The sequence below is a fragment of the Schistocerca gregaria genome, chromosome 2, assembly GCF_023897955.1.
Source record: "Schistocerca gregaria isolate iqSchGreg1 chromosome 2, iqSchGreg1.2, whole genome shotgun sequence".
Classification (NCBI taxonomy): domain Eukaryota; kingdom Metazoa; phylum Arthropoda; class Insecta; order Orthoptera; family Acrididae; genus Schistocerca; species Schistocerca gregaria.
This window is the reverse complement of record NC_064921.1, coordinates 670889670-671143979: the sequence shown is the minus strand read 5'-3', so window position 1 is coordinate 671143979 and position 254310 is coordinate 670889670. Positions and strand designations below refer to the sequence as shown.

Here is a 254310-nt window from a genome sequence, read left to right as displayed (position 1 = left end):
ATGCATGTCCAAATGTATCCCGTGCCACCCAACGTGCTGTAGAAGGTGTAAGTCAACTACCATAGCCAGCAAGATCTCCGGATCTGTCCTCCATTGAGCATGTTTGGGACTGGATGAAGCGTCGTCTCACGCGGTCTGCACATCCAGCACGGACGCTGGTCCAACTGAGGCGCCAGGTGGAAATGGAATGGCAAGCCGTTCCACAGGACTACTTAATAGTCATTGTATATATATATATATATATATATATATATATATATATATATATATATATATATATATATATATATATATATCAGTTCATGATACCAATTCTTACAAATTTCAAAACTACACCATATCTCTCCCCACGTCCACCACTGCTGGCTACGGGCTGCTAGCATCCAGCTGCCGCTGCCCAACACTACAATGGCAGACAACAATGCAAACCAGCCACAAACTGAACACGGCACAGCCAGTGATTTTCATACAGAGCGCTACGTGGCGGCGTTACCAATAAAGAGACCTAAACAGCATACTTACATAGCCCCCATTCTCCCCACAAAAAATTTTACAAATTGTTTTGGGCAGTGGCCAATACAGATTTGAAAAAAACATTCATAATTACAATAACAAAGATATCAAATGCATACACTTATTGATACAATGTTGGTCAAAAGCTAAAATTTTCTCACAGTCCATAAAGACAGTCCGGATCGTTCATCACAGTAAAATTGCAATGTTTTTCTCAAAGTCTGAGCAATAATAGAAATTGCACTTTGAAGTAGTGGATTTCTAAGCAGTCTCAAAGAAGTAGTGTTGTTCTTCCAACGGAAAGACAGTGCTGACTCTTGACATGCAGACAGGTAATGGGCCACAACAGAGCAAACCCACAGCAGAGTCAGTCGAAGTTGAAGTCTATTGGTAGGTATGTCATCACAGAGCAGACCCATTGTAGTCCTGGTAGAGATTATGTTATTGGTGGGCCACCAGAGGTGCAGGCCCACTGCAGTCCTTGAAGAAATAATGGTAATGATGGGTCATCAAAGGTGCTGACCCACTGCAGTCCTTGTAGAAATAATGGTATTAGTGGGTCATCAAAGATGCAGACCCACTGTAGTCGTTGTAGAGACGGCCAGCAGCCATCTGTTGCAACTGTGCAGGTGCACAATCACCATCGAAGAGTCTTGCAGAGAATATAGCAAGTCCTTAAACCACCACTTGTCCACTCACAAAGAATTTGTTTGAAATGTCCTTAGAACCAGCAATGCTGTTATCCAGTCCCTTGCTGAATTATCAACACACGTGCAAATACTAACAGTCCCTACTTCTCACATATTTTCCATATACTATGACCAACAGAAATGTGTGCAGTGAAATGTAACTTACAAGTTACTTAATTTGATGAACTGGTGTCAATCACATTTTTATAACATAAGAACACAATAACAAATGTACAAAATACATCATTAAAAACATAATAATACAGATGTCATTTGTAATAATACAGGCTTTACAAAACAATAGAAATAAACATATACGTCAGTGTTACAGGAATTATGACATAAGTACATACATAAAAGAGCAGAATAACTTTTGAAACATCAACTTCACACATGAGCATTAGAATAAAACAGAATAAATAATGTGTAAACATCTTTACAAAGTAAATAACATGTTATTAATGCAAATTATATTTGAGGATTACAGTATTCCTCATCAAAGTGAATGTAGATTAGTATTAGAAGAGAAAAAATTCTATGAAACAGTACACAGAGACAGGAAGAAAATAAATACACAAGGGTACACAAACACATAGTGGGATAACACAAAAGGAAAGGACAGGGTTTGTTTTCAGTCTAACATTTGGTACTGCAGTCCAACCCAAAACTTCATTCCATAGATCGTCCCTCTTATTTCAACATTTGCTCCAGCCAAAAAAAATCCTATCCAAGCATGCTTTCTGTATTCTGTTCACATCCTCTTTCAAAAATAGTTTCTTTTTCTTCACTGTACACTACTTTTTTGGCCAAACCATTTTCTTATAGCTTCTCAATGTTTTTCTTCCAATTCATCATAGTTAGTTTCTTATACAGTCTACCCCCTCTTAAGCTAACTTAAATCTACTGAGCTCAGATGCTGCAACAGCACAAAACAATTAACACAAACAGCAATGACAAAAAAATGCAAGTAAGCAAAGCAAGCAGCAATAAATGTAATGACTTATACCTAAATATGACAAACCCACAAGCAGAAAAAATAGTACATTAAAGACAACAACACAGATAAGGGAAATGTATATTCATATATTAATGCCTATATAATTAAAATGGTGCACCACAAAAACTTATTGTAAAAAAATATTACCATCTACTTGAAAAGAAAATTATGTATGCAATTCCTGTGAAGGGGAATGTCTTTTTGTGCTCCTTCGTTTTTTAAGTACATCATAAAGTTATTATTTACTGGATCTGTAGGCACAAAATATTTATATTAGTATATCCATTAAATTTTGTAGTAACCAATGCTGCAGTGCAGCTAGAAACTAGGTATTAAACAAAATAGGCAAAGCAAGGCGTGAAACGCCATTCACTATCCATATGGCGTTTCATATTGCAGTAAACAATCTTTCAACTAGCAAGACAATAGACGTGAAATGTTTCTCGTCGTTTCATTAAGCATTTTAATAAACATCATCAATTCAGAGCTCCACGGTATAATCATACATTTTCAAGTTTGAGCGTGTCGTATTTGCGATGCTTTCTACAAAGGAATGAATGTCAATAGCGAAGATAATGGCCTCTTTTTTTTCACCTAATGGCTTTCTTTTGTCAGACGACTATCTATCAGCTGGGCGCCCAAAACGCATTACGTCAAGTTCACTTACCTTTCTTACTGAAATATTTACGACAGCAGTTTCCGCTACAGTGACAGTCTCATATAAAAAAATTTCACAGGTCAAGAACTTGCGTTACAAATCTGTGGAAACAAAATCCTATTGATATAACAGTGTCCAAAAAATTTTCGTCGGCATTGTAATACATTCACGCATTTACATACATTTCATAACTCTTAAAGTACGATTCTTGGTTTCCAACCACCTTTTTCACAACCAGAGTCCTTAACCACTACTCATTATTCCTTACCTTATTCGTCGACACTTCTTCAATATTTCATCACAACAGATATGTAGCATAATCAAATAACTCATATAGCATCAGCTTATTGATCATAAACATACCGCAACAGCGTAATACAGATCGTCATCATAACATCATAAAACCTCAGCCAAATCCCAAAATCGTTGTAGCTTCTTCCAATAATTTCAAAACCTAAAAAAATGCTCTGCACATGTCAAAAGTGTCACCTACCTCAAACGTACTTTAAAAATCATGATCCCATACCAAATACATCATTCAAAGCTCTCATAGTATCACAATGGTTCTGAAAAATATGAACATTTCACAATGTACAGACAAAATACAATTTCATAAGTGTGAAGTTATCCAACCGTGTAATTACGTAAACATCTGTCACTGATGTAGTAAAATAAATATTTGTCTGTCTCATTTAAATGATCAGATAGCTGTGTAATTCTGTGTTAGAGAAATATGGCACCAATGTGTAAAGTTGTATAAGCAAATACCATATTAGCTAGGGCTCCTTGTGCCTGCCATACACATGGTACACAAATAAGCGTGTACCCCCCCCCCCCCTGACGAATAATGTAATTATATCCTCAGGTGTTACAGATTACAGCAATGGAATGAAATGTATCACGGAAAACCTTTGTATTATTGTACTTCAAATATCTTTAAAAATAAATGTTTTAAGTACAAAATTAATCACTCAAATACATGTACTGTAGCGCTAAACTGTGCGTCTTGTTGTAAGATAATCTCTGTGGAAGTGGCGTAGTTATGTCCTCCGAAAGCTAAGTTCTGCAGAAGTCAATGTACTTACCTCATGATAAACAAAAGTGAAATGCTTTGCGTATAGATATAGTAGTTACTACGCTTATTGCTGTGATGAAGTAAGTACTGTACTGTAACATATTGTTGTACTACACAAAATGCTGTCTCATTGTAGCTATACCACAAAGTTATTACTAAAACATGTTTTCCTTTCCACAAGAATTCAGAAAAACTGTCCAGATATAAAACAGATAAACCGCAAAAGCAACATTGTAAATTGTCACTCATTAGTAGCGTCGTGATAAAATCGTGTAGCTGTCACATAAACTAACCACTGTGTCATCTGGTATCTCACAGAAAGCACTTTAAATCCAGAATGTATTTTCAAGTAAATCAAAATGTTGCATTAAAATCTCATTAACAGTATATTTTCTAAGTATGTAAGCCTTATAGTCGTTACGTAATTGTGCAACTAACAAGCAAGAATGTACAAATAACAACAGTGTGTCTGTTCACTATAACAATGCATTCGTAATTTCTGTTTAAATAAGTTCTCTTGGTTCTTGATTGAATATGTAACTTCCAACATTGTTGCATAGTAACAGATTCTAAGTCTGACAAAGCATACTAGAAATGTGAAGTGAAATGTTTTATGGCAAAGACAAAGTTAAAAAGCAGATTATATTTCAATAAACGGTTTTACATGTGAAATGTGGCGTAAACCTTTACTCTTCCTAGTACGCAGAGTTTCAACTTCAACGCAATTATCATGTGGTATATGTCGGATTCTGTAAGGTCCATTTTAAACTAGAAAGAATTTGTGACTCAAGTGTTTCTTCTTATGTGACAATGAATGAGCTTTAATGAGAACTTTCTGACCAATATATAATTTCTTTGCATTTGCTTTACCGTGTATTTTCTCCTTTTGTCTGCAGCAGAATTTTTTTTTTTAGTAGCCAAATCAATTATGTCTTTGTGTCGAAGTTTACGTGTATTCGGAAAAGGTACAAGCTCTCTGATTCTGTTCGGTGGTTCTTTATTCTTCAGTACAAGAACAGGTGGTAAAGCAATGGAGTCATTAGGCATTTCATTCAGGACGTTTTGAAATAAGTGTAAATATCTGTCCCAATGCTGATGCTTTCTGTGACAATAAAGTCTGCAAAGCTTATTGATTTCTTTCATGATCCATTCAGACGGGTTACAATGTGGTGAGTACAATGAAATAAAAACAGATTTGATTTTATGGTTACGAAGCATGCGTGACCAAACAGCAGATCTGAATTGCGGTCTGTTACCTGAAATGACTTTACTAACGTGTCCAACTTCACGTAAGAAATTTTTAACAAAGGCGATGGATACAGACCGTCCAGTGGCTTTACGTAACGGAGTGAACGAAACAAATTTTGAAGTAAGTTCAACAGCGACTAGAACATACGAAAATCCATTAGATGTTCTGACAACCTGTCCCAAGAGATCAACAGCAGCAAATTCTTTTAATTTAGAAGGAATGATGGGAATCAATGGAGCACGATGCGAGACAGTAGATGGTTTCGCCTTTTGACAAAGTTTACGAACAGACAAGACTCTTCGAATTCTCTTTTCCATATTGTTAAAATAACAACTCGTTCGAAGAATATGATAACATTTTCGTGGACCAAAATGTGCATAGCTGAAATGAATGTACCAAATGAGCTTATTAACGAAATCGTCTGGAATGCAAAGTACCCATAGCTTGTCATCAACAGTGCAGCATTTGAACAGTATGTTGTTCCTAACCAGATAATAATGCCGAATCTGTGTGTGTATCTTTTCATGCCATTTACTTTTGATGTCTTTCCAAATCGGATCTTTATCTTGTTCATGAGCAATGTCCTTTAAAGATGTGGTGATGAAGTTTTCAAAGGCGACTTTCTGAATGTAAAGAATACTGAAATTTTTATCGAGGTTGCTTTCTGTGTTACTTTTCTCGAGCCCAGCTGGTGCGCGTGACAGTGCGTCCGCAACAATGTTCTCCTTGCCGGGAATGTAGATCATAGTGAAGTGGAATTCTTGCAGAAACAATGCCCAACGTTTTAACCTGTCATGATTTAATTTTGAAGACATAAGAAATTGTAATGCACGATGATCACTGTATACTTTTACGTACTTACCATAAAGAAAAAAACGAATTTGTTAAATGCCCAAACGATAGCTAAAGCTTCTAATTCCCAACTGTTGTCTAACAGAAGGTAAAGCCGATTGATTTCCTCGTCATGGTTTGAGAGCCAATCTTCAAATTTCAAAGCTATTGACTTACCTTCTTTCTCTAAACTGATTTCAGCATCGTGAAAGTTTAAGATTGCTTTGTATTCATTGAAAAAGTCTACTCCCAATATAATTTCCGTCGACAACAATGGAACAATAAGAAAGTTCATAGAGAAGCTGTGGCTTAGACAAGAGAATTTTAAGTTGGTTTGTTGGCGTACATCTACACTTTTCCAAAAGATTGCACCTTGTAATTTAATCTTACGTAACGGAAGTGTGGGGCAATCGTTCGATTTGTTGCATTTGCTAAAGGCTGTTTCACTAATGACTGAAATGGGACTGCCAGAGTCAAGTACTGCCGTAAATTTTACGTCATTTACTGTAATGTGAATCACAGGATATGCAATGTTGTTATGTTTTACGTCGTGTTCCTGGAGTAAGATGTCCCTAATGTCTTCCATTTTTACGTAATTACTAGCTACGGCAGCTGCGTCGTCAGTTTCAGAAGTACGTTTTGTGGCTGCCAGCGGTATGAGTCATTGCCTATTGTGTCTTTGTTGGCGCGCGTCGTTATTGGGATTTGGAGACCTAAAACTTCTACAAATTCACCTTGTCAAGAGGGCCCTGCTCTGTTTGAATCCCGCCAGTTCTGCTGCAGTTCAGGTCTGTCGTTACGATCATATCGTCTGTCGTCATATCGGTAGATTCCATAGCTTCTTTCTTGTCGGTCACGTGGTGGAGAATTTCTCTCTGAATCGTAACTGCGCGCTGGACCGTTGCGTCTAAAGTTATTCTGTCTCCCTTGATAGTAATTATTTTGGTTCCCATATTGTCTGTTTCTCTGATTGTCTCTGTGATAGTCACTACCGCGGAGAGGTGACCTTTCCCTGTAATTATTACTACTCTGCCAACGGTTGTCATACGAGTGGTGTCTGTTATGGTCACGATTTGTATTGTGAGAATAGCCTTGTCGTGTCCAGTTATTATTTCTTTCATCGCGGAATTGCGACGGATGTGACCTGTAATTGCTGTGTTCCTGTTTTCGCGTTCCGCGATTGGCAGTGTCAATTTCTAATTCTTGTAAGAGCCCCTGAAAAGCTTCAATGTCGTCTTTGCAACGTCCTGCCAAAATAATATGCCGTAAATGTTCCGGTAATTTGACTAAGCAAATGCGGATAAGTTCTGAGGGGCTGTATGGGTTTGACAGGTACTGATTCTTGTGCAACATGTCTTCAAAATATTTCACAAGACTGGAAAATTCAGATTGTTCGAAATGTTTCATCATTATGATGCCATGTTTTACTCGGTCTTGTGTAGCTTGAGACCAATATACTGAGAGGAAGGCATGATAAAATTCTCCTTCACTGTGGCAATCGTGAATGACCGATCGCATTCTTACAGCTGGTTCATCCTCCAAGTAGCCACACATAAATTCTAGTCTGTGTTCTAATGACCAGTTGGGAGGAAAACAATGAGAGAATTGATGAAGCCACGCTTGTGGATGAATGTCGTTGCCAGAATTCTTAAATGTTTTGAATTTACGTGCAGTAATGAACAGCTTATAGTCAAAATCATCGTGTCGGCGAGTCGCATGTCGATCATTGTTACGTCGTTTCGGCGGTTCCACCTGAAAATTCGGTGTACCTTGCCAATTTCTTTCATAATTTCCGAAGTATCCTGTGTTATTATTCTGTGGTTGTTCTGTATTTCTATGGCCCTCTTCCCGTACTGGAGCGCGAGTGTCCTCTGAAATATGTAATTCTTGTATTACTTGAGCCAACTGATCTTGTACTTCCCGCATTTCTCTTTTGTACTGTGTGTTGATTTGATTATGATTCTGTTTGAATTTTCTAATTTTTTCATACTCTTCAGTGTCAGTGAAGGCTACAGGTTTTGTGTCATTCAGATCATCATCTACCTTTGTAGGTAAGTTAGTGAACTGATCTGAAAGTTCGGCTACTTTATCCGATAGTGAAATTATTTCCTCTGTGTGTTTTTCTGAACCATGTTTCAGAGTGTCCATTTGTGTTGAAATCGTATCTACTGTGTCCTTTAAGTTTTCCTGAGTTTTTGCAAGTTGCATAACCGAATCGGTAGATGCAACTGAGTCAATTGTGCTTGCAAGGTCTCATGATTTTCATGAACAACAGTTTGCAGTTCTTTTATGTCTGCTTCGTGATTCTGTAATGCATTTTCATGCCGCAAAAAAATAGGTTGAAAATGCTCACAAATTTGTGTTTTTACGTCATGACAGACTTTTGGACATTTCGATTCAATGTTATGTAACTCATTAGTTAAATCTTCACGTGTTTGTTCAAGCGTGGTGTCTAACTTTTGAAGCTTTTGTTCCATTGTGTCTAACTTTTGAAGATTTTGTTCCATTTGTAGCATTAATTGTAATAACAATGCACTGGTGTCTGAAACATGTTCCTTAGTGCTATTTGGTAATGCATTTGAACCGGCAATATTCGCAGTTTGAAAAACAGAAAATGTGTCTTGACTTATTTGAGAAAACGGTGAGGACCCAAACCTGAATCTACAGTTTTTGCAAGATTGTGTCCTGTCATTTCGGAACCCTGAGGTGAGCTGTTGCCGACCGATCGATCGATAATGCTTCCCTGTTCACTAATTGTTTCACTGCCTACACCATTATTTGCAACTCGCTCCATTTCCCTATGCACAATTACCAAATTACTACTTTGAACATTAGCTAATTCATTACATGGTGTCGCTAACACACTGCTTTCGTCTTCACTGTCATTTCCCACTTTACTTTGGAGCCTAGTATTACGTTTTTCACACGCCATTATTGTCACAATATTTCACAAGATAACACAGAAAAGCACAATTTGAAGAGCAAAAATAAGAAAACACATTAACATAGCACTGAAAATAATATCTAGTTAATTGCAAGTGCAGCTGCGAAATACTTGGTGCAAATCTACATGCATGCCACAACTGTTTTACTGTACAACAATGAAACACTACAACTACAAAGGAGATTCTCTCTACAATTACGCGCTAGCAATAAACAAAAGCCACACTAATTACACAAACTACAAAAAAAAATCAGAAGACTCCAGTGAGGTATCCTCGGCTAAGGGTTGACATATGAATCGTCCCCTTTGAAAAATTAAACGTGACTGTGCTTAAAACTGACACACAATATCTTTTGTGCAATGCAATCTGACTTTCAAAAATCCCTACAAAAAAAATTGCCCTGACTAACATTAACCTATACCTTTCACAAATCACTTACCTCATCAAAAATCTTCGTTACTCGAACTACTGCAATACAGCGAGCGCCACTACTGCCAGCTAAATAAAAGATTCAAACTACGGAAGGCACTAAATACTGATAGGCATAGTTAGCGAATGAAAGATTTTAATAGAGAACAAACAATGTATTTACCTTAATAGTCTCCAGCTGCCGCTGCCCAACACTACAATGGCAGACAACAATGCAAACCAGCCACAGACTGCACACGGCACAGCCAGTGATTTTCATACAGAGCGCCACGTGGCGGCGGCGTTACCAATAAAAAGACCAAAACAGCCTACTTACATGTGTACTGCAGTGTAGATACTACTGATGAATGATGACCACCAAACACACAGTTAATTTTTATTTGTGGGAGTAAGGGCTTTGGATACATTTATTGTGTGGAGTATTGTTTGTTTTATGGTAATGAGCTTGTTGGACGTAACGTTTCTGCGAAAGGAGGCTACGCTGGCAGTTTGATCACCTGGTGGTTTGGTGACTACTTCACACAGCTGTGTTCCTGCCTTGAAGACTTTCTGTGCTCCATGGAACAGAGCACACTATAACAATGGACTATGTTTTGAAAGACAAATAGTCAGTCAACTGTGAAGTCTTATAGAGAGCTGACTTTGAACTGTCTATCAATATGTATTACTCGATGTAACTGCCAAATCTAATTGTAGACAGTTGTAAATGGGATGTTCTTAAGTTGTATGAGTTGAAAGAATATATGAACGTCTTCAAAGGGTGACTTCTGATATTTAGTAACTTGTTGTACGTCCATCTCCAACAAACGCCAAACAGAACAGTAGGCGAAGTCCATGAAAGGTAGATACGAGATATCGAAAAGGGGAGATACACTCCAGGTAATTTCTGATCCATACACATCAGCATCGGAACTATTACACCATGTCCTCCTCTAAACACTTGTCAAATGCAACAGAGAACATTCTATTTTGGTGATCTATTGTAAGAACACGAGATGTTTTTGTGTTAGAGAGAAAACTGAGAAGAAGTAAGAAAAAAACAAAAGTTTTCGTCGAAAAATTTCGTGAAATAGATCGTGGTTGTCCTGAACAGCGAGATAACAACCAGCTTTGCGAAAGTGAATAAGCTAATACTTCCACTGCAGTCGATGAAAATCAGAAGAATGAGTTGTTTTAGGAACCAGTGTTAAATTTATGAACCTTATTTGCGGCGAAGAAGAACTGTTAACAGTCCACTAGTTGGAAGACAGTCGTCAGCGGCTATAGAGATTTGTAACGACATCGGCCCTATTTCCCTGACACCTCTCACGGACAACTGCTGTTCTGGCTCATCCCGTTCAGCATTGAGGAAGACATATACTAACCTCCAGCAACGTAGTTCGACTAGCACATCTTCCCTACATTGTGTCGGTGTCGTTATACCGAGAGCTGCACAAGCAGTATGGTGAGCTGTATCTACATTGCTTTCAGTCATTCCTTATGTAAGAGTTGTGGTAGTGTCGTGTGTGGTGTGGGCATTATGAGCGGCTTCATAATAGGTTTATTGGTATTTGATATTTGCGAATAGTCTATTTAGACTAGGTATAAGTTATTGTCTCAATCACTAAATGCCTGTTGTGACCCGAAACATGGAGGCTAACATCTCTGAATGGTTCAACAATTTCTCAGAAATTTTAAACATGAAACTAGATCCTGTACAAACTGAGTTAAAGACAACTAAGACCGATTTCAACATCATCCAAACGCTATTTTTCGAGTGGAAAGCGGAAATAAAATCAACTAATACTACTCTGGAGCAGCAAAAATAGAATTAAGTAATCAAATGTCGCAATTAAAATGACAATACGTTTTTTAAGAGAGGAGTTAAATGTTGAGGTAATTGAACAATTTGATATGGTTTGCAGTGAGGTTAATGAACAATTTAGGGAAGTAAATAAAGGTTTAGAACGAATTAAAGATTTAGCTTAACGAAATCTCAGATATGCAGTTAAGGTTAAATCTTACAAATGAAAATAAGGATTCTTATGTGATTTCTAGTACAACATCTAGTCTTGCAATTTTGGAATAAAATATTTGTTACTTAATAGAACAAAAAGTGTAGGACAAGATCGACTCATCTGCCAGTAGACCTCAGTCCACAGCAGAGATGAGTAGAATTTCAAAAACTCTGGAAAAAACTAACTAAGACGAAAATGGGATTTAATAAGAAGGGACTTTATGTTGTGTGGCTTTACCACTAGATTTAGTTGAAGAATTGCAACTAGCAGATGGCAGAAACTGATCGAAATAATTTTCTAAATGAAAGCTGATGGATATGTTTATCCAACATATTTTCAAAACCTTTACCTAAGCATTGGGATGACTCTGAGAGAATTAATTTTGATTTAAGTTATTTGGAAGAAGGCACTGCAAAGTGGGGAACATCCCATTCTGTAGAATTTTCTTCCTGGAGTGATTTATAGTAAAAAGTCTAGATGAAGTATAGGTCATCCAGTACTCAGGACTAACTAAGACACAAACTACTGCACCAAAAATATTATAATAATAGCTAGCATAGCTTCAACAAATATATCGCATAGCATTTGATAAGGTGAAAATATTTAGACAATCCTCTGGGGGAGAATCATTTAATGAAGGTACTGGGAAGAAGGTTACCATACTGTAATAGGATGACTGGAGTGGGTGACATGGTCGGGATTGCAGGGCATGGCTGGGTAGAAAAAGGTGGCTGTTTTTAGTAATCTTCCTCTTTATTGTTGGTTCTTCCAATACATTGTCCAGTAGCCCAGCGTTACCGCTCGAGTCGTGGTGGAGACGTGCTGATGCAGGCAGCCCGGGGAACGCAATGTCGTGCTCGGTCAGCAACAGCGCAGGCGATAGGAGGTTAGCAGCATGAGGCGCGGCCTAGCTCGCCTCCTGCAGACGCTGCAGTTCATGACGACGCCAGGAGTAGCCGGTGCAGCAGCGGGCAATGCCCTCTTCCGGTCAGTCCTCGGGGACAGCGTCACTGATGACGACGACGGAAAAGCGACCGAACGCCCAATCGGTCGAACCGATACCGACGCCCACCTCTAATGCCCTTAAATAGTGCAGACCGCTGCTGCATCCTCCGGTTACGCAGCGCTATGTTTATTTGAATGTTCTCGATCAGTTGGCTAACGCAACTGCACCACATGCGACCTGCGCCTGCGTAATTCTGCTGATGCTGTGTTCTGGCTGTTGATGGCTGCTTCGCACATACCCACATACCGACGCTCGTTGCAAACTTTGTCACCTGCATACCGCGCTGGCCAGCAATTGTCCACCATCTGCCGTGAGGCTGGCGCATCGCGCACTGAAACACACTAAATCAAAATTTTGCACGCTATTTCCTAAGAATACCCCCTTGTCCTCTACAATTCCTCCCTTGTACGAAAATAATTCGTCCCCGAATTCAACCAAACAGTCAAAACAAATAAAGTTTACTTCACAAACACCATAAAGTGCGATTGATTCATTATTTACACTGTGTTCATTCACTTCTATCCTCAGTCTAATCTTTGTTCATAAACACTACTCAGTGTTCTGCTGCAGTGCCTCACAACTGTTCAGTGATTTTGTCTGGACCCTTAGGTTAAAGGTTGGAAGGGGGGGATTTGGGCTACCTTCCTCTTGAGCTGACAGTACACTAATCCTACGACAACAATAAAAATACAGGTGGCGGTTGTTTATGATCCAATAACTAGTAAGTGTTGCTTATGCTTGTGACAGTACTCATGCACTGGTTGAAAAAGATGTTCCATAATTATACGTCCATCCTGAGCTGCTAGGATCCGGTCCAAAGACGGAAGCAAAGTCGGGTATAATGCGCTACTCAAAAGAGTGAGATTTTCTTTCATGACGAATTTCACCAGTTGGTCGGGTACATAGATCAATGTGCATGTTATGTTCATGATTGTAGCTCCAGTAATCACAGCTGGTAAACGGAAAGTTTGCCCTGAAATGTCACACTGTGTGCTATTAATTAACAGTCCCTGCCCCTGTAATTCTATTCTCTGCGTACTCCCTCGATTACCCTGCTTGTAACAAACGCAAATAACAAGTGTGTTTTCCATTACTGAAAATACCCAATGTGGACCAACTTGCTGACAGAACTGCACCGTGCATGCTATAATTTCCTTAGGGCACTCCACAACTGGTTCTTGAGAGCGGAATAGAGAATACTTACAAGATTTGGGAACAGTGTGTAACAATTTCGCGTGGCAGATGGCAACTGGACCTGTTCGACAATGTAGCAAGTCTTGTGCAATGAGGAACGCAAGAGCTTGTCTGTTGCATGCCACTAAAAGCATTTCCCGTACGGTTAATTGTACGAATTTCTGCTAAATTTCCCACTTCACTGGATACGTATGCAAGGCATAACATTCAGATTTACAATCCTTACATGTTAATGGTACTATGATATGAATTCTCAGCAGGGTACCCGTCCGCATGCTGGTAACAGTGGCCATTTTGTAGTACAGAGATAAGTGTTCATCTGTTAATGTTGTCAGTAGCTTTAGGGATGAGGGCAGTTCCGATTGAACTTTCCGTAATCCTTCCTGAAGTTGTTCCAAAGGCAACAGTACTAGGGTTAGGTGTCCATGCATTGCGTGCAACAAAGCCTTCTGTAGTTCTATGGCTTCTATGCGTGCTTCTGTAATACTATCAGTAAGAAAACGGAGCAGCTTAGCGATTATCAGCTGTGAATCGGTGCTTGACTATACCCAAGTCATGATTGGTTGTGTCGGCTGTGGCCTTAATGTGGGACATCAAGGTCGCGGCCAAAGCTCGCAATTGGCGTGTATTATTAACTACATCTTTCTCCAAACTCTCTAATGGGTTGTGTGAAGATCTAGCATTCCCTGGTTGCTATTCACATTATCCTCTACCTGCCGTAACGTTTCATTAATACTTCTAATATATTCCGCATCAGCAGTTCCAAAAGCAGTTTTTAAGATATGACCACCTGCGTCTAACCATCCTCTTTTCCTATGGATGTGCAGGATTAACCCTGCAGTTTGCCGCAACTGAGGTTGTAAGCGTGCAAAAGCTGATCGTAGTAGCTGATATTCCCCCTGTGTGTCATTAAACCTTGACTGTTTAGCCATTATGGAATGAAGTACATCAAATGTATCCTCTAATTTACAGATTTCGTCTTCAACCACCCAAATATTACAGTCTACCCTTAAGGTTCATTGCTGTCCAGACATAATTATGTCCGCTTGTCGCGAGAAAGAACACCACTTGATATAGAACGTACCTTCAAGGCTTCAGCTAAGTTGCAACAGCAAAACAGAATAACTATGCTGAGAGATAGAGCACACCTTCCCTCTTCCCTCTTCAGCGCAACCCATGACGCTAGAACTGCTGGTCTTACCAGAACGTCACACCTCCTGAGAAACAAAAGAAAAACAACTTACATTAGATCTTCCTTCTTATGTGTGGCCTATGAGCATAACAGCATGTCTGATCACTTCCACAATTAACTTGGTTCTCTTGTTTATCCACTCTTTTCTTATTCTTTTTCTTAGATTCATCTTTCTCTCCACTAGAAGTTACTGCAGACAATGAAGGAAGTTCCTCTAAACTCCCCTTGAAAGGCTTTATTTGGCTCGCATGCACAATAGTAGAGCGAGCTGTAAGTTGTAATTTTACATTCATCGGCGATATCATCTCGATTACCTGGAACAGACTTTGATAATGGAATACAATTTTTTTTCGTTTTGCCTTTTGGCACATACGGATTAGTCATCATCAGCCATTGTCCTACACGATATTTGGGTAAAGCCGCCTTTCTCTTGTGAACATTGTCCTGTCTCTCTAACACTTTAGTGTTCATTTTTTTCACCTGCCGCCAGATTGTTTTCAACATTGTGGATAAATCCTAAACAGCTGAAATATCGGGTCCTTGTGGGGTTTTCAGCAATTCAAACGGAGATGGCATCTTCTGACCGAACAGAAAGTCATACAGAGACTATCCTGTACTTTCATGCACTTTTGATTTACACACTGCAGTTACAAACGCCTATAGGGTATCCCAATTGTTATGTTGCGAATTTATGTAATAACTTAACATCTTAGGTATTGTACAGTGAACTCTCTTGGTCCGACCAGTATCCTGCGGGAGTAACGCACTCATTCTCAATTTCTTTACACGCAAAAACATGCATAACATGCAAAATCTGTCATAAAGTTTGACCCTTGATCTGTAATTATAGTTTCAGGTGTTCTGAATTTCAATATCCATTGATGTACCATGGCGTGAGCCACTGTTTCAACTCGCTGGTCCAGAAGGGTTGTCATAGACATATAGCGCAAAAATGATCTATTATTGTTAAAACATAGCGATTATCCACTGGAGTTTGTACAAACGGTCCCAAGACGTCTGAGCCAAGTAATTGAAAAGGCCTATCCCCTTCTGGTAGTCATTGCAACACAATTTTCTGATGACTCAATTCCGCCTGTTGAGCATACGGAATGCAATTCTTTATGTACTGATCGACATCTTGCTTACACGTTGACCACTAGTAACTCTGTGCTACCCTCCTTTCCATTGCTCTTCGAACAAAATGACCAGAAAACATTGAATCATGTGCTTGCCTTAAAATTTCGCTTCGTAATTTTTCTGGTATGACTATGTGTGGATCATTCCTAGTTTTATGGTACAATATCCCGTGTTCCACGACGAACTGTCGCTGTGAGGTAAATCGTTGACAATCTGTGTCGGTGGTTTGTGCCTCCTCCCATTCATTCTCATTTATTCCTGTGCATTCCATGGCGCATACTTCCCGACTCAGACCATCCGCGTTTCCATGCGATTTACCTGGTTGATCAATCACTTCAAAATCGTACTCACTAAGATGCAAAGCCCACTTAGTTAATCTACTCGTTTGGTCTTCAAGCCCTAACAACCACTTAAGTGCTGCATGGTCAGTAACCACCTTGAAACGTTGTCCATACAAATAACACCAGAAACAGGTTATTCTGAAAATTAATACCATTAACTCCTTCTTGGTTGTTGAGTAATTTTTTTCTGCATTGTTTAGATGATGGAAGCATATGCTATTGGGTGTTCCTGCCCATCTATTTCCTGAGATAATACAACACCCAAAGCAAAATTACTAGAGTCACAAGATAATATAAACTGTTTACTAAAATCAGGAAAAGCCAAAACCGGACTAGATGTTAACGATTTTTTTAACTTTTGAAAAGCCTCTTCGCATTCTGCTGACCAGTGAAATTTTGCTCCCTTTTTCAACAACTGCATGAGGGGCCTTGTAATTTCCGCAAATTTTGGAATATACCTCCTGTTAAAATTGGCGAGACCTAAATAAGACTGCAACTCTTTTACCTTTGTAGGTGTCAGAAAATTCATTACCGCCTCTACAAGTTTTGGAGCCATGCAGACACCCTCCCGTCCTATAGTATGACCTAAATAACGGACTTCTTGCAACAAAAAATGACATTTTTCCATATGAAGAGTTAACCGCGCTGCATTCAGATAATCGAAAACTTCGCGCAAACAGCACACATGTTCTTGCACGTCCTTTGAGAAAACAATTATGTCGTCCAAATATACAATACACTGATTAGGTTTCAGCCCTCATAACACGCTATCTAGTAACCGTTGGAAGGTTGCTCGAGCATTTTTGAGTCCGAAAGGCATTCGCCAATACTGAAAATGACCAGTAGGTGTTGAGAAAGCTGTCTTCAGTCAGTCTTCCGGGGCGACCTCCAACTGGTGGTACTCGCTTCGAAGATCCAAGGTCGTGAAGTACCGACATTGACCCAAATTATCCAAAGTTTCAGTGATAGTAGGCATTGGGTATGCATCCGATACAGGTTTTTGATTCAGGAAACGATAATCACAACAAAATTCGTATGCCTTGCCCCCATCAGGTGATTTTTTTTACCCACTATTACGACAGGAGCGGACCAGGGACTGCTACTGGTTTCTATTATCCCATCCCTAAGCTGTTGATTAATAAATTCTTCCATGACAGGCGGTAAACATTTTGGAACACGATATGGACGTCTGTACACTGGTGCTTCATTCCCAGTGGGGATGTAATGCTGAACTAACAGTGTGCCAGGCAGTGGACGATGAAAATTAAATAACTCTTAATATTCCGCCAAAAGGTTCTCCATCACTTCTCTGCTTTGCCATTCTAAATGTTCTACTTCACCCCTCAGTGTGGTCCAGCTGACAGACCCTCCAGGCATTGTGTAATCTGATGCGAAATTCTTATCCAGTTCATCTTCCCCTATTATCTCCAGATTCGCTGTTACCGCACCCCATGCTAACTGCACCTCTTCATGGTCAAAATTATCAATACTGGTAGGCACAACCTTTTTTCCTTCTATCTGCTGCCATAGGACACGCTATGACGCGTAAAACACTTCATTTTATCCAGCAGCTCATTCTCAGACAAAGGTTAAACGACACATGATAATTTTACCAGCACGCTAGCTCCAACATCTGCCCAGATTATTTTCCCTGTACCCTTCGGTATAGTATCCCGCGAGTTAGCCCTAAGGGACCTTGTACGTAGTTTAGGTGACCAACCCGAAATCTGGGTGGTTTCTTGGGACAGTAATGTTTTTTCGGCCGCAGAACCTAGGGGAAATTGTATTCTACTGTACGCCGTTCCAAGTTAACTTTTGCGTGATGCACAACCAGGAAATCCAATCTGAGTATGACATCATAGCTGCTGCCAACAACTGGAATAACTTCTACCTTCACCTGGAAGGTGAAAATTTAACACCGCTGATCTGAGTGACTTCACCTGCCCGCACCCACGCCACTTAACGCCCAGCGTGGTGGTTTTAATTCTACTTTACCGAGTACATTTCTAATCGCCATGGATACCTGAGACCCGGTATCCAGTAAAAATTTGCACGGTCTGCCCCTCACCAAGCCGGTCAGAAAAAAGTCTGCCACTGATTCTGCACTATCATTAATCCTTACTGGGAGTGTTGCACAGTGGACACACCACCCTCTGTCCCATTTAACTGAGGGGGGTGAGGCATACCTTGTGGTTTCCTATCATGCTTCTGCCAGGACCCATTTATTTATTTGTTTATTTATTGTACCGTGGGAGCAAATTAAGGAGAAGTCTCCATGGTCATAGAATGAGTCACTACATGAAATTATAAAACGATAGTAGAAACAGATTAAATGAAATATAAGAAACGTATTCAGGCGACAATTCGTAAGTTTAAATAAAGAAAATCAACAATGTAACACTGGAATTTGCTTAATTTTTCAACTCTTCCAGGAGCTCCTCGACAGAATAGAAGGAGTGAGCCATGAGGAAACTCTTCAGTTTAGACTTAAAAGCGGTTGGGCTGCTGCTAAGATTTTTGAGTTCTTGTGGTAGCGTATTGAAAATGGATACAGCAGAATAGTGCACTCCTTTCTGCACAAGAGTTAAGGAAGTGCATTCCACATGCAGATTGGATTTCTGCCTAGTGTTAACTGAGGGAAAGCTGCTAACTCTTGGGAATAAGCTAATATCGCTAACAACAGACGACATTAAAGAAAATATATGCTGTAAGTCCAATGAATAGGGGTCGACAAGAGGTTCTCGAACTTACACCACATATAGCTCGAACAGCCCGTTTTTGAGCCAAAAATACCCTTTTTGAATCTGAAGAATTACCCCAAAAAATAATACCATATGACATAAGCGTATGAAAATATGCGAAGTAGACTACTTTTCATGTTGAACTGTCGCTTATTTCAGATACTGTTCTAATGGAAAGTTTCTGAACAAGATCCTGAACATGGGCTTTCCACAACATCTTACTTCATATCTCGTTTATAATATGCCCATTCTGTCTGATCAAAATATCGATTCTTGTTGAATTGTGAGTTAGAAGCTGTAAAAACTGAGTCTTACTGTGATTTAGCATCAAATTATTTTCCACAAGCCATGAGCTTATTTCATGAACTATATTATTAGATAATGTTTCAGTATTATACACAAGATCCTTCACTACCAAGCTGGTGTCATCAGAAAACACAAATATTTTTGAATCACCTGTAATACTAGAAGACATATCATTTATATAAATAAGAAACAGCAGTGGCCCCAGCACCGACCCTTGGGGAACGCCCAATTAACAGTGCCCCATTGGGACTGAACATCACTACCACTCTCAATATTGCGGAAAATTACCTTCTGCTTTCTGTTCTTAAAGTAAGTGGGGAACCAATTGTAAGCTACTCCTCTTACTACATAATGCTCCAACTTCTGCAGTAGTATTTTGTAGTCAACACAGTCAAAAGCCTTCGTTAAATCAAAGAAAACACCTAGCGTTCGTAACCTTTTATTTAATCCGTCCAAAACCTTTCAGAGAAAGGAGAATTAGCATTTTCAGTTGTTAAACCATTTGTAAAACAGAACTGTACATTTGACAGCAAATTATGTGAATTTAAATGTTCCAGTAACATTGTATATACAACCTTCTCGATAACTTTAACAAACACCGATGGCATAGAAATAGATCTATAATTGTCAACATTATCCCTGTCTCCCTTTTTATAAAGTGGCTTCACTACCGAGTACTTTAATCGGTCAGGAAACCGACCACTCCTAAAGGAAAAGTTACAGATATGGCTAAGTACTGGGCTAACATACATAGAACAATACTTCAGCAATCTGCTGAATACCCCGTCATATCAATGAGAGCTCTTGGTCTTTAGTGATTTAATTATTAACTCAATCTCCCTCTTGTCAGTATCATGGAGGAGCATTTCAGGTAACAGTCTCGGAACACTTTTTTCTACGAGTGCTATGTGATTCCCTGTTGAGACTAGGCTTCTATTTAGTTCATCTGCTACATTCAGAAAGTGATTATTAAATACTGTACATATATGCTACTTATCAGTAACATGGACATTCCCATTACGCACTGATTCTATATCCTTGACCTGTCTCTGCAGACCGGCCGCTTCCTTTATGACTGACCATATCGTTTTAATTTTATCCTAAGACTTAGCTATTCTATCTGCATACCACATAATTTTTGCCTTCCTAATAACGTTTTTAAGCACCTTACAATACTGTTTGTAATGGGCTGCTGCATTTAGATTTTTCCTGTTTCTATCGTTTTGATATAAATGCCACTTTGTTCTACAAGATATTCTTATCCCTCTAGTCAGCCACCCAGGCTGCCTGTTTGCACAAGTACCCTGTTTTGAACGGTCTAACAGAAAACAACTTTCAAAGAGCACGAGAAAAGTCTTGAGGAATGCATTATATTTATCGTCTACTGTATCAGCACTATAAACATCTTGCCACTCTTGTTCCTTGATAAGGTTTACAGAGGTCTCTACAGCAACAGGATCAGCTTTCCTAAAATGTTGATAACTATATTTAACATATGTTGCAGCACAAAAATCTTTTAGAGTTAAAACTTGTGCATCATGATCTGAAAGTCCATTCACTTTTTTGCTAACAGAATGCCCTTCTAGTAATGAGGAATGAACAAAAATGTTGTCTATGGTTGTTCTATTATTCCCTTGTACTCACGTTGGAAATAATACGGTTTGCATAAGATTATATGAATTAAGGAGGTCTTCCAGCATCCTTTTCCTTGCACAATCACTTGTACAATTAATATTGAAGTCACCACATATAACTAACTTTTTGTATTTCCTGTAAAGTGAACCAAGAACCTTCTCTAGCTTTAGCAAATATGTTGTGAAACCGGAGTCTGGGGATCTATAAATAACAACAGTTAGACGTTTAACTCCACTAAATTTAACCACACCTGCACTACATTCATACACCTTTTCAGTGCAGTACTTTGAAACATCAATTGACTCAAATAGGATACCGTTTTTCACATACATGGCTACTCCCCCATACCTCAAAGAGAACCTAGAAAAGCTGCCAGCCGATCTGTATCCTGGTAAAGGAAGCCTCTGAATTATCTCCTTGTTTAAGAAGTGTTCAAATATACCAATAATTACAGAGTCAACATCTTTAAGCAGTTCACTAACTTTATCTCTAATATCTTGTATATTCTGATGAAATGTACTAATTCCCTCATTACTCGGATATGTAAGCTTCGTCGAAAGTGGTTTCTTTGGTAGAGAGACTTCCATTAAGCAGGAATACCTATCAGCTGACATCTGCATTTCCTGCACTGCACTTCCATGCAATCGCGTCTAATGTGTCCCATCCGACCACATCTGAAACATTTTATTTCTGCATTAAACACTGCTTTCCTGTCCCATGTATTTGTTACTGCTCCAACTTCCTCTAACGCCACAGCGATTCTGACTGCCTGATTGAGAGTTTTAGGTAAATCCATCCTAATCTTGCGGGAGGTTTCGGGTTGTATTCCCCACAAAAATGCGTCTAGTGCCCTCTGCTCATCTTCCTACAGAATGGCTTATTAACCCTATCGGAATCCGTTAGCTCATAGCTATTAATATTAATTTTTTGAATTCGATCTACAAAAGCTTCTATTCATTCCCCATTCCTTTGGTACATTCTATTCAATCGTTCCCGATAATATCTAAACGTATTTTTCCTCCGATACCTTTCCAGCAACCCATTTTTGAATACTTCAAATGTCCGAGCATCCCTTAATTCTTCATGGCATGTAACGCATGCTCTGGCATCCTCAGTTACCTTCAACTTAGCCACATGCAAAAGTGTTTCTGCACCCCAGTTTTCCAATTTAGCGGCAGTGACAGACTGTGCCACAGGTCCAGACAACCCACCAAACGAAAAATTGGCAGCTACTTGTCATGTTGAAGCAGTTGCTGATCCATTGTTGCCCTTCTCAGGCGCTACATATCCTCTTCGATTACCAGCCAAAATTTCCTCCAAATTCAGGGAGAAGGCCACTACTGTCACCAATTGTAACAGTAGTGTGTGACAAGCAGGTTGCCCGACTGACACCACTTGTAATAGAATGATCAGAGCGGGTGACTTAGTCGGGGTTGTAGGGTGTGGCTGGGTAGAAGAAGGTGGATGTTTTTAGCAATCTTCCTCTTTATTGTTGGTACTTCCAATACATTTTCCGGTAGCTCAGCCCCACCGATCGTGTTGTGGTGGAGACGGGCTGATGCGCACAGCCTGGGGAATGCCATGCCGTGCTTGGTCAGCGGCTGCGCAAGCGGTAGGAGGTTAGCAGCACGAGGCCCGGCCTAGATCACCTCCTGCAGGCGCTGCGGCTCGTGACGACGCCAGGAGTCGCCGGTGCAACAGCGGGCAACACCCTCTGTGGGCCGGTCCTCGAGGACAGCGTCACTGATGGCGACGATGTAACAGTGACCGAACGCCCAATCGCTCGAACCGATCTCGTCGCCCAACTCTGATGCCCTTAAATAGTGCAAACCACTGCTGAATCCGCCGGTTACGCTGCGCCGTGTTTATTAGAATGTTCTCGAGGAGTTGGCTAAGGCAACCGCGCCACACTCTGCCCGCGCCTGCGTAATTCTGCTAATGCTGCATTCTGGCTGTTGATGGCTGCCACGCACGTACACACATACCAAAGCTCGTTGTAAAGCTGTGTCACCTGCATAACGCGCTGGCCAAACTTGGTACGCCGTCTGCTGTGTGGCTGGCGCGTCGCACACACTAAATCACAATTTCGCACCATATTTCCTAAGAATAAAGCCTTGTCCTCTACAATACCATGTGTGACGAGAGATGTGGTACACAGGATGGACAATGGTAACGGACCTTCTAACATTTGTTGAGGTACTGGATAAGCTCAACAAAGAGCAAAAGTGGCAAATAGTGCTTCAGAGAATCCTGGAAGTAACTGTTACCATACTTGAATTCAGTGGAAGAACTCAAGTAAATTCTGTATTGTAAGAGAGCAAGAATCTAGTAGTAGAAATGATTAAAGAAGTAATCAGTCACAAGAGTTTGTTTCTTATAACGTTAACAGCCAGGATATGAATGAGTGAAAGAATAGGCCAATTCCGATACAGGTTAAAAATGATCATTCTGCAGCCTGGACCTGGGTTCAAGATGTGAAATTGCAAGTGTAGAGCCAAATACCGAAAAGCTGTTAACAATAGTGTACTCAGTTTATAAGAGGGAATGATTGTTTGAGGAGGAAAACAAAGGGCAGAAGGAATTAATTAAACCTATATGTATCGGTACAGTTTTTGAAACAGACATCATTTAGGTTCAGGAATTGAGTCTTTAGTTATATCACCTAGTTAATGTCGATACTAAAACGTATATATATATATATATATATATATATATATATATATATATATATATATATATGCTCCTGATTTCCTGTAAATGAAGTATTTGTGGTAAATATCAAAGGGAGTAGGGCAGATTAATTGAGGAGGAAACATAATTACTGATTCATTACATTACATAATTACAGATTACAGATTCAGGAATTGAGATTTTAGTTGTATCACCTAGTGAAAGGTCTCTGTTGCATTGCTTTCATGATAATTTCTTAAACCTGTTTTCATTTACGGCATATATTCCACTTCTAAATTTACTGTGGTGTTCCTGACTATCTGCGAGGAGACTGAGCAGTGGAACATGATACTTTTACACACAAACAAGAACGATCTGTCGCACTACTACACTTTAAAACACAGTTTATATGTAATTCATGTCACACAGTCTCATACGGAACCTACATCTGCTTTCTTTTATATACAGTATATGATAAGATACTGTCATCCCCTTTCCCTTCTGTGTGAAAGGATGAATGAGCAAATGTGTTTCTAGTTCCATGCTTGATGGTAGCAGACAAGCCTATCTGCTAGAGAACAGTAGGAACAACGTCGGAACAGGTAGCTACGCTTTCTAAAAGCAAAGAGGTTTCTATTCTTAGTATGGTCCTGACCGTCCCTTGTCATGTTGGTAGAGGACGCTGCCTCTCTGGTCACTTCCGTTTGTATCAGTGAAGCACCCTCGGTAGGAGCCCAAGGCAGTCGGACCACAGCAAGCGTCTGTAGTGATCTCCGGCTAAGCCCATCTCTGCTAAGTCCGTAACACAATAGATTTCTTAAGTTCAGCCTAACTGAAAATTTAATCACCTTTATTTCAGGTTTAGATCTAAAATATTTTATGTTATCTTAAATTGCAACGCAGTGTAATTCGAGTGTGAAGTTCAGATTATCTTCCAGTAGTTGCTTTGTCACTACTTTGTGAGTAAAGTGGAACCACGTGTTGATGACCCGTAACTCTAACTAAGATCATCAATCTTAAATGCGAATGTGCGTAAGATTATAACGTCTCGTCTTGACAATACTTTTCAATATAGCAATTTTTCTTTATGTTCAACCCACGTGGGGTGTACTTTGTGAGACCAGTACCACGCTCTTTTACAGTTGTTTGACCCATCAGGTTAATAGTAAGATGATAGTAACCAGTTTGAGGTTTTTCTTTTGTAAATTGCGTTTCGATGTAATTTGTTTTAATTATCAAAATTATTGTGGAGTTACACTCTTTGTGGAAACCAAGTTGACCATGTGAAGCATGTGGTGTAAGCATCAAAGTAGCCCTCAGCTATTCTTTTCGGGAAGATTTCACAGAGAGTTAGTATGACTTTAGTATACCAGTGTGTGGTAATTTCATGATGGACGGGATTGCGCTACGAACGCAACTTCATTAGGTGAAAATTGAATTGGTTGGTTGTGGTTAATTTCCTCTTGCATATGTTTCAACGTTCTTTGTGTGTTATTTTATGAATGCAGTGTTGTATGCAGTCTCCCAATCTCGGCTCCATATTTGATGTGTTATGTAAGATTACAAATTCACATGTTCACAATCCTAAATAAGGCACCAGTTTTGTTGTGAATCAAGTTTAATAAGTTGAAATTTTAATGGAACAATGATCAAAGTGAAAATAAATGTCCAAATATAAACTGATTTATTTCTTTTTATTTAAATTCTCTTTTATGTATATCACCGGTTGTAGTAAGATGACTATTAAAAGATTATAATTAATGTTAGTCTGGTTGGGAATTTGGTAAGCTAGACTGGAAACCTGTTGAAACAGCTGCTCAGTAATGCAAGGCTAACTTCCCCAGAGAGCTCAAAGGTCTTAAGCCGCCTTTATTGTCTTGAATATCAGCACCACTTTCAGAACAACTTAATGCAGCAACATTACACTAGTTAATGTCGATATTAAAACGTAAATATGTGGTCCTGATTTCCTGTAAATGGAGTATTTGTGGTACATATCAAAGGGAGTAAGGCAGATTAATTAAGGAGGAAACTTAATTACTGTTAATACTTAATGGATTTCACTTAAACTTTACTAGTGTTGCGTGATTTAACTTTAAACATATTGTTGGGATAGGACAGGTTGTTGAACTAAAAACCTACTTCGGATTTCGACGTGAATAGAATCTCATTGGAATTTGCCAATGTCTCTTATAAAAAAGTATAAACAGGTCTTTACAGACAAACCAGGGGTAAATGGTTATTATGTTTCTATGTTTAAAGTTAAACATGACAAGCCTCTTTCTTTCAAATCTACCAGAGATCCTATGAGTCACCACGTCGATATCCATGAAGAAATCTATAAGACGACTGAAAAAGGTATCACTGAAGATAGCAGAAGTGTATAATAGTAAGAAAATCGATGAGTGGAATCTGCATAGGATTACAAGTGAGAAATTTAAACAAGCATATTGAGATCCAAAGGGATCGCTCAGTAGCTACTGGGGAGCAGTTAACATTGTTTGAACAACCACAGATTTTCAGTTCAATGAACCTTACAGCCACGTACTGGCAGCTTCCACTGCACGAAGAATCTAGAACCTATATGGTCTTCTTGTTTGACGGCAAGTCATATCAGTTTAGGGTGCTACCATTCAGATTAAAGATATCAATAGCTATTTTTACACAAGCTGTACACAAATATTTGGGGCCAGGAATTAATAATGTATGCAGATGGCATCCTATAGGTATCAAAGAACTGGTCGAATCATTGTGCACTACTAATAAAAACATTACAGAATCTGCTGGAGAATGGATTGACTATGAATTTAGCCAAATCACCTTTTGGGCGATGTGAGTTGAAATTTTTAGCACATGTGTTAGGAGTAGAAGTAGTACAGCCTGACCCAGGCCGAATTCGAGCAATCAAAGAAAGTAACCACGTAACATAAAGCAGATAGGTTCATTCCTAGGTATAGTGGGCTTCTACAGGCGATTAATAAAAAGTCAATCAATGAATTATTCATGTGTTCTAGCCCTATTACAGGAATGATCAAAGTGGGATCGGTGAGGTGGACTGTAAAACACACCCTGGTAAAAGCAAAAATTTTAGGTCATGCCAGGATGCATAAACTGTTTAAATTGGCCACAGATGTGTCTGAGTAAGACCTAGGGCAGAATTGTTCCAAGCAAAGTAGGACCCAGAAAAAAGAGTAACATATTACCGCAAGGTTTGCTGCCAGAAGTCTTCAACAAGCATACTACTGCACAGCAGGTTAATGTGACGGTTCCTTTTCTTAGAAGAATTTCAAACAGAAATAAATTACATGAAGGTCTGACAGAATGTAGTACCAGATGTTTTATCCAGGCTAACATTAGGAATGAATGTAATAACCAAAACAGAATATCCCTGATTTATATTTGCAATTGACTTTCTGCCAGTTACTTACATTAGTAATGAAATATGTGTTTTAGAAAGAAACATATATGAAGGAACAAAGATGTACAGTAAATTTACTAACATATTTATCTCATGTAAGCAATGTACACTTTCTTAGAAAGATATGATACGTTTTGTCTTGGAGACTGAGGGGTCACACAGCTTTGATGTTTGGTACTTAATTATTGGCTGAAAGCCGCTTTAATTTAAAAATGGCTGAGGCCAATAACTTAAAACACAAATGCAATCAGAAATTTAAAAGTTAAGCCTTATCTTACAACAGTTCATTATTTAGCTGAAGGACCAAAGAATCTGAATTTCCAGAGCAAACAATTTGAATTCAAAAGCCCAAATCTTAAGGCTAAGCAACATTAACCTTTTTTTAAAAAAAGGCCTTATGTAAAACAGTTCTTAATTACGAAAAACTCAACCAAAACAGAAATTTAAAAGGCAAAGCCTTATCTTAAAACAGTTATTTAGTTAGGCTGAAGGTCCAAGAATCAGACACTTCATGAGCAAACAACTTAAATTCAAATCAGCTGAAGTCCTAACACTTGAAACCCCATGACATTAATTTTTTAAATACCAAAGGCCTTATGTGAAACAGGTCTTTGAGCTAGGCTTAACGCCATAAGAGCAAAACAATTAAAACCCCAAACCGGCTGAAGGCCCAACACTTAAAATTCAAAAACATTACAACCTTTAAAATTCCAAAGGTCTTACGTGAAACAGTTCTTGGGATAAACAACCTTAATTTTTTTTTTAAATCGGCTAGTAGCCATACATGTGCAAACAACAAGAACAAATAACGAAAAGGGGCAGTACACTCAAGGGCGCTCAGATGTTCGAGGGTCGACCTGGAATTCAAACACTAACGCTGGCTTAGGTGAGACAGGCAGTCAGGCCAACCATTCTCAATCCGACGACAGCCCAACCGACAAACAGTCAACAGACCAATGACCAAGATCAGTTCCGCTCCACACTTGCACCAAAACTCAAACGACGATAACAGTGGATACTGGAACAACAACAAGAACGGATCACAGACAATCCATAAGCGGTGGACGACCCAAATACACGTCGTCTAATCAGACGACCAACCAAACGGCCAAGCAAAGTCGTTGCCACTCAAATGTGTCTATCGGCAATCATCGAGCGAGTGATGGCTATCCTGTCCTACCTTGGTACTCCATGGCAACCGACCATTACAGAGCCAGTACGTCGACAACATTTAAATTAACTTGTCAGTCAAAACCATATAAACTACACACAGTTTCACGAACGTTTGCACGAACTAGACGATCATAGCGGCAGTGACAGTGCAACAACAAGAACAAATCACGAGTCGGCACATACAACCAACCCATATGCAATCGCCAGTCAAATACATGTCGTCCGACAAGACGACAGACTGACAATCAACCAAAGTCGTCCCCACTCAAATCATGTGTGTCGGCAATCATCGGCTAGTGACGGCTATCCGCGCCTCCCTGGCGCTGCGTACCCCACTGGTACTACGACGCGACCGCGCCAACCGACCAACTGCTACATATCAGCACGGAGACAGCACTAAAATAACTGGGCAGTCGACATCACAGGCTACACACAATTTCACAAACACTTGAACGAAGAATGCGACCAATGCTAAAGCAGTGACTGTGAAATCACAAGGACGAACCACGAACTGAGACACACACCGCCCTCCCATAAGCGATCGGTGAGCAAATACATGTTGTCCGGTAAGACGACCAACCAACGATCAACCAAGACCATCCCCACTCGAGCCATGTGTGTCGGCAACGGTCGGGCGAGTCATGGATATCGGAACCTCACAGCCACTCCAACGCGACCGAACTTCTGCCATGTCCCAGCTGTCCGACTGCCAGGTCCGAACTCCACTGCTGGCGCGTTGCAACTCCCTGGACGACACACAATGACTGGGAAGTAATAGCAGTCCAACAAAGATAAAACAGCAGGGCCTATATCTGCAAGCGCTGCTGCTGCCGCTCTTGGGCAGGTAAGGCAGGAACTCAGTGACATCAGTAAGTGAAATTAACATAACGAGGTGGTAGTACAGTAAAAATGGGATGTTAAATAAGAGATTGCATGAACACGAGCCATGCAAAGGCTCACACATGACTAAATGTTATTATTTTAAACACTTAACTGGCAGTGTCAAGAACATTTTGTGAATATGTGACTTATGCTGATAAGTTAAACAAGAGAACAGTCAAATAACATATAAATCTTACCCTGCTAAATCAAACATTGCTAGTCCAAACACATAAAATGTACACAATAAAGTCAGCAAATCCTCACACCATTATTCCTCGATTAAGAGAATATTTTTAGTATGTGGGAAAACCAGATTGCTTACATACTAACAATTGAACTTAGTTTGTAATTCACGACTTTAGAGAATTTTTAGCATTGTAAGATGCTCATTTTGAAATACCACCCACAATGTCATCTCTCTGGTGGACTCCCTGGTTCTTCTGATGAATAAGTTGTGGGGATTGTCTGAGGCTAACAAAGATCCTGAGCCAGATGCAGTCACTCGCCCTGCTCCAGAGAAAGCCTCTTGGCCTGCAAGGTCTGGACTCCACAGAGGATGGGATTACTGATAGTTGGGAGCTCCAGCGTTATTAGAGTAATGGGGCACATTAGGAATATGAACGCCAAGGAGAGGGAGGAATCCAGTCTGCACTCTGTGTTCATACCAGGAGGAGTCATTCTAGATGTCGAATTGTTGCTCCCAGATGCAATGAACAGCACAGGGTGCCGCCAACTGCAGATGGTGTTTCATGTTAGTAAGATGATATGTGTCACATTGGATCAGAAGAGATTCTCTCCAGTTTTGGGAGACTAGCTGAAGTGATAAAGACTGTCAGTCTTTATTCTGAGGTGAAGATATATCTGTAGCATCGTCGACAGAACTGAATGTGGTTGTTAGCATGAAATAAATTACACAGCTACCGGAAGAGCATAGTTAGTGATAGTGTGGAGCACCCTAAACAAAACTGAGTGGATAGACTGAATCAGAGGCTCAGATGGTTGTGCAATCATGTAGGCTGCAGATTCCTGGACTTGCGCCATAATGTGGTGGGTTTCAGGATTCTCCTTGATATCTCAGGCGTCCACTAGGCAGAGGAAGCGTCTACATGGGCAGCGGGGGCTGTGTGGCAGGGACTGGTCGGATTTTTAGGTTACACTGTCTTGGGAAACTACAGAAAAGGCGTCAGTCTAAAAGGGTGCAAGGAAACACAGAACGAAGGTGGATCTACCAAGAATAGGTATTGTAACTGTGAAATGTCGTAGCTGTGTCTGCAAAAAACTGGAGCTCCAAGCGCTAATAGAAAGCACTGAAGCTCAAATCGTTACAGGAGAGGAAAGCTAGCTAAAGCAGGAAACAAGTTCAGCTGAAATGCTTAGAAAGGACCCAGCTGTGTTCAGAAACGACAGATTAAATACAGTTTGTGATTGGGGGCTTATTGCAGCCACAAATAGTTTACCTTGTTGTGATATCTAAGTAAGTCATTCCTACGAGGTAGTATAGGTGTAGATTATACCTGAGAACCAGAATAAAATAATTATTGGTTTCTTTTACCAAACCGCAAGTCAGAATATGCAAGTAGAGGGACAAAGACGGCCTCATCCCACTTTGCATTGTTGCCAAATTTATTTAAGATGACAATGTGGCAGTGATGTGATGGCAGGAAGTTCAAATTTTGGCAGGAAAATAGGTTAATTGGGCTACCTCCACTAACCTAGCCCCCTCCCATCCCCCTTCCTCTCCCCTCCCCCATCAGGATATTAGCGAGAAAAAGACATAGTCTGTACTGGGCTGCCATACAGTGAAGACATATTCTTCATTTTGTATGTATTATTTATTCAATCTTGAATTCCGTAGTGCAACTGATCTAGGTGACAAAACCACCACCAGATGGTGCTGTCACCCCTCCTGTCTCCTCCCTCTCCCCTACCGTGACCTAATCCGAGATGGTGGTCTGGGCGAAAACTGGCAGGAAAAGGACACAATCTGCCTCTAGCTGCTGGACTGAGAGAATGGATGTAATTGTTTACTGTGTTCAGTGGATGAGATGTCTGTGCTGGAGAAGGAGGAGTATTTTAACTGCAACCATGCATGTGAGAATTGTGTTGTTAGTAGTGATATTTTATGAAGAAGAAAACGTTTCATGAAATAGTGGATATCCAGTAGGATGGGACTATGCTATACATTGTAGCTCATAATGATAAATGTGTGTGCTGTAACTGTAGAGTCCTGTCAGTCAGTGGAAAGAAAAGATAACGGACGAGTATGTAGCAAATACTCTCCAACAAAAAATGGCAATGCAGTGGGATGGGGTGAACACGCATTTCAGTACTCCCACAGATAGATGCTTGTGCTTTTGAAATTTCCTAACAACCCACATCAACTTTCCCTATTCCACAATGAGCCATAGGTGTTCACCTTGAGGCTTGGAGACCAACTGTCCTTGTCCATACCACCGCCAACAGAGTGCATTTGTTGGCCCTCCACCACTCTCCTCCTCTGATGTACTCCAGGATGGCGGTCCAGAAAAAAAAGCGTGGGAACCAATGGAAAATCTGAAGCAGGTTATGCTCCAGCCAATAGGATGGCATTATCTGATGACATCATCAGAGGGGATATAGCAGCAGCAGCAGCAGCAGAAGAAGAAGAAGCTTGATGTGTCGACAGCAGTTGTGATCCATCACAGCCCTGCAAAACAGAAAGAAATGCTCAAGAAAATGTCTCATATCACATCTGTAGCTGTAGTTAGCACATTATTATTTGTTGTTCTCGTGGTTTGGTCAGTATGTAATGCTTCCTCCTGTTTGTTCAGCAGTAGGCTTTGATACATCCAAGCCTGCAGGGACGAGCGCCAACATGTCGGCCTCTACTACATCAGGACCTGCAGCAACCTCAGCCACCATCTTGTCGAGACCTGCACCGACCTCTAGACCTGTGGCAGCAATAACCTCCAGCATGTCTGAACCTGTTGCGACCACATGGAATCCTCTAGTGTACATAGCCCACTTCCTGGAGCCAGACATGTAGCTGTTTTTTGTCTGTCACACCCATCAATTTGTGTGATGAGGACAAGAAGTCTGCTCCCAAAACATCAAATGCTGCTGGCGGCCCTAAACAACAGCAAGATGGAGAACAGTACTGGTTACCAACGTATGACCCATTCCAGCAGAACATTCCTATGCTAGTGCAGGCTCAGAGTGCACATGCTGTGGATAAAAAGGTATCAAGTGTACCTATGCTTTTAAGTTCTATATAAACTTTAACTCCTACTGGAATGAAATGTGTAAGTGTGGATATAGAAGCACATCATGACTGGGGTTTGCATGAGGGAAATGAAATTGAAAATGAATCAAAGGATGTAAAAGCGCTTATTTCTGAGGTTTACTGGGATGAAATATGTTGCACAGAGTGCTACATCAATTAGCAGATGAATATATAGTATTATCCAACTCGTAGCCCCCCCCCCCCCTGGACTGGTGTGTGATGACTCTGCACTATGTGTGAAATAGGGTGACATGAGTGTTAATCTATGTCAAGCCTCAGTTATGAACTTATAAAATGTGGACGCTGCACTACATCTTACATTGGAGAGACTGAGTCACTGGTTTCTGAGCATACACTCCACATACAGTGGTGTTGTAAACTTTTTACATTAGCATAGTGTATATGTTGATGATTTGGACCAATACCTTTTGTATGCACATGAGCGCAGAATGAAAAGAGAAACAGGTTAAATATGCATTTGAAAAATCCAAGTCTGTATTATAAGGCACCCATCAGTTTGAAGGAGGTATGCATGGAATTTATTGCCAGCAAAAGGCTTTGTTTGGGAAATTCTGTATGTGTGTGAAGTAGAAGATAAAGAGTCTGACGATTTTTTTGAAATGCTGCAGCTGACGTATAGAATTCAAGTAAATAATGTGTGTATATTGAAATGGGACACTCTCCTCTAACGTAAAGGACTGTACTTGAAACTGTACAGGAAAGGGCTTGGTATATTCATAAATAAAAAATAAGGCAATTAGCAGTCCTACCAGATCAGTCACTCACAAATAATGATCTTCTTAAGTTTGTTGGAAACAATTTCAACATTCCAAGATTCTGTGGTGTGGTTAAGTGGGATACATTACCAAAGACTACGTAGAAAATTGGTGTACGTGGTACTATTGATTTAGATGTTGCTGGAGGTCCCAGCACCCACTGAGTGTCACATGTTGTCAAAAATTCAGACACTGTCTACTACTTCGACTCATTTGGTGAATTGCAACTGCAAGAGGAATTACAACAATATTTCACTCGCAGAAGATGTGTGTTCTAAAATTTTCGGCACTATCAGGGCTTTAATACACACCTCTGCAGAGATCTATGTATCATGTTTCTCTTGACGTTTACAAAGAAGAATATATAAGGAAGATCTATAAACGTTCCTTCATCAGTTGAGGTTCAGATGCAATGTCGTATACTTTGACTGTAAAAGAACTATTATCTGTATTACATGCAAATTACTTCATGCTAATTCTTTTGAGTATTGATGAATGGAGCATTGCATTGAATGGACTGGAGACGTAAAACAGCAAACCAAATGTCACTGAGGCTAACAACAAACTGCATTCAGATGTTAATGGTGAAAAAGACATTGTGAAATAGAACCTGGTGCATATGACAGGTATTGAGCTATGTGCAAACATCAATACACTTAAATCTGAAATAAAGACTGTGAATGCAACGATTGACTTTAACCAGAAAGGTTCCATAGGATGTCTACTGGATTTCACAAAAGGACTAGTTTTGAAGATGGATCCTAGTAAATTTTACGAGTCAGATCAGACTGTGGGCATACTGTCTGTCAGCACATTTCGAGTCGAGTGTAACACTGCAACGAACTCCTATTTCAACAACAGTCTAACTCATACTATTTACAGATTCATCCCCTTAGCTGCAACAGTGGTAAGAATGTTGAGACTCCCACAAATGCAATATATCTTCCGGTGACAGTTCAGACATTACCCTATTTGGAGTTGTGTATTGTAGACCAGAGTAATCAGATTGTTGACTTTTGTGGTGAGGAAATAACTGAATGATTACATATGAAGCACGATGGGCGTACAGTAAAAAACCAGTGCATGCAGCCCACATTACATCACTCTGCTGCCAAAAGGCAAAGTGATAACACGTGCAAACTATGAATTTCTTAAATCAGTTGGCTTGAAACCTCACAAAGACGTCCATACTCAATATAACCAGTCCAATAGAGGATGATGAGCGAATTATAAGTCAGGAATACTTTTTACATAAACCATATGCTTCAACCACATTTAACAAGAATGACGAAATTAGGATTGTCATCCAGCACCAAAATTCACTGAAATTCCATGCAAGAGTTTCAGATATTTGAAGGGATAATTCAAGAAAACCGTCAGCGCTATAGTGGGATCGAAGCTTACACGTAACAGTTTAAAATATAATAAAGGCGATGTTGGACTAATATTTTCGGCAATGTCCTTTGGCTACACTGACTAAAGGATACTTCTAAGAAATATCAAATTAAGGTATTTGCTCTTTCAATATTTGATATGCTTATACATGCTTATAGGTTATTCAAGTCTGCACAGCGCGATCGCGATTCTTAAATGTATTTGTTCTGTTTTACATGTAGATAACCTGAAGATGCCTAAATAAGGCGAAACGCTTCGTTGAAAAATAAAAAACAAAAATTGCAACCAAGACTGTTTTTAACCAATACTCTTAAATTCCAGTACATTTCTATCACTAACATTTTCATCTTGGTAGGTTTTGGAATACCCAGTGCTAACGACTGCAAGCAGACAAACACGGGCTATTGAAACCTTTTCATAGCCAGAGACACCTAGATTCACCTTACCTGCGTTTCAGACACATAGAAGAGGGAATATGGCAAATGATTTCACTGAATTCAACTGCAAGTTAACTAATGTCAGTTTACCAGAATTCAGAATTCTAGCCATGTGACAATTTACACCTGTAGTGGGATGAAAATGTAAACAGTTTAGCATATGACACATATGTGAGGTTTCGTGCTTCGTGATATGAAAGTGCAGAAGGAAATGGAGGAGGTGGCTACTCAGTCCATGGAAATTGGAGGAGCTATCACCAATCATCGTAACAGACTGCTCAAAACAAAACGAGATAATTAAGTCTGGACCAATAGATGTAGGAACTGGATTAGAATCTTCAGAAAATTCCCCACAACACACTGCAATGTATACTCCAGTTCTATGTGACTATATGATCAACTACTGTCTGCCAACTGCTGATGTATAAATGAATAGGTGCTGCGCCATACCTAGAGCATTTCACAATGGCATCTCAAGGTGTGAACATCATTGTAGACACTCAGTGTTTCTATGACGATGAGAGTAGGCAGGTCATATTTAAAGATGCATTCGTAGTGTACACAGAAAATACAGGAATAAGAGGGACATTCTCAGCAAACATTGCGTCACTGAAGTCTTTCAAGCATCTGAAGTGCAGTAGAACGCGGAAGAGTACAAAGTGGTTAATACATTTCTACCATGGAATTCACTGGGATTATCCTGGCATACTCTATAAAGATATGGTGACTTTGCTTCCATTATTCGACCACACAGGTACCATCATCTGCATGAAGAGGAAGAATATCTCATGGGTGAATCGAATCCTTAAGTTTGCTGCAATTCAAAACCTGGAATTCTACTGGTGTCCATTGATTCAGGAAGAAGAACGTATATGAAAACAGTGTTGCTGCGTCTGCTTATGAAGATGTAAAATTTCGTTTAACCTGGATGAGAAGTAAATGGACTTTTACCTCACAACCCTGTGTGATTTTTTCAACCCTGTTCCCACTCTGACAGTGGACTGCTTTAGCGAGATACAATGTCTGTGGTTTTGTTCAATTACAGGAGTTATAGTCCATTAAATTTCGTGCATGCAGCAGCGCAAAAAATTTTGTCCACTGATATTTCGGCCGCATATTGGCCATCCTCAGACTGAGTCAGAAGACTGACAACAAGATGCCAAGCTCGGACTTATATGATCCACCGAGGCGGTACTGCGCATGTGGGTCACAGATGCTGATCGGCGGTAAAGAAATACATGCGCCACCTGTGGCAAAGGTGTACAGACATTCGATTCACTTATCGATGTAGGATCGTCAGCTGTGACACCATGACGACTTCTCTGCAGTTTAATTACCCCAAGAGGAGGATTACATGCTTTGTCCGAATTAAAACCATTATCTCCATGTATTAAATTATTAGCTAAACTAATTTCTCTAGCTTCCTTGAAGGCAGATTCCCACAAGGAAGAGGTGGATGTTGAAATCTTCACATCTCTCTAATTCATGGAATGCCCTGTATCAATACAATGTTGGGCCGCAGCTGACTTGTCTGACTGTAAGAAGTGTGTGTATCTCCGATGCTCAACACATCTCTCATGAACGGTGTGTGTTGTTTGACCTGTGTACGACTTCACATAATTTCCGCAAGGAATCTGATACACACCATCGTTACGAAGCTGTAAATCGTCCTTCACAGAGCCGCGTAAAGCTGCAATCTTCGTGGGGGGCCGTAAAATCACCTTAGCACAGTTTCTCAAGAATACTGCCCGTCTTCGAGGAATGAGCACCCACATAGAGCAAAAACGTACTAGACCTGAAGGTATTACTATCTCCTTCTCCATCACATACCTGTATTCTAGGTTTTGCACTGAATGCTCTATGAATATGTTGTGGGGAAAATCCATTCGATTTAAAAATGCTCTTGATGTATGTGAGCTCTTCTTACAAATTATCTTTATCTGGTATACAGTGTGCCCTATTCACTGAAGTCTTAAGGACACCTATGGTCTGTGAAGAATGATGGCAGCTACTGGCATGTAGATATAGATTTGTGTGTGTTGGTTTCCGATATATGGCATGTCCTAATGTGCCATCAACTTTATGGCGAATGACAACGTACAAAAGGGGGAGGCAGCCATCTTCTTCTATTTTCATAGTAAATTTGATACTAGCATCGATAGAATTTAAATGCCCAAGAAATCGATGTAATTCATCCATCCAGTGTGGCCATACCACAAATGTGTCGTCCACATACCTCCAGAAGACCATTCGTTTAAAACTTGCTGAGTCCAGTGCCTAGTCCTTGAAGTCTTTCATAAATAAATTAGCTACTAGAGGTTACATGCCCAAAATTTAAAGGACTATTCATTACGCCACGAAAAGTTGAAAATGCACAACAGGAGATATGATTTTAGGTATGTTTACTATACGAATTTGGAAGCCACATGGTCACATGCCTTCTCCTCCCATAACCCAATTCGTGCTGCATGATAGGTGTAATTCCATGCAACTATTCTATATACACTACTGGAAATTGAAATAAGAACACCGTGAATTCATTGTCCCAGGAAGGGGAAACTTTATTGACACATTCCTGGGGTCAGATACATCACATGATCACACTGGCAGAACCACAGGCACATAGACACAGGCAACAGAGCATGCACAATGTCGGCACTAGTACAGTGTATATCCACCTTTCGCAGCAATGCAGGCTGCTATTCTCCCATGGAGACGATCGTAGAGATGCTGGATGTAGTCCTGTGGAACGGCTTGCCATGCCATTTCCACCTGGCGCCTCAGTTGGACCAGCGTTCGTGCTGGACGTGCAGACCGCGTGAGACGACGCTTCATCCAGTCCCAAACATGCTCAATGGGGGACAGATCCGGACATCTTGCTGGCCAGGGTAGTTGACTTACACCTTCTAGAGCACGTTGGGTGGCACGGGATACATGCGGACGTGCATTGTCCTGTTGGAACAGCAAGTTCCCTTGCCGGTCTAGGAATGGTAGAACGATGGGTTCGATGACGGTTTGGATGTACCGTGCACTATTCAGTGTCCCCTCGACTATCACCAGAGGTGTACGGCCAGTGTAGGAGATCGCTCCCCACACCATGATGCCAGGTGTTGGCCCTGTGTGCCTCGGTCGTATGCAGTCCTGATTGTGGCGCTCACCTGCACGGCGCCAAACACGCATATGACCATCATTGGCACCAAGGCAGAAGCGACTCTCATCGCTGAAGACGACACGTCTCCATTCGTCCCTCCATTCACGCCTGTCGCGACACCACTGGAGGCGGGCTGCACGATGTTGGGGCGTGAGCGGAAGACGGCCTAACGGTGTGCGGGACCGTAGCCCAGCTTCATGGAGACGGTTGCGAATGGTCCTCGCCGATACCCCAGGAGCAACAGTGTCCCTAATTTGCTTGGAAGTGGCGGCGCGGTCCCCTACGGCACTGCGTAGGATCCTACGGTCTTGGCGTGCATCCGTGCGTCACTCCGGTCCGGTCCCAGGTCGACGGGCACGTGCACCTTCCGCCGACCACTGGCGACAACATCGATGTACTGTGGAGACGTCACGCCCGACGTGTTGAGCAATTCGGGGATACGTCCACCCGGCCTCCCGCATGCCCACTATACGCCCTCGCTCAAAGTCCGTCAACTGCACATACGGTTCACGTCCACGCTGTCGCGGCATATTACCAGTGTTAAAGACTGTGATGGAGCTCCGTATGCCACGGCAAACTGGCTGACACTGACGGCGGCGGTGCACAAATGCTGCGCAGCTAGCGCCATTCGACGTCCAACACCGCGGTTCCTGGTGTGTCCGCTGTGCGTGCGTGTGATCATTGCTTGTACAGCCCTTTCGCAGTGTCCGGAGCAAGTATGGTGGGTCTGACACACCGGTGTCAATGTGTTCTTTTTTCCATTTCCAGGAGTGTATTTTTTTACCTTCCATCTTCAACTTTTCCTCCTTAATAGTGCTCATCTTCAGATAAAACTAATTTCATTTGCGACCTGCACAGCCTTTATACATACACATACATAATGAATACAGCATATGTTTTCTTTTTTATAAGGAACAACAAAGACATATGGTAAGGGTTTTTTTTCGTTTATTCAGTTCACACGAAAACGATTTAGTTCTTGAGATTACAGTATTGTTCTTGAGGTACAATTTGACTCTGCTATTCCAGTGCAGAGATACTTCTAACTTGCATACTACAGCAGTAACACTGGTTGAGAATAATTTTTTATATGCAGTAGCACTGGATGAGAATGTTTATAATTTTTCCATATATATATATATATATATATAGAAGGTAATCTGTCTTGGATGGCTAGTGGCAGGTGAAAACTTAAAAACTATTCTATTTACAAAATGTACATGGTGTGTAGATATATATTTACAGGACACACGACCATTACGTGAACATATATACATATATATTTGTCTGTTTATGTTTTTTTAATGAATATATTTTTTATTTATTCTTTTTTTAACTTTTTCAACTTTTTTCAGACTTATGCTGCACACACATATATACATTTTTCTTTTTTTATCTTTTTTTCCCACACATTGTCTGTGTGTGTGTTTGTACACACATGTACAATTTACAGCGCACTCTCTCTCTCTTTCTCTCTCTCTTTCACACACACACACACACACACACACACACACACACACACACACACACACACACAGATATATATACACAAAATTACTTGCACTATGATAACAGGGTCAGACTACTACTCTGCAGACGTACCCTCTATCTCTATCTCTCTCTCTCTCTCTCTCTCTGATTCTCTCCCTCAATCAGAGTACCCCACTCCCTCTGTCGCTGCAAGTGAGTGTGTGAGTATGGAAGAGTTTTAGCCCTGTCACCACAAATGACCTTTTTATCACCATGAGGCAAAATATCGATTTTAGATTGCAGTGCAGTTTACACCTCGTGTCCTCTCAATCCAATACTTGTTTGCCATACCATATGTGGCGGCTGTGCAGCAGCACCGCAAACACCTCTGTACAGGCACCACAGTGCACACCCTTAACCCACACGTGGGTGGCACCTTCCAGTGTGTGATACACATACATTTTTGATTACAGACCTACAAACTCCACAATCGCCAATCCATTCGCCTAGTCCTTCATAAGGCTGATAATCTTCTTCTTCTGTGGTACAATAACATAAAGATTACCAGCGGTCTATAAGGATGGGTCAAATTCATTACCATTGTACCTCATCACTTTATATGGATCGCATTTTTCTCCCAGTAGATGAAGCTATCATTATCTCTGTAAAGTTTTTTTATAATCTGCGAAACGAGTTTGCCCAAAGTTATAATCAAGTGTGGAGTTTGGATAGGTCTAGTACGCACATCCCCACATAAATAAGTTTCTTATACTGTACTGCAGTCTCCGCCATCTCCACAGCAACACAGTTCTTATTGAATATGGTGACCCACTTAAAATTTGACCTGACAATGCATTTTATTACGTCATAACGCCCATCCCATTCTGTTCTAATCAAAATTTTACGTCGTTGTCTCAAATTCCTCATTGTTTTACCGAAAATTAAATTATTCATTGATTTATAAAAATCTTTCCAAAGTCGTATGTCGTGGAAGCTCTCTGTCTCGTATTCAAATCAATATACTGTTTCAACCAGGGGAACTACTTGAAGGAAACAGCCCTGATGATTCTAACCAGCTCCATGCCAAGCTGAGACACTGCTGAAGATTACGATAATGAATAACATATCTCCGCTTATTCCCCAGTGTTGTCATCAATTTTAGGGTGGAGCATCCTCTTGTCTAAACAAGCCTCTGGCTGATAATAACTGAATGCCATATTTGCATTGTGTCCAGGATCCCACTAAGCACTCATAACACAATTTGAACCCGACCTGTAAGGAAACATGCTACTACTCACAAAGGTTTTAGAGCTCAGAAGAATAGCTGTCATCAAGTTCCTAAAATACTGCAATGAAGTAGGAAGGGTACCTCTATCTTAGAATAAAAAACAACTACTCCCTCTAATTGTATTTATTGAAATAACGTTTGCAGATTTTGGCTCATTACAACACACAAGAGCAACCTCAGGTATGACCTGTTCTGACAAGGGGATCCTAGTAGTAAATTTCTCAAATAAAGACATATAAAAGACCAATAGTATCAGAAAATTCAGTATAGTTAATTATTTTAATTGAGAGAAAGACTCTCTGGTGGAAGACTACAGTAATGTCGAGCTGAACAATTTTACTGGCTTCAACAAATTTTATTCTTTCCCCACAAATGTTAACCAAACGTGGCCATCGATTGCATGAAGGAAATATGTTAATTTCGGTAAATAGTTCAAGGAGGACAGTTCTTCCTACTTTCAGCTTCGTATCACTGGAGTAAAAACTTGCTTGTGACACAACATTTACATTTAATGGTATACTGCCTACTTTACCTTGTTTTGCAGGGCATTGTCAGCTTGGCTGCTGCTGTGAACCTTTTAGATATGTATGTAAATCTATGAAAATCCTATACTCAGCCTGGCTAATTCGATATCAGCAAACTTGCCCTACAGCGAAAAACCTTAACTTCACCCTAATCTGCTTTTAATGGCTAAGCACATGCACATGGCTGGCGAGCCATGTGTTCCTCTTTCCTCGATGTTCTTGCAAGAACTTTGTTGGCTATCTTCCTTCTCTGCTCATGAGATTTAGGAAAAGAATTTATCAGCTCTTGACTTTATTTTGGAGCCAGGTGAACAAAGTATTCACACCAATATATCGCCTTTCCCTGTTGTCACGTCAGAGAGGGATGCCCTCCAACCACACTTGACTACGTCTAAAGGGAAAGTGCCTGTCATGTTGGGCAGTGGTGCATCTTCCCAGCCTAGCTTCCCTTTCTTCTACAGTGGCGTTGGACACTGGATGGAACAGCCAATGGCAGTTGCTCTTTCATTTCTAGTAGCCATGGATGCCCAGTCTGCAAATGGCTTAATAAGTACAGTATCATATAATTGGCTGGCTTTCAAGCGAACAGCCAGGTGTTTTACTCCCGTTTATTAACACTCCATCACCCACAAGAGTGATAAGTCACGTCTTCACGCTCTGTTCATGTGATATACTACTCTTCTCCCAGTTCTGTGTCGTGCCCATCATCTGCACTTGACCTCGACTAGGCTGTGGCGCTGCAGACTATTGTGTCACAGCATGGCTAATTGAAACTGGCTTCCCTTCCAGTAACGCTTCCTTCCTGTTTCTACCTAATTTAAACATGCAAATTTATGCAAGGGAGTTACTCTTGTCACTCTCAATGGCACGTGTATTAAATCTCAAGCAAGTGAAATATACAAACGAAAACCCATGTTGCAAAATCAGTGTCTTGCAACACTATAAACGACACATAAAACTGAAACACACAACATGCAAGGCGTCCATAATCCCGACACTTTATATATCCGCCCCCTTCTGCTTCAGTTTTGTCCTGGGCTATTCTGTGGTTGAGCATTCATTACGTACAGCACGAAATTACATACCAACTTACTCTGGTATCAAGTGTCTACTCATGTATTGTATAGAGTGATTCTAAATATCTACACTTAATCTTATTTTATATTTATAAATTTAAATTCCTTTACAATCATTCTACAAAATTTACTCCTTGAAAGACTTAAGATTTAAAAAATTAAAATTCTTGAATAATCATTCTGCATACTTAACTTCTTGAATATCTTTACATTTACCTAATATAAGTGAACTGGAAATGAAATAGAAAATACTTAACTCTATTAGCTTGAATCTCTTTCAATTAACGATGTAATTACAAGTATATATATATATATATATATATATATATATATATATATGTGTGTGTGTGTGTGTGTGTGTGTGTGTGTGTGTATGTGTGTGTGTGTGTGTGTGTGTGTGTGTGTAGAAATTATTTAAATTATGTTCATCAAGATGACATAAACAGTTTTAATGTTTTTGCCCATCGGATTTCCCATAAGTGGGTTTTGGGTTGTTTCTATTAATATGAATTGTTCTCAATTCTTTTGTGGACTAGTCACATGTCTTTCTTCGCAACCCTGCTGTGACATTGCAAAGATGTCACACAGTTTCATTGAAGTCGTGTTTGTGATAAAACTGACACACACTGATGAGGTGTAGAGAATGTGAGAGATTATTTACTCCATTGAGTCTGTGCGTATTAGTATATGTTGGTTAGCTCTAGTGTGGAACTTGTTCTCGACAATATAATGGTTCGGTGCAGTGCTTGTTCACATCAGTGATGCTCAAATCAACTGCTGATCAGTAATTAAGTGCTTTCTTGTTTGCTGTATATAGACATTGTGTTTGTAATAGTGATATGATAATGGAGATTGAGAATTTTATTTTCATTGAAAGTGATCATAAAATTCTTGGTCATTCTAGGATGGGATAGGAAGGTAGTCTAACACTTCAGGCCCATCTTGTCTCTTCCACGATATTCTGCTTATTTCCTTCTAGTTTGACTATCTTGTTCTCTTCTCTGGATCGGGTATGAGAAGCATTATGATTTAATTTATCAGGATAGTATTGGTAAGAATATTAAATTAAATTTCATCAATGCTAGTTTCCCATTTCTTGTCTAATTATTTTGCTGTGGAGCAGTATGCAGCATGAGCACTTTCATCCATAGACAGCCAATTCTTGGGCCTGTGACAGCCTCAACTCAAAACTTCCATCTGCTTTATCCCCTTGTTCATTGCCTGCAGGAGCGGTGGCAAAGGGAGGGGGGCTATGAGGACTATAGCTCCCCCCCCCCCTGTGGAGTATCATATTGCATTGGATAAAATGACTTCAGAAATCAGCGAATATATTACTCCAATTCAATAATTTCTTAAATCAATAAATATCATTTAAAATCACTTAAAATAGGCGTCTCATTACTTATTAATACACATTTTCCCCTGAACTGTAAAACACTCACTAAAAACTACTTTAAGCAACACCAAGTTTTACCAGTTTGTCAGTAGAGGACCCCAACTCTCCTTTTGGTAAGCCGTATTCCATTCCCCAAAACCCTCTCCCCCCATTAGCTACCCCCCCCCCCTTGACCGACTTCTAGAATCGGCCCTGATTGCCTGTGAGTTAGCCAATGCGCGACCTTCAACAGTGGTCCGTTTGCTCGTTTTTTGCTCACTCGCCTGTTGTCCCATGTTACGTTCTGTTACCCAAAACAGCCTTTTCTTTCTCTGCCAGACTGGTCAGCTGGAAGTACAGCAGAAACGCCTGCTTTCTTCTGCTGTCGAAGTTCACACTGCAACAGTGTGGTTGCTCTACCCATTAAAATCATTGTTACCTGTAGCATACACAATCTTTCCTCAGTTCTCAACCATACCCATCACCTGCGCTTGACCTGGAGTAGGCTGCAGCTCTGCAGGCTATTGTGCCACAGTGTGGCTAACTAAAACTTGCTTCCCCTCCAGTGATGCTTCCACCATATTTCTACCTAACTTAAACAATCAAATTTATATAAAGTAGTTATCTCGTCACCCTCAATGCCACGTGTATTAAATCTGAAACAAGTGAAATATACACAAAAAACTTGTCCCATGTTGCAAAACCAGTGTCTTGCAACACAATAAACGACACATGGAACTGAGGCGCCCAACACGTAAGGTGGCCAAAATCCCAATGCTTTACATGTGAATGTAGCTGCCCCAGACAACTGGGAGATGGAAATGTATTAATAATTGCTTGCATAATTGGAAAACTTGATTATAAAGAATAGTTGAAAGAAATTTCAACGTAATTTATGGACCTGTACACAATTCTGTGTGAAATTTAACTGTTACCAGTATCAACAGACCTTTAATATCAATAAATTCTAGGTCAATAAACATTGTTTGGATTACATACCGTTACATTAATTCCATTGTGTTTAGCCTTGGCTGTGACAATGTCGACACAGGGACGCTCCTCTAGACACTGTGTAAATTTTTCTTGTCTGCACTGAACAACTTGATGCAGAATCTCGGCGGCGAGTGAAATGATGAACAGAGGATTTGAACTCATAACCGTGCAAAAAAATATTTCTTTTCTAATAACTTACTATAATATTTTAATGAACAGTTAAAATACACATTTTTAACAATGCTGGTATGATGGATTCAACATATGTACATATAATAACTCTGCTCAAAACAAAACTGCGAAGATACATGAATTAATAAATTGAAGAGCATATTTCTTACTCACTCAGTTTACATACAGTTTATATACAAGAAAAGAAAATAATGAAAAATAATATTATTCAATACAATTGCCCCCCACTGTGCACTGATGTCATATGGAGGTGCACAGTGTCTGAGCTTATTTCCCTTTCTGAGGTTTGATAATCCTGACCAGTATGGAAATAGCCTTTATTTTCGGCCATTGGAGTTATCCTGAAAGGTTAAGGGCATGTCAGCTTCTTTTAACACTTACTTATATATACGTTTTCTCTCCTAAAAATTGAAGCTGTAACCGTGTAGTGCCATTATTATCAGTCAGCATCTGCAACGTATGGGCGCGCAGCCCAACGTCCATTATCACCACAGTTCACGCTCACGGGTTCAGTACGAGGCCAGAGTATCTGTGTCGTGCATTTATAGTGGCTGTCACTGCATAAATTCGTGAAACTCGTGTTCAGCCGCATGATCCTTTGTGAAATCTTCAATATGGTGACAACTGGTTACCATATCACCGGGCCATGGAATTTATTTCATCTCGTCGCTCTCACTTGTTCAGTGGGGAGAACAGCCATACATCTGACATGTGTCAACAAGTTCCGTGCTGCCCTTACGACGTTGTCGATCACGCAAAATTCTTGTAACACGAATCGTCATTTTTAGTTTATCACTCGCACAAGCACGTTTTGTTTTAGCATACGTACACTTAACACTTTGCAGTCACGTTTTTATTTTTTTGCTCTTTGTTTTTGAGCGTCTTTCATGCAGTTGCATTACTTTTCTGTAGTGTCCTTTCCACATACTGTACACATAACATAATAAATTGCAAATACAATTACAAAATACACTTATCCTATGCATTTGCTGACATGCCGTTATCGACTCTCATATACATTATTGCGTGTTACATTTTCTCTTCTGTTTTTACATATATATGGGATCATTACTAGTCATTTGGTTTTAGTACGTTTTGTCATATTACAATTTCGTTACATTATTCGATTCGAATTATATGAGTACACATTTTACTCTCGTTTGGTTATACATGCTTCATATAAAATTCATACAATAACAGATTTTGTTCTTCATTTATGTCACTTAGAAGAAGGTGTAATTAGATGAATTACGAACCCTAACTTCACTTAACGAAGGTTTATTGGCCACCTGCACATAAATGAGTGTGGACCGAACTGCCTCCGGCCAGAACACATACAGTATGTACACAGCTACAGAACGTACCAGTACAATGATTGTGGATACTTCTAGAATGTACTCGAACCGAATACAGAAATTAAAACTGTACAGTCCAGGTGAGGTTTGAACTCAAGACCCTCGATGCAACAATTTGGTATCATCACCACTACACCACAGACCTACTCAGCTTCTTCTGCAACATTGCTCCTTCCTCAAGAGAACAGCGTCTCGGTGTACGTCCTAGTCCAGGAACGAGTCACTGGTTCTGCATACTCCGACTCCTGATGACTGATTCTCGCCCTGGTGGTGATCTTCTTAGAACGTCTTTTGCCGCTCTTCGTCACCTTTCCGCTTGTTGCCTGTCACTGTAGCTTCGAATTTACCTTGGGTTCAGGATCATTTATAGGGCTTAATTTGAAGGACGTAGGCCGTATCTCTGATCTTTCATCTTCTTGTGTCGGGGTCGAAATCTTCAACTTCATAAGTAACATTAGACAACTGTCTTGCAATCTTATAAGGTCCAAAGTAGCGCCTGAGGAGCGTCTCAGAGAGACCAACCTTCCGAACAGGAGTGAAGATCCAGACGAGGTCACCAGGGTGGTAGACAAAAGGGCGGCGGCTCGCGTTATATCTTCGGCGATCGCTTTCTTGAGCCTGCAGCGTGCGGAGTCGAGCTAACTGTCGAGCTTCCTCAGCTCTGGTTAACACCTAGCCAATGTAGTCGTCGTCCACGTCATCAGGATGCAACGGACACACAGTGTCCATCTTCGTAGTCACCTCACGCCCATGCACCAGGAAAAATGGCGTAAATCCTGTGGTATCTTGTTTGGCGGTGTTGTAGGCAAAAGTCACGAAAGATAGCACCTCATCCCAGTTGCCCTGCTCAACATTGACGAACATTGATAGGATGTCGGCTAAGGTCTTATTGAGGCATTCAGTAAGCCCGTTAGTTTGTGGATGGTAGGCAGTCGTCATCTGATGAGTAATGTTGCACAGATGGTTTATCTCTGTCAAAAGATGCGACTGAAAAACTTTCCCTCGATGCGCAATTAACACCTTCGGGCACTGTGTTTTAATACAATGTCTTCCACGATGAATTTGGCTGCCTCGGATGCTTCCACTGTTTTCACAGCTTTTGTAATGCTATAGCGTGTCAGAGAATCAGAGCAAACAATAATCCATCTATTGCCCCTAGCAGACGTTGGAAATCGTCTGAGGAGGTCAATCCCAACACGGAAAGGCGTTTCGGCTGGTGGAATTGGTATGAGTCGGCCAGGTGGTTTCTGAGGAACTGCCTTTCTCCTCTGGCACTCTGGGCAGTGCGACACATGGTACCGGACACTCCTAAATAAACCTGGCCAGAATAATCTCTTGCGGATTCTATCATATGTCTTAATTAATCCTAGATGTCCGGCCTGAGGTGTGTCATGGAATTTCTGTAGAACATCTAAGCACATGTCTTTAGGAACCATTGGTAGCCACCTCTTTCCAAACAGATTGCATGGGGGCTTAATTAAATATAATGCAAATATTTTTAGTTTTAGTACCTGTATGTGCGGCTACGAAGTCTCGTAAATGGTTGGCCCTGACTAGTATTACTCCGCAATCTGACTGCATAGAATAATAACAAAGAATGAAAGGAAATTTGCGTAACACAATTAATTAATTAAGTCCCCAGCAACTATAAAAGCTACGAAACAACAAAGCACAAGTGTAACTGTGCTGTGTGTGGAAGTCTGATTCAACGTACACATCTTGCATGGTTCTTCCTCAATACGACAAGATGCTTTAAACGCCATTTACAATGAAGTAATTTAAAAAAACCAGAAATACTATAATTGCACATAGAAACCATAATTACAGTCTAATACATGAACACAAGCCAGATGCTTTGTTGACTGAACCTGTGACCAAGAGTCATTGTTATTTAGGGAATTTGAAATGAAAATAAAAATTTAAAAAAATTTCGTTACCTTCATATATATTGACGAATAATACACTCTGATCATTACAACATCCCCAATCGCACAACGTATGATGTCTTGCCCAACAGAACAACTGCACACGACATGCTCACAACTAGTACTCTATCGACATCGTCTCAGCAAGCACTGATCACGGCTACCTCAGAACTACTACTGCCCACGGCAACTTCTCAACTACAACTGCCAGTGGAGGTGGCTGAATAATACTCTTTGGTACAATCTCTGGGGCTGTGACTCAGTGTAGCCACCTTTCAAGATCAAAGTTTTTCTTGCAAGGTAATCCATTAACAACCTTAAATTGTCCTTTCACATCCTCTAATCGATTTAAGGCAAGCTTAATTTGAGATATCTTGGCGTCCTTCTATTCAGCACAGAAATCCTCGAGTGCTGAGAGACAGTCACTATCTTCATCAAAGTCTTGATGGTCTTGCACAGGGTTTCTTGAGAGACAGTCGGCATCTTGGTGTTTTCTTCCACTTTTGGACACTATGGTAATGTCATACTCTTGAAGACGTAGTGGTTCAAATGATTCAAATGGCTCTGAGCACTATGGAACTTAACATCTATGGTCATCAGTCTCTATCTATCTGAGCCACAGAGGGCAAAGAGGATAGTGCAACTGCAGGGACTATCTTCTGCATGCTTCCTGTGAGACTCACATTCTCACCTGATATGTCCACACACTACATTTGTAGTGTCCCTACCCAACACATTCATTACTCGTGGACAACATTCTTACCAAGTCCCATAAGAGTTTGGGTAATATGTGTGCATCTGCATGGAAGAAGAAGGTCATGGCCGGTATAGACAGATCTATATATTTATATGGTTATGGTGTCTGTTTTTTGGCACATAATCCGAGGAAGCTTCTCACATCTCTAATACTTTTAGGGATATGAAATTCCGTTATAGATCTCACCTTTTCTGGGTCTGGCCGCATAATTTCGTTCGACACAAGGTGCCCAAGTATTTTGATTTTTTTTTTTTGCTCCAAAGACACTTCCTTGGATTAACTTTCAGTCCGCCTTGTTGGAGACACTTACGAAAGGCCCTCAGTCTTTTTATATGTTCATGAAACGTCTCTGAGAACACTATAATGTCATTTAAATAACAAGGGGACATCTTCCACTTCAGGTGCCTTATAAGATTATCCATCATCCTTTCAAAAGTTTCTGGAGTATTACACAAACCAAATGGCATGACCTTAAACTCATACAGGACCTCAGTGGTGATGAATGTAGTTTTCTCACGATCAGCCTCATCTACTTCTATTTGCCAGTATCCTAAGTACATATCCATGGTTGAGAAAAACTTTACGCCCTACAGCCAATCTAGTGTATCGTCAATTCGTGGAAGAGGATTAACGTCCTTTTTAGTTATCTTATTAAGCTTCCTGTAATCAACACAAAAGCACCAACTGCTATCCATCTTCTTGATGAGGACCACTGGTGACGACCATGGGCTCTGAGAAGGCTGAATGAAGTCATTCTTCTTCATTTTCTCTACCTCGTCGCGAATAATTCGACGTTCCGTTGCTGACACACAGTATGCTCTCTGGCTTATTGGTTGATGGTCTCGAGTGCTAATCCATTGCTTCACCGTTGATTTGTCTGATTTGCTCTACACCTGTGGGTTGAAGCATTCAGAGAACTATTGAAGAATCGCAAGTAGCTTCTTCTGTTGTTCCTTACTGAGGTCTGGTGATAGTCGAGATAGAAGATCTTGTCTCGTAGTGGTAGCACTAATTTCGCCCACAGACTCGGCATGGGATGTTTCTATGATGCTCAGCTGTTCTTCACTTAACGGCTCAGTGTTTGTATGCACATGAGTCTTGGAAGGATGTGCGGTTCTTGGCGACAGTTAACTATCCACAATTCACCGAATCCGTTCTTAAGCGAGACGACAGAGGCTGGGATGAACAGTATCTCATCTCATCTAGCATAATCTCCGAGCGACCACGATCTATAACTGCCAGAGAAGCTTTCAAAAAGTACCATTCCAGAATGATGTCATGAGTATACTCTTGCAAGACGATGAATTCTAAGGGCTTTGTATGGCCACATATACCCACACGAATGGAACATCTCCCTGTAGGTTTTACATATTTCCCATTAGCCACCTTCAGCAGAAATGTTTTGGTGTCGACGAATACGGTTTTCTGCAATTGGCGACAGTACTTCTCCAAAATGACTGAATATGATGCAAAAGCTTGGGCTGGTCGGCCATTCATGAGGATATCGACGTAGTTTTCTATCATTTTTGTAGTGATCGACGGCGAAGTATTTTTCTCTTCGGCGGCCTCACCTCCAAGGAAGGTCGCACCATTTAACTTTCCAGGTTGTGGCGGCTAGGTGATCTGCTGGAGCTTCTAAATAGTGGTGGAGACCTTGATCGGCTTGTCGGGGACCGTCCTCTCTAGCACCTAGCGATGGTGACCTACATCGTCCTGCACCCACATCTTCTTATTCATCTTCGTCGTCCCGGAATTGGTGTCGGTTAAGATCGATCTGCTGTCTTCTGGCTCGGGCGTCATCAAATATCCCCCGCCTTTCTTGACAATAGCGCACCACACTTCCTGGTCGTCCTCAGTGGAAACATACTGGTTGGTTATCCTGGGTCCTTCCTTGGTGACCAAACAGGATTCTCATGCGGCATTGCAGGAACATAACTCCGCCTGGTTCGCGACTTTTTCACCGTTTTAAAGGGAAATAGAGGACGAGAGATTGGGTTCAATGTCTTTTACACTTCCTCCCTTATGACCTTTTGAAGTGTCTCGGTTTTTTGCTCGCCGTGCAATCCAAGTGCCGTCTGAATTTCCTCTTTCACTATCTGACAAAGAACGCTTGTGAAATCAGTTGCTTCCTCCATCACAGACATCGATACGACGTTTGGAAGCCGTTCAAACTTCTTGCATGTAATTCTTTTTTGATGCATTGTCTCGATATACTAGCACCATTTTATGAGGTTGTCTGCTTTCGAAACCTCCTTCAGGAGTAGGGAGTAGGGCTTGATACATGTCTTCAGCAACACCCTTCATGAAATGTGCAACCTTATGTTCCTCCTTCATTCTAGGCTCCACTATTTTACACAGCTCCAAGACCTCTTGAATGTAGGATGTTGTAGTTTCCCCTGGACGCTGTGCCCTGCACTTTAATTTCAGCCTTGCACTTCTGTCGTTGTGTGTCGCCGAAATACCTTCGAAGTTCCGCCTGGAATATTTCCCAGTTTGTGAACTTTTTCTCGTTGTCCTCATACCATTTCCTGTCAGTGCTCTCAGAGTAGAAAAATACGTCAGCCAAACACACGGTGTTATCGTATTTGTTAAATTTGACTATACGCTCATATACCTTCAGCCACTTGTTTGGATCTTGGCCATCGCCACTAGAGAACCCGGAAGGATGTCTCATGTGGTGGTACACAGCTGCAGTCATCGTATGGTCCTCTTCTTCTTCTGTCTACCATACATTGCGATCTGTTGAATATTGCTCGAACTCGGGTTTCTCGCCACGTAAATGGCGGCTCTGTCGTGGCCTGATGGGAGCCACTCTGTCACAAGTTCCAATACCCAGCGTCTCTACCAGATTAATCTCACGCAGAAGAAGATGTAATTAGATGAATGAAGAACACTAACTTCACTTAACAAAGGTTTATTCAGCACCTGCACGTACAAGAGTGCGGAGCGAAATGCCTCTGGCCAGAACACATATAGTATATATGCAGTTACAGAACATTCCAGTACAATGATTATTGTAAAATTTGAAATTTTCTCCGCGAATCAATTGTTCAAAATGATTTCGGGCATGCAGCCGGTCATCGTAAACTTCATTGCACGATATTTCGGCTGGACAATTGCCAGCCATCTTAACGTGAGTCGAACGAGTACTAACGAAGACGTTCTCCAATCCGTCTTATATAGTGCGCTGATAGTAATGCCGCGCGTGCGTTGCAGTAGCGGAGACAGAAGGACCACACCACCCAGCAACAGTGCCCTCGCTGGTGGAACCATGGAGGTAAAAATAAGAGGAGTTGTCATGACGTCACAAACTTGAAGCCGACCGAAGTCAAGATCCGCCATGTTAGCTCCCCCAAAACATTCGCTTCTGGTAGTTTGATTCCGTGTAGTCGTGAAGTGTTTTGATGAAAAATGCCGGCTTGCGTCACCGATTGTAGTCTAAAGTTTAAACAAATCCCACTTCATTCGTAAGTGGACTTATTTAAGCGCTATTTTCTTATATATACGTGAAGTTCTGATGCACACTGTAAAGTTCTACAATATGGTTTTATTTCTGTGATTTGACTTTAGATTTCCTATCAGTTCAATGCCAGGAACTCTCTGGAGGTGAGCAATACACTTGGTTTTCATTGTTTGGTTATTCCCAAGTAACTGAAAAGTCCTGGCAAGAAATATCCTGGAAATGGGGACTAATGTTCTAAAATGCGATAATTTAATATAAAAATAGTGTAACTTCATGTAGTTAATTAAATCTTCAGTAAAATCTTTGGAACACATGTTACAGTGGTTAAATTATGAGTACTTAAAGGGTTACACATTTGTTAAAGCAAAGTTCCCAATCTATGTCCAGGCTATTTAGATCATTACATTAACCAGTGTTGTCGTGTTACCCTGTAAATTGCTGTTATTTGCCACACTGAATGTCACTTGGTAGGTACAATTAAAAAACAAAGTAGATGTGTAAACTACAATGGGCCTGACAATCTTAAATTCCGTTCTTTTTCTTCGTAATTTAACGAACCTTTCACTTTGTTGACATGGCAGCTGGCTTCTTTGTATCATCCCTGCATACATCTATGGGACACCAAAGGAAATAAGGGAAGTTTCTTGCAAACTTGAACATTTAAAAGTTACATTTGACTTGAAAATGCAACGAATACAAATCGGTGCCTCTAAATTATCAATCATTGCTTTTGGAGTTCCGGCTTTATCAATTATCGACACAGACACAATGAAAGTGAATAGAAATGGATTACGAAAGCACGCTTTTCATAGCACATACTTCTCTTCTCGGTTATTCGAAGTGTATAAACAAAACGGAATTACAGTACTGAGGCCAGAAGCTTCATATTTTGGTGTCGTATTACTGTATCGAATACCAGGAAAACGGTTGAAGTTGCGTTCCGTATGCTGTGTTGTTCACTAAAACAGTGTAACATTCACTACATAAAATAAATATTGCGTGCACACGACAGAAATAACAACAAGAAGGAATTGTAAACACTCGGCTGCTAATGTTTTGGGGGATCCAAGATAGCGGCAGGCCCCGCCCACTGGCTTCAAAACAACGTACAGCTAAGTCCCTAGCGGCATCTCCCCTCATTCTACCTCTGTGGGTGGAACTGCAATACTCAGCTGCCGTCGGTATTGTCGCTGTCCGCAGCTATCGAAGTCTTCTGGCTTCTGCGTCTCGAGAAAATTTCGGAGATGACGGGATTCCATACGTTATTCAATTGGTAACCACTGTCACGGTTCATTTGATTACCTGCAATGCGTATTTCAAGGGGTTCTTTGATAATGGAGGCCAAAAAAGTTGTTTCTGTAGGCAAAATCGAAGTTTTGTCGTACTCCATTGAAAGTCCGTTAGTAATACAATGTTCCGCAGCTGCAGACTTACTAGGTTGCAGTAGGTCAATACAACGTTGATGTTCAGTTCAGGACAGACAACGCGTACAGTGGAAGAGCGGTGTACAGAACATCAACGTTGCATTCGCCTACTGCAACGCAATAAGTCTGCGGTTGCGGAACCTTGTATTTCTAACGGACTTTCGATGGAGTACGACAAAACTTCGAATTTGCCCACAGAAACAACTTTTTGGGCCTCCATTATCAAAGAATCCATTGAAATACGTATTGTGGGACTTCTAATGATTGTTGTCCAGCCGAAATATCGTGCAATGAAGTTTATGACGACCGGCTGCAAGCCCGAAATCCTTTTGAACACAATGATTCTTGTCATTTGTGGATACTTCTAGAACGTACTTGAACCGAAAATAGAAATTAAAATCGTACAGTACGGGTGAGTTTTGAACTCACAGCCCTCCATACAACAGTTTAGTATCATAACCACCACACCACAGAGCTACTCTGCTTCATTTGTGACAATATTGACACACACATCATTTCAATTTAGTGACTTCTTGTAGCATATCTATCAATTCAAAAAGAATCAAAGAAGTTAACAATAGTAGCAGCAGTAGATACTACACGCCACTCAGATAACTACACATGGCCTTGTCTCTTTAGCATTCTCCAGGAAGGATCTACACACTACAGGGTAGCGGAAATTCCACAGAAAGGGATTTATGTGCTCAGTTACATCTCATTAATAGCTTTAACTGGGATCCCAAGAACACAAGAGTTTGTTGCTTCTAAGCACAATTCAAATCTGATGAGACAAATTGTAACAAATACTTATTCAGTGTTTAAATTGCATCTCAATATTTCCTTGTCGTGTTCACTATATAAAGCATGACCATTTAATTTGCTGAGATTTACAGAGTTGCATCTTTCAGATGACGTGTTACGTGTAATGAGTGTAAAACAATGTTTACATAAGTAACAAATGTCCATAAAAATTTGAATATAGTTCAGGTGTTTGACACTTTCATGGGTAGTCGATGCTCACAGAAGTTAGGTTTCTACCACTTGATTGTTTTGCAGTGCTCAACCTTATTTCAGCATTGTGATATGTTACACACTGCATCATCACATACTTTCACACTATCACATTCATACATATCATAAACTTGCAACTATGTTTACTTGTAGTGCAGTCCTTTCTTATGTTTATATGGTATTTAAGATTCTTCACTTTAGGACATGTCGATGCATCGTTCCCTGAAAAAAAAAAAGACTTAATACTAATTTAAAACTAAATCTTCACAGATAAGTGTATAGTGGCTCTATGGCTACTAATACTTTCTTCATATATTCAACTATGTATTCATTCACTTCAGTGTGCAACTGTGTTATCACAAAACTTATTTCATATCATGTGTGCGTTGCTACTCACCTTATAAATCTGAAAGATAATGTGTATTTGAGGAGTGGTGCGACCTCTTATTCAGTTTGACACTTATACTGTACTTGCTTGTTTACCTTCAGCAAGACTTTTCTTGTTCATCAAGTATGATTAGTGTGTTCACTTTCAATACTTTTGTATGTATATGGAAATAATATATACAGTAGCTTAGCTGAAGTCAGTATCTTGCATTTTAGTGTTCCTTTCTTATGTATATAATCCCTTAGCTTGTTTCTGTTCATGTGTATTGTGTAGACTGTCGTAGTTGTAGTATAGACTCTCCTTAGTTTTCTGTATATCTGTTTATTCAATAGGCTTTACAAATGCTAGTGCAGGCTGTAGCTCATCAGGTTTGTTTGTTTTGGGTGCTCCAACACTTCCAGCTGTACCTGTCTGGCACACACGCACTTGTGGTTTGTTGACTAGCGTGCTCCCCAACGCACATGCACTGTGTTACTCTGATACTACTTGTGATGGGTGAGTTGCGTATTGCATTGCACGCTACTGTGCATTTCACAAGTTCACTTATTTGCTACAACTGGGCTACATGCAAGGTGAAGCATCATATTTTGAGTATCGTCGTCTCTAGACACACAAAAATAAAATTCTCCCTTGCTACAAACACCCATCTTATTGTTTACACATTTGACATATAAGAAAAACCACAATCAAAATTTTCCATAACAACGAACAACATAAATTCTGGAATGTGGCTTTTCAGCAGCCTAAATGTAATATTATTATGCATATCTATAATTTAGAGGATATACAGCCCTTCTTCATCATATAAATGTTCTCAAGTCTTTGTGTGGGTAAAGGCTCTTGTCTTTACCTGTGTTCATGTGTACCAATCTGTATGCTCCTGGGTAAGGGATTTTAGCGATTGTCTACAGTACAGTAACTGACACTTGAAACACCCCCGTTTATGCCCTTTATTGGGTTTTGTGTGATTTACTGAAGCCATCAAAAAGTTAATTATTATGATTATATGACCATGTTCTTTCAGGGGTATTTCAACCGAATGTGGCTGTTCTGAGACTGCATAGTAGAGTGATTGAAAGTTTGTCTATTATTAAGGACCACAAAGGTTGTGATGTACATGTACTTTCTACTAACACACAAATTCTGAGGCAGTTGCTACCTTCACCTTACATGTCTAATTACGCTTATATCTCTTATTGGTTGTAGATTTTAGGTGCTTCGTCACATGCAATGATGATGGTTAACATTCTCAACAATTTTCACTGCAATCCATGGTTGTTGCTGGCCGACGCAAAACACGTATTTCAGCACTTGTCACTTTTGGCTTCACATCACCCGTGAATCAGTATCGATGAGGGCCCACGATGATGAGGGGGATGCACTCATTTGTCACACTCCGGTGAATTTACCATTTACTACTCACTCGACCACCATTCTAGCCCGTCTCTCCAGCACTACTGCTCACTCGACACTCGTTTCACTGCCTCTTGCAGCGCTCGACAATCGACTCATGTCTGCTATCGACCTGTGTGTCGGATACTAGCATCTATGTTCGTGGGATCACGGATCCCTTACACACTTACAGTTCAGTTTTCCAATTTGTGTGGATTTGGGAAGTGTTCTAAGTAACACCTTTTGTCCTATGTAAAATTGTGTTGTACATATCAGCTTTTTGTCGTTAATTCCTTTCCTGTATATAGCCCAGCTTTCAAGGTTGATTATTGCCTGCCACATTTTATCACCCAGTGAAAATTCCGGTATTGGTATCTTGTTCAAAGGTTTCTCCCACTAGTCTACTTGTTTGCAGTTGAACATCAGCTCATTTAGTGTAAGTCCAAATGATGTATCGGGAATGTTGTTAACAACTTGTAAGAAGTTAGTGACATTTCCAATCCACTTGGTACGTTTAGGAGGTACACAAACTTGTTGAATTCCCTAAACATCCTTTCTGTAGGGGATGCTTCAGGATGAAATTTGGATAGCAAAATGTATTTGACTTGGTTAGAAGCTACAAGCCCTTTCCATTTACATGCAACAAAATATGAGACATTGTCTGTCAACATGACTTCTGGTTTTCCTACTCTTGCAAAATAATCCTCTTTGATTCGTCTTTTAATTGAACTGCTTGTAACGTTCTGTACAGTACACAATTTTATGTATTTGGTGAAAATATCATAGAGACCTATCATATAATTTACAGCTCCCTTAGTACGAGCTGAAATAGTGTCCTCCCACATCCAAAGATACCTTTTCGAGAGGTTTTTTTTAGCCACAATGGATTGTAGTTGAATCTGTTTGGAGAAATTAGAATATTGTGTTTTCTAGCAGACAATTCACTTTCTTACCATTTGTAGTACTCTTTGTCTAAGATTGCTGAAATAACAATATTTATCTATTTTTTCAGTGCATTTTGCATTGTCATAATGGCCACAAATATTGTGTATGTATAAGATAAAATCATCCACATATTTCTCTAGCAAACACACGCCACATTGTTAATGTTTGGAATGGTTTCTATGGAACAGAACACTTTTGTGAATAGTGAAAAACCTTTATGACTTTCCATCATAGTTTTGCATAAGTTACACTCTTATCTTACTCCATCATGTGTCTTTCTGCTGTAATTACACAATGTGTTTACACATGTGGACATAATGTGGTTTGAGTGTTTTGACTTCCATCAATATAGCTCTTATTTCAACTTCCTCCTCTAAGAGATCGTTCAATTGCTATAAGCCTTGTAGTAATCGAGAAATAGCATCAGCTTTTATGTTCTGGTTTCACTTTATGTACACTATTTCAAAGTCGAATTCTTGAAGATACATACACCACCTGGCTATCTGTTGGTGTAGCAATTTACAAATTAACAAAAACGATAGGGACTGATGGTCTCAGAATACTTTTTAAAGGTCAAAATTACAGTCAAACCCTCCAACTCCATAACTGCATATGAACATTCAGCTTCAGATAAGCTATGGCTCGCAAAGCCAATTACTTTAGGGATGAATTTTCCCTCTTCTTCTAGCATTTGAAAAAGGCATGCACCTAGACCTTGAAAAGACATGTCGGTGCATAAACAAAAATACTTCTTCATGTCTGGCTGACATAAAGTATTAGCATTTAATATGACTTGCTTGATGTTTTCGAAATTGGTTTGACATTGCTTGCCTATACCAAGGTCTGTTTTTCTGGAGAAAATTGAGTAAAGCATCACTGTTCATGAGTTCCTGAAAAATGAGACTAGGTCTAAGTATGTCTTTAATTGCTTCTTGTTTTAGGGAACAGGACAATTGCTAATGGCATCTTGTTTTTTAGGATTTGGCAGTATGCCTCCTGAAGAGATTATGTGTTTGAAAAAATTTACCTTTTCTTGTCTGAAATTAGATTTCTTGAGATTTGCTGTTACTCCATGTTCAGAAAAGTGGCTCAGTACTTGTTAAATTAATCTTAAGTGTTCTACCCAAGTGGGTGCGGCGATTAACAGGTCGTTATCTTACTCAAAAGTTTGGAGGCCTAGCACTTAGTCCATCAAAGAGATAAATACATCTGCTCTTATGTTTAATTCAAACAGCAATACTTGAAATTCGAACTCCTGCCCCCACATACGAAGGAGGTATACTTCTGCATAGCTGGTGTCATTATTACATCTCATTTTAATACAGCACTCTGACAGGTCAGAGATGGTGAGAGGGTAGGGAAGGAGTATGGCTTGATGTATATGTAAATATCTCTTTAGGTAATCATCTAATTTTACACCATTTTTGTACTCCATTTTAATACTAGTCTGTGACTGGCTGGAGATAGCGAGAAGGGAGGGGCGAGGGAAGTGGGAGGGGGATGAGGAGGGGGGAGGGATTTTAATTTCCCAATAGCTTAATTGGGCTAGTTCCACCACCTTCTGCTTTGTGATTTTTAATGCTTCACTGTGACTGGCTGGAGATAGAAGGGATGGGAGAGCAGGAGGAGGGGGAGGGGAGGAAACATAAAGCATAATTGAGCTAGTTGTAGTTTTTAAATAATTTTATTTTATAATTTCATTGATTGATCACCTGATAAGGACGATGATTCCATGTGTTCAAAGTTATTGATAACGTAATACATGAACTTTGTCATCATTTGGGAGTCACGTGATGAACTTGAAGGTCAGTGACTATGTTCAAGTTCACTTTTGGTCCAGAGTCGCCATTTTATTCGTACTCAAATCATCTTCATTGTGAACTGAAACTCATTGACTCCAAACTTTTTGGGGATTTGAGTTTTTGCAGCTTATTGAAAGAGAGTCCAACCAAATAATACTACAAGGTTATCGCTCTGCCTTCATCTGCTTTCCTACTTGCAGCTTTCTTAACTTGGGAACACTACAGTCACCTATTCTCTGGGGGTACTTTTTAAGGGTCTAACATTATATGTTGGCCAAGCTGTCCTACAATGCCCAGGTTCTTTCTGGAGTCAAATCAATACAATCCTTATTTGCCCCTAAAAGCCATAAACAGGGACATCTTAAAGCTAGACTTTAACCAGGCCAGTTTCTTTCCACTACTACTCAGAAGGCGAGCCAGAGTGTTTGTTTAAGACACGTGTTCCATCCCACATCCTCTCTGCCCCTCTGTCACACTGGTCCATCCACTAAACGCCTACACAGGTACGATACCAAAAAAAAAATGGTTTAAATGGCTCTGAGCACTATGGGACTTAACATCTGCTGTCATCAGTCCCATAGTACATAGAACTACTTAAACCTAACCAACCTAAGGACATCACACACATCCATGCCCGAGTCAGAATTCGAACCTGTGACTGTAGCAGTCGCACGGTTCCGGACTGAAGCGCCTAGAACCACACGGCCACCTTGGCCAGCGGTAACTCATATTTTAAGCAGTGTAAGATCATGCAGTATCTTGTTTCTTTAATGTTTCCATTTCAGGCTTTGCATGCGTCCTCGGTTACTAATTTGATGCACACTTCCTCATGAGTGTCTATTCCCATCAAACCATTGATTTGACAGCCCACTAGTATACATCATATACAGCTAACTGTCTGATGTATTGTAACAGTATTCTTACAACACTGTTCATGTTACCAACCCTAAATACTTGTAGCTCAATAAACCTTGTACTGGTATGTTTTTCAATAGATGACTGAATGAAGCCTGAATTCTCTCCCAACATTCACAAAAGTAGCCATCCTATTTCCAAGAACTGCAGAACGTTTAGCGGAAGTGTGAAGTTGGAGATGAAGAAGCTCTTTTGAAGTGTCATCTAGCATTTATCAAGTGTCACGAATTCTATCTCGTACTAGTGCCAGACTTTCATGGCACGTAATGTTGTTTTCTGCTGATGTATTAATGTGATGTTTGATTTTGGCGAATGTACGTCCAACCTATTCATCTCGACACCTTTAGAAAGGTCAGCACACTTCGAAGTCAATCTTTCTTCTGGAGGAGCTTATCTAACTTACATATACTGGGCAACATCTCCTCTCCTTAGGGTGAAATGATGTGGTTTAGGTTTCAATTTAAACATGACTCGCGATCCAACACTCAATTTACACACATCAAGAAAAGTTTTGCATCACCTCGGTTCCGAGAGTTCCAGAACCTGTACAGAAAATTGGAATTGAGATCAACATAAATATCATTTCAGATCTTTTTATTGTTCATGAAAACCACACATTGCATGTTGTACCGCCATACAGGGAGACCTTCAGAGGTCATGGTCCAGATTGCTGTACACACTGGTACCTCTAATACCCAGTAGGACGTCCTCTTGCACTGATGCATGCCTGTATTCTTTGTGGCATACTATCCACAAATCAATGAAGACACAGTAGGTCCAAGTTTGTCCCACTCCTCATCGGCGATTCGGCGTAGATCCCTCAGATCCCTTCTTAATCGATCCAAGGCATGTTCGATAGGATTCATGTCTGGGAACATGCCACTCTAGTCGAGCGATGTCGTTATCCTGAAGGAAGTCATTCACAGGATGTTCACGATGGGGGCGCGAATTGTCGCCTATAAAGACGAATGCCTCGCCAATATGCCGCCGACATGGTTGCACTATCGGTCAGAGGATGGGATTTGTGTATTGTACAGCCATCACACCACCTTCCATGACCAACAGCGACGTAAGTCGGCCCCACATAATGCCACCCCAAAACAGCAGGGAGCCTCCACCTAGCTCCACTTACTGGACAGTGTGTCTAAGGCGTTCAGCCTGACTGGATTGCCTCCAAACACGTCTCTGACGATTGGATGCAGACATATGCGACACTCATCAGTGAAGAGAAAGTGATTCCCATCCTGAGTGGTTCATTCGGCATGTTGTTGGGCTCATCTGTACCGTGCTGCATAGTATCCTGGTTTCTAAGCTGGATCTCGCCATGGACGTTGCGAGTGAAGTTGCGCATCATGCAGCCTATTTCACACAGTTTGAGCCGTAACACGACGTCCTGTGGCTGCACGAAAAGCATTATAAACACAGTGACTTTGCTGTTAGGTTTCCTCCGAGCCATCCTGAGGCATGTCATCGACAGTTACTGTCTCTCTGTATCTTCTCCATGTCTGAACCACATCACTTTGGTTCACTCCAAGATGCCTGGACACTTCCCTTGTTGAGAGGCCTTCCTGGCACAAAGAAACAAAGCAGACACGATTGAATGGCGGTATTGACCGTCTAGGCATGGTTGAACTACAGACAACACGAGCTTTGTACCTCCTTCCTGGTGGAATGACTGGAATTGATCGGCTGTCGGACCCCCTCCGTCTAATAGGCGCTGATCATGCATGGTTGTTTGCATCTTTGGTCGGCTTCAGTGATACAATATATAGTCAACGTCTATCTTCAGCAGTTGTGGGAACTGGGGTGATGCAAAACTTTATTTGATGTGTGTATTAACAACTCTCCGACCTCCAAGTCGACCTGAACTGGAGAGCACTGAGAGAATTTTGGATTCCACAGAAAACCAGCACTAGCTCTGAAAAACAAAAGAGCATCAACGGGCATAGTGGATATAAGAAACCAAACTCAGTTGTAGACTGCAGCCTGAGACCAACAATAATTCAAAGTCTCATTGGAATCCAGACAGCGAATACACATAACAGCAAAATTCGCAGCACCTGAACAAGGCAGCTGGGTCGGTCGCTGAAATATTGTCTATAAGAAGGAAACCTCAGTTCTACAGAACACCTGGAAGCATACTGTTAATCAAATGCGCATACAAAACCACAGAGATTACTCTATGGGATTACTTAGCTTGCATTTCGTATGAATCACTTCCCAGCGCAAAGTCCCAAGGGAATGGGAAAAGTGCACGTTGTAACCTCCCCCTCACTTATCGACCTTAATGACAGTGAAAAATTAAACCACGTGCCCCTAATGGGAATTTGGGAAAAGCAATCGTCACCAAAGTTAATTTGTCGGTAAAGAGGGAGAAAAGGGTTACATCTAAATGAAAGGAAAAATTCAAATGAAATTGGTGAAAATTAATTTTGAGTAAAGGGTAAAATTAATAAAGAAAGTAAATGTGAGGTTGTTATATTAACAATTAATTGGTGTTAATTAGATATTTGATTTTTGGGGAAACTTATGGTCGCCAGTCCTATGAACAACTACTATAATAACTGAAAATGAAAGATTAGTGCACATATAATTACCACTAAAAGCGTGGCAACTGAAGGTTGACATGTGTTGTGTGAAAACTGAATGTTTGTCAGAAGTAATAAATTTCGCTACGCTCTGACTTAATATAGCAAAAGAATTAATAAAACCAGAAAATTGAAAGTTAATTTAGTGACTCAAATTAATAGTGAACTTTGTTTCTGAAGCACTAGGAAATTCAATAAAATAAGCTACCTCAACAATCATTTCAAAAGCTTCTTGAATCTATGCAATTTAGAAATAAGATATTTAACTTTGAACTTGAATGAAATGATTCTGAACAATTAACAATAGTAAAATTTAGTACATACCAAGCTGAGCTGCAGTCACAGGTAAGCTAAAATATGGTAACAAAACTCGCACTCTTAATTTCTGCTTGTGTAATCTAAATATTGTAGCCAGTTATTAATACTTTAACTGAACTTTGAAATTAAAGCAGTAAAATGGAATAATATTACTTTAATGCTGGCATATGAATTTCAATGAGACTCGGGTTCATTCCAGAAAAGGAAGGGACCCTGCTTGGTAATGCAATTGGGACAATGAGCAACAAAGATTAATACTAAGTTGCTGTATTTTTGTGATGCAACAGTTCGAAAAGCTGAGGTCTACCATACAGTTCTAAAATTTTACGTGTTTTTAGTCTTCCTTGTTGGGTGATTGAAGGTCTGCAGTCTTCGATCGGGGAGGTGGCGACAGTCACTCATTGTCGGCCGTCGCTGTTGCAGAAGCTGGATGTTGGCGCGCCTTCTTCTCGATACAGTCACCAGGCGAAATGGGCTCTTGATGTGCTCCAGCTAATGATTCCCGTCCGCGACACCGTGTCAGAAACTATCACAGCAAGTCGAGCGCAATTACAGGCTGCCAAACCCCAAAAGCGCGGCAGCTCGCGGGAGCGTCACACAACACACCTGATCCAATGCTCTACTCCTGCCAGACACTCTTCTCTGCCCGCGCTCCATCCGGCAGAGTTAACACTACCAAAGTTCCTAAACTCTTTGGTTCTCCACACGACCTATCGATGTAATCGTTCGATAGCATAGTTTTCCCTAGGCAAGACCCAGCACAAAAATACAAATAGTATTTACAAAACAAACGAACTATACATCGACATAAATGCATATATATATATATATATATATATATATATACAGAAATGGCATATCTTTTGGTTACAAAACAAGGAAAAAAATTTATAGTACAATAAAAGAAAATAGGAGGATATACATTTCCAGCGTTACAAGGTGACTCCTGTATGTAAGAGGTGTAAAAGTATTTGCGTGCTAAATTACAGATCAATTTCCTTAACATCAGCATGATGCAGAACCCTTGTTTGAATATTATAAAGTTCCTTGAGATATAAAAGCTACTGTTCACAAAACAGAATGAATTTAGAAAGCATAATTCGTGTGAAGCTCATGTTGTCCTTTTCTTGAACACTATCCAGCAAATCATGGAGCAGGACAACAGGCAAGTTTCTAGATTCAGAGAAAGAGTTTGATCCTGTGTCCCATTGCCGACAGTTAACGAAGATATGAGCATAGAGAATTGGTTCACACATACATGCGTGGCTCAAAGACTTCTTAAGTACTACAACCCAGCACATTGTCCTCAATGGCGAGATAAGAATATCGTCAGGAGTGCTCCAGGCATGTGTGGAAGGATCACTCTTGTTCTTTATATACGTAAATGATCTGATGGATATGGTAAATAGAAGTTCACAGCTGTTTAGTGATGATGCTGTAGTGTATGGGAAAGTATCACTATTGACTTACTGGAGGAAGATACAAGATGACTTGTTGTTGTTGTTGTGGTCTTCAGTCCTGAGACTGGTTTGATGCAGCTCTCCATGCTACTCTATCCTGTGCAAGCTTCTTCATCTCCCAGTACCTACTGCAACCTACATCCTTCTGAATCTGCTTAGTGTATTCATCTCTTGGTCTCCCTGTACGATTTTTACCCTCCACACTGCCCTCCAATACTAAATTGGTGATCCCTTGATGCCTCAGAACATGTCCTACCAACCGATCCCTTCTTCTGGTCAAGTTGTGCCACAAACTTCTCTTCTCCCCAATCCTATTCAATACTTCCTCATTAGTTATGTGATCTACCCATCTAATATTCAGTATTCTTCTGTAGTACCACATTTTGAAAGTTTCTATTCTCTTCTTGTCCAAACTATTTATCGACCATGTTTCACTTCCATACAAGGTTACACTCTATACAAATACTTTCAGAAATGGCATCCTGACACTTAAATCTATACTCGATGTTAACAAATTTCTCTTCTTCAGAAACGCTTTCCTTGCCATTGCCAGTCTACATTTTATATTCTCTCTATTTCGACCATCATCAGTTATTTTGCTCCCCAAATAGCAAAACTCCTTTACTACTTTAAGTGTCTCATTTCCTATTCTAATTCCCTCAGCATCACCCAACTTAATTCGACTACATTCCATTATTCTCGTATCGCTTTTGTTGATGTTCATCTTATATCCTCCTTTCAAGACACTGTCCATTCCATTCAACTGTTCTTCCAAGTCCTTTGCCGTCTCTGACAGAATTACAATGCCATCGGCGAACCTAAAAGTTTTTACTTCTTCTCCGTGGATTTTAATACCTACTCCGAATTTTTCTTTTGTTTCCTTTACTGCTTGCTCAATATACAGATTGAATAACATCGAGGAGAGGCTATAACTCTTATATCTGCCATCTGGTTTCTGTACAAATTGTAAATAGCCTTTCGCTCCCTGTATTTTACCCCTGCCACCTTCAGAATTTGAAAGAGAGTATTCCAGTCAACATTGTCAAAAGCTTTTTCCAAGTCTACAAATGCTAGAAACGTAGGTTTGCCTTTTCTTAATCTTTCTTCTAAGATAAGTCCTAAGGTCAGTATTGCCTCACGTGTTCCAGTATTTCCAAACTGATCTTCCCCTAGGTCGGCTTCTACTAGTTTTTCCATTCGTTTGTAAAGAATTCGTGTTAGTATTTTGCAGCTGTGTCTTATTAAACTGATTGTTCGGTAATTTTCACATCTGTCAACACCTGCTTTCTTTGGGATTGGAATTATCATATTCTTCTTGAAGTCTGAGGGTATTTTACCTGTCTCATACATCTTGCTCACCAGATGTTAGAGTTTTGTCAGGACTGGCTCTCCCAAGGCTGTCAGTAGTTCTAATTGAATGTTGTGTACTCCTGGGGCCTTGTTTTGACTCAGGTCTTTCAGTGCTCTGTCAAACTCTTCACGCAGTATCGTATCTCCCATTTCATCTTCATCTACATCCTCTTCCATTTCCATAATATTGTCCTCAAGAACATTGCCCCTGTATAGACCCTCTATTTACTCCTTCCACCTTTCTGCTTTCCCGTCTTTGCTCTTAGAACTGGGTTTCCATCTGAGCTCTTGATATTCATGCAACTGGCTCTTTTTTTCCAAAGATCTCTTTAGTTTTCCTGTAGGGAGTATCTATCTTACCACTAGTGAGATAAGCCTCTACATCCTTACATTTGTCCTCTAGCCATCCCTGCTTAGCCATTTTGCACTTCCTGTCGATCTCATTTTTGAGACGTTTGTATTTACTTTTTTCCTGCTTCATTTACTGCATTTTTATATTATCTCCTTTCATCAATTAAATTCAATATTTCTTCTGTTACCCAAGGATTTCTACTAGCCCTCGTCTTTTTACCTACTTGATCCTCTGCTGCCTTCACTACTTTATCCCTCAAAGCTACCCATTCTTCTTCTACTGTATTTCTTTCCCCCATTCCTGTCAATTGTTCCCTTATGCTCTCCCTGAAACTCTGTACAACCACTGGTTCTTTCAGTTTATCCAGGTCCCATCTCCTTAAATTCCCACCTTTTTGCAGTTTCTTCAGTTTTAATCTACAGGTCATAACCAATAGATTGTGGTAAGAGTCCACATCTGCCCCTGGAAATGTCTTACAATTTAAAACATGGTTCCTAAATCTCTGTCTTACCATTATGTAATCTATGTGATACCTTTTAGTATCTCCAGGGTTCATCCATGTATACAACCTTCTTTCATGGTTCTTTAACCAAGTGTTAGCTATGATTAAGTTGTGCTCTGTGCAAAATTCTACCAGGCGGCTTCCTCTTTCATTTCTTAGCCCCAATCCATATTCACCTACTACGTTTCCTTCTCTCTCTTTTGCTACACTCGAATTCCAGTCACCCATGACTATTAAATTTTCGTCTCCCTTCACTATCTGAATAATTTCTTTTATTTTATCATACATTTCCTCAATTTCTTCGTCATATGCAGAGCTAGTTGGTATATAAACTTGTACTACTGTAGTAGGTGTGGGCTTCGTGTCTATCTTGGCCACAATAATGCGTTCACTATGCTGTTTGTAGTAGCTTACCTGCATTCCTATTTTCCTATTCATTATTAAACCTACTCCTGCATTACCCCTATTTGATTTTGTGTTTTTAACCCTGTAGTCACCTGACCAGAAGTCTTGTTCCTCCTGCCACCGAACTTCACTAATTCCCACTATATCTAACTTTAACCTATCCATTTCCCTTTTTAAATTTTCTAACCTACCTGCCCAATTAAGGGATCTGACATTCCACGCTCCGATCCGTAGAACGCCAGTTTTCTTTCTCCTGATAACAACATCCTCTTGAGTAGTCCCCGCCCAGAGATCCGAATGGGGGACTATTTTACCTCCGGAATATTTTACCCAAGAGGACGCCATTATCATTTAATCATACAGTAAAGCTGCATGCCCTCGGGAAAAATTACGGCCATAGTTTCCCCTTGCTTTCAGCTGTTTGCAGTACCAACACAGCAAGGCTATTTTGGTTATTGTTACAAGGCCAGATCAATCAATCATCCAGACTGTTGCCCTTGCAACTACTGAAAAGGCTGCTGCCCCTCTTCAGGAACCACACGTTGTCTGGCCTCTCAACAGATACCCCTCCGTTGTGGTTGTACCTACGTTACGGCTATCTGTATCGCTGAGGCACGCAAGCCTCCCTACCAACGGCAATGTCCATGGTTCATGGGGGGACAGAATTTTTAGTTGATGTTTTGAATGGCAGGTTTTTCTCAGCACAGAAAAATGAAGTTAATGAGGATGAGTAGGAAAAACAATCCTGTACTGCTCTAATATAATATCAGTGCTATGCTGCTTAACACTATATTTGTGTTTATGTTCATGTCTCCACTCAAAATTATGTTAACTGTCATAGTTGAGATTTCATCCAGAACTTCCATTCATAATTGAAAAAAGAGTTTGTCTGTAGTTACTAAACTCTCATGTCTTGATGTGAACTGTATTCCTTTTCTAACATAAATGGACGATCCCCCAACCTATGAAATAGTCTACTGGTAAGACTCTTTCCTTTCATACAGAAATAACACCACTTGTTAGATGTCTGTGCTTTCAAATCAGTGCTCAATAATACAAAGTAATGTGCAATTCAAAGGCTGGAGCGCAGCTTCAAATCATAGCCTTTTATTTTTTATTGGCTGCGTGTTTTGATGAAGGATTTTTAATGCTGTGAAATATCCCATATTACTTTTTACTGTGGTTTCTGTTTCATTGAAACTTGTAATATGTCTGTCATTTAATGCATAGAATCTGTCTTGGGAGTGCATATTGTACAGTTCTTTGGACTTCTGGAGACGTTGTCTGGATTTACCCTAAAGAAAGATCTACTTCTCCCACTCATGACAGCAAGTATTTGACCAAACATGGCCTACAATCCAAACCCTGTACATTGATGAATCAGCTAAATCAATCCAATGTTCCCAGTCATGTTTTGGTGTTGGTCTTATCTAGTGAAACTACTTCTACTGACAGTCCTGACTGGTACCAGAGCAACATGCACAATATTGTCTGCCATCAGTGCCATCTATAACTCTACATTAATCTGCTACACAACTCCATTAAGGATCATGATGCCGAAACAACTCAGCAAAGCATATATTGGTATGATGAGTTAGAGAAGCTATCTTGGTTCGGTCACCACATTTGTCATATGTATCATCCCTGTCCTAACTGTTTCCCACCCCATCCACTATCTCTGCATACCCCTGGTTTGAAATATCCTTATATAAAGATCCAAAGTCCTCTGTTCTTTGATTTAACCCTGGATTTGGCTAGAAAACACTGGTGTCCTGGTATGTTGCCTCCTAAATTTCTTGGATCTGAGGGCTTACACCTCGCCTGTGGCTACTGCTTTCTTCTTCCCAATACTTCACATAGTTCACAACTTCCTGATTTCAGCTTAAGTGTGCTGGACATTAAATGCTTGTAGTTCTACCTGGAGGCTCTTCTCCACTGCACCCTATTGATAGTACATACCAGTTGTTGTGTTGATGTTGAGACTGTCATTTTACAGTCTATTACTCCCTGTCCTCCTGCCAGCCACGTTCTCAACCACCCTTCTCCCATGTGTCTCCCATTGGCCTGACCAGTGCCTTCCTTACTTCCTCCAGATTTTCCCTTTTGGCTACCCAATCAAAATGTTCCTGCTGTATATGCTGCAGTTACAGGAGAGAGTCGTTCTCACCAAATTGTATTACTTACAAGTTTGACAACCTTTAGACCTCCACAAATTCCACTCATAATCAATTTCGAAAGAAGCTGTAAGTTTAAATTTAAAGAATGTACACTCCTGGAAATGGAAAAAAGAACACATTGACACCGGCGTGTCAGACCCACCATACTTGCTCCGGACACTGCGAGAGGGCTGTACAAGCAATGATCACACGCACGGCACAGCGGACACACCAGGAACCGCGGTGTTGGCCGTCGAATGGCGCTAGCTGCGCAGCATTTGTGCACCGCCGCCGTCAGTGTCAGCCAGTTTGCCGTGGCATACGGAGCTCCATCGCGGTCTTTAACACTGCTAGCATGACGCGACAGCGTGGACGTGAACCGTATGTGCAGTTGACGGACTTTGAACGAGGGCGTATAGACGGCATGCGGGAGGCCGGGTGGACGTACCGCCGAATTGCTCAACACGTGGGGCATGAGGTCTACACAGTACATCGATGTTGTCGCCAGTGGTCGGCGGAAGGTGCACGTGCCCGTCGACCTGGGACCAGACCGCAGCGACGCACGGATGCACGCCAAGACCGTAGGATCCTACGCAGTGCCGTAGGGGACTGCACCGCCACTTCCCAGCAAATTAGAGACACTGTTGCTCTTGGGGTATCGGCGAGGACCATTCACAACCGTCTCCATGAAGCTGGGCTACGGTCCCGCACACCGTTAGGCCGTCTTCCGCTCACGCCCCAACATCGTGCAGCCCGCCTCCGGTGGTGTCGCGACAGGCGTGAATGGAGGGACGAATGGAGACGTGTCGTCTTCAGCGATGAGAGCCGCTTCTGCCTTGGTGCCAGTGATGGTCGTATGCGTGTTTGGCGCCGTACAGGTGAGCGCCACAATCAGGACTGCATACGACCGAGGCACACAGGGCCAACACCCGGCATCATGGTGTGGGGAGCGATCTCCTACACGGGCCGTACACCTCTGGTGATCGTCGAGGGGACACTGAATAGTGCATGGTACATCCAAACCGTCATGGAATCCATCGTTCTACCATTCCTAGACCGGCAAGGAAACTTGCTGTTCCAACAGGACAATGCACGTCAGCATGCATCCCGTGCCACCCAACGTGCTCTAGAAGGTGTAAGTCAACTACCCTGCCCAGCAAGATCTCCGGATCTGTCCCCCATTAAGTATGTTTGGGACTGGATGAAGCGTCGTCTCACGCAGTCTGCACGTCCAGCACGAACGCTGGTCCAACTGAGGCGCCAGGTGGAAATGGCATGGCAAGCCGTTCCACAGGACTACATCCAGCATCTCTACGATCGTCTCCATGGGAGAATAGCAGCCTGCATTGCTGCGAAAGGTAGATATACACTGTACTAGTGCCGACATTGTGCATGCTCTGTTGCCTGTGTCTATGTGCTTGTGGTTCTGTCAGTGTGATCATGTGATGTATCTGACCCCAGGAATGTGTCAATAAAGTTTCCCCTTCCTGGGACAATGAATTCACCGTGTTCTTATTTCAATTTCCAGGAATGTATTTACCTTGTCAAGGACATGAGTTTGACTTATGTAACCGAAAACCATACTAAAGTGTTTTGTACTGCTGCCGCTGTTTTTGAGCTGATTAAGGGATATAACGACAGAAGAAAGAGTTAGTAGTTCCTATGTTTTGAGAGAGTGAATGTTACTGGTATTGTTTCGTTAAGTTTTTAAAAATTTATAGCTTAGAAAATTTAGGCCTAGATTGCATCTATCCAACTGGTAAGCAATTTTAAATTTTTCCATAAAAACGTTTAATTGACTTTTATGATGAGAGCAGGGGCTACTGAAACTATTAGCTGTCTTCTTTTAAAGAATTTTACACTCTTAAGAAAAATTTAAACAGAATGCTAAATTTTTCTATCATGCAAAATTTCGACCTGTTATCATGGCTATTGGTATTTTAAATGATTCATGTTTTTCTAAAGAGCGCTACAGGAACGCTAAATCTTCACTTGTGTAACAAGAATAGACGATACAGTAAGACCACAAAGTAAAATAAATTTTAAATGAAGTATGTTTACTCTTAAACAGCTACATTTTGAGGACAATACATACCTGTCTATTTCTGTTGGCAGCCCTCTAGTAAGGCGGTTTTCTCAAAATTTGTCCCAAAACATTTCAATTATTCAGCTATTACAGATGATACTAAGGGTCCCTCACACATTCAATAATATTGTCAAACTGTCAATATATTGAATGTCTGATAGTGCCTATTCACATATTGCCAATACCAGAAATTTTGATGAGCAGTGCTGATGGCTCCTTAAACATTCTCAGAATTGTAAGTAACTGCTAAGCATGTGAGCTTGAGAGTTGATGGTTTGACAATATTAGCCATTTTTATGTTGACAAAGTTTTATGAACCAGCCACATGAAATTTGTGTGCACTGTTCATGTTTTTAGTTCATCTTTATATACACATTACTCAGATTCAATGTTATGCAGATTTGAACATGTAACATGTTTAATATGACTACAGAGGGGTAGTTGTTCTGTACCATTTTAGGGTCGTCAATGGAGGATTTACTAGGGCATTACTTTCGTTATTAATTTTAAAATGTAATAGTCCCATTTGCTTTCTGAATTACACATCAATGTATGAAAAGTCTGGTATCATACTTCGAAAAATATGTGCTTTGTATGAAATGATCAGCAAGAGGTCTGAAAAATACATGTCAGCGTTACCACATTATCACAAAATATACAAAGATATTTTTCAGACATTATCTGAATATATCATTGTGGGACACATACGGCAATGGAAATGAGCATTTGGCATCATTGGCCAGGAAGCCGCTTGCAGAGCAGGTCCGGCCGCCTTGGTGAAGGTCTTATTACATTCGACGCCACATTGGGCGATCTGCCCGCCAGTTGGGGATGAAATAATGATGAAGACAATACAACACCCAGTCCCTGAGGGGAGAAAATCTCCAACCCAACCGGGAATCAAACCCAGGCCTGTCAGATGGCAGTCCATCATGCTGACCACTCAGCTATTGGGGCAGACATGGGACACATGTAATTGTTAGTTTTGATAATTGTGTTTACTGATATTACAGCACTAAACATCAAACATAGAATGGTCTGTCTGTTGCTAAGAATCTCAAAGTTAGACCTAATCTGTCAATGACTATGATAGACTCTCTTAATAAATTATGATACTCCCTTTCCCCTTGTATGAACATTAACAATAGTAGTAGTAATAATAATAATAACTGCAGTTTGATGCATTCGATTGGAAAGAAATGGCATTGTGTACTTTTACAGAGTTTATCATTTTGTATTTATCTAATGATTACTAGTGAGGAGTAATTAATATTTGGTTACTCAGATGTACATTTCTGAGGACTCTATGATTAAACTCATGTCTAATACTACGGTTTGAAAATAGATGTGATTGTCTGAAAATAGTCACTACAGAGAAACGACTATTATCACATCTGTGATAGATTTTGGAAGAAATTGTAAGAAACACAAGACATTTTAATTTTCAATACACTGAGCTGCATATTATAATTCTTAGGCTATTGTAGCTGTGCATAATCAAATAGAAAAATCGTTTTACAGCTCTGATTTACAATGAATGCATTGGATTTTCAGACAAGTCCGATTGTATGTAATGCTCACACTACGACCATATATACATCAGTTAGTTCTCCAAAAAAATCCATCAATGAAGTAGAAGAGGTTGGAGATAAATTAATCGTTTGGGTTCTTCTTAAAGTGAACTTTATTAGCAGTTAAACTATTTATAGCTGCAGGCAGTGTCCTGAATAATGGACACCTTTCTGGACTCAAGGAAGTGACTTTAAATCTTTGTGAAGGTTATTTTTATTTCCAGCACTGATTCCACGAACTGGAAAAAGGGATATATTTTAATGACAAATTTCATTAAGGAATAAATAAACTGGGTGGTAGTAGTTAGTGTCTCTCATTCCCTAAACAGGTCTCTACAGGATGTTTTTGAGTTCACACCACAATTCTTGTTATACATTTTTGAGTCTCAGTAAACTTTGTCTTTGCATGATGAGTTACCCAAAAAATAAATAAAATCCTAAATGACATTATGGAATGAAAGTAAGAAAAGAATGCCAATGTTTTTATTGTCATATCACCTATGCCTGACAAAATTCCCATTGTAAATGAAAATTTGTTTAGTTGCTTCAGCAGTACTGTGATGTGCTCCTCAGAGTTAAATTTATTGAGAAGCTGTAATCCCAAGAATTTAATGCTGTCAACTTGTGCTATCTGCCTGACATCATGTTTTATGGAAAACTTCTTACAAGTTCTAAACTGCACATAGTGTATATTTTCATTGTTTAGTGAGACAGAATTAATTAGGAATGTCTATGAAAATTAGGTTAAGTAATCTTTCTAAGGCGACAGATCCACTTGATCAGCTCTTTGTTGTGTTGTGTTTGTATAATATGTCAACATAACAAAGTTGCCATCTAGTAATATTATAGATGTCACTGATAAACAAAAGAAAAAGTAAAAAACTTACCTGGAACCTGGTGGACCGCCACATGTAATTATTTCCCAGCTGGCTGATGCCTGGTAGCTTAGTAAACATCACTTACCTGTTGACACCTTTCGTTTCCTGTAAAAGATGTAGAATTTGAAATATTTGTAGCATTTTCTGTTACTCAGTAATATTCTAATTTACAGTCGTTACAAGGATATTGTCCACAATCAAATGCCTTTGACAGATCATCGAATACAGGGTGTTACAAAACGCTACGTCCAAACTTTCAGGAAACATTTCTCACACACAAATAAAGAAAAGATGTTATGTGGACATGTGTCCGGAAACACTTAATTTCCATGTTAGACCTCATTTTAGTTTCGTTACGTGGTAGAGGCAGTCCAATTCCATGGCCTCCACGCACTCCTGACTTAAACCCTCTTGACTTGAGGGCATTTGAAAGCTCTTGTCTACGCAACCTCGATACCAAATGTAGAGACTCTTCGTCCTCATACTGTGGACGGCTGTTGTACAATACGCCATTCTCCAGGGCTGCATCAGCGCATCAGGGATTCCATGAACACGGAGGGTGGATGCATGTACCCTCTCTAAAGGAGGACATTTTGAACATTTCCTGTAACAAAGTGTTTGAAGTCACGCTGGTACGTTCTGTTGCTTTGTGTTTCCATTCCATGATTAATGTGATTTGAAGAGAAGTATTAAAATGAGCTCTAACATGGAAAGTAAGCATTTCCGGACACATGTCCACATAATATATTTTCTTTCTTTGTGTGTTAGGAACGTTTCCTGAAAGTTTGGCTATACCTTTTTGTAACACCCTGTATATCAGTAGCTTGTAATTTATCGTATAATGAATTAAGTGCGTTCTCGCTGTGTGTGTAGATAGCCGTCTCAGTCTCGCATCCCTTTAGAATTCCTTACTGTGACTTTGACAATGTATTATTTGTTGTCAGATGGTTAAGAATCGACTGAATGCTACCTTTACTAAAATTTTCAAGAGTGATGACAATTGTAAAATTGGTTGGAAAGTTGATGGTATTCACTTATCTTCTCTCTTAAATAAAGCTTTAACTTCAACATATTTCAGCTATTCAGGAAATGTTTCACTGAAAAATGGCAGACTACACAAATAACTTACTAAGGATGATTCACTGAAGAGCGTCACGTCACGTCTCGTCACACTACGTCACACCAACTTCAGGGTGTATTCCCATTGGATGTCACGTCACGTCAGTTCGCTTAGCCTAGTACTGGGCCTTGAAAGCGAGGTTATGAGTTACCGTTCCTGATACTAAATATCAGAATACAGTATCGGAATTGAGAAACTTGATCGGTCTTCTGTGGTAAAGTGCTGAGAAGTGAAACAACATTTGAAAACAATGGATTTATTTGTTAGCTAAAAAAACACACAAACACATCAAACAATAAAACTAAGGGAATGAAAAGAAACACTTTACCTTATTCATTATGTTTTTCTTTTCCTACGTAATTAATAATGTGATAAACAAATATATTCTTTTCCTTCATTAGAGACGAGTAGGCTTAGCTGATTGTCTGTTATTTGTAAAACCTAAATAATTTTTCGTTTTCAGATATCTGACCTTACTTGTGAAAGAACAACCAATGGAAAAAATATCCAAGTCGTCAGGGAAAATTTGCAATTTACCAGAAAAAAGGCTTAAAAACAAAATATTATTTAACAAGGGACAAAAGTATAAAATCGACTACTATAACACGAGTGACTTTCGCTGAAATAAGTTCACTTCCAATGCTAACAGACGTCGTCACAGTCAAATTTTTTTCCCTAGAAGACATGACGTGACGTAATGGTTCGTGGAGTGAGTGGGTGAATGCTGACATTTAAACTCTATTGCGATATGTTCTGAAGTGACGTTACGTGACGCGTCGGTCAGTACGAGTTGGACTTCATTAGTTTTCTGCCATTTGTAGCGTCAGCTGAATCGTTGATTTTCTATTATCTCTGATTCACGATCGTAGTTTTGTATCTGTGCTTTCGTAATGGTTGATGAGCTTTGCACCATGCTTTGAAAGTTGTGGTGGTGGATGAATGTTTTGGGAAATTTTATAAACACGTGTACAAATGTTGTAATAATTTTTCGTAGTTTTGAATTATAATGTTAGACGATGATGATCCAGTTATGCAGGAGGTTTGTTACTCTTTATAAATGTTGTTTTTGTATTGATACTAAAACTTGTTTACTTTTGGCATGTGTGTGGTAAAAATATGGGATGTGTGTGTATACACCGAATGTCAGGAAACCAAGTAAATTGTTTTGAAAAGGAAAGAGTGAATATCACCTTTGTGATCATTTATAACACAGCCACATTTGTTTAGGTCGTTTTTTTTTTGTAGAAGCAAGCATCAGAAAATCCTCACGAGAAGTGTTTGAGTGTTGTCTGTACACGCTTTATTTAATGCTCTTGCAAAATGAAGAGGAAAATACAATACCAATGTAGAGCGTCACTTCTGTAGTAGCACTCCTGCTTGGGACATGTGTATTTAGAAGTTTTGTAGTCTCTAGAGCGTTAACTTAATTTCAAAGCTCTCAAGCAAGTTGGCACTTTCCAACCTAATCTAGACCTCGGGCTACATTACTAACCAGTCTGTTACCGCAGCCAATATTACGGTGGGGGACAATGTCGCTTCATACATTAACCAATCTGTAATTGTATCAGTTACCAACTTAATGTTTCTCTTGTCAGAGTATCTCTGTGGTATGGTATGGTTGTTGCTGGCCAGTCTTAAAATGAATTGAAATTATACTTATTAGGCCTTAAATGTAGCTATAGCCGCCCAATTCATTGATTGCATTACAGAAACTGCTTGATGTGATGGATACATTGATATTTTAATTAAACACGATAATGAAAAGTTTATGGCTAGGAAAATTATCAGGGTGGTTGAAAATTCTGAAAACATTTTTTCTTTCTCACATTTAGACTTCATCTCATTATTCAGTTCAGTCCGGATAATCATTGACATCCAATGATGTTAGTAGCCACTTAAGTGTAAGTAGGCGATATTAGAGGCTACCATGATTGTCAAGGAGTCTGTCAAATGTGATGGCTAGATGACACTATTGTCTTGGCTGCCAGCATATAGTTTGACAATGTTTGAAAATCTGCCCCCAATCAAGTGTACCAGTAAACATACTGGCTAAAAGCATATATTCTCATTCGCTAATGCCAGGCAATACAAAGTTAAATAAAACCTGCAGTCCCCTCGTAATCCAATCAAATATTGAGTTCTGTACCATTTTTTACAGTACAAAACATCTGTATAAAATTTACTAGTGACACAAGCCTCAGAATAAGCCATTGTGATGAGGGCCATGTGCAAGGCTGAAATATTGGTCAAGATATCATAAGCCCATTAAAGGTGGCAATGGTTAGAGATGCCTATGTTCTCAGTTTTTCCCCAAATGAGATTCATCACCATTCTTATCAAACTACTGTAGTTGTATGCTGGTATTAGAGCACTGATAACAGCTAACTTGAAAATTTGAGGCTTTGTGTAGGAGAGAGAACCTTTTTCAAGACGGCCACTAAAGCAGGCTAGTTCATTGAGGGTAACTTGGAGATTAGGATTGAACTGTAGACATAGATGGGATTTTAATCACTATTTTCTAGCCACTAAGAGGAAGAGAGGTGAATTCATGTGGTGCTTTGCCTGTCAAATGGGGATGTTAAAATCTGTGAACTACATTGTGTGATTTGAACGGAATAGGCTTTAAGTTGGCACTGAATTTCAGCATCTCTCTTTTTTTTTTAGTCCACACTAATAACAAAATTTTCACAAGCACTCTTCAAATGAACCAAATTATACAGCTATGTGCCTTGTAAAAGATTGAAAGAAGATAATGACGAATCACCTCTATTAGGAAAGTGCTCAGGAGTCAATCCATACCAAGTGGTCCAAGAAAAAAATAATTGGTTGCCTGACCATCTCAGAAAAATTTTATACTTGCTGTGTGAATTCTCAAATGTTTAGTAGCCACAAAAATTAAAAAAATTCTTTATTATTTTGAAGTTGTGGCCATATTTATTCCAGGCCACATACGTTTGTTTTGCATTTGCAGGCATCTACATTTTTACGATTATTCAGTAGTGGATTGTCCTAAGCCTTTCAGATAAAATGCATTTAGTTCAACACTCTGTGGGCTATCAAATTATCAATATCACTTAGCTGAATGTATTCTTTAATATATTCTTAATAGTTGAAAGTTATCAGCCACAAAAAAACCTCAATTTTTGAACAGTAGTTTTTCTAAGGAAGATTAGTTTCTCAGCTTTAATATTTTTTGTGCTATTACACTGTATAGTAGCCTATAGTTACTTTTTATAGAGTATTGCTTATGCTAAAAAATTACACTATTTTAAAAAATTATTTTTTTTAAAAAAATTTCCATTTTGTGGGGCCTGCCATATCTTTGTTAGGGAACCAGATAAAAATCTGAAAATTTCACAGGTAATAGACCTTTATGATATCAGTCTTCGTTATAAATTTCAACTTTGAGATTCGATTGGAAGTTATGGAAAAAAAATTACAAATGTGAGTCAAAAATACATTTTTAAACTTCTGTGATACCTATCCATAAGGAGTAAAATATATTCGTCACAATTTATAATTTAATCGTATCTATGATTACTTAATTTTTTATTCAAAATAAGCCTACTAATTACATTATATTGTTCTCTTGTTATTTGTTTTTAGTGTATTGCTCATTGAATATCTGAGAAATTTGTTGGGTGTTAGATAACTTCACCCAGTCACAGTTGTAAATTCCTTGGGAGACAGCTTCCTTAGTACATTTTTAAGTGGCATCCAAACTTGATCCTTCTATTTTTTAAATATTTTTTTTTTTTTAAACGATGCCCTTGGTCCTGGAGAGTGATAAAATCCAACATGTACATCTCGGTTTTGACAGTCAATATTAACAACTTCGCCAGTCCACCACTGTTCATCATAAACACAAGCCACTATGTCTTTGTTTTGAAGAACCAGTTGTACAAGTTTACTACACTGATGAAGTTCACTTACACTCCAGTAAGTTGTGTGAATGGCATACAAAACAATGAAAAGATCGAGGGCCTTTAATCTTCTGACAAGTGTTGTACCTCTCCTTGAAGGCGCTCATAAACTTCTTGTATTTCCTCAAATTGTACAAAAACATAGGTAATTCCTTTGATATGTTTTTTTACAGAATTCAAACATTTCTTGAGGTGTTATGATGTCATCGATCCGCTGCAGATTTGCTTTTGTGCCAGCTCACTTTGTTGTATCCCTGACACTATCAGAAGTATTCTTCCCATGGCATGAAGCGAAAAAGTGCCATTGTACATCAAACCCAAAATCTTCTTTATGAAAGGAGATGTTAATAATTTATTTATTTATTTATTGTTTTTATATTGACTAAATCAGTTTTTTTATGGAAGGGCGGTGCTGTTTAATGTAGTTTGTTAATTTTAGTTGAAAAATGTGCACTGCTGTAGTGTTGTGTTCAAGGTAGTCACTTGTGACACAAAAGCTGTGGCTCATTAGTTTATCTTCATCTTTATAATAGAATTCAAATGGATGACCTGTGGCCTCTTTGTTTACCCAGTGGTGCCCTTGTGCTTCATCTTGAACAACAAAGGAATAATTTTCCAAAAAGTCGGCAAGAACTAAGCAGTCATCAGCTGCCAAGGTTTGCTTTTTGTCTTTCAAAAATTTACTTTGAGCTTTTGCAATAAAATGATGCATTTTCTGATTTTGAAGGTTAGCCAGCAACAATTTCAAAAACTCTTCTCGTGATTTTATGACTGCCACGATTTCAGTTCTGCCTTGTGTCACCCATTGTTTGTATTTTATATTGTTAGGTATCAAATTGTCGTCTTCGGACTCTTCAGTGTCAAGTAAGGCTTATTTGCATGGACAATCTTCACATTTTCCCTTGATCATGCAATTTTAACTCTCAGTATTGCATACCATAACTTCCAAAAGGTCTTTATAGTCAACTCTAAGATTGGCACCATCTATTACATTCTGATGATACAAACAAACATGGGTGCCAGATGCCCCTGCAACAATACACTATCTTGGTCGCAACTCGAAAATTTTGATCTTCCAATTTTAATGTGAGGATTTTCTTTTTTAAATTCAGTGAACAATTCATTTAAATTACACAATATTAACCTTTTTTTTTTCTTTGAATCTTAGAACCATTTTCTTTCACAGAAACACAGTCTCATTTGCCAGACATCAAACGGCTGTTATTTTCATTGTGATAATATTTAATAACTTTACTGATTGTACAATGTTATTTATATTCCATCCTGATTGCACAATGTTTATTCATATGACCGGTTTCAGTTGATCTAGATCCATCTTCAGATATGTAACAATAACGGCACTAATTTACTATTTCGCGAATGCAAATCATTTTCATCCTATCTAATCAACATCAAATGTACCAGAGTGTACTTGATAATTCGGTTACAGGACTAACCCGTCCAAATCCAGCAACTTTCACATGCAGCGTCACATAAAATTGGTTGGCAGGATGCACGTCATTTATATGAATTATAACAATATTAGCGACAGGTGGCATCTCGTACATTTGTTACATTACATACGCTCATACTGTATTCAGTAGATTTTTGTGATTAATTTTTATCTCCAGAAATACTTAATTAAAATCTGTAGATGTCAAGGTTAAAATCTCTACTCATCACAATTTTAAAAACACAGTAAAATTATCATTTTTGTACGATCTAAAAACATAGGGCGACTTCTATACCTATGGCGCTGGTGTAGACTTGTTTTCCTCCATGCTCTGCTTCTGTTGTTCCTGCCATTTCGGTGTTGTGCCGTGATCCGCTCAGTTGTCTGACATCCATCGTCGTGAGCAAGAGGGCCACGCAGGGGAGACCCGTCAATGATGCCAGGTGCTGCACGCTTCTTCCAGCTTCTCCATCACACAATCTCTCATCCCTCGGCCTGGACCTTCACACATGTGTGATTAGCTGATTGTCAAATTAATTTGACTCCGTATCCTTGGACATGCTATATACCTTATGTATTGCATCATATGTCCTCCATCAAAATTAGAGCTGTCCTTTCTCATGCTGATAGCCTGGTTGTTATTATTACAATGGACACAGGTACCTTTTGTTGCTTGTTATCTGTAACTTCAGTATATTAGCTCACTTAAGACACCCCCCCCCCCCTCCCCCCGCGCAAAAAGACACCTTGTTGGCTTGGTTTATGAAATTTCTGGTATGACTGGGTGGTTTACTTGATTTTTAATGATAGGAAGCAAGGCGTCATGAGCTGTAACAGTGGAAAGAGCAGTGAATGAAATATCCAAACTTATAATTATTTTGTTTTTTGAGGTGGTCTATCTATAATAATACAGGAAGGGCAGGGGTTGTGATACTGATTGAGAGTCAACAGTTTTCGGTTGTCGACAATGATGAGGGACAGTGTGTTGTCTCTAAAAAGGATTAAGTGTGGTGGTGGTGGTGAAAGATTTGAAATTTATTGTGTGGTATCAGTTGTTTCGGTTGACTTATATAGGTTAAGGGAAGTGATCGATTCCAGTGGATTTTGTGTTTAGTGGAATTTGGGAAGGTTGTGGGGTCTTGTTATTTTAGTGTTTTTTTGTCGTTTGGTGTACTGGCGTGTGTTTATATTTAGTTTGTCCCCACCCAGAAACCCCCAATTTCACCCACTTGTCCCGTTAGTTTCATAATATGTTTTGATCCTTTTTCATGTTTGTTGTAAATGGTTGTTTCCACCATATTGGTGACATCATCGGTCATAGCAGAGGGGTGGAATAGGACACTTCCATGTTTTAGGCAACTCACTCTAAAGAATTAGATATACTAAAAACAGCTTCTCAGTACATCCAGAGTTCCCTCTTAGGAAGATTGTATTGAAGCATCAGGCATCGTTTGAAATTAATAGTACATAGCATTCATAAATATAAGACTAGGGGCAAACATAGCCTCCATTGTCCACAACTTAATCTTACTAATGCACAGAATGGAGCTAAGTATGCAGAAATAAAAATATTTGAACACCACACTCATACTGGAAGTTATTGGGGGTTTTGAAAACAAATTTAAATCATTTCTGCTTGACAGCTCATAGGCTTAGTCCATAGATGAATAAATAGTATTATGTAAATGCCTTCACAGAGGAAATATGTGTCATTTCTAAACCTACTAACATGACCCAAATCAAACTAATGCAGCACCCACACTAATTATAATAATAATAAATCTGCTTAGTTATTATTCTTGTTCCATTTGTTTGGTAGTGTCTAATTGCCGAGTGGTATATGTACAATAGATATAAAATTCTAGTTAAATTTATGATGTCACATGTGGTGATGTGCTGTTCATATTCATTACATGTGGAGGAAAGGTGGGGTGTGATGGCATTAGTATACATTAAAACTAACTGATGTATACTGATATTAGCACACCACTACTTTTCATGGTGATATGATTCTTCAGAGTTACAGTGTTCATTTGCAGAATGTGTTATTTATCTATGACTTTATTTCCAGTGTATGGGTGGCATTTTTCAGTCTGCAGGAACATGTTTGTACTGCATGTATGATCTTATCTGTTTATGAATTGGGACATATATTTAATGAAACTGGGTTTATTAAATTATTATTAGTATTTGGGGACTGGCATTTTGGATGTGGCTAGCATTGAATGCACTTGCCATTCTCCTGTTATGAAGGTGTGAAATTCTCTGTTTCAGTTGATCGTGGCTATTTCAGTCCTCAGCTATAGAGTAGATAGACGAGACACAAACTAAAAATAATGTAAGAGGATACGGAAATTGACCTGAAACACTGCAAATATGTTATTTACCAGGGTACACATTTCAAGTTAAACACCTAATGATCAGTGTTGTATCCACGCAAAGAAGAAGGGCGACTGAAAATATCAAATTAAACATTTTAATCTGATTTCATTGAATAACTTCCAGCTGAAAAAGATTATTTGTGTTATGGTGAACACATTGAAACTGTGTAACTACCTACCAGTGATGCTAATAAAAGTATGAAAGAGAGCTTGATGATTCCAGGAGAGGTGAGGGGAGAGAGAGAGGGGCCAATCTAAGCTTGAAAAAACTTTACTTTGTATTTACTCTGACCATACAGAAAGTCATATCAGCATACTGAAGGACTGTACATCTCTAACATACAAGAGCTGTATGTATCACTTCTTTGACCTATAACGTGAGGGTGTTGTGGTGTGGACATCGTGATGGCATGGAGTTTAGTTTATGAGTTGGTTGTGTTTGTAGCTGTCGTCTTGTGTTACTGCATTGAATTTAGTTTGAGTTTGTTGTGTTTGTAGATGTCGTCTTGTTGTGGTGGGTGGTGTCATCTGGTGGTGTGTGTGGTCTGCGTGTTATGTGATGTATTGTGTTCATTTGATTGTCATTGTTTGCAGTGTGAATGAATTTGTAGTGACTGTGATTGAAGAATGGAAATTGGTTTTAGTGAGTTACCAGAAATTTTTTATTTGTTTATGTGAGTGTGATGTCGCTTGGTGTTATTGGTTTGTTGTTTGTCGTGCAGTAAGACGTTTAATTTATTTTGTAGCTTCTTTTGTTAGGTATGGATATGACAGTGCAATTTAACAGTTCACGGTTACGTGCCGAGATGGGGGACGACATGATGTCCCTCATAAAATTTTTGCAGCTGTTTGGACTGCTGACCAAAATAGTCAAGTGCAGTGTCTGTAAAGAGAATATGTGGTTAGCCAGAGTTCTGGCATCTCAGACCAGTGACTGTTACATGTGGTGGTGCCGAAGAGATAACCTTTGGTGCTCCATTAGATGCAGTACCTGGTTCGAGAAGTCTAGGTTGGCCCTGTGAGAGTAGTTTAGATGACTTATTATTTTTGTTATAGATCCTCCATAAGTTTTTGCGCACATGAGACTGGTGTGAGTGAGAGAGCGGTTTTAGATGGTTTTCTTTTTGTAGGGTAGTTTGTTCAGAATATGTTAAGTATAGGAGTAAGTTGGGTGGGCCGGTGGTGTTGTTGAGATAGATGAATAGCTGTTTGGGAAGAGAAAATATGGGAAGGGTAAGTCTCCAGTTGGTTTATGGGTGTGGAGGGCCGTTATTTCGGGGGGGGGGGGGGGGTATGCAGATAGGTTGTGGGTGGGTTGGGAGATTTTTGTTTGTTTTTGGTTTTTTTTTTTTGTGGGAGGGATGTGGTTGTGTTTGTTTGATTGGGGTGGCTGACCTAGTGTGTAGTGCTGGAATTTTTGTGTGTTAAGTAGTCTTTTTTTATGTCTATTATTCACGAGTTATGATGTTTTGTGTGGTTTTTCATGTGTTGCTGGTTCGGTGTCATTTATCACAGGTGTAGATGTTTCATGTTTTGGTATCTCACTTGTGGTTGATTTAAGTAATGTAAGGGAAGTTTCCCATTCCAATTTTTTAGTTGTAGGTGCATTTTCGTATTGTGAGCTGCTGCTGTTCTATATAGGTCGAGGAAAGTGTCAGATTCCGATGTGTAGTAGCTCAGTGTGGTTTTATATTGTCAGTTGTAGTTGACCTATATAGGTCAAGGGAAGTTTCTGATTCCAAGTTTTGTTGGTTTTGGAGTTGGTTTTGTGGTATTGATAGTTGCGGTCTGATTATAATTTTTGGGTGTTGTTGATTTTTATTTTGTTGTATCAACAATTTTAGTTGAGCTACCTAGGTGAAGGAAAGTGACCGATTCCTGTGGATATTATAAGTGTAGCGGAATGTGGAAATTTTGTGTTGTTTTTATGTCGTCGTTTTGTTGATCGTCGTGTCTTTATGTGTTTATATTTGGTTTGTCCCCACCCAAAAAATCCCAATTTCCCACACTGATCCCGTTAGTTTCATTATATTTTTGGAGGGATATGTGTTTTTTTGTATGTATTTTCATGTTTGTTGTTGTGTTTATGTAATGATGTCATAGGCACTATATTGGAGACATTGAGAATGGTTGTTTCTGCCATGTTGGTGATGACATGGATCAAATTAGATGGGTGAAATCGGATACTTCTGTAATCGCTCCTTATGCTTCATGGCTCAGTGTGCCAATTGTTTTCAGATTCCTGTTACTTACAACACTAATGGACATCAATGAAACTTGGCAGTTATGGAAGGCAAAATTCTTTATAATTGTTACTCCATATTACCTAAAAGTGCTACATCTTCCAGGTGAGCCACCTGAGTGTGTGCTACATCATCCAGGTGAGCCACCTGAGTGTGACAAGTTCCAGTGGCCATTTTCAAACCTTACATGCTTCTCATTTCTTCTGAGGAAAATACGAACTATCTATCTTCTTTGTAGAAAAGAAACCCCAATGGCTGGTAGGGGAGGTTCCCAGAATAAAACTTCCTAAAGTAACACCCATGCATGCATGTCTGTCTAACTGATGTACCTCTGAAAATTTGAAACAGGCCTGTCTCAATCATTCTTTGTAATTATTGGTACTTTTTACATTAATTTTGTGTCTAATTATGTGTACTTGACACACCATTTCTTAAGTATTCTAATTGCCTCACTCCCTATTCTCTCATCAAAGGGAAATGCACCTAAATTCACAAATTGATTTTAAATCCACAAATAAAAACATTATTTCTTTGTGATATTTGTTAGGTTAAAATTATTGCTAATATGAGTTGTATTAGTGCCCTTCACCCATATTGTGCACTGTGAGTGGAATGTAGGCAGTTTTTTTACCAGTGTTTCAGCAATAATACTGCCCAATTTGCTTTGTATTTGTAGTGTTTAATGATGACTGTAGCACAGACTTTATTTTTAAATAATTCTTTTTTATATAATTTAACCAAGTGTCATATCCCTTTTAATTTAAGTTTCAAGCATACCAAGGAATATCTACATCGACATCTACATGACTACTCTGCAATTCACATTTAAGTGCTTGGGAGAGGGTTCATTGAACCACAATCATACTATCTCTCTACCATTCCACTCCCGAACAGCGCGCGGGAAAAACGAACACCTAAACCTTTCTGTTCGAGCTCTGATTTCTCTTATTTTATTTTGATGATCATTCCTACCTATGTAGGTTGGGCTCAACAAAATATTTTCGCATTCGGAAGAGAAAGTTGGTGACTGAAATTTCATAAATATATCTCACCCCGACGAAAAACGTCTTTGCTCTAATGACTTCCATCCCAATTCGCGTATCATATCTGCCACACTCTCTCCCGTATTACGTGATAATACAAAATGAGCTGCCCTTTTTTGCACCCTTTCGATGTCCTCTGTCAATCCCACCTGGTAAGGATCCCACACCGCACAGCAATTTTCTGACAGAGGACGAACAAATGTAGTGTAAGCTGTCTCTTTAGTGAGCTCATTGCATCTTCTAAGTGTCCTGCCAATGAAACGCAACCTTTGGCTCGCCTTCGCCACAATATTATCTATGTGGTCTTTCCAACTGAAGTTGTTCGTAATTTTAACACTCAAGTACTTAGTTGAATTGACAGCCTTGAGAATTGTACTATTTATCGAGTAATCGAAGTCCAACGGATTTCTTTTGGAATTCATGTGGATCACCTCACACTTTTCGTTATTTAGCGTCAACTGCCACCTGCCACACCATACAGCAATCTTTTCTAAATCGCTTTGCAACTGATACTGGTCTTCGGATGACCTTACTAGACGGTAAATTACAGCATCATCTGCGAACAACCTAAGAGAACTGCTCAGATTGTCACCCAGGTCATTTATATAGATCAGGAACAGCAGAGGTCCCAGGACGCTTCCCTGGGGAACACCTGATATCACTTCAGTTTTACTCGATGATTTGCCATCTGTTTTAATTCATGTGATCATCGGATCATATGAATTAAAACATAGAGAGCCTGTGTTTTTTCCAAATAGGGTGCAGGGAATCAGTAGCACAGCCATGGATGACAGATGTAATGCTTTCCTTAACACATTTCTCATACTCATTGATTGTTTCTTTCCATTAGAATATTTTAAACCAGGTACTAGCAGTAAAAGGCAGTCTGAGTGGCTGATTAGTTGGATAAGGATATCATGTAGAACAACGTGAGAGTTCTATCAAAATGTTAGAAGTTGTCACTATCAAGCTTCAGTAGCCCATTACAAACGGGATTGTAAGGTGCTTAAAATGTTATTAGGAAGACAAGGAGTATATGATATGCAAATAGAATAGCTAATTCACAGAATAAAATTAAAACCATATGGTCAGTTGTGAAGGAAGTGTCTGGCCAGCAGCACAAGTTTGACAATATGAAGTAAGTTTGTAGTAAAAATATTTTTGTTACTGATAAATCAGATATATGTACGGTATTTAACAATCATTTTCTGAGCACTGCTGGTGAATTAAATAAAAATGTAAGCAGGAGATCCCGGGTTCGAGTCCTGGTCGGGGCATGCATTTTCAACATGTCCCCAGTGATGTATATCAATGCTTGTTTGCAGCTAGGCTGCCAATTGAATTATCATTTCATTCTAGAGAAGCTGCATGGTCATCAATAGTAGCTGTTCTTTCGGGAATAGATACTACCTTCACATATTGTTAAAAATATGGCTACCTGGCCATTGACCTTCTTGTGCGAATGCACATGCTATGCCCCAACTCGTATGGGACTTGGTAGATTAATCTGCCATGAGTAATGAGTGTGATGGGCAAACATCTATTTGGCGCACTACAAATGTAGTGGTATGGACATGTTGGGAATGTGGGTCTCATGGGGAGCGTGCAAGGAATAAATCACTGCAGGCACACTATCCACTGTTCCCCCGGTGGCTCAGATGGATAGAGCGTCTGCCATGTAAGCAGGAGGTCCCTGGTTCGAGTCTAGGTTGGGGCACACATTTTCAGCATGTCCCCAGTTATGTATATCAACATCTGTTTGCAGCTAGGGTGTCAATTTAATTATCATTCCATATTTGTAATTTTTCCTTTAGGAATAGTTAGTTTCCTGAACAATTAAAGTGCTCAGTATTAAAGCTGCTTTACAAAAAGGGAGAAAAGGATAATGTAGACAGTTGTAGGGCTATTTTTATGCCATCAGTTTATTGAAAAGGCTGTGTAAGTAATGATAATTTCTGTTTGCTGATGACACTAGCTTGGTAGTAATGGATTCTGTGTGCAACATTGGCTCCGTTTCAAATAGTGCAGCTCATGACATAAGTTCATCACTTGTAGAAAGTAAACTAATGCTAAATCACAGGAAGACTCAGTTTTTACAGTTTCTAACACATAAATTAACAAAACCCGATATTTAAATTCCACAGAATGGGCATATGATGAAACTGTACAGTTCAAATTTCTAGGTGTTCAGATAGATTGTAAACTGTTGTGGAAAGCCCATGTTCAGGATCTTGTTCAAAGACTTAATGCTGCCATTTGTACTTTTCTAATTGTATCTGAAGAAAGTGAGCGTTCAGCATGAAAATTAGTGTAATTTGCTTATTTTCATTTGCTTATGTCATATGGTATCATATTTTGGGGTAACTCTTCCCATTCTAGAAGGATATTTTTGGCTTAGAAACAGGTGGTTCGGCTAGTTAGTGGTGTAATTTCACGTACCTCTTGCTGACCCCTGTTCACTAGTGCGGGTATTTTGACTATATATGGGAAACCCAGGATGGGATGTAACAATACCAGAGAAGGAAAGTTGCTACTCACCATTTAGTGGAGATGCTGAGTCGCGATAGGCACAATAAAAAGATTCACACAATCATAGCTTTCGACCATTAAGGCCTTTGTCAGCAGTACACACACACACACACACACACACACACACACATCATAGCTTTCGACCATTAAGGCCTTTGTCAGCAGTACACACACACACACACACACACACACACACACACACACACACACACGTCTGCAGTCTCAGAGAGCTGAAACTACACTTTTGTGTGTGTGTGTGTGTGTGTGTGTCTACTGCTGACAAAGGCCTTAATGGCCGAAAGCTATGGTTGTATGAATCTTTTTATTGTGCCTATCACAACTCAGCATCTCTGCTATATGGTGAGTAGCAACTTTCCTTCTCTTGTATTTTACTTACTGTCAGTTCAGCATCTCTGCTATATGGTGAGTAGCAACTTTCCTTCTCTTGTATTTTACTTACTGTCAGTTCTTGTTAACGATATCAGCTTATTCCCAAGAATAAGCAGCTTTCACTGAGTTAATATTCAGCAGAACTCCAACCAGCATTTGGATCGAACTTCCTTAACTCTTGTGCAGAAAGGTGAGCAATATACTGCTGCATCCATTTGCAGTAAGCTACCACAAGAATTCAACAATCTTAGCAGTAATCCACACACTTTCAAATAGAGACTGAAGAGATTTCTCATGGGTCACTCCTGTTCTGTTGAGGAGTTCTTTGCAAAATTAAGCTGTTTCATATATTATCTTGTTGATTGTGTTTACTTAAACTTATGGCTTGACTTTTTTGGGTTCATAAATATTTTATTTTTATTTGTTATTACTTTTATTTTGTAATTTCATGTACTGACATGTTCCATGATCTTGGAGATTTGCTCTTCAATTTGGTCCTACGGAACTTGACATGTAAACAAATATAAATAAATATACTTTTTTGAGAAACTGCTACATGAAAACAGTTTTTGTGTGTCATTAGTTACAATTTATTTTCCACTTTATTGCCTTGTTTGGTTTCTCTTGAAATATGCTATCAATTAGCTGTAAAATCAATATTTCGGTATATTTTGGCACAATATAAGCAATGAACCAACATTAGGCAAAGAAGTCTGGACATTTATTCACAGACTTTGAAATTTATTAGAAAAATGCCCCTCAGTATTCAGTGAAAGTAAAGAGACCCTCACTCCATGGCTGACTATGGAACTACACCAGAAAATGAATAAACAGTACTCTGCACCTAAAGGACTTAAGTAAGATCTGATAAGTGAACTTTATTAAGTATACTCAAAACAGCAGAATAAATTTAAGGAGAATCAGGCTTGCCCGTTTCGTTGTATGCAGCAAGTCAAATCCTGCAGCATCGTTGAAAAAACTGTGCAGTTTCAGCATAGGAAAAACGAAGTCTGATACTATTTTTTAAAAGGCTGCAGATGAATTAAACAACTTTTTCCCGACCATATCAGTGCTCAGTAATCAGCAACAATATGCCATCACAATATCAGCTGGTCTCTCTCTCTCTCTCTCTCTCTCTCTCTCTCTCTCTCTCTCTCTCTCTGTGTGTGTGTGTGTGTGTGTGTGTGTGTGTGTGTGTGTGTGTGTGTGTGTGTGTGTGTGTGTGTGTGTCTAATTGCACATTGTGTAATGTGCTTTGTGTAAAGCAATCAGAAAAATCTCTTCTGAGGCAGCAGGTAATGCTGCAGTGAGTATGATTAAAAAATGTTGTCTATATTATTATTGCAGGGCATACAGTATCTTCAGTCTCTCTTTGCTAAAGGTCCATGTCCTACAGAGTGCAAACAAAACTTAATTTGACCGGTATTCAATGATAACACAAAATCACCAATTAAGTATAGTCCAGTAAGCATATTAACCCTCGCATTACCAAGCAGGGTGTTCTGACAACCCTAGGTTGATTTTTTTCCCTATAATAATGTTATCCGAAGGGCCACATGCCTGTGGTTTCATGACTTTGTACTAAAATGATTGACGTTGAATTCACACTCACGGCTATCTAATTTTTTTGGCCTTATCATTGTTATTCAAGTCATTTATTGGTGGGATTGTGAGACTACCCCGCTTGGTATGAAAAGTCTTATTTTCTTATTTGTAGAAAAAGAAGATTTTGGGAAGTATATCTGTCATTCATCTTCTTTGTTGAGTTTTGCCATAGATTCAATGTTTGTTACTGTTGCTGGTTACTATTGTTGAGTTGAATTTGATGTTCACCGTTGAGCTGAAATTACACGAGTCAGTATTTCATCTACAAGTAAGGATGTACAAAGGACTTTCTAGTGAAGAGTTCATGGAAATTCTATACAATGCTGATGTCAGTGACGATGAAAATGAATGGGACATAGATAATGAACTGAATGAATGTGTGGAACTTCTTGACAAAGATCCTATCATAGCATCAGATGAAGCTGATAATGAAATATCAGAAGACACTACACATTCAAGTGAACAAGTAGAAGAGGATGAAGAAGAAGAAGACAACAAAGACACTGGAGACTTGTTTGTTTCTAGAAGTGGACTACAATTTAATAGTGAACCACTAAAAGGTGGGCGGCATTGATGTCGCAACATTTTGAATGTAACACCTGGCACAGTGAATGATGGAAAAACAATCAAAACAATAACAGAGTCATTTTTATTATTTATCTCACTGGAAATCGTGAGCATCATTGCAGAAGAAACGAACAGGAAAGCCAAACGAGTAATTTATTTATGGAATGCAGTTCGTTCTTCGAACAAAACGACGTGGAGAGATATAAATGCAACTGAAGTGTACGCTGTATTAGCATTTCTAATAGGAGCTGGTCGAACTCATGGACATCACACTAGTGCTTCCGATCTGTGGGAAGGTAATGTTGCCTTTCGGCAACCATTCTTTTCTGCTGCCATGTCAAGAAACCTATTTCTGTCTATACTGAAATTCTTGCGATTTGACAACAGAGACTCAAGCTACAAGCCGTCAGGGCAGTGTTCGACAAATTTCAATCTAATTTGTGCAAGATATTCTATCCTTATGAATATTTGACTATTGGTGAACGATTAGCAACGTACCGAGGAAACTGCCGTTTTAGGGTTTATATGAAGAGCAAGCCTAGCAAGTATGGCATTAAAATTTGGGTTTGTGCTGATGTGAAGACATCTTACTTATTACGGATCCAAATTTACACAGAAATGGTGGACAATACTCTGGAAGTGAATCAAGGGGAGAGAGTTGTTTTGGATCTGATGGAACCATTTCTGAATAATGGTCATGGTGTAACAACTGATAATTTTTTCACCTGTTTTCCATTGGGTGTTGAACTACTAAAACAAAACATGAAATTGGTTGGTACCTAGATTGATTCCAAAGGAATTCTTGCCAAACAGAAAGAGAGACGTTCACTGTTCAATGTTTGGTTTCGCAAATGACTTGACCCTAGTTTCCTATGTTCCAAAGAAGGGAAAGGCAGTAATACTACTCTCTACTCAGCATAATGAGAGACAAGTGGGTGGTGAAGAAAGTGAACACAAACCCGAAATCATACTGCACTACAACAAAACCAAAGGTGCTGTAGATAATGGGGACAAAATGACAAGAGAATACAGTTGTGTTAGAGAAACGAGGTGGTGGCCACTAAGAATCTTCATGGAAATGATAGATGCTGCAGCACTGAATGCATATATTCTATACACTCAAAGATTTCCTGAATGGCAGAAGAATAAATGAAGCCGATGTAAACTCTTCATGACTAAACTGGCATTTGGACCCAGCAAAGGCAACATGGAAGAAAAAGCCAAAAATATCATTGGTCTTCATAAAGATGTGCAAGATGCACTGAAAGCTTGTGGTATTGCAATTCCTACAGCAATGATCCAGACCCAGTGTTCCAAGTTACCAATGCCACAACGATGTCAAGATTGCAAGAGAAACAAAGATCGAAAAACAAGATTCTGTTGTGTAACGTGCTAGAAACCTGTTTGTAATATACACAGAGAAGAAACTGTTACTGTGAAGTGCATGCAGTGCAAAAATGTACTTGACTGAAAAATTGAAAAAAGTCTTGTGTTATTTTACTGCAGTGACTGCTGTGGTACATAGATTATTCTGTTTGTTGAGTACTGAATTTACTGAAAGGTATAAATTTTTTTTGTACTTCGTATCTGTGACCTGATTAAATACGTCTAATAACCTGAAAAATATATTAAAAACAAAGATTCCAAGACTTACCAAGCGGGAAAGCGCCGGCAGACAGGCACATGAACAAAACACACAAACACACACACAGAATTACGAGCTTTCGCAACTGGCAGTTGCTTCGTCAGGAAGGAAGGAAGGAGAGGGAAAAATGAAAGGGTGTGGGTTTTAAGGGAGAGGGTAGATTACGCTCCCATATTTTATTTACTCAGGCTTGTCTGACATTTGGCATTACTCCCAAAGGCCTCACACTTAAAGTTCCCATCTCTGGCTGCAATTCTTCTTTCCATCAGTCCTTATACCAGTTCCAAACAGCACAATCCATAGCCCTCACCCGCCTAATCCTTCACCTATACATCGACTCGGCCAATGAACACACCCGTCAACTCCTATCCCAAATCAAAGTCCTCAATCTTTCCTCTCCCACATCCACACCGGCTGTACATAGCATCCTCCTACAGGCCAACCGCAAATTAGAACAACATGCCACCCTCCACCTCAAAAAACTATCCAATCTCCTGGTTTCCCACCTCCGGAAAGGCAACTCACTCACCCTCCACAACCTTTCCAACAAACCTCAACCTCCTCTCATTGCACACAGACCCAGTCTCTCCCATCTACTCAATCTCCCACTTCCAGCTCCACTCCCCCCAACACCTCAAAATTCTAGTCAACACAATCTGGAACCACAACACCCCAATTCAGTAGTTAACCTTTCCTCCAAACCCCTCTCCCAATCCGAAACCTCTGTCCTATCCAAAGGCCTCACCTTCAGCCCCACTCCCAGGTTCAACCAAACTGCCCTTGTCAAGGATTTACTGTCCTACACTCGTAGTCTCTGCTGGAAATATCACTTTGCCACGAAGAAAAACAATCCTGATCCCACTCCTAATGATCCAACTCCCCAAGACACTATCCAAATTGAACCCTGCCTGCAACAGTTCCGTCCTCCATCACAGCGGGACCCACCTCCTCTTCCTCAAAATCACCCTCTCCAAACCTTCCAGGAATTTCTCACTTCCAGCCTTGCCTCTCAATCTTTCTTGAAAAACCTTAATCCTACTCCCAACATCACCACAGCCGAATCCCAGGCTATCCGTGATCTGAAAGCTGACCGATCCATCATCATTCTTCCGGCTGACAAGGGTTCCACGACCGTGGTACTTGATCGTCGGGAGTATGTGGCTGCGGGACTGCGTCAGCTTTACAACAACTCTACATACAAAGTTTGCCAAGGTAATCCCATTCCTGATGTCCAGGCGGAGCTTCAAGGAATCCTCAGAACCTTAGGCCCCCTACAAAACCTTTCACCTGACTCCATCAAACTCCTCACCCCACCGTCACCTCGCACTCCTACCTTCTACCTACTTCCTAAAATTCACAAACCCAAACATCCTGGCCGCCCCATTGTAGCTGGTTACCAAGCCCCCACAGAACGTATCTCTGCCTACGTAGATCAACACCTTCAACCCATTACATGCAGTCTCCCATCCTTCATCAAAGACACCAACCACTTTCTCGAACGCCTGGAATCCTTACCCAGTCTGTTACCCCCCGGAAACCATCCTTGTAACCATTGATGCCACTTCCCTATACACAAATATCCCGCACGTCCAGGGCCTCGCTGCAATGGAGCACTTCCTTTCACGCCGATCACCTGCCACCCTACCTAAAACCTCTTTCCTCGTCACCTTAGCCAGCTTCATCCTGACCCACAACTTCTTCACTTTTGAAGGCCAGACATACCAACAATTAAAGGGAACAGCCATGGGTACCAGGATGGCCCCCTCGTATGCCAACCTATTTATGGGTCGCTTAGAGGAAGCCTTCTTGGTTACCCAAGCCTGCCAACCCAAAGTTTGGTACAGATTTATTGATGACATCTTCATGATCTGGACTCACAGTGAAGAACAACTCCAGAATTTCCTCTCCAACCTCAACTCCTTTGGTTCCATCAGATTCACCTGGTCCTACTCCAAATCCCATGCCACTTTCCTAGATGTTGACCTCCATCTGTCCAATGGCCAGCTGCACACATCCGTCCACATCAAACCCACCAACAAGCAACAGTACCTCCATTATGACAGCTGCCACCCATTCCATATCAAACGGTCCCTTCCCTACAGCCTAGGCCTTCGTGGCAAACGAATCTGCTCCAGTCCTGAATCCCTCGACCATTATACCAACAACCTGAAAACAGCTTTCGCATCCCGCAACTACCCTCCCAACCTGGTACAGAAGCAGATAACCAGAGCCACTTCCTCATCCCCTCAAACCCAGAACCTCTCACAGAAGAACCCCAAAAGTGCCCCACTTGTAACAGAATACTTCCCGGGACTGGATCAGACCTTGAATGTGGCTCTCCAGCAGGGATACGACTTCCTAAAATCCTGCCCCGAAATGAGATCCATCCTTCATGAAATCCTCCCCACTCCACCAAGAGTGTCTTTCCGCTGTCCACCTAACCTTCGTAACCTCTTGGTTCATCCCTATGAAATCCCCAAACGACCTCCCCTACCCTCTGGCTCCTACCCTTGCAACCGCCCCCGGTGTAAAACCTGTCCTATGCACCCTCCCACCACCACCTACTCCAGTCCTGTAACCCGGAAGGTGTACACAATCAAAGGGAGAGCCACATGTGAAAGTACCCACGTGATTTACCAACTGACCTGCCTGCACTGTGATGCTTTCTATGTGGGAATGACCAGCAACAAACTGTCCATTCGCATGAATGGACACAGGCAGACAGTGTTTGTTGGTAATGAGGATCACCCTGTGGCTAAACATGCCTTGATGCACGGCCAGCACATCTTGGCACAGTGTTACACCGTCCGAGTTATCTGGATACTTCCCACCAACACCAACCTATCCGAACTCCGGAGATGGGAACTTGCCCTTCAGTATATCCTCTCTTCTCGATATCCGCCAGGCCTCAACCTCCGCTAATTTCAAGTTGCCGCCGCTCATACCTCACCTGTCTTTCAACAACTTCTTTGCCTCTGTACTTCCGCCTCGACTGACATCTCTGCCCTTAACTCATTGCCTTTAAATATGTCTGCTTGTGTCTGTGTATGTGCGGATGGATATGTGTGTGTGTGTGCGAGTGTACACCTGTCCTTTTTTTCCCCTAAGGGAAGTCTTTCCGCTCCCGGGATTGGAATGACTCCTTACCCTCTCCCTTAAAACCCACACCCTTTCATTTTTCCCTCTCCTTCCTTCCTTCCTGACGAAGCAACTGCCAGTTGCGAAAGCTCGTAATTCTGTGTGTGTGTTTGTGTGTTTTGTTCATGTGCCTGTCTGCCGGCGCTTTCCCGCTTGGTAAGTCTTGGAATCTTTGTTTTTAATATATTTTTCCCATGTGGAAGTTTCTTTCTGTTTTATTTACATCGTCATTAATAACCTGAAAAGCTATTTTTCAATACTAAATAAACCCATTGAATGGAAATAACGAAATCTGAGAACAAATATTACAATAAAACACAAAACCCTTTTGGGGTAGTCCAAATACCCCGTTTGGTAAAATAGAGGTGTGAAAAAGCTTGGTAACGGGAGGGTTAACCCAGTATCTGAAGGCTCAGTGTTCGTGAGCAGCTGATGGAATACTTTAAAACTTTGATAAAGTTCATTCAGACTTCCAGAAACATCATTTGCACAGCAACTTATGACATCAGATATGCTGTAGATGGATGTAAAGTGCCCATCTAGAAAGTGCTGGATTTCTGCACGAGGCTTTTCATAGTGTTGATTTTAATATATTTATTCGGAAATGAAACTGCTAAATTTCTCAAACAGTGCAATACCGTAGTTCAGCGACTACCTTAAAAAAAAGCTGCTATCAATGAGTGTGGTTCAGTAAACTCATCATGGAATCATGGTGTCACATCAAATATTAATGATGACATTTGTTCAGTATCAAGATGTACACTAAACCTGTGTATTGTACTAAACCTGAATAAGTTACAGATCATCCTCATATACTATTGACAATTGATTAGTGAATATTTTCGTGAAACAGTTCCTCCTCTGCTCCTTGGCGATATCCATTTAACCAACCAACCAAAAACTAATAAAAGGTTATTGCATAATAGGAAAGTATTTCCATCAAAAATGAAGGTAGCAAAAATCCAGACTGTACTCATGCCGAATGTACATCTACATTTATACTCTGCAATGCACTGTGAGATGCATGGCAGAGGGTATGTCCCATTGTACCAGTTAGTAGGGTTTCGTCCCATTCCATTCATGAATGCCTCTGTACATGCAATAATTATTCTACTCTTATCCTCACAGTCCCTATTTGAGCAATAAATAGGATATTGTAGTACATTTCTAGAGTCATCATTTAACCAGTTCTTAAATCTTTATCGTCTTGGTATAATTTACGTCTATCTTCAAGAGTATTTAGTTCAGTTCCTTCAGTATCTTTGTGACAATTTTCCGTGGATCAAATAAACCTTGTCGTTTTGTACTACCCTTCTCTATATACATTTAGTATCCCTCTTACTCCTATTTGGTACACTTAAGCAATATTCTAGAACCAGTCAAAGGATTGATTTAAGCATAGGTGTGGCACTGAGTCAAATACTTAATCAGGAAACCTACCTGACTGTCTTGATCCAAAACTCAATATGTCATGTGAGAAAAAGTACAAATTGGGTTTAACTTCAGAATTCAAACTGATTGGGATTGGGGAGGTCATTCTGTTCAAAAGACCTCATTATGTTTGAGCTCAGAATATGTTCCAAGATCCAGCTACAAATCATTGTCTAGAATATTACAGTAGTTTGGTGGATCACTACTACTAGCCTTTTTGTAGTCAAGTGTGACCTGTGCTCTTTTCCAAGGACTGGGCACAGTTTTTTGTTTGAGGGATCTACAATAGATTATAGTCAGAAGAGGGGCAAACTCAGCCGCAAATTTGGTATAGAACCTGACAGGGATTGCACTGGGCCCTGGTGCTTTGTTCAATTTTAACGATTTCACCTAAGAGCCTTTGCATATGACCAGAATTTCTTTGGATTTTGTGAGATATCATTTGACAATATTCTGTTACAATATTCATTGAAGTCATCACTCATTAAACCTGAACCATAGTTTCGCTATGTGCTCTTTCCCTGTGCTGAATGTTTTGTTTCTCATTGAGGCATGACACTGCTGATTTTTTAAATCTAGTTTATGGAACATATATACCGTTCTACTTGATTAATATCCTTTGTTCTTTAGTAATCAATGTTCCAAACTGTATCATGATCATTGACAACAGTTTTGATATGGACATTCTCAGAGAGGTCAGGTGCATTTGCTGCCATTAGATCCAGTATATTTCCATCAGGAGTGAGGTTTATAACTGTCTATTCTAGGTAGTTTTCAAAGAAGGCATTTAGTAATGCAGAATATCTTTATCACGGCGACCACTAACAAAGCTGTAATTTGTCTTTTCTACTCTGACAAATATACTGCGATCATTTCTTATTTGCCTGTCATTTCGATATACACTTAAATTTTCCCCAAAAATCTCACTGCTGTCAATTTCAAGTTTCAAACCAGCTTTCTGTTTCTAGTATTATGTGAGCTTCACTGCTTTTCATAAGTGCTTCAAACTCTGGCACTTTGATGTGAATGGTTCGGTAGTTAACTATTAGGATTTTAATACTCTCACCTATGGGAGGCATTTCAATTGATCTACACTGATATTTCTGGGTTCCCTACAGCTATTGTTACACTATGTGATCGAAAGTTTCTGTACACCCAAAAAACATATGTTTTTCGTATTAGGTGCATTGTGCTGCCACCTACTTCCAGGTGCTCCATGTCAGCAACTTCAGTAGTCAGAGAGCAGTAGTGAGGGAGCAGAATGGGGCACTCCACAGAACTCATGACTTCAAATGTGGTCAGGTGATTGGGTGTCATTTGTCTGTACGCAAGATTTGCACACTCCTAAACATGCCTAGGGCTACTGTTTACAATGTGATAGTGAAGTGGAAACGTGAAGGGACACGTACAGCACAAAAACGTACAGACTGGTCTCATCTGTTGACTGATAGAGACTGCCAACAGTTGAAGAGGGTTGTAATGTGTAATAGGCTGACATCTATCCAGACCATCACACAGGAATTCCAAACTGTGACAGGATCCACTGCAAGTACTATGACAGTTAGGCGGGAGGTGAGAAAACTTGGATTTCATGGTTGAGTGGCTGCTCATAAGCCACACATCATGCCAACAAATGCCAAACGACACCTTGCTTGGTGTAGGGAGCATAAACATTGGACGATTGAACACTGGAAATACATTGTGTTGATCACGGTACACGGTGTGGTGATCTGATGGCAGGGTGCGGGTATGGTGAATGCCCGGTGAACGTCATCTGTCAGCATGTGTAGCGCCAACAGTAAAATTTGGAAACGGTGATGAAATGGTGTGGCCGTGTTTTTCATGGAGGGGGTTTGCACCCCTTGTTGTTTTGTGTTGCACTATCACAACACAAGTCTACATTGATGTTTCAAGCACTTTCTTGCTTCCCACTGTTGAAGAGCAATTTGGGGATGGCTATTGCAACACAATCGCCCACGTTTTCATAATGCACATCCTGTGGTGGAGTGGTTACACATCAATAACGTCCCTGTAATGGACTGGCCCGCACATAGTCCTGACTTGTATCCTAAATAACACCTTTGGAATGTTTTGGAATGCTGACTTCGTTCCAGGCCTCACTGACTGACATCAATACCTCCCCTTAGTGCAGCACTCCGTGAAAAATGGGCTGCCATTCCCCAAGAAACCTTCCAGTGCCTGACTGAACGTATGCTTCTGAGAGTGGAAGATGTCATCAAGGCTAAGGGTGGGTCAACACCATATTGGATTCCAGCATTAGTGACAGAGGGCGCCACGAACTTGTAAGTTATTTTCAGCCAGGTGTCCAGATACTTTTGATCACATGGTGTACCTGAATTGACTGGAGAGTTGCATAAACTAAAAAAGCTCTTGTGTGCATCCCAAACATTGTCAGCTACCTGGGTAGCAGCATCTGATGTGTAGTGCACCCCTGACCCATTTAGAGCGACCCTACAGTTTTCAACCCTGTCACACAAGTCAAAGAAGTCGCAGCCTCACTTGTCGCAGAACCTTCAAAGTCTCTAGTTCAATCCTTCCACTCGATTCACATCCAAGAGCCATATCAGTTCTGGGGCAATGCTGTTTCTGGGAGCATACAGGAATGAGGTGGGTAGAGGATGGGGCAGCTAGGTGCAATAGGACATTCCTCTTTTCAGGGTATGGTGAGAGAATGTGTTTCAGTTTCTCCAGCTCTGTGTGGTACTGAGTCACAAGGGGAATGCTCCTGTGTGGGTGAATGGTGGTACTTTGGGAGGTGGTGGGTGACTGGAGTGATAAGGCATGGGAGATCTGTTTTTGTACAAGGTCGGGAGGGTAAATACAGTCTGCGAAGGCCTCAGTGAGACCTTGGCTTATTACGAGAGGGACTACTCTTCACTACAGATACGTCGGGCACAGATAACTGGGCTGTGTGGAATGGGTGGCAGCTGTCGAAATGGAGATATTGCTGATAGTTGGTTGTTTTGATGTGGATGGTGGTAACAATGTAGACATCCTTGAGGTGGAGGTCAACATCGAGGAAGGTGGCTTTTTGGGATGAGCAGGACCAGGTGATGCATATGGAGGAGAAGATATTGAGGTTCTGGAGGAATGTGGATAGGATGTCATCACCTTTGATCCAGATCAGTAAGATATCATCAGTGAAATTGAACCAGGTGAAGGGTTTGGGATTCTCGTTTTGGAAGGATTCTTCTAGGTGGCCCTTGAATAGGTTGGCATAGGATGGTGCCACGTGCGTGCCCATAACCACTCATACCATACCACGAAGTCCCGTCTATACAGCCTAACCAACCATGGCCACTGCATGTGTAATGACAAGTGGCCCCTCTCAAAATATACGAAGTGTCTCACTGAAGCCTTCACTGACTGTAATTATCCTACCAGCCTTGGACAGAAACAAATCTCCCGTGCCTTATCTTTCCACTCTCTTACCACCTTCCAAAGTCCCACTATCTGGCCCATTCCCCTCATAACTCAGTACCACCCAGGACTGGAGCAACTGAATCACATTCTCCTCCAGGGTTTCGACTACCTCTTGTTGTGCCCTGAAATGAGGAATGCCCTACCCACTATCGTTCCAACCCCTCCCACAGTGGTATACTGCTGCCTGCCGAACCTACACAATACTCTCGTCCGTCCGTACACAACCTCTGCTCCCAACCCCTTGCCTCATATCCCTGTCCAATACATCCCCCCACAATCATCTACACCAGTACAGTCATAAGCATCACGTATCCCGTCAAAGGCATGGCTACCTGTGTAACCAGTCATGTGGTCTACAAGCTAAGCTGCAATCACTGCTTCGTTCTATGTGGGCATTACAACCATCTAGCCACAGGAAAGCATTCCCCTTGTGACTGAGTGCCATCCAGGACTGGAGCTGTCCACATGTATGGCCACCAGCAAACTGGCCAAGAAACAGCTGGCCCAAGCAATTGCAGAGCTTGCTACCAAACACAACATTCTTCATTTCAATAACTGCTTCAAGCCTGTGCCATCTGGATCCTTCCCACCAACACCAGCTTTTCTGAATTGCACAGGTGGGAAGCAATATATCCTACATTCCCATAACTCTCGTGGTCTCAACCTTTGTTAGTCAATGTCCTTAGCCCCGTAGCCCTTCCCTTTTCCCATTCCAGCACTACACAGCCCTTTATTCCACCAATGTACCCACAGGCTTTTTATTCTCTCCTTTCCTGCTACCCCACCCCCCAACCTCCCCACCCTTGCGCTCTGTCTAATTTCCTGAATGGAACTAGCTGCGCTACCTTCTCTCCACCACACCCCTGCATACACAAGCAGCACTTTACTGTCCCCCACTCCTACACTGTTATCCTTCCCCCTCCCTGCTCCAGCATCCACCATTCACCTACCACCCAATTGCTTCTCCCATCACGTGCTGCTGCTCGCAGTCTGGGGTCAGCAGTCAGAGACTGTGGGCATGTGTGTGTGAGTTGTGTTTGCATGAGTGTATGTGTGTGTTGTCTATTTCCGGTGAAGGCCTTGTTAGCCAAAATCTTATATTCTGACAGTCTTTTTGTTGTGCCTATCTGTGACTCAGCATTTTGCTACATAGTGAGCAGCAACTATCATTTTCATATGAGGCGTGTTTTTTAAGTAAGTACTGTATTGAAATTAAAAAAAGACTTGCTAAGATATCTCAATAATTTTATTTTTGCATGAAAGCCTGTACCTTAATCTACTTTTCTACATAATTTCCGTCAATATTGGTGTACCCTCCTCATAGAAGTGTGCACGTGACTTGTTAACCACTGCATCATCACTGTTTTGACTTCGTTGTCGTCTTGAAGACGCTGACTGCCCAGGTGTTTCTTCAAGTGCAGGAACAGATGGTAGTCACTGGGCGCAAGATCAGAGCTGTATGGAGGATGATCTAAAGTTTTCCATTGAAAAGATATGATGAGATCTTTGGCCTGATTCGCCACATGCGGACGGGCATTGTCTTGCAACAAAATGATGCCCTTGCTCAACTTGCCATGTCTTTTGTTCTGAATTGAATGGTGCAGATTTTGCAATGTCCTACAGTAAGCTTCTACATTGTCTCATTACAAGGCATCATGTAAAAATAAAATTATTGAGATGTCTTAGCACGACTTTTTTAAATTTCTAAACGGTACTTACTTAAAAAACATCCCTCATATATTGTTATATTCCATCCTGGATTTTCCATTATATGAATGAACTGTTAATTACACTTACATTTCTAGAATACTGTTTACTCATTATCGTGCCTATTGCTATTATTATTATTATTGTTATTGTGTGCTGTTCATGTGTTACTTTTGTTGTAATGCCAACTTGCTAAGTAGCTGGTTAGCTGGAAGAGAGGGTCTTGAATGCCAGGACATATTAAAAACAAAGATTCCAAGACTTACCCAGCGGGAAAGCGCTGGTAGACAGGCACAATAAATAAAACACACAAACACACACACAGAATTTCTAGCTTTCGCAACCGACGGTTGCTTCTTCAGGAAAGAGGGAAGGAGAGGGAAAGACAAAAGGATGTGGGTTTTAAGGGAGAGGGTAAGGAGTCATTCCAATCCCGGGAGCGGAAAGACTTACCTTAGGAGGGAAAAAGGACAGGTGTACACTCTCGCGCGCACGCACGCGCGCGCACACACACACACACACACACACACACACACACACACACACACACACACACACATCCATCCGCACATACACAGACACAAGCAGACATTTGTAAAGGCAAAGAGTTCGGGCAGAGATGTCGGTCGCGGCGGAAGTACAGAGGCAAAGAAGTTGTTGAAAGACAGGTGAGGTATGAGCGGCGGCAACTTGAAATTAGTGGAGGTTGAGGCCTGGCGGATATCGAGAAGAGAGGATATACTGAAGGGCAAGTTCACATCTCCGGAGTTCGGGTAGGTTGGTGTTATTTATGGGTCGCTTAGAGGAAGCCTTCTTGGTTACCCAAGCCTGCCAACCCAAAGTTTGGTACAGATTTATTGATGACATCTTCATGATCTGGACTCACAGTGAAGAACAACTCCAGAATTTCCTCTCCTACCTCAACGCCTTTGGTTCCATCAGATTCACCTGGTCCTACTCCAAATCCCATGCCACTTTCCTTGACGTTGACCTCCATCTGTCCAATGGCCAGCTTCACACATCCGTCCACATCAAACCCACCAACAAGCAACAGTACCTCCATTATGACAGCTGCCACCCATTCCATATCAAACGGTCCCTTTCCTAGAGCCTAGGCCTTCGTGGCAAACAAATCTGCTCCAGTCCTGAATCCCTGAACCATTACACCAACAACCTGAAAACAGCTTTTGCATCCCGCAACTACCCTCCCGACCTGGTGCAGAAGCAAATAACCAGAGCCACTTCCTCATCCCCTCAAACCCAGAACCTCTCACAGAACAACCCCAAAAGTGCCCCACTTGTGACAGGATACATCCCGGGACTGGATCAGACTCTGAATGTGACTCTCCAGCACCGATAGGACTTCCTGAAATCCTGCCCCGAAGTAAGATCCATCCTTCATGAAATCCTCCCCACTCCACCAAGAGTGTCTTTCCGCCATCCACCTAACCTTCGTAACCTCTTGGTTCATCCCTATGAAATCCCCAAAGCACCTTCCCTACCCTCTGGCTCCTACCTAACCGCCCCCGGTGTAAAACCTGTCCTATGCACCCTCCCACCACCACCACCTACTCCAGTCATGTAACCCGGAAGGTGTACACGATCAAAGGCAGAGCCACGTGTGAAAGCAGCCACATGATTTACCAACTGACCTACTGACACTTTCTATGTGGGAATGACCAGCAACAAACTGTCCATTCGCATGAATGGACACAGGCAGACAGTGTTTGTTGGTAATGAGGATCACCCTCTGGCTAAACATGCCTTGGTGCACAGCCAGCACATCTTTGCACAGTGTTACACCGTCCGAGTTATCTGGATACTTCCCACCAACACCAACCTATCCGAACTCAGGAGATGGGAACTTGCCCTTCAATATATCCTCTCTTCTCGTTATCCACCAGGCCTCAATCTCCGCTAATTTCAAGTTGTCGCCACTCATACCTCACCTGTCATTCAACATCATCTTTGCCTCCACACTTCCGCCTCAACTGTCATCTCTGCCCAAACTCTTTGCCTTTAAATATTGTCTGCTTGTGTGTGTGTGTGTGAGTGTGTGTGTGTGTGTGTGTGTGTGTGTGTGTGTGCGTGCGCACGCGCGCGCATGTGCGAGTATATACCTATCCTTTTTTCCCCCTAAGGTAAGTCTTTCCGCTCCCGGGATTGGAGTGACTCCTTACCCTCTCCCTTAAAACCCACATTCTTTCATCTTTCCTTTTCCTTCCCTCTTTCCTGACGAACCAGCCACTGGTTCCGAAAGCTCGACATTTTGTGTGTGTGTGTGTTTGTGTATTATTTTATTGTGCCTGTCTACCGGCACTTTCCCTCTTGGTAAGTCTTGGAATCTTTGTTTTTAATATATTTTTCCCATGTGAAAGTTTCTTTTAGCACTTTTTTATAGTACATTCTCTCTTTGTTTTATCCCATTCCTCTGTCTCCATCTCTTCACATGATACTAATGCTTTGGTCATTTTATTTTAATCGTTATATTAGTTCTGTCAGTCTGCAGCCAGACAGTTATATCATATGTAGGTTTACGTGTTTGAAGAAAAGGACTGAAGAAACAAATAAGAATGACATATTTGGTAATGACATTGGTAAATGTTATTCAGGAAGTGAGGAGCCTGCTGATGTATCATTCAAAGAAAATACCAATAATACATAATACTCAGAAGTACTCTTAAGCAGGGAGAGGTCTGGCGGAGAAGCAGAATTGAAATGTATTATAACCACATATTTTCTGCAGTGTATTACTAGATTCATGGTTGTAACATATGTTTATTTTGTGACTCAAATGTATGAATATTCTCAGGTTTTACTGTTTCGTGCTCTTAGTTTAACATTTTAGTTGTGTATTTTTTATAGTGCTATTTTAATGGTTTATCGTGCTGCTGTTGGAGTAATATTCTTATGTGTGTTTGCAGATTCCAGTATACCTTTCACGAACATTGGCAGAGAAGTTATTTCTTTTTCAGTACCCAATCAAAAAGTCATCAATTGGGTATGATGGTGCAAATGTTATACAGGTAAGAGCCATATATTTATCATTTAAGTTGTTAATTTTCCATTAAAATCCCCCATTAAATTAAAAATGTGATTCAGGAAACACAGTGAGGAAGCACAGGCTTTATGTTTGCAAAAGCAAACCCCAATTTGTTAAAGAATCGAACTTGCACATATAAAACAGCTTCAGATATCTGATTGCATTACAAATGAGTTAATGTGTTTAATACTTGACATTAAGCTTGTAATCAAGAAAAGGTTTGAAATTACGTTCAAAGTTTCTTGGGACTCTCTAATGCCCCCATTATCGGTCACTGAATGAGTAATAGTTCAGTAAATATTTTCTCTGTATTAAGCAAGAGCTAGTTTTTTGTATGGCGTCATATCCCCTGAATTGTGTGTCATACAGTGATATAATTTTGTAAGTACATTCAGTAGTAAATGTCGATACTGCCTGTAAAATGTGTCGCAAAGAGAGTTGGTAGTAAAGAAGTAATTCATTAAAATGTCATGCCACATGCTGAAGTTTCAGTGCATGAACAGGAAATATGTGTTATGCCATAAACTTTTCTCCTCTTATTATTTTGCAGGGGATGTCAGTGAGCAAAAAATTCATAAAGCTTTGAATTATTTGTAAAGTTTGTTGGAAGTCACCAGTGATATTTATTTTCAAATACTGTGTGAATAAGGTCCCTGCAATATCTGTCTTACTGTGTTAAACCTTTTCCATAAGATTAGTAATGAGTATAATGAGGCAGTATTTTAAATTTTTAAATTTGGTCTATAATTATATGAAACATTAAAAATTAAATTTTTAATGCCCCCTGGGAGCCAATAAATAAGCAAACTGCAACTGGCATGTGGTGACAAAGCTCTGCGTTAGCCATGTGGTAATATAGGGAGTAACAGGATACATGGAGTACTGCTTATAACTGAGTTGTGTGTTGTTGGATATTTAGTGTAATACATCTTACTTGCTTTGGTTACAAATGGATGCCATATTTGATGTTATTAAAACCAGCACTAAGATTTCTCTTCAGTTGAGGGATTCAGGGATCTTTTCACATTGAATTTTTCTTGAACCAGCCAGATTCTGGAAACCAGAGATTTCTTGTTCTTCTTTCTTAAATGTTGATATCTGCATTGTAATGTTTGTGAGGAATAAGCACACAAGCTTTTAAGTGTGGCTGATTTCCTACATAAAGAAAAGAAATCAAAAGAAATAATTATTAAAAATTAAATTAGATGTAATTAAACTTATTTGGAAAGCAGCACACATGGCATGCATAGAGAAAACATGAAAACACAGTTCCACGCAAAGAATTTATCTTTGAACTGAAAAGTGTGTGAAATATTCAAAAGACTCAGTCATTGTGGTTTGACATAAGTAATGTGATTCTCCAGTGTGGTACATACAACTATGTGTGAGATGGTTAATGCCATTGTGTGATCAACAATGAAAGCTAGTACCTACTCACCATTAACTTAGATGACAGACTTTCTCTGTCTGACAGGTAGCAAACAAAACATTTTGCAGGTATCTTTCATTGCTTTAGTTATAACTGTTTTTTTTTTGTTTACCAACAAAACATTTTGCAGTATTCCCAGAACTTTGAAAAATGTTTTCAGGACCTATGTAATATATAAAACGAAATTCATTATTACTTCCAAATTTAAAAATTCTATTAGAAGAAGTAATTTATTTACAGAATCCAGTCTGATAAAGGACAGTTATTAGAACCAGTTAAGGTGGTTATGGTGGTATTGTTACAAATATGTTGATAAATTTCTGAAGGTACGCGGAAAGATGCTGGAGATCAAATGATATTTTGGTCAGTGTTTTGTTTTGTATTTCTTCCAGTCATATCAAGATTAAAATGCAGAAAGATAATCAGTTTACTATGAATTTTTAAGAATCATGAAAGAAGGTTGTATACGTGGAAGAACCCTGGAGATACTAAAAGGTATCAGATAGATTATATAATGGTAAGACAGAGATTTAGGAACCAGGTTTTAAGTTGTAAGACATTTCCAGGGGCAGATGTGGACTCTGACCACAATCTATTGGTTATGACCTGTAGATTAAAACTGAAGAAACTGCAAAAATGTGGGAAATTAAGGAGATGGGACCTGGATAAACTGAAAGAACCAGAGGTTGTACAGAGTTTCAGGGAGAGCGTAAGGGAACAATTGACAGGAATAGGGGAAAGAAATACAGTAGAAGAAGAATGGGTAGCTCTGAGGGATGTAGTAGTGAAGGCAGCAGAGGATAAAGTAGGTACAAAGACGAGGGCTGCTAGAAATCCTTGGGTAACAAAAGAAATATTGAAATTAATTGATGAAAGGAGAAAATATAAAAATGCAGTAAATGAAGCAGGCAAAAAGGAATACAAACGTCTCAAAAATGAGATCGACAGGAAGTGCAAAATGGCTAAACAGGGATGGCTAGAGGACAAATGTAAGGATGTAGAAGCTTATCTCACTAGGGGTAAGATAGATACTGCCTACAGGAAAATTAAAGAGACCTTTGGAGAGAAGAGAACCACGTGTATGAATATCAAGAGCTCAGATGGCAGCCCAGTTCTAAGCAAAGAAGGGAAGGCAGAAAGGTGGAAGGAGTATATAGAAGGTTTATACAAGGGCGATGTACTTGAGGACAATATTATGGAAATGGAAGAGGATGTAGATGAAGACGAAATGGGAGATACGATACTGCGTGAAGAGTTTGACAGAGCACTGAAAGACCTGAGTCGAAACAAGGCCCCCGGAGTAGACAACATTCCATTAGAACTACTGACGGCCTTGGGACAACCAGTCCTGACAAAACTCTACCAGCTGGTGAGCAAGATGTATGAGACAGGCGAAATACCCTCAGACTTCAAGAAGAATATAATAATTCCAATCCCAAAGAAAGCAGGTGCTGACAGATGTGAAAATTACCGAACTATCAGTTTAATAAGCCACGGCTGCAAAATACTAACGCGAATTCTTTACAGACGAATGGAAAAACTGGTAGATGCAGACCTCGGGGAGGATCAGTTTGTATTCCGTCGAAATGTTGGAACACGTGAGGCAATACTGACCTTACGACTTATCTTAGAAGAAAGATTAAGAAAAGGCAAACCTACGTTTCTAGCATTTGTAGACTTACAGAAAGCTTTTGACAATGTTGACTGGAATACTCTTTTTAAAATTCTAAAGGTGGCAGGGGTAAAATACAGGGAGCGAAAGGCTATTTATAATTTGTACAGAAACCAGATGGCAGTCATAAGAGTCGAGGGGCATGAAAGGGAAGCATTGGTTGGGAAAGGAGTGAGACAGGGTTGTAGCCTCTCCCCGATGTTATTCAATCTGTATATTGAGCAAGCAGTAAAGGAAACAAAAGAAAAATTTGGAGTAGGTATTAAAATTCATGGAGAAGAAGTAAAAACTTTGAGGTTCGCCGATGACATTGTAATTCTGTCAGAGACGGCAAAGGACTTGGAAGAGCAGTTGAACGGAATGGACAGTGTCTTGAAAGGAGGATATAAGATGAACATTAACAAAAGCAAAACGAGGATAATGGAATTAAATCGGGTGATGCTGAGGGAATTAGATTAGGAAATGAGACACTTCAAGTTGTAAAGGAGTTTTGCTATTTAGGAAGCAAAATAACTGATGATGGTCGAAGTAGAGAGGATATAAAATGTAGACTGGCAATGGCAAGGAAAGCGTTTCTGAAGAAGAGAAATTTGTTAACATCGAATATAGATTTATGTATTAGGAAGTCGTTTCTGAAAGTATTTGTTTGGAGTGTAGCCATGTATGGAAGTGAAACATGGACGATAACTAGTTTGGACAAGAAGAGAATAGAAGCTTTCGAAATGTGGTGCTACAGAAGAATGCTGAAGATAAGGTGGATAGATCACGTAACTAATGAGGAGGTATTGAATAGGATTGGGGAGAAGAGAAGTTTGTGGCACAACTTGACTAGAAGAAGGGATTGGTTGGTAGGACATGATTTGAGGCATCAAGGGATCACAAATTTAGCATTGGAGGGCAGCGTGGAGGGTAAAAATCGTAGAGGGAGACCGAGAGATGAGTACACTAAGCAGATTCAGAAGGATGTAGGTTGCAGTAGGTACTGGGAGATGAAGCAGCTTCCACAGGATAGAGTAGCATGGAGAGCTGCATCAAACCAGTCTCAGGACTGAAGACAACAACAACATGAATTTCTGCTGCATTAGAATCTACCTTTTTAGAATGCTTCTGATGTACACTAGATTCGTGATAGTCAGGCCATTCCGCGCATATATGAGAGCTGGATTAGCAAAACTGCTGGATTATTGATAGCATCGTAAGTTTAGTGGAAATGAATCGGGATCACACTTTATTAGATCCAAAGATACATTCATTTTCATATAAAACTTAGTCCTTGAGTGTGTTATCACTAACTGTGAAACATGTCCCAGATTTAGTTGTCACAGTGATGATAAATGATGGCTGTATGCTTTATCACACAATGACTTGATAAGTATTACATCGGTACTGCATGTCTCTGATTGTTCCATAATGTACTCAATGAAGATTTCTGCAGCACCTGCACCTTGAGATATTGTAATGTTCATCACTTTCATCATAACTTTCCTACATGCTTTTGATTATCACTTCATCTTTTAAAGTTTGGTCATAAATAATTGCTCACCTAACATTGTACTTGCCAGCATGGCTTTACATAAAAAACCTCAGTTCAACTTATCTTCAGTTTTTAGTTTCTTTTTGAGGTCTAGCACAATGTGTTACCCTTTAGAAGCCATGATACTGAACTATAAAGAAAACCACAATTTCAAACATGTATAGAATTGTTTAACATTGTAATTAACTAACAACTTCATTGCACACGAGACTGTGTAGTTGTATGCATCATTTCTGCTCCAGCAAATAGTGGCTAGATGTGAACCAGATTAGTGAGAGTTTAGTGTATACCTTTCACTGAAACATGCCAGACTGTATTGTATAAGCTGACAGAAAGGCAGACATAGGTTTGAATGAGATCCTGGCTGCCTTTTTTTGTAAAATATTAAGCAAGAGATTCTTATATGTTCCATAGCGACTGGTTCATCCTATATGTTACATGATCAACCACCCCTGTATATCTACTGGTAGTTATTCATCTTGTACCTCATATCTTTAAGTAAACTATTTTGTATATTAAAATATCATATGACATTTAGCAGTTAATAATATACTTGTGTGGGGGAGGGGGAGGGGGCAGCATGTGCACAGTCACATGGATGCACGTGCACAGGTAGACGTGTCGGAAGGTTTTGAAGTCTGTGATAATAGCTTGCTATTCCTCAAGTGTTTGTCATTGGTCAGCCAGTTTGTTACATGTATCTCATAATCACTGTTGATATTATCTTCTCACTGTTGTCATTTCAACATACTGAAAAAAAATATTTTATTAGTTTAATTTTGTACTGGGGATAATGGTAATTTTAAAATTTTGTTGTTGTTGTTATGTTCCACAGCTTTCATAAGTTGTAGGAATGATATTGAGGAACACTTTACATTACTGTTCAGTTTATTGAACAGCAGCTCAGGGTTTTACATAATGTCATTTATGTGATGATAATTTTATTGTTGAGCACCCTAAAACAAACCAACCAACCACCAAAATATTTGTGGCTGGGAATGGGCATTACACATCCCCTATTGAGAAATCCTAACAGGGTACATTGTTTCAGTCACATAACAATTTTAAGTGATTTTGTAAATTGCTCCTTTGCATCTGCTCACTAACAAACAAAATAGTTTGCTACCAAGGAGGCTATTGAATTGTTTAAGAAATGCCAAGTTTGAGCTGTACTTCAGGCACCAGTATTTTGAAAGAGGCTTTGTGTTACTTGATTGTTTCTAATAATTTTTCATTATGACTGTTTTGTAGTGGAAAATGATGCGTGGCTGCAGAGATCCGTTGTGTAAAGAGTTGCAGGTATTAGTTCTTTTCATTTTGTCTGTACTAGTGTATATTTCTTTATTGCTGATGCTGAGTATTTATTTACATTTACATGTAATTAGCAAAGATGGGAGTTACAATTATTGAAGGATAAAGTATTTTTTGAGAGGGAGTTGTCACTTTTTAATAATTTTTGAAAGAATTAAACTATTGGAGATGGCGGTCGTGTGTGTGTGTGTGTGTGTGTGTGTGTGTGTGTGTGTGTGTGTGTGTGTGTGTGTTCTTTTTCTGATGAAGGCTGTGGCTGAAAGCAATTATGTAACTGTCTTTTAATTGTGCCTGTCTGCAACTTACTGTGTCGTCTTTATGGTAAGTATCGATCTATCTTTTCCTTACATTGTCTGTAGATAGAAGCTGGGAGTTAAAGCAGCTCATAAATTCATCTCTTCCCTGCTTCTGTACCCCTCCATTCCATTTTTGTTGCCTTTTACATCCCCCCACTCTCCATCTCCCTCTACCTTCCATCTCATCTCCTTTCATACCGACACCCTCTTCCTCTCTCCATCCCTTCCACACCCCACCATTTAGTCTTTCTTCACCTTCCTTTGTGTTCATTCTGTTGTATACACGGTCAGTAATGTAACTTGTTGAATACTTTCTCTACAGCATTATTTTAGTAACCTCTGCTCCTAAAATATTTTCTCCTGCCTTTCTTTTCACTCCCATTTTTCTTTTTCTCTCTTCTCTATCATTATATCTTACTGAAGGACTGATCTAAAATTCATGATCTTTTTTGATATAGCTTTGAGAAGCGGTGCAGTTTTTTCCAATAAACAACATTTTGTTGAAATGTATATTATTAAAGCACATCTGCAATAGAATACGTTGTAATTCTTTTTTTTTTTTTTTTGCATAACTTAACAGAGTTGCATCAAACCAATACATCAGGAGGTTAAACTTGAATTGGAGCTTGACACTTCCAATCCCAATTATGACACCAGCAAGGGAGAACAGATAGCACTGAATGTGGACGGAATGTCCAAGGCACCTTTGAAACATGATAATCGAAAGCAGGAGGATCCTAAATATTTTCAAGGGTGAGTTGTTTTTTTATCTTGTTACAATTGCACAGTATTTTATGATTGTGATGAACTTCAGTCAGAGATTTAGGGCTTCCAGATTTAAAGTAAGCAAAAGAAAGTCTTTTATTTGGTTGCTGTTTTCCTGTGAATGCTCATAACATATCACTGAAGTAGGTGGGACCCATATGAAATATGACAAATAGGGGATGTTGGAAATGTGCAAAGAAAGGCAGCAAGAATGATCACAGATTTGCTGGACCTATGGGAGAGTGTGAAGGAGATGCTAAAATACTAGAACAAATGGACATTTGAAGATTGACACCATCTATCATGTGAAATTCTAGTTACAAAATTTCAACAACCAATTTTAAGTGAGGAATTCATGAATATACTGCAACCGCTTCCCTCTGCCAACCTTTTTATTGTTTCCATAGGCACCACAAAGATATATTTAGACTAATTGTAGCTAATGCAGAGGCTTGTAAGCAATCATTATTTCCACCCTACGTAAGCAAATGGTACGGGAAAAAACTGTAATATGTGGTTCATGGGATGTATCCTCCACATGCACTTTGCAGTGCTTTACAGAGCACTCAAGATTTTTGCTTTAGCTTGGAGTAACTAAACATCTCAAAAAATACGCATCATATGGAAAAAAAAATGTTCCAGAAGAAAAATTAAAAGATGGAGAAATCCAGGATCAGATGATGACAGTATTATGAAAAGGGTAGATTGCTACTCACCATATAGGGAAGATGTTTAGTTGTACACAGGCACAATAAAGAGACTGCTATATATTTAGGCTTTTGCCCACGAGGCCTTCTTGTAAAGTAAAAACACACACACATTCACTCAAGCACACACACACACACACACACACACACACACACACACACACACACACACACACAGACGACTGTCTCTGGCCACTGAGGCCAGACTGCAAGCAACTGCACCTGAAGGGAGATGCAGTCCTTGTGTGATTGGAGTGAGGAGGAGGCTGGGTCGGGGAGGGAAGAGACAGCAGGGCAGGGGCGGGGGAAAGTAAAGTGCTGCTTGTGGGAGCATGCACGGATGTGGTAAGGAGCGGGTAGGACTTTTAGGCGCAGTCATGGGGGGGGGGGGGGGGGGGGAATGAAAAATGTATGAAATTGAGGAAGTAAAAAAAAGGCTCGTGGTGTGTGTTTGTGGAATAAAGGCTGTCTAGTACTAGAGTTAGAGCTGGGAAAGGGGATAGGTGGGTGGGTTTACTAGTCTGTAGATAAATTGCAGGGAGAGTTCCCACCAGTGTAATGCAGGAAAGCTGGTGTTGGTAGGAAGGATCTAGATTATGCAGGCTGTGAAGTGGTCATTGAAGTGGAGCATCTTGTGTTGGAAAGCAAGTTTAGCAACTGCGTAGCCTAGCTGCCTCTCGGCCCCAGGTTATCAGTGACCATTCATGTGGACAGAAAGTTCGTTTGTTTTCATTCCCACGTGTAAAGCAGCACAGTGGTTGTAGCTTACTTGTAGATCATGTGGCTGCTTTCACAGGTAGCCCTGCCTTTGGCAGGATAGGTGATGCCTGTGACCAGAATGGAGGGGTGGTGGTGGGAGAATGTGTGCAACAGGTCTCCCACCTAGGTCTATTGTGGCTATGTGAACCCTGAAGTACTAGATTGGGAACAAGGGTGGAGTTGGGATGGACAAGTATATTGCATAGGTTCAGTGGGAGCAGAATATCACTTTCTGGGGGGGGGGGGGGGGGAGGGAGGAAGGATAATGGGTAGGATATTCCTCGTTTTAGGGATGACATAACATAGGTGGACCCCTGACGGAGAATGTGTCAGTTGCTACAGTCCTGGGTGGTACTGAATCATGAGGTGAGTGGTCCTTTGTGGCTGGTGGGTATGTGGGTGATGGTGGGTGGTTGGAGAGAGAGAGAGAGAGAGAGAGAGAGAGAGAGAGAGAGAGAGAGAGACCTGTTTCTGTACAAGTGTGGGAGGATAATTTCTGTCTGTGAAGATCTCAATGAGACCCTTCATATACTTGGAGAGGCACTGCTAGTTAATACAGATGAGATGTCCACAGTTGGTTAGGCTGTATGGAAGGGACTTCTTAGTATGGAATGGGTGGCAGCTGCCGAAGTGGAGGTAGTTGTTGGTAGGTTTCATATTGACAGAGGTACTAATGTAGCCATCTTTTAGGTGGAGGTCCACATCAAGGAAAATAGCTTGTTGATTTGAGGAGGAACATAGGAAGTGAATGAGGGAGAAGGTGTTGAGGTTCTGAAGGAATGTGGGTAGGTTGTCCTCACCCTGAGTCCAAATCACTAAGTGTCATCAGTGAATCTGAACCAGGTAAGTGATTTAGGATTCTCGATGGTTAGGATGGATTCCTTTAAATGGCTCATGAATAAGCTGGCATTCAGAGGTGCCATGTGGGTGCCTGTTGCTGTACCACAGATATGTTTTTTTTTTATAGGTTTGTAGGAGGGTGAGGATATAGTTGGTCGTGGTGACCAGTAACGGCTTTGTAGGTTTAGGGTCAGTTGGGATTTGGGAAAAGTTGGTGTGGAGTAGCAGCAAGGCCATGGGCTTTGGGGATGTTAGTGTAGTGGGAGGTGTCATCAGTAGTGATCAGCAGGACTCTGTGTAGTAAAGGAGCAGGAACTGTGGAGAGTCGGTGGAGGAAACGGTTGGTTCCTTTTGTATAGGAGAGTAGGTTATGGATAATAGACTGAAGGTGTTGATCAATTAGAGATTCTCTAAATGGTGCATAGGAACTGGCCACCATGGGGTGTCCTGGGTGGCTGGTTTTATGGATTTTAAGGAAGTTGGAGTGTGGGGTGTAGTAAAGGTGGGGGCAGGGGAGGGGGGGGGGAGGCAGGAGGAGAAGTTCTCAGTTGGGCTTAAGGATTTGAGGATAGACTGGGGCTCCTGTTATATTTCTGGAACGGGGTCACTGGGGCAGGATTTGTAGGTGAACGAATCTGAAAGCTGGTGGAGTCCTTCAGGCAGATAATCCCTGTGGTTCGAAACCATAGTGTTGGAGTCTTTATGGCAGATAATATTATAGGGTCAGGACCAGTTTTTAGGTGGTGGAATGCAGTTCTTTTTGTGGGTGTAAGTTTAGCTTTCATGTTCAGGGATTTGAAGAATGATGGTGAGGTGAGGTTAGGTTGGATGTTAAGAAATTCTGGAATGTTAACAGAGAGTGGTTTGGGGACAGGATGGGCTGGATCACAGTTGGATGGAAGAGTGAATTGAATCAGGCAAGACTCAACATTGGCTTTGGTTTGAGTCTGTTTCCACTGTAGGGACCAGGAGAAGGAGAGATGGATTTTAACGAGTCGAATTTGGGCCGAGGGCAAGAAGTCTTTTGGAAAGGACTGATACTTCTACTTCTGTGGGACTGAGGCGTAGTAGATTATTTACCAGACTTTGAAATGTTTAAATGTGAAAGTTTTACAGTCAAGTCAAATTTACAAAATCAAATTAACTTTTTGACAATGGTACCAACTTTTTACAAGTTTACTACAGAAAAGTCTATCTTTTTCTTGAAAATGTAAACTACAGTAGAATTCTAACCACAAAATCGCACAAACAATAAGGTACACAGTGCGTTATTACAACTAGAAATAACTTGTAAAGGAAGACAGTTGCCTCAGTGTGGTTACATTACTAGCCTAATACTCGTAGTTAGACTGTCATACATGTAACTAAGGGCTAGGCAGGCTAGGACCAACTCTTATAGATTGTCAGCCGGCTGGTAATATGTGTGGAGGAGAGGCTGCGCGCGCATCCAGGAGTGGCAGCATCTGATGGTTCTAGAGTCTGCCAATTCCTGAGGCCCACCTTACAACTGCACACATTTATCTCAGTTGTGGAATCTATGTGGATCACTACACCCATTTCCCCTTTGGAGACTGAGTGTGTCTGATTCCCTGGGCAAGGGGTGGATGGCGGCGATGTGGAAATGATGTATATGTTCTGGAGGCCTCAGAGATTAGATGGGAGATCAAGTCCCACTCAATGGGTAACTTAGAATATGGGCAAAATTTTACATTGCGAGAAGTGGTCTGAAACAGCCCCCCCCTTCCTCCCCCCTCTTCCTTCTGTCCCCCATAGGAGCATGAGACAATAAGACTGGCGATGGGCAGTTCGAGCCTGCATCCCTGATGATGAGTGTGGAAGATGGCGGTGCCTCTGCAGTGGGCTGAAGCTGTGCAGATGTCAGACCAGTGAAGGTGTATCCACCGGATGGAGGGAGAGTGGAGTTGGTGCTGCTGTGCTGGAGGCTGCAAAGTCATAGGCTCATCGGACAGAGGTGTTGACACTGGTGGTGGTGGTGGTGGTGGTGGTGGTGGTGGTGGTAGAGGAGGCTGGAATATTGGCAGATGGGCAGCACCCATTGACTGGATGGTAGTGCAGCTGGAATGAGGGGGGGGGGGGGGGGGGGTTGGATGGTCACCTGGACTCAAGGCTGATTTCGATGGTGCCGAATCACCTGATCTCCAGTCCAGAGGACGTAGACACAGTGGCTGTTCTGATGCATGATGACTGCTGGTAACCATTGGGGGTGCTGACCAAAACCACACTCCCAGGCTGCCGTCCTCGGGGTAAAGCTTGGTACGGTGTAACATGATGGTGGTGAGATATCAGATGGAGGAGGTGGAGCAGCATGCTTGGCTGGAGCCAATAGAGAAGCTAGGCAGGGCTGCGGGAACCTATAGGAGCCATCTGAAAGGTCATCAGAAAAAATGTGTGGAATTCCTGCAGATATTTTTTCTTGTCCGTCATAAATGTGCGAGCCTTGTGCTCAGCTTCCGCATTAGATTGGGGGTTAAAGGGAGGGGGACGAACATGGAAAACGCCTGACCAACACAGAAATCATGAAATGCCTGAGACGGGAACTGACGTCTGCTGTCAGAAATTAGAGTAACTGGGACACCTCTACAGGAAAAATTCTTGAGAGAGCCTTAAATAGTGACTTGTAGTCACCAATGAGGGCCAGACCACATATAGAAATTGCATATGAATTCAGAAAACATATTCAGGAATGGACCCGCTAAATCCACAAGGATGAGTTTCCAGGGCTAGGTTGCTGGAGGCCACGGGGAGGGAAAAGCTTTGGGAATCGCCTGTTAACTAGCACACCAGGGACTTGCAGCAACCAAATGCTCCAAATGTTGGACCAGTACACATGTCTGTGAGCGAAAGTTTTGGTGCAGGAAATACACAGTGACCCTTATGTAATAGCTGTAAGACCGGGTGATGATGGTGCAAGACTAAGTAGTTATAAAGAGGATGAGAAGTTTGACCCAGAGGACAAGAAGACCAACCCTCCTGGACGTGGAGGATTGTTTTCTTCAGGAGAGAGTCTGATGCTGTTGCCAAGGTGACTTGGGCACTATTGATCGGAAACCCACCTACTGCTGGGTGGGGCGAGATATCCAAAGAAAAACACGAGCTCTTCTCAGTGAAACTTAGGGTCTGGGCCAACAGGTGGGATAAGGCGTCTGTGCTGGAGTGGCACCCAATGAGGCAAAAATGAATTATATTTGGAGAGGAGCAAGGTCCACCGCTGCAACCTGGGCTGACAGACTAAACCACTGAACTAATGGCTTGTGCTCTGAAATTATTTGGAATTTGTTGCCATACAAGAGAATGTGAAATTTTGTGACCACATATGCAATGGGCAGAGCCTCCTTCTTGATCTAATAGTAGTGGACCTTTGCTGTACTGAGAATTTTGTATGCAAACCCCATTGGCAGATTGAGTCGTCTGCATTCTGATGGGCGAGAGCTGCCCCCATGCCATACTGCAGGGTATCTATATTCAAAACCAGTGGTTTGTCAGGCTCAAAAGTAGCCAATCTGAGGCATTTCTTTAGTGTGGTGAAGGCCTGGCCGCTTGATCGAGATCAGACAAAGGATCCTCCCTTGTGGAGGAGGGGAGGTAGAGAGGTTGTGCAGTGGTGGATACTCTGGAATGAACCCGTGCTAATAGGCAGTTTCACCAGAAAAGTCTTTAGTTTTGGCAACAACAAAGGATGTGCCAGGTCAGTCAGTGACAAGATTCTTCATGGTTTACCACTGCTGTGAGATGATGTGGCCCAGATACTCAAGAGATGATTGGAAAAATTTGGACTTCTGCAGATTGCAGTGTAGACCTACAGCTCAGAATTGATGAAACTGCTGCACTAGTTGCAGGCGCAGCTGTTGTGACAGAACTAAAACCTCAGTGACAATCTTGTTAGAATCCTGGTCCTGAACAGGTCCTGGCGATGACACTTCCTGGGTACTCATATCAGCGTCTTTGATGATGCGTTCTGTGCAGTTGAGTGGAAGACTACGGCAATGTTGCCTTTTTTTGACACTTATGACAAATAGCTAAACACTGGGAATGCTATGATCTGTCATGCTGGGAGCAACAAGATGCACAGGATGGCAACACGGAGCTGTGGCTGGGACGCTGTATATGCACTGTGTGGAAGCCACTGGGTCAGCCATCTTGGACCGCTCTGACGTCATCCCTGGATGCAGCTGGTCACCCTGTACTGCCACGACATCGCACCAGGCTTCCAGTTTCTTATATAATTGGGCAATTGATAAAATCTCTTCGAGGGAGGGTTCTCTAATTAGAGGGTCCATTGCTGGACTTCCATTGGGGGGGTATTGAGGCAGGGCTGATGATAGTCATGAACCATGACATGTACGTATGGTTCTTTTTACTTGGCAATGACAAAATGGCACTTGCAACTAGTGCCATGGAGGGTCGCAGCCTAGATATGATGAGACTGATGGGGCTGCTTCTTGCATTTGCAGAATTCAACCCTATCTGCCAAGACGTGTGTGCAGTGCTGATAATACAAGGACAGCAACAAACATAAACTGTCAGGCAGCTGGAGCTGAGGAGGAAAGATAGCCAGATAAGACAGTTTAGAGAGCAACACGGCAAAGCCTGTTGCATGACCATGATGAGATTGTTCTGTTGTTGCTGGAAGCTCACTGCAATGCAACCAGCTGCTGCAGCATGGACAAAAACAGTGCATGACACACCTCCATAACATGGAAGGCATGGAAATGTTGCCGTAGATGGTGTTCATGTGCTTCCCAAGCTCCTGCTGCCTCATCAGATGGCTGAAGCTGAGGAGGAAAGAGAGCTGGAGATGTAGGTTTAGACAGCAACACCACAAAGCCTTTTGCATGACCATGATGAGATTGCCCTGTTTTTGCACAAGTGTTTGAAGCAGAGACTTCATGTCACAACAAATGCATAAAGCAACCACCCAATGAAAAACACTGAAAACATGGTCCTACTCATCACCAGGGTACTCTGTATCCACCTGAACACACAGTATAAAGGACAACAGTTTTTTATGTCTAGAAATAACTTGTACAAGAAGACACTTACCACTGAATGGATACACTAGTAGTCTGATACTCCTAGTCAGAATATCACCATGTAATTGGGGGCAAGGTTGACCAAGCCCGACTCTATAAGCTGTTGGTCGGCCAGTAGAGTGCACAGAGGAGAGGCTGCACATGCATCATTGTGTGCTGGCCTCTGATGGTTCTAGCATGTGCCAACTTCTGTGGCACACCTTAAAACTGCATGATGGATTTCAGATGTGAGTCACTATAGTTCTTAATTCCAAAAAAATGGAAAAAATTAATTTTGTTGATTACATTGCCATCTACCAAGAATGGAAAATAAAATATTTTTTGTAAACCTTAGGTGTTTTTTTTTGTGTAGAATCCATATCTGCAGTAAAGATGAGGGGTTCCCATTCAAAAATAAAAAGTTGACCCTCCTCTTGCATGGGAGGGGTGTGGGCAGGTTAAGAGGCAGCCAGTTTTAGCACAGATATGCTAACTTTTCTTCTGGGACATATATTTTTTATGATATGCATTTAAAAAAATATTTAGTTGTCCCAAGTCAAGAAAAACCCCTGTAGATGTGAACAAGATGTGGAAGTTAGCACCAGATCTTTAATTTTGAGAATTATATTTTAGAGTAACTCAAAGCAGTGGGAACATTTACCAAATAAAGTCTGTATGAGCTCTGAAAGTGGGTTACAATTGTTATTTTTAGAAGAGAAAGGTAGTTGATTATGGTTCTTAATAGAGCTGGCATGATGATGATGATGATGATGATGATGATGACTATTCATATGGAACTGCCAACAGTAAATATGAGACACAAAAATGAAAGAATTCCAATGCAATACTTACGTATTTTTTCTCCTGCTCATAAAACTCAGGAGTTCTCCATAGTAGCTCCATTGCCTAACTGTTTAGCGACATGCCTCGATGCAAAGGATTGTTGCTAGACAAATCATCTCTTTTTATGGAATTTTCTAAAGCACAGAATAATTAAAGCAGATGGTAGAAACCAACCACAACACATGTTGTTTACGTACACACAAAACAGAGCTGGCTACGTGGAAGCTTTGACGTCACAGCCAGAAGCTATCACTGCGCTGGGATTGGTTTATATCACACACCTGGTGCATAGCACTTGTCATTCTTCACTTGCAAAACTGTTATGCTGCCAACCTGAAACATATACATAAAGTGCAAAGTTTCAGCAGCCTTGGTATAAATCAGTAGCTTATGATTGATAAAATACAATCACAGAAATAGATTATGATCAGCTTAAGTATGCTAGTGTAAAAAGTAAAGTTGTCATGAATCCAATAGTTAGTTTGGACACTATAGTGATTTAGTATACTTGTTCGTATTGGAGGTGGTGTGACATGGTCTTCTTCTGACTTTGAGCTGACGTGCCCAGCCAGTTAAACGGAAACTAATAGTTTGAGGTGGATTCCAAACTGCAGTGCAGCTCAGTATTTTTCACACTGACAAGCATTTTCAGACATGAAAGAAGTGATAAGTACCAGATAAAAATCCTAGGAGCAGCTGGTGATCAAACCCTTCAGACCTGATCTGCAGTCTGGCATGTAGCAACAGAGCCACGAAGTATGCATCACAATTCGACAGATTTGAGCTTTCTGCAGATTTGAAATGTGCAACTTAGAAATTTAAGATAATCAAGAGTTTCTCACACACAGACTAAAAATAAAAACTGAGCTAAAATGTAAGTTCTAAGAAAAACAGAGAAAACATTGTCTTTATGACAGTTTCTTATTATTTGTGTAATTACATCTTTTTTTACAAGGTGTACAACTTTGCTTCCACCATTTACCGATAAGTGGCGGCAACAGTGAGTAGCTTCGCAGATGTCAGGCAGTTAGTTTGGATCTCAGTCAACATAACCTCATTCAAACATTATAAAATTTGTGTTTACATCATAAAGTTGTTCTTGATTGAAAATATCAGTTTACGAGCGTAATTATCATCATTTGTGGGAGGTGTTACTGTTTTGTTTCAATTTGAAGAAAACAGTGGCTGAGTTTCATTGAATGCTCTCAAGTATGTATTGTAAGGATGCTGTTAGTGAAAGAACATTTGTGAATGTTTTCAAAGCTTCAGGAACAGTAATTTTAACATCATAGACTGGCGTAATGGTGGAAGAGAGAATGTTTTCGAAGATGCAGAATTGGTGACATTGCTGAGTGAAGACACATCAAACTCGAGAAGAATTGGCATGGTTAGTGGGAGTGACACAGCAAGCCATTTCAAAATGTCTCAAGGCTATGGGCATGATTCAGCAAGAAGGGACTTGGGTCCCGTGTGAGCTGAAACCAAGAGACATTAAATGGCATTTGTGTGTTTGTGAGCAGTTGCTTCAGAGGTAAAACGGTAAGAGGTTTCTGCATCCCATTGTGACCAGAGACAAAAATGGGTTCATTATGATAACCGTAAAAGCAAAAAATCATGAGTATATCCCAGCCATGATTCCACATCCACGGCCAAACTGAGTATTCATGGCTCCAAGATAATACTCTGCTTTAGGTGGGACAAGCTTGGCGTTGTGTACTATGAGGTGATAAAACCAAGTGAAACAATCACAGGTGCTCATTATCAAATGCAATTAATGTGTTTGAGCAGAGCATTAGAAGACAAACAGCCGCAGTACAGTGAGAGGCATGATAAAGTGATTTTGCAGCACAACATTCGACCCGACGTTGCAAAAGAGGTCAAAATGTACTTGGAAATGTTAAACTGGAAAGTCTTACCCCACCTATCGTATTCTCCAGACATTGCTTCTTCTGACTATCACCTGTTTAGGTCAATGGCCTGGCTGACCAACACTTCCGATCTCGTGAAGAAGTCACAAATTGGATCGATTTGTGGATTGCTTCAAAAGATGAATAATTTTTTCGACGCGGTATTCTACACTGGCGAAAGGCAGGAGAAAGTAGTGGCCAATGATAGAAAATACTTTGACTGATACATGTGTAACCAATTTGTTTAATAAAAGCCTCAAGTGTTGGGGGGGAAAATGGTGGAAGCAAAGTTGTAAACCTTGTAGAACATTTAATAAAAAGAGGTATGCGCTGACTCCTGTGGCCTTAAGGCTGGGTTAAGAGCCCTATAGTATCACTTAATAAGAGGTAAAATTTACATGTGCAGAATAAGCAAACATCAGGTTGTGGATAATATTTTGGTAAAGGAAGGAGAAAATAGTTCTTTTATAAATTTCATTCATCAAACAAAAAAAAAAAAAAGTACTTAATTTTTAAGTTGTAGGCCTTAACTAAAAAGGAGAGTGTTCTTGAAAACTTTGTTATTTAAATAATTAATTTGGAAATAAATAATTAATTTGGAAAAACATGCAGAGTGCAGTACTTTTCTTTAGGCTGTATAAAATATTAATTGGTTATAAAAAGTTTTTAACATGTAAAAATTATTGTTCTAACAAAGGTTGCAGTGTTAGTTCAGTGTAGAATGGTTTTCTTTGTGCATTTATGTATAGAAACTTTTTTTCTTCAGATCTTCCTTTTCTCAGGCTTCAACCTTGATACCTTGATGCCATTCCCAGCAGTGGATGCTCAGAGTTGGTTTTCTTTTTTTGTTGTTTCATTCAATACATCTTTTTGAAACACTTATGTTTTCACCACTATTCAACATCACTGGAAGTTGTTTGTGTGTACACAGTTCATGGCTTTTCCTTGGTGTCTTTGGCCAAAACAACCCCAAAGTTTCTGAAGTTGTTATGTTAAGCCATCCATCAAATTTGTTAGGAATTGTATTTTTGTGCAGGCAGTAGGGAGAAGTCATGATAACACTCAAGACAACATCACATTTCTCAGCTCTTTTCCATTTTTCTTTAAGCCCAAAGTCGTGATCGCAGCTTAAGTAAGAGTGGCTTGGGACAACACAATATAGTTGTTAGAAATATATCCAAGGAAACAATAGCATCTTATTCTTTTTTGGCCACCACAGTTTTTGCTTCAGACAACTATTTTTCCTCTCTCTCTCTCTCTTTTTTTTTTTTTTTTAATGTCATTCACTATGCAGCTGGCAATTTCATTGCCTCCCTGGCCACTCGTAAACCTCATGAAGGGGGGGGGGGGGGAGACACTTATTGTTGTCAGCCAAATGCAAACTCGCTCAGATTCAAACAAGACAATTGGTGTAAGTATTATAATTGGCAGTGGTTTAATGTTGGTATAGAAAACACTTGATGAAAGCCAAGTGAAAATGTATGGGTATCACTTATAGGAGCTGCTGATTCTTCGTGATCTTGTTTCATCATTTCTCTGAATTGCATTGCTTCCTGTGGTGAATTTGAACTCAGTTGGTGTGTAGTTTTTTGTTTGTCATGTCAACTCTTGCTACTTTGTGCAGTTAACAACTAAAAAACTAAAGCCTTAAAACAGTTCTTGGACTATTCTCACTGTCTTAGAATACGCATAGCCTGTAAGTTTAACATTAGTGCTCTAGGCCAACCTTATTAGGCAGGGTTTTTTTGGAGAAACAGTTTGTTTCTTACTTCCCTCATAACTTTTCCCTTTCAACCTCCCCTTCTTCTTAAATTAGGAAACACTATTTCTCCCCTTTTGTAACATTTTTTTTAGTGCATCTGTTAGTAAAGCTCCACATCACACTTAAACCACTGAACACATAAAAAAAAAAGCGCATCCAACTAACCTCAAAACCAGTCACATGGTGCTTGGCACATAGACCGATTTTGATACAAGGCAGGTGCCACTTAGATCCAGGCACATTCTTGTGGCCAAAGTTTGAACCATTTTCAGATTTAATATCACATAATCCTGTTTTTACCTTACTGGTTTAGGCTTATGGCCGATATTTTAGCAATAAAATGGAAATAAATCGTTGTGATACCTAACACGGTTTTTATTTCCCTAACATGGTTTTTATTTTCGTTCGACGATTGTGGTACCATCTATAAAATAAGTTACTAGAAGTACTGTTCAATCACAGGAAGTGTTACTTTTTCAAGCATGTATGGAAAATTGATAGAAGTTGGAGAAATAAAATAATTAAAGACATTTATTTTATTTAATCAGTGGGAATATTTTTGTGAGGAAATGTATCTTACCAACAGGTGAGAGGTCTGTAGAGAAGACTGTGTTTTTATAAGCTGATCATACCAATAGGTGAGAGGTCTGTAGAGAATACTGTATTGTTATAAATTGGGGCTGTCATTAAGATACTATTCCTGAACTTCATTAGTTTAAGTTCTTGCAAAACTTTCTGAAGAGATTGCCTTCCTTAAGCACATTATATTTTTTTCTTGTTCCAAACAGTACAATGATGGACAAGCAAGTATTGCAGTCAACAAGAGCTGTAGTAGGATGCTCTCAGTATGCAATTGCAGTTGTGAATGACAAAGAGTTGCATGCAACTCCACTTCAAGGAATTGTACACCTGAAACCTTCATTTGGCTACCTTGATAAGTCTGATAAACGAGCAAAAGACGAATCGAAGGAAAAAGGAGATGGTATGTAATATACACAATAAAAATTGTATAGCTGCTTGTACAAGAACTCCTCATTACTCCGTTGATTTTTCTATGGTTGTTGTACTAGGAGAAAATGAAGATGAAGAAGAAGAAGCAGAACAAGTTACAGTGAAATTTGCACGTCAGGAGAATGATAGATTGAAACGATTAAGAGAGCGATCATTTGGCTACTTGAGCAAAAAAAGTGCAGAAGAACCATGGTATTACACACAGTACTTTGGGAGATTCTCAGAAAAAGCAGAGGTATGTAAGTATTTAGAAAATTGACTATTAAATTGTTACTAGATGGTGATTTGAAGGTTGTGGAGGGGAGGGAAGAGAACATAGTTAGCAATGGATGAGTACATGAACATGATGTGGGTAAAAAGCATCTTTTGCATTTATTTAGGACAAAGTATGGGAGTAAGGCCATGAAGATGTGTTGAGAGTGCCTGAATAGCTCACTTGGGAAGAGCATTGCCACAAAAGGCAAGGTTCTGGTTTCAAGCCCCAGTTCAGCTCACAGTTAATCCACCAGGAATTTTCATAACAGTGCATACTCTACTGCAGAGAGAAATGTTAATTCTGGAAACAATCCCCTAGGCTGTGGCTAAGCCATTTCTCCATATTATCCATTCTTCCAGAAATGCTAGTCCTGCAAGATATGCAGGATAACATGTGGAAATTTTGGAAACTAGAAGAAGAGAGGTACTGACAGAAATGAGCCTGTAAGGGCAGATCATGAATCACTCCTTGACTGCTCAGTCAGTAGTATTACTGCCGCAAAAGGTGAGGTTCTGGGTTTGATTCTCTGTCTGGATCACAGCTTTAATCTTGCAGGAAATTTCATAACACCACTTCCTCAGCAGCAGAGTGAAACATTCATTCTGGAAAGATGATTAAAATAAATTGTGTCTTTAAACGGTTTGGGGTAGAGCAAGTAGAGGTTTGTTTTGTTGTCAGTGTGTGCCTTCATTTCACTGTTTATTTTAAATAATTAAGAAATAATAATATCAGACACAGCACTTTCATCAAAAGCTCTTCTATAAATTCTATCGTTCCATTGTGACCAGTTAATTTGCCCCCACTGAGAGAATCTCTGCTCATAGACTAACACCTTCAACCTATTACCGGGAATCTATCCTCCTATATAAAAGATACCAACCGTTTCCTCGACCGACTCTCCATAGTTCCTTTCCCTTTACCACACGGTGCCGTGCTCGTCACTATTGATGCCACCTCCCTGTACACAAACATTCATAAAGCCCATGGCCTTACTGCTATCGAACACTACCCTTCCAGATGCCCTATGGATTCCACACCAACAACCTCCTTCCTAGTCTCCATGACCAACTATATTCTCACCCACAATTACTTCTCCTTTGAATACATTACCTCCAAACAAATCCACATTACGGCTATGGGCACCTGCATGGCACCATCCTATGGTAACCTATTCATGGGCCATCTGGAGGAATGTTTCCTAAAAACCCAGAATCATAAACCCCTCACCTGGTACAAATTCATTGATGACATCTTTGCTATCTGGATTGAAGGTGAAAACACCTTATTGACATTCCTCCAGAACCTCAAAAACATCACCCCCATTTGCTTCACCTGGTCCTACTCAACCCAACAAGTCACCTTCCTAGATGTTGACCTCCACCTCAGAGATGGCTACATCAGTACCTCCGTCCATATAAAACCTTCTAACCACCAGCAATATCTCCACTTTAACAGCTGCCACCCGTTTCATACCAAGAAGTTCCTTCCTTACAGCCTAGCCACCCATGGTTGTCACATCTGCAGTGACGAGCAGTCTCCCTCTAAATATACTGAGGTTTCACTGAAGTCTTCACTGGCTGTAATTATCCTCCCATCCTTGTACAAAAACAAATCTCCGGTGCCTTATCTTTCCAGTCTCCCACCATCTCCCAAAGTCACACAGTCCAGCCACAGAGGAGCGTTCCTCTCGTAACTCAGTACCGTGTGGGACTGGAGCAACTGAATTACATTCTCCACGAGCTCTCGTCGTGCCCTGAAATGAGAAATGTCCTACCCACTATCCCTCCCACCCCTCCTACCATGGTATTCCGCCGTCCACCGAACCTACACAATATACTCGTCCATCCTTACACAACCCCTGCTCCCAATCCCTAACCTCATGGCTCATACCCCTGCAATAGACCTAGATGCAAGACCTGTCCCATACATTCTCCTACCACCACCTACTCCAGTCCAGTCACTAACATCAACTATCCCGTCAAAGGCAGGGCTACCTGGGAAACCAGTCATGTGATTTACAAGCTAAGCTGCAACCACTGTGCTGCATTCTATGTAGGTATGACAGTGACAACCAACAAGCTGTCTGTTCGCATGAATGGCCACTGACAAACTGCGGCCAAAAAAAGAGGACCACCCTGTAGCTGAACACACTGCCAAACATGATACCCCTCATCTCAATGACTGCTTCACAGCCTGTGCCATATGGATCCTTCCCACCAGCACCAGCTTTTCTGACCAGCTTTTCTGAGTTGCGCAGGTGGGAACTTTCCCTGCAATACATCCTATGTTCCCGTAACCCTCCTGGCCTCAACCTTCGTTAGTCACTGTCCTCACCCATCCAGCCCCCTCCCTGTTCCCATTCCAGCACTACACAACCGTCATTTCACTGCCATACCCAGTCTTTTATTTTCTTTTATTTCCCTCCTTTCTGCTACTTCCCCCCCCCCCCCCCCCCCCCCCCCTATTTGAGCATTGCACTCAATATTGAAGTTTGGACTTTTATACACTTTTGTGCGGACAATATTCTTAACCTCCAGTCACAGACTCCAGGTGTCATAGACCCTTAATTATGTTGTTCTTTACTCTACTTCTCTGTACTGTTTTTTCTTTAGTATGTATTAACTTCATTAATTACCATTTCTCTTAGTTCTTTCTGACACTTATAAATATAAAACTTGACAAAGCTAGTGGAATATAGAATTTAAATTTACCAGAATAATCTCTACAAAATGTGTGATTTTTGTCACGATACTGTGCTTTTCCTTCTAGGCACAGTAACTATTCCTTACATACAGGTTGATACTATGAATGCTCTTCCTCCTTCCCTTTTGGTAGGTGCGCCCCTTTAAACTTCCTAATCTGCTATGGTACAGGTCAATCACCTTCTTGGTGCTTCTGCCTGCACAGTGTAGGTCAGCCTCTCTTGGGTCTGCCTATCTGCCCTTTTCATCCAATAAATGCTGGGTGCGCCCTCCTCCTCCTTCCTGAGTAGGCTTCATAGTTTACTGCCCTAGTATACAGCTTTATGTCTACTGCCGCTAAATATTATACTGCCACTTCACACTTCTGTCTTACTTCTTGGTACCTTATTTGATCCCCTAGAGTCCTCCACTACTTTTCAACTTCTACACTTTCAGTAGACCTCACATTTATATAGAATTCACTATATCATACCTTTCGTTATTCTAGACTTGTCCCACTACCCTACAAATCATCAGATCAAATATTCTACTGGTATTCCTACATAATTATCACCATTAGTTCCACCCTGACTTATGCTCATTAGCTCTTCATTTCTCACACTTCCTTGTGCAATGTAGAACTGTCTCTGTTCTTATACCTATGAATAAATATATAAGAAGTGATAAGAGGGAAAAAAAGGGGCGATGCAGAGCCATCATATATCAGCCACACAATATGTGCACCTACACAGATGTAAATAGGTCTTTATTCCCTTACATCTCTTGGCGGTTCTGACATCGCTTTAGGTTTCTAACCCATAATTTTTATGTTTGTGTCTAAGTATAATTTTGTGTGTATGTCGATGTGTGTTCATGCAGGCTGATTCTTCAGCCTACTTATTCGAAATAAGTTGAAGGTTATAGGAAACCAAGGAGAATGAGTAGGAATTCAGCGATAGAAGTGTATGCATATGGAAAGAGGGAAACATAGGTCGGTACTCAGATGAGAAGTAAGAAAGGAGAAAAAAAAAAAAAAAAGAAATGGTTGCTAAGATCGAAGAAGTGAATGAAGATAGCCCCAAAGACAGGAAACCCTTCCCACCCCTCTTCCCCAGGATCCCTGCTTCGCTGGTACTTGAGTGAGAAGCCCGAGGAGGTACAATGTTAAATGTCTCCTACAGAACAGACATTCTCACCTTCACCTTTGAAGTCTCTGAAGAAAGATCTTAGCAACTCCTATGGAATGGTAAATGGTGATGAATCATTTACACTTGTTTGCGAGGGTTGCCTGAAAGGTGTGTGTGTGTGTGTGTGTGTGTGTGTGTGTGTGTGTGTGTGTGTGTGTGTGTGTGTGTGTGTGTGGTGTTAGTCATGTTTGTATCTACACTGCCCATGCTTTCCAAAAGTGATACAAAACCCTCCTATTTATCTTACATCTCACAAAAGGCATAACATTATTTTGTAAAAATAGAAAATTATACACTAAGATAACATAATTGTTTAGTCATTCAGTTTATACTATTTTTCATACACACGTAAAGTACTTCATTCAGTTTTTGATGTCTAGATATTTCTTTGTTTGAATAGTACCGTGATATTACCTTTATACTAGTACTACTTTTTATTCATTTCATTCCATGTTTAGAGATCACTGTTCATTCATGATTTTTTTAAATTAGTCACTATCTTATAGTCATATTTGGTCACTTAAATACTAACATGATACTATAGTTTAAGAGGTTATGAATAGATTACAGAACAGTTGATGATTTGAAGGGAATTTGTTGTAGGAAAACTAGTGTGGTAGTAACACCAAAAACGACCCAGGAACCTATGGTCATCACTTCGCCCTTTAACACAGAATGTTAACATCCCTGGGGAATATGTGACCCCAACTGGATCCCATGGATGTGATATTAACTTCACTTGAAAAAGCGCAGACCAGTACATCTCGTTAAATTTTGTGTGAAAGTCTCCCCACAACAAAACAATCACCACTTCACTATGTAACACAATGTTAGGTAAAGTTATTCTATTTTCTACTTTGTCATAGACAAGTTTGAGTTCTTCGTTCGTAACCATATCAGTATCATTAGATTTGGAGAAAGCAACAGTCGCAACGTTTTCGGATATTATACTCTCGATAACTTCTCGATCTATAATTAGTTCAAAAGGTTCCACCAAACTACTTATATAATGTCAGAGTTGACTTTTTTTCCCCTGACATTCTGTCCTTCATTATTTACAAGCGGCCTGACAATGTGTGTACTAACAACTTGTGTATTAACCTCTGGCATTTGTGATTGAATAACCGACCGTGTGCTAACACCTGGAATATTCGATTGAATAAGCGACATTACTTCCTTAGTTTGATCTGTGCTCTCTTTCAAGATATTAATTTCCTGTCTTACGGCATTATATTTAACATTACATTCTAATTTTTCATTAAGATCGGGTTCTTTGTTGTTACACTTGTCTTCAATATCAAATTCTAATTTCTGGTTCAACTTCTGAAATTGATCATCCTGCTTTTGACTAGAATCTGTAAACATTTGATTCATTTGGACAGTTATAGAATTACTTAATTCATTCTTTAAATCTAATTGTAAATTTTCCACTTCATCATTTAATACATCAAACTTAGAATTTAGAGATTCACCCTGTGCTTCAGGGTGGCTGTATTAGCCTTCTAGTCATCCAACTTAGCACTTCGGTCATCTAATCTAGCATATAATTCTTTTCTTAAAGAAGCTTAACCTGCTCTCTGTCCTTGTCTCCAGTTATCTAATTTAGCATTTAGTTCGTCTTAAAGTAACTGAATCTGATTTCTGTTCTTTTCTCTGGTTATCTAATTTAAGGCTTAGTGGTTTAATTAAATGTGCCACCTCAGTCCAGTCTGGCATTTCCTTTGCCATGGGTGGCCTTGAAGTTTCCCCAACTTTCTGAATATTATCCATTTCTATGTTTTTCTTTGACCTAGTAATCATCTAACCTAAAATACAATATTGTGTACAATAACTACACCCACAGTTTATTGTCCTGCAGTTCTTTCAACTTTACCAAACATTTATTGGTTTTCGCTCACCCGTCACAGAGGTCTAGGCTGCATCGGTGAGCAGGTGTAGAATCGGCACCAGTGAACAGCACGGACGGCGGCAGCATCAAACGGTGGTTGCGGTGTTGGAGAGCGGGTGTGAAGTCAGCAACAGTGAACGGCAGTTGCAGATGGCGGCTGGTTAGCGTGTTGGCGTCGTTGGCAGGATACTGTGTCGACAGGAAGTTGGGGAAGGAACAGAGATGTAAACAAACTGCCTTTCATTTCGCTGCGCAAACACTACAATTTGTTAACGATGATACAGTATAATTGTAATGCCTGTTACTATCACCTGGCTGAACTCGAGCAGTTGATGTCTCTCCCCTCCACTGTATGTTTTCCACTGCAGAAATTGCAGTTATTAGAGCACATGCCTACAGTCAGAAATACTCCATTTTTGGTAAGAGTGAAACGAACTTGGTGAGGGCATCAGGAGTCATTTGCACAGTGCTGCAACTGTTCACTTTTAGCAAGCAGATACTATTGAACACCACACTTGTGGCCATAGCTGTTAGAACCCATCAATGTACATTGGTAACAATTTGCAGCTTACACGTTCCACCAGGTAGAGATCTACATCTACGTACATACACCACAAGCAGCCACCATACGGTGCATGATTGATAGTACCACTACTAGTCATTCCCTTTCCTGTTCTGCTGGCTAATGAATGAGGGACAACTACTGTCTATATGCCTCCATATGTGCCCTAATTCCTTTTATCTTTGTAGTCCTACCCTTGATGGAGGGAGGGAATGCTTATTGTCTATACCCGCATAGTACATTTGTGGCGATGGAATCATTCTGCAGTCAACCTCAAACACTTTTTAAATTTTCTCAACAGTGTTTCACAAAAAGAATGTCGTCTTCTCTCCAGGAATTCCAGTTTGAGTACATGGAGCATCTCTAGAATACTCATGTGTTGCATGAACCTGTCAGTATCGAATCTAGCAGCATGCCTCTGAATTGCCTCAGTGTCGAGCATGCCTCTGAATTACTTTAATGTGGCCCAGAGCAGTGCCAAAGACAAGTCATTCTCAAGAATGGATAGCACTAGCATGCTGTAAATGATCTTCTTTATAGATAAGGTATACTTTCCTAAAATTCTCCCAGTAAACTATAGTCCACCATTCACCTTCCCTATTACTGACCTTACGTGGTCATTCCATTTGTATCATTTTGCACTGTTATGCCTAGATATTTAATATTGTTGCTATCCAAGCAGCTCACTACCAATAATGTATTCAAGTATTTGCCGGCCGCAGTGGTCGAGTGGTCTACAGCCCGGAACCGAGCGACCGCTAAGGTCGCAGGTTTGAATCCTGCCTTGGGCATGGATGTGTGTGATGTTCTTAGGTTAGTTAGGTGTAAGTAGTTCTAAGTTATAGGGGACTGATGACCTCAGATGTTAGGTCCCATAGTGCTCAGAGCCATTTCAACCATTTGTTCAAGTATTTCAGGGTTGTTTCCCCTATTCATATGTATTAACATACATTTTTTATGTAGAGCAAGCTGCCATTCATGACGCCAAATAGAAATTCTGTCTAAATCATCCTGTCTCCTATGACAGTAGCACAATGATACATTTCCTTCACATTACACATCATCAGCAATCAGTTGCAGATGTTGCTCTTGTTACCATCAGTTAATTTTGTTCATAGAGAACAAGAGTGGTCTTATCTTCACACTACCCTGGGGCACTCCTGAAGAGACTCTTGCTCCTGATGAACACTTTCCATACATGACTATGTGCTGAGTTCTATACCTTAAAAAGCCTTTGATTTACTCATATCTCTGAGAACCTATTCTGTATGTTCAGGTCATCAATAACAGTCTGCAGTGGAGAGCTGTATGAAAAAGTTAATGGAAATCTAAGAATATGGAATCTTCAACAATTTCCTTTCCTGTGGACCCACAGCACACATGAGCTTGAAGAATGACATATTTTATTTTAAGTACACTTTTTAGCTGCACTCATATGATTTGAGTAGCACGACAAGCTTGGTTTGGTGTTTTCCCATTATCAAGTGTACGTGTGAAGATGGAATAATAGGTTTGCAAGAGGCGACTCTTAGGAGGGTGGAAGTAGAGATGGTTCTGTGTCGGGAGGCACTCCCATAGTTTGCTTCTTTCCAGTTTTCCTTGCAGGGATTGTAGTGATCTGTTGTCACAGGTAGGTGCAATGAAAAAAGATTCAGAACTAATTATTTACCTCTGTAAGTTACAAGCAGTGTCTTGACTCATTGTTGACATCAGCTGTCAATGTCAGTCGAGAAATCACAACATAAATGATCCTCAGTCTGCTGAAGGTGGCTGACGCATCATGTCCATTCGTCACCAGTTGCTGCTATGGTGGTTGCAGCCTGTGGTGGCTTTGGTGCTCACTGTGTCCTGATGCTGCGGCAGTGAGTAAAGGTGGCGCATGTGTTGGACTTAAACACACGCCAATTTATGAGGTGCTGTGTCTGCTCCTGCTCACTGCCGTTATTCACATGTTGAATCATGTGGACGAGTGTCGTGTAGCCATGTAGTATGACAATCCTGGTTGTGCTGTTCAGGTAGGTTCTGGTACATCCACTGAAATATCAGGAACGTTGGTCCTGAACAGGGATGGTATGGAAGGTCCCTCCCCCTTCCCATGTCCAACTGACTGCAGAAGTGGCAGACTGTGGTGTTGAACTCTATGACTAGTGATTATGGTGAGGAAATGATCTCTTGTCTTAACTGCTATTGTTTCTCAGCAGCATGCAGGAAATCTACAATAAACTTGTGCTAGATATCACTGTACTGTAATTAGGGAATTGCGTGTGAATGTTATGCACACCATCGATCCGTTTCACTGACTGCATGTCACTTGTCATGACCGCATGGGTTACGCTATTACAAAGGGGTCAGCAGTTCTCACTGTGTGTGCTTGTATAATGAATTTGTTGTAGTATTGAATGGATTTGTAAAAACTCTTGGCACACTTTGTTGCATTAGCAGTAGTGATTCTTTCATCATGTAACGATGACGATGTGATGCTGTCCAGTTGCTGAGCCTACTGCATTTCTGCTGAGGTCTGCTGTCTGGATCACAAGAGGCACTGATATTGCATTTTCCCCTGACACACTTTCGCTTGTGAAATGTTATGCTTTGTCCCCACCTCATGGTGACACTGCTGTAATGTAAGCGAGGTAGCTTCACTCTGGAACTTAGAAAATTTTAACTGTTTGCTGCCTTATACAAGATTGGCATGCAATATACCCCTCTCCTCTAAAAGAATTTGTCATGAGGTTTAGGAAAACTAAAGGAAAGTTTAAACCTGTAATATAAAGGTCTTACTCTATTTACAAAGTCCTTTACCAACTTAACCTTTGCTACAATTTCTGTTTTTCTTTCTGATACAACCCATTTCAGAGGGATCTTTTGTGTGGGTTTTAACTCTGCTTGTGTTATATTACAACTTAGGAAAAGATAAGTTGCATAAATAACTACTAGTACGGTGTTTTTACTAATGGCTGTTACACTAATGGTAATCGTGTTCTGCTTTTGTCCACGGTGATGCTCCTGAACGTGTCTTAACATTTTATCAGCAGCAGTTTCCCAATTTTCTGCATCAGTTAGTTCATCTGTACCCTGTAGTACCTGATGTATAATTTAGAAAGAAAATATTGCCTTTCTACAACATATAGCAATGCAAACATGGAGTGTAAGGCAGCTACAGCAAGAAGACCGCCATGTAACCATGTGCGCAGTATCAGTAGAACTTAATTTGAATCATGATGTGTGTTGTAAGATTTTATGAGAATATTTAGGGAAACAAAAACTTGATGCAAAACTCGTCTCTCACACGAATTAACAGATGAAAGGAAAGAGCAAAGATGATAAATTTCTGCTGGGCTACTGAATAGAATCAGATGTGGTTCCACATTTCCGTCAAAGATTATTTCTGGGATAAAAGTTGGTGCTACCAGTATGACCCTCACAAGGTGTCAAAGTGCTGAATGGCAGAGTGCTGGATCACCAGCTCTGAAAAAGTCAAACGATAACTTTCAAGAGCAAAGACAGCATTGATCATATTCTTTGATAGTGAAGGATTAGTTCACCATGTGTATGTACCTCAAGTTCAAACAGTGAACCTGACTCATTACATGGAACTCTTGTTGATACATTTGTGACGTCCTTGCGATGATATGTGGCATTCTCAGGACTGGTTCATACTACATGACAGTACAACATGCCATACTGCTTTATCTGTTACCAGACATTCTGTTATTGCCACCCAACATCCACCAAATTCACCTGATCTTTCATCTTGTGATTTTTTTCTTATTTCCACGTGTGAAAAGGCGACTGAAAGGACAGCTTCATCAAGATATCGTAGACATGCAAAGGACTGTGACAAAGGAACGTACAAACATCACAGTGGAAAATTTCCTCATTGCTTCCAAGAATGCCAGCATCAATGGCAACTGTGTATAGATAGCCAAGGGGCCTACTTTGATAGGAGCTAGGATCAATACTTGGTAAGCGCAATTTTCTATTTTTTTAAAGAACATGTCCTAGAACTTTACTGACAAAGGGTGTATGTGGTATTTTATATTTTCAGTGTTATCTACACAGACGTAATTTTACAGTGATTACTGATCATGCAGATTTAACTACCTGACACAGTTAAGAGTAGGAAGATTGGGACATTGCAAATCTCTGGATTTGATCTGAAAGATGTGAAGAGAGTGCAAGCAAGCTACAGAGAGTGTCGGGTGTATTGCAAAACAGCAAATGTGTGTCATACAATATGGTATATTGTGTGGATCAACCAAATGTGGACCATATGTTGTAGTTCCAGCAGATCTGTGGACAGAAGTATTACAGCAAGCACATGATCATATGTTATCAGGTCATGGGAGTAAGAGAACAATGGATAGAAGAGGCTCGGAAAGGTTCTGATGATGAACAAGAGGTGCTGATGTTCAACATTATGTCAAGAACTGTATTCTATGTGCACAATGTGCTGATTTGTCCCATCAAAAGAAACAATTTAAAAAAATTTCTTTTTTTTTTTTACAAAATGCGTAACACTGTGCTGTATTTGATAATGTTATTTATTATGCTACTGCTTCCGGTCTTAAACCATCATCAACAGCAGCTGTGCACATTGATAAGCCAAGATCACATGTTTTGCAGTGTTTGTCAGTAAACTGAACATCTTTTTTAGTCAACAGACTGTACGAATTTTACAAAATGCGTCACATTTTGTTGTCTATGATGATGATATTTATTCTACTGCCGCCTAAACAAAATGTTCAATTCACTGCCAAACACAGCAAAACAGGTGATATTGGCTTATCAACATGCAAAGCTGCCATTGACAATGGTAGCAGAATAAGTAACACTACCGCAGACAGCACAGTGTTATGCATTTTGTAAAATTTGTATGTGTTGTTGGCCAGCACCTAAACAATATGTAGAATTAAAAACACTACCACCATCTGATTACCCACCTAAGTGATAGGAGCAAATATTTTGGTACCATTTGACAGGATTCAGTACAGTAACAAGTATGTATTAACAATTATTGATAATGTGTCAAGGTATTTAGTAATGTTAACAATACCTGATTAGAAAGTGAGCACAATAGCTCATGCTGTGGTGAACCAATGGATACTGGACAGGATCCAGCAAATGATTATTATGGACCAAGGGGCAAATATCATCTCGGATTTCATTAAGCAGTTGTTTCACTTACTGGTATGAGTCTATACCACTCACAGGCAAATAGTCGAACAGAAAGTTCGTAGGACTTTATCGAAGTTGTTACACCATTATGTGAATTCTCACATCTAGACTGGGATGTAAATTTAGACTGTGTGGTAGTGCTTGCAATTCAAAAACTTATACAGGAACAAGGTTATCATCTTATGAGGATGTACACGGACACAAAATGCCGTCTCTGTTTGATGTGATTCAGCCAAATTTGATAAAAGATGATGAACATGTTAAGATATTTGCAAGAACTCAAAAGGAAGTATTGGTAAACGTAAAATGGGCTGACATGAAAGTGCCAGAACAAAAAGAGCACGTGAGTTAAGTAAGAGGAATTTACCAACAGCATTGGATAGGTCAATGGGTATTACTTGTTAATTCTTACACTCCAAATGGTAAGAGGAAAAAAGGTTTTTGATGAAGTTTCAGTGTCCCTACCAGGTGGTCAAGTTGAAGTCACCTGTAAACGTCAAGTTACAGTCACCAGGAATAACTTCAGTAGTTCATATCAGTAGAATTAAACCTTTTCAAGGGGCCATAGACTCCTTTCCTCAAGTGTGAGTGGAATTGCCATGTACTGGAATTAAGAAGCAAGAGAATAAAGAAATATTGCAGAATAGGCCATATGGGTTGAGGCCAAGGAAGATATAGTCAGAAATGTTGAGATACATGATAATAGTAGGATTTTGTCTTTGCTTTCACTGATTTATGTAGTGTACGTAGGAATATAGTTTTTTTTTTTTTTATTCCCACTTTTCTGAGGATGGAGGGAGTACATATAAATTATTTCCTCTAGGTGATGGCGAGGTTGTCTCTTGGATGGAGGTTAGCATTGGTAATGTTCTTACTCATCTTCGGAGCAGGAGGGATTGTCAATTAGACTTTGTGGAATGGGGTTTTATTCACGCAGCAGCCGGATATAATCATGCACAAGTAGTTCATATGGATAACCGTTTGGGGAATATGAATACATTAAAGTGTAAGAAGATAGTTATGAAGCCCCGAACACATTTTCAGTGAGTCAGAAATTATTGCTTGTGTGTGTGTGTGTGTGTGTGTGTGTGTGTGTGTGTGTGGGTGGGTGGGTGTGTACAAGCCATAAACAGTAATAGTGAGCTGTTACAAACCAAGAATTATGCAGGGGTTTTCTGTTCTCACTGTACTAAAAAATTCTGAAGAAATGCTTCCTAGGAACCCATCTAGTACCGTATCCTTAGCCTCGCTCAATAATGCTGCATTATTGTCCAGGTTGGTAGTCAGCTCATACGTTTGGAGGTTCAACTTGCTTATCCTAACCAAAAAGTTCTACAGTGTCATTGGGCATTTGTTTCAAATTACTTAACTTTCCCCAAAAGAAACTAGCACTATTTTGTTTTGTGTACCATTGCTTTAAACCATTTACCAATTCTAGAAATGTGGTTACTATACTCAAAACCTTATGGTACATGATATGCATTTTCAGCCTTACCTGATAAGTGCAACTTGCTCATCAGCAATGATGTTAGTTCAGACCAGTCGCACAAGCTGACAGCAGATAATACATCCTGAATGAAGATAATAAGGTCCTCCAAAGTGGAGGGTACTGCCTGTTCTGATTTAATTTCACTGGGACCTGATTGTGAAGAATCTCCCATTTGACTATGCAACTGCTGAGCCATTTGCTCGTTCTATTCATTTAATAATTTAAGCTACTCCAGTAGAGCTGATACCGTGTCTGCTGTAGTAGTTGCTCGCTTTTGTGCCATGGTAATGCAGTTTCTTTTTCTGTCACAGTAGGTCTAAGCCTTATACAGCACACGCAATATACAATGCAAAATCCAGGATGGAATGTAACAATATTATGAGAAGGAAAGTTGCTACTCACTATGTAGTAGAGATACCGTGTCACAGATAGGCACAACAAAAAGACTCACAATTATAGCTTTTGGCCATTAAGGCCTTCGTCAACAATAGACACATACGCTCGCACGTGCGCACACGCGCGCGCGCGCCACACACACACACACACACACACACACACACACACACACACACACACACACACACGACTGCAGTCTCAGGCAATTGAAACCACACTGCGAGCAGCAGCACCAGTGTATGATGGGAGCAGTGACTGGGTGAGGGTAAGGAGGAGGCTGGGGCGGGGAGGGGGAGGGATAGTGTGGTTGGGGTGGCAGACAGTGAAGTGAAGTGCTGCAGGGGGGGGGGGGGGGAGAGGTGGTGAGGGGGAGGGACGGAGTAGTGGAAAAGGAGAGAAATAAAAGGACAGAGTGTGGTGGTGGAATGTCGGCTGTGTAGTGCTGGAATGGAAACAGGAAAGGGGCTGGATGGGTGAGGACAGTGACTAACGAAGGTTGAGGCCAAGAGGGTTACTGGATCATAGAATATATTGAAGGGAAGTTCCCACTTGTGCAATTCAGAAAATCTGGTATTAGTGGGAAGGATCCATATGGCACAAGCTGTGAAGCAGTCATTGAAATGAAGGATATCATGTTTGGCAGCGTGTTCAGCAACAGGGTGGTCCACTTCTTTCTTGGCCACAGTTTATCAGTGGCCATTCATGCGAACAGACAGCTTGTAGGTTGTCATGGCCATAATTATCCTTAAAACCTTGTACAGAAACAAATCTCCCATGCCTTTATCTTTCCAAGTCTCCCACCACCTCCCAAAGTCCCATCGTCTGGCCATAGGGGAACATTCTCCTTGTAACTCAGTACCTCCCAGGACTGGAGCAACTGAATTACATTCTTCGCCAGGGTTTTGATTACCTCTCGTCTTGCCCTCAAATGAGAAATATCATGCCCACTATCCTTCTCACCCCTCCCACAGCGGTATTCCGCTGTCCACCTAATCAACAGAATATATTTGTTCCTCCTCACACAAACCCAGCTCACGAAACCTCACCTCATGGCTCATACCCCTGTAATTGGTGCAAGACCTGTCCCATACATCCTTCCACCACCACCTACTTCAGTCCTGTCACTAACATCAACTATCCCATCAAAGGCCAAGGCTACCTGTGAAACCAGTCATGTGGTCTACAAGCTAAGCTGCAACCACTGTGCTGCACTCTATGTAGGCATGACAACCGACAAGCTGTCTACATGAATGGCCACTGACAAACTGTGGCCAAGAAACAAGAGGACCACCCTGTTGCTGAACACACTACCAAACATGATTCCTTTCATCTCAGTGACTGCTTCACAGCCTGTGCCATATGGATCCTTCCCACCAACACCAGCTTTTCTGAACTGCACAGGTGGGAACTTTCCTTCAATACATCCTGCATTCCCGTATCCCTCCTGGCCTCAACCTTCGTTAATCACTGTCCTCACCTATCCAGCCCCTTCCCTGTCCCCATTCCAGCACTACACAGCCGTCATTCCACCACCACAGCCAGTCTTTTTATTTCTCTCTTTTTCCACTACTTCCCTTTTCCACTACTTCTCTCTCGCCATCCGTCTAATCTACAGCACTTCACTGTCCACCACTCCAACCATGTAACTCCTCCTCCTCCCTGCCCCACCCTCCATCCCAACCCCACCCAGTCGCCACTCCCATCATTCACTGGTGCTACTGCTAGCAGTGTGATTTCAGTTGCCTGAGACTGGTGTGTGTGTGTGTGTGTGTGTGTGTGTGTGTGTGTGTGTGTGTGTGTGTGTGCGCGTGGGCGTGCGTGTGCGTGTGTTTTTTTTGTTTGCTTGTGTGTGTGTGTGTGTGTGTGTGTGTGTGTGTGTGTGTGTGTGTGTGTGTGTGTGTGTGTGTGTGTGTTTTGTTTGCTTGAGTGTGTGCGCGCGCGTGTGCGTATGTGTCTATTGTTGACGAAGGCCTTAATGGCTAAAAGCTATAATTGTGTCTTTTTGTTGTGCCTATCTGCGACACGGTATCTCTACTACATAGTGAGTAGCAACTTTCCTTCTCATAATATTGTTACATTTTATTTATTTATTTTGTGTTTACTCTGTCATGTTGTTTAATATATTCTCCTTGGTCACCTATTTCATAAAATTAACTACTATCTGGACCAGTAGTAATACATGGATAACTGTGTTGCTACTGATGCAAGTGGGATACTATGCCTTTGCGGTGTTTTCAGTCCTGGTGGCTGAAAGGAAGCTGAAATCCTTCTCGATTTTGCATATTGACCACTGATATTTCTTCTTTGACACCAGTCTGTTTAAAGTGTCTCTCTACATTGGGCTAACTGTTATCAGATATGTATATTACAATTGTATCACAAATTTTCAGATACAAATATATTTTACAACAAGAATACATTTTGACAAGCAAAATATCCAAGAATGCAAAAGACAAATACACTTTTTAAAAACTTATTGTGCTTTTGTGTGTATGACATCACTTTTGTTATTGTGAGTGCCATTTTTCATGGCCACAAGACACTTCCAGTCTGCCTCGTCTAAAAACAAGTGGCCCACAGCAGGTGGACATGCTGAACTCTTCATCCTGTCTTGCAGATGTGCTGTGCATTACCTGAACATAATAATAAACCATTTCTCTGTCAATATGCTGTCTGAAACTTAACTGCTGTTAGTCCTACAACTTTGTTTCCACCATTTTTTCCTAAAGTTCAGGGCTTTATTGTGAAAAACTTAAAACAATTTATGATTCCAAGTTTTAGCCATCGTTAACCACTACTTTCTCCCATCTTTTGGGCAGCATACAAAAACCGCGGTGAAAGAATTGGGCATCTTCGCTCTTCCACCACCATGCTGGTCTTCAACACGAAAATCACCATTTTTAAAGCCTTGGAACCATTCTCTGTATTTTCTTTCTCTAATAGGTTCTGCACCGTAGGTCTGATCCAACATTTTATGAGCCTCAGTTGCAGAATTCTTCATGTTAAAGCCGAAAATTAAACTTTGTGCAAAAGACTAAAATTTGGCTATAAAGTTGACACATTGGGTTGAGAATAACTTCATGATGCAATCCACAAATTGAGTAATATTTTGAGGGTGTTATGTTTACAAACGACTAGGCTTATTGTATCTACTGAACAAGAAGTGGCAGAACACACACATAAGAGTCTTGTGATTGGCAAGCTTTCAGAGCCAATGGCTCCTCCTTCAGGCAATAGTGTTGAAAGGGAAGGAAGAAGGGTGAAGAAAAAGATCTGGAGAGGTCTGGGAAAAGGGGTAGATATTGGGAAAGTTGCCCAGAACTGCGGTCAGGTTACAGTTATCGTAGAGGATGAAAAGGAAAGACTGATTGTTGAGGACAGCATCAGATGAGATTTGAAAACCTGAGAGCTTAAAGGTGGAAGACAGGGTAATATGCAAGACATAGATTACTACTAAAACATTGTGCAGGAGTTAATAAGAGTGAGTAAGCTAAGTGCATTGTATGTAACAGAAGTGGAAAGGGGGGGGGGAGGGGAAATAGACAGGTAAGGCAATGAAAGATGTAGAAAACTAAAACAGAGTAGTCACAATGAAGAAAATCTGAGATGGAAGAAATTAAAGTGAATAAAGGCCAGGTAGGTGGCAAGCATCAAGAACATGTGTAGTGCTCTTCCCACCTGAGGAGTTCTGAGAAACTGGTGTCTGGGGGAAGAATCCAGATGGCACATGTGGTGAAACAGGTGCCAAGGTGATGAATGTCATGTTGTAGAACATGATCTGCAGCAGGATATAGTGAGTTGCCAATATATACCCTCTGCCTATGCCCATTCATCCTAATCGATAACTTGGTTCTAGTCATGCCGATGTAGAAGGCTGAACAGTGTTTGCATAGTAGCTGGTATATGATGTGTCATCTTGCAGGTGGCTCTCCCTTTGATAGTATATGTTGTGCCAGTGACAGGGCTATGGTAGGCGGTGGTAGGAGGGTGCATAGGGCAAGTCTTGCAGCGGCTACAGTCACAGAGGTGGGAGTCGTAGGGTAGGGAGGTGGGTGCAGAAGAAGCAGAGGGTCTGACAAGAATATTGTGGAATATTGTTGCAGGTCAGCCTCACCATGAGTACATATGGTAAAGATGTCATCAATATATCTAAACCAAACCAGGGGCTGAAGACTTACAGATCCCAGGAAAGCTCCTTCCAAGTAACCCATGAAAAGGTTGGGATAGGAAGGAGCCATCCTGGTTCCCATGACTGTACACTGATCTGTTTGTATGCCTGACCCTCAAAGGTGAAGTAGTTGTTGATAAGCATAAAGTTGATTAAGGGGAATAAGAAGGATGTCATAGGTCTGTAATAAGGTGGATGCTGACTGAGGAAATGTTTAGCAGTAGGCAGACCATGTGTGTGGGGTATGTTAGTATAGGGAGGTGGCATCAATGGTGACAAGCAAGGTGTGTGGTGGGAATGGGATGGGCACAGATTTCAGATGATCCAGGAAATGGTTGGTATTTTTGAGATAGGAGGGGAGGTTTTGTACTGTGGGTTGCAGGTGTTTATCAACTAATGCAGAAATACGTTTGGTGGGTGCTTTGAAAGCAGCAACTATAGGATGGCCTGGATGATTGGGTTTGTGGATCTTAGGAAGAAGGTAAAAAGTGGGGGTGCATGGTTTGGGTGGTGTGAGAAGTTCTATGGATTGAGGTATTAGTCCTTGTGAGGGGCCTGAGGTTTTAAAGAGGGACTGCAGGTCAGTTTGAATCACAGGGATGGGATCTTGATGGCAGGCACTGTATGTAGAGGTGTCAGACAGCAGGTGTAGAACTTCACTAACATACTCCTTTCTATCAAGTAGTACAGTGGTAGATCCTTTGTTTGCTGGGAGGATAATGATGGAGTCATCAACTTTTAGGGAATGTAGAGACTGTAGTTCGCAGAGGACAGGTTAGGGTCATGTTGTAGGGACCTGAGGAAGGGTTGTGAGGCAATGCTGGATGTGAGGATTTCTTGGAAGGATTGTAAGGGATGATTTTGAGGTAGTGGTGGTGGATAAAGTTGGGATTGTGGTCTGAACTGTTGAAAACATGTTCAGTGTCAGGTTTGCTGTTGCAAAGGTTTTGGTGTTGGGTTGCAAAGTGATGTTTCCAATGGATATTACATGAATCGGGCAAAAAGGAATACAAACGTCTCAAAAATGACATCAACAGGAAGTGCAAAATGGCTAAGGAGGGATGGCTAGAGGACAAATGTAAGGATGTAGAAGCTTATCTCACTAGGGGTAAAATAGATACTGCCTACAGGAAAATTAAAGAGACCTTTGGAGAAAAGAGAACCACTTGTATGAATATCAAGAGCTCAGATGGAAACCCAGTTCTAAGCAAAGAAGGGAAAGCAGAAAGGTGGAAGGAGTATATAGAGGGTCTATACAAGGGTGATGTACTTGAGAACAATATTATGGAAATGGAAGAGGATGTAGATGAAGACAAAATGGGAGATAAGATACTGCGTGAAGAGTTTGACAGAGCACTGAAAGACCTGACTCGAAACAAGGCCCCCCAAGTAGACAACATTCCATTAGAACTACTGACGCCCTTGGGAGAGCCAGTCATGACAAAACTCTACCAGCTGGTGAGCAAGATGTATGAGACAGGCGAAATACCCTCAGACTTCAAGAAGAATATAATAATTCCAATCCCAAAGAAAGCAGATGTTGACAGATGTGAAAATTACCGAACAATCAGTTTAATAAGTCACAGCTGCAAAACACTAACACGAATTCTTTACAGACGAATGGAAAAACTGGTAGATGCGGACCTCGAGGAGTATCAGTTTGGATTCCGTAGAAATGTTGGAACACGTGAGGCAATACTGACCTTAGGACTTATCTTAGAAGAAAGATTAAGAAAAGGCAAACCTACGTTTCTAGCATTTGTAGACTTGGAAAAAGCTTTTGACAATGTTGACTGGAATACTCTCTTTCAAATTCTGAAGGTGGCAGGGGTAAAATGCAGGGAGCGAAAGGCTATTTACAATTTGTACAGAAACCAGATGGCAGTCATAAGAGTCGAGGGGCATGAAAGGGAAGCAGTTGTTGGGAAAGGAGTGAGACAGGGTTGTAGCCTCTCCCCGATGTTATTCAATCTGTATATTGAGCAAGCAGTAAAGGAAACAAAAGAAAAATTTGGAGTAGGTATTAAAATTCATGGAGAAGAAGTAAAAACTTTGAGGTTCGCCGATGACATTGTAATTCTGTCAGAGACGGCAAAGGACTTGGAAGAGCAGTTGAACGAAATGGACAGTGTCTTGAAAGGAGGATATAAGATGAACATCAACAAAAGCAAAACGAGGATAATGGATTTCAGTCAAATTAAATCGGGTGATGCTGAGGGAATTAGATTAGGAAATGAGACACTTAAAGTAGTAAAGGAGTTTTGCTATTTAGGAAGTAATATAACTGACGATGGTCGAAGTAGAGAGGATATAAAATGTAGACTGGCAATGGCAAGGAAAGCGTTTCTGAAGAAGAGAAATTTGTTAACATCGAATATAGATTTATGTATCAGGAAGTCGTTTCTGAAAGTATTTGTTTGGAGTGTAGCCATGTATGGAAGTGAAACATGGACGATAACTAGTTTGGACAAGAAGAGAATAGAAGCTTTCGAAATGTGGTGCTACAGAAGAATGCTGAAGATAAGGTGGATAGATCATGTAACTAATGAGGAGGTATTGAATAGGATTGGGAGAAGAGAAGTTTGTGGCACAACTTGACTAGAAGAAGGGATCAGTTGGTAGGACATGTTTTGAGGCATCAAGGGATCACAAATGTAGCATTGGAGGGCAGAAATCGTAGAGGGAGACCAAGAGATGAATACACTAAGCAGATCCAGAAGGATGTAGGTTGCAGTAGGTACTGGGAGATGAAGAAGCTTGAACAGGATGGAGAGCTGCATCAAACCAGTCTCAGGACTGAGGACAACAACAAAAACAACAACAACATTACATGTTAAGGAAAGCATGATCAAATGCAGGTTTAGGGCTGAAAGTGAAGCCCTTAGATAATTCAGGAAGGGAGAGTGCTTTAGATGAGGCCTTAATTTATGTTAATTTCTTCCCTCTCAGATTTTCTTCGCTGTAAGTACTTTTTGCTTCATTTTGTTTTAGTTTTCTACATCTTTCATTATCTTTCCTGTATATTTTTCACCAACCCTCCCACTTCCATTATGTACAATGCATTTAGCTTACTCGCTCTTATTAACTCATGCACAATGTTTCAGTAGTAATCTCTGTCTTGCATATTACCCTGTCTTCCACCTTTAAGCTCCCAGGTTTTTAAATCTCATTCAATGCAATCGCCAACAAACAGTCTTTCCTTCTCGTCCTGTACAATAAGTCTCCCCTGATTTGTGGTTCTGGGTGACTTTCCCAAAATTTATCCCTTTTTCTAGACTTCGCCAGTCCTTTTCCTTCACCCTTCTCCTTCCCCTTTAATCCTTCTGCCTGAAGAAGGAGCCACTGGCTCCAAAGGCTTGCCAACCACAACAGTCTTTCATGTGTGTGTTCAGCTGCCGCTCGGTGAATAGATTTTTTTATCTATCCAATTAAATAATTTCATCAATAATTCATTGTTTTCGTTGTTATAAGCTTATTGTATGACGCTTACGACCGACCATCTGAACCACCACTTGCTGCTACTGCTATACAAAAACTTTCATTAAATGTCATGATTATCTTTCATCATTAAGGACTGAGAGAGTAACCCATCAGTTTACCTAAAAATGATGTGTTAAACCCCATATCTTTCCATTGAGGTCAAAGATGTCACGAAAGTTACTTTCTTTAAATAAGTAATAAAAACTTGTAATTCTGTTCATGCCATTTAGCATAAAGCAATAAACGTTAGCACTTCTTCTTTTCCTTCTTTTTTTCTAGTAAGTCTAACATATTTTCAACCAGAAATCAGAAACTTAAATTACAATATAAAAATTAACAAGAGAATAGATCTCCATTTAGTTAACAACTTGTGCTAATTGCTATTACCCCCTCCATTCTTATGACTGGCTCTAGCAAGTGCACATATATGATTAACTTTATTTTAACCTCTATTAATTTCATTGTTTCTTTTGTAAGTTTACTTATTTTATTGGTATTTGGTGCTCACTATTAATTTTATTTGGAAAATCTTCACTTTACAAATTATGCTAAGATGAATTATTCGCCTTTATGCATTTAAACAGCCAGTAGGTGCTATGTTGACTTGGTTAATTAATGTTCCATCATTACCAGAACAATACACTGGAGTACACAAATGACAGAAAAAATCTCCTTTTTAGTTTTGCATTTCAAATTATCTATGTTGACTCTTTATATTTAATGAAGTAATAACTGACTCTTTGCTGTGATTTGCCCTAGCTTATACATAGACAATTTATATTTCTTTTAATTGAATCTAGCTCCATTATATCTTGGGAGGTACATGCTGCGAAGTAATCACAAGCTCGTACCATCAACAGCAAAGCTCTGACACCTGCTTTTGAAGTTCTTGCGTGTATGGATGTATCTCTTTCACTAGTACTCACAATCAAGGTAATTATCCCTATACGTCACTTGTTTGGAGAACTCTTCACAAATGAGAAACAAAATTCACTACCATTCCTTACTTCTGTACGAACTGTTTAGACACCTTATTTTGGAGGACGGTACTTTTCAACCATTTTTCTATCAGGACAGTGCTTGTGTTCCTCTTGCTGGCGTTCCTCTTGCTGGCGTTCTCCATAATGAATTATATGTTATACCTTCCATGGATCCACCTTACCTCATTATTGGTCTTCCCTTTCCGGGATGCTCCAGATCTTTCCTTCCAAAAAGCATTTATATCATGAGGTACACTACACCAGTTGGGAAAAAAAGTACCCTTGTTCCTCCCTGTCACTAGTTACAGTAAATTCCTCCTTGTAAGTATGACTTCACCTTATACCATATTTACTCGAATCTAAGCCGCACTTTTTTTCCGGTTTTTGTAATCCAAAAAACCGCCTGCAGCTTAGAATCGAGCGCAAAGTAAGCGGAAGTTCTGAAAAATGTTGGTAGGTGCTGCAACAACTAACTTCTGTCGTTGAATATATGTAGCGCTACACAGGCATGCTTTGCAGGCACAAAGATAAATACTGATGCCAAAACCTATGCGTCAGTAAATAAATTAGAAAAGGTGGAAGACGAGCTTTTTTTCCTCTGCCCCGAGTGTCGACCACTGCATTTTCATACATTATCCGTCGAAGTAAATACAAATTCCATATTGTTCATCTTCAAATGTTGCAGCGTTTCAATGTACTACGAAAATCCGACTGGCAAGATTGTTAGGGATGTTTGTCAATATGGCCAACTCTACGTTCTGAATTTTTTCCTACCTGTGGGAAGAGATGGTTGCTAATAGGAACTTTTATGAATTGTGAATCACATGCAATATTCTCTTCACCATAAGGATAATACAAATATAAACATTTTGCCATGTATTCTTTCGTGTTTGCTGCTATCTCATTTAAATTCAGTCTGCCTAATAATTTATGAAACTAGAGTGAGACAACAGCAAACACGGAAGAACATACATATCACGTCATGTTTATATTCATATTATTCTTATGCGTAATAGTGATACAGTCAGAAATGAAGCACTGCAATTGACTAGATTTTTAAATCTAAGATGACTCTAATTTCTGTGCAGAATGCAATGTACTAAAGAGGCGTCTGCAAAGATTTTGAAACGGAGAAATTTTTTTCACTAAACTCTCGTTCAGAACATCTTCAATCATACACAGTCTATTATTTGGTTCTTGTTGATCATTATCAAAGAAAAGAAGCAGTGCAAGTAACAACAAATAGCAAATAGCGGTCTCTTGCCACTGTTTCGCTAATGACATGACTCCTTCCTTCCTCTCTCTCTCTCTCTCTCTCTCTCTCTCTCTCTCTCTCTCTCTCTCTTTTTTTTTTTTTTTTTTTTTTTTTTTTTTTTTTTTTTTTTTTTTTTTTTTCCCTCCCCCCTAAACACAGAATGCAACAAACAATGCATGACACAGTATAGTAATACATTTTTAACTGAGAGTGACGTAAACACCTATAACAAAGAGAACGGCAATTATCAGATCAAAGAAAAATAAGCAACCGATTCAAACCAGATGAAGCACGTGAAAAAGAAAGGGTAACCGTATAAATATGGACAGAGCGCCTGACGCATAGCAACGGCTACCTGGTAAAACTTAACTGCTAAACTTACGACTCGAACCAAACTACTGTAGCTGTATCATCATTCATTCGGTCCAAAATTGTCTCTCATTTTACAATGGACCAACATTGTTTCGATTTGGAGGTGCGGCCTAAAACTTTTCTCTCCCCTTGAATTTCGAGTCTAAAATTTCAGGTGCGGCTTAAATTCGGGAAATTTATTTTTTTTCCTTGATTTCGAGTCACATTTTTCAGGTGTGGCTTAGAATCGAGTGCGGCTTAGATTCGGGTAAATACGGTATATTAAACCTATTTACTGATGACAGTGTCCCCTCTCTTCCTAGCAGAGGAGCTCCCACCTATTTTTTTCTGTAATTGCTGTGGTTGGATAGTCATACTATACATACTAGCCTAATTCGCTGTCACACTCTCACTGTACTTCTAGACATAAGCAGCCATATTGTGTGGATGTTAACACGTAGTAACTAAATTTAAGAAATGTAAGGAATGGGTACAATTACCTTCCTTTTGCCCAGACAACATGACAGTTCACAAGCAGCACTCTACATCTGTCCAATGGCCAGCTTCACACGTCCGTCCACATAAAACACACCAACAAGCAACAGTACCTCCATTATGACAGCTGCCACCCATTCTACATCAAACGGTCCCTTCCCTACAGCCTAGATCTTTGTGGCAAACGAATCTGCTCCAGTCCGGAATCCCTGAACCATTACACCAACAACCTGAAAACAGCTTTTGCATCCCGCAACTACCCTCTCGACCTGGTGCAGAAGCAAATAACCAGAGCCACTTCCTCATCCCCTCAAACCCAGAACTTCCCACAGAAGAACCACAAAAGTGTCCCATTTGTGACAGGATACTTCCCGGGAATGGGTCAGACTCTGAATGTGGCTCTCCAGCAGGGATACGACTTCTTCAAATCCTGCCCTGAAGTGAGATCTAGCCATCATGAAATCCTCCCCACTCCACCAAGAGTGTCTTTCCGCCGTCCATCTAACCTTCGTAACCTCTTGGTTCATCCCTATGAAATCCCCAAAGCACCTTCCCTACCTTCTGGCTCCTACCCTTGTAACCGCCCCCAGTGTAAAACCTGTCCTATGCACCCTCCCACCACCACCTACTCCAGTCCTGTAACCCAGAAGGTGTACACCATCAAAGGACGAGCCACATGTGAAAGCACCCACGTGATTTACCAACTGACCTACCTACATTGTGACACTTTCTATGTGGGAATGACCAGCAACAAACTGTCCATTCGCATGAATGGACACAGGCAGACAGTGTTTGTTGGTAATGAGGATCACCCTGTGGCTAAACATGCCTTGGTGCACAGCCAGCACATCTTTGCACAGTGTTACACCGTCCGAGTTATCTGGATACTTCCCACCAACACCAACCTATCCGAACTCCGGAGATGGGAACTCGCCCTTCAGTAGATCCTCTCTTATCGATATCCGCCAGGCCTCAACCTCCCCTAATTTCAAGTTGCCGCCGCTCATACCTTACCTGTCTTTCAACAACTTCTTTGCCTCTGTATTTCCACCTCGACTGACATCTCTGCCCAAACTCTTTGCCTTCACAAATGTCTGCTTGTGTCCGTGTATGTGCGGATGGATATGTGTGTGTGTGCGCGAGTGTACACCTGTCCTTTTTCCCCCCCTAAGGTAAGTCTTTCCGCTCCCAGGATTGGAATGACTCCTTACCCTCTCCCTTAAAACCCACATCCTTTCGTCTTTCCCTTTCCCTCTCCTTCCCTCGTTCCTGAAGAAGCAACCGTCGGTTGCGAAAGCTAGAAATTCTGTGTGTGTGTTTTATTTATTGTGCCTATCTACCATCACCGTCGCTTTCCCCGCTTGGTAAGTCTTGGAATCTTTGTGTTTATATATATATATATATATATATATATATATATATATATATATATATATATATATATATATATATATATATGGGAAAAATATATTAAAAACAAAGATTCCAAGACTTACCAAGCGGGAAAGTGTCGGTAGATAGGCACAATGAATAAAACACACAAACACACACACAAAATTTGAGCTTTCGCAACCGGCGGCTGCTTCGTCAGGAAAGAGGGAAGGAAAAGGAAAGATGAAAGGATGTTGGTTTTAAGGGAGAGGGTAAGGAGTTATTCCAATCCCGGGAGCGGAAAGACTTACCTTAGGGGGAAAAAAGGATAGGTATATACTCGCACGCACACACACACACACACACACACACACACACACACACGCATATCCATTCATACATACACAGACACAAGCAGACATTTGTAAAGGCAAAGAGTATGGTCAGAGATGTAAGTCAAGGCGGAAGTGTGGAGGCAAAGATGATGTTGAATGACAAGTGAGTTATGAGTGGCGGCAACTTGAAATTAGCGGAGATTGAGGCCTGGTGGATAACGAGAAGAGAGGATATATTGAAGGGCAAGTTCCCATCTCCTGAGTTCGGATAGTTTGGTGTTGGTGGGAAGTATCCAGATAACTCGGATGGTGTATCACTGTGCCAAGATGTGCTGGCTGTGCACCAAGGCATGTTTAGCCACAGGGTGATCCTCATTACCAACAAACACTGTCTGCCTGTGTTCATTCATGCGAATGGACAGTTTGTTGCTGGTCATTCCCACATAGAAAGCGTCACAGTGTAGGCAGGTCAGTTGGTAAATCACGTGGCTGCTTTCACACGTGGCTCTGCCTTTGATCGTGTACACCTTCCGGGTTACAGGACTGGAGTAGGTGGTGGTGGGAGGGTGCATAGGACAAGTTTTACACCGGGAGTGGTTGCAAGGGTAGGAGCCAGAGGGTAGGGAAGGTGCTTTGGGGATTTCATAGGGATGAACCAAGAGGTTACGAAGGTTAGGTGGACGGCGGAAAGACACTCTTGGTGGAGTGGGGAGGATTTCATGAAGGATGGATCTCATTTCGGGACAGGATTTTAGGAAGTCGTATCCCTGCTGGAGAGCCACATTCAGAGTCTGATCCAGTCCCGGGAAGTATCTTGTCACAAGTGGGGCACTTTTGGGGTACTTCTGTGAGAGGTTCTGGTTTTGAGCGGATGAGGAAGTGGCTCTGGTTATCTGCTTCTGTACCAGGTTGGGAGGGTAGTTGCGGGATGCGAAAGCTGTTTTCAGGTTGTTGGTGTAATGGTTCAGGCATTCAGGACTGGAGCAGATTCGTTTGCCACGAAGGCCTCGGCTGTAGGGAAGGGACCGTTTGATATGGAATGGGTGGCAGCTGTCATAATGGAGGTACTGTTGCTTGTTGGTGGGTTTGATGTGGACGGATGTGTGAAGCTGGCCATTGGACAGATGGAGGTCAACGTCAAGGAAAGTGGCATGGGATTTGGAGTAGGACCAGGTGAATCTGATGGCATGCCACCCTCCACCTCAAAAAACTATCCAATCTCCTGGTTTCCCACCTCCGGAAAGCCAACTCACTCACCCTCCACAACCTTCCAACAAACCTCAACCTCCTCTAATTGCACACAAACTCAGTCTCTCCCATCTACTCAGGCTTGCATGAAGAACATTGTCAGTTCCTGACAGGTGATCCATGTACAAGAGAACTTGTCATCAAGCCATTCTCTTCTTTCACTGGGATTATTTAGTGGGGTGGAGCTTCATCTTGAATGAAGAGCAATTCTGTTCTATTTCCTCGATCTTGAATCACAGGCCATATGTACACACAGGCCAACGAATCTGTTTGATGTCATCCCACACCAGGCATATACTTTTTACCTTCAATTGCATTTGTTCAGCCACTACATATTTATCCAGATTTGACCAATAATGACAATTGTGATGGTTTGCAAAACTTCCAACATGAAATATGGCAGGATAGTGTCAGGCAGATCGAGTTAATCATTTCCCCAACCAAGCATAATCCCACAAAATTCCATTGCAATCCTCATTTTGATCCAGGAATCATTATGAATTAAGACACAAAGAAATTACATACATTTGGAACTGTCCGAAAGAACATACACCACATGTTTATAATTAAGGCAAGGACAGCCAGTGATCTCTTCGATGTGGATGCACACCAGGCTCAAACTCTTATGGGAATCAGTGAAATATCACAAGTAATGATAATGGGCAAGGGCCACTATGTTAGTAGTGTGTTGATTAGTTGAGAATTTGTGTCTGAAGGAGGTGTGCCAGGGTAGTCCACACAATTGGGATGACTACTGCCTCTAAATGGCTTAATTGTCATGGCAGCTGGCCGCGGTGGCCGAGCGGTTCTAGGCGCTCAGTCCGGAACCATGCGATTGCTACGGTTGCAGGTTCGAATCCTGCCTCGGGCATGGATGTGTGTGACGTCCTTAGGTTAGTTAGGTTTAAGTAGTTCTAAGTTCTAGGGGACTGATGACCACAGATGTTAAATCCCATAGTGCTCAGAGCCATTTTTTTTGTCAGGGCATCTGCCTAGTGAACAGGAGACCTAGGTTCAGATTTCGGCCTGGCACAAATTTTCAACTTTCTCCATTGATTTAAGCGAAAGTTTGTAATTCCTTTGAATCTTAATTCATAGTAGCCACTAGATCAAAATGGCATCTGTTCATTTAGATATATCTGAAATGACAGGCACCACATATATAAAAGATTCTTGGTGTCTGTTGTTCACTGGAATAGGAGCAGATGATAAACATGTTACAACTCTGACTAACAAACAGACATACTGTACCTGAACGACACGTACCCTCATCATCGTATTGGAAGGGGAGATCCTGTCCCGTGGCTATTGCGATCGCTGGATCTCACATTTCTTGACTTTTTCTTATGGGGTTATGTCAAGACGTTGGTGCATGAAATCCCGGTAGAAACAGATGAAGACCTGCTTGCTACGTTCAAAGCTCCTTGTCTCCTGGTACAACAAACACCAGTGATCTTTGAGAGAGTGCTGCAGAACTTCATGCACCCTTTCCATGCATGCATTTAGACTGGTGGTTATCACTTTCAACAATTACTATGAGTTACGTTATTATGTGGTTTACACTATGTATGTCCATAACACACACACACACACATATATATATATATATATATATATATATATATATATATATATATATATATATACTTCCGGCCATTGGTTCCATATCTCAATATAATTGGTTGTGGACCCAATTTCGCCTGTTTTAATTTGATGCAGAAGGTTTGGGACACCCTGTATAATGGTGCTAGAATGTTTTTTCTTTGTTTTATATAAAGGAATATGATAGCTGTATCTCTTAACTGTAGTTTAGCCATGCAATTGGCGCTAGGCTGGGATGTTTTTTGGATTTGGAAGTAAGAAGGTATGATTGCAGTAAAACATTAATCATCATGTTCCTATTGTGATCTAGATTAATCCCTTTAGCACTGCTGAATGAAGCATTATTAGTTCAGTTTTATGTTGTCAAATGGCTATATTACATATGAAACAAACAAAACAAAAATATTACAGATACCTACATTACGTTAGAGCCCATGTTCCATGAGTATTTTTCACTGACCAAAATCTTTTTTAAAAGTTTGTTTAGCTAACACAAATTAAATTTCAACATTGGAATGCATTTTACAGAGCCAGCTGTCCCTTGTGCCTGTATTAAGGAGAACAACCTCTGAACACAAGAATCGCAGGCTGGCAGTGCAAACAAGAACTGCACAATTTCAATTAATTCACTAAATTATCCTTCACTACTACATGACACAATGTACTTGGATCGTTTCTTCTGTCTTGTTTCAGGTTTTCCATCATATGTGGCTATGAATATTTTTAAATTTGCAAATTTATCAAAACATCCATTTCAGTATTTTTATCCAACAAAAATTATCCCGTGTAAGTCTCTGATGATGTAATCAATAACCAAAGTAAAAAGTATATTCTAGGGAATTTCAATTTTACATTCTTTGTTTTTACATTTTTTGCAATTCTGTTCCATAAATTCATAGCCCCTGTGAAAAACCCATAAGATCAATGTTAAAAATACCCTGATTTTACTTTTCTTCGGAGTAAGATTTACTCGATTCTACGTTCTTAATTGATGCCTCGCGTGACTTCGTCCAGTTTTCCTCCTATTGACATTTGATGTTACTGAATGATTTATAAGTGGCACAAAAGACAGGCTGTTCACACTCTGGGTTGTGACAGAATTAAGAGAAAATTTCAGGCTGTCGCAGATAGGGGAGACGTTAGAGAGGAAATGATGATGTAATCCACAATTGGCATTGCCAACACAGCTTGTAACGTTTAGCTTCACCGCCCAGTGATGATAGATTGAGTACATTTCACAATACTTTTTGCAGGAACCTTGACTTGATGGCACTGTGAAGGCGACTAGGAATGAGATTACTGATTTGTTTTGATCACTATAGTGCCAAGTTGATGTGTGTGTGACAGGAGAATCTCATTTGTACCAATAATTTTTTAGGGTGATGTGTTTGTGGTTGTGCAGAGTGTGAAATATTTGTGACAAGGAAGAATATGAGTGTTATTACTCATCATTTCACTGGCAGCAATTTAAGTTTTCCTCTTAGGTTTCTGCCTAATTGCCCAATCGGAAATAGCTTCATATTTGGAAATAAACAGCAAAGTATTTGTGACATGGATCAATATAAATTTTATTGCGACTTGTTTCTCTCGTAGGAATGTAAGCTGTCCTCTTAGATTTTCTGTCTAACCACACTTGGAAATCATCACACATTCGGAAATAAACAGGCAAATATTTATTTCATCCATCGTACTCTAATAACAGTGGATATTGCAGAGCATATTGTATTACAGTCATAACGAAGTTCCAGAATGTGGTGACAGTGCTGAGTTAGAAAAAAAAAAGTTGCGTGCAGCAAGTTGCAAACCTGTAATGCCAATTACATACGGTTTTGCTCATATTTTTGTGGTTTTAATGTTTTTCTTGACTCTGCATTTTCCTCAGTTTTGCATTTTTTAAAGTCTGGACTGCATGAAAACGCAAAATAGGGGTTTCACTATAACTTGTTGACTATATGAGATGAAAACAAAATTCAAAAGATATTAATACCTAAAACAAAAAAATGTGTACACCAGCAGAAATCATAAAAATGTTTGAGGACATTACATTAAATGTTAAAAAATGTGGAAAAGTCCGTATAAATGTGGCTGTATGGTAACCCAATATGTGAGTCTCTGCTTGTCAGTAATGTGATAATTGATTGCTTTCCTCCTGTCTTATTTCTTGTAGTTGCATGATAACTGGTTTGTACTGGTACAAACTTGATTCCACAGGCCAACTATTGACAGGAAGTGTTATTAAATAGTTTTGCCACGCTGTTAACTGTAATAATTTGTTGCATGTGCATCTTTTTGGGACAGGTGATTGTGTGTTTCGAGTTTCTTCCTGTAAGCTATATTGTTTCATTAATAAGGCTGCAAGACTACATGCTATTCGTGTACCTGCATGGGGGGGGGGTCAAAAAAAAAAAAAAAAAAAAAACCACACCCCTGCTCTGCCCTCTCCCCCCTTTCTCACCACTCCCCCCCTTCCCCACTGCACCCCTCTCTTCACCATTTTGCCTCTGGGTGCCCCCTTCTGCATTTCGTAATCTGCCTAGTCTCCCTTCCTCTTCATTTTCATTCATTGTTTGCTTCCTCATCTCTAAAGTCACTGCCTCACCCCCTTCCTAGATCCCCCCTCCCTCCCACCCCCTACTGCCCCTCTTCCTACCGCCCCTCTTCCCACCGCCCCTCTTCCCACCGCCCCTCTTCCCACCGCCCCTCTTCCCACCGCCCCTCTTCCCACCGCCCCTCTTCCCACCGCCCCTCTTCCCACCGCCCCTCTTCCCACCGCCCCTCTTCCCACCGCCCCTCTTCCCACCGCCCCTCTTCCCACCGCCCCTCTTCCCACCGCCCCTCTTCCCACCGCCCCTCTTCCCACCGCCCCTCTTCCCACCGCCCCTCTTCCCACCGCCCCTCTTCCCACCGCCCCTCTTCCCACCGCCCCTCTTCCCACCGCCCCTCTTCCCACCGCCCCTCTTCCCACCGCCCCTCTTCCCACCGCCCCTCTTCCCACCGCCCCTCTTCCCACCGCCCCTCTTCCCACCGCCCCTCTTCCCACCGCCCCTCTTCCCACCGCCCCTCTTCCCACCGCCCCTCTTCCCACCGCCCCTCTTCCCACCGCCCCTCTTCCCACCGCCCCTCTTCCCACCGCCCCTCTTCCCACCGCCCCTCTTCCCACCGCCCCTCTTCCCACCGCCCCTCTTCCCACCGCCCCTCTTCCCACCGCCCCTCTTCCCACCGCCCCTCTTCCCACCGCCCCTCTTCCCACCGCCCCTCTTCCCACCGCCCCTCTTCCCACCGCCCCTCTTCCCACCGCCCCTCTTCCCACCGCCCCTCTTCCCACCGCCCCTCTTCCCACCGCCCCTCTTCCCACCGCCCCTCTTCCCACCGCCCCTCTTCCCACCGCCCCTCTTCCCACCGCCCCTCTTCCCACCGCCCCTCTTCCCACCGCCCCTCTTCCCACCGCCCCTCTTCCCACCGCCCCTCTTCCCACCGCCCCTCTTCCCACCGCCCCTCTTCCCACCGCCCCTCTTCCCACCGCCCCTCTTCCCACCGCCCCTCTTCCCACCGCCCCTCTTCCCACCGCCCCTCTTCCCACCGCCCCTCTTCCCACCGCCCCTCTTCCCACCGCCCCTCTTCCCACCGCCCCTCTTCCCACCGCCCCTCTTCCTACCGCCCCTTTTCCTACCTTAACCTCCCCCCCCCTCATCTTCTGTCTAGATAATTTTCACCCGCACAACCCTTCCACCCCACTCACATAATTAAATACACATTAATGAGAATGTAATGCACATATGACATTGCATAGACCCAAACAACATTTTAAATGAAGTGAAAGCCGAATGTAGGAGGTGATCTGACAACATTGCTCACAAAAACACGTTTAGTTACAGAAATGTAAGTACACATTTATATGCACTAGTGGTGGAATATTTAGCCAGTTCTTAGGTCAGGAAATGTGTGATACTGCAAGTAAAAGTGAAGCTAGATCAGTACCGAAGGCAGGAATACCTGATAAATGTGCATATAACTGACTTTTCCAGATGTAAGCAGAAAACTGACAAAACTGTAATAGGTACAAGTCACACCTCAGTAGCTTATGAAAAAATGGGTAAAATAAACGTGTATTTTTGTAGCTGTGTAGATAAAATTAAAATATCATAAGCAGTTATTCATCAACTACCGATGCCGTGATCACACATATGAAGAAATTGTTAAAAATATATTCAGTACTATGAAAAGGAAAGTATGGTCGCTACTCACCATATATGGAGATGTTGAGCCACAGACAGGCACAGCAGGCTGCAAAACGTGTAAGCTTTTGGCCAAAACGTCTTCTTCTAAAGTAGACCACACGCACACACACACACACACACACACACACACACACACACACACACACACACACACACACACACACACACGCCCGCGGTGGTGGTCAGAGACAATGGTCTCTTTTTGTAGTGCCTGTCTATGTCTCAACATCCCCACTATGGTGAGTAGCAATCTATCATTTTCATAATATTCTCATTATTGCATCCTGCATGTTTTATCGTTTACAAAATAATTTCTATTTTTTAAAATTATGAGATACAGTTTAATCATTGAGATTAATTGTTGTTGTGTCTTGTACATTGGCTGGTTCCACTGTATAACAGTCAGAACAGTATTAATCATAAAGAGGGTAATGCTGTCATTTACCTGAAGGTTGGATTCAACATCACAATGTTTTACTACACACAGTCCTATTACAGATACTATGCTGCTGTTTCCTTTGAACTTTGACAGTTATTGGGACACCTACTGTTTAACACAGATTATGAACCGCAATGGAATTCGGAATTTTTCACATTAACGTACATTGCCTGAGGTAAAAGAAGTGAAAACTGTCAGATAAAAATTCTGGGGCTGAGGAGGAGATCAAACTCGAAAGCTTTTTATTGCTAATCTGATATTTCACCATTCAGCCACCAAGCCACACCATTTTAACTTTCTGAGCGTATTCAATAACTTCATTTCATATACTGTATTAATTCTTGTAAAATGCTTATAATACTGGATCTTTACTTTTTCTGCCAATTGCAAAAATTTCCCCCTTTTTACAAACTATTTTGATTGCACTAGTTACATAATTTGTGAAATATTTCAAGGGACTTGTAAATAGTTTGAACACGATGCCCTGCTGCTTGCACAAATATCAAGAACCTGCATTGTTCCCTCTATATTAACCTAACTGTTACTTTATATAATTTTCATTAAGCAACATTCGAAAATTCAATTATTGTAACCACTTTGAACTTTGTAGAGAAACAAGGAAACTACAAAAATTATGATAAATAATTTGCAGCAATTTTATTGATGTTTATTAATTGTTTTCCAGTTGTATATTTTGCAGGTTTATGTTTATGCCCTAATGCAGAAGATTAGATTCTTGTAGTATGAGTAAATCCCTTGTTTTGTTATCAACGCAAAGGAACTTGCCCCCTTCTTGCAGCGGTGTACTGTAGGTCTCTAGAAGAGCGTAGCGTTCCAAAGGATTGGAAAAGGGCACAGGTCATCCCAGCTTTCAAGAAGGGACGTCGAACAGATGTGCAGAACTATAGACCTATATCACTAACGTCTATCAGTTGTAGAATTTTGGAACACATATTATGTTCGAGTATTATGACTTTTCTGGAGACTAGAAATCTACTCTGTAGGAATCAGCATGGGTTTCGAAAAAGATGATCGTGTGAAACCCAGCTCGCGCTATTCGTCCACGAGACTCAGAGGGCCATAGACACGGGTTCCCAGGTAGATGCCGTGTTTCTTGACTTCCGCAAGGCATTCGATACAGTTCCCCACAGTCGTTCAATGAACAAAGTAAGAGCAAATGGACTATCAGACCAATTGTGTGATTGGATTGAAGAGTTCCTAGATAACAGAACACAGCATGTCATTCTCAATGGAGAGGAGTCTTCCGAAGTAAGAGTGATTTCAGGTGTGCCGCAGGGGAGTGTTGTAGTACCGTTGCTATTCACAATATTCATAAATGACCTGGTGGATGACTTCGGAAGTTCACTGAGGCTTTTTGCAGATGATGCTGTGGTGTTTTTGGGAGGTTGTAACAATGGAGAATTGTACTGAAATGCAGGATGATCTGCAGCGAATTGACACATGGTGCAGGAAATGGCAATTGAATCTCAATGTAAACAAGTGTAATGTGCTGCGAATACATATAAAGAAAGATCCCTTATCATTTAGCTACAATATAGCAGGTCAGCGAATGGAAGCAGTTAATTCCATAAATTATCAGGGAGTAGGCATTAGGAGTGATTTAAAATGGAATGACCATATGAAATTAATCGTCGGTAAAGCAGATGCCACACTGAGATTCATTGGAAGAATGCTAAGGAAATGCAATCCGAAAACAAAAGAAGTAGGTTACAGTACACTTGTTCGTCCACTGCTTGAATACTGCTCAGCAATGTGGGATCTGTACCAGATAGGGTTGATGGAAGAGATGGAGAAGATCCAACGGGGGGCAGCGCGCTTCGTTACAGGATCATTTAGTAATCGCAAAAGTGTTACGGAGATGATAGATAGTCTCCAGTGGAAGACTCTGTAAGAGAGACACTCATTAGCTCGGCATGGGCTTTTGTTGAAGTTTCGAGAACATACCTTCACTGAGGAGTCAAGCAGTATATTGCTCCCTCCTAAGTATATCTCGTAAAGAGACCATGAGGATAAAATCAGAGAGATTATAGCCCACACAGAAACATACCGACAATCCTTCTTTCCATGAACAATGCGAGACTGGAAAAGAAGGGAGAACCGATAGAGGTACTCAAGGTACCCTCCGCCACACACCGTCAGGTGGCTTGCGGAGTATGGATGTAGATGTAGAATACTATAAACAATATCAGTTAGCGACTCAATCAAAGATCATTACCATTTATTTCTGCTATAAATATCACAGATTATTTTCTTTAAATGTATAACTTTGACTATATTTTACGCTGATTGGTTTGGTTTAATTGTTAAAATACTAATGTGTTCCTATGAAGTTGAGGTGAAATAAATGTAATTATTCACCAATAATAAAAAAATCATAGTCTAACATCTCTTTTTTTATCCACAGTTTAAATACTACGTATACTGCCTCTTATCTATAAATCTGAATTAATACAAAGACTATATGCTATGCCAGACAGTGTTCTCTTTTGACAGTTAGATGAGAAATAACCATTTTGTGACTTGAATTACATAGTACCAGTTACAGTGCTTTTAAATTCCATTTGGTTAATTATTAATATGATGAGACTCTTGACAATGACTTCCTGCTGCTGTTGGCTGAAACATTTAGTGAGTGGCACTGCAAAGCTGTGTGTCAGTTGTGAAACACAGTACTGCACTGTCAGGATGCTGTTAATTCCACATGAAACAGAGAAAGAAACAGAATTGTTTGAATATATTGAAATATAGCTAATGTAAATATACTGAAATGCTTAAGTTGGAAAAGGCAGCCTTATTAATGGCAGTAGTTGCACACTACACACTATATTACTTTAAAATCTCAACATCAGCTTCATAGGATTGATTTTTTCAAACGTACTGTGTGGCTAGTATTGATAATTTCTTCCTTGTTCGTGATCCTCTAACTGTGCCTCCATAATTTACAGTTCAATGAGAAAACCTCATTGAGTACTTTAACTTCCGAACAATTACCCTAGGGCAGTGGTTGGCAAACTGTGGCTTGCGAGCCACATGTGGCTCTTTGGCACCATGAGTGTGGCTCATCTACAAAGTAGTACATAGAAGTAGCATTTCAGCTTGGTCAAGAAGCGTGTTAGGTGGCGGTGTACATGACTCAGACCGCTTCCATTCGCTACCACCCGCATGACTTTTTCCGCTTGTGACAGTGTCTTCAAAAGTGAGGGATGAATAATGCATCTAAGTCTGGCATGTGAGATAATTTTTAACTTGCTGATTTTCATGCAAAGCAAAGCAGCAGAAGAAATACGTATTCTGATGAAGATTGTGGAACTGTTTCACATGAAGTGTGGAAAAATAGGTGCCATCAGGTGAAAGAAAATAATTATATTAATAATGAATCAGAAATACATCAACAAACAATGACAAGGACAAATAATTATAAGCTTGTACAACAAAAAATAAAAATACTGATAGATACGGCTGCTTTCCTTAATTCAATTTTTAAATGCTTAGTAGGTGTTTGTGTTTTTATCTTTAGGTGAGTGCTCTGAAGTGAAGATATGTTGTTTTTTAACACCTGGAATATTATACCTGTTGTAAGTCAAAGGAAAAAAATAGCATTTGCTGTTCTTTCCTATTCATGCAAACTATCATTTTCAACTATGAACCTTGTGAAGAATAAACTGAGAAATGGTCTTATTGCTGAGAATCTGGAATCTTGCCAAAAATTACCCAACCTTTCCAAGGAGATGCAAGGTCATAGTTCACATTAGTATTTGTCGGTCAGTGTCGGGATTTAAGTTTGTGGATGCCTTACTATATTATTTTATCAATAAATAATATCGTGATTAAGTATGAGAACAGGTCTAATTCAGTGCACCTAGAGTTTAACTAAGACTCAAAACTTTAATTAATGTTTCTTAAGTTAATTTTTGGGAGCATTGTGGAGTGAAAGGACAAATAGTATCAAGTATTGAGAAAAGTATGGTGAGACTGTTTGGATATACAGAGAGGATGAACAAAAGGAGGTAGACGAAATGAGTATACGAATGTGAAGTGTGGATGGGTATGTTAGAAAGGGTTGATCTCAGCGAATGTTCTTCACTCCAGATGGAGGAGATTTTTGTAAAAGCTAGCTTAAGAGGATCGTAATTAACTTGATAACCATCAGTGTACCTGTATAGTTTAAATTTGACTCTCAAAAAATTTGCAGCATTGAACTGTTAATAAATGGCTCTTTCGACTAATGAGTTTGCTGACCACTGCCGTAGGGACTCGCACCTCATATTTTATTCCCAGGCTGACTAACTGAAGGCAATATCCATATTGATCACCCATAATACTAATTTTTCTACCAGGGAAATGATAAAACACACAAACTGCAGCATTAAAAGAACTGATGAACAGTTAAAGAAGCAGTACTTTCTTTTGCCAAACTGAACAGCACAGTAGCAATGTACATTGGTTGATAAGCAGAAGTAAGTACTACAGATATTCAGTTAAAGCAGGTTTTACCTTGCAAAAAACACAAAATGAAACTGATTACTACAGTATTCTTAGCAACAATATTAGACAAGTCATTGTTAGAAAATGTATGATAATCATTGATGAAAATGACATTGAACTTAAGAAAAACGCATTCGGGAGGGCGACGGTTCAATCCCGCGTTCGGCCATCCTGATTTAGGTTTTCCGTGATTTCCCTAGATCACTCCAGGCAAATGCCGGGATGGTTCCTTTGAAAAGGCACGGCCGACTTCCTTCCCCATCCTACCCTAATCCGAGCTTGTGTTCCGTCTCTAATGATCTCGTTGTCGACGGGACGTTAAACACCAATATCCTCCTCCTCCTCCCTTAAGAAAAAGTGACAGTTTTTGATGACATTGTAGGAACCACCAGCAATGTAGTGGAAACGTATAGTGGATATAGGTGGTTTTCCATGACAAATGTCTAACCATCATATGTTTATTCTTTGTTTTCTGGACAGAGTGAATTTCATTTGTTTGCACTTTACTTCACTTGTCTTTGTAATTTGATTTGTTAAATAAAGAGTTAGATCATCCAAAGTTTTATCTGTAGGAAGTTGATATAAGAGCTGCATAAAGTGGTGACCCAGAGAACTAATGGTAAAAAAATAGTAGTATGCACAGGCAGTAGAGATTATTGAGTCCAGAGGCTTTATAGAAGATTGAGGAGATGTATTTAGAAAGCCTACTTAAACAACTCAAAGAACTTCAATTGATATTAGAAATGCAAACTACTCCAAGGACAAGCACATGGTGAAAAACAAGCAACAGATGAAAGTACAGACATCACAGTTCATACCAGAAAAACCAATACTGTGGTTCGTGATAGTTAAACATATATTTGTCCAGAACAAGATCATTGGCAAGCACACAAAGTTTGCAATGACAGTGAATGCGCTTGATGCTAGGGCAACAGCAAGAGGAGAGGAAGTGATACTCTGGTCTTGAGCAGAATGACCATAAACAATAATAAAAAATGTCTTAATTAGGTGAATGCTTAAACTGTTGAATCAACAGATATGGCAAATATGCAAGGAGGAACAAGTAAGGGATAGGACACTGTCAGAATATTGTAGACATCTTTTAGGGATTGTCAGTGAAGTGGGTTTAATGGATGTGACACTATAACACAAGTAGTGAATGGCTCAGTGGTTGTAACCTACAGAAGTGACAATTGAAATTAGCAAGAGTGATCACAAATGTTAAAATATAGTGCGACATATTCAAAGATAGACCCCTGCCTTTTATCCCAGTGGAGCTACGGAAGGTTGTTTTTGACAGTATCCACAGGTTGAATCAAGTTTAAAGCTTATGACAAATCATTTAGACTGACCAGGCATAAAACAATGATTGTCACAGTTGGGTAAAGAAGGAAGACTGAATGACACGTACACAGAGTTATCGGAGAGTTTCTGCTGACTACAAAGAGATTCTCACACATGCACGGAGATACTGTGCACCCATTACCACCTTCTGAAGTGTACAAATACTTACTGATGCCAGTGGATCATTATACAAGATGAGTGAAAGCATCACCACTGTCAGGCATCTCAGCGGAGACTGTAACAAGCACGTTTGCCATCATAAATTGCTTGCTTCAGGTGCCTGCTGTACAATAAGACTGATCAAAAGCAATAATTTGAATCAATTTTGTTCCTAGAATTGCTCAAACCAGGTGGTTTTTGACACACCATACTACTGTGTATCACCCAGTGAGCAACGGCATGGTTGAGCGGTGGCACAGGATGCTAAAGGCAGCCTTCATGTGTCATAAGGACAGCTGGACTTCAGCATTGCAGTTAGTGCTGCTAGGCCTCAGAATAACATGTATGCGAGAACTAGACACCTCCGTTGTTGAATAGTTCATGGAGAGATGCTGAGACTACCAGCAGAATTCTTCACAGAACTATCAGATGATGAGACAGCGAGCGACATGCTGTAGGTATCTCAGCGGGCATATAATCACAAGGCAAAGGCACCCTTAACACTAGGTTCTTATTGTGGCACAAATACATTGTTCGTACTTAGGAGCTAAGAAACTGTCTGGTTGCAAACAAGTACTGTAAAATCACCCATTCAGCCACCATATATATTTTGGCAAGAAATGAGTATACATTGCAAATACACCATGATGGAAAGCAACAAACTATCTCCATTGAGCAGGTTAAACGCGCACATTTGTTGCTGCCTGAAGACAACACAGAACTGAAACAAACAGAAGAAATGGCATATGTGTGACAACAAACTGAAGAAGAGATGACAGCCCCAGGAAGGAGCACACCAAGCTCCACACAGAAGATGATTATGACAGAGAAGACACCATTCTCAGAGAAGTGCTCTTGGCCAGGCAGAATAATAAAATACATATGCTCATATGTGCCTGGAACTCGGCTTTACAGAGGAGAGGGGACAGCCAGTGTAGGAAGCACCAGTGACGTAATGGAAATGTACAGTGGAAATTGTTGGTTTCTCCGTGACATGTCAAGCTATAATATGTTTTCTTATTTATTTTCTTTGTGGAGAGAGTTCTATTTTACTTCAGTTCTCTTTGTAATGATTCACAGAATAAAGAGTTAAATCAACCGAAGTTTTATCTGTATAGGCTGACACGTAGTGCAAAAGAGTGCTTACATTTTAAGCTGAACCTTTACCAAAACTTTTCATGCTCGCTTATTGCGACTCGGTGCCACTATCTTCCATCTCCTGGGTTCATTACTGTGCTGCACACAAAAATACTGATGACTTGATACTCCCTATCTAATTGCTCTTGCAGTTGTGTTCCTACATATCTCCCATTACCATTTCCTAACATCATAATTTTTGTATTAATTTTCTAGTTATCTCAAATGTTGTAACAACATTGACAGTCTTCAGGATGATCCATGCCAACATTCTAAATAGAACTGCCAAAGAATATTTTTCTAATGGCCTTTTTACCAACTGGCATTTTCCGTTTATTCAAACTCTTACTACAGAAATTGTTCATATCCTGCCTACTTCCCTCTAGCTGTCCTTAAAGCGCACATTTCTCCTTGCATTCTTCTCTATAATGAACAGTAGGAAGAAAAATTTGATGCATTTCCTATTATTTGTCTGAAACTATGGCCATTATTTTAACAGGTTAGGCAGCTGTTATTACAAGCTAAGAGGAGAAACTGTGTTACCAGGGATAGCTGGAAAAATTAAAAAGTAAAGAAATGCTTCTTCAGTATCAAGTTGGCTGGCTGGCTGGATTAATGGATGGATGAATAAAGGCATGTCATGAGCCCCTCAGTATCAAGTTTGGGATTATATTTCGCCACATAAAATATTAATCAATAAAAAAATAAAGTGTCTCACAAAAAGCATTTGAAAGTGAGGTCCAGCAATAACTAGGTTTTAGTTACAAATTTGTTAGGGAGTGGGAGGGGTGGCATTGACTACTACAGGTAGTATGTTATTAAAGAAATGGACAGAAACTGTAATATTTGATGGTCTTCAGCGACATGGACTTTTGCTAAATTAAATTGTACATGGTGTTTTAAAAAGAATGACCTGATCCCAAAACTTATTTATCAGTCAAAACATACTAAAAACAGGATGAATTACAAAATACTCAAGAGTCTTAAAGTTTTAGCTATGCTGTTACAGACACTCTGTGTGGCCAGCACCAGCAGCATGAACAGCATCTAGATGACAGTTAAATTCATCATAAAGTTAACACAATGTATCTACTTTTACAGAAGTTATGGCGGCTGTTATTCTGTTTTGTGTCACGAGGTAAAAGTGAAATGAACACACTTTCCTTCACATATCCCAACAAGAAAAATGTGTGTGGTCTTTTCTTTCCTGAGAAAATCACAGTGACCGGAATGAGTTATCTTCAAATGCTGCAGAATTGGCTTTTTCCACAACTTCAGGAGGATTCTGATAACTTCATTTTCCAACAGGATGGAGCTCTTATCACAATGACATAACAATGTACGCAAGTTTCTCCATGACACTCTGCCTTAACACTGGATAGGGTGCAGGGGGCCCCAAGATGCTGCCCTTCAATCTTGGCCTCCAAGATCACCAAACATGACCCCATGCAATTTTTTGTTGTGGAGATATGTGAAGGGAAGTGTGTTTGTCTCGCCTTTACCTTCCAACATAGAAGAAGTGAAGAACAGGATAACTGCCACAATAATTTCTGTAAAAGTTGATGCATTTTAGCTATCACTTAGATTTTGTTAGTGATGCTGCTGTGATGGACACACAGAGCATTTGGAATAGCATAGCTAGCTTTAAGATTCTGTGAGTATTTCGCAGTTCATCCAATGTTTGTAGTATGTTTATATCAATATTAGGTCACTCTTTTTGAAACACCCTGTATAATTGATATTTTATTGCAGTTTTACATTGTTATGGATAGCCAAAATAAAGTGATAGAAATAGAGTTTAATTTTTTCATAAATACAGGTTTGTTTAACAACTAAGAGTGTTGAGTGTATCGATAAAGAATTTATACCACAAATCTGACATCTTTAATTCCTGATACACCTAATGGTTTCAGTCCATGTAGCAATCAGATTTCTGAGTTTAATTAGATCGTGAACAGTTACCATTCATTAAATTTTTAATAGTGAAATTTCATCAATTCAATTTTTTTAGTAATTGAAATAGTAACTAAATTTATGTTGCTGTGTATAACATGGATGTGGTTGTCAGGCTTTGTGTTATATATAGACTGACACAATTTTTATTACTGTCTGACTCTTACAGTTGGAGAAAGCTCACCTTTACTGTGAACCTGCTCTGACAAGTGCTGGTGATACTGCACAGATGAGCTTGGCAAGAAGTGATTACACTCGCTTACTGGTTCCACCTCCTGTGCAGGAAGAATACCAGAAACAGCGGCAAGTGACTTCAGAGGCTTTGTCTCTTGTTCAATTGAAACAGTTGCCAATGGTAGATCAGGTTAGACAGCTGTTATTAAGAGGTAAGTGCTACTAAGTATTTGTAATATCTTCTCTGTCTCACTCATTATTTAGACAAATTTAAATGTACATTATAATATTAGAATGATTGGGAAAACAGATATGTAGATGCTTCAAAATTATGGTTTTTTGGATTGTACTTTGAAGTTGTGTAAAATACGAGTTTCTAGCCTCTCCATGGTATTATTTAAGAGATTTACTGTATTGGCTTCATTGGTGAAACATTGTGTTATGATTATCTGACTGGATCACATGAGGCATGCTAAACATTGGTGGTTTTTTTATATTGTTAAAACAGGTTCTGCAGTTTTTGAGCCTCGTTTCACAAATGGGTTCTACATGACAGTGCAGTACAGAGTTTACATTTTTGCTAATAGTAATTGCATTCTTTAAGACAGAAAAATCAAAGATTATTAGGTTAGAGGCTTGTAGTCAGTCTTATATCTCTGGTGTTTACTCTCTAACTTAAGTCCTGTTCACACCAAAAGTTACCTATTATGGCATGAGTATAGCCAGCTGTTATTACAGGAGCAAGGAGCAATTGTTTCAATTTCCTACATGTATCATTACTTTTTAATCTAAAAGTAAGTTCTTCTGTTCTTGATTCATTGTTATTCCAGCTATATATGCGCAAATAAAATTAAACCTACGTGGCTAATGATTATAACAGACATTTCTCTAGAAACCATGATGTAAATATATTATTTTAGATTATGTTCACCATTTATTGAAGTGGGATGAAAATTTTACTCTGATCGATTTGGTGATATTGCACCATGATAATGGCCCATGGTACTTTGTTAGACATTTACAGTATGGCAGTACAGATTAAAGATATAGAAATGCTACATGGGCTTAAAATAATAAAATAATTAATTGCATTTGAATGTTTATTAAAATTAATTTTTAGACCTAATTTTTTAACCAGAAAAACTACTTGTGTGTATGTTATTTGGATATACAGTTTATTTGCCATGTGTTTATGTTCAATAAAGTATGTTCATAATATGTGACTTGTCTTCTTTCTTTAAGCTGTATGTCATGTTACAAGACCACAATGTACCTGGAGCCAAATACAACACTTTGAAAAATTTCCTTTATGATGCTGCCTAAATTGATTATGCATTGTGATTCATTTAATGGAAAATCAGACAAGTAATAAAATGGTTAAATAAAAACATTAAAAACACAATTACTTTGTCTGGTATGGCAGTCCAAAAGAAAAGTGCACAAGATGCAATTCCTTCGCCTATATCAATTTGTCTTGAATGACCAAGATTAAGTTAGTATTAGATCACATATTTTGTAATCTTCTGCTTCTGTATACTAGAGTTCATTACAGTATGTCCCATAATATTGCAGCAAAAATAGTACAGTTCTCACAGCTGCTGTCGCTATTGGGTGAAGAGAGTGATGTGGCTGGTCTGCTGCGTGCCATACAGCAGTGTGCTGTGTTAGTCAGAGGAAATTGGGTGGTACGCAGTGACTTGCTGTATCCGAAGGATAGTTTCAGTGCATCTGGCAAAGTTCCTGCAGAAGTGATGTGTCGGGTTCGTGACTATATTGTAAGTAAAACAGTACAGTGTCAGATAAGGTGCAAAAGTCACTTTCCTGACTACAAATGTAATTCAGAATTTATGTCTAGTTGTAAAAGGTTTCATTCAAAGGAAGAAATTTGTAAGAAAAGTGTAAGTCTACTGCTGGCAATATATTTTCTATTCATATGAGCAGTGGCTTATGTGAGGGCAAATGGGAAGTCCAGGCAAAAGTCATCATCTTGCATTTAAGGTAGAAAGATAAGCTTGTATTAGTTAAGCTAAAGCCCTGTATGCAGAAGTCTTAAAGTAGTAGTAATAAATAGAAAAAGAAGTTGCTGGTGAAGAACTGCAGATTGAGAAAAAAATGGCAACTTTATTTTGTCCTCGTAAAATTCAGCAGAAGTCTGGTGAGGTCCAGAGAAACATTATGTCACGACACCGAGCACTGTGGTTTTCAGAACCTTGACTCCTTCTGAGTAAAGAGCAGTAATATTGTTACTTCTGGCTCCTTTCTTGCATGCTGTGCATGATCTGTCATTTGCAGCGACATTTTCTTTAATTCAGTTTGTGTGCACGCATGGGGCTTAAGGAAGATAATGAAACGGGAAATTACAGTAAGTGGTAGGGATTGGCATGAAAATAAAGATCGCATGCAGTAGGACAAGGGCACGATCAAGTGGTTCACTAGACCATGGGGGCAGCCTTTATTTATTTTTAAGTGGTTGGGAAGAGAGTAGAGGTAGACGGATGCTCGGGGTAAGTGGCAGTTGAGACCGGTAGGATAATAGGACAAAATGTGGTACCTGATCAGTTTTCCATATGCCCAGTTAGATATGCTTTTAAGTTGGTGGTTGGTATTGGTGGGTTGTGAAGCAACTGTTGAAGAAGCATGCCTTGCAGCTGATCCTCGAGCCCCCTGTGTATGCTCCTGCCCCATCTTTCTCCCCCCTTTGAGCACTAATGCAGTATCTTATCATGATTTGTGTTTTGACCTCCGTAGGAACCATTTCTTCTCACTTTTCCTTCTTTATGTCTGCTGTTCTTCATATTTTTGTGAATGATTTTTATTTTCCCACATGAGTATTCATACTCCTGTGGGTACATGCATCTACTTTTATGCATGCCTAAGCTAATCTTCAGGATACAGCATACATTTCTTTTGTAAATTTGATCTTTTTTCTTTTATAATATGAAACAATGCTTTATAGTAAATAAAGTAATTTAAAAATATTAACTACAAGACTGATAAAGCTGGACATCACTCACTCACTCCCTCCAGCTCTCCCCCCACTCCCCTCCCTTTTCCTGATTATGTGGTCTAATCTGGTCTCAAGGTGAAAAGGCCAAGCTTACCGTTTTTTTTTTTTTTTTTTTTTTTTTTTTTTTAAGCGATGTAACTTCCTGTTACTACTTACTGTTTCTGTTGTACGACATGTTAACTAATTGTTACTATTAACTGCAACTGAAACAAAGTTGATGGAAATAGCTGAAATCGCTTATAGCTTTTGTCTTACCTAAAAGCTTATGCACTAATGATTGTTACAGCTGTAATCAATTTCTGATTATTTATGGATAAAATTAAGTTATTTTTACTACGCCAGGCAGAAAGATCTGTACTTGTTTTTAAAAAGCACCCACTTCATTTAATGAAATGCAATTCTTGTCAATATATTCAACAAAAACTACCCATCAGAAAACAGTGTATGGCAAAACACTTCTGTTGATCACAAAAATAATTTATCATCTTATGATGCGGTAGGAGGGATTCGCAACATCATTTCTGTGTCATGAAGCAGAATATAAGTAGGGGCACGAAAATTTTGTGAATACAATAACACAAAATTGACTTTTACTTGCAAAATAACATGAAATTGGAGATTTTTATGAAATGTCATAAAATTTATCAGTTTGTCCTACAGAAAATTCTATAAATTTGAGGACAACGGATTACCAACATTTGTAACTGATAGGTATTGAATGTTGAAATTGCATAGTGCCTTTTCTCTTCAGGGATGAGGTTTGTGCATAATCTTACAGTTGCAGTTTATTTCCCACATAACAGGCTATGGTATGATGTCAAAACAGCACCAGATTTGGCCAGAAAATAGCTCCAAAATTGGCAAAAAGAAGTAGCTCAAAAACTGGCTAAAAGTAACACACATTGGCAAAACTGAAATTGTCAAAAAGCACAAGAATTGGAACAAAAGAAAAATTACAAACAAGGAAGAAAAGTAATAACAACAATGGCAATACATAACACCAAAATTGGCATAAAATAGCAATGAAATTGGCAAAAAATTACACAAAAAATAGATGAAAATTGTCAATAAAATAGGCATAAAAACAAAATCAGCACAAAGTACCTCCAAAAAAAGTAAAAGGAACACTGAAATGGACATAAAATGACACAAATTGTCAGTTGTTAGCTCTAACATTGGATGAAAATAAACAATGAAAACTGAAAAATATAATACTAAAATTGGCATACAAATAATATAAAAATTTTCAAAAAATGGCGACTTTGGGGAAAAAAAGTATAGAATTTGGCAACAGATAGCATTGACGATGACAAAAATAACATTGAATTTAACAAACAAAGTATAACCAAGTTTGGCAAAAAAAAAAAAAAAAAAAAAAAAAAACATAAAATAAAACATAAAATTGGCAAAAAAAATACATAAAATTGGCAAAAATAACACCAAAGTAGAGCAAACAAACCGAATTTGAGAAAACAATCATCAAAGTTGGCAGGAAAAAAAAACAACGAAATGGGCAAAAAACGAATTTTCCCACAAAATAGCTCTGAAATTGGCAAAGAATAGCACCAGTAGCACCAAATGTGGCAAAAAATAATACAGAATTTGATCTAAAAATAAAACAATTTTTCCTTGTTCCTAAATGTAAGATATTAAAAGGAATACATTGCACAACACAGTGAAGCTGAGAAATGTTTACCTAATAAAACCAGTATAAAATATCTTGTCAGTTCCTACTCCAGTCTCTAACACAATCAGTTCTCAAACTGACAGGCAGTTCGACATGGTGCAAGCCAAACAGTTTTGCCAGTCGGTGACATTCTTGATATCAGCACCAGTTGTTAAAAGAAACATATTATGTGGACAAGGCAGTAACTGCTACATTCTGAAGCTGCTAGAAGTGGTACATGGGAAGTGACGTAAGGTGAAATAGTTCAGTACATAACAAAACATTAAAAGCACAATTACATGATAAAATAACTGTGACTCAGCATCTCTGCTATGTGGTGAGTGGTAACTTTCCTTCTCATAATATTGTTACATTCCATCCTGAATTTTCCATTGTTTGATTAATCACAAATTGCTTAATAAATGTAAATGTGGAAGGGAGGAAGCTGGGATGCTTATTGGAATTACAAGGAACCATTGTGATTTATGGCCTAGTGGCAGGTAGTGCGTTTCACATTAGGATTGATCATTACAATTACACTACAAAAAATTGTCAGTAATTGCAATTACAATTTCTACCAAAAAGATTGCAGCTGCAGCTCTTCACTTCATTCTGTTAAAACTGAACAATATAATACAGCACAAATGGCAATATTCAACATGCAAAATTTCAACTAACCTATTTAAGCCATTGTATGACTTCGTATTAAGTTACACCCATTACATCATGGTCATCAGTCATTGCGTTGTACTACAAAAATATCAGTCACTGCAATTTCATTAATCACCTGGATGTTGCACCTCACCCTATGCGAAACAAAGTAGAGATGCACCTCTGACATAAGTACTGTAGAAGACAGTGCCAGACAAACTATACCATATAAATGTTTAAACAATTTCTACAGAAAATTGCTTTTTTTACAGTTTGGAATGAGACAGTCATTCCAGTTTTAAATTTCTGCCAAGAGGATCATAGATACATCACTACAAACTGCTGGAACTGAACGTAAGAATATGGCGCATGTGGGATTATTCAATTCAGTATGCAAGTTTTAGTCAGTCAGTTGAAAAAAAAATAGTACATGATAGTCAAAATAATAATAAAAGATCAAAATAAACCTTATAGCAAGGGAGTGTGAACATTAACTATAAATGGCAATCGAAAAGTTTGTTTGAAGGCCATACAGTCCAGAATCAGTATGCCAATGAGGAAAAATCAATGTGAGCATTGAGGTAATCAGTCCACTGGCACACCAGGTTGCAGATATCTGTTTGGGAAAACATTGTGTGCTGCTGCGTAAAGGAGACTGTAACTCCGTACTGCATTTCCTCATCCATCAGGAATTGTCGACCCCTCAAGGCCTTTTTTAAGGGACCGAAGATGTAATGATCGCATGGGGAGACACTAGGGTGATAGGGTAGGTGCTCAGTGTGTCCTACCTGAGTTGGTGTAACTTCTGTGTTGTGACATGTGTAATATGGGGACATGTATTATCATGAAACAGCAGCACATTGCACAGAAATTGGCACACCATTCCACAGCAGTGGTATTTGGCAGACATGCTGCCTCATACATATTCCTCAATCTCTGATGGATGTCTGTCAGAGCTCGTCCTTTGGCAACCCAGAAAAGAATAACACCACATTGGCCTGTTTGGATGCATTTGCTAATAATGTTGCCATATTTCACGTTTCCGCATTTATTGTTTGTATGTCAGTGCTTATGTATCTGCATCAGAATCACATTACATTGTGTGTATACTGCAGTGATGCCCTTAAATGGAAACTTTTTGATTGCCTCCTAAGCAGTTAGTGGTAGCCACTGATAATTACAGCTTAGTACCAAGTGACACCTGTAACATTGTGGTCATCAGCCTTAGTGTTATACTACAAACCAGCCATCACTCACTGCAGTTTCATTAATGATGGTGATATTGTACCTCGCTCCAAACAAAACAAAACATCTGTGAGATCACGATGGTTGCAGATGACAGTGCATAGGACCAAACGCAAAATAAAATGTTAATGTGTTTAAACATTTTGAAAGAATATTGCAAATATTTTTACAAATTGAAATGACACAGGTAAAGAATAAAATGTGATATGGATCTATAAAATGAGTAAAATGTTTAAAATATTGGTATTGTTTATGATTTGAAAAAGACATAAAAAGGTAACTAATGTGTCATTGGTGACAAACCGGTACCTCTGATGGGGCAAAAAAAAAAAAATCAGAACCGCAGTTTTTGAGGTGTACTACTATAGAACTTTTGCAGTGGTTGAAGCGACATAAAATGGTTGTTGTATTCGCATTTCTAAAATGCTCAGTAAAGCATTATAATGATGTATTAATAGGTATAAATTTCAAAAATGTTCAAGAGCATCATGGTTAAGGTTTAAAATTACAAGCCTGTGAAGCATAGCACGAAAACAAGAGTAATTTGGTATCAAGGAGTGGCAGAAATCTTGGCTAATGATAACATCAGTGCAGTTTGGTTTGCAGTAAACATCTGCAACTGCTGATTTGTTACCTGCCTTCTGAAGTGTGAAGTCAAGTTAATTAGTAATCCATTTTTTCATTCTCTGAGGGAAACGTTATATGTGGATACAAAATATTCAAGATCATAGTAAAATTGTGGATTTCTTTTTCATCACTTTTAAATAAAACAATAATAATTTTAACATGGCAGCAACCTTATGTAAAATTTCAAAATTTGAAGTATACAACCAGCCATTTGCATAAGTTTAACATAAAAACCTGCAGCTTTCAGTACCACTAATGGTATAAGGAGCTCAAGCCAACAGTAGAAAATATGAAATAAAATACTCCACGGAAACAGGAGAAATTTTTACACAGGTACAGCTCGTTAAAAGACCAGACATGAGCTCCTTGGCTCATAATGTATGTTTCTAGTATTAATGTCATGTAATTTATGTGACTTCCCTTTCAAAGAATATACCCTTTGTGGTAGTGAAACAGGGACAAGGTTTTTACTTTAAATTTATACATCCAGTTGGCTGTATACTTTATATATTGGGAAAAAATGATATTGTCCATATATCTGCAGTACAGGATAATTTTTTGAGAAATTTCAAGACAGCAACAGAAGAATTTATTCTCAAGGAAAGTAATAAATATGTTCACCATTTTGTCAGCCAGGCTGTTATCCATGTTTGATGAAATAATTTCTCCTTAAAGGCAAATAATTAACAGAGAAGGAAAGCTAGACCAGTTTCATTAATGATTTATTTTCAGTTTTTTGAAATTTAATCAAATTATCATGAACGATATAAAGGGTGTCAGGTCCTGGTGTATTGGTATACAAATTAACAATGTTAAATGATGCTGAAGATTCTCTATCAGGAATTTTAATATCACCAGTGATGGAGGTGAGATGGTAACTAGTCTTGGTGGTGTAATCATTGCTGAAACTATAAAACCCATTAAGCAATATGTTGCACATTTAATTCAATGTATAGCTTTGGCTAGGTCTGTTCTTGATGGTCAGTCTAATTGACTTATTAGGACTACTTTATTTGCGTTCAAACATTTGTGCATACATCACACTAATTCTTTTCTTATCCCCGTCATTCTGAAACAGGAAGTAACAAAATGCAATTTTGGACTTTAAATCTTCTTGGATCTTCTGCAACAGATATTCCTTTATTCCATAAATGTCATTGTCAAGAAAGTAACATTGTAAATACAGTCACCATCATGAATAAGAACAATAGCATTCTCCTTGTGTGCATATATCAGCAGGACATTTGATTCCAGCTTAACATTGAGGTAATGGTAATGTACATGTGCGTCAGTGAAAAAGACCAAGAAAAAGGTGTTAGCATGTGGACGTAATGTGCTGTTCCAGTCTCTTCTGTACCTAAAGTCCATCACCGTTCCCTTTGGATCCCTACATAATTTGGTGCTCTCCGATACACCTGCATCAACAGTGGAACATGTTACCAAAGTTTATTTTCTGGTCAGAATAATTGTTGCAATTTATTATGTACTTCATAATTTAATGTGTCACAGATTTTATCTGTGGAGCCAGGGGCTCCTTCTTCTTCTGGCAGAAGTGTTGAAGGGGAAGGAAGAGGAATGGAGGAAAAGGAATGGCGAAGTTAGGAAATGGGGAGAATCACAGAAAAGTCACAAAGGACTCCATGTCAGGGGAGACTTACCAGATGGGATGAGAAGGAAAGACCGATGGTTGGGGATTGCACTGAATGAGATTTGAAAACCCGAGAGCTTAAACGTGGAAGATGGGTAATAAGGAAGAGTTAATGAGAGCGGGAAGTTAAGTACATTATATATGCTGGAGGCAGGGGGTGGGGAAAAATAGACAGGTCAGAAAATAAAACATACAGAAAACTGAAAGAGTGTGAAGAAAGGAATAGTTTTTAAGGAGAAATGTTGGGTCCAAAGAAATTAACATAAATTAAGAGCAGATGGGTGGTGAGAACCAAAGACATGCTGTAAAGCCAGTTCTCACCTGCAGCATTCTGAGAAACTGGTGTCTGGGAAGAATCCAAGTGGAATATATGGTGAAACAGCCACAGAGGTCTTCCCCCCCCGACACCATTTTCTCAGAGCTTTGCAGGTGGAAACTGGTATTACAACATGTCCTTGGTTCTTGCACCCACCTGGCCTCAATTTACGTTGATTGTACGTACATGTTTGTTTGTGTGTGTGTGTGTGTGTGTGTGTGTGTGTGTGTGTGTGTGTGAGAGAGAGAGAGAGAGAGAGAGAGAGAGAGAGAGAGTGAATGAATCATCATCATTAGTTGTTTATGCACGGTTTGAAATCCCTCAGAATAAGCTTTATTGGATTACTCAAATATCAGAACTTATTGGTCGAGCTATTACAAAGTTTGAAGAAGATGCCACATTAATTTGAGACACTTGACCAGTCTCTATAAAATTGGGTTAACAGATCCACTAATGTTGTGAACAAGATATCATTCTTGAGCATAAAATTATGGGAGAAAATTGCTGAATTGTTGCACCAAGTATTTGTTTAATTTGCTGGTTACACAGCATTCAGTGAGAGCTTCAAGCTGCTAGATGTTTCAGTAGCTTCTAATGTACAGACAGTAATTGTTGACATGTTCTGTCTCAGTATTAGCTGCGTGAAACAATTTTTTTTTAATTTTTTTTTTTTGGGGGGGGGGGGGGGATTTTAGTGTACACATCAGACACGTAATTAAATAATATACTTTTTTTGCCTACCTGGAAACTAAGGGTGGTGCTACTCACCAAAACCTGGAGCACCATATTATGCAATTGGATCAAAACCATTTAAGCATTCTCCTTGTACTGCTTATTTGACAAATTCAACTTGAAATCATCATTTGCTGGATCTGACCTCGTGGAGAAGTGAATAGTTTCATATATCAATAACAACATACCAGTCACATTCAATTTGTGACATATATGCCAAATTATAGTGAGTAGTGTGAATAAAGAACGAGTATGCTGTGCATTCTGGAAACAGTGACTTATTATGGCATGCAGTAAAATGGCATTAATACAATAATTGGGTCATTCTATGTCAATTTAACCAATCTGAGAAAATGTTCCAGCTGATAGTCTCAGATTTATCTGAAATTTAGCACACCAATGCTACCAAGTGTGGAACACTCGTGTACAAAATTTTAAGTTCTCCAGCCAATTAGTTCCAGAATTATGGCTTGTGAAAGAAGGTGGCGTGACCCGGAAGTTGCAACCCGCATCTGGCAATCTATCTTCAGACCCAACATCAGATCTTAATAACTTTGGAACTATTCTGCACAGTCCAGTGAAATTTTATAACCCAGTAACATCCATTTAGAGAACACACACTATGAATCAAAACACCAACAACATTTTTCTGTTGTTTGTTGTTGTGGTCTTCAGTCCTGAGACTGGTTTGATGCAGCTCTCCATGCTACTCTATCCTGTGCAAGCTTCTTCATCTCCCAGTACCTACTGCAACCTACATCCTTCTGAATCTGCTTAGTGTACTCATCTCTCGGTCTCCCTCTACGATTTTTACCCTCCACACTGCCCTCCAATGCTAAATTTGTGATCCCTTGATGCCTCAAAACATGTCGTACCAACCGATCCCTTCTTCTAGTCAAGTTGTGCCACAAACTTCTCTTCTCCCCAATCCTATTCAATACCTCCTCATTAGTTACGTGATCTATCCACCTTATCTTCAGTATTCTTCTGTAGCACCACATTTCGAAAGCTTCTATTCTCTTCTTGTCCAAACTAGTTATCGTCCATGTTTCACTTCCATACATGGCTACACTCCAAACAAATATTTTCAGAAATGACTTCCTGACACTTAAATCTATATTCGATGTTAACAAATTTCTCTTCTTCAGAAACGCTTTCCTTGCCATTGCCAGTCTACATTTTATATCCTCTCTACTTCGACCATCATCAGTTATTTTGCTCCCCAAATAGCAAAACTCCTTTACTACTTTAAGTGTCTCATTTCCTAATCTAATTCCCTCAGCATCACCCGATTTAATTGGACTACATTCCATTATCCTCGTTTTGCTTTTGTTAATGTTCATCCTATATCCTCCCTTCAAGACACCGTCCATTCCGTTCAACTGCTCTTCCAAGTCCTTTGCCGTCTGTGACAGAATTAGAATGTCATCGGCGAACCTCAAAGTTTTTACTTCGTCTCCATGAATTTTAATACCTACTCCAAATTTTTCTTTTGTTTCCTTTACTGCTTGCTCAATATACAGATTGAATAACATCGGGGAGAGGCTACAACCCTGTCTCACTCCTTTCCCAACCACTGCTTCCCTTTCATGCCCCTCGACTCTTATGACTGCCATCTGGTTTCTGTACAAATTGTAAATAGCCTTTCGCTCCCTGTATTTTACCCCTGCCACCTTTAGAATTTGAAAAAGAGTATTCCAGTCAACATTGTCAAAAGCTTTCTCTAAGTCTACAAATGCTAGAAATGTAGGTTTGCCTTTTCTTAACCTTTCTTCTAAGATAAGTCGTAAGGTCAGTATTGCCTCACGTGTTCCAACATTTCGACGGAATCCAAACTGATCCTCCCCGAGGTCCGCATCTATCAGTTTTTCCATTCGTCTGTAAAGAATTCGCGTTAGTATTTTGCAGCTGTGACTTATTAAACTGATAGTTCGGTAATTTTCACATCTGTCAGCACCTGCTTTCTTTGGGATTGGAATTATTATATTCTTCTTGAAGTCTGAGGGTATTTGGCCTGTCTCATACATCTTGCTCACCAGCTGGTAGAGTTTTGTCATGACTGGCTCTCCCAAGGCCCTCAGTAGTTCTAATGGAATGTTGTCTACTCCGGGGGCCTTGTTCCGACTCAGGTCTTTCAGTGCTCTGTCAAACTCTTCACGCAATATCGTATCACCCATTTCGTCTTCATCTACATCCTCTTCCATTTCCATAATATTGTCCTCAAGTACATCACCCTTGTATAAACCTTCTATATACTCCTTCCACCTTTCTGCCTTCCCTTCTTTGCTTAGAACTGGGTTGCCATCTGAGCTCTTGATATTCATATACGTGGTTCTCTTCTCTCCAAAGGTCTCTTTAATTTTCCTGTAGGCAGTATCTATCTTACCCCTAGTGAGATAAGCCTCTACATCCTTACATTTATCCTCTAGCCATCCCTGTTTAGCCATTTTGCACTTCCTCTCGATCTCATTTTTGAGACGTTTGTATTCCTTTTTGCCTGCTTCATTTACTGCATTTTTATATTTTCTCCTTTCATCAATTAAATTCAATATTTCTTCTGTTACCCAAGGATTTCTAGCAGCCCTCGTCTTTTTACCTACTTTATCCTCTGCTGCCTTCACTACTTCATCCCTCAGAGCTACCCATTCTTCTTCTACTGTATTTCTTTCCCCTATTCCTGTCAATTGTTCCCTTATGCTCTCCCTGAAACTCTGTACAACCTCTGGTTCTTTCAGTTTATCCAGGTCCCATCTCCTTAATTTCCCACATTTTTGCAGTTTCTTCAGTTTTAATCTACAGGTCATAACCAATAGATTGTGGTCAGAGTCCACATCTGCCCCTGGAAATGTCTTACAATTTAAAACCTGGTTTCTAAATCTCTGTCTTACCATTATATAATCTATCTGATACATTTTAGTATCTCCAGGGTTCTTCCACGTATACAACCTTCTTTCATGATTCTTAAACCAAGTGTTACCTATGACTAAGTTGTGCTCTGTACAAAATTCTACTAGGCGGCTTCCTCTTTCATTTCTTAGCCCCAATCCATATTCACCTACTATGTTTCCTTCTCTCCCTTTTCCTACACTCGAATTCCAGTCACCCATTACTATTAAATTTTCGTCTCCCTTCACTATCTGAATAATTTCTTTTATTTCATCGTACATTTCTTCAATTTCTTCGTCATCTGCAGAGCTAGTTGGCATATAAACTTGTACTACTGTAGTAGGTGTGGGCTTCGTATCTATCTTGGCCACAATAACGCGTTCACTATGCTGTTTGTAGTAGCTTACCCGCATTCCTATTTTCCTATTCATTATTAAACCTACTCCTGCATTACCCCTATTTGATTTTGTGTTTATAACCCTGTAATCACCTGACCAGAAGTCTTGTTCCTCCTGCCACCGAACTTCACTAATTCCCACTATATCTAACTTTAACCTATCCATTTCCCTTTTTAAATTTTCTAACCTACCTGCCCGATTAAGGGATCTGACATTCCACGCTCCGATCCGTAGAATGCCAGTTTTCTTTCTCCTGATAACGACATCCTCCTGAGTAGTCCCCGCCCGGAGATCCGAATGGGGGACTATTTTACCTCCGGAATATTTTACCCAAGAGGATGCCATCATCATTTAATCATACAGTAAAGCTGCATGTCCTCGGGAAAAATTACGACTGTAGTTTCCCCTTGCTTTCAGCCGTTCGCAGTACCAGCACAGCAACGCCGTTTTGGTTAATGTTGCAAGGCCAGATCAGTCAATCATCCAGACTGTTGCCCTTCAACTACTGAAAAGGCTGCTGCCCCTCTTCAGGAACCACACGTTTGTCTGGCCTCTCAACAGATACCCCTCCGTTGTGGTTGCACCTACGGTACGGCCATCTGTATCGCTGAGGCACGCAAGCCTCCCCACCAACGGCAAGGTCCATGGTTCATGGGGGGGAACATTTTTCTGAGGGAAAATAAAAAATTCCAAAATGTTATTAAAAAAATGTAATACGTTAAAAGATACATATTGTAGGTGCCCTCTATGCCAAATATAATTCACTCAAAAAGGGTATAATTTTTTTCTGGTAAGCTTAATGTGGCCTAAACACACACAGAAGTCATCTTGCCCATATCAGTCACAGAAACAGAGTTACATGCACACGAAAGTACAAAAATTTGAAAAATTACCTGAAAAACATGGGTTTTCTAAGTGTGGTAGCACAAAAGGGACAAGTGGTATCCAAGCCAAATTTCAAACACTGCATAAGTAGACCATAATATAATATGTGGCAAAATTTCAACTTGTTATTTGCAAGTCCTTTGTGTACATAAAAGTTGACAGAGATGTATTTGGTTATGTTTCTTTTAACACGATTTAGCAAGTAATAGTGATGATGCAGACAGCTTGTTTCAGATAAAGCTGCAGCAATTGTTGGGAACCATTAGGCAACAGAAAGTTAAACAATGGTAGTTTTCAGGGGCAGAATGAGTCATTGTTAGGCAGGAACAACAAAGGAAACAAGCAACAATTACAGGTAACTCATGTTTTTAAGATTCTATTTCAGACGGGTCAGTACTGTTGTGGAAAGTCAGTATGGAGGCAGAAGAGTGTACTAGTGATGCTTTTGTTCAAACAAGTTGCAGTATTGGTAGAGCACAAGCATATGAATGTCATAAAACAAACTATGGAACAAAATGTGGCATTCGCTTTGTACTGTATGATCTGGATGAATCGGACCAAGATTTGTTGATATGGATATCCGGGATACACCCTGTGAGCACAAGAAGTACAGTTCCAGGAAACTGCTATGGCAGAAGAAAACTACAAGAAGTTCAAATGGAATTAAAACACAAAATAGCTGACACACTAATGGTGGAAGAGGAAGAACTATCTGCTCCAAAGGAACAGAAATCATGCCTGAAATGCTCTGATTTGGACAAAATTGTGCATGATTTGAAAGAAAAATGTGCCATATCCACACACCAGAAAAAAGTAGCTGTTCTTACCCTTGCACCTTCCAGCTGGTCAATTGACTACACTGCAAAGGAATTCAATGTTTCTACATATATGGTAAAGCAACCTAGGAAAATAAAAACAACCCAAGAAGTGCTTCCACAACTTCAGCAGGCTCAGGGTAAGCAATTGAGTTCAGAAAAAAGGAACCAGTGTCGGAGTTTTATGAAAATAATGACTACAGCCAAATAATGCCTGTAAAGAAAGACTATGTAACAGTGAAAATGGGAAATGTACGTGTACAAATTCAAAAACGATTGTTGCTATGCAACATATCAGAACTACATGTAGAATTCAATGAAAAGTATCCCAATACCAAAGTAGGTTTATCATCTTTTTTCAATCTTAGGCCAAAATGGGTTGTGCCTGTAAGTGCATGGGGCACACACAATGTTTGTGTATGTGAGACCCATCAAAATGCTAAGCTGATGTTTGCTGCTATAAAGAATTCTGGTCTGGATTACAAAGGTGCAATGAAGCTGAAGCTGCTAGTGTGTGTCATCAGTTCCTACCAATGCATGATACACAGGTGTGAAAAGTGTCCTGGTAAGGCAAATCTTGCAGAACACATGAATAACAAACTGTATGGTGAGCTCCTTATGGATGGCAATGAACTTGTTTCTTATAAACAATGGACACACATGGATCGCACAAGTCTTGAAAGAAAGCAAAGTACAGTGGAGGATTTTGTTTAAATGTGTTGTCAAAAAATGGACAAACTGACAACACACAGCTTCACAGCAACAGCACAATTGGCTTATCTCCAGTAAGGATAATTTGAAACAAGATGAAATTATAGTAATACTAGACTTTTCTGAAATTTATACATTTATAGTTAAAGATGCCATCCAAGGATATCATTGGGACAACCATCAACCAACTCTCCAGCCATTTGCGATTTACTATAGAGGTGAATCAGGTGATGTGTCTGTCATGAACCTGTGCGTTTTTAGTGACTGTTTAATTCATGATGCCATTGCAGTTCATGACCACATTCGCACTGTCATGGCATATGTGAAAAACAAGCTGCCTCACATACATTTTGCGAAATACTTCAGTGATGGGGCAGTTAGTCAGTACAAAAACTGTAAAAATCTCAAACATTTGTGCATGAATTACCATGATTTTCAGATTTATGCACAATGGAATTTTTTCGCAAGTCACGGTAAAAATGTATGTGATGGTATTTGTGCTACCATTAAGCGAATGGCACCATGAGCTAGTCTGCAACACCCTACAGAAGGTCAAACTAACACCTCTTCAATTATTTACCTGGGTACAGAAAAATAGCTCTGGCATACAATAATTCTATGTTTCGAAAGATGGGGTGAAATCAGTCGAATAGTTGCTAAAAAACAGACTAGAACACGTTAAAACTGTTGCAGGCACAAGGAGCCATCATCACTTCTCTCCAGTGAACTCTGACAATGTTCAGATGAGCAGACTGTCCAGTTATAACTATAGGTTCACGCACAACACATGTCTTCACAGTGTGTCTGACTCAGGATTCAGAAGCAAAAGCAGCAACATACAACCAGGTTGCTATGTTATTGCTGTTTATGATGACAAATGGCTCTTAGGGTGTGTTGCAGAGTGCTTTGGAGCAGAAGGTGATGTATTTGTGAACTTCATGGCACCAGCAAGATCATTTCATTGGCCATGTTTGGCAAGTAGGTGTTGGATTCCTTTTGAACATATTCGTATGACAGTTCCAGTTCCTATCACAGTCAGGAAGACAGTACAATTTGCCACTCAATGTACAGAGTACAGTAGCTAAAGTGTGGGAGAACTTCTGTTCGAAGCACAATCGACTAGTTTTTAGCAGTTAAGGTGTTAATCTGTCTATGTGTTGTTGCTTAGTGATTAAACAGTTGCGGGAGAGGATAAGAAGAGGCAGAACAGTTTACGATATGTTTTTACAAAATTGTGTTGTGGAACAATGGCCACATCAGTCACCAAATAAATCTGTCAACTTCCATTGTACGGTCTACTTATGCAGTGTGTGACATTTGGCTTGGATACCACTTGTCCCTTTTGTGTACCACACTTAGAAAACCCATGTTTTTCAGTTAATTTTTCAAGTTTTTGTATTTTCGTGTGCATGTAACTCAGTTTTTGTGACTGATATGGGCATGATGAGTTCTGTGTGTGTTTAGGTCACATTAAGCTTACCACAAAAAAAAAATTTATACCCTTTTTGAGTGAATTATATTGGGCATAGAGGGCACCTACAATATATACCTTTTAACGTATTACATTTTTTAAATCACATTTTGGAATTTTTTTATTTTCCCTCAGAAAAATGTTGTTGATGTTTTGATTCATAGAGTGTGTTCTCTAAATGAACGTTACTGGGTTGTAAAAATTTCGCTGGACTGTGTGGAATAGTTCCAAAGTTATTTAGACCTGAAGTTGGCTCTGAAGATAGATTGCCAAATGTGGGTTGCAATTTACGGGTCACACTACCTTCTTTCACAAGTCATAATTCTGGAACTAATTGGCAGGGGAAACTAATACTTTGTACACAGGTATTCCACACATGGTAGAATTAGTGTACTGAATTTCAGTCAAATCTGAGACTATGAGGTGGAGCCCCTGGTTGAACTGATATGGAATGACCCAATTGTGTTCTGTATCCATATACTTCTTCATGAGGTACCCGTGACAGCCAGAGAAATTTTTGGTCCAATTGCTCATTCTACCCTGTGATTTTCAGCAATATATTAGACTAATAGTATCTAACAGTGCCTGAAGTGCATTTGAATTTGGTAACAGTCATGGCCTACCTTTATTTGCAGCTGTTCTCTAGCAGTTACTGTATTTTTGGTGGAAATCATAAATGTTGTTGAGCACGTGGCTAACACTGAATTAATATTCTTAGCAGCATAGCAGATATAATTTTTGTGTGGGTCATTGTCATTCATATCATTAGTTGAATATGAATTATATGTGGTCAACTAGAGATGGGACACCAATCTTTTCCAGCAACCAATTTGTCAGAGCAGTTTGTGAAGGCTACATTTTAGGGATGCATCCAAGACCTCTTTATTTTCTCATCTTTTTTATGTAATGGGGTTGAATTAAATGTGATTTCTAATACATGAGAGCTGTAGATGTACACAAATTGAAGTACTGAACTAAAAGTTTTGCTTTTTAGACATGAGAAGTCATGTGAAGTGGCAGCTAAAAATAGCTGTAACAAGTGTATTCAAAGAAGTAAACTTTGTGGCATATGTCTCTGGTCTCTGGAATTGTTACGATAAAAAAAATAAAAAAATTCTTTAAAAAAGTGAAGGATTATGGGGTTTGAACACTCCATTGTACCATTAAGATTCACTGTGATTCTGTTTTTTGTCACTTCCATGTTACTGAAAGAAAAAATTAATCTGGAAAATATTGCATTGCCAAATTGTTGTTACAATTAAAAGAGAATGAGCAAAGTTCCCCATAAACAACAGTCAGGATGTTATAACCCCACCTCATTGAAGTTGTACAGCTAGTCCATTATACTTAATCTATACTTAATCCTCTGTTGTTATAAAAAAAGAGAGGGTATGAGGGAAGGAGATAAGGCCCACTGAGGACAGCGCACCTTTGTGATTATTTTTAAAATGCCCAAAGTGAACTGTTCAAATAGGTACTCACTCTCTCTCTCTCTCTCTCTCTCTCTCTCTCTCTCTCTCTCTCTCTCTTTCTAAAAAAGAATGGTAGAGTTGATGGTAAACACTAGTCACTGGTGAGAGTCCTTTAGTTGTTACATTGATTAGAACTTTATTATGTTGTCTTTCTTTCCAAGCAGAAGAATGTACTTTTTGGTGCTTATTTTCTAATATATACTTACGGATTTACAGCTACACAGATTCACACAGGAACGATTTGTCCAGCAGGAAAAGGTACACAAAACTACAAATTTAGGATCAGAAGAGTTGAATGAAATACTCTCACAGTTTGCGAAACCTAGATCGGGCAGAGGCTGGGAATTGCTGCGACCATATGACAATGATTTTATTACAAGGTTTGAACTACCTTTATTAAGCATTTTAGTGTGGAATTATCATAGAAGTTCTTTGCATTTTACTCTTCATTTAACTTTATATTTACTGCAGTATCGTACAACTTATTGGCTCAATTCTGTCAAATTAATATGTTTTAGTAAATGACAACAGAAACAAAGGTTGTGGAAATGAAAAGATGGAACTCTGGCAGCATCTCTGTTTAAACTTGTCAAGCTTCATACTAAATATAGTGTATTTTCCTTCATCTTAAGGTATCCAGATGTCTTACAAAGACAGCAGATGATGTGGGAAGCCAAACAAAAGCAGCTTCAGGAGAGCTTTTCATTGCCCTTTACTCCAGCAACAGGACGCACTCGCCGGCAGTCGACGAGAGATTCAGACTCTGATGGGAGGCCAGTTCTGTCATCACATTCTCGTCATCGACCATCAGGCGATTCTGATGCAGAAATTATGACTACTCCAAATAACCGACGAAAGTCGCACAAAGATTCTGACAGTGATAGTGGTGCAGAACGACCAAACCACAAAATTGCTCGTTCATTTGCAGGGGTTAAAGTGAAAGTAGAGCCTTTAGAATCGTGACCCATGTTTTGTTTTGACTGCTTTTGAGTTGAAGATTTATTTACTGTACTAAATATGTGATGTAAATGACAGAATAGCTGATGTGAATGTTGTGACAGTGATTATAATTATTTTGCTTAATTGAAGTTGTTCAAAAGGACATGTGATTTTTGTATTTGGAACAACCCATCCAGAGAGGTGAGAGGGAAGTGTGTAAGCAGAAAGTGCTGCTGTAGATGTGGTACTTCATCAAATATTGCAGCAAACTATTTGTGTGAGGCAGTTGAAAGTGATATATTTATGTCATTGTTATTGTTGTGTTCAGATTAGTGCTGTCATTTTGTGAAATATGTAATTTTTAATTTATTTTGTGGAACAATAATTTTTAAGTGAATTGATGTGCTGTTGACCATAATGGAAGCTCCTTAACTGTATGAGCTTCATATGTATTATACTTTCAGGTGTGGATGGCATAACCCATTTTGTTTGTAAAAAATAGTCCCTGCATGAATTTCAGATTTTTTTCCCTGCCATATGAGTGAATAATTTTGTGAGAAAATGGAGCTTTGTGCAAGACTATAGACATTGTAATATTTTCCCAGTGTACATAACAGTGTGTGTTGTGGTGTACAGCTTTGAAACAGTGCTTATGTTTCAATTCTATAAATGAAATTGGTGTACAGTTACCTGTATTAGTGACAGATATCATAACTTCTATTTCAAAATTACTCAGCAGCAAGATGTGACATAATTGGCAGCCCTACCCATCATAAATTTGTCAAAACATTCACACAATAAAAATATTGTTTCTCGGTCTTTGTCTTCTTTTGCAGTAAATGTATGTTTATTGGTTCTCAAATTTTTGAAATACATGTGAAGCACATACAGAAAGAAATTTATTGTGCCCCTCTCATTTCTCATTTTTGTTTACTGAAAAGGTGGTTTGTCTCCTTGCAGCTTTTACAAGCCTTTATACTTTGATGTTAATTTTCATTATTTATGTAATTATGTAACACTTGAAATTTTAAATGAGTTGATGTCAACAGTCTGAAATTGATAAAATTACACAGCAGAGGTCACATAAATTGTAGGAAGTATCCGTGTAGTTGACATAGTCATCTGACAGTGAACAGGATTTAGAAAATACGTGTGTGGTACTACAGGTCAGACTGTTCCAAGTCAAATGCCCGCCAGTGAACACAGGTAGGCAGGGGTGTGCAAACAGCTCATGCACAGTCAGTCAGGCACTATGCCATAGTGTAATGGATCCTACTGCACTAAGTGCATCCAGTCAGGGGTGACCAAGCAGTTCACGCATGTGCAGAATATGTGCAATAGCGCCTCCTGGCGAATAGCCCATGCCAGTTGCACCTTTTTTTTTTCTTTTCTTTTTCTTTTTCTTCTTCTTCTTCTTCTTCTTTCCCCCCTCGTATTAATGATCTGGCTTTTGTAAATACAGGGGGTTTCAAAAATGACCGGTATATTTGAAACGGCAATAAAAACTAAACGAGCAGCGATAGAAATACACCGTTTGTTGTAATGTGCTTGGGACAACAGTACATTTTCAGGCGGACAAACTTTCGAAATTACAGTAGTTACAATTGTCAACAACAGATGGCGCTGCGGTCTGGGAAACTCTATAGTACGATATTTTCCACATATCCACCATGCGTAGCAATAATATGGCGTAGTCTCTGAATGAAATTACCCGAAACCTTTGACAACATGTCTGGCAGAATGGCCTCACATGCAGATGAGATGTACTGCTTCAGCTGTCCAATTGTTTCTGGATTCTGGCGGTACACCTGGTCTTTCAAGTGTCCCCACAGAAAGAAGTCACAGGGGTTCATATCTGGCGAATAGGAAGGCCAATCCACGCAGCCTCCTGTATGTTTCGGATAGCCCAAAGCAATCACACGATCATCGAAATATTCATTCAGGAAATTAAAGACGTTGGCCGTGCAATGTGGCCGGGCACCATCTTGCATAAACCACGAGGTGTTCGCAGTGTTGTCTAAGGCAGTTTGTACCGCCACAAATTCACAAAGAATGTCCAAATAGCGTGATGCAGTAATCGTTTTGGATCTGAAAAATGGGCCAATGATTCCTTTGGAAGAAATGGCGGCCCAGACCAGTACTTTTTGAGCATGCAGGGACAATGGGACTGCAACATGGGGCTTTTCGGTTCCCCATATGCGCCAGTTCTGTTTATTGACGAAGCCATCCAGGTAAAAATAAGCTTTGTCAGTAAACCAAATGCTGCCCACATGCATATCGCCGTCATCAATCCTGTGCACTATATCGTTAGCAAATGTCTCTCGTGCAGCAATGGTAGCGGCGCTGAGGGGTTGCCGCGTTTGAATTTTGTATGGATAGATGTGTAAACTCTGGCGCATGAGACGATACGTGGACGTTGGCGTCATTTGGACCGCAGCTGCAACACGGTGAACGGAAACCCGAGGCCGCTGTTGGATCACCTGCTGCACTACCTTTCCAGCACGTTCATCCGTTACGTTCCCAGTCCGTTGAAATTTTTCAAACAGATCCTTTATTGTATCGCTTTTCGGTCCTTTGGTTACATTAAACCTCCATTGAAAACTTCGTCTTGTTGCAACAACACTGTGTTCTAGGCGGTGGAATTCCAACACCAGAAAAATCCTCTGTTCTAAGGAATAAACCATGTTGTCCACAGCACACTTGCACGTTGTGAACAGCACACGCTTACAGCAGAAAGACAACGTACAGAATGGCGCACCCACAGACTGCGTTGTCTTCTATATCTTTCACATCACTTGCAGCGCCATCTGTTGTTGAAAATTGTAACTACTGTAATTTCGAAAGTTTGTCCGCCTGAAAATGTACTGTTGTCCCAAGCATATTGCAACAAACGGTGTATTTCTATTGCTGCTCGTTTAGTTTTTATTGCCGTTTCAAATATATCGGTCATTTTTGAAACACCCTGTATGTAGTTCTATACAAAAGACTAGCAGTTACAGCAAGAGAATTTGAAAAGTAGAGACATGTTGGAATGAAGAACATTTAATTTCAAATTGATAAGTAATGTAAACAGTTACAAAAGACTGGAATTGTAAATAGTAATTGCATTTTTACTGTAAGTTCACTGCTAAATAGAAGCTGTATTTATGTGAAATGCTGATCTTAGATGTGCTGCAGTCGTGTCACATGATGATGTTTTGAAATGTGACTTGGAAAATTTGTAAAGTAGTTTCAGCTGCTATTAGTACAACAAAGTCAAAAGGATCTGTTTCAGGTATTTGCGTTCTACACAAAATCCATGAGAAAATATATACAACTACTACCGTAAATAATATCTTACCTCAGTATATTAGAAAATTCCCCTGCCTTTTGTTGCATGTTGTCTATGTCAGTTGAAAAAAATTAACTCCATTAACTTCTTTTTAAATCCTTATTACATTTCGCTGCATAGAATGAAACTACTACTACATGTGTAGGGTCAAAGAATATGCCTTAAAAGATGTTCCAAGCAATCTTCTCAATGATATTGCACAAGTATCCATAAATTATTAAAAAATCTCAAAAACATGCAATAACTCAGTGAAAATGTTAAAACAGTTGACAAGAAAGTCTGCTACTGTTACAACAGTTCACTGTCTGTAATTGCCTCCTGCCAATCAACACTACTGCAATCCAATTGTGTCACTGTACATGGCAGACAATTCCGGCAAGAGCCAGGAAATTGAAATAAGAGAACTTTGATGGTTGTGAATTAGCAAGAGACTATTATAGGATGGCTACATTAAAGCCGCCCAAAGAAGTGTGCTCTAAGCTTTGTGACAACATGTGAGGCCTGTCTCTAATTGACTGAAAGTGATAACTCGAACACTCACACCCTTAAGGATAAGAAAATCCTTATCCATGTGTTACAGGGCAGTTTTACTTTGTCTGCCCTCAAAAAATTATTAATTATTACATATGAGAATGTTGTGATGAAGCTATTTTGAACATTAGAATATTACTTTCAAGACTCTGTATGTCATATCCAAATTTCAGAGAATGTGGAAGTAACTAAGATGGATTACTAAAAAATTTGACAACATAGGATTTTTTTGAAAATTTGTGTTGCACAAAATTGGCTCATCTTGTATTAGCACACATGAGAATCTTTCTTTCGGTACTGATTGTAGTTGATAACATCTATGTCTTTTGATTATGGTTTACTTATTTTGACACTTAATGAATTTTACTGTGAAGATCATAAGCAGAGGCTGTACAAACATGTAACCATGTATGGGATTTCTGATTGTCTCTCTTCATGAACTAATAATATTGAAACAAATTGAAGCTGATGAAACTATGAACTATGTATCTGAAACAAAGGAAGTGACACAGTTCAGAAGTTATGACTGATATAGCATTGTTAACAATTTTGGAGGAAGAAGCCAGCCACACTGCTAGTGATTTTGATTCTGGAAGTTCAGCAGAGGTAACTAACAACTTTAACACCTCCTGCATATAAAATATTATTCCGATCTCCCCTCCCCTCCCCTCTCCTCCTTTTTACATAAGTTAGAAGCCAAATTGAATCTGTGACTAGGAACAATGCCATCCATTATTTGAGGAGAAGCATGTACTGGCCATTCACTACCTTGATGAAATTGTCATTCAGACAGCTATAATATGTAGTTATTATTGCATCAAGATACAGAGGAAAAGTTGTATGTTTCATTATGGGAAGCCACTACTCAGGATAAACTGCTGGTATTATAACTATTGTGACAATCAGAATATATTCAACTGAACTGAATCCAGAGCTTCTATATATTTTTTAAAAAAATAATTTACTTTATGTAGGTGTATTGCAAACAACATGGGCTTACATCATTTACTGTTACTATTACAAAAATTACATTCAGACCAGAGTTGTCTTGGTGTAAAAGTAGATCCAGTGAACATACTATGCACATTTAAGCATATTGTAAATAACTTAAGTTCATAATGTTTTGTGTGTTATCCAAATTGTGAATTTTCATTTGGTAAATACTGGAAATTGCATCTGCGCCGTTTTATGTGTGTAGAGAACAACATGCACAAACAATAAGCTGAATCGAAAAAAGAAAGCAAAAGGAACTCTAAAGAGAACTGACACTTGTACTAAGCTGTTATACCTAGAAAAATTTTTACTGCAAAAATAATTCTCTTATAATACCACTGTGTGTGATAGTGGACATGTTGATAGCAGTAGAAGTACCTACCAGAGCAAAAGGTGTAACATCTTTTAACTTAGCAATATACTGTGTCTGATTCTTCCTGAAAACTGTGCTTTGTGTTCAGCAATGAAAGTATGTCACAAAGGGAAGTTCTCAAGTCACTCCCACACATTCAACACATGCCAGTAGTCACATAGTATAATATGAAAATTCCCCCGTTACTCCAGTCACATACTGGTAAACCACCACCTCAATGAAACTTCCAGTGTGCAGACTGGGACCAGTTTAAAAAGGGATCTGTTGATGTTATTCAGTGCAGGCCCCAACCAATTATAGTAGATTTGTGGCTGCTTCTAATAAAAATAGAAGAGAGAAATGGCACAGGACCACAGCTGGACTGAATTACATGCATCTCAGTTGTCAAGCCTGGAATCTTGATACTCATCCACATATATCTGCTAAAAAGTACACCACAGATAAATACTTACGCCATTGCTGCTAGATTAATAAAACTGATACTGAATAAGAGAGAAAAATGCATTGTGAAGGAACAACTATTTGCAAAGATATCTCATTTCCAACATCAGTTGACTGATACAGAACAACTTTACTGAGGCCTGAGCATGCTGAAGACTAATAAAACTATCAGTGCTAGATTTGATGAAGCATATTCAGAGATCCTTAAACCTGTAGGCACCTAAAGGAAACAATGCATTCTAGAATTCCTTAATGAAATCTTGCAAACTGGGAAACTACCTAAAACGTTTAAGAAACTCAAGTAATCATACTTTTGGAACCAGGAATGTGCAGGTACATACATAATTTAACTACACATGGAGCAGTACTGCATGGTTGTTTTGCCCCAGCTGCCGCATATTGGAGGCAAGGGCTTCAGCATTTTGGGAAAAGTATATCTTTGCTCCACATAGAGTGTATTAGTTCTAGTGGACAACTGTAATTTGATATTGGTGAGAAATGCATGCTCAATGATCTGGTACTATCCATTGTACTTTGTGAACAGTCACCTGGATGGGTGGCATAAATACAGAACTCATAAGAAATGAAGTGTTTTTACTCAAACTCCACCTCCTTCACCTATGAAACACCTGCTGGCTTACAATGAGGATCCCCGATATACGGTTAACAGCCACTTTCTCACCTATATTTCAGAAATGGAAAGAAATAGACCCACAAACTATTGAAGTAAAAGAATATTACATTCAAGTTATAAACTATACACTATTGTATTAAATAACACACTAAAGCCAATACTGGAGTCACTCTTGCAAGAAGAAGAGAATGGTTTTTGGGTAGGGAGACCTTTTACTGGTAATGTATTTACTATGAAACAGTTAATAAAGAAAAGAAAGGAATACAATTTACCCCCAAATACAGCATTTGTATATTTAGAGAACGCCTTTGACAAGATAGACAGGCACAAGTTATGGAATATAATAACTAAATGAGGCAACACGTAATAAGCTGATTAAAAAGTTTATATAATGGCACCTGCAACAGACTCAATTTACCCAATTAGAGTGGTGGAAATATACACATTAATCAGGGAGTAAGTAAGGCAAGGGTGTGTATTATCACCCAAGCTTTTGGACATTTATATGGGCAATATCCTGCACAAGTTGCATAGGTGGAAGTAACAGACGCCACCTGGAATTATGTTAGGAATGACCACTTTAAATGTGGTGATGACTTGCTGATTATGCAAAACTCTGAAGATAATCTTCAAAGAGCTATTTATTTACTACATAACATTTGTAAAGAATATAATTTAAAAATTTCTACCTCCAAACCAGTAACCATGTCATTCCAGGGAAAACAACCAATAGGAGCATAGATTATTTTGTACAACAAAAGGTACAGGTTCGACGTTTTAACATTTTAGGCTGTGATATCTTGGATCATTACAATAGAGATATAAAAAAATAATAAATTAGGAAGATATCAGGCAATGTATGGAGCTATTCAAAGAACATTGAGAATAGCATGGACTGAAACACAGCTGAAGCTATACAAGATGACAACAGTGCTGGTTGTTTATACAGAAATGGAACATGGATACTAAGATGGAAGGACCACAGCCATATATTAGCCACAGAAATGAAATTCATTAGGACGCTACTGGAAGGAATGCGCTTGGACAAAATAAGTAACCAGGATAAATGGGCTCAGTTTCAAATATTTGGAATGCAGAACAAAATTTTCAAATATAGAAGCAAGTGGGAAGTGCATGTAGAAAGGATCAGCAATACCAGGATTCCAAAAATGGCACTGTCATACAGACCTATTGGCTGAAGAAACACAGGAAGAATGAGGCAAAGGTGGATTGAGGTCAGAACACATCAAAGGGCCTAATCTCTGAAAGGATTATGATCATGACAATGATTTTTGTTTTCCCTTCAGTATATATGCATGGTCAAGAACAGCTACTATGAAATGCAAAATTGTATAGGATTGCTTTCTTATTCTTTGTAACTTTCTACTATTTTAAGGCTGCAGTGAGACTGTCTTTTTCTGATGGGACATCATCTGCCCACACTCAGTCTGAAATAGGAAGAGTTCTTTGTTCCAAAAAGTCCTTAAGTTTTATTCAGCTACCACTTATAGCCGAAACTGATCATCTACAAAGTGACTCAGCGCCTTCCTATCACTCAGCACACTTGACAGCTGAGTGTAGCACACTAGTTTGAGACTGAACTTCCATGAGTTGCCACATATGGGCCATTAATTCCAGCACCAAATTGACAATGACAACCTTTGGCATTCCAAACTCAGGTAGCCAATGCATTACAATTGCTTATTGTTTCACGTTGGTGATCTTTGCTAACATGAAGTGCTAAATCTTTAGTGTGCAATGCCATATGGCTGTTTACTACAGAGAGTTAAGTGGAGACACCTCTGCATGAAGTCTGGCTGCAGGGAACCTGTGAAGCATTAATAATGCCAGTAAAAGATGATTAGAATTCAGCTATTTATTCAGTATGTCACAATTCGTCGTCCTCCAGCAACCTTGACTGTTGCTACTTCAGCTGCGTGTTGGATTGTTAACTGATGTCTGTCAAGTTAGCTCAGTATTTTTGTGCGCAGTAGGTGATGTCAGTGACTCTGGTAGCGCAGCTGCTACCAGTGAGCAGGGAATTGCCTGCCCATTGCGAACTGGTTCTTTTGCCGGTTGCAGAGTGTACTCAGTCCCACTCTGAATTCTACTGTGACCTTGGTGACCCACCAACAATGTACCTGGTGTCAGTAGTTGTTTGGTCAGTTGATCTCCTCCATGCATCTGAAGGCACCTGAGTGTTGAACAGGAATGTAGACCCTAACAGACCTCATTGCTGGCTTCGACATTGAAGTTATGTACTGGCAGCATTCTGTGAGGTATCGAAAGACACCCTCAGTTTCATCTGTAGATGGTAGGTGGCAAGCAGTGTGAAGTTCACCAGGTGAAGGCCATCATCTTGATTACATCTTCAGTTAGTTCATAGATGGTGTTGGAGCATCTAGCATGTAGTTTCTATACAGCATCGTAATCAGGGAATTGAGTGTTATTGCTGTGATGCCATTGATTCCAACAATCAGCTCGTGACAAGAGCTGGAGTATTTAAGGGGGCTAGCATGAGGTTATGACACAGAGCTCGGTCTGCAACGACCGAATGTGTCGTCCTTATTGTGCTACATTCACTTAACAGGCTGTTAAGTGTTGTGTTGGTCCCTCGCTATTTGGTCTTATGAAATAGATACAGTTTCTTGCAACGTGCCTTATGAGCTAATGAATATGCTTGTCTCATTTCCTTTTGTTTTCCATCCTCGTTTGTGCTGAATGCTTATTTCTTACTCAACAGACAGTGTCGTTGACCTGACCCACTTGTGTCGTAGTGGCTTGGTTCCTGCTTCTGCTTCTGCCTCTGGCATGACTTGAATTTGCATGAGGCAATGTGAGTGAGTTTCAATTTTTTTTTCTAATTTCTACCCCTTACTACTCTGTGCCATAACAATACATTAAATGCTAGTCGAACAATGGAAAGTCCAGGTTGGAATATCAACACAAGAGTGTTAGTGGAAAAATGCCATACTGAGATAAATGTCCTCAAAGTTTTGAAATTGTAGGAGTCATTTAATACAACACTAAATCACTGAGAGACAGATTTATTATCAAGAATATGCAAAAGTCTAATGTTCTGGCATAACATCCAGTCATATTTAATGAAACAAATTTAAATATTGACATTTGTAGAAACTCAACTAATGCTGTTATTGCATAGAATATATACTGTTCAGCCTCTTTGTTTTACAAATGTTCTAGCTCTAATTTTTTAGGGTTACTGCACAATCTTCAGTCCTCAAATTCTGATTCAACATCTGACGTGTTATTTGGGGCATAATTAATCACACATTACGTGTTTAGGACACAAGTAAGCTACTCAGCACTTTGTGGTTTCAGAAATGTATATAATGATAATACATCTCCTTTTTTTAGCAAGATTTACTCCTGGTTTAGATTCATTTCTTAAATTAAGGTCAGTGAAACTTAGAAAATAGGAACAATTGAAAATAGTAAATGGTCAATATACAGGAGTAGATGTATGTGATCGTAATACCAGATCCATTGGAGAATGCTAAATTTGTAACCGTTGGCATGTGTTGTCTTAAAAAAATATTGGAACAAGAGCCTTTGACCAGTCTTTTATCAGGGAAGAAGCATTAATGACATTGAATGGTTTGGCGTACATTCTACATTCTTCCATCATTGTCACAACTCAGTAGGAACTTCTATATTTTCAACCCTCTTTAACAGCATAACGTATTTTCCAAAATTTTGGTCACATTGGTTGTAGGAGTGACCCCTAACAGGGAAGATACATTCAGTTTCAATCTTAATCTGTTTGGCCAGCCATGATGAAAACATAACAACAGTGATATTTTTGTTCTGTCCACCACACGAATCGGAAAAAGCACCATTTCCTCACACATCTTGCTAGCTTTATCGTAACACATGACTACTTTTAATTTGTAGGGAAGGTATATAAGCAAATCCACACCACAGCCATGGGCACCAGGCATGGCACCGTCCTATGCCAATCTTTTTATGGGTCATCTACAGGACACCTTCCTAGGCTCCAAAAACACCAAACCTCTAGCCTGGTTCAGGTTCATTGATGATATCTTCATGATCTGGACTTGGGGCCAAGTCACCCTATCTTTGTTCCATCACAACCTTAAAACCTTCTCTCCCACCCACTTCACTTGGTCTTCCTCAACCCAGTGTGCCACCTTCCTAGATGTTGACCTTTCTGGTGGCTCCGTATGCACCTCTGTACAGGTTAAACCCACCAACAGTACCAGCATTTTGACAGCTGTTATCCCTTTCACACCAAAAAATCCCTCCCACGTAGCTTGGCTACCTGGGCATAGCATATCTGCAGCAACAAAAGCTCCCTTACTCAGTATTCTGATTGTTTCACCAAGGCCATCACAGACAGGCACTACCCCCCAGACTTAGTTGGCAAACAGATTCCTTGTACCATTTCCACTCACACCCCCAATACTCCCACCAATCCCAAGAACCATTCACAAAGGAATGTCACCCATTACTGCCACAGACTGGAACAACTGAACCACATCCTTTGCTAGGGCTTTGATTACCTATCATCATGCTCTGAAATGAGGGACATCCTACCTGAGGTACTTCCCACCCCTCCCAAAGTGGTGTTCTGACATCCACTCAACCTCTAAAACATCCTAGTCCATCCCTATACCACTCCCAATCCAAACCCCTTGCCAGATGGCTCATACCTGTGTGGAAAACCTTGGTGTAAAATCTGCCTAATCCACCTGCCCAGCAGTTCCTATTCCAGTCCAGCCACAGGTTTATCCTGCACTATCAGGGGAGCTGCCATGTCAGTTACCAGCTCTGCTGCAATCATTGCACAGCTTTTTATATTGGTATGACTACCAACCAGCTGTCTGTCAGGAGGAATGGCCACCACCAGATTATGGCCAAGAGCAAAGGAGACCACCCTGTGGCACAACTTGCAGCTGAACATAACACACTTGATTTAAATGGCTGCTTCACTATCTGAACCATTTGGATCCTCCCTCCACCACCAGCTTTTCTGAACTGCGCAGATGTGAGTTATCTTTATAACATACTCTCTGCTTTTGTAATGATCCTAGCGTCAACCTACAGCAACATATTGTCTCCATACCCTCCACCCAACAGTTTCCAACTCCTCTGTCCTATCACCTCCTCTCCATTCATTACCCACCTTGTTTATTTGCAACCCTCTGCCAATGCATCCACCCATCTTTTCCTGCTTCTCTCCATTTTTCCTCCTTTTCCCCTCTCCGTGCCCCACAGCCTCCTGACATTACACTTGTTGGTATTCTAGTTTCTGCACACTCTAGCAGACAGTGTTTGTCTCTCTTCCCATCTGTACACTACTATCCATTCCTCTTCCCCACCTCCTCCAGATTGCTGCTTGTGTTCTACTTGATAGTTACTTTTTGGCCTTAGGTGCTGGAGTTGCCGGTCATTTGTGCATGAAGTGTGCTTGCTTGTGTGTGTGAATGGTGTATGTCTCTCTTTTACTGATCAAGACTATGGCTGAAAGCTTTATTCATTCTATTTCTGTGACATGACTGGATTGTCTTGATGTTGTTTACAAAGACAACCATAGTTGATTCTGTTAAAAAGAGTGTAGTGATGATGTACACAGCTTTTCTCTTAGTAAATATTAATGTGTGTGATAAAGTCATTTTATCCTAGTCAAAGTATGGTTTCAGGCCCAGGAGTGCTAATAAAAAAGAGCAGAAAATTGTCTTAGTCAATTTGTTGATCTAAAACTCGTATGTGTGACAAAGATGCAATCCTATACTGAGGTTATCCTATATGTCCGGCAACACTACCAAGTTGTGTCCCCCCACTCTTCACCTGTATAATTATTTTTCTCCAATTTTTCTACACTCAGATACGAATGACATGTCCATGTGGAAATGACAGCAGGTCAGTGAGATTTTGTACAAGAATCATGTGAATTCAATGTAGACTGTTCCACTGCTGCTCCATGTGGCATGGGCATTGTGGAGCACCCATCAGCTTACTCATGCACAGGTACAGCTAGTATGGGCTACCCACCAGTTAGCCCCATTGTATGCATTTTCGGAATGCACAAATGTCTTGACCACTCTTATCTAGGGGCATGAGATCAGTGCATTATCGTCACTTAATGCTACAGTCCGGTTGCCTGGCTACCAAGTGTTTGTTGTTTCTTCAGCCCCACCCACCCCAGCACATGGGCACCTGGCTGACACTTGAACTGGAATAGCCTGGTAAAAGTGTAAGACGCAGAGCTAAATAGTCTTTTGGCTGCTATAATGATCTGCACTGGATGGACTGACTGAGAGACATACTGATCCCCATGAACTCAGACGCATAAATGAATCTTTATAGTGTAACAATACGAGAGAAGGAAAGCTGCTACTCACCGTATAGCGGAGATGCTGAGCTGTGATAGGCACAATAAAAAGGTTAATACAATCATAGCTTTTGACCATTAAGGCCTTTGTCAGCAGTAGACACACATACACACACACGCTCGTGCGCGCGCGCCCACACACACACACTTAGTATAGTTTCAGCTCTCTGAGACTGCAGATGTGTGTGCTAGTTGATCTTGCATGAGTGTGTGTGTGCGTGTGTGTATGTGTGTCTACAGTTGACAAAGGCCTTAATGGCTGAACGATATGATTGTGTGAATCTTTTTTAATGTGCCTATCGAGGCTCAGCATCTCCGCTATATGATGAGTAGCAACTTTCCTTCTCTCATATTGCTACCTTCCCTGTATTTTCAACTGTTTAATCTTCTTAGTGTGTCATTTTTTCTTAGAGCATTGTGAACACAAACAAGTATAAACTAATGCCAGGCTGATATGACAAAGCCCCCAAGGAACAGGTGAGAACAGAAGAACCATCTCAGCAGATCATTCTCAAAAAAGCATAATCACAAATAAACATGCAGGGGTTGCTCCAAACATGCAAGGAAGATATATGAAATCCACATGAAAATAATAAAACCTTCTCAGTCATAGATATATTCCTGATTGCCTAGCCAGGTGTCAAATTGCAGGACCTAACCAAATTTAAAAGCAATGCATGATAAAACATCTAACTACGATCCTTTCTGGGTAGCCTGTGCTGCAAGATATTCTCCCCATAATATGTAAGTCAGAGAGTCAAGTTCTTCCCTGCTGTCAGCCACTTTGTGATTGGCTGACTTTCAAAGATGCAAGACTGCCTTCTTCCACATCTCCTCCTCCATATCTCCATCCAGGGTCTATTTTTCTGCATCCACAAAACCTAAGTGTCCCTCTCTGCTCTGTACAAAACCCATGTACAAGATATTTCACCAATGAGAAGGCTTAAGCACTGAGAAGGCTTCACCAAATATTGGTCAATGATTTTTTTAAACCATTGTCCAATGCTTCTAGTAGCAAATGTATTATAAGTTATCGAATGAACTGCCCATCCTGCCTTCTTCCACAACTCCTCCTCCATATCTCCGTCCAGGGTCTATTCTTATGCATCCACAAAACATGAGTGTCCCTCCCTGATCTGTACAAAACCCATGTACAAGATATTTCACCAATTAGAAGGCTTTAGTACTGAGAAGGCTTCAACAAATATTGATCAATGACAATTGAAAACCATTGTACAATGCTCCCAGTAGCAAATGTATTACAAGTTATCCAATGAACTGAGCTTCCTGTCTTCATCCACAACTCCTTCTCCATATCTCCATCCAGGAGCTATTCTTCTGCATCCACAAAACCTGAGTGTCCCTCTCTGCTCTGTACAAAACCAATGTACAAGATATTTTACCAATGAAATGGCTTTAGCACTGAGAAGTCTTCACCAAATTTTGATCAATGATTTCTTTAAACCATTGACCAGTGCTCCAAGTAGCAAATGTATTATAAGTTATCCAATGAACTGCCCTTCCTGCCTTCTAACACAACTCCTCCTGCATATCTCCATCCAGGGGCTATTCTTCTGCATCCACAAAACCTGAATGTCCCTCTCTGCTCTGTACAAAACCCATGTACGATATATTTCACCAATGAGAAGTCTATAGCACTGAGAAGTCTTCACCAAATTTTGATCAATGATTTCTTTAAACCATTGTCCAGTGCTCCAAGTAGCAAATGTATTATAAGTTATCCAATGAACTGCCCTTCCTGCCTTCTTCCACAACTCCTCCTCCATATCTCCATCCAACGTCTATTCTTCTGCATCCACAAGACATGAGTGCCCCTCTCTGCTCTGTACAAAACCCATGTACGATATATTTCACCAATGAGAAGTCTATAGCACTGAGAAGGCTTCAACAAATATTGATAAATGATTTTTTTAAACCATTGTTATATGCTCCTAGTAGCCAATGTGTTATATTTTATCAAATGAACTGCCCTTCCTGCATTCTTCCACAACTCCTCTTCCATATCTCCATTCAGGGGCTATTCTTCTGCATCCACAAAACCTGAGTATCCCTCTCTGCTCTGTACAAAACCCATGTACGATATATTTCACCAATGAGAAGTCTATAGCACTAAGAGGGCTTCACCAAATATTGATCAATGATTTTTTTTAACCCATTGTCTAATGCTCCTAGTAGCAAATGTATTATAAGTTATCCAATGAACTGCTCTTCCTGCCTTCTGCCACAACTCCCCCTCCTTATCTCCATCGAGGGTCTATTATTCTGCATCCACAAAACCTGAGTGTCCCTCTCTGCTCGGTACAAAACCCATGTACAAGGTATTTCACCAATGAGAAGGATTTAGCAGTGAGAGGGCTTCATCAAATATTGATCAATGATTTTGTTTAACCATTTTCCAATGCTCTTAGTAGTAAATGTATTATAAGTTATCCGATGAACTGCCCTTCCTGCCTTGTTCCACAACTCCTCACCCATATCTCCATCCAAGATCTATTCTTCTGCATCCACAAAACCTGAGTAACCCTCTCTGCTCGGTACAAAACCCATGTACAAGATATTACACCAATGAGAAGGCTTTAGCACTGAGAAGGCTTCACCAAATATTGATCAATGATTATTGAAAACCATTGTCCAATGCTCCTAGTAGCAAATGTATTACAAGTTATCCAATGAACTGACCTTCCTGTATTCGTCCACAACTCCTCCTCCATATCTCCATCAAGGAGCTATTCTTCTGCATCCACAAAACCTGAGTGTCCCTCTCTGCTCTGTACAAAACCCATGTACAAGATATTTCACCAATGAGATGGCTTTAGCACTGAGAAGTTTCACCAAAATTTGATCAATGATTTTTTTAAAACCATTTTCCAATGCTCCAAGTAGCAAATCTATTATAAGTTATATAATGAACTACCCTTCCTGCCTTCTTCCACAAATCCTCCTGCATATCTCCATCCAGGGGCTATTCTTCTGCATCCACAAAACCGAGAAGGCTATAGCACTGAGAAGGCTTCACCAAATATTGATCGATGATTTTTTTTAACCCATTGTCCAATGCTCCTAGTAGCAAATGTATTATAAGTTATCCAATGAACTGCCCTTCCTGCCTTCTTCCACAACTCCTCCTCCTTATCTCCATCGAGGGTCTATTATTCTGCATCCACAAAACCTGAGTGTTCCTCTCTGCTCGGTAAAAAACATATGTACAAGGAGTTTCACCAATGAGAAGGCTTTAGCAGTGAGAAGGCTTCATCAAATATTGATCAATGAAATTGTTTAACCATTTTCCAATGCTCCTAGTAGCAAATGTATTATAAGTTATCCGATGAAGTGCCCTTCTTGCCTTGTTCCACAACTCCTCACCCATATCTCCATCCAAGGTCTATTCTTCTGCATCCACAAAACCTGAGTGTCCCTCTCTGCTCAGTACAAAACCCATGTACAAGATATTACACCAATGAGAAGGCTTTAGCACTGGGAAGGTTTCACCAAATATTGATCAATGAATATTGAAAACCATTGTCCAATGCTCCTAGTAGCAAATGTATTACAAGTTATCCAATAAACTGACCTTCCTGTCTTCGTCCACAACTCCTCCTGCATATCTCCATCCAGGGGCTATTCTTCTGCATCCACAAAACCGAGAAGGCTATAGCACTGAGAAGGCTTCACCAAATATTGATCGATGATTTTTTTTAACCCATTGTCCAATGCTCCTAGTAGCAAATGTATTATAAGTTATCCAATGAACTGCCCTTCCTGCCTTCTTCCACAACTCCTCCTCCTTATCTCCATCGAGGGTCTGTTCTTCTGCATCCACAAAACCTGAGTGTCCCTCTCTGCTCTGTACAAAACCCATGTAAAGGTATTTCACCAATGAGAAGGCTTTAGCAGTGAGAAGGCTTCATCAAATATTGATCAATGATTTTGTTTAACCATTGTCCAAAGCTCCTAATAGCAAATCTATTATAAGTTATCCAATGAACTGCCCTTCCTGCCTTCTTCCAGCTCTCCTCCTACATATTTCCATCCAGGGTCTTTTCTTCTGCATTCACAAAACCTGAGTGTCCCCCTCTGCTTTGTACAAAATCCATGTACAAGATAGTTCACTAATGAGAAGGCTTTAGCACTAAGAAGTCTTTACCAAATACTGATCAATGAATTTTTTAAACCATTGTGCAATGCTCCAAGTAGCAAATGTATTATAAGTTATCCAATGAACTGCCCTTCCTGCCTTGTTCCACAACTCCTCCTCCATATCTCCATGCAAGGTCTATTCTTCTGCATCCACAAAACATGAGTGTCCCTCTCCGCTCTGTAAAAAACACATGTACAAGATATTTCACCAATGAGAATGCTTTAGCACTGCGAAGGCTTCACAATATATTGATCAATGATTTTTTTAAACTATTTGCCAAATGCTCCTAGTGCAAATGTATTATAAGTTATCCAAAGAACTGCCTTTCCTGCCTTCTTCCACATCTCCTCCTGCATATCTCCATCCAGAGTCTATTCTTCTGCATCCACAAATCCTGAGTGTTCCTCTCTGCTCTGTAAAAAACACATGTACAAGATATTTCACCAATGAGAAGTCTTTAGCACTGCGAAGGCTTCACCAAATATTGATCAATGATGTTTTTAAACCATTGTCCAATGCTCTTAGTAGCAAATGTATTATAAGTTATACAATGAACTGCCCTTCCTGCCATCTTCCACCACTCCTCCTCCATATCTCCATCCAGGGTTTATTCTTCTGCATCCACAAAACCTGAATGTTCGTCTCTGCTCTGTACAAAACCCATGTACAAGATATTTCACCAAAGAGAAGGCTTTAGCACTGCGAAGGATTCGTCAAATATTGATCAATGTTTTTTCTAAACCATTGCCCAATGCTCCAAGTAGCAAATGTATTATAAGTTATCCAATCAACTGCCCTTCCTGCCTTGTTCTACAACTCCTCCTCCATATTTCCATCCAAGGTCTATTCTTCTGCATCCACAAAACATGAGTGTCCCTCTCTGCTCTGTACAAAACACATGTACAAGATATTTCACCAATCGGATGGCTTTCGCACTGAGAAGGCTTCACCAAATATTGATCAATGTTTTGTCTAAACCATTGCCCAATGCTCCAAGTAGCAAATGTATTATAAGTTATCCAATGAACTGCACTTCCTGCCTTCTTCCACAACTCCTCTTCCATACCTCCATCCAGGGTCTATTCTTCTGCATCCACAAAACATGACTGTCCCTCTCTGCTCTGTACAAAACCCATGTACGCTATATTTCACCAATGAGAAGTCTATAGCACTGAGAAGGCTTCACCAAATATTGATCAATTATTTTTTTAAAACCATTGTTTAAAGCTCCTAGTAGCAAATGTATTATAAGTTATCCAATGAACTGCCCTTGCTGCCTTCTTCCACAACTCCTCCTCCTTATCTCCATCGAGGGTCTATAATTCTGCATCCACAAAACCTGAGTGTTCCTCTCTGCTCGGTACAAAACATATGTACAAGAAGTTTCACCAATGAGAAGGCTTTAGCAGTGAGAAGGCTTCATCAAATATTGATCAATGAAATTGTTTAACCATTTTCCAATGCTCCTAGTAGCAAATGTATTATAAGTTATCCGATGAAGTGCCCTTCCTGCCTTGTTCCACAACTCCTCACCCATATCTCCATCCAAGGTCTATTCTTCTGCATCCACAAAACCTGAGTGTCCCTCTCTGCTCAGTACAAAACCCATGTACAAGATATTACACCAATGAGAAGGCTTTAGCACTGGGAAGGTTTCACCAAATATTGATCAATGAATATTGAAAACCATTGTCCAATGCTCCTAGTAGCAAATGTATTACAAGTTATCCAATAAACTGACCTTCCTGTCTTCGTCCACAACTCCTCCTCTATATCTCCATCAAGGAGCTATTCTTCTGCATCCACAAAACCTGAGTGTCCCTCTCTGCTCTGTACAAAACCCATATACAAGATATTTCACCAATGAGATGGCTTTAGCACTGAGAAGTCTTCACCAAATTTTGATCAATGATTTTTTTAAACCATTTTCAATGCTCCAAGTAGCTAATGTATTATAAGTTATCCAATGAACTGCCATTCCTGCCTTCTTCCACAACTCCTCCTCCTTATCTCCATCGAGGGTCTATTCATCTACACCTAGAAAACCTGAATGTCCCTCTCTGCTCTGTACAAAACCCATGTACAAGGTATTTCTCCAATGAGAAGGCTTTTTCAGTGAGAAGGCTTCATCAAATATTGATCATTGATTTTGTTTAACCATTGTCCAAAGATCCTAATAGCACATCTATTATAAGTTATCCAATGAACTGCCCTTCCCTCCTTCTTCCAACTCTCCTCCTGCATATCTCCATCCAGAGTCTATTCTTCTGCATCCACAAATCCTGAGTGTCCCTCTCTGCTCTGTACAAAACATATGTACAAGATATTTCACCAAAGAGAAGGCTTTAGCACTGAGAATGCTTCACCAAATATTGATCAATGATTTTTTTAAACCATTGTCCAATGCTCCTAGTAGCAAATGTGTTATATGTTATCAAATGAACTGCCCTTCCTGCATTCTTCCACAACTCCTCTTTCATATCTCCATTCAGGGTCTATTCTTCTGCATCCACAAAACCAGAGTGTCCCCCTCTGCTCTGTGCATAAAACTTGTACAAGATATTTCACCAATGAGACAGCTTTAGCACTGAGAAGGCTTCACCAAATATTGATCATTGATTTTTTTATACCATTGTCCAATGCCCCTATTAGCTAATGTATTATAAGTATCCAATGAACTTCCCTTCCCTTCTTCCACAACTCCTCTTCCATATCTCCATCCATGGTCTATTCTTCTGCATCCACAAAACCTCAATGTCCATCTCTGCTCTGTACAAAAGCCATGTACAAGACGTTTCACCAATGAGAAGGCTTTAGCACTGAGAAGGCTTCGTCAAATATTGATCAATGATTCTTCTAAACCATTGCTCAATTCTTCAAGTAGCAAATGTATTATAAGTTATCCAATGAACTGCCCTTCCTGCCTTGTTCCACAACTCCTCCTCCATATCTCCATCCAAGGTCTATTCTTCTGCATCCACAAAACGTGAGTGTCCAACTCTGCTCTGTACAAAACACATGTACAAGATATTTCACCAATCGGATGGCTTTAGCACTGACAAGGCTACACCAAATATTGATCAATAATTTTTTTAAACCGTTGTCCAATGTTCCTAGTAGCAAATGTATTATAAGTTATCGAAACAACTGCAAATCCTGCCTTCTTCCACAACTCCTCCTCCATATCTGCATCCAGGGTCTATTCTTCTGCATCCACAAAAACTGAGTGTCCCTCTCTGATCTGTACAAAACCCATGTACAAGATATTTCACCAATCAGATGTCTTTAGCACTGACAAGGCTTCACCGAATATTGATCAATGATTTTTTTAAACCATTGCCCAATGCTCCTAGTAGCAAATGTATTGTAATTTATCGAATGAACTGCAAATCCTACGTTCTTCCACAGCTCCTGCTCCATATCTACATCCATCGTCTATTCTTCTGCATCCACAAAAACTGAGTGTCCCTCTCTGCTCTGTACAAAACCCATGTACAAGATATTACACCACTGAGAACAATTTAGCACTGAGACGGCTTCACCAAATATTGATTAATAATGTTGAAAACCATTGAACAATGCACCTAGTAGCAAATGTATTATAAGTTATCCTATGAACTGCCGTTCCTGCCTTCTTCCACAACCCCTCCCACATATATCCATCCAGAGTCTATTCTTCTGCATCCACAAAACCTGAGTGACCCTCTCTGCTCTGTACAAAACTCATGCACAAAATATTTGACCAATGAGAGGGCTTTAGCACTGAGAAGGCTTCACCAAATATTGATCAATATTTTTTTTAAACTGTAGTCAAATGCTCCTAATAGCAAATGTATTATAAGTTATCCTATGAACAGCCCTTCCTGCCTTGTTCCACAACTCCACCTGCATATCTCCATCCAGGGTCTATTTTTCTTCATCCACAAAACCTGAGTGTCCCTCTCTGCTCTGTACAAAACCCATGTACAAGATATTTCACCAATGAGAATGCTTTAGCACTGAGAAGGCTTCACCAAATATTGATCAATGTATTTTTTAAACCATTGTCCAATGCTCTTAGTAGCAAATGTAAATAAGTTATCGAATGAACTGCCCATGCTGCCTCCTTCCACAACTCCTCCTCCATATCTCCATCCAGAGTCTATTCTTCTGCATCCACAAAACATGAGTGTCTTTCTCTGCTCTGTAAAAAATACATGTACAAGATACTTCACCAATCGGATGGCTTTAGCCCTGAGAAGGCTTCACCAAATATTGATCAATGATTTTTGTAAACCATTGTCCAATGCTCCAAGTAGCAAATGTAATATAAGTTATCAACTGAACTGCCCTTCCTGCCTTCTTCCACAACTCCTCCTCCTTATCTCGACAGAGGGTCTATTCTTCTGCATCCACAAAACCTGAGTGTCCCACTCTGATCTGTACAAAACCCATGTACAAGATATTTTTCCAATGAGATGGCTTTAGCACTGAGAAGTCTTCACCAAATATTGATCAATGACTTTTTTTAACCATTGTCCAATGCTCCAAGTAGCAAATGTATTATAAGTTATCCAATGAACTGCTCTTCCTGCCTTCTTCCACAACTCCTCCTGCATATCTCCATCCAGGGGCTATTCTTCTGCATCCACAAAACCTGAGTGTCCCTCTCTGCTCTGTACAAAACCCATTTACGATATATTTCACCAATGAGAAGTCTTTAGCACTGCGAAGGCTTCACTAAATATTGATCAATGATGTTTTTAAACCATTGTCCAATGCTCTTAGTAGCAAATGTATTATAAGTTATACAATGAACTGCCCTTCGTGCCATCTTCCACAACTCCTCCTCCTTATCTCGATAGAGGGTCTATTCTTCTGCATCCACAAAACCTGAGTGTCCCTCTCTGCTCGATATAAAACCCATGTACAAGATATTTCACCAAGTACAAGGCTTTAGCACTGAGAAGGCTTCACCAAATGTTGATCAATGATTATTGAAAACCATTGTCCAATGCTATTAGTAGCAAGTGTATTACAAGTTATCCAATGAACTGACCTTCCTGTATTCTTCCACAACTCCTTCTCCATATCTCCATCTAGGGTCTATTCTTCTGCATCCACAAAACCTGAATGTCCGTCTCTGCTCTGTACAAAACCCATGTACAAGATATGTCACCAATGAGAAGGCTTTAGCATTGAGAAGGGTTCGTCAAATATTGATCAATGATTTTTCTAAAGCATTGCCCAATGCTCCAAGTAGCAAATGTATTATAAGTTATCCAATGAACTGCCCTTCCTGCCTTGTTCCACAACTCCTCCTCCATATCTCCATCCAAGGTCTATTCTTCTGCACCCACAAAACATGAGTGTCTTTCTCTGCTCTGTAAAAAATACATTTACAAGATATTTCACCAATCGGATGGCTTTATCCCTGAGAAGGCTTCACCAAATATTGATCAATGATTTTTTTAAACCATTGTCCAATGCTCCAAGTAGCAAATGTATTATAAGTTATCAACTCAATGCCCTTCCTGCCTTCTTCCCCAACTCCTCCTCCTTATCTCGATAGAGGGTCTATTCTTCTGCACCACAAAACCTGAGTGTCCCTCTCTGCTCGATACAAAACCCATGTACAAGATATTTCACCAATTACAAGGCTTTAGCACTGAGAAGGCTTCACCAAATGTTGATCAATGATTATTGAAAACCATTGCCCAATGCTATCAGTAGCAAATGTATTACAAGTTATCCAATGAACTGACCTTCATGTCTTCTTCCACGACTCCTTCTCAATATCTCTATCCAGGAGCTATTCTTCTGCATCCACAAAACCTGAGTGTCCCTCTCTGCTCTGTACAAAACCCATGTACGATATATTTCACCAATAAGAAGTCTATAGCACTGAGAAGTCTTCACCAAATTTTGATCAATGATTTCTTTAAACCATTGTCCAGTGCTCCAAGTAGCAAATGTATTATAAGTTATCCAATGAACTGCCCTTCCTGCCTTCTTCCACAACTCCTCCTGCATATCTCCACCTAGGGTCTTTCCTTCTTCATTCACAAAACCTTAATGTCCCTCTCTGCTCTGTACAAAACCCATGTACAAGGTATTTCACCAATGAGAACGCTCTAGCAGTGAGAAGGCTTCATCAAATATTGATCAATGATTTTGTTTAACCATTGTCCAAAGCACCTAATAGCACATCTATTATAAGTTATCCAATGAACTGCCCTTCCTGCCTTCTTCCAAATCTCCTTCCTACATATCTCCATCCAGGGTCTTTTCTTCTGCATTCACAAATCTGAGTGTCCCCCTCTGCTCTGTACATAATCCATGTACAAGATATTTCACCAATGAGAAGGCATTAGCACTGGGAAAGCTTCACCAAATATTGATAAATGATTTTTTTAAACCATTGTTATATGCTCCTAGTAGCCAATGTGTTATATGTTATCAAATGAACTGCCCTTCCTGCATTCTTCCACAACTCCTCTTCCATATCTCCATTCAGGGTCTATTCTTCTGCATCCACAAAACCTGAGTGTCCCTCTCTGCTCTGTACTAAACCCATGTACAAGATATTTTACCAATGAGATGGCTTTAGCACTGAGAAGTCTTCACCAAATTTAATCAATGATTTTTTTAAACCATTGTCCAATGCTCCAAGTAGCAAATGTATTATAAGTTATCCAATGAACTACCCTTCCTGCCTTCTTCCACAACTCCTCCTGCATATCTCCATCCAGGGTCTATTCTTCTGCATCCACAAAACATGATTGTCCCTCTCTGATCTGTAAAAAACACATGTACAAGATATTTCACCAATGAGAACGCTTTAGCACTGAGAAGGCTTCACAAAATATTGATCAATGATTTTTTTAAACCATTGCCCAATGCTCCTAGTAGCAAATGTATTATAAGTTATCCAATGAACTGCCCTTTCTCCCTTCTTCCACAACTCCTCCTGCATATCTCCATCCAGGGGCTATTCTTCTGCATCCACAAAACCTGAGTGTCCCTCTCTGCTCGGTTCAAAACCCATGTACAATGTATTTCACCAATGAGAAGGCTTTAGCAGTGAGAGGGCTTCATCAAATACTGATCAATGATTTTGTTTAACCATTTTCCAATGCTCCTAGTAACAAATGTATTATAAGTTATCCGATGAACTGCCTTTCCTGCCTTGTTCCACAACTCGTCACCCATATCTCCATCCAAGATCTATTCTTCTGCATCCACAAAACCTGAGTAACCCTCTCTGCTCGGTACAAAACCCATCTACAAGATATTACACCAATGAGAAGGCTTTAGCACTGAGAAGGCTTCACCAAATATTGATCAATGATTATGGAAAACCATTGTCCAATGCTCCTAGTAGCAAATGTATTACAAGTTATCCAATGAACCGACCTTCCTGTCTTCGTCCACAACCCCTCCTCCATATCTCCATCAACGAGCTATTATTCTGCATCCACAAAACCTGAGTGTCCCTCTCTGCTCTGTACAAAACCCATGTACAAGATATTTCACCAATGAGATGGCTTTAGCACTGAGAAGTCTTCACCAAAATTGATCAATAATTTTTTTAAAATCATTTTCCAATGCTCCAAGTAGCAAATCTATTATAAGTTATCCAATGAACTACCCTTCGTGTCTTCTTCCGCAAATCCTCCTGCATATCTCCATCCAGGGGCTATTCTTCTGCATCCACAAAACCTGAGTGTCCCTCTCTGCTCTGTACAAAACCCATGTACGATATATTTCACCAATGAGAAGGCTATAGCACTGAGAAGGCTTCACCAAATATTGATCGATGATTTTTTTAACCTATTGTCCAATGCTCCTAGTAGCAAATGTATTATAAGTTATCCAATGAACTGCCCTTCCTGCCTTCTTCCACAACTCCTCCTCCTTATCTCCATCGAGGGTCTATTCTTCTGCATCCACAAATCCTGAGTGTTCCTCTCTGCTCTGTAAAAAACACAAGTACAAGATATTTCACCAATGAGAAGACTTTAGCACTGCGAAGGCTTCACCAAATATTGATCAATGATGTTTTTAAACCATTGTCCAATGCTCTTAGTAGCAAATGTATTATAAGTTATACACTGAACTGCTCTTCCTGCCATCTTCCACCACTCCTCCTCCATATCTCCATCCAGGGTCTATTCTTCTGCATCCACAAAACCTGAATGTCCGTCTCTGCTCTGTACAAAACCCATGTACAAGATATTTCACCAATGAGAAGACTTTAGCACTGAGAAGGCTTCACCAAATATTGATAAATGATTTTTTTAAACCATTGTTTAATGCTCCTAGTAGCAAATGTGTTATACGTTATCAAATGAATTGCACTTCCTGCCTTCTTCCACAACTCCTCTTTCATATCTCCATTCAGGGTCTATTCTTCGGCATCCACAAAACCTGAATGTCCGTCTCTGCTCTGTACAAAACCCATGTACAAGATATTTCACCAATCGGATGGCTTTAGCACTGACAAGGCTACACCAAATATTGATCAATAATTTTTTGAACCATTGTCCAATGTTCCTAGTAGCAAATGTATTATAAGTTATCGAAACAACTGCAAATCCTGCCTTCTTCCACAACTCCTCCTCCATATCTGCATCCAGGGTCTATTCTTCTGCATCCACAAAAACTGAGTGTCCCTCTCTGATCTGTACAAAACCCATGTACAAGATATTTCACCAATCGGATGTCTTTAGCACTGACAAGGCTTCACCGAATATTGATCAATGATTTTTTTAAACCATTGCCCAATGCTCCTAGTAGCAAATGTATTGTAATTTATCGAATGAACTGCAAATCCTACCTTCTTCCACAACTCCTGCTCCATATCTACATCCATCATCTATTCTTCTGCATCCACAAAAACTGAGTGTCCCTCTCTGCTCTGTACAAAACCCATGTACAAGATATTACACCAGTGAGAACAATTTAGCACTGAGACGGCTTCACCAAATATTGATTAATAATGTTGAAAACCATTGAACAATGCACCTAGTAGCAAATGTATTATAAGTTATCCTATGAACTGCCGTTCCTGCCTTCTTCCACAATCCCTCCCACATATATCCATCCAGAGTCTATTCTTCTGCATCCACAAAACCTGAGTGACCCTCTCTGCTCTGTACAAAACTCATGCACAAAATATTTGACCAATGAGAGGGCTTTAGCACTGAGAAGGCTTCACCAAATATGGATCAATAATTTTTTTAAACTGTAGTCAAATGCTCCTAATAGCAAATGTATTATAAGTTATCCTATGAACAGCCCTTCCTGCCTTGTTCCACAACTCCACCTGCATATCTCCATCCAGGGTCTATTTTTCTTCATCCACAAAACCTGAGTGTCCCTCTCTGCTCTGTACAAAACCCATGTACAAGATATTTCACCAATGAGAATGCTTTAGCACTGAGAAGGCTTCACCAAATATTGATCAATGTATTTTTTAAACCATTGTCCAATGCTCTTAGTAGCAAATGTAAATAAGTTATCGAATGAACTGCCCATGCTGCCTCCTTCCACAACTCCTCCTCCATATCTCCATCCAGAGTCTATTCTTCTGCATCCACAAAACATGAGTGTCTTTCTCTGCTCTGTAAAAATACATGTACAAGATACTTCACCAATCGGATGGCTTTAGCCCTGAGAAGGCTTCACCAAATATTGATCAATGATTTTTGTAAACCATTGTCCAATGCTCCAAGTAGCAAATGTATTATAAGTTATCAACTGAACTGCCCTTCCTGCCTTCTTCCACAACTCCTCCTCCTTATCTCGACAGAGGGTCTATTCTTCTGCATCCACAAAACCTGAGTGTCCCACTCTGATCTGTACAAAACCCATGTACAAGATATTTTACCAATGAGATGGCTTTAGCACTGAGAAGTCTTCACCAAATATTGATCAATGACTTTTTTTAACCATTGTCCAATGCTCCAAGTAGCAAATGTATTATAAGTTATCCAATGAACTGCTCTTCCTGCCTTCTTCCACAACTCCTCCTGCATATCTCCATCCAGGGGCTATTCTTCTGCATCCACAAAACCTGAGTGTCCCTCTCTGCTCTGTACAAAACCCATTTACGATATATTTCACCAATGAGAAGTCTTTAGCACTGCGAAGGCTTCACTAAATATTGATCAATGATGTTTTTAAACCATTGTCCAATGCTCTTAGTAGCAAATGTATTATAAGTTATACAATGAACTGCCCTTCGTGCCATCTTCCACAACTCCTCCTCCTTATCTCGATAGAGGGTCTATTCTTCTGCATCCACAAAACCTGAGTGTCCCTCTCTGCTCGATATAAAACCCATGTACAAGATATTTCACCAAGTACAAGGCTTTAGCACTGAGAAGGCTTCACCAAATGTTGATCAATGATTATTGAAAACCATTGTCCAATGCTATTAGTAGCAAGTGTATTACAAGTTATCCAATGAACTGACCTTCCTGTATTCTTCCACAACTCCTTCTCCATATCTCCATCTAGGGTCTATTCTTCTGCATCCACAAAACCTGAATGTCCGTCTCTGCTCTGTACAAAACCCATGTACAAGATATGTCACCAATGAGAAGGCTTTAGCATTGAGAAGGGTTCGTCAAATATTGATCAATGATTTTTCTAAAGCATTGCCCAATGCTCCAAGTAGCAAATGTATTATAAGTTATCCAATGCACTGCCCTTCCTGCCTTGTTCCACAACTCCTCCTCCATATCTCCATCCAAGGTCTATTCTTCTGCACCCACAAAACATGAGTGTCTTTCTCTGCTCTGTAAAAAATACATTTACAAGATATTTCACCAATCGGATGGCTTTATCCCTGAGAAGGCTTCACCAATATTGATCAATGATTTTTTTAAACCATTGTCCAATGCTCCAAGTAGCAAATGTATTATAAGTTATCAACTGAATGCCCTTCCTGCCTTCTTCCCCAACTCCTCCTCCTTATCTCGATAGAGGGTCTATTCTTCTGCATCCACAAAACCTGAGTGTCCCTCTCTGCTCGATACAAAACCCATGTACAAGATATTTCACCAATTACAAGGCTTTAGCACTGAGAAGGCTTCACCAAATGTTGATCAATGATTATTGAAAACCATTGCCCAATGCTATCAGTAGCAAATGTATTACAAGTTATCCAATGAACTGACCTTCGTGTCTTCTTCCACGACTCCTTCTCCATATCTCCATCCAGGAGCTATTCTTCTGCATCCACAAAACCTGAGTGTCCCTCTCTGCTCTGTACAAAACCCATGTACGATATATTTCACCAATGAGAAGTCTATAGCACTGAGAAGTCTTCACCAAATTTTGATCAATGATTTCTTTAAACCATTGTCCAGTGCTCCAAGTAGCAAATGTATTATAAGTTATCCAATGAACTGCCCTTCCTGCCTTCTTCCACAACTCCTCCTGCATATCTCCACCTAGGGTCTTTCCTTCTTCATTCACAAATCCTTAGTGTCCCTCTCTGCTCTGTACAAAACCCATGTACAAGGTATTTCACCAATGAGAACGCTCTAGCAGTGAGAAGGCTTCATCAAATATTGATCAATGATTTTGTTTAACCATTGTCCAAAGCACCTAATAGCACATCTATTATAAGTTATCCAATGAACTGCCCTTCCTGCCTTCTTCCAAATCTCCTTCCTACATATCTCCATCCAGGGTCTTTTCTTCTGCATTCACAAATCTGAGTGTCCCCCTCTGCTCTGTACATAATCCATGTACAAGATATTTCACCAATGAGAAGGCATTAGCACTGAGAAAGCTTCACCAAATATTGATAAATGATTTTTTTAAACCATTGTTATATGCTCCTAGTAGCCAATGTGTTATATGTTATCAAATGAACTGCCCTTCCTGCATTCTTCCCCAACTCCTCTTCCATATCTCCATTCAGGGTCTATTCTTCTGCATCCACAAAACCTGAGTGTCCCTCTCTGCTCTGTACTAAACCCATGTACAAGATATTTTACCAATGAGATGGCTTTAGCACTGAGAAGTCTTCACCAAACTTAATCAATGATTTTTTTAAACCATTGTCCAATGCTCCAAGTAGCAAATGTATTATAAGTTATCCAATGAACTACCCTTCCTGCCTTCTTCCACAACTCCTCCTGCATATCTCCATCCAGGATCTATTCTTCTGCATCCACAAAACATGATTGTCCCTCTCTGATCTGTAAAAAACACTTGTACAAGATATTTCACCAATGAGAACGCTTTAGCACTGAGAAGGCTTCACAAAATATTGATCAATGATTTTTTTAAACCATTGCCCAATGCTCCTAGTAGCAAATGTATTATAAGTTATCCAATGAACTGCCCTTTCTCCCTTCTTCCACAACTCCTCCTGCATATCTCCATCCAGGGGCTATTCTTCTGCATCCACAAAACCTGAGTGTCCCTCTCTGCTCGGTACAAAACCCATGTACAATGTATTTCACCAATGAGAAGGCTTTAGCAGTGAGAGGGCTTCATCAAATATTGATCAATGATTTTGTTTAACCATTTTCCAATGCTCCTAGTAACAAATGTATTATAAGTTATCCGATGAACTGCATTTCCTGCCTTGTTCCACAACTCGTCACCCATATCTCCATCCAAGATCTATTCTTCTGCATCCACAAAACCTGAGTAACCCTCTCTGCTCGGTACAAAACCCATCTACAAGATATTACACCAATGAGAAGGCTTTAGCACTGAGAAGGCTTCACCAAATATTGATCAATGATTATGGAAAACCATTGTCCAATGCTCCTAGTAGCAAATGTATTACAAGTTATCCAATGAACCGACCTTCCTGTCTTCGTCCACAACTCCTCCTCCATATCTCCATCAACGAGCTAATATTCTGCATCCACAAAACCTGAGTGTCCCTCTCTGCTCTGTACAAAACCCATGTACAAGATATTTCACCAATGAGATGGCTTTAGCACTGAGAAGTCTTCACCAAAATTGATCAATAATTTTTTTAAAATCATTTTCCAATGCTCCAAGTAGCAAATCTATTATAAGTTATCCAATGAACTACCCTTCCTGCCTTCTTCCACAAATCCTCCTGCATATCTACATCCAGGGGCTATTCTTCTGCATCCACAAAACCTGAGTGTCCCTCTCTGCTCTGTACAAAACCCATGTACGATATATTTCACCAATGAGAAGGCTATAGCACTGAGAAGGCTTCACCAAATATTGATCGATGATTTTTTTAACCTATTGTCCAATGCTCCTAGTAGCAAATGTATTATAAGTTATCCAATGAAGTGCCCTTCCTGCCTTCTTCCACAACTCCTCCTCCTTATCTCCATCGAGGGTCTATTCTTCTGCATCCACAAATCCTGAGTGTTCCTCTCTGCTCTGTAAAAAACACAAGTACAAGGTATTTCACCAATGAGAAGACTTTAGCACTGCGAAGGCTTCACCAAATATTGATCAATGATGTTTTTAAACCATTGTCCAATGCTCTTAGTAGCAAATGTATTATAAGTTATACACTGAACTGCTCTTCCTGCCATCTTCCACCACTCCTCCTCCATATCTCCATCCAGGGTCTATTCTTCTGCATCCACAAAACCTGAATGTCCGTCTCTGCTCTGTACAAAACCCATGTACAAGATATTTCACCAATGAGAAGGCTTTAGCACTGAGAAGGCTTCGTCAAATATTGATCAATGATTTTTCTAAACCATTGCCCAATGCTCCAAGTAGCAAATGTATTATAAGTTATCCAATGAACTGACCTTCCTGTCTTCGTCCACAACTCCTCCTCCATATCTCCATCAAGGAGCTATTCTTCTGCATCCAAAAAACCTGAGTGTCCCTCTCTGCTCTGTAAAAAAAACATGTAAAAGATATTTCACCAATGAGAAGACTTTAGCACTGAGAAGGCTTCACCAAATATTGATAAATGATTTTTTTAAACCATTGTTTAATGCTCCTAGTAGCAAATGTGTTATACGTTATCAAATGAATTGCACTTCCTGCCTTCTTCCACAAGTCCTCTTCCATATCTCCATTCAGTGTCTATTCTTCGGCATCCACAAAACCTGAGTGTCCCTCTCTGTTCTGTACAAAACACATGTACAAGATATTTCACCAATGAGAAGTCTTTAGCACTGCGAAGGCTTCACCAAATATTGATCAATGATGTTTTTAAACCATTGTCCAATACTCTTAGTAGCAAATGTATTTTAAGTTATACAATGAACTGCCCTTCCTGCCATCTACCACCACTTCTCCTCCATATCTCCAACCAGGGTCTATTCTTCTGTATCCACAAAACCTGAATGTCCATCTCTGCTCTGTACAAAACCCATGTACAAGATAATTCGCCAATGCGAAGGCTTTAGCACTGAGAAGGCTTCGTCAAACATTGATCAATGTTTTTTCTAAACCATTGCCCAATGCTCCAAGTAGCAAATGTATTATAATTTATCCAATGAACTGCCCTTCCTGCCTTGTTCCACAACTCCTCCTCCATATCTCCATCCATGGTCTATTCTTCTGCATCCACAAAACATGAGTGTCCCTCTCTGCTCTGTACAAAACACATGTACAAGGTATTTCACCAATCGGAAGGCTTTAGCACTGAGAAGGCTTCACCAAATATTGATCAATGATTTTTTTAAACCATTGTCCAATGTTTCAAGTAGCAAATGTATTATAAGTTTTCAAATGAACTGCCCTTCCTGCCTTCTTCCCAAACTCCACCTCCCTATCTGCATCCAGGGTCTATTCTTCTGCATCCACAAAACCAGAGTGTCCCTCTCGCTCGGTACAAAACACATGTGCAAGATATTTCACCAGTGAGAAGGCTTTAGCACTGAGAAGGCTAAACCAAATATTGATCAATGATTTTTTTAAACCATTGTCCAATGCTCCTAGAAGCAAATGTATTATAAGTTATCCAATGAACTGCCCTTTCTGCCTTGCTCCACAACTCCTCCTCTTTATCTCCATCCAAGGTCTATTTTTCTGCATCCACAAAACCTGAGTGTCCCTCTCTGCTCGGTACAAAACACATGTACAAGATATTTCTCCAATGAGAAGTCTTTAGCACTGCGAAGGCTTCACCAAATATTGATCAATGACGTTTTTAAACCATTGTCCAATGCTCTTAGTAGCAAATGTATTATAAGTTATACAATGAACTGCCCTTCCTGCCATCTTCCAACACTCCTCCTCCATATTTCCATCCAGAGTCTATTCTTCTGCATCCACAAAACCTGAATGTCCGTCTCTGCTCTGTACAAAACCCATGTACAAGATATTTCACCAATGAGAAGGCTTTAGCACTGAGAAAGTTTCATCAAATATTGATCAATGTTTTTTCTAAACCATTGCCCAATGCTCCAAGTAGCAAATGTATTATAAGTTATCCAATGAACTACCCTTCCTGCCTTGTTCCACAACTAATCCTCCATATCTCCATCCAAGGTCTATTTTTCTGAATCCACAAAACATGAGTGTCCCTCTCTGCTCTGTACAAAACACATGTACAAGGTTTTTCACCAATCGGATGGCTTTAGCACTGAGAAGGCTTCACCAAATATTGATCAGTGATTTTTTTTAAACCATTGTCCAATGTTTGAAGTAGCAAATGTATTATAAGTTATCCGATGAACTGCCCTTTCTCCCTTCTTCCACAACTCCTCCTGCATATCTCCATCCAGGGGCTACTCTTCTGCATCCACAAAACTGGAGTGTCCCTCTCTGCTCGGTACAAAACCCATGTACGATATATTTCACCAATGAGAAGTCTATAGCACTGAGAAGGCTTCACCAAATATTGATCAATGATTTTTTTAACCCATTGACCAATGCTCCTAGTAGCAAATGTATTATAAGTTATCTAATGAACTGCCCTTGCAGCCTTCTTCCACAACTCCTCCTCCTTATCTCCATCGAGGGTCTATTATTCTGCATCCACAAAACCTGAGTGTCCCTCTCTGCTCTGTACAAAACCCATGTACGATATATTTCACCAATGAGAAGCCTATAGCACTGAGAAGGCTTCACCAAATATTGATCGATGTTTTTTTTAACCCATTGTCCAATGCTCTTAGTAGCAAATGTTTTATAAGTTATCCAATGGACTGCCCTTCCTGCCTTCTTCCACAACCCCTCCTCCTTATATCCATCGAGGGTCTATTCTTCTGCACCTACAAAACCTGAATGTCCCTCTCTGCTCTGTACAAAACCCATGTACAAGGTATTTCACCAATGACAAGGCTTTGGCAGTGAGAAGGCTTCATCAAATATTGATCAATGATTTTGTTTAACAATTGTCCAATGCTCCTAATAGCACATCTATTATAAGTTATCCAATGAACTGCCCTTCCCTCCTTCTTCCAACTCTCCTCCTACATATCTCCATCCAGGGTTTTTTTCTGCATTCACAAAACCTGAGTGTCCCTCTCTGCTCTGTACAAAATCCATGTAGAAGATATTTCACCGATGAGAAGGCCTTAGCACTGACAAGTCTTCACCAAATATTGATCAATGATTTTTTTAAACCATTGTCCAATGCTTCAAGTAGCAAATGTATTATAAGTTATCCAATGAACTGCCCTTCCTGCCTTGTTCCACAACTCCTCCTCTTTATCTCCATCCAAGGTCTATTCTTCTGCATCCACAAAACCTGAGTGTCCCTCTTTGCTCGGTACAAAACACATGTACAAGATATTTCACCAATGAGAAGTCTTTAGCACTGCGAAGGCTTCACTAAATATTGATCAATGATGTTTTTAAACCATTGTCCAATGCTCTTAGTAGCAAATGTATTATAAGTCATACAATGAACTGCCCTTCCAGCCATGTTCCACCACTCCTCCTCCATATCTCCATCCAGGGTCTATTCTTCTGCATCCACAAAACCTGAATGTCCGTCTCTGCTCTGTACAAAACCCATGTACAAGATATTTAACCAATGAGAATGCTTTAGCACTGAGAAGTTTTCGTCAAATATTGATCAATGTTTTTTCTAAACCATTGCCCAATGCTCCAAGTAGCAAATGTATTATAAGTTATCCAATGAACTGCCCTTCCTGCCTTGTTCCACAACTAATCCTCCATATCTCCATCCAAGGTCTATTCTTCTGCATCCACAAAACATGAGTGTCCCTCTCTGCTCTGTACAAAACACATGTACAAGGTATTTCACCAATCGGATGGCTTTAGCACTGAGAAGGCTTCACCAAATATTGATCAATAATTTTTTTAAACCATTGTCCAATGTTTCAAGTAGCAAATGTATTATAAGTTATCCGATGAACTGCCCTTTCTCCCTTCTTCCACAACTCCTCCTGCATATCTCCATCCAGGGGCTACTCTTCTGCATCCACAAAACCTGAGTGTCCCTCTCTGCTCGGTACAAAACCCATGTACGATATATTTCACCAATGAGAAGTCTATAGCACTGAGAAGGCTTCACCAAATATTGATCAATGATTTTTTTAACCCATTGTCAAATGCTCCTAGTAGCAAATGTATTATAAGTTATCCAATGAACTGCCCTTGCAGCCTTCTTCCTCAACTCCTCCTCCTTATCTCAATCGAGGGTCTATTATTCTGCATCCACAAAACCTGAGTGTCCCTCTCTGCTCTGTACAAAACCCATGTACGATATATTTCACCAATGAGAAGGCTATAGCACTGAGAAGGCTTCACCAAATATTGATCGATGATTTTTTTAACCCATTGTCCAATGCTCTTAGTAGCAAATGTATTATAAGTTATCCAATGAACTGCCCTTCCTGCCTTCTTCCACAACTCCTCCTCCTTATATCCATCGAGGGTCTATTCTTCTGCACCTACAAAACCTGAATGTCCCTCTCTGCTCTGTACAAAACCCATGTACAAGGTATTTCACCAATGAGAAGGCTTTGGCAGTGAGAAGGCTTCATCAAATATTGATCAATGATTTTGTTTAACCATTGTCCAATGCTCCAAGTAGCAAATGTATTATAAGTTATCCAATGAACTGCCCTTCCTGCCTTGTTCCACAACTCCTCCTCCATATCTCCATTCAGGGTCTATTCTTCTGCATCCACAAAACCTGAGAGTCCCTCTTAGCTCTGTACAAAACACATGTACAAGATATTTCACCAATGAGAAGTCTTTAGCAGTGCGAAGGCTTCACCAAATATTGATCAATGATGTTTTTAAACCATTGTCCAATGCTCTTAGTAGCAAATGTATTATAAGTTATACAATGAACAGCCCTGCCTGCCATCTTCTAGAACTCCTCCTCCATATGTCCATCCAGGTTCTATTCTTCTGCATCCACAAAACCTGAATGTCCGTCTCTGCTCTGTGCAAAACCCATGTACAAGATATTTCACCAATGAGAAGGCTTTAGCACTGAGAAGGCTTCGTCAAATATTGATCAATGATTTTTCTAAACCATTGCCCAATGCTCCAAGTAGCAAATGTATTATAAGTTATCCAATGAACTGACCTTCCTGTCTTCGTCCACAACTCCTCCTCCATATCTCCATCAAGGAGCTATTCTTCTGCATCCACAAAACCTGAGTGTCCCTCTCTACTCGGTACAAAACCCATGTACGATATATTTCACCAATGAGAAGTCTATAGCACTGAGAAGGCTTCACCAAATAGTGATCAATGATTTTTTTAACCCATTGTCCAATGCTCCTAGGAGCAAATGTATTATAAGTTATCCAATGAACTGCCCTTGCAGCCTTCTTCCACAACTCCTCCTCCTTATCTCCATCGAGGGTCTATTATTCTGCATCCACAAAACCTGAGTGTCCCTCTCTGCTCTGTACAAAACCCATGTACGATATATTTCACCAATGAGAAGGCTATAGCACTGAGAAGGCTTCACCAAATATTGATCGATGATTTTTTTAACCCATTTTCCAATGCTCTTAGTAGCAAATGTATTATAAGTTATCCAATGAACTGCCCTTCCCGCCTTCTTACACAACTCCTCCTCCTTATATCCATCGAGGGTCTATTCTTCTGCACCTACATAACCTGAATGTCCCTCTCTGCTCTGTACAAAACACATGTACAAGATATTTCACCAAAGAGAAGGCTTTAGCACTGAGAAGGCTTCACCAAATATTGAGCAATATTGTTTTTAACGCATTGTCCAATGCTCCTAGTAGCAAATGTGTTATATGTTATCAAATGAACTGCCCTTCCTGCATTCCTATACAACTCCTCTTTCTTATCTCCATTCAGGGCCTATTCTTCTGCAATCCACAAAACCAGAGTGTCCCTCTCTGCTCTGTACAAAACACATGTACAAGATATTTCACCAATGAGAAGTCTTTAGCAGTGCGAAGGCTTCACCAAATATTGATCAATGATGTTTTTAAACCATTGTCCAATGCTCTTAGTAGCAAATGTATTATAAGGTATACAATGAACAGCCCTGCCTGCCGTCTTCCAGAACTCCTCCTCCATATGTCCATCCAGGGTCTATTCTTCAGCATCCACAAAACCTGAATGTCCGTCTCTGCTCTGTGCAAAACCCATGTACAAGGTATTTCACCAATGAGGAGGCTTTAGCACTGCGAAGGCTTCGTCAAATGTTGATTAATGATTTTTCTAAACCATTGCCCAATGCTCCAAGTAGCAAATGTATTATAAGTTATCCAATGAACTGCCCTTCCTGCCTTCTTCCACAGCTCCTCCTCCATATATCCATCCAGGGTGTATTCTTCTGCATCCCAAAACCTGAGTGTACCTCTCTGATCTATATCAATCACAAGTACAAGATATTTCACCAATGAGAGGGCTTTAGCACTGAGAAGGCTTCACCAAATATTGATCAATAATTTTTTTAAACTGTAGTCAAATCCTCCTAATAGCAAATGTATTATAAGTTATCCAATGAACAGCCCTTCCTGCCTTCTTCCACAACTCCACCTGCATATCTCCATCCAGGGTCTATTTTTCTTGATCTACAAAACCTGAGTGTCCCTCTCTGCTCTGTACAAAACCCATGTACAAGATATTTCACCAATGAGAATGCTTTAGCACTGAGAAGGCTTCACCAAATATTGATCAATGATTTTTTTAAACCATTGTCCAATTTTCCTAGTAGCAAATGTAAATAAGTTACGAATGAACTGAACATGCTGCCTTTTTCAACAACTCCTCCTCCATATCTCCATCCAGAGTCTATTCTTCTGCATCCACAAAACCTGAGTGTCGCTCTCTGATCTGTACAAAAACCCATGTAAAAAATATTTCACCAGTGAGAGGGTTTTAGCACTGAGAAGGCTTCACCAAATATTGATCATTTATTTCTTTAAACCATTTTCCACTGCCCCTAGTAGCATGTGTATTATAAGTTATCCAACGAACTGTCCCTCCTGCTTTCATCCACAACTCCTCCTCCATATCTGCATCCAGGGTCTATTCTTCTGCATCCACAAAACCAGATTGTCCCCCTCCGCTCTTTACGAAACACATGTACCAGATATTTCACCAATCGGATGGCTTAAACACTGAGAAGTCTTCACGAAATATTGATCAATGATTTTTTTAAACCATTGTCCAATGCTCCTAATAGCAAATGTATTACAAGTTATCCAATGAACTGCCCTTCCTGCCTTCTTCCACAACTCCTCTTCCATATCTCTATCCAGGGTCTATTATTGTGCATCCACAAAACCTGAGTGTCCCTCTCTGCTCTGTACAAAATCCATGTACAAGATTTTTCACCACTGAGAAGGCTTTAGCACTGAGAAGGTTTCACCAAATATTGATTAATGATTTTTTTAAACCAGTGTCCAATGCTTCTAGTGGCAAATGTATTATATGTTATCCAATGAACTGCCCTTCCTGCCTTCTTCCACAACTCCTCTTCCATACCTCCATCCAGGATATATTCTTCTGCATCTCCAAAACCTGAGTGTCCTTCTCTGCTTTGTACAAAACCCATTTACAAGGTATTTCACGAGTGAGAAGGGTTTGGCACTGAGAAGGCTTCACCAAATATTGATCAGTGATTTTTTTAACCCATTGTCCAATGCTCTTAGTAGCAAATGTATTATAAGATATCCAATGAACTGCCCTTCCTGCCTTCTTCTACAACTCCTCTTCCATATCTCCATCCAGGGTCTATTCTTCTGCATCCACAAAACCTGAGTGTATCTCTCTGCTCTGTACAAAACTGGTGTACAAGATATTTCACCAATGAGAAGGCTTTAGCACTGAGAAGGCTTCACCATATATTGATCAAAGATTTTTTTAAACTATTGTCCAATGCTGCTAGTAGCGAATGTCTTATAAGTTATCCAATGAACTGCCCTTCTTGGCTTCTTCCACAACTCCTCCTCCATATTTCCATCAACAGTCTGTTCTTTTTCATCCTCAATACCTGAGTGTCTCTCTCTGCTTTGTACAAAACCCATGTACAAGGTATTTCACCAATGAGAAGGTTTTAGCACTGAGAAGGCTTCACCAAATATTTATCAATGATTTTGTTAAACCATTATCAAATGCTCCTAGTAGCAAATGTATTATAAGTTATCCAATGAACTTCCTTTCCTGCCTTCCTCTACAACTACTCTTCCTTATCTCCACCCAGATTTTAGTTTAATGCAACCACACAACCTGAGTGTCCCTCTCTGCTCTGTACAAAACTCATGTACAAGATATTTCACCAATGACAGGGCTTTAGCATGGAGAAGGCTTAACCAAATACTAATCAAAAAATATTTTAAAAAATAGTCCAATGCTCCTAGTAGCAAATATATTATAAGTTATCCAATGAAATGGCCTTCCTGCCTTCTTCTACAACTCCTTCTATATATCTCCATCCAGGGTCTATTCTTCTCCAGCCTCAAAACCTGAGTGTCCCTCTCTGTTCTGTTCAGAACCCATGTACAAGATATTTCACCAATGAGAAGGCTTTAGATCTGAGAGGTCTTTATCAAATATTGATCAACGATTTTTTTTTAAACCATGGACCAATGCAAATCTATTATAAGTTATCCAATGAACTGCCCTTCCTGCCTTCTCCCATCTCTCCTCCTACATATCTCCATCCGGGGTCTTTTCTTCGGCATCCACAAAACCTGAGTGTCCCTCTCTGCACTGTACAAAACCCATGTACAAGATATTTCACCAATGAGAAGGTTTTAGCACTGAGAAGGCTTCACGAAATATTGATCAATTATTTTGTTAAACCATTATCAAATGCTCCTAGTAGCAAATGTATTATAAGTTATCCAATGAACTGCCTTTCCTGCCTTTCTCTACAACTACTCTTCCTTATCTCCACCCAGATTTTAGTTTAATGCAACCACAAAACCTGAGTGTCCCTCTCTGCTCTGTAAAAAACTCATGTACAAGATATTTCACCAAAGAGAAGGCTTTAGCACCGACAAGGCTTCACCAAATATTGATCAATGATTTTTTTTAAACCGTTGTCCAATGCCCCTAGTAGCTAATGTATTATAAGTTATCCATGGAACAGCCCTTCCTGCCTTCTTCCACAACTCCATCACCTTATCTCCATCCACAGTCTATTCCTCTGCATCCACAAAACCTGAGTGTCCCTCTCTGCTCTGTAGAAAACCCGTGTACAAGGTATTTCACTAATGAGATGGCTTTAGCACTGAGAAGGCTTCACATAATATTGATCACTGATTGTTTTAAACCATTGTCCAATGCTCCTAGTAGCAAATGTATTATAAGTTATCCAATGAACTGCCGTTCCTGCCTTCTTCCACAACTACTCTTCCTTATCTCCACCCAGGATTTATTTTTCAGCAACCACAAAACCTGAGTGTCCCTCTCTGCTCTGTACAAAACACATTCACCAGAGAGAAGGGTTTAGCACTGAGAAGGCTTCACCAAATAATGATCAATGATTTTTAGAAAACCTTGTCAAATGCTGCTTGTAGCAAATGTATTATAAGTTATCCAATGAACTGCCCTTCCTGCCTTCCTCCACAACTCCTCGTCCTTATCTCCATCAAGGGTCTATTCTTCTGCATCCAAAAACCTGAGTGTCCCTCTCTGCTTTGTACAAAAATAATGTACAAGATATTTCACCAATGAGAAGGCTTTACCACTGAGATGGCTTCATCAATTAATGATCAATGATTTTTTTAACCCATTGTCCAATGCTGCTAGTAGCAAATGTATTATAAGTTATCGAATGAACTGCCCATCCTGCCTTCTTCCACAACTCCTCTTCCATATCTGCATCCAGGGTCTATTCTTCTGCATCCACAAAACCAGAGTGTCCCCTTCTGCTCTGTACAAAACAGATGTACAAGATATTTCACCAATGAGACAGTTTTAGCACTGAGATGGCTTCACCAAAATTTGATCAATGGTTTTTTTAAACCATTGTCCAATGCGCCTATTAGCTAATGTATTATAAGTATCCAATGAACTGCCCTTCCTGCCTTGTTCCACAACTCCTCCTCCATATCTCCATCCTGGGTCTATTCTTCTGCATCCACAAAACCTGAGTGTATCTCTCTGCTCTGTACAAAACCGGTGTACAAGATATTTCACCAATGAGAAGGCTTTAGCACTGAGAAGGCTTCACCATATATTGATCAAAGATTTTTTTAAACTATTATCCAGTGCTGCTAGTAGCGAATGTCTTATAAGTTATCCAATGAACTGCCCTTCTTGGCTTCTTCCACAACTCCTCCTCCATATTTCCATCAACAGTCTGTTCTTTTTCATCCTCAATACCTGAGTGTCTCTCTCTGCTTTGTACAAAATGCATGTACAAGATATTTCACCAATGAGAAGGCTTTAGCACTGAGAAGGCTTCATCAATTAATGATCAATGATTTTTTTAACCCATTGTCCAATGCTGCTAGTAGCAAATGTATTATAAGTTATCGAATGAACTGCCCATCCTGCCTTCTTCCACAACTCCTCCTCCATATCTCCATCCAGAGTCTATTCTTCTGCATCCACAAAGCTTGAGTATCCCTCTCTACTCTGTACAAAAGCCATGTACATGATATTTCACCAATGACAGGGCTTTAGCATGGAGAAGGCTTAACCAAATACTAATCAATAAATATTTTAAACCATAGTCCAATGCTCCTAGTAGCAAATATATTATAAGTTATCCAATGAAATGGCCTTCCTGCCTTCTTCTACAACTCCTTCTCCATATCTCCATCCAGGGTCTATTCTTCTCCAGCCTCAAAACCTGAGTGTCCCTCTCTGTTCTGTACAGAACCCATGTACAAGATATTTCACCAATGAGAAGGTTTTAGCACTGAGAAGGCTTCACCAAATATTGATCAATGATTTTGTTAAACCATTATCAAATGCTCCTAGTAGCAAATGTATTATAAGTTATCCAATGAACTGCCTTTCCTGCCTTTCTCTACAACTACTCTTCCTTATCTCCACCCAGATTTTAGTTTAATGCAACCACAAAACCTGAGTGTCCCTCTCTGCTCTGTACCAAACTCATGTACAAGATATTTCACCAAAGAGAAGGCTTTAGCACCGACAAGGCTTCACCAAATATTGATCAATGATTTTTTTTAAACCGTTGTCCAATGCCCCTAGTAGCAAATGTATTATATATTATCCAATGAACTGCCCTTCCTGCCTTCTTCCACAACTCCATCACCATATCTCCATCCACAGTCTATTCCTCTGCATCCACAAAACCTGAGTGTCCCTCTATGCTCTGTAGAAAACCCGTGTACAAGGTATTTCACCAATGAGATGGCTTTAGCACTGAGAAGGCTTCACAAAATATTGATCAATGATTGTTTTAAACCATTGTCCAATGCTCCTAGTAGCAAATGTATTATAAGTTATCCAATGAACTGCCGTTCCTGCCTTCTTCCACAACTTCTCTTCCTTATCTCCACCCAGGATTTATTTTTCAGCAACCACAAAACCTGAGTGTCCCTCTCTGCTCTGTACAAAACACATTCACCAGAGAGAAGGGTTTAGCACTGAGAAGGCTTCACCAAATATTGATCAATGATTTTTAGAAAACCTTGTCAAATGCTGCTTGTAGCAAATGTATTATAAGTTATCCAATGAACTGCCCTTCCTGCCTTCCTCCACAAATCCTCGTCCTTATCTCCATCAAGGGTCTATTCTTCTGCATCCACAAAACCTGAGTGTCCCTCTCTGCTTTGTACAAAAATAATGTACAAGATATTTCACCAATGAGAAGGCTTTACCACTGAGATGGCTTCACCAAATATTGATCAATGACTTTTTAAACCATTGTCCAATGCTCCTAGTAGCAAATGTAATATAAGTTATCCAATGAACTGCCCTTCCTGCCTTCTTCCACAACTCCTCCTACTTATCTCCATCGAGGGTCAATTCTTCTGCATCCACAAAACCTGACTGTCTCTCTCTGCTCTGTACAAAACCCATGTGCAAGATATTTAACCAATGAGAATGCTTTTGCACTGAGAAGTCATTATATTTTTAAACCGTTGCCCAATGCTCGTAATTGCAAATCTATTAAAAGTTATCAAATGAACTGCCCTTTCTGCCTTCTTCCAACTCTCCTCCTACATATCTTTTCCCAGGGTCTTTTCTTCTGCATCCACAAAACCTGAGTGTCCCTCTCTGCTCTGTACAAAACCCATGTACAAGATATTTCACCAATGAGAAAGCTTTAGCACTGAGAAGGCTTCACCATATATTGATCAATGATTTTTTAAAACTATTGTCCAACGCTGCTAGTAGCAAATATATTATAAGTTATCCAATGAACTGCCCTTCCTGGCTTCTTCCACAACTCCTCCTACATATTTCCATCAAGAGTCTGTTCTTTTTCATCCACAAAACCTGAGGGTCCCTCTCTGCTCTGTACAAAATGCATGTACAAGATATTTAACCAATGAGAAGGCTTTAGCACTGAGAAGGCTTCATCAAATAATGATCAATGATTTTTTTAACCCATTGTCCAATGCTGCTAGTAGCAAATCTATTATAAGTTATCGAATGTACTGCACATCCTGCCTTCTTACACAACTCCTCCTCCTCCATATCTCCATCCAGCGTCCAGTTTCTGCATCCATAAAGCCTGAGTATCCCTCTCTATTCTGTACAAAAGCCATGTACATGATATTTCACCAATGACAGGGCTTTAGCACTGAGAAGGTTTAACCAAATACTAATCAATAATTTTTTTAAACCATAGTCCAATGCTCCTAGTAGCAAATGTATATTAAGTAATACAAAGAACTGCCCTTCTCGCCTTCTTCCACAACTCCTTGTCCTTATCTCCATCAACGGTCTATTCTTCTGCATCCACGAAACCTGAATGTCCCTTTCTGCTCTGTACAAAACTCATGTACAAGATATTTCACCAAAGAGACAGCTTTAGCACTGAGAAGGCTTCACCAAATATTGATCAATGATTTTCTTTAACTATTGTTTAATGCTGCTAGTAGCTAATGTATTATAAGTATCCAATGAACTGCCCTTCCTGCCTTCTTCCACAACTCCTCCTCCATATCTCCATCCTGGGTCTATTCTTCTGCATCCACAAAAACCTGAGTATCCCTCTCTGATCAGTACAGAACCCATGTACAAAATATTTGACCAATGAGAGGGCTTGAGCACTGACAAGGCTTCACCAAATATTGATCAATAATTTTTTTAAACCATTGTCCAATGCTCATAGTAGCAAATGTATTATAAGATATCCAATGGACTGCCCTTCCTGCCTTCTTCTACAACTCCTCTTCCATATCTCCATCCAGGGTCTATTCTTCTGCATCCACAAAACCTGAAAGTATCTCTCTGCTCTGTACAAAACCGGTGTACAAGATATTTCACCAATGAGAAGGCTTTAGCACTGAGAAGGCTTCATCAAATAATGATCAATGATTTTTTTAACCCATTGTCCAATGCTGCTAGTAGCAAATGTATTATAAGTTATCGAATGAACTACCCTTCCTGCCTTCTTCCACAACTCCTCCTCCATATCTCCATCCTGGGTCTATTCTTCTGCATCCACAAAAACCTGAGTATCCCTCTCTGATCAGTACAGAACCCATGTACAAAATATTTGACCAATGAGAGGGCTTGAGCACTGACAAGGCTTCACCAAATATTGATCAATAATTTTTTTAAACTATTGTCCAATGCTCATAGTAGCAAATGTATTATAAGATATCCAATGAACTGCCCTTCCTGCCTTCTTCTACAACTCCTCTTCCATATCTCCATCCAGGGTCTATTCTTCTGCATCCACAAAACCTGAGTGTATCTCTCTGCTCTGTACAAAACCGGTGTACAAGATATTTCACCAATGAGAAGGCTTTAGCACTGAGAAGGCTTCACCATATATTGATCAAAGATTTTTTTAAACTATTGTCCAATGCTGCTAGTAGCGAATGTCTTATAAGTTATCCAATGAACTGCCTTTCCTGCCTTTCTCTACAACTACTCTTCCTTATCTCCACCCAGATTTTAGTTTAATGCAACCACAAAACCAGAGTGTCCCTCTCTGCTCTGTACAAAACTCATGTACAAGATATTTCACCAAAGAGAAGGCTTTAGCACCGACAAGGCTTCACCAAATATTGAAAATGATTTTTATTAAACCGTTGTCCAATGCCCCTAGTAGCTAACGTATTATAAGTTATCCATGGAACAGCCCTTCCTGCCTTCTTCCACAACTCCATCACCATATCTCCATCCACAGTCTATTCCTCTGCATCCACAAAACCTGAGTATCCCTCTCTGCTCTGTAGAAAACCCGTGTACAAGGTATTTCACCAGTGAGATGGCTTTAGCACTGAGAAGGCTTCACAAAATATTGATCAATGATTGTTTTAAACCATTGTCCAATGCTCCTAGTAGCAAATGTATTATAAGTTATCCAATGAACTGCCGTTCCTGCCTTCTTCCACAACTACTCTTCCTTATCTTCACCCAGGATTTATTTTTCAGCAACCACAAAACCTGAGTGTCCCTCTCTGCTCTGTACAAAACACATTCACCAGAGAGAAGTGTTTAGCACTGAGAAGGCTTCACCAAATATTGATCAATGATTTTTAGAAAACCTTGTCAAATGCTGCTTGTAGCAAATGTAGTATAAGTTATCCAATGAACTGCCCTTCCTGCCTTCTTCCACAACTCCTCCTACTTATCTCCATCGAGGGTCAATTCTTCTGCATCCACAAAACCTGACTGTCTCTCTCTGCTCTGTACAAAACCCATGTGCAAGATATTTAACCAATGAGAATGCTTTTGCACTGAGAAGTCATTATATTTTTAAACCGTTGCCCAATGCTCGTAATTGCAAATCTATTAAAAGTTATCAAATGAACTGCCCTTTCTGCCTTCTTCCAAATCTCCTCCTACATATCTTTTCCCAGGGTCTTTTCTTCTGCATCCACAAAACCTGAGTGTCCCTCTCTGCTCTGTACAAAACCCATGTACAAGATATTTCACCAATGAGAAAGCTTTAGTACTGAGAAGGCTTCACCATATATTGATCAATGATTTTTTAAAACTATTGTCCAATGCTGCTAGTAGCAAATGTATTATAAGTTATCCAATGAACTGTCCTTCCTGGCTTCTTCCACAACTCGTCCTCAATATTTCCATCAAGAGTCTGTTCTTCTTCATCCACGAAACCTGAGTGTACCTCTCTGCTCTGTACAAAACGCATGTACAAGATATTTCACCAATGAGAAGGCTTTAGCCCTGAGAAGGCGTCATCAAATAATGATCAAAGATTTTTTTAACCCATTGTCCAATGCTGCTAGTAGCAAATGTACTATAAGTTATGCAATGAACTGCGCTTCCTGCCTTCTTCCACAACTCCTCCTGCATATCTCCATCCGGAGACTTTTCTTTTGCATCCACAAAACCTAAGTGTCCTTCTCTGCTCTGTACAAAACACATGTAAAATGTATTTCAACAATGTGAAGGCTTTAGCACTGAGAAGGCTTCACCAAATATTGATCTATGATTTTTTTTAACCCATTGACCAATGTTCCTAGTAGCAATCGTATTATAAGTTATTCAATGAACTGCCCTTCCTGCCTTCTCACACAACTCCTCCTCCATGTCTCGATTCAGGGATTATTCTTCTGCATCCACAAAACCTGAGTGTCCCTCCCTGCTCTGTACAAAACACATGTACAACATATTTCACCAATGAGAAGCATGTAGGTTTGAGAAGGCTTCACCAAAATTTGATCAATAATTTATATAAACCATTGTCCAATGCCCCTTGTAGCAAATGTATTATAAGTTATATATTGAACTGCCCTTCCTGCCTTCTTGCACAACTCCTCTTCCATATCTAAATCAAGGGTCTCTTCTTCTGCATCCACAAAACTTGAGTATCCCTCTCTGCTCTGTACAATACCCTTGTACAAAATATTTCACCAATGAGAAGGCTTTAGCACTGAGAAGTCTTCATCAAATATTGATCAATGATATTTTTAAACCATTGTCCAATGCTCCTAATAGCAAATCTATTATAAGTTATCCTATGAACTGCCCTTCCGGCCTTCTCCCATCTCTCCTCCTACATATCTCCATCCAGGGTCTTTTCTTCTGCATCCACAAAACCTGAGTATAACTCACTGAACTGTACAAAACCCATGTACAAGATATATCACCAATGAGAAGGATTTAGCACTGAGAAGGCTGCACCAAAATTTGATCAATAATTTATATAAACCAATGTCCAATGCTCCTTGTCGCAAATGTATTATAAGTTATATATTGAACTGCCCTTCATGCCTTCTTCCACAACTCCTCTTCCATATCTGAATCCAGGGTCTATTCTTGTGCATCCACAAAACCTGAGTGTCCCTCTCTGATCTGTACAAAACCCATGTACAAGATATTTCACCAATGAGAAGGCTTTAGCTCTGAGAATCTTAATCAAATATGGATCAATGATTTTTTTAAACCACTGTCTAATGCTCCTAACAGCAAATGTATTATAAGTTATCCAATGAACTGGGCTTCCTGCCTTCTCCCACAACTCCTCCTCCTTATCTCCATGGCGGGTCTACTCTTCTGCATCCACAAAACCTGACAGTCCCTTTCTGCTGTGTACAGAACCCATGTACAAGATATTTCACCAATGAGAAAGATTTAGCACTGAGAAGGCTAAACCAAATGTTGATCAATGATTTTTATAAACCATTGTCCAATGCTCCTTGTAGCAAATGTATTATAATTTAACCAATGAATTGCCCTTCCTAAATTCTTCCACAACTCCTCTTCCATATCTAAATCCAGGGTCTATTCTTCTGCATCCACAAAACCTGAGTGTCCCTCTCTGCTCTGTACAAAACCCATGTACAAGATATTTCACCAATGAGAAGGATATAGCACTGAGAAGGCTTCACCAAATATTGATCAATGATTTTTATAAACCATTGTCCAATGCTCATTGTAGCAAATGTAATTAAGTTATCCAACGAACTGTACTCCCTGCCTTATTCCAAAACTCCTCCTGCATATCTCCATCCAGGGGCTATTCTTCTGCATCCACAAAACCTGAGTGTCCCTCTCTGCTTTGTACGAAAGTAATGTACAACGTATTTCACCAATGAGAAGGCTTTACCACTGAGATGGGTACACCAAACATTGATCAATGACTTTGTAAACCATTGTCCATAGCTCCTAGTAGCAAATCTATTAAAAGTTATCAAATGAACTGCCCTTTCTGCCTTCTTCCAAATCTCCTCCTACATATTTCCATCCAGGGTCTATTCCTTTGCATCCACAAAATCTGAGTGTCCCTCTCTGCTCTGTACAAAACCGATGTACAAGATATTTCACCAATGAGAAGGCTTTAGCACTGAAAAGCTATCACCAAATATTGATCAATGACTTTTCTAGACCATTGTCCAATGCTCCTAGTAGCAAATGTATTATAAGTTATCCAATGAACTGCCCTTCCTTCGTTCTCCAAAACTCCTATTCCTTATCTTCATCAAGGGTCTATTCTTCTGCATCCACGAAAGCTGAATGTGCCATTCAGCTTTGTACAAAACTCATGTACAAGATATTTCACCAATTTCAAGGCTTTAGCACTGAGAAGGCTACACCAAATACTGATCAATGGCTTTTTTAAACCATTGTACAATGCTCCTAGTAGCAAATGTATTATGAGTTATCGAATGAACAGCCCATCCTGCCTTCTTCCACAACTCCTCCTCCATATCTCCATCCAGAGTCTATTCTTCTGCATCCACAAAATCTGAGTGTACCTCTCTGAGCTGTAAAAAACCCATGTACAAGATATTTCACCAATGACAGGGCTTTAGCACTGAGAAGGCTTAACCAAATATTGATCAATAATTTTTTTAAACCATTGTCCATTGCTCCTAGTAGCAAATGTATTATAAGTTATCCAATTAACTGCCCTTATTGCCTTCTTCCACAACTCCTCCTGCGTATCTCCATCCAGAGGCTATTCTTCTGCATCCACAAAACCTGTGTTTCCCCCTCTGCTCTGTACAAAACCCATTTACAAGATATTTCACCAATGAGAAGTCTTTAGCACTGAGAAGGCTTCACCAAATATTGGTCAATGATTTTTTTAACCCATTGTCCAATGCTCTTAGTAGCAAATGTATTATAATTTATCCAATGAACTGCCCTTCCTTCCTTCTTCAACAACTCCTCCTCCATATCTCCATATAGGGTCTATTCTTCAGTATCCACTAAACCTTAGTGTCCCTCTCTGCTCTGTACATAACCCATGTACAATATATTTCAACAATGATATGGCTTTAGCACTGAGAAGGCTTCACCAAATAATGATCAATGATTTTTTTAACCCATATTCCAATGCTGCTAGTAACAAATGTATTATAAGTTATCCAATGAACTGCCCTTCCTGCCTTCATCCACAACTCCTCCTCCGTATCTCAATCCAGGGTCTATTCTTCTGCATCCACAAAACCTGAGTGTCCCTTTCTGCTCTGTACAAAACATATGTACAAAATATTTCACCAATGAGATTCGTTTAGCGCTGAGAAGGCTTCACCTAATATTGATCAATGGTTTATTTTAAAACCATTGTCAAATGCTCTTAGTAGCAAGTGTATTATAAGGTATCAAATAAACTACACTCCGTGCCTTATTCCACAACTCCTCCTGCATATCTTCATCCAGGGTCTATACTTCTGCATCCACAAAACCTGTGTGTCTCTCTCTGCTCTGTACAAATCCCATGTACAATATATTACACCAGTGAGAATGCTTTAGAACTGAGAAGGCTTCACCAAATATTTATCAATGATTTTTTAAAACCATTGTCAATTGCTCCTAGTAGCAAATGTATTCTAAGTTATCCAATGAACTGCCCTACCTGCCTTCTTCCACAACTCCTCCTGCATATCTCCATCCAGGGTCTATTCTTCTGCATCCACAAAACCTGAGTGTTCCTCTCTGCTCTGTACAACACCCATGTACAAGATATTTCACCAATGAGAACGCTTTAGCACTGAGAAGGCTTCACCAAATATTGATCAATGATTTTTTATACCCATTGTCCAATGCTCCAGGTAGCAAATGTATTATAAGTTATCGGATGAACTGCAAATCCTGCCTTCTTCCACAACTCCTCCTCCATATCTCCATCTATTGCCTATTCTTCTGCATCCACAAAACATGAGTGCCTCTCTCTGATCTGTACAAAACCCATGTACAGTATATTTCACCAATGAGAAGGCTCTAGTATTGAGAATGCTTCACCAAATATTGATCAATGATATTTTTAACCCATTGTCCAACGCTCCTAGGAGAAAATGTATTTAAAGTTATCCAATGAACTGCCCTATCTGCCTTCTTCCACAACTCCTCCTGCAAATCTCCATCCAGGGTCTATTCTTCTCCATCCACAAAACCTGAGTGGCCCTCTCTGCTCTGTACAAAACACATGTACAAAATATTTCACCAATGAGAAGGCTTTAGCACTGAGAAAACTTGACAAAATATTGATCAATGATTTTTGTAAACCATTGCTCAATGCTCCTAGTAGCAAATGTATTATAAGTTATCCAATGAACTGCCCTTCCTGCCTTCTTCCACAACTCCTCCTCCATATCTCCATCTATTGCCTATTCTTCTGCATCCACAAAACCTGAGTGCCTCTCTCTGATCTGTGCAAAACCCATGTACAGTATATTTCACCAATGAGAAGGCTCTAGTATTGAGAATGCTTCACCAAATATTGATCAATGTTATTTTTAACCCTTTGTCCAACGATCCTAGGAGAAAATGTATTATGAGTTATCCAATGAACTGCCCTTTCTGCCTTCTTCCACAACTCCTCCTCCATATCTCCATCCAGAGTCTATCCTTCTGCATCCACAAAACCTGAGTGTCCCTCTCTGAGCTGTAAAAAACCCATGTGCATGATATTTCACCAATGACAGGGCTTTAGCACTGAGAAGACTTAACCAAATATTGATCAATAATTTCTTTAAAATATTGTCCACTGCTCCTAGTAGCAAATGTATTATAAGTTATCCAATTAACTGCCCTTATTGCCTTCTTCCACAACTCCTCCTGCGTATCTGCATCCAGAGGCTATTCTTCTGCATCCACAAAACCTGTGTTTCCCCCATCTGCTCTGAACAAAACCCATTTACAAGACATTTCACCAATGAGAAGGCTTTAGCACTGAAAAGACTTCACCAAATATTGATCAATGAGTTTTTTATACCATTGTCCAATGCTCCTAGTTGCAAATGTATTATAAGTTATCCCATGAACTGCCCTTCCTGCCTTCTTCCACAACTCCTCTTGCATATCTCCATCCAGGGTCTATTCTTCTGCATCCACAAAACCTGAGTGTCCCTCTGTGCTCTGTACAAAACACATCTACAATATATTTCACCAATGACAAGTCTTTCGCACTGAGAAGGCTACACCAAATATTGATCAATGCTTTTTGACCCATTGTCCAATGCTCCTAGTAGCAAATGTATTATAAGTTATCCAATGAACTGCCCTTTTAACTTCTTCCACAACTCCTCCTGCATATCTCCATCCAGGGTCTTTTCTTCTGCATCCACAAAACCTGAGTGTCCCTCACTGCTCTGTACAAAACACATCTACAATATATTTCACCAATGAGAAGTCTTTAGCAATGAGAAGGCTTCACCAAATATTGATCAATGATATTTTTTACCCATTGTCCAATGCTCTTGGTAGCAAATGTATTATAAGTTATCCAATGAATTGCCCTTCCTGCCTTCTTCAACAACTCCTCCTCCATATCACCATATAGGGTCTATTCTTCAGCATCCACTAAACTTTAGTGTCCCTCTCTGCTCTGTACAAAACCGACGTACAATATATTTCACCAATGATATGGCTTTAGCACTGAGAATACTTCACCAAATATTGATCAATGATTTTTGAACCCATATTCCAATGCCCCTAGTAACAAATGTATTATAAGTTAGCCAATGAACTGCCCTTCCTGCCTTCATCCACAACTCCTCCTCCGTATCTCCATCCAGGGTCTATTCTTCTGCATCCACCAAACCTGAGTGTCCCTTTCTGCTCTGTACAAAACACATGTACAAGATATTTCACCAATGAGACGGGTTTAGCACTGAGAAGGGTTCACCAAATATTGATCAATGATTTTTTTTAAACCATTGCCAACTACCCTTAGTAGCAAGTGTATTATAAGAAATCACATAAGCTACCCTCCGTGCCTTATTCCACAACTGCTCCTGCATATCTTCATCCAGGGTCTATACTTCTGCATCCACAAAACCTGTGTGTCCCTCTCTGCTCTGTACAAAACCCATGTACAATATATTACACCAGTGAGAATGCTTTAGAACTGAGAAGGCTTCACCAAGTATTTATCAATGATTTTTTAAAACCATTGTCAATTGCTCCTAGTAGCAAATGTATTATAAGTTGTGCAATGACCTGCCCTTCCTGCCTTCTTCCACAACTCCTCCACCATATCTCCATCCCGGAACTATTCATCTGCATCCACAAAACCTGAGTGTCCCTTTCTGCTCTGTACAAAACACATGTACAAGATATTTCACCAAGAGAAGGCTTTTGCACTGAGAAAGCTGCACAAAATATTGATCAATGGTTTTTGTAAACCATTGTCAAATGCTCCTAGTAGCAAATCTTTTATAAGTTATCCAATGAACTGCCCTTCCTGCCTTCTTCCACAACTCCTCCTGCATATCTCCATCCAGGGGCTATTCTTCTGCATCCAGAATTCCTGAGTGTCCCTCTCTGCTCTGTACAAAACCCATGTACAAGATTTTTCACCAAAGAGAAGGCTTTAGCACCGAGAAGGCTTCACCAAATATTGATCAATAATTTTTTAATCCCATTGTCCAATGCACCTAACAGCAAATGTATTATAAGTTAACCAATGAACTGCCCTTCCTGCCTTCTTCCAAAACTCCACCTGCATAACCCCATCCAGTGTATATTCTTCTGCATCCACAAAACCTGAGTGTCCCTAGCTGCTCTGAACAAAACCCATGTACAAGATATTTCACCAAAGAGAAGTGTTTAGCACTGAGAAGGCTTCACCAAATATAGATCAATGATTTTTTTAAACCATTGTAAAGTGCTCCTAGTAGCAAATGTATTACAAGTTATCGAACGAACTGCAAATCCTGCCTTCTTCCATAACTCCTCCTCCATATCTCCATTCAAGGTCAATTCTTCTGCATTCACAAAGCCTGAGTGACACTCTCTGCTCTGTACAAAACCCATGTACAAGATGTTTCATCAATGAGACAGCTTTAGCATTGAGAAGTATTCACAAAATACTGATCAATGATTTTTTAAACCATTGTCCAATGCTCCTAGTAGCAAATGTATTATAAGATATCCAATGAACTGCCATTCCTGCCTTCTTCCACAACTCCTCCTGCATATCTCAGTCCAGGGTCTACTCTTCTGCATCTACAAAACCTGAGTGTCCCTCTGTGCTCTGTACAAAACACATGTACCAGATATTTCATCTATGAGATGGCTTGAGCATTGAGAAGGCTTCACCAAATATTGATCAATGATTTTTTTAAACCATTGTCCAATGCTCCTAGTAGCAAATGTATTATATATTATCCAATGAACTGCCCTTCCTGTCTTCTTCCACAAATCTTCCTCCATATTTCCAATAAGTCTATCCTTGTGCATCCACAAAAAGTGAGTGTACCTCTCTGCGCTGTACCAATCCCATGTACAAGATATTTCAAAAATGAGAAGGTTTTATAGCACTGAGAAGGCTTCACCATATACTGATCAATTATTTTTTAAACCATCATCCAATGCTCCTAGTAACAAATGTATTATAAGTTATCCAATGAACTGCCCTTCCTGCCTTCTTCCACAACTCCTCCTGCATATTTCCATCCATCGTCTATTCTTCTGCATCCACAAAAACTGAGTGTCCCTCTCTGCTCTGTACAAAACCCATGTACAAGATATTTCACCAATGAGAACAATTTAGCACTGAGAAGGCTTCACCAAATATTGATTAATAATTTTTAAAACCATTGAACAATGCACCTAGTAGCAAATGTATTGTAAGTTATCCTATGAACTACCCTTCCTGCTTCTTCCACAACCCCTCCCACATATATCCATCCAGAGTCTATTCTTCTGCATCCAGAAAACCTGAGTGTCCCTCTCTGCTCTGTACAAAACTCATGTACAAGATATTTCACCAATGAGAAAGCTTTAGCACTGAGAAGGATTCAACAAATATTGATCAATGATTTTTTAAAGCCATTGTCCAATGCTCCTAGTAGCGAATGTATTATATGTTACCCAATGAACTGCCCTGCCTGCCTTCATCCACAACTCCTACTCCATATCTCCATCCAGGGTCTATTCTTCTGCATCCACAAAACGTGAGTGTTCCTCTCTGCTCTCTACAAACCACATGTACAAGATATTTCACCAATGAGACAGCTTTAGCATTGAGAAGGCTTCACAAAATATTGATCAATGATTTTTTTAAACCAGTGTCCAATGTTCCTAGTAGTAAATGAATTATAAGTTATCCAAGAACTGCCCTTCCTGCCTTCTTCCACAACTCCTCCTCCATATCTCCATCAAGAATCTTTTCTTCTGCATCCACAAAACCTGAGTATCCATCTGTGCTCTGTACAAAACCCATATACAAGATATTTCACCAATTAAAGGCTTTAGCACTGAGAAGGCTTCACCAAATATTGATCAATGATTTTTTTAAACCATTGTCAAATGCTGCTTGTAGCAAATGTATTATAAGTTATCCAATGAACAGCCCTTCCTGCCTTCTTCCACAACTCCTTCTCCGTATCTACATCCAGGTTCTATTCTTGTGCATACAAAAACCTGAGTGTCCCTCTCTGCTCTGTACAAAACCCATGTACAAGGTATTTCACCAATGAGAAGGCTTTAGCACTGAGAAACCTTACCAAATATTGACCAATGATTTTTTTTAAACCATTGTAAAATGTTCCTAGTAGCAAGTGTAATACACTCCTGGAAATGGAAAAAAGAACACATTGACACCGGTGTGTCAGACCCACCATACTTGCTCCGGACAGTGCGAGAGGGCTGTACAAGCAATAATCACACGCACGGCACAGCGGACACTCCAGGAACCGCGGTGTTTGCCGTCGAATGGCGCTAGCTGCGCAGAATTTGTGCACCGCCGCCGTCAGTGTCAGCCAGTTTGCCGTGGCATACGGAGCTCCATTGCAGTCTTTAACAGTGGTAGCATGCCGCGACAGCGTGGACGTGAACTGTATGTGCAGTTGGCGGACTTTGAGCGAGGGCGTATAGTGGACATGCGGGAGGCCGGGTGGACGTACCGCCGAATTGCTCAACACGTGGGGCGTGATGTCTCCACAGTACATCGATGTTGTCGCCATTGGTCGGTGGAAGGTGCACGTGCCCGTCGACCTGGGACCGGACCGCAGCGACGCATGGATGCACGCCAAGAGCGTAGGATTCTACGCAGTGCAGTAGGGGACCGCACCGCCACTTCCCAGCAAATTATGGACACTGTTGCTCCTGGGGTATCGGCTAGGACCAGTCGCAACCGTCTCCATGAGGCTGGGCTGCGGTCCCGCACAATGTTAGGCCGTGTTCTGCTCACGCCCTAACATCGTGCAGCACGCCTTCAGTGGTGATGCGACAGGTGTGAATGGAGGGACGAATGGAGACATGTCGTCTTCAGCAATGAGGTGTCTCGTTCTGCCTTGGTGCCAATGATGGTCGTATGCGTGTTTGGTGCCGTGCAGGTGAGCGCCACAATCAGGACTGCATACGACCAAGACACACAGGGCCAACACCCGGCATCATGGTGTGGGGAGCGATCTCCTACACTAGCTGTACACCTCTGGTGATTGTCGAGGGGACGCTGAATAGTGCACGGTACATCCAAACCGTCATCGAACCCATCGTTCTACCATTCCTAGACCTTCAAGTGAACTTGCTGTTACAACAGTACAATCTACGTCTGTATGAATCCTGTGCCACCCAACGTGCTCTACAAGGTGTAAGTCAACTACCCTGGCCAGCAAGATCTCCGATCTGTCCTCCATTGAGCATGTTTGGGACTGGATGAAGCGTTGTCTCACACGGTCTGCACGTCCAGCATGAATGCTGGTCCAACTGAGGAGCCAGGTGGAAATGGCATGGCAAGCCATTCCACAGGACTACATCCAGCATCTCTACGATTGTCTCCATGGGGGAATAGCAGCCTGCATTGCTGCGAAAGGTGGATATACACTGTACTAGTGCCGACATTGTGCATGCTCTGTTGCCTGTGTCTATGTGCCTGTAGTTCTGTCAGTGTGATCATGTGATGCATCTGACCCCAGGAATGTGTCAATAAAGTTTCCCCTTCCTGGGACAATGAATTCACGGTGTTCTTATTTCAATTTCCAATAGTGTAGATCAATGATTTTTTAAAACCATTGTCCAATGCTCCTACTAGCAAATGTATTATAAGTGATCATATAAACTGCCCTTCCTGCCTTATTCCACAACTCCACCTGCATATCTCCATTCAGAGTCTATTCTTCTGCATCAAAAAAATCTGAGTGTTTCTCTCAGCTCTGTACAAAACCCATGTACAAGATATTTCACAAATGAGAAGGCTTTAGCACTGAGAAGGCTTCACCAAATATAGAACAATGACTTTTTTTCAACAAACGTCCAATGCTCCTGGTAGCAAATGTATTATAAGTTATCCAATGAACTGCCCTTCCAGCCTTCTTCCACAACTCCTCTTCCATATCTCCATCCATGGTCTATTCTTCTGCATCCACAAAACCTGAGTGTCCATCTCTGCTCTGTACAAAACCCATGTACAAGATATTTCAACAGTGAGAAGGCTTTAGCACTGAGAAGGCTACACCAAATATTGATCAATGATTTTTTTAAACCATTGTCCAATGCTCCTAGTAGCATACGTATTATAAGTTATCCAATGAACTGCCCTTCCTGCCTTCTTCCACAACTCCACCTGCATATCTCCATCCAGAGTCTATTCTTCTGCATCAACAAAACTGGAGTGTCCCTATCTGCTCAGTACAAAACCCATGTACAAGACATTTCACCAATGAGAAAGCTTTAGCACTGAGAGGGCTTCACCAAACATTGATCTATGATTTTTTTAAGCTATTGTCCAATGCTCCTAGTAGCAAATGTATTATAAGTTATCCAATGAACTGCCCCTCCTCCCTTCTTCCACTTCTCCTCTTAAATATCTCCATCCAGGGTCTATTCTTTTGCATCCACAAAACCTGAAAGTCCCTCTCTGCTATGTACAAAAACCATGTACAAGGTATTTCACCAATGAGAAGGCTTTAGCACTGAAAAGGCTTCACCAAATATTGAGCAATGATTTTTTCAAACAATTGTCCAATGCTCCTAGATGCAAATGTATTATAAGTTATTCAATGAACTGCCGTTTCTGCATTTTTCCACAACTTCACTTAATATCTCCATCGAGGGTCTATTCTTTTGCGTCAACAAAACCTGAGTGTGCCTCTCTGCTCTGTGCAAAACCCATGTACAAGTGAAGTGAAGGCGTTAGCACTGGGAAGGCTTCACCAAATTTTGATCAATAATTTTTTTAAACCATTGTACAATGCTCCTAGTAGCAAAATTATTATAAGTTATCCAATGACCTGCCCTTCCTGCCTTCTTCCACCACTCCTCTTCCATATCACCATCCAGAGTCTATTCTACTGCATCCACAAAACCTGAGTGTCCTCTCTGCTCAGTACAAAACCCATGTACAAGACGTTTCACCAATGAGAAGGCTTTAGCACTGAGAAGCCTTCACCAAATATTGATCAATTATTTTTTTAAGCTATTGTCAATTGCTCCTAGTAGCAAATGTATTATAAGTTATCCAATGAACTGCCCTTCCTGCCTTCTTCCAAAACTCCTCTTCCATATCTCCATCCAGGGTCTATTCTTCCGCATCCACAAAACCTGAGTGTCCCTCTCTGCTCTGTACAAAAACCATGTAAAAGGTATTTCACCAATGAGAAGGCTTTAGCACTGAAAAGGCTTCACCAAATATAGATCAATGATTTTTTAAAACCATTATACTATTCTCCTAGAAGCAAATGTATTATAAGTTATCCAATGAACTGCCCTTGCTGCCTTCTTCCACAACTCCTCTTCCATATCTCCATCCAGGGTCTATTCTTCCGCATCCACAAAACCTGAGTGCCCTCCCTTCTCTGTACAAAACCCATGCACAATATGTTTCACCAGTGAGAAGGCTTTAGCACTGAGAAGGCTTCACCAAATATAGTACAATGATTTTTTTTCAACAAATGTCCAATGTTCCTAGTAGCAAATGCCCTTTCTGCCTATTCCCGCAACTCCTTCTCCATATCTCCATCGAGGGTCTATTCTTTTGCATCAACAAAACTTGAGTGTACCTCTCTGCTCTGTGAAAAACCCATGTACAAGATATTTCACCAATGAGAAGGCTTTAGCGCTGAGAAGGCTTCACCAAATTTTGATCAATAATTTTTTTTAACCATTGTACAATGCTCCTAGTTCCAAATGTATTATAAGTTATCCAATGAACTGCCCTTCCTGCCTCCTTCCACAACTCCTCCTTATCTCCATCCAGGTTCTATTCTTCTGCATGCACATAAAGTTGGTGTCCCTATCTGCTCTGAACTAGACCAATGTACAAGATATTTCATCAATGAGAAGGCTTTAGCACTGAGAACGCTTCACCAAATATTGATCAATGATTTTTTTAAACCATTTTCCAATGCTCCTAGTGGCAAATGTATTATATATTATCCAATGAACTGACCTTCCTGACTTCTTCCAAAACTCCTCCTAAATATCTCCATCCAGAGTGTATTGTTCTGCATCCGCAAAACCTGAGTGTCCCTCTCTGCTCTGTAAAAAACCCATGTACAAGATATTTCACCAATGAGAAGGCTTTAGCACTGAGAAGGCTTCACCAAATATAGATCAATGATTTTTTTAAAACAAATGTCCAATGTTCCTAGTAGCAAATGTATTATACCTTATCCAATAAACTGCCCTTTCTGCCTTCTTCCACAACTCCTCCTCCAAATCTACATGCAGGGTCTATTCTTCTGCATCTACAAAAAGTTGGTGATACTCTATGCTCTGTACAAAACCCATGTACAAGATAATTGACCAATGAGAAGGCTTTAGCACTGAGAAGGCTTCACCAAATATTGATCAATGATTTTTTTAAACCATTGTCCAATGCTCCTAGTGGCAAATGTATTATATATTATCCAATAAACTGCCCTTTCTGCCTTCTTCCACAACTCCTACTCCATATCTCCATGCAGGGTCTATTCTTCTGCATCCACAAAACGTTGGTGGCCCTCTCTGCTCACTATAAAACCCATATACAAAATATTTCACCAATGAGAAGGCCTTAGCCCTGAGAAGGCTACACCAAATATAGATCAATGATTTTTTTAAACCATTGACCAATGCTCCTAGTAGCAAATGTATTATAAGTTATCCAATGAACTACCCTTCCTGCCTTCTTCAACTACACCTCCTGAGTCTATTCTTCTGCATCCACAAAAAGTTGGTGACCCTATCTCCTCTGTAGAAAACCCATGTACAAGATATTTCACCAATTATAAGGCTTTAGCACAGAGAAGGCTTCACCAAATATTGATCAATGATTTTTTAAAAAATTATTAAATGCTATTAGAGGCAAATGTATTATATATTATCCAATGGACTGACCTTCCTGCCTTCTTTCATAACTCCTCCTCCATATCTCCATCCAGAGTCTATTGTTCTGCATCCACAAAACCTGAGTGTTCCTCTCTGCTCTGTAAAAAACCCATGTACAAAATATTTCACCAATGAGAAGGCTTTAGCACTCCGAAAGCCTCACTAAATTTTGATCAATGATTTTTTTAAACCATTGTACAATGCTCCTAGTAGCAAATGTATTATAAGTTATCCAATGAAGTGCCCTTCCTGCCTTCTTCCACAACTCCTCCTTATCTCCATCCAGGGTCTATTCTTCTGCATCCACAAGAAGTTGGTGTCCCTGTCTGCTCTGTACAAATCCCATGTACAAGATATTTCACCAGTGAGAAGGCTAAAGCACTGAGAAGGCTTCACCAAATATTGATCAATGATTTTTTTAAACCACTGTCCAATGCTCCTAGTAGCAAATTTATTTGTAAGTCATCCAATGAAGTGCTCTTCCTGCCTTTTTCCACAACTCCTCCTCCATATCTCCATTGGGGGTATATTCTTCTGCATCCACAAAACCTGAGTGTCCCTCTCTGCTCTGTACAAATACCATGTACAAGATATTTCACCAATGAGTAGGCTATAGCACTGAGAAGGCTTCACCAAATATTGATCAATGATTTTTTTAAACCTTTGTCTAATGCTCCTAGTGGCAAATGTATTATATATTATCCAAAGAACTGATCTTCCTGCCTTGTTCCACAACTCCTCCTCCATATCTCCACCCAGAGTCGATTCTTCTGCATCCACAAAACCTGAGTGTCCCTCTATGCTCTGTACAAAACCCATGTACTAGATATTTCACCAATGAGAAGGCTTTAGCACTGAGAAGGCTTCACCAAATATAAATCAATGATTTGTTTTAAACAAATGTCCAATGTTCCTAGTAGCAAATGTATTATACGTTATCCAATAAACTGCCCTTTCTGCCTTCTTTCACAACTCTTCTTCCATATCTCAATGCAGGGTCTATTCTTCTGCATCCACAAAACGTTGGTGTCCCTCTCTGCTCTGTACAAAACCCAGGTACAAGGTATTTCACCAATGAGAAGGCTTGAGCAGTGAGAAGGCTTTATCAAATATTGATCAATGATTTTTTTAAACCATTGTCCAATGCTCCTAGTGGCAAATGTTTTACAAATTATCCTATGTACTGCCCTTCCTGCCTTCTTCCACAACTCCTCCTCCATATCTCCATCCAGGGTCTATTCTTCTGCATCCACTTAACCATAATGTCACATTCTGCTCTGTACAAAACCCACGTACAAGATATTTCATCAATGAGAAGGCCTTAGCACTGAGAAGGCTACAACAAATATAGATCAATGATATTTTTATACCATTGTCCAAATCTCCTAGTAGCAAATGCATTATAAGTTATCCAATGAAGTGCCCTTCCTGCCTTCCTCCACAACTCCTCCTCCTCATCTCCTTCCAGGGTCTATTCTTCTGCATCCACAAAAAGTTGGTGTCCCTCTCTGGTCTGTAGAAAACCTATGTACAAGATATTTCACCAATGAGAAGGCTTTAGCACTGAGAAGGTTTCACGAAATATTGATCAATGATTTTTTTAAACCATTGTCCAGTGCTCCTAGTGGCAAATGTTTTATATATTTTTTAATGAACTGACCTTCCTGCCTTCTTCCACAACTCCTCCTCCACACCTCCATCCAGGGCCTATTCTTCTGCATCCACAAAACCTGAGTGTCCCTCTCTGCTCTATACAAAGCCCATGTACAAGATATTTCATCAATGAGAAGGATTTAGCACTGAAAAGGCTTCCCCGAATATAGATCATTGATTTTGTTTAAAGAAATGTCCAATGTTCCTAGTAGCAAATGTATTATACCTTATCCAATAAACTGCCCTTTCTGCCTTCTTCCACAACTCCTCCTCCAAATCTACATGCAGGGTCTATTCTTCTGCATCTACAAAAAGTTGGTGATACTCTATGCTCTGTACAAAACCCATGTACAAGATAATTGACCAATGAGAAGGCTTTAGCACTGAGAAGGCTTCACCAAATATTGATCAATGATTTTTTTAAACCATTGTCCAATGCTCCTAGTGTCAAATGTGTTATGTATTATCCAATGAACTGCCCTTTCTGCCTCCTTCCACAACTCCACCTCCATATCTCCATCCAGAGTCTATTCTTCTGCATCCACAAAACCTGAGTGTCCCTCTCTGCTCTGTACAAAAAAATGTACAAGATATTTCACCAATCAGAAGGCTTTAGCACTGAGAAGGCTTCACCAAATATTGATCAATTATTTTTTTAAACCATTGTCCAATGCTCCTAGTAGCAAATGTATTATAAGTTATCCAATGAACTATCCTTCCTGTCTTCTTCAACAACTCCTAAACCATATCTCCATTCAGAGTCTATTCTACTGCATCCACAAAACCAGAGTGTCCGTCCCTGCTCTGTACAAAACCCATGTAAGGGATATTTTACCAATGAGAAGGCTTGAGCAGTGAATGGGCTTCACCAAATGTAGATCAATGACGTTTTTTAAACATGTGTCCAATGTTCCTACTAGCAAATGTATTTTGAGTTATCCAATGAACTTCCCTTGCTGCCTTCTTCCACAACTCCTCCTCCATATCTTCATCCAGGTTCTATTCTTCTGCATCCACGAAACATGAGTGTCCTTCATTGCTCTGTACACCCATGTCCAATATATTTCACCAATGAGAAGGCTTTAGCACTGAGAAGACTTCACCAAATATTGATCAATGGATTTTAAACCATTGTCCAATACTCCTAATAGCAAATGTATTATAAGTTATCCAATCAACTGCCCTTCCTGCCTTCCTCCACCTCTCCTTCTACATACATCCATCCAGGGTCTTTTCTTCTGCATTCACAAAACCAGTGTGTTCCTCATTGCTCTATACAAATCCCATGTACAATACATTTCACCAATGAGAAGGCTTTAGCACTGAGAAGGCTCCACAAAATATTCACCAATGATTTTTTTAAACAATTGCCCAATACTCCTTATAGCAAATAAATTAAAAGCTATCCAATGAACTGCCCTTGCTGCCTTCTTCCAACTCTCCTCCTACATATCTCCATCCAGGGTCTATCCCTTCTGCATCCTCAAACCATGAGTGTCCCTCCCTGTCACTACAAAACCCATGTACAAGATATTTCACTAAAGACAGGGCTTTAGCACTGAGAAGGCTTCACCAAATATTGATCAATAATTTTTTGAAACCATTGTCCAATGCTCCTAGTAGTAAATGTATTATAAGTTATCCAATGAACTGCCCTTCCTGGTTTATTCCACCACTCCTCCTCCATATCTCCATCCATTGTCTATTCTTCTGCGTCCACAAAACCTGAGTGTCCTTCTCTGCTCTGTACAAAACCCATGTACGAGTTATTTCACCATTGAGAAGGATTTAGCACTGAGAGGGCTTCACCAAACATTGATCAATAATTTTTTTAAACCATTGTCCAATGCTCCTAATAGGAAATGTATTATAAATTCTCCATTGAAGTTTCCTTCCTTCCTTCTTCCACAACTTCGCTTCCATATGTCTATCCAGGGTCTATTCTTCTGCATCCACATAACCTGAGTGTCCCACTCTGCTTTGTAAAAAACCCATATACATGATATTTCACCAATGAGAAGCCTTTAGCACTGAGAACGCTTCACCAAATATTGATCAATAGTTTTTTTTAAAACCATAGTCCAATGCTCCTAGTAGAAAATGTATTATAAGTTATGAAATGAACTGCACTTCCTGCCTTCTTCCACAACTCCACCTCCATATCTGCATCCAGGGTATATTCTTCTGCATACACAAAACCTGAGTGTCCCTTCTGCTCTGAACAAAACACATGTACAAGATATTTCACCAATGAGAAGGCTTAAGCACTGAGAAGGCTTCACCAAATGTAGATCAAACATTTTTTCAAACAAATGTCCAATGTTCCTAGTAGCAAATGCATTATAAGTTATCCAATGAACTGCCATTCCTGCCTTCTTCCACAACTCCTCTTCCATATCTCCATCCATTGTCTATTCTTCTGCATCCCCAAAACCAGAGTGTTCCTCATTGCTATGTACATAACCCATGTACAATATATTTCACCAATGAGAAGGCTTTAGCACTGAGAAGGCTTCACCAAATATTCACCAATGATTTTTTAAACCATTGCCCAATACTCCTAATAGCAACTGTATTAAAAGTTATCCAATGAACTGCCCTTGCTGCCTTCTTCCAACTCTCCTCCTACATGTCTCCATCCAGGGTCTATCTCTTCTGCATCCACAAAACTTGGGTGCCCTCTCTGCACAATACAAAACCCATGTACAAGATATTTCACCAAAGAGAAGGCTTTAGCACTGAGAAGGCTTCACCAAATATTGATCAGTGATTTTTTTAAACCATTGTCCAATGCTCCTAGTAGCAAATGTATTCTAAGTAATCCAATGAGCTGCGCTTCCTGCTTTCTTCATCAACTCCTCTTCCATATCCCCATCCAGCGTCTATTCTTCTGCATCCACAAACCCTGAGTGTCCGTCTCTGCTCTGTACAAAAATCATGTGCAAGATATTTCGCCAATGGGAAGGCTTTAGCACTGAGAAGGTTTCACCAAATATTGATCAATGATTTTATTAAACCATTGTCCAATGCTCGTAGAAGCAAATGTATTGTAAGTAATCCAATGAACTGCCCTTCCTGCCTTTTTCCACAACTCCTCTTCCTTATCTCCATCCAGCGTCTATTCTTCTGCTTCCACAACACCTGAGTGTCCCTCTCTGCTCTCTACAAAATCCATCTACAAGATATTTTAGCAATGAGAAGGCTTTTGCACTGAGAAAATTCACCAAATATTAAACAATGATTTTTTAAACCATTGTAAAATGCTCCTAGTAGCAAATATATTATAAGTTATCCAATGAAATGCCCTTTCTGACTTCTTCCAGAACAGATCTTCCATATCTCCATCCAGGGTCTATTCTTCTGCTTCCACAAATCCTTAGTGTCCCTCTCTGTGCTGCACAAAATCCATGTACAAAATATTTCACCATTGAGAAGGCTTCACCAAATATTGTTCAATGATTTTTTAAACCATTCTCTAATGCTCCTAGTAGCAAATGTATTATAAGTTATCCAATGAACTGCCCTTCCTGCCTTCTTACACAACTCGTCTTCCATATCTCCTTCCAGGGTCTATTCTTCTGGATCCACAAAACCTGAGTGTCCCTCTCTGCTCTGTACAATACCCATGTACAAGATATTTCAACAATGAGAAGGCTTTAGCACTGACAAGGCTTCACCAAATAATAAACAATGATTTCTTTAAACCAATGTCCAATGCTCCAGTAGCAAATGTATTATAAGTTATCCAATGAACTGCCTTTCTGCATCTTTCACAAATCCTGCTCAATATCTCCATCCAGGGTCAAATCTTCTGCATCCACAAAACCTAAGTGTCCCTCTTTGCTCTGTACAAAACCCATGTACAAGATATTTCACCAATGAGAAGGCTTTAGCACTGAGAAGGCTTCACCAAATATTGATCAATGATTTTTTTAAACCATTGTCTGATGCTCCTAGTAGCAAATGTATTATAAGTTATCCAATGAACTGCGCTTCTTGCCTTTTTCCACAACTCCTCCACCATATCTCCATCCAGGGTCTATTCTTCTGCTTCCACAAACCAGAGTGTCCCTCTCTGCTATGTACAAAATCCATGTACAAGGTATTTCATCAATGAGTAGGCTTTAGCACTGAGAAGGCTTCACCAAATGTTGATCAATAATTTTTTTAAACCATAATCAATTCTCCTAGTAGCAAATGTATTATAAATTATCCATGAACTGCACTTCCTGCCTTCTTCCAGAACACCTCTTCCATATCTCCATCCAGGGTCTATTCTTCTGCTTCCACAAAATCTTAGTGTCAGTCTCTTCACTGCACAAAACCCATGTACAAGATATTTCACCAATGAGAAAGCTTTAGCACTAAGAAGGCTTCACCAAATATTGATCAATGATTTTTTTAAACCATTGTCCAATGCTCCTAGTAGCAAATGTATTGTACATTATCCAATGAATTGCACTTCCTGCCTACTTAAAGAACACCTCTTCCATATCTCCATCCACGGTCTATTCTTCTGCTTCCACAAAACCTCAGTGTCCCTTTCTGCTCATTACAAAATCCATGTACAAGGTATTTAACCATTGAGAAGGCTTCACGAAATATTGTTTAATGATTTTTTTAAACCATTCTCCAATGCTCCTAGTAGCAAATGTATTATAAGTTATCCAATGAACTGCCCTTCCTGCCTTCTTACACAACTCGTCTTCCATATCTCTTTCCGGGATCTATTCTTCTGCATCCATAAAACCTGAGTGTCCCTCTCTGCTCTGTACAATACCCATGTACAAGATATTTCACCAATGAGAAAGCTTCAGCACTGACAAAGCTTCACCAAATATTAAACAATGTTTTTTTAAAACCACTGTCCAAAGCTAGTAGTAGCAAGTGTATTCTAAGTTATCCAATGAACTGCGCTTCCTGCCTTCTTCAACAACTCGTCTTCCATATCTCCATCCAGGGTCTATTCTTCTGCATCTGCAAAACCTGAGTGTCCCTCTCTGCTCTGTACAAAACCAATGTACAAAATATTTCACCTATGAGAAGGCTTTAGCACTGAGAACGCTTCACCAAATATTGATCTATAATTTTTTAAAACCATTGTCCAATGCTCCTAGTAGCTAATGTATTATAAGTTATCCAATGAACTGCCCTTCCACCTTCTTCCACTACTCCTCCTCCATATCTCCAACCAGGGTCTATTCTTCTGCATCCACAAAACCTGAGTGTAGCTCTCTGCTCTGTACCAAACCCATGTACAGGATATTTCACCAATGAGAAGGCTTTAGCACTGAGAAGTCTTCACCAAATATTGATCAATGATTTTTTTAAACCATTGTTCAATGCTCCTAGTAGCAAATGTATTCTAAGTAATCCAATGAGCTGCGCTTCCTGCTTTCTTCATCAACTCCTCTTCCATATCCCCATCCAGCGTCTATTCTTCTGCATCCACAAACCCTGAGTGTCCGTCTCTGCTCTGTACAAAAATCATGTGCAAGATATTTCGCCAATGGGAAGGCTTTAGCACTGAGAAGGTTTCACCAAATATTGATCAATGATTTTATTAAACCATTGTCCAATGCTCGTAGAAGCAAATGTATTGTAAGTAATCCAATGAACTGCCCTTCCTGCCTTTTTCCACAACTCCTCTTCCTTATCTCCATCC

The 254310-nt window shown here is 40.1% G+C and overlaps 1 protein-coding gene across 1 annotated transcript; it reads left to right on the top strand.

The window, feature by feature from the left end:
* Window positions 1-76053: 76053 nt before the first annotated feature.
* On the top strand, window positions 76054-188815 carry LOC126334716 (DNA-directed RNA polymerase III subunit RPC5-like). The gene is made up of 9 exons (XM_049997230.1): window positions 76054-76219; window positions 105604-105705; window positions 112545-112717; window positions 125366-125559; window positions 125648-125823; window positions 168456-168672; window positions 170033-170235; window positions 187207-187370; window positions 187623-188815. The coding sequence occupies exons 1-9, from the start codon at window positions 76187-76189 to the stop codon at window positions 187951-187953; spliced, it is 1593 nt and encodes a 530-aa protein (XP_049853187.1). The 5' UTR covers window positions 76054-76186; the 3' UTR covers window positions 187954-188815.
* Window positions 188816-254310: the final 65495 nt, after the last annotated feature.

Coding starts and splice junctions, on each gene's coding strand:
- LOC126334716 (XM_049997230.1), top strand. CDS start 76,187: ATGTTAGACGATGATGATCCAGTTATGCAGGAG. Junction 105,706..112,544: donor ATGGTGCAAATGTTATACAG/GTAAGAGCCATA, acceptor ATAACTTAACAG/AGTTGCATCAAACCAATACA. Junction 125,560..125,647: donor ATCGAAGGAAAAAGGAGATG/GTATGTAATATA, acceptor TTGTTGTACTAG/GAGAAAATGAAGATGAAGAA.